The sequence below is a fragment of the Pelobates fuscus genome, chromosome 4 (assembly GCF_036172605.1).
Source record: "Pelobates fuscus isolate aPelFus1 chromosome 4, aPelFus1.pri, whole genome shotgun sequence".
NCBI lineage: Eukaryota > Metazoa > Chordata > Amphibia > Anura > Pelobatidae > Pelobates > Pelobates fuscus.
In genome coordinates, this window is record NC_086320.1 from 87,676,682 (window position 1) to 87,965,039 (window position 288,358).

The following is a 288,358-nucleotide window of genomic DNA, read 5'->3' on the forward strand; positions in this document are numbered from 1 at the left end:
CCCCCTCCCCTCTTATTATCCCCCCTCCCCTCTTCTTACTCCCTCTCTTCCCTCTTCTTACTCCCTCTCTTCCCTCTTCTTACTCCCCCCTCCCCTCTTACTCCCCCCTCTTCTTACTCCCCCTCCCCTCTTCTTACTCCCCCCTCCCCTCTTCTTACTCCCCCCTTCTTCTTACTCTCCCCCCTCCCCTCTTCTTACTCTCCCCCCCTCCCCTCTTCTTACTCTCCCCCTCCCCTCTTCTTACTCTCTCCCTCCTCCCCTCTTCTTACTCTTCCCCCCTCCCCTCTTCTTACTCTCCCCCTAACCTCTTCTTACTCTCCCCCCTCTTCTTACTCTCCCCCCTCCCCTCTTCTTACTCTCCCCCAGTCCTCTCTTCTTACTCTCCCCCCTCCCCTCTTCTTACTCTCCCCCCTCCCCTCTTCTTACTCTTCCCCCCTCCCCTCTTCTTACTCTTCCCCCTCCCCTCTTCTTACTCTCCCCCTCCCCTCTTCTTACTCTCCCCCCTCCCCTCTTCTTACTCTCCCCCTCCCCTCTTCTTACTCCCCCCCTCTTCTTACTCTCCCCCCCCCTCTTCTTACTCTCCCCCCTCCCCTCTTCTTACTCTCCCCCCTCCTCTCTTCTTACTCTCCCCCCTCTTCTTACTCTCCCCCCTCTTCTTACTCTCCCCCCTCCCCTCTTCTTACTCTCCCCCCCATTCTTACTCTCCCCCATTCTTACTCTCCCCCCTCCCCTCTTCTTACTCTCCCCCTCCCCTCTTCTTACTTTCCCCCCTCCCCTCTTCTTACTCTCCCCCCCTCTTCTTACTCTCCCCCCTCCCCTCTTCTTACTCTTCCCCCCTCTCCTCTTCTTATTCTCCCCCTCCCCTCTTCTTACTCTCCCCCCTCCCCTCTTCTTACTCTCCCCCTCCCCTCTTCTTACTCTCCCCCTCCCCTCTTCTTACTCTCCTCCCTCTTCTTACTCTCCCACCCCTCACCTCTTCTTACTCTCTCCCCCCTCCCCTCTTCTTACTCTCCCCCTCCCCTCTTCTTACTCTCCCCCCTCTTCTTACTCTCCCCCCTCCCCTCTTCTTACTCTCCCCCCTCCCCTCTTCTTACTCTCCCCCCCTCCCCTCTTCTTACTCTCCCCCCTCCCCTCTTCTTACTCTCCCCCCCTCTTCTTACTCCCCCCCTCTTCTTACTCTCCCCCCTTGAGCTCTTCTTACTCTCCCACCCCTCCCCTCTTCTTACTCTCTCCCCCCTCCCCTCTTCTTACTCTCCCCCCTCCCCTCTTCTTACTCTCCCCCCCTCCCCTCTTCTTACTCTCCCCCCCTCCCCTCTTCTTACTCTCCCCCCCTCCCCTCTTCTTACTCTCCCCTCTTCTTACTCTTCCCCCCTCCCCTCTTCTTATTCTCCCCCTCCCCTCTTCTTACTCTCCCCCCTCCCCTCTTCTTACTCTCCCCCTCCCCTCTTCTTACTCTCCCCCTCCCCTCTTCTTACTCTCCTCCCTCTTCTTACTCTCCCACCCCTCCCCTCTTCTTACTCTCTCCCCCCTCCCCTCTTCTTACTCTCCCCCTCCCCTCTTCTTACTCTCCCCCCCTCTTCTTACTCTCCCCCCCTCCCCTCTTCTTACTCTCCCCCCTCCCCTCTTCTTACTCTCCCCCCTCCCTCTTCTTACTCTCCCCCCCTCCCCTCTTCTTACTCTCCCCCCCTCCCCTCTTCTTACTCTCCCCCCTCCCCTCTTCTTACTCTCCCCCCCTCTTCTTACTCCCCCCCTCTTCTTACTCTCCCCCCTCCCCTCTTCTTACTCTCCCACCCCTCCCCTCTTCTTACTCTCCCCCCTCCCCTCTTCTTACTCTCCCCCCCTCCCCTCTTCTTACTCTCCCCCCCTCCCCTCTTCTTACTCTCCCCCCCCTCTTCTTACTCTCCCCCCTCCCCTCTTCTTACTCTCCCCCCCTCTTCTTACTCTCCCCCCTCCCCTCTTCTTACTCTCCCCCCCTCTTTTTACTTTCCCCCCTCCCCTCTTCTTACTCTCCCCCCTCCCCTCTTTTTACTCTCCCCCTCCCCTCTTTTTACTCCCCCCTCCCTTCTTCTTACCCCCCCCCTTCTTCTTACCCCCTCCCCTGTAGGTGGCCGAGCTGCACTCCAGTCCACGGTCCCTGCCGGAGTCATAGGAAGGTACTCAGTGTTCACCTTCCTGTCAGTCCGGCCGGGTACAGGAAACAGAAACTCCTGTTCCGCGCGGAACAGGAGTTTCTGTTTCCTGTACCCGGCCAGACTGACAGGAAGTGTACACTCAGTGTGCACTTTCCCATCACTCCGGCCGGCGGCCGGGCACCGCGGACCGGAGTGCAGCTCGGCCACCTACAGGGGAGGGGAGGGAGGGAAAAGCAGCTGCAGCCATCTGAGCGCTCTTTACAGAGCGCTCGGCGGCTGCAGCCTTTAAAGGGCCGGCCCGCCGCGGCCGGTCCTAAAAGAATTTCCCCTGAGCAGGGGAGTGATGAAACAGAAGACACATTGCTCTGTCTGTAAGCAGACCAGGAGTAAGCCTGCTGTCTTTAGTGTGTGCACTGCTAACATTCAAGCAGTACACAAAAATTCAAGTTCCCGTGTGCAGAGAGTATAGTGTGGATAGCGCAGAGAATATAGCATGGTGCTGTGTGCACAGAATATAGCGCAGAGAATATAGCATGGTGCTGTGTGCACAGAATATAGTGCAGAGAATATAGCATGGTGCTGTGTGCACAGAATATAGCGCAAAGAATATAGCATGGTGCTGTGTGCACAGAATATAGCGCGGTGCTGCGTGCACAGAACATAGCGCAGCGCTGCATGCACAGAATATAGCACGGTGCTGTGTGGTTCCTAAGTGAGTGGAAAAATCTGCAAGTACTCAGAGTGATCCATTCCCGCATCCTGTCACAGTACCCTTGAGTTAAAAGCATAGCAGCAGAAAACCATCTTCGTGGGAAGACAGTTTCACTCTCAGCCAGGAGGCTAGAGGAGCAGCATCCCAGAGCTGTCTGAAGGCACTCAGGAGAGTTACTTTACTAATATATCTATTTATCATTATTAATACCTCTGTTTCCCCAAGTAGCACTACCTGCATCAAGGACCCCAACAGTGCAGTGTGGGAAGAACGCCTACATTTAGGTGGGAGCTAGTGTTACTAGTTAGTTTTCTGTGTTTTACAAGTCTCTTGACTGTGCACCCACTGCTAGAACTGAACTGCATCAGTGCAGTTTCACTGACATATGTAACTGCCACCCATCCTGCCTGAAGGCTGAGCACGGTAAAAAAGGGGGTAACGCAACATTCGGTCAGAGGAAGAGGAAGGACAAGCCATGTGCATGCCGGAAAATGCGTATGTTCTACACCTAAGGCACAAGTAATGATGCAAAACAAGCTATTGTGCTAACATTTGAAGCATTGGAAAGAGAAAAAATATAAAACATGTCTATCGTGATGAATATGAAGTTTTCTGTCAAATGACAGGTCTATCAGATTCTATTTGGTTTTCTTCACATCACTGTGAATATTTAGTTTTTTAGGGCTTGAGATTTTTGCTTAACATTTATAGCATTTGTGTTGTGGCCTACTTTGTTTTGTGGCTAAAGGAAAGACTGTGGGTGTTGGAAACCTGCCCAGCTGCTCATATGAAGTCAACCGTAACAGAGAGAGACTAAAGTATGGATTGCACAAATATGCCAGCTTTGTCTGTGGAAGAACAATGACCAGACTGAAATACAATGTCTGTCTCTTATTTTCTAACAACATTTAGGAGAGGGGTTGGATCATGGAGCTGCCTTGCAGGACCTCTGCAGATGGAGAATGAATTGTCCTTAAAACCATTTATATGCAAATTACCCAAAAGAAGCATATTCCTATAATGGGCAGGTTTTCTGTTAAGCAAGGTAGGCACGTGCCTGTGTTACTGTAAATAGAGGCACCTGAAAAGCAGCAGACATTTTAAAGGAGGAAAGTCCCTTCTCGGGAAAATTATACCATTTAATAAAATATTGAAATCAACTATGACTCGTGTTAACCTTTTAATTATTTTTTCCATGTGATGTTCATCCCATATTGCAGATGAGGAGGATAAATAAAAACGCCAGAGGCTATTTATCAAAGTGTTCTGAAAAGTCACTGTTAAATGCTGCCATTATTTTGATCGTATTTATTTAAGTGATCTAAAAACTCTCCGTTTTCTTTATAGTGAACAGTTTGATACATCTCCCCCATTGTTTCATGTTTTTACTGCTCTCAATGCTTTCTCTAATTCAATTGCCAAATGCAAAGCACAGTGCTTATTGGCTGACAGGTAGCTGAGATGAAGGCACCCAGTTGCAGGATAAAGAGATGGTGATGTCTACAGTTAATAGTTATTGATTATAAGGGTAAGTAATAATTTTATTTTTATTTTTAAACTTGGAAAGTAAACATTCCTATTTATATTTAGTATTACATAATCATATTTCTATTTAAGTACTGCTTTTAATAATGCACCATACGTTGAGCATTCATTTAATTAAAATTGTAGGTTTATGAATATTTGTGTGTCATGTATATGCTTAAGGCAGTATGTCGATGAGCACAGAAGTGGTTAAAATGGAATTCTTCACACAGAGGATTCCAGAGGGCGAATCTAAGCAATATTCTCAAGTACAACAACAGGAAACTCCTAGAAAAAAAAATATGAATGCTATGCTCAGCTACACCCATGTAAGGAAAAGCAAAAATGCCTACCAAAGCTGTGTAGGTGGAAGATTAAATGTAAACATGTAAATAAAATAAAGAACGAAATATGACGAAAGACTAAATATAGATAAATTATGATAAAGACAGAGCAAGAATATGGATTTATATGACTTGTCTGTAGAATGTTGGAGACAAGCAGTCATGTATGTATATAAAAAATACAGACACTGCAAGATGTTCCAAAGAAAATAGGCAATTTTATTCGACCCATGCACCAAAAAACAACGTTTCGTCCCCTTAGGGCCTTTTTTAATTCCTCATCTATACATGTATATATATATATATATACACACACACATATATATATCTATCACACAAGGTGCAGCGTGCCCACTCATTCACTAACAAGCAACTTCAAAGCTTGGACTATGATTTTCCCTTATTTTAAAGGAACACTATAGGGTCAGGAACACAAACATCTATTCCTGACCCTATAGTGTTAAACCCACAATTAAGGTGGCTTGCTCCCCCTTAAGCACTTAGAAGGAATTAAAACTCACCTTAATTCCAACTCTGCGCGGGTCCGCCAGTGCTAGCTCAGCCCCCTTTGTGACATAATCAGAATTGCCAATTTTTAGCCAATCCTGAAATCGTCATGGGGACGGGGCCAAAGGTTTTGGCCAATCAGCACCTCCTGATAGAGATGCATTGAATCAATACATCTCTATGAGGAAAATTCAGTGTCCCCATGCAAAGCGTGGAGAAGCTGAATGGCACTGCTGCCTACTGTGCAGCACTGAGCCAGGAAGCACCTCCAGTGGCCACTTGGAGGTGTCCCTAGGGGCAATGCAAACACTGCCTATACTCACCAGAACAAATACATTAAGCTGTAGTTGTTCTGGTGACTATAGTGCCCCTTTAAAATAAATATATTTTTTAATTATATATTTCACATTGGGACATATGCTAGTCTTTATATCTTACTAGGCGTAACCGGGTTGTTGAGGTTTCTTGTTGTAAAAATAAACCTGTAATATAAATGTTTCCATAGTGTGTCAATATCCAAGCTGTTTAGAGCTTTTATGTTGGTGTCAAGTTCACAGAACACAATTCTCAGCCATTGCCTGTATTTTTCTAACTGCTCATTGTTGTTCAGGTAGATATATACAATTGTCAAGTTGACATCCAGTCACACAAGAAGTGAGTGACTGACAGTGATTTCACTGTTAGCTGAAAACATTCACGAAAAAAAAAAGAAAATTGCTGAATAGAGGAGTCAAGAGAAAATGAGAAATGAGGCAGTGGAAACATGAAATACCACATTATTTTATATTTTTCACAACCTACAGAGCCCATTAGACATAGTGTTGTCAAGAGTCTGAAGGCCAGGCCATGCAAACAATGCCTTACTTGGGTAACAAACCAGCCATTTAAGAAACGTAAATAGACCCAAGCTATATACAGCTAAAAACACAAGTAACTCACTGATTTGCGAGGGGTGAAGCTTAGCGACACTAGGGAAACAACATTCCACATGACACTGCTTGAAGAAATGGCAGAAAGGGATCCACAAGTCCCGGCCACTAAACAAGACATCGCCAACCTTCTGAGATAGCTCAGACAGATGTCAGCAGCAGATCTGGATGCAGTCTGAACTGAGGTACATATAGTCACAGCGCACACAAGCCACCGAAGTAGAGGTCAAGGATCTCAAGCAAGAGGTTCAAGTGGTGAAGGAGCATATGCTCAACATGCAACATTCTCACACCACTCTAACGCAACGAGTAGATGTCACAGGAGACCGCAACAGACACGCCAATATTAAAATCCGAGGCGTTCCAGACTCAGTTGGCCATGCCGAATTGCCACACTACTTGCGACGCCTGACAGAAACGATCCTATCTCACTCTCAAGCAAAAAAGCTTTTATTTGACGGCTGCTACCGAATTACCAAGTGATGACAGGCCTCCAACTGAGCCCGGCAAGGACATCATAGTAAGATGTCACTCTGTATCAGACAAGAACCGATTCATGGCAGCAGTTCGGGATAAAACCCCATATGAATTTGGGGCATCCAAGCTCACATTCTTTCAAAACCTCACTAGGAACACACTGCAATGGCAGAGATCCCTTGAAGCCACCACAGGCCAGCTGAGAGAGAGCGGTGTGAATACCGCTGGACTTTACAAAGATCACTTACGGTTACTACTGCTGATGGTAGAGTGCTGAAACTCACCTCCCAAATGAACGCCACTACTTTCCTCCAAACACTGGGGATAACTCCGAACACAGACATGCCGAACGCTACCCCCACTACTCATGTCTGGGACTCCTTTCGGCATCTAGGTGGAGAGAAACCCGGAGCTGCAACCTGAGCCGCCTGAGGAGCCAATCATTATATTTTATCGTTTTATTATTATGTTTTCTAGTTGATACAGCACTTTTTTGTTTTTTGCTCGATGTCCGTATAGCAGCCTACTGTCAGTTTACTGCACAACTGCACACAGTTTTAGTTTAAGGGATCACTTTGATCCAGGATGGCGCCTATCGGCCATGACAGAACCCTAGGATCTTGAAAATATCTTCTATTCACCACCCCCCTCCCCCCTTGGTTAGGGGTTACTAATCCACGTGCTCCTATAGTCTGCAGATACCCGGCACGTCAACAGGTCCACACCCAATAATACCCAATGGCTCGCACACACTACAACCATTATGCCCACCTCAGTTGTCAGCTAAATGAATCGCTTAACATTAGAGCCATATGTCTAATGACCATTAATGTTATTTCTGCATTCTATGTGACTACTGTATACTCATGGTGAAGCCTCGATAAAACAAAGATTGACAAAAAAAAGTAACTCTCCAAGCACCAAAACCACTACATGTTCTCTTTGGAAGAATCTCTCTTCATTGAGATACACCTGGTTGTGCATGGTTTAGCTCATTGGCTGAGAGCGGTCAGCTGATACTCTCAGCCAAGAGGGTTGACAGAACCTCTTAAGCAGGAGCTTCTGGGTCTCCTGCAGAGAGGAAGCGTTACACCAGGTAAGAAGTGAAACTGTTATTAAGCAGTTTTATTATTTACATTGGGGGGCCCAGGCAACTTCTAGCACAATCACCACTAATTCTCACCAAAGGAAGAACAAATAAAGGATACACAAACTGCCTAAACACTGCATAACGTATAGATACCTGTGGAAATATCTGGAAAAAAAAAAAAAGGTATAGCCGATACCCTTTAGGCACAGTGAACAAAATTGTGATTGACACGTTAGGCCCTTGCTCATTGTGCCTACAGGGTTATTGGCTATAACTGATGTAGTCTAACAAGGCTGAAACAATCATCTGATGTTGCTGTTTCTCCTGTGCATAGTGATCTTTTGGCTTTGGACTGGCGTTTTTGATGAGATCAGTCTATTTTGCAAATGGTTCTCTCTATGTTCTCTCTTGAGCTAAAACCAGCTTGAGATCTGAGCAGAGACCCACCGAAGGGCAAGCTACTTCAGATGTTGTCCATTCTCAGTATTCTCTTGCACCCTGAATTTTTTTGCATATCTGGGAATACATTAAAATAAAAACCAAAATAAACCTTTGGCAAGAAGGCCCAGCTTATTCAATAACATCTTCCTGGTTTCTATCAAACCAATTCTGTTCTAAAAATAAATAAATGCAAAGTACATAGTACTTTTATAGCACTCGGTACATGACATCAAATTATTTTATTCACTCTCAGTATACGAGTGAGATGTGCAAACAAAGTAAATATGTCAGAGCACTGGAGTGCTTCAAATATCACCAAACTGCTTAACTAAGTTTTATATAGAGATTTTCCACAGGACTGTGGGTTTAAAATGTAACTATTTTTTTCCTACTGGATATAAGTGCAGTCAGTGTTTTCGTATTTTTGAGAAATGTATTTAAGTTCAGATTAAGAAAAGTATTTTGAAGAATTAAAATATGTAAATCACTCCGATGAGCTTTAATTTGGAAGTACATACTTGTCATTGAATACACTTTAGGCACTCAAACAGTTAATACCCATCATGTGAATTTTCCATCCACTGAGATTTCTTTAAATCCCCGGAGAGGACAACATGAAGACACACTCATCAAATTCCTAGAGCATCCATGTGGGGAATTAATATGTAATTTCTCTGTGGAATACAGTATTCCTAGAGACAGGGCTGGAAGCCATTCATTTGTGCAGATAGATTGCGGAAGTACTATTGACATTTGAGGTTTTTCCCTTGACGCTTGCCACCTCTCTGAGCATTGCTACCTGTTACAGGAAACATAACATTTGCTTCTTGATTCATGCACTCCCTTCAAGTAAGTTGTGCAGCGTTTCCACCCAAACTATAAATGGAAGCCATTAACTGGTAATTATGTTGCCAGGTCAAATCGTACATACATAAGGCATTCTATTACCTGCGGTCATACTACTTACTCTGAGATCTTCAGTGAATGCTGACACTTTTAACCCACACAGTGCTGCTCGGGAGGGCGTGCATTGCAGATCACTGTTTCTTCCACTGCTTGAGTACTAAGGGGTTAAGTAAGAGCATGTAATATTATGAGATATTACAGATACAAACAGCCTTTCATTGCTGAAGATTAATCTGTGAGCATGGGAATGAAGTTCTAATAATTAGAATATGATATATATAGACAAAATGTGTCGATGTTTCAGTTCATGCCCGGAATTATTTTAAGATCCAAGTTGAAAAAAGTCCAGAGATTTACTGAAAAATCGACACATTTTGCCTATAATTACTGCACAATAAAGCAGAAAAATAATTCATACAAAGACCTTTGAGTGCACTCTTACTTGGATTGTCTAAATTTTGGCGAAGAGTTTTGCACCGAGGCAAGACGGGGAGATACTTTGAGTGCTGGGCCCATGGTAAATATATACACTGAACTTTGTTAATGTTTAAGATCACAGGTGCAGTGCGCTGCGCCAGCATTTGACTGGTTATGCGGCTGTATGATTAGATAATAATAGAATATTCCATGGGTCAGGGAGAAAAGTAATGTAGCTTTCCAGATCTTGTGAAAGTACAATGCCGTTGCTTATAGACACAGTACTTTCTTGTAATGGAGAGCAACCTGATCTACGTGGCCCCACACTGGTGCCCCAACAAACTCGCCATTTACTTTATTTCAAAGTGAATTTTTTTCTGACTTTTTTTTATCTTTCCGCTCAAACAATATTTTAGTACAGCACATTCTATATTAATATTACAAAAATTTGCAAGTGAACCTCTGGTAGTACCAGTATAGGATAGATGACTAGACCCTACAGCTTGACGTCAGTAGTCGTTAAGGTTTTAGCAGGTTTGTATTTGAATTTTGGGATTATTTAAAGGACCATATTTACGTCTCAGGCAGGGATTGAGTATACGATATAAAGTGCAAAGTGCAGTGGGTGAGTACAGAGGTTGAATATACGCTGTCTACGTAGGACAATACAGACGAACTGAAAAAAAATTAAATAACATTTGATATTCACTTTAAACAACACTGCTTGAATGCATCATTTATTATTCATGGAAGTCATTAAAAAAAAGAAAAATACATCTTTTTGATACCTGTAATGCATGTCTGGGTAATTCCCCTTAGCACAGCTTTGAAATTTTAAACAGATAATAAGAAGACAGTGATTGGCTGTTGGGGCTGTCAGGTCTGCTGCCCAGCTCACACTGAGTTCTCATTGGCCGAGTTGTGCATGTACTCAGAATACATCTAATAAAGTAATTGCTTTTTGTTAAGAGGGAGTCTGGCTGAAGGTAAAGGGTTAAGTCACAGAAAACTGCAAATAATCTTTGTTGTTTAAGCAAAACTCAAGTGATTTAAACAGGGAGAAAATCACAGAATGAGTATAAGGCCAAAATCAAATGTTGATGGCCAGTGTTTCTTTAACACCTGAAATCAGTAGAGGGGACACTACTGACCCATAAGCTGACGTGCTTTGTAGATTTTAAGTGTTTCTTTAACAATTAAGGTTTCTTATTATTAAAGAATTAAAGATAGTTTTAAAATACATCATGTCCCAAGCTCCACTTTTCCTTTCCTTTATAACTGGCCACACACTTTACTGAGTCTGGAGAGGTACCAACTGGCTACAAAATATACGCTTTAAGTTGTTTTGTTCGTGAGCAAGTATTCCATTGTTATATTGTTATTTGCAACACGTCATGTGCAAGATTCATTTGACTTTGAGAGCTGTTTACCAAAAGCCAAATTTTCATTAGAAATCAGGCCAAAATCATTTGGTCTGTTCAGAGGCTCCAATTTCGATGAGTATGTGTTAACTCTTTTGCTTTGTATCAGTAGCTTTTGTAACACTGCTGGTGCAAGAAGGCTGCTGTCCCTTGGTTTTTAAGCAGATGGATGCAAACTGGTGAAATTACTGATTACCGACAGCCCTTCCCTCTGTATACATACAGCATATGCTATGTTATAAACATTCTGAGCACTAGTGTATAGCTAGTTTAGCCTATGCAGAACGGCTTCATCATAGATAAAACCCATTAACCCATTTGACACTGGAAAGACTGCAGCAATTTGGACCAGCTGTGTCCTGCTATATGCCAGTGTTTAGAATCTATTCTATTACCATATAATGTTAGCATGCAATCTGTTCTGATGTCATCTAAATGTTTTAGGGGATAGCAAGAAAGTGATGCCAAACCAGTGGGAGTGAGCTTTAAGTGCCAAACAAACCAACGTTTTTTTGGCTAAATTACTTGACAATAGTTTGACATAGCTTCCCAACACCATAACTACTTCAATGAGCTTTAGTTGTTATTGTGCTCAGCAAGTCCCTTTAACCAATGTCACAACCAATATACCAGGCAGGTAACAGCTCATGGGTTATTGGTTTTAGAGAAGTAGAGACTCTGGAGGAAGACTTACCTATCTCTCTCTAAAAAATACGAATACTCCTTGATCTTTATAAATCAGGAGCCCTGTTGTACCTCACAGTTTTTACATCATGAAGCACGTCTAGGACTCAGAAGCCCATGCTTGAGCTGTTCTTTCCTGCACTAGACTAGGGAAGGACAGGGAGATTTAGACCGAAATATTTCTGACTAGCAAAAATGAGAACTCTCTCATAGCAAATCATTGTGTGCAAACGCAAATGACGCAAGGCAGAATTAGACTGAACGGTACATCGAAAATGGGTTCCTGTGTGGACTTCTTCAGTTGATAGTAAGGATCTATAGTGCTATATGAGCTAAAATCCCAACTTGGTCTATTTGTAAAAAAATAAAATAAAAATGAATGAACTGTACCCAATCCTTCCATCAATTTAACCCTTAAATATCCCAATGCTGTTATATTATATAGAACATAGACCTTTATACACATGGAAAGCAAAATATTTCATGAACCAGCAATTAAATGCAGATCTTACCCTGTGCACCTCAGGTAAAAGGCGTTCTTCTATCCAAACATGGTAATAATGTAATTACGTTAAGGAATGGTTCAGAGCAAACAATCCATCATTTGTGGGGGGGGGGGGGAAACTCAATTAGCCATTTTTTTTTTTAACATTAGAAATACACAGAAGGAGTCAAAGCAAAAATGAAAGATGGAATAAAGAGTTTTACACATTTAAGGTGCAACTGTCCCTAGTTATAGGCGTTGGGATATGAAGCAACATGCTATATTTTTAAAAGAAAACAAACATGGAACTAAACTTTCATAGGGTTATTCTCTAAACTCTGAAATGGAATGAAATTCAAATGGCAATATTCAGGTGAAAACCGTCATGCTATCACTATAGTCAAGTTGAAGAACTTACAGATGATCTATTTTTGTCCAGTTTCTGAGATTTCAGATTGAAGTGTATAATCAGCCCACGCATATATCTGGGTCCTGTGTTTACCAACACTGTGGAGGGTTCCCTATTAGAATTTCTTACCTCTATATCTACCTTGGAATTTAGTTTTTTGTTTTGGATCCAATCACAACAACCTATGTATCACCATTTTACGTGCAGTAACAATATGCAATACCAATAGCATACCTCCCAAGTGTCTATTTAGATGGGACAGTTACCATTGTGGGCCCATATCCCTGTGTGCCTCTTCTATATCCTAATGTCCATCTTTTGTTGGAGCTCAGTATTATTGGTGTTTCTGCATTGATATCGGAGCTCCACCAATATTACTCCCAGTAATGTGTATTTAGAGTACCTTAAATGTGTTTAGAAATCAGTCTGCGTGAATAAGTTCCATATTTTAGTTGTTTTTGTTTCAAATTACATTTTTGTTTTACAATTTGTTTTCAGTTCATCACCTAAACTTTCTCAGAACAGCCCCACTTCTGGTCAAACCTCTACTAACACCCCTAAAATTAAAGTGTCCCTCTTTGTCCATTTGGAATGTTGAGAGATTTGCAACAGATGGAGCAACAAACTGCATGGTTGGTAAGTAGAATCATGTCTGCATTGAGAATAGTGGAAAAACAGATGGAGCGTCAACACTATAATTAATGATATTTTATTCCACCAGCAGAGATTGTCAGCTGTAGGACAAGCCACAATCATGCCGCTTAGTCTACATGCTAGATCACTAGGTCATACATACTAGAAGCATGTAAAAAAATTCAAAGGCACAGACGAAGAACCAAGCGAATAACCAACTTGCAACAAAATAAAAATCACAAACCCCTTTTTGTGGCAGTATAGCTTTATACAGGAGATACGTTAATTTGTTATTGGTATGGACTGGAAGTGAACAGACTTTGTTGGAGTTCCATTCATATATGAATGACAATGTATTGGGTTTGAAGTTTATTATTGAGTTCAGCAGGTCATCGATCCATTTTCTGGAGTTACCCATAACTATAGGAAAAGTATTGATGTGAATTCCCTTTTGGAATCAACAAGTCGCCCCTCTTTTCATTTGATGAAGAGCATTCCGGTGGGACAGTTTTCAAGACCTAGGAGGTATTGCGACAGTTATAAACGATATTTAGTTTAATCTACAGATTTAATAGAGAGATTGATTAATAGAAAATAGCCTATATAGGCGATTTGGTGTGCATTTAACATTGCAAAGGATAAAAAGGGGAATGATCTCTTAAGAGAGGGTGTATATATATATATATATATATATATATATATATAAAAGGATAAATTGGATAAGGAGTGATTTATTTTACTCCCCACTTATAGCCAACATGTTTAATGATATAAGAGGATTTATTAATAGAAATGTACCTATATTGTAAGGGGATGGTAAATTGGCTAATACAAGGGACATCCACTTCCCAAATACAAAATAAATAAAAATCACTGTTTAGTAGATATACCCTCTCTGTCCAATCACAGACTTCCCAATGCTAACCAACCAGAAAGTAACAGAACCTGTTGTCTGCTTAAAAGCTAGGGGGTGTTACCAGGTTAATGTATAATAATGTAAATTTCTATGGCAATCTGCACTTTTTGCAAAATTAACAAATAGGACACACACTTTACACATATATATATATATATGGGGCATAGATCCGCTAACATCAGTAGACATTTCTGTCAATGCCATAGTGGCAGCTTAGATAGCTTTTATTTTGCCAAGTTATAGAAAATGTTAGAGGAGATTTACAACATAGATTATCTATGCAATGTGTGTTTTTTTAAATCATTGTTGAATCCCTAGTTATTGGTTTTGTATTAATAGTATAATTGGACAGTGTGGTTAATTTTGGCATTCAAATTTAAGAAGACTATCAATGCTTATTGATTAACTTCATAATGGAGTAATATGTGTAATTTGCACTATTTTCAAGGTATTAATGTTTTTATGTGTTTTCTTTATATGCTATCACGATTTTGTTATTTTATTTTTCTGCGTGTTTTTTTTTCCCCCCTCTTTAGGCAGAAACATTATTTAGTTGATTCAACCTCTTTTTTCCTGGTTGCGGTTTAGTGTGAGATTGGCTTTTTGTTTGGTCCACAGGTGCTTGTAACCCCGCCTTTACCACACCATATAAAAACAGCGTATTGAAACAGGAGTGTGTTCTTGATACAGTGTTTTGCTACACGAACTGTGTTGATGGATGACTGTTGGACACAATTGCGAGGGAGATTTTCACTGCTTGCCATGTGTATTTAGAAAATAAAAAAATAAATAAAACATGTTTTAATAAAAAGTTTGTTTTAACTTGGAAGGAGCGAGAAGTGCTTAATCGCCGTGGCAACCCATATTTCTTCATTTACATAAATCACAACACAGACCTACAATTCATGGATGAGGCAGTTACTAGAGTAGCAATGCCATTCATAATTTAAAGAGTGTGGGTTGGCAGCCTGAACTGTAGGTGGAGCTCCAAAAGGCTGAAACATTTATTGCTGCATGTATTAAATGACACAAAACGTAGCTTGCCTCAGTTATCCTGTTCTATTTTTGTTTCTCTGACATAGGCCCTGAGAAAGCTTTTCAAGTAATTTTATTTATTTTTTAAAAATATCAAAATTTTATCATATATTAAAATATAGATAGATATATATTCTACATTTTACAATATCAAACTGTGAAATACTTTAAAAAGCTTATAAAAAAAAAAATTAGGTTTATCCAAAAATAGACAGACCATAGTTTGCTCTGTTTTGCTCTATTATAAAATCCTGAATTAATTTATGAATACTAGAAAAACCCTGCATTCTTTTAAATCCTGTAAAAGTTTTTTCAGTGCGCATAACAACCAATACCAAAATGTAAGGAGGCAGCCACAGATCGCAAGACAGAGCCGCAGTCAAAAGATTCATGAGGTTTTTTTTTTTCTTTAAATTTTAGCCATGGTAAATCTTATCCGCCCCTTACAGCGGATACGACAGTAAATAAAGACTTTAAAAGGAGGTTAGGTACTATTAAACACCAGTCAGTTAAAAGTTGAACAGCCCCAACATTGTCAATAAATCACTGGGAGGCAACTATATGCTACTATGGATAATAGCCAGGAAAAAAAAAAAGGTATATAAAGTATGAATACATTTTTTACTTGGTAGTCATGGTGGCATATACTAATAGGAATATCCAAGCTCAAGGGATGGAATAAAATGGAACCAAGAACCATGCTTAAACAAACGATTTATTGTATATAAGAGCTAACCATCACAATGAAGCAGATCACTGAAGGACTGATTGCAGGACTTGATGTCTAAATTGCTCTTCAGTAGCAGCTCAAACATCCATCTTATGTTTTACAAGTGTGTTAAAGGACAACCAATTGCCAGCCTTACAAATGCTTTCCACAGAAACATTAGCCACAGTAGCCCAGGAGGCAGCAACTGCATGTATAGAGTGTGCCCTTAAGGGATTGCGACTGATACACCCTGGAAATAGCCAAGCAAGATGATCCAACATCTCAGTGTTGGTATTGATACAGCCTCAAGTTTTTGTTTACCAAAGGTTAAGACAAAAAGCCTTTCGGGGCTTAACCCGGTCAGTGTACACAGAGAGTGCTCTTATGACGTCCAAAGTGCACCACATACTTTCTTCTGCTAAAGTAGAATAAAAAAAGGCAGGTAAAAAAAGGTTCTTGATTAAGGTGGTATTTTGAAACTACATATGGTAAGAATTTTGGTACTAGCCTGAGAACCACCTTATCGTCAAACAAGATGGTGAACTTCGATTTCCAAGAAATTCACAGATTCTTCTGGCGCATAAGGCCACCAAAAGCAGCACCTTCTGTGGCATTGTAGTTTAACCCCTTAAGGACCAAACTTTTGGAATAAAATGGAATCATGACATGTCACACATGTGTGTCCTTAAGGGGTTAAAAAAAAAAAACTACTCCAAAGGTTCAAAGTGGAATCTGTCATATCATTAAGGACAAGAGGTAAATCCCATGGAGCAGTAACCCGTAAGGGAGGTCTAATCTTTGTTACCGCTTTTAGGAGCCTGATTACCAAAAGGTCCATTGTTCAGTGAATCCCATATAATGCAGAGAGAGACAAAACTAACTTTTAAGGCGTTAAAGCGTAAACCCTTATCCAGGCCAGATTGAAAAAAACCAAGCACAGTGGAAAACGCAGGAGGATTGAATCAACTGTTTATTACGTTATCCAATTGTCAAAGCCTTTCCAGATTCTGTAGTAGGTAGCAGATATGGAATGCTTGCAGGATTTCTACAGAGTTTCATATCACCAATTCAACCTCCATGTCCTTAGTTGAAAAGCCTTAGGGTCTGGGTGTAACAAGGGATCCAAATCAATAAATCTGGATGGGCTGTGGGATCCGTCGGATGTTCCTGAGCCATCTATTGAGCAGTATGTAACCAGGGTCTCCGAGGCCAAAAAAACAAGATTGTGATGGCTTCTATCTTTTTGATCTGAATCTTCCTCAGCACCCTTGGAATTAGAGGTATTGGGGAGGAAATGTAGACCAGGGAAACTACCATATCTGGGTTAGTGTATCCTGGCCTTGACCATTTGGGCCGCACCCTCTTAAAAAAATATAAATACATAAAATAAGTCCTGCGCTCAAACTCCCATACTCCTGGATTGCAGTAAAGACTATAGCACACATCAGCCCCAATCCATACAATACAAAACCAAAGAAACACCCGCGTGTTTCCTATTAAGGGTTAATTTAAGTTAAGTTTGTGGAGATTTAGAAAAATACCCCCCTCTTTTTCATTAGAGGTTTTCCACTGAAGCAAAAAGTAGCCAGGTGAATTGTTAGCATTGGTCTCACCTAGGAGGTATGCCTTGACGTGGCAGTTGAGCTTACACTTTAATTACCTATGAGAGTGATACCTCTAGTTAAAGGTGAATATGGATTTAGGATAATACACAAGTAACTCTTTGCTTTTGTTTTCCTATTGTAAAAATAATTCTTGAATTTGAGCATTGTGAGCATTGGACATCAAGTCCATCTCTAGAAGCTTCTCGGCATCCACATATAACTGAATAGAACCACTCGGGGGAGGTATTGTGGTATTTGCTAATATTGGAAACTACCAATCCTCTTTTAAATGTATGCATAAATAGGGAAGAGTTGGCAGCGCTAGGGCTTTAATGCCTCTGTGTAAATCTAGTGAAAAGTTGTTGGATAAACTGAAAAAAGATAAAAGGAGGCTGGCAGAAGTAGTAATCGGACAACAAACAAGAATTTTGCAAATATTGGGAAGGGGGAGGTGGCAGGGGTGGGGGTCGTGTCCTGTCGAGTCCGTGAATAGTCTGGGTCTGTTCGTCATGGTCAGTGGAGCATAGCTTGGAAGTCCGGACGTTCAGTGGTCAGTAGCCAGTGTGTCCATATCGTCAAGTAAGTCTGCGATTTCCCTTCTGCCATCAGGGATAGCTCCTCCAGCGTTCTGAGTTCCTCCATGCGTCGGTACCAAGTGTCTATGGGCGGTGCAGTTTGTTTTTTCCAGTAAATGGGGATGAGGCTTTTAGCCACATTGAGTATTCGGATTGTGAGGGATTTTTTGTAGATAGATGACTTCGTCCTGGTGTGGTGTATGAGGAATGTTGCAGGGTCCTTCGGCGGAGGGGTGTCAGTGAACCTCTTAATGATTTGGTATATGGATTCCCAGTAGGGTTGGATGAGTGGGCATTTCCACCAGATGTGGAGGTATGTGCCCGTGTGTCTAGTGCATCTCCAGCAGGTTTCGTCTGTAGTGGGGTCGTATATGTGGGTCTGGTGTGGGGTGCGGTACCAGAGGGCTAAAATTTTATAGGCCGTTTTTGGTGTCCCGCTAGATAGCGCGCAGTGGAGCGTGAGGGTACATATCTTGTCCCATTGAGGTAGTGTGAAGGATGTGCCTAGTGCTAGTTCCCATTTCCCCATAAAGCTTGGGGGTGGTTGTCTTCCCTGTCGCATGAGCATGCCATATAGTGTGGAGAGGCTCTTAGCTAGGAGGGCTGGGTCCATACAGAGTTCCTCGAATTGTGTCAGTGTTCTAGTGGTGTTGTGGATCTGGAGCAGTGGTTGCGTGAACAGTTTCAGTTGTCTGTATCTAAATTGTATCATGAATGGGTGGTTTGAGTTCCCGGTCATGACCTCTAATGTCTTGAGGCGGCCGTCGGTGGTTGCGTGGCACAGCCTCGGGATCTCTCGATTCAGGAGGCGGACTAGCGTTTTCGGCTCTTTCCCTGGGGGGGGGAAGGTCTCGTTGTGGGCCAGCGGAAGCAATGGGGAGGGTGTGGTGGTGAGTGACAGTCGTGTGGCTAGTTTATGCCACACCTGCATGGTCGCTTTGATGAGGGGGTGTGGGGCTGCTAACTGCCTACCTTGTTGGACGTCCAGCCAGGGGAGGACTGCGATGGGTCTGCCCACCTGTGCGGTCTCCACGTCTTTCCACAGTTTAACTACCTCTGATTTAGTCCATTCCATGATCCGTTGGATGTGTGTGGCTCTGTAATACCCTTTGAAATCAGGGAGGGCCAGCCCTCCCTTGTCTTTGGGCAGTGTGAGCACATCATGTTTTATTCTCGCTTTCAGTTTCTGCCAGGTGAATCTAAGGGTCATGGATCTGAGAGAGGCAAAGAAAGCCTCTGGGTACAGGGGATGGCCTGAAACAGGTACAGCACCCGCGGCAAGACGTTCATTTTAAGAACTCCCACCCTGCTGAACCACGAGAGCCGTACCCGTTCCCATTCAGTGGTCGTTCTGGATGGTGCACAGCAGCGGTTGAAAATTCGCCTCATATAGCTGGGCGAGATCCTTGGTGATTATTGCCCCTAGGTATCTCAGGGAGGAGTCCGACCACCCAAAGGGGAGGTCCCTTCTCAGTGCCACTGCTGTGTGCTTCAGGATTGAGATGTTCAGTATCGTGGATTTGGAGAAGTTTGTTTTGAAGTTCGATAGTTGTCCATATGTATCGAATTCCCTCATTAGAGTTGGCATTGCTGCTTCAGGTTTGGTGACGAAGAACAATAGGTCGTCCGCATACGCTGCTACGCCAGCCCTATTTTATTTTTATTTTAAATATATTCTTTGCTCTTCTTTAGTAACTACTATATTACTTGATCTTTCAAGAGGTCTTCGTCTTGTTTTTTTTAATGCTGATCAACTAGAAATAAGACAAGCTAATAAGTAAATAGTTTTACTAAAAAATAAAAGAGTGCTATGGTGCTCAAACAAACATCTGAATTGCCTTTAGGATGTTTCCTACCCTTCTAGCATGAGCATCAGTTTGGGATAATCCTTTATAATGCTATCCCAAAATAAGCTGAACTACTCTTTGCTCAGAAGTAAAGAAGATTTTACAACCATCAATGATTACTAAAAGGAATTGGCATTAGCCCTTTCAGGAAAACAAAGCAAATAGAATAGGGAAATAGTACCCCAGGATATCTTTCCAGCCATCTGCCAATCCTATAAGAGGAAGGTCTTCTCCCACAACTTCAATGAAGTTCTGAAAATGCACACATCTGGCCAGGTGTGATGGGAGGTCGCCTTCAGAACTCCATAAAATCATGAATTTCAAAAGGAATAGAATTCTGACACCCTCCATTCAAAAACATGTAACACAAGAAGATAAAAAAAAAAAATGTTCCATTAGAAGAGCTTTTCAAAAGTCACTATTCCAGTATTTTTTAACTTCAGTGAGAGTCAGGCAGAACATCTAATCAAATGCTTCTCTCTGAGAAGTGCTATCATGCAATATTTAAGAACTTCGATCTGATCAGGTTCCTCTTCAAGGACATTTGTTTTATTACTCAATATAAAAGCATAACGATATAGTAGCCTCTGTGCATGTTATTTTGTAATCTATACACCTAAGAAAATTTCCTTTTTTATCGCATTGCCTTACTTTATCCCATTTGTCAAAACAGTTTACACAACCAAATTCAATGTAGATAATTTCCATGAGCTAGAGTATATCAAGCACATGTGCAGGGTAACTAAAAGGTGCCCTAAACTTGTTTCAGAACATTCAAACTGCATATGACTTTGGAAGACACATGGCACTTCTGACCAAAGAGTTACCACAGATAGCTGTTATCACAAAGCCAGTTTAAGCCAGAAAATGTATGTATTTGTTCAATACAAAATAAAACCATACAGAGGCTAGATTATATGTAATCTTTTGTATCCAATAAAAAAAGAAATGACAGTTGTCCTTTAAGAACACAATTTCATCTATTAGTGCTATAGGAAAGTGAAGATTGGTTCAGTCAAATACTAGACACAAAAGAGGTAACAATAACTTGTCCACTAATTTTGGAATGTTGGGTTGTGAGCCTAGCTCCATTGGAGAAAGAAAATTGTATTTTCTATGTATTGTAAAACCTTTTGTTCATAGTAAAAGTGGCAGTACTTCCCAAGTGGGTAGCTACCTCTCATTTCCGCAGCTGGAGAGTTATTTACTGATGCAAATCAAACCAAGAAGAATATATAAATCTTTAACGCCACATGAAGGCATTGGTGAACCCAATCCAGAAAACAAATCACAAATATTTGCCAAAATGGAAAATTATGTAGGAAATAAGGTAAGGAAAATACACTGTTATTTTGTTTAAAAGTAATCCCCACCCACCCACCCACCTTCACCCCTCCTCCGCCACATAAAAAGCTAAATCAAGTTAAATAATTGGTTTAAAACCAGAACTAGGTCTTTACAACTGCTTGCAGCACCTACAGCCTGAAGGTACATTCTTTTAGAAGCAAACATCCAATCTATAGTGTATGCTGAAGGTGTGGAACAAAGGTGACAGCTTTGTAAATTTGATCAGGTAAAGTGAGAGTATCAGTGGTCCTATGTGTTGCCAAGGTCCTTATGGAATGTGCATATAGGTTTTCAAAGGATCTTGATCTAAAGAAATGCCATCTTGTTTAATTGCCTCCCTGACCCAGCAGGCTAAGGTTGCTTTAGAGAAGAAATACAATTTAGGCACTTAAGGAATGTGTGCACAAGTATCTGTTCCTTTAAAACAAACCACTATAGAATTGACTCAATCTGTATAAGTGAAAGTATATGAAAACACAATCTTTCACTCTTGGTGGAAAAGTCTAGAGCAGGAGTTTCCAGGCTTCCAGTAATAATTGAGATTTCTTTATCATCCAAACTGACTACCCCAAGTACTCCCTCTCAGAAACCAATCTGAACTTTACTTTGGATGATCTATGGAAGGATATGAAGTTCCCAATAAACTCCTCTGAACAGTCTGAGAAGGGGGTAAACCAGAGCCACCTGTCCATAAGGCAAGATTTCTATGATAGAGGCTCCATTTCCCTGAAGACTTCCTCAATCAGAGCAAATCAGAAGAAAGACACAAGCCAGCAGGTAAGTTCAAGGAACAGAGAAGTGGCCAGATGATCTGTACAATCCATCAGAAAATAAATTCCTTATCAATGCAGACTGTGAACCGTGTTTTATATCTTATGGATAAAATTGTCCATTGTTTCTGAAGAATTTGTTAGACATTTAGGTGAACAGTAAAAGCTTTACATTTGTTGAATCTAACGGCAGCTGTCATTTCCTTCAGCAGTCTATGAATATTCTGTTATTGAAATGATCTGGATCGTCTGGTGAGGATTTTCTTCAAGAAAAATCTGAGTCAGAGCTGGTCTCAGGAACTGGATTTTTGCGCTTCTTAAACCCTGACAATCTGAATTTGCCAAGTAAAATATAAAATCAGCAGATTTCTGGTTATCATGAAGTTCGAGTATGAACAGACATTTTATTCATTTAGTCTGAACCTGCAGACTCTAATACAAAAATGAAGTTTAAACCATCCAGGAGTGGTTGAGTACAGCCTACACACAAAAAGTGTTCCTTCCACTATATTTAAAAAAAAACATGGAACTAAAACTTGCCTGAAAGTTATAAAATACAGGAATACCTCAGTAATAGTGCTTGAAGACTGAAAATGTAAGCACTAGAACTAAAATGACTTAAAAGTAGTCTATAGGAACCCAGACCACTTCATCTTAATGGAGCGGTATAAGCGCAAGGTCCCTGTAGGTTTAACCCTACAACAGACAGCACAGATCATTGGGGAATGCAATACCCCCTACCAACCAAATTATTTATAATTCCGTAGATTTGAACAATAGGGGAAATAACAGGCAAGTATTTGGAACATGATGAGCTGGGCGCAAAGGAACTTTGATGGCCCAGGTCAAATGAGCCTCCAACCTGTTTTTTCAATACAATAAGAAAAAGAAAACTAGTATCTATGAGCCTGAGACACAGTCAAAGAGGATATCTTGGATATAGTTGCTCCTCAATGGCTGGGGGGGGGGGGAGGGGGGGGGGGGGAGGAGAGATGTCTGTGGACCGTGCAGAAAAGTAGAAACAAAAAACACAACAAGGGTATTACTGCACCATCTTCATTACCAGTTAAGTCGCCCTTCATCTGTACTTTACTCAATGCTGGAGGGGTTAAAATCCAGTGTTGTACCAATTTTATGTTTTTGAAACAAGCCACACAGCCTATGGAGAGGCAACAGTTCCTTTCTAACAGTTAACCCAAATAAAACAGCACTCTTTGTTAATTTGGAGGAGATGGATCATCTATGTTCATGCCAATCAAGAGGATAAACCTTGAGTAAATGTTTTTTTTTTTTTGTTTTTTTTTTTATGAAAAAGTTTTGTTTTGCCTGCATAGCTTAATATTTAACAGTGCAGATGTGGAAGTGTCACTTCATTACTTCAAGTTTGGTTTCTCAACAACATTCTTTATAGCGTGCAATGCAGCTAGTCACCAAGAGCATTAGCCACGTTTTTGCATTTTCTCTATTGATATATTTGAATATCCATGTCTGTTACAGTGTGTTTGGGACAAAAGTATATTTTGTTTAGTCTGAGGAGTTTGAAACATTTGTTGCTATTAAACAATCCCACTGCTAGAAATAGGACCAAGAGAATGTTCATATCAAATGGAAAAAAACAGCATTTGAAGAGCAGATACAATATCTATTAATGTGGCAATATTCCGTCTCTCATTGGAGTAAAAAAAAAAAAAAAAAACACTACACATCCTGGCTGTTCTGAAAACAGTGCTGTCGTCATGCAGGATGCAAGCTCTCTATGTCACTAAGTAAAGGACCAATATCATCACCATACAAATATCAGGAATAAAGAAAGTGCTTTAAATAACATGACGTTAGTGTTTTACATTGAGGATTACAATTACTAATCCAGAACAGGTCCCTCAAACATAAATAAATAAAAATGTACTGTTCATTTTCTACATGTCGATAAAAATGTATTCTACGCTATTTAAAGAGGCTATTCTTATATTACGGCTACATATACATACAGTGTATTCTAGCTTAGAATTAGAAGTGTAACAAAAGCTAAATTTATGGGGGGGGAGGGGGGGGGGAAAGGTTAAGCTAGAAAAGGAAAAATACATATATTCTCATCATTTACGTACATTTCACAACACCAGTGTGAATTACGTCAGCCTGAGAAAATAAAACATAAGGGCTTTCGTTACGCTAGCTTTGGAGCAAGGTCACTACTAAATTGAATGACTCTAACTGCATTACACACCATTTAAAAAAAAAAAAAGTCAAAGGTCAGTGAAGGATAAAAATCGATAGTTCTGTCAGAAAGCTTCTTGTGTCCGAAAACTGGGTCAGTTTTCATTTCATGTGTATTTGGCACAGTTGGCTGGCAACAGGAGCTATAACAGTCTACAGAATAGCAGTGAGCCTGTCTCGTCGACACCATCTCATTGTCTTTAACCATTAACCACAGATAAATGACCTACATATTGTGCCTATTACAGCCTTGTTTTTCTTTTGCCCCTTGGTTGCTAAGAGCTCCATATCTCTCTGTGCAGACCTTTTTGTTTTTCGAGGCACTCTGAGGTTTGTGAGGCCCGTGTGAGTGAATAAAGTCTTTGTCTATGAAGAATGATTCTCATGTCTACCATCCTCTCAGTTTTACCCTCCCCCTTTGCTGTATATACAGGCAAAATAAAAAAAAGCATTTCCCTTTTAATACCAAGCACCAACGCAGTACGAGATTTTCAAGAAAATATACAAAAGGCCATAATACTGTATTTGCTTCTATTGTGAATACAAAATATAAAGTGGTATACACCAATTCGGATTTGGTTTCCCTAGACAAATCTACATTCTCTAATTACATCACTGCTTCTCATGGATCACTTTTATTAAAAGCATCATTACTACGGTTGGCAGCAATTTACAGTTTATCTTACATGATAGCAGTTTCTGGAAAAAAAAAGGAAAAAACATCACAAAAGAAAAAAAAAAAGGAAAAAAAATACATTTACAAAGTCATGTCTGTAAACTTCAAGGCTAGTTTAGTTGAGGTAATGCTGTTTAGCTTTGTGGCTAAAGTAACAAAGTCCTTTAATTTAAAATAAAAACAAAAAAAGAAAGAGAAAGAAAGAAAATGAGAAAAAGGGGAAAAAAGGTACCTGATTTTAAATTTTATGCTTATACCAGTGCATTATAAAATCATGAGACGATTCAACTGTAGTATTGTCCTGTAACAACCTTTGCAGTATGGGTGTTTTGAAAAAGGTTCTCTTCACATTCAAAAGCTGCCTTTTATTGCTGGGTCTCAAGACAGAGACATTTTCTTCTACTATGGAGATTGTCTGCAAGTGTTTGCGTTTTGTGAAACCCCCATATACAGTCAAAAAAACAAAACATGTAGTTATGATATGTATTTGTAAAAATTCATCTTGACCTTCACAGCAAAGGAAAAAAAAAAAAAAGATAAATAACTTCATAATTCCTTAAGCAGCTTTTCCTTCTATTTGCACCATGATTACAAAACAAAAACACGCTGCTTTCATAATACCAATGGTAAAATAACAAAAAAAAAAATAAGTAAAATAAAATTAAAGAACACTAGCAGAGCATTATGTAAATTTCCTTGAAAAAAAAAACCAAAAACAAAACAAAACACAATATTTGTCTTTGAATCTTCATCTCGCTCCAGGAATAATAAATAATGCACTGCACAATACTTAATGACCAAAATACCTTTTTGACACGTACGTGTGACATGACTTGGACTTTTTTTTTTTTTTGCTACACTATTTTACAGAACAGCTTATAAAAACTAGGTATGGACATTTACTGTGAGTGTAAACAGTAGGACTACCACTTGTCAAAAGTTTAGAACACTTTAACTGTAACTGAGATCATTATTCATCATTTTCATTGTTGTCTACATCATCCCCCTCAGCAGGTGAGTCCAGTTCTTCTCCGTGTGCTATTTCATCTTCCAAAACGGATGAATCTGCGGTTTTGTCCAGACTCTCCTCGGCATCGCTAGCTTCCTGATGCTCAACATCCGATTTGTCGGTAGTCTTTTCTTCACTAGAGCTCACAGCAGTCTGAAGTCCAGCTAGTGATGGGAAACCAGGCAGTGTCAATCCTCCTAGCCCTGGAGGTAGGAACATAGATGGGTAGAACAGGCCTGGAGCCATAGTGGACAGTAGGAAAGGACTGAATGCCAGAGGATTTGTGGACAATCCAGCTGTGGTAGTAGCAGCACCAACAGATCCAGAGTCAGTAGCAGAAACAGTGTTTGTAGTTTTCTCAGAGTCATTAGCATCCTCTTCAGTTTCAGTCTTCTTCTCATCTGAAGTGCCACCTTCAGTTTCTCCTTGACTGGGAGCTGTAGTGGAATTTCCACTGCTAGTTGCCAATGGGTTATTTAAAAGTCCACCAAGCCCGAACATGTTGGGCAATCCAGCCATGCCTGGGAGCATTAAAGGCAACATGGCAGCGGGATTTTTAGAATCCCCTCCGGCAGCAAGACCAGGAGGGAACCCCATGAGACCAGCAAGCTGGAGAGATTGCAAATTCTGAAGATTCTGAAGGCTTGCAAGATCCATTCCAGCAAATAAACTATTCATCAGAAGTGGGTTGATTCCAGATGTGGAAGCCGCAGCAGCAGCAGCTGCCGCAGCTGCTTTGGCAATTTCACTTTTTGGCCTTCTTCCTCTCCGGCTAGCTCCCTCTTCCCTCACTACAGGTCCAGTGAGAAGACGATCAAACATAGATTCTGGAACAAAACCCTGAAAAAAGGCAAGATAACTCTTAGATGACATGTGCCTTTTTTTACACCTACAAAATTACCAAACTAGTATAACCAAAGTGTGAGATCGAAGCAGCATTACAGAATAACTAAATACGCACTCATAAGGATCATGCTAAACTATGGTCACATTGTTTAGCCTAGGGAATTTGGAATATCCAATTTCTCAGGGTCATATTTTATCCTATTACGTTGTGGACAGTATGCCCAAACTTCAAAGTTTAAATGCAAGAAAAGCAAAAAGACTGAGTATGAACAAACAGTACCCACATACTGATCTGCATTCTTCACACAAAGAAACAAACAAAAAAAAAAAAAAACCCAAACACCAATACTTTAACTCCCAAGAAACCAAATGTTTAGAAACCCGTGTCTACTTACAGATTGTTTAACTATGTCTGTCCAATCCGGAGCAACTGCAAACTCTGGGTTTTCTTCCAACCACCTTGGAAGGTCCCTCATTGGAGGTGCCATGGCCCCTCCCATCTGCAACAAAGTCAAGATTGAAAAAAAAAAAATAAGTGGACCAATAGGAAATGTTTTGAAAATTCTTTAATGAAAACTTGTGACAATGGTAAATAAAGAGGTTACTGCGTGATAGAGAATGTGCCAAACAAGAATGAATAAGGGTCTTTTTCATACAATGGCAAAGCCATCTCTATTAAACTATTTGGCCCAGTTTTCATGGTTAGAGAAACTACTTGCTTACAATTTTTAGCCATAAGATGGATTGCAACTCCTATTAAGAATTGGTCCACTCCCTACACGGCCCCAACAACTCGGAAGAACGCTAAATCCGCATTGAAACTAAATCTATATTTGTTACTCCGATATACGATGCCGTAATGTATGGACCCTCTAACCCCCTTTTCCCTTTTCTCATTCTGTATCCCACCCTGAATGCCAAAATTCTACAAATAAAGAATTAAAAAAAAAAAAAAGAATTGGTCCACTGTTCACAGCATGAAAAGTCTGAGGACAACAACTGGGATACCAACAATGTCACTTAATCTCCCTTGGTCCAAACCTGGATTATGCTGCAGAAGTTCCTAGCTAATGACTCGTTTGTCATTGATGGTCTAAGCTGTTTTTCAAAGCAATGAGCAATATTTGATCTGTTGAGGTCCAGTTTAACCCCTTAAGGACACATGACATGTGTGACATGTCATGATTCCCTTTTATTCCAGAAGTTTGGTCCTTAAGGGGTTAAAAGATGGGAGTTGGTTTTCAGGAAAACCACATGCACTTATGACTGTTCAAATAAATGTAGTGTTAAATAGAACGATAAATATACTCTTTAAAAATTACTTTACAATGAAGAGCATATTTTCCTAAACATACCAGTTACATAAGCCAGATTTCAGATATTAGTATGTGTTTATTGAGAAAGTAAAGACTCTATAACTACTTGACCAAGTTCTAAATTAGGAAAGCATGCAATATTCAAGAGCTCTAGAGCAGAGGTTTGGTGACAGACTAGATCACACACCAACTGACATTACAAGATTAAGTATTTAGAAAAATATAAATGTAGCCCAAAACACGTTCTTAAAAGGTTACCTTTTTTCCATTCCTTTTGTTCACAACAGGCACTCTTTCATCTCCCGTTAAAGTGTTAATATCCAATTTGTTTGGATTCCGACAGCGATGACGCTTCTGCTTAGGCTTTTGAAAGGGGGAGAACAACATATCTGCGCTCTTCTGGGAGAAACAAGAATATTTAGAATGTTTAAACCAAAAAGTACGAGAAGCACTTAAAATCTCTGGCATGCCTGTGGGGTTTTCACCAAGTACTGAAATGTAGATTTCTAAAACCTAATGGCAAATGTCAGGCTAAAATAGCCAAACTGTAACCCTGTAAGAGCATGAGAATAGCCAAGACTTTTTTTTTTTTTTTTTTTTTTTTAAGGAAATAAAACACCTCAACCTGCATTATAAATGCATGTCTGTTCTTTCCAGCAACAGTGTCTTGTACCTAGACCAGGGGTAGGCACTCCATAACCTTTAGCACTCCCGTGTTGTGGACAATCTCCCATAATACTTACAGTCATAAAGCATTGTGGGGACATGTAGTCCACAACATCTGGATTGCTGAAGGTACCACTGACCTAGAGTGAAAAACAGATGCTGGATATTTTATTTAATATATCTGTAAATCTGTCTCGCATTGTATAGTTTAAAATTAAGCACCGAGCCAAACTGGAAACACATAATAGATGAGAAAGTGGTTTTAATAATAGAAGTTGGGGGATTTCCCTATGCATTACCCCCTATCCCACTTCCCTTATTTAGAGAGAAAAAATTAAGGAGGGTGTTAATATACTGCTACTAACGAGACCCATGTCTGGAGTAGCCAAGTGAAAATGAGTGCAATGGAAAAAACAGGATTTTGTCAGAATAGCTTTCCAGCGTGTTTCCATTATGTATGCTGGGTTAGAACAATTATTTAAAAAAAAAAAAAAAAAGCTAAAATTTTAAAAAAAATAAAGGACTTTGGGACTTTAAGCAACAATGCTTTCAGTAAAACAGCTGCATTCTAATCTCACACAGGGAAATAGAACTGGAAGTGTGAATACTTACTGGTACATAACTTGGCATATCAACAGTGTATGTAGGATGCAACTTCAACCATTCAACTAAATCTTTGTTTTTGGGTGCATCCTCTCCCACTAGTCTGGTCCCATCTTCCAAGTTAATAACAGGGATTCGGCTCTCTGGTTCTAACTGGGCCGGTGATGGAATGTTTCTGTTTGGTGGAGTGTCCATGTCTTCATCATATGCTTTGGTCACATCAGCATCGTCCTGTAAAAAAAAAAAAATTAGACAATTTAAACAGAATGACTCAAGCAAATTTGAAACAAAATAAAAAGGTTTTGTAAGCCCTTTCATGGTTTATAGCAGATACGTCGGGAACTACAGGAATAAGTCTTCAGTATTGGTGGTTTGTGATACTGGAGGATTGCATGTGACCCCAAAAAAATGTGAAAACATTTTAAAAATAAACTATCCAATTCTTTCAGTCTAATGTTCCGGTTTAACATTTAGTACCCCATTCATGGTAAAAAAAAAAAAAAAAAAAATATGATGTTAATTCAGAGTTGATATATGCAAGTCAGGTGTGGCCATAAATGTGTATTTTACAACTTCATGATGTCAAATACCATGATTTTCTGCAATGTGAAGTAATGCGTTTTAGGCAACTCTATTTTAAGTGATTGTACGTTTTTCTTACCGCAGACAACGATGTCCTTTTGTTGCTCATAAACAAAAGGTCAAGTCCTTCTACATTTTTCCTTCTCCCTCGTCTCCTTTTCATAGGAGGCTCACCATCAATTATTGAACCATTGAGCAGATGCCTTGGTGTGCAAGAAAGACCTGCCTGTAGTCGCTCCATTTGAGTTTTAAAGGCATCAGAAACAGGGGTGGAGGAATTAGGCAAAATAAACTTAGTAGAGAGCGATGCAAAATTTGAGGTAGAACTTGTTGCCTCTCTAGAGGCATTTGATAAATCCACAACTTTTTCTTGTCCATTTTCAGACCCTATTTGAGATCCTCTCAGCTGAGCCACCATCTCCATCAAATTCCTTCTTTTTGCAGCTCGTTCTGCCTCAACCTCAATTTTCCTTCTCCTTCTTCTGCGTTGACGTGGCACAGACAAGCTCAGTGTAGTATCCTGCAGTCAACAAGTAGTATTTTTTTAGTTTTTAAGTTTAGCACGTTATTTATTCAATGTAAGAATAATGATCTGTTTCCGTGACCTTTGATCACCAATACAGACATCACATATCTTTGTGTTAAATCATATTTACAAAAATAATGAATAATGTAGAATAATAACCAAAATACAATGCTCAAAGCTCTGGTTGCAAGGACTGTTGAGGGCTTTCGCAATCTGGCAAAAATTTAATCACTCCATATTCATTAATAGCATGAATAGTTTGAACAAAAGTAAAAAGATAGGGCACAGTATAAAGTAGATACTGTATGACACTAATGAAAGCAAATGTTAAAATCCTCATTAATAAAAAGGCATGCTCAAATTGCATAAAGAACATGTTTAACAAAAAAAAAAAAAAAACTAAGCACATAATTGGAAGCCAACATGCCTGGGAAAGTTGTGGTGAAGCAGTGAGGTCTTCACTTCCACTAAAACTGCCCTGGGCCACCATGGAGAGTTCAGCAAAGCTTCTTTTCGGCAGGGGGCTCTCCACAGCAGTTGGTGTGTACCCAGGGAGGAGCCCCGGGAACTCAAACATCTGGCGTCTGTTTACTGGCCATTTTCCTTTCAGTATAGCTTCACAGATGTTGTCTAAGCGGTTGATCATTACACGATCCTGTATTAAAAATAGGGGATAAAATTATTTAGGATCAAATGTAAGAAAAAAATACAATTGAACAAGAATCCCCTCCACAGCCCACCCCAAAAAAAAAGATGCAATTGAAGCAGTAAAGCACTTTTACATATTCCACTTTCTGCACTAAACAGAACCCTATTGAATACAAAGACTCTAAAGCCTGGAAGTTTGAGAAACAATGGCAATACAAGCTGGAAGGGGAGGGGAGGGGGTCCTGGGCAAAATCTACTCTGCAGAGTTTGCCTATACACAGCTACCCACTGTTACAGGCTCTGGTGCATTGTCTACCATTATAATCGACTGAAAGACAAAGAAACATCTGCCTTCCAGCGTCTACTATACTCAATAGTTAGAGCCAATAGGCCAAGTTTACACTCAGCCTTAGCAAGTGATTGCTCATTAATGTCACTATTAATAAAGTTCAGCATTATACAACTTAACCACGTCTAATGAATGTCAATACTCATTCAACATGCTCTGTCACTTAATCTGCTGTGAAGCCAAGGCATTAGGTTAATATATATATATATATATATATATATATATATATATATATATATATATATATATATATATATATATATATATATATATAACCGATACAAACACACTAATTGAATGCACCCTAATACAAGGTTAAACGACTTTTGGAGTAAAACTGTACAAATCTTACAATCCCCCCAATTCTATAAGATGTGTATTTTTTTTTTCTTTTGCTTTCTAAAAAAACATCATGGTCCCCTCCCCCAAATACAAAAAAACAAAAAAAACAGTTAGTGCTCACAACCAGATCACAACAGCTGCTGTAAACCGCCTCCTTTCCACAGGAATAAGCCTATTAGTGTTCTGTTTTTATAACCAGATGGCCATGTCATGGTAATTAGGGAGCTTTTTAGCCTCTTTATTATAAACTAAAACATACGGAGTAGTCATCGGATTCTTCAGAGTTTCTTTAAAAACATTTTTTTTGTTTTGTTTCATTTGTCTCAAATCTGCAGTCAGGTGATATGCAAGTGATTCAACGCACCTTGGGCCAAAAAGAGAAGGAAAATGTCCTCTCACGAAGCATGTGAAGTCCAGATGGATCACCATCCTCGAGATAGAACCCATCCCGAGTTTCATCCCTTGCTGTGCTCAAAGAAGCATTGCTTTCTTCATCAAAGTTCTTATCTTGAGAGGCTATACCAACTGCATTGAGAGGGGAAAAAATGAAAAAATATGAATAAAACAGTGTCACGGCAGCATTTATTTTTTAATCTAGGAACTATTCCACAACTATTGGAAATTTGTTACATCAGAGGTCATTTTTGAGTCCGGCCTCTCTATCAATACAGGAATGAATCCACTGATCTACATGCATATAATAAAGCAGGGATTGTCAAACTATACCATGGGTTGGTATGATCGATCACTGTATTAATACATATCCAAGCACATTGATATAAATCAGCCACTTATATGCTGGGGTGAGGGCTATGTCTACCGCATTGTATACAAGTATCTGATGCTGTATCTACAGGAGTCTATGAATTTATACAGGTCCCATCTCAATCGTATCAACACTCGCCCACACATATAGGTTTGCCTGCATTCTAAGGCACATGCTGATGTCACACATACAAATGGTATGTATGCCTACATGTACATACACACAGATAGGATGTCACAGCTACATGTTACATGCAGACAGGTGGTCATTTGCATATTGTCTATGTAAGTTTATGCATTTGTGCGTGGGCAATGCCAATGTGAGTGCATGTGTTTGTCTATCACGCTATAGAGTATCTGTGCGCATTTCCTCTGTACGGAGAATAAATGTGGCAGCATTTTTGTGTATACACGGTTAGTGTGCACATGGCAGTATATGTGGCCACATACAAACAGTATGTCCCCAATTTTAGGAAAATGCTTGGTGATTCTACATGTATTCTGGCTGCCAGTATAACACTGTAACCAAATTGCAATATACGAGTAAGCTCTGGACTTGTAGATTATGATCAACTATTTGCTACCTCAGTAATAAAAAATGCATTAATACTTTAACTGCCATAATCAGTACAAATTTGCAGGTTCACATAGATATTCTCGGGGTGTGACAAGAAGTGTTCATTTTGACTCCAATCTTCGGATTAATGGTCAGATTTGGAGAGTCACAAAAGTCTGAAGCAGATTGGTTTATATTCAGTGTGTCTCCACCGAATTTTTTTTTTTTGTTCTCTCGGTTTGTCACAAGACGTTTCAGCCACCCTAGAGGTAGAGTTGGAAAATCGAACTCCCAATTCATTCAAAGTTGTGTGAACCACGGAAAAGTGAGAACACGTGACCACACCGGAGACTGTATGCAGTCAAAAAACTGAACCCTGTTCTGATTAGACAACTGAATCTACCAATCCTCCCAGTTTGCTACAATTTGGTCAATATTTTGAGAGATGTCTCCTTTAGCTTATTTAGAAAAGTCCCCAGGCATTCTTAATACATGCTAATCTCCTATTGGTTTAGGGGAAGCAGGTTTGAGGGCCAGTATCAAAGTCTAAACGGGTAAAAAGTAATTGATACGAGGAATAGCAACAATTGTTCTGTTCACAAGAAAATCAGTCCAACCAACCTTTTATTTATGTATTTGGAATTATATCCCTGAATTGTAAAAACAATCCCAATTTAACAGGAACACAAACCTAAAACATAACATCAAGGTCACCTTTATACTTGCTAAACATGGATACTCAAGAGTAGGCTAAAAACACTGCTTAAATATGTGCCGAGCAATAAATCTTCAGCCCATAAGAGTTTCACCATAATGTGTGCAGTGATAGCTCTGCATCACTGAATCTCCGCATTCACAGTCCTAATGGCAGAACCAGATGCTGCAAAATACTCGTTTTCTCACATAAATTAAGTTTATGGAACAAACTTGTTTTGTAAAAGAGAAGAAGGGTCTGAATTTTTATTATTTAAAGTCCTAGTTACCCGTTTAGCTTGATAGAGAAAGAGTTTGTCAAAAAACAAATATACATAATGTTAACAAGTTACACGCAAAAAAACCCCAAACAATAAAATAAGTACACCATTTTAAATGTCTCCGAATATTTGTTTTTTTTTATTTTTTTATTAAACTTTCATAGTGTTTGTGAAACATCTAATGAACCAATACCTAACTTTACCATTGAAACTTTTCTAACTTGATCCCATTGTAATCGATCAACACATTTGTAATGATCATATATACGATGACACACACTATGAAAAAAAGAATGCCAATATTACCTTCTGCTTGTGAAGATTCTTCAGATTTGTCATCATCATCCAACTTCTCCTCATCTTCCTCTGAGCCCTTTTCAGAAATGGATTTTGGATCTAGATCTAGGATCATTTCAGCATTCTTAATTTCATTCTTAACTTCTTCTTTGACAAGATCCTCAGCGTCACACTCCTGTTTCACTTTGTCATCAACTGCATCCATTGTTTCTTCTTTAACTTCAGTTTCTTCTTTAATGTCTAGATCTTCGACCTGTTCAGATTTTACTTCTTCATGCTCTCCTGCTTTGTCATCCTGGATTGGAGTAGATGGCATTATAGGTGGTGTGTCACTGTAGCTAGAACCTGGTGGCATAAGGATGGGTATGTTGCTTGGTGGAGCAGAACCCCTATTTTGAGCAAAGTTTCTGTGCGCTTCTAGGAAGGATAATTCTGGATCATTGAGGATGTGGTAATCTGTTCTACTGACTCCATGTTTTGCAGCTCCAATGAGCAAGTCTCTGTCATGTTTTCCACTCTCCCACCACTCAGGTAGGTCCAAGCTTGGCTGACACAGTTTAAGCCGGTCATTTAACTGAGGGTGATTAAGAACCTGTTCCCGTATTTTCCTAAGAAGTTCAATGCGGTAAAGTGTTCTTGAAGCACGTTCCTCAGTGATAGGCTCAATCATTGAAGAAAGATCACAAAAATCTGTAGAAAGTAAATCAAAAACAAAGATGTCAAGGTTAGCAGCCCACAAGAAAGGAAACGGTTTGTTTCGTTAGTTTTCAGGTAGCTAAAAAGATTATGCAAACATTAATATGCCAGGACACTCACCTTCATCAGGCTTAGTGGACATATGACATACTCTCCTGCACATGGCTATAAAGCAGTTGAAGTATTTTTCCAAACTCTCATCAGATTTTTTATCCAGTCTCGCATAAGCTCGAAATTGATTCCAATCAAACTTTTGTTTTGCTGTGTCAACAATTACTCCAAATGTAGATACAACGCGATAAAAGTCTGCTTCCTCCCTCCTTGTCCATCTTAAGAAGAATAGATTTACATTAACATTTCTGTGTACAAGAGTTTGTATTTTGCAAGAAAAAAAAAAAAAAAAAAAGGGTATAGTTATAAAGAAATTCTATGACTTACTTTTGGCGTTTTTCAGTTATGATTGCTTCCCTTTCAGCTTCCAAGGCTCGTACTTCTTCCCGAGGACGTCTCCTCCTACGGTCAGTCTTCATTTGTGCTTCTTGCCTCATTTGCTGCCTCTTGTAGCTACGTTGATAGGCAGTTATGAGGCGCCGTAGGCGGGTGGTTAGAGCTGAAGTATTCGGCCAGTATAACTGCCCTGATTCCATACTTCCTTCACCATGTTTTCCTGTAGGAAAAGCAGAATAATCTGTAAAGCCTCATACAGGAGGTTTACCATTCTGTACACAATTACTCTACAAAGGCAATAAGGACACAACAGTTATAGTGGAACAGTCACCAGAAAAATGGAATTGAAAAAGATTGAGAGAAAAGAAAGAAAAAAGAAAAACAATGTGAGAAAATAAGGACCATCTCAGCTAAATTATACAATTAAATGTATACACTCTGTTTGAGATCCTGTCCTTAAACATGTACATTGATGGACAGGTTTGCCATAAAAAGTCTGTCTGGGGAGGGGGAGAAGGAAAGAATAAAGAAGTCAGAAGCATATGATTATCACTTGCTAGAGAAAATAAAATTGTCAATCATCTTGCCAAATTTAAATTACTCTACTAGTCATCATTAATATCCATCATCAAGCAACCAGTCTGTTTTCAGTTTAGATTTTTTATTTTTCAGCAGCAACATCCAGAGGGAAATAAATCCCTTGATGCCTTAGCATTAGCATGGATACTCATCACTAAACAGGCCAGTGGTGCTTCATAGAACAAAATCAGGTATTTGACCCCTTCTTACCTCGAGCATCCAACTCCAGGCATTCGTCTTTGTCCTCAAGAGGAGAGTTCACATATTCCTGTAGCAGAAAAAAAAAGCATAGCCACAGATTTAGGTAAATGATTGGATTTTAATGTTATTCAGCTGGTGATCTGTTTTCATTCAAATATGTCAAAATATTTTATAAGCATTGTAATCCAAAAGCAAGCATATGTCAACAGCATATTTCACAAGTTCCGATCAACTTGGGCATTCTTACATCAATGTCATCTTTAAATGGGAGCCTTGTTGGTTTGTATTCTGGATCTTCATCCTCTCTGTCATAGTCACCCCTGAAATAAAATACAAAAATAACTTCTATTGTCTGGGTGGAGGTGGTGGGCTCATTGGGGGGATAAAGTCTTAAGTGTAATAAATATTGCCCAGATTGTAACGTACCCATCTCCGCCATCTGCTAACATATCGGTTCCTCGTTGTTCAGCAGCAATTGCTTTTGCATCAGGCATACCAACCCTCTCTAAGAAGCACAATGCTGGGTCTGCTCTCATCGAATTGTACTTCTCATATCCTGCGGAATAAGATTACAGATGTCACAATCAAGGATGATGGAAAGGCAAAAACATTAACTTGGGACAATTTACGTCACGCCGCTGGTTTCTTTAACATCTTCAGAGCTGCTGTTTTTTCTAACCAGCATAGCAAGGCAAGTAAGGGAACAGGATATCGTGCAATAAATAAAAAATTTTAAACAAAGCTCTGAATATATGCTCAAATGGATATATAAAAGACTTGTTGTAAAATGTAAAAGTTTGGTCACTATACCCTTTACCCAATAAAGCAAGCTGGGAAAAAAAAAACCTTTGCATTATATAAATTAGATACACATTATTCAATAAAATTACATATCTATATCAGATATAACACACCTTTTTCTATTCAAATCAGTGATTGTACTAGATTTCCCTATTGTACTGCAGCCTCATTTTAATCTGGACAAATATAATTGTGGTTCTTTAAATGTCCCCATTAATCCCTCACACAGCATACCCTTCCCCCGGCTCCACTGTTTGTATTCTTTAGGCCCTGCCTGATTCCTAAATTTTTAACTGCTTTCTCCCTCCCCCACCCTCCCCTCCTATGCCCACTCAATGAACGTTGAGTTATTTGAAAGGCCATCAAACCGGTCTTAATAGGTTTTGTGTGATGTGCGTCAGTAAGATGACACTGCTCCCACTACGGTTTTAAAAGTTGTTTTGCTTCTAACCCCGCATGAGCTGACTAGATACAAAATGGCAGATCCCGACTGTGCACTGCAGGACAACATTTTTTTTCAGATCAGTCTTGCCTCATCTTAAAGCCCCTCCTCCCATCCATTGAAATAAAAAAATTTAAAAAAAAATTGGGTAAAAAGGCAAAAAAAAATCCTGTACGCAGGCAGAACAGCACAATTCAATTAGGATTTGTACTACAACACACTTCTCCTAACTGCTGTAGAGCCTGAAGCCAAACTGCAATCATGAAAGGTTTTATAAGCCATCATTCTCCCCTTTAGTCAGGCCATGCGGCTGAGACTACGCCTGCGACCTCCAGAGAATTGGGATTATAATCAGGAATCGCTCACTGTATATATCATGCCAGCTCTGCATCCCCGAGCCTTTCAAAGTTAACAAGGCTGCATCCCACTCAAGGGAGCTGGGAGATCTCGGCGCTGACATTTGTGAAATATTGCTTGGAACAAAGCCCAGGAGACACTTGTACAGATTAATAGCAGAGGTTAAGCCCACCATCCACTTTGACACTGGCTGGCAGAGAGTTAGCAAGTGAAGCGGCGCTGTAAGCAAAGTTTATGGAGATCTATAACACTGTTTGGTGATTACTACTGCAAATATGGCTCGGCTTTATTTATAGGCACGTAGAATTAGAGATTTTGCTTTTTTTCTTTAAATACCTAATTTTTAGAAAATGGGTTTGACTAGTACCTTAAGAGTACTTTCTATATAGTCTTCCATACATTATACAGAGATTGAATACTTAGAAATGTAAGTAGATAAAAGCAGGTCTACATAAACGTCACAATTACAAATAAAGAACACCGTTCCTTTATCTCAAGCTCAAGAAAATTAGCTGCAGGTGAACTCACAAAAATGTTATTACAACGCACGCAATATTTGTCTCTATAAGAAGTAAAAAAAAAAATTAAAAAAAATAACATTGCACATACCCTTGCTTTGCCAAACCAACCAGAATATATATAGTTAATACAATGGTTAAAACAAAAATCTGCACCCCAGTCAAGCCATAAGACTTGCTTTTCCCACAGAAATTACAAACCTCATGTGATGTAACTACCGCGAAGGATTCTGGGTGGGCATATGCAAATTAGTTTAACAGAGAAGCAAATTTTTGCCTCATTAGATAGCCCTTTTAGTAGTTCCAATGAAAATTGTTTTTTTTTTTTTATTGTCCCCAGTTTTGAGGCAGCATTCATAGACTGAATGCACTAGGCTAACCAGCCCCTTGTACTACCAACATATCATCAGGAAATGTTCACTTATACATAAGGTTATTCAAATTCACAAGCCAAGAGCGCCCCCTTCTTTGTGGGGGGGTGGAGGAGGTGGCAATATGCCATTTGCCACAAAACCATTAGCTAGGAATTTAGTAATTATGGTTCTTAAAGTGTCCCTTTAAAAGTGAAATAAACAAGTCAGGCTAATGTAGCTTAGCAATATTAACAAAAATAAATGATGACTTCACATCTTACAGGAATATCCAACAGCATACAAAGAAGGGCTCAAAATTTCCAACCGCCACTAGCCAAAAGGGAGTAAAAATCTAGCCCTAGCAAGTAGAAATTCATCCATGGTTAGTGTGCCAGGCTTATTAGCATAGGACTTGAAATTGTAAGCCATGCAATAGGAATAGCTTACCATGTTTGAAGACTCCAACCAAAAGAGATTTATCTGCTTCGTTGTCCCACCAATCTGTGGGTACTTCTGCATGGAATGGCTCAGGAATCCACACATCTAATTCACTGAAATAGGAAAGGGATAACCATCAATGTACATTCCAACCTGATGAGAGTTTGTCAAAAGGACATAGTGACTAGTATTCTCAGGTAGAAGTATTCTTAAGAGACACAGATATACAAGAAGTGTTCAACAATATGAAGCTTCCATGAACTCTAAACATTCTTCTGATCTAAGGCACAATAAAGAACTGCCCTATGGCAATCGTTTTAATTGAAATTAATATATTTTTTTCAATTTATTTATTTATTTTTGTATTATTAAAGCAAATTGTACACTTTTCAGCAATTTATATTAAAATAGCACAACAAACATCGTTGGTTGAATAGCTTAAATATTTTGCTTTTTTGACATTCGTCCCATGATTTTATATATGTGTATAGCACCACAGGGTGAAGAGGATAAAATAGGAATGCATTAAAGGCAAAACAAACAAAAAAAGTGATGTAAATTTGATTGAGAAATGTATATATATTTTTCTGAAATGTAATAACAGACCTGTAAAATTAGACAAGAGTTAAATAAATAATAAAAAGATTTTATAAAAAAAAAATGAGAAAATAAAGGTTCAGGAAAGCTAGCATCAAAACATAATTAGTAACAGCAGGTAAAGACCTAGCTTTTCACAGACAAGGACAAACCAAACATTCACTAACCTTGAGTCAGCACCCTCCAAGATTTTGTCAGCTTGGTCTCCTATCACTTCTTGCCTCAGATAGTACAGCATGCGGACACGCAGCAGGACCCTGGAGAGGAAGAGAAGAGAGGGGGTGAGGGGAGAAGTTCTTAACTTCAGGATTGTTTGCCAACACTGGCTTTTGGCAGCTGCTGCTGTTCATCCATCATCCTGCCAAGGCTGATTAGCCATGCTGTATGGTAGGCTTGAAGCATGACAGATGGTGGCATATAATCACCTCTGTGTGGTGCTTTCTGCTGGCTTCCAACGGGACTGCCTGGCAACCGATCACGCTGCACAGGGAGGGAGCAGGCTGGGCCCAGCCCAGGCGTATTACATTTAGTCTTACCTAGTGCAGTTTGTGAAGTTCAGACACGTACTGCACCGCTGCCTCTGAAGTACTGGAGCAAGTTTGTAAACAACTGAGCAGATGGCTTTCAGTAACTGTTCTGCTTCATTATCTCATAAAATTTCCTCAGCTGCTGCCTTAATACCATTTTTGGAAGCACATCAGAAGTTGCAAGGATAAACGAGATCTATAATCTTTTTTTGTGTGTGCGTGCTTTTTCTTTTTTTTTTTTTTTAACCACTGAACAATAAACCTTTACAATGAGATGGTGTTTTTATTTTTCAGATAAAACTTTTTTTTGTTAGAAAAAAATTGCAGAAAACTATAATTGGTTTAACACTATAGTAACAAAGTGGTGGCAAAAGCTTTCCTTTTTGTAGTTTAACAAAACGTAAAAAAAAAATATATATATATATATATATATATATAAATATAAAATAAAAATCAATGGAGCATTATTCAAAAGTTTTTTTTGAAGAAAAAGCATTAAGTTGTTCCTTACTACGAGATGACATTTAAAAAAATAAATATATACCTACATAAACGAAAGTTTGAATCGTTGCCACATAAGCTAAAAACTTTCTATTTGCCCTCTGAGAGACATAGAAAATCATATAAACAGTACAGGTTACAGATTTCATTATGGGATGCCTAATCAGAGTGTGCAGATTGATTGACAGATCAACTCTGTTCACCCTAGGGCACAAGAGTGGCATTTACTTACACAAAATACAACGTTGCAATTCCTTTTCACTGTAGACCGTTTAATGGATTCAATAGGCATTCAAATATATATATATATATATATATTAAAAAAAAAAAGTTTAAAAGTTAAAATACATAGAGGAGAAAAGCCAGGTACTCCAGTGAGTTGTGCAAATCCTTCTATGGCATGTTGACCTAGATTGTGGCAACAGTGTGAATCAGTGCTATTAGTCTTTTCAGCCCTTTGTCACACATTATACGAAAGAGACTTACTTGTTACAATGATGCTTAAGGTGCTTTTTGTAACTATCCTCTTGGAACAAGGTGTCTGGGTTGCAGCTAGGTAGCCAGTCAGCATGCTTCAGCACTGGCTGTGCATTCTGGCTCTTCACCTTTTTGCCTTTCCTTCCCCTGGGTACAGGTGCAGAGAGCCCTGAAATCAAAAAGCAAAGAGTTAATACAAGGCAATTTACTGTAGAACATAAAGCCAATTTTCAGGAGAGCTAGCAGAACGATGCAGAAAAGGAAAATTTACAAAAGAATGGAGAAATTATTCCAAGGACAAATATACATGTCCTTCAATGCAGTTTTAAGACACTGAAGTACAAATACTTCGATACGGAAAACCATTATTTTGTGTGTATGTAAAAAAAAAAAAAAAAAAATACAAGCTGAGAGCAAACTAGTAGTTGGCATTAAAAAAACAAAATAAGCATGTTTCATCTAGTTTGAACAATGGTCGTTAGTTTACATATTCACAACTTGGTGTACATCTATAGGTTGTCCACTAGAGGAATTTTTACATTTTTAGTTCAGTTCAGTTCAGTTTCTTAAAAAAATACTTTGTTCTGCTGACCTTTTTAATGGTGAGCCTTGTGTGAATTTTTACATTGTGATCCCATCCATAACCTTTTTGTCTATCCATTATGTGCAGATATAAGCCACTGCCACCAAAAGTAAATGTACAAAAAAAATAAAAGAAATAAGAATGAAATCCTTATGCATAGCTATTTGCAGTTACAAGACCAATAAGTCTAGGTAGATGCCAGTGTTAATTTGGGAAAGTTAAGCAGCCAGTATCAACTTTTCCAAAAAAGAGCCTGAAGCCACCAATTACTAAATTACCTGAATGGTTGACCAGAGCACGTGTCTGACCATCTTCTGTTGGTGTGATCAGATCCCAGATGAAACTCTTGATGTTTTCATCCCCCCTGTAATGGTTTAGACAATAGACAAGAATAGTGCGACATATGGTCTCCACATCTTGCTCTGAAAGTTGTCGTTTGAAACGCCCATGAGAAAGGATATCCGTCCACCTACCCCACCTGCAGCACGACAAAGATTCAAAATAAGAACAGAAAATTAGGTCAGTCATTAAATATCATAACTTGCACAAAATGCATAGCAGAGGCGTGTTTCAGTTCAACATTATAACCACTACTAATGGTACATTTATGGTGATAAAAAAACAATATAATGGAAGCTAAACCAATTAATTCTTGGTGCTCTTTACTGTAGACCTTCTGAGCACATGAAGATTTGCTTTTAGAGTTCCAAATTAGTAAAATACCAAGCACCAGTTGGTTCCCAGAAATAGTGTGTTGCTCAGTAAGTGAATTGACATGTAAATACAAATACTTCAGAGAATCCATTGCATACCCATAAACCAGTAGATTTTTCTCAACACGAAAGCATTCACTCCTTGCATAGCCTTGAGATTTGTCCTGAGGCCTACGTGGTTTGATGTTTGGTTTGTCCTCCGAATCACTCTCCAGATCAGAAAACTCCATTAGTTCATCCTCTTTTACTGCACTGTACAGTCTGGTCTGTTTCCTTATCCGTGGCGTATCAATTACCAGTGTATTCTGGAGATAAAAATGAATTGTAGATATGCCACCAATATGAAAATCAAAACACTTGTCAGTTATGAATGCAGTGAAGAACTTACCCTTCCATTCAATACATCAAGATCGAGTTCGGCTTTCTTTGCCCACTTCTGCCAGAAATTTGGGTCATCTAAGGATATATCTGTCCTGTTCCCCGATGCAACAAAACTGGCCTAGTTACGATACAAAAGAAAAAAAGAATAAAGTGTTAAATAAAGTATTTATTTTTAGATATTCTACTAGGTATAGGTCAGTTAGAAGGAACATTGATGGACTAACCTATGCTCTAAAACAGTTATCATTTGCTACTATAACCCAATTTAGGACACAATTTGCGTAAATACACAGCAGACAATGTATTCATCAAGCTGTGATATTTATGGGGGACCATAAGGTCACAGGAAAGTCAGCACTGCATGTCAAGCAATATTTTATCTGCGCATAACATGCGTAAACGGCAGATATAGATTGTGTACTCACATAAGGAGATTAAAATGTGTGGACCTGAAACATCTGCAGAACTAAAGAGTTCTCTTCCACTGTGTGCAGGTCACAGACCTCATGAAACAACATCAATAAAAATCCAAACCGATTTAGGTTTAGCGTGTTTGAATACGTAGTGGGTATTCTCCATCTTTTGGAATTAAACCTTGAGCCACTCTTATCAACAAACAATGAATAAAGATACATTTGTGGTACTATCACACCTTTGCAAAAGTGGAGCCTTTTCCTTCAGATTCTATTGTTATAGTGTGCGTTCGCCTCGAAAGGATTTGATCGATATCTTCTTCGCAGAACTTGGAGCCTTCATCTTCTTCATCCATCAATGCACCATAAGCACCCTTTCGAAGAAGATCTTCTATTTCCTTTTTGGACAGTTGTTGGACCTGCAGGAAAACAAAATTATATGGAAATCTAAGCATAGCAATCAAATCATTAGGCAGGTATATAGTTAAACAATGTAAATGTTTTCCCGCTTAAGGAACAAGCTAAATTTCACTGCTGTTGTAACTCAGGGAAAATGATTTAGTAAAATGTATGAGGGACATATTCCTACACACATAGATAAAACCACACTAATGTAGACTTGGCAAGCCTAAAATGCTGTAGGGAGAAGAAGAGAGAAAGCTCTCAACAAAAATTCTGCATTTAAATAAGCCCACAGCATACCATTAATGAACTTACCCCATTGGTAGCATTGTCTCTCCCACTCATTGACTGCAAGACTGCTTTGTCCAGACCAAGTTTCAAGCTCGCTTTATCAAACATTTCCCTTTCGTAGGAATTTCGTGTTATCAGGCGGTAAATTTTCACAGACTTGCTCTGTCCTATACGGTGACATCGTGCTTGAGCCTGTATTAGAATTGTAGCTGTAAGCAAAGCTCGATCAACCAATTCAAAACATTACCTCAAAGAAACATTATGCCTCTATGGCACTTTCCTAACATGAACAAGTTTTATTTGGCATATATTTAAGGTATTATTTTACTTCACAGTTTAAAATTAATTTCCAAAGTTTGTGCAATTGCAAGGCTGACATTCAGATATATGCCACTTGAAACCAACAGTTGCAGCTAAATATTTCCAGTTAGAACTCACTGAGAAGCACCAATTAAAATAAATTCCTATTTTCATATGATTAGCAATCAATCACTCACCTGAAGGTCATTCTGGGGATTCCAGTCAGAATCAAAGATAATGCAAGTATCAGCAGCCGTTAAATTAATGCCCAAACCTCCTGCTCTTGTACACAGCAGGAAAACAAACCGATCCGAGTCAGGTTTGGAAAATCGGTCAATGGCAGCCTGACGAAGGTTGCCTCTCACTCTCCCATCAATTCGTTCATATGGGTATCTAGAGGGAGGAAAAATACCATTATGAAGACTTGAGCCTCTAGATATTAAACACTGTACAGAAACACTGGAGTTTTGCGTCTGTTCTGCAAACATCTGACCATTCAGAATACAAAAAAAAAAAAAAAAAGTTGTATAAAAATAACAATTGCCAATTACAAAAATAAAACTGATGATACCGAGTACATACCATGCTTAAAGAAGGCATTAGATTGTGATATTGTATAATAATTATATATATATATAAAAACGTGTATGATCTAACTCAAAAGGGCAAATGTCAAAAAGATGTTTTTTTCCCCAGAAGGATCACACATCTTGAGATGGCAGTTGCATGACAGTTACACTATTACAGCAGATATTATATGGAATGCAGGATGTATGGCACTCTCTTAGGAGGTGGTGGACAGTAATGCAGAAAAATACAAGACATTGAGAACTCATTTGGCAATAATAATGCTAAATCGACGCCGTTCATCAAAGTAAGTTGGGGTCTAAAGAGCCACACTGCTTCAGGTCAATGGATTAGACTTTTGTTACTGGTTAAAAAGGGTTCCATCTTGCTTTGCATGCAAGCTCACCTTCGTTGGATGAGGTAGTCTTCCAGTATGTCCAAGCAACGCACCATCTGGGAGAAGATAAGCACCCTGTGTCCGCCAGCCTTCAGTTTTGGCAGCAGTTTGTCAATCAGTACAAGTTTGCCAGCGGCATGGACCATTGCCTGGAGCTGAAAATCTGGAGGGTTAACGTTGTGAGTTTCTTTAAATTCTTCCAAAATTTTCTCTTCAGCACCTGCAAAGATTTAAAAGCTTAAGGTAAATACGAGGGTATTGTATAAAGCTTCATTAAGGACTCCACACAAATCAGAGCTCCATAATGGAGGCCTAAAACAAAGCAAAAACAAGCTAAAGATTATTGAAAGAAAAAAAAAAAAAATACAAGTGTTAACTGTATATATGCAGTTTTTACTCAAACTTACAATTTTTTAAAATGTAAAACATATAATTCAGCACGGTTCCTACAGTTTAGATTATACCTCCCAAGTGCTCATTTTTAAGAGGGACAGTCCTTTTTTTGGGCCTAAGCCCCTTTTCTCTATCTTAATGTCCCTCTTTTGTTATTATGTAGGAGTGTATAACAGAGCTCCACAGCAATAACACAGTAATGAGTCCTTAAACTACAATAATATTTAGAAATCAGTCTGTGTAAATAAGATACTTTGTTCTAGATCACATTGTAGTTGTATAAATTAATAGTAAGTCACCTAAAAAAGTTGTTGAGAAACAAAACCTTGACCGATATTACTAATTCTATTTTAATATTAAAAACCATCTGTGCTCAGTCTGAATTCATGAATTTTCCCAAAATAGTTCAATCCAAATGTATATTGAATATTTATCAACAAACCGATACATTAGCAGCAGTGTACAATTTCAATGTATAGATACACTATGAAACTAGCTGTTAATTGCACCAAAATAATCTGCTACAAAGTGTGCTTTTCTGGTTTTAGGAATTTTGTGAAAAAAAATAAATAAATAAAATTTAAAAAAAAAAAGATTAAAAGAAACATACGCATATATGTATATTGTACAAACAGGTGGGTATACTGAAGTATAATTGCTGTAAATTAAGGGCTGTATGTGGGGACAAATAAAAAAGCTAAATACAAATCTGCAAATCACAGTTAAACATGTTCTTTGCACTTGTTGGTTGCCAACAAATTCAATTTGGAGCTTTTAACACAAAAAATGTCAACTAAACATATTTGGCTTGTAAACAAATTACCAGCCTATCAACATCCATTGATTACAGCTGACACTGCAACAGGTTAACAGCTATGTTGCTGGAAACATTTGTATGAATTTGCCATACGAGTGACATAATTTGCACACAAAAAAAAATCACCTAAGGTTTATGTCAAAGCACAACAAGTACACAATGACAGCCTGCATTTTAGTGGTACAAATACCAAAAATATGGATGTTCACATTGGGTAGAAAACAAAAACACTTCTATTCGTCAAAAAAATAAGTAAAAAACAATCTACGATGTCATGAAATAGTTAAAGTAGATAATTAGACACGCTCTCTGCTAATCTATTTGACATTAGTTGTATTCATTGTATAAACCATGCCAACAGCATTTTATGTGACAAAACAGAACAAATGCATTGTTTGCCCATATTGTTAAAAAAAAAAAAAAAAAAAAATTGTGTACTATTACTCTTTCTGTGCTATACTGTACAAGTTAAAAATACAAGACAAACTGCTGCAATAAATACAAAATTAAAAAAAGAGAGACTTGGAGTTTTGCCTAGGAAATGTTGGATGGCCAAAAGACATAATATAGAAAGAACATCAATTATCCGGTTATGGTGGAAAAGAAGCCCTTACAACAGGTTTCTATTTTAATGGAGACTAAAAGTTTGAGATGGGCGGGACATACAACACAAAAAAAAACATTTAAAAAAAAAAAAATCATAATAATAATAATAATAATAATAATAATAATAATAATAATAATAATAATAATAATAATAATCTTTGTTTGATAATCCTAACTCTTCCTCCCAACACAGATCATATAATTTAATTCTATTTCAGGGTTTATCAACATTACAAAGTTCCAACTGGAAATACAGCAATTTAACCACCATCATTGGCAAGAGCATCAAGGTATTTATAAAATAGTGTTCTCCAATAAACACTGATGTCACAGATAGTTTTGATATTTTTTAGGGACAAATATGAGACTTCTCAAAGACAAAATTAGTGCAGAAAGATACCAAAACAAAAACTAATTATTGCACAGCTATGTGTAACAGAATGTCCCTTCAAACAAGACACTTCTGAGAATCATTAGAACAATTACATCCATGAAGGTCTCTCCACATGGACCTTCGTAAACCAATTCACCTAAAAATTAAGAATTTGGCACGTTCAAACTTTTGCTTTGTGCATTAAGACAAAAAAAAAACAACAACTAAGGACTAATAACAGCTTTAGGTCAGCAAGCATTAAACACAATTTACTAGTCAAAAAAATCCAAACAGAACATTACAAATACAAAGAAAAAGAATATTAAGAGATTTAAGAGGCTGAATGGTGCACATACAAAGCAAAGAAATGGACAAGGTGCTCACTTCTACTGTTTAAGAGATTAGCCCTAGCATATCGGATGTTGACAGTGCACATTGAAGGCTCTATTCACTGAACAGTGAGAATTATGGAAGAGACAAATGAATTACAAACTTGAGGCCCAGAATAGACAAAACCAGGGGGGGTTATAGTAATTTTTTCTTCGCTAAAACAAATTTGCAATTCCAAGGTGATTGAATAAACCCCTGAGCGTTGGGAACAAGCAATCAAAAATGATAGTCCTATATAAAAGCCATGTGCACTGATGTGTTTACTAATTGACTGATAAGTCATTAAAGAGGATGTGACAAGGGTTAGTGGGATACGGGTTTAACAAACCGAGTTAACCAAGCAGCAAACCATTGTGCTCTGTGTTAGCAGGCAAGGCATTCTAGACCTTCCAGCACTGAATTGGTTAAATGGAACCTCGCACAAAAGCTTCGGCACAAGGGGGGAGTGGCACGGAATGAGACTAAGTGCAGAAAATAGAACCCGGGAACCGAATAAAGTGCAAGCCAGCGTGCAACATCCAAACAGACGGCACATGCAGATCCTGACTGAGTCAGCAGCATGGGGCCCGGGGCAAACTGCCCAGGATGAAATCCTCCCCCAGATGTGACAGCCTTGTCTAGAAATGTTATGAGCGAGAGAGTCATATCCTGGGGGAGAGGGAAATAGGGGGTTGGAGGATGCTGCACATCAATCAGCACCGGTTACCAGGTTGTAATTAAATCTAATTTGCAAACAATTTTGTAAGCGGCTGGATAGAAGTGCAGATGTACACTTACACACACTATACTTTTTAAAACCATCAGAAAATGTGCAGCTTTGATCACACAGTTACTCTGACATTTAGCAATATACACAACAGCAACTTAGTGAACCACACTTCACTTCAATCAAAACTGTCAATCTACTGGTTCCCAGCGGAGTCTAAATAGACCGATGGGCAGACAATCAAGGAGGATGGCATACTTCCCAAACTCCCTTTTTATAAGCAGATAGTCCCTATTTTAAGCCCAAATGCCCTTTTTCTAACATGGTGCTATTTTATTCGAGCATCTTAGAAAATACAGAGCAATATTAAAGCTTTACGTTCCCAAAAATCACACAATGCACTGACTTTCTTAAACAAACAAAATTAAAATTGAGATGGCACTCCAGATGTTGTGGACCACATCTCCCTTGATGCTTTGCCAGTCTTATGGCTGTAATAGCATTATGGGAGATGTAGTCCATAACATATGAAGTGCTGAAGGTTGCCTACTTTTGTTTAAGGCTAAAATAGTGGCACTCAAGCCATTATTTATACTGTGATATTTTGGCTTAAAAGTTGCAACAGGTTTTTTTTGGAAACCTCACAAACGACAGGTTAATAAATGAATACCTTTTCCTGTATTATAAATTGCCAGCTACATTAAAGCGTTTCCAACAAATATGTGAATAAGAAAAACAGGCAAAAATTGTCACATCTGCCTTTCTGAGCTTCAGTCAAGAAATAAATATGGGGCAGTGTAAATGGCCATTTGGAGAACCAAGATCAGCTTAACGTACAGGCAAAGGATCGAGAGGTAGGAATCTACAATCCACCAGTGAAGATTCAGGTTTTCCCAGAAGTCCTTAAAAGCTTATCGTGTTAGAGTTCTGTTAATTACTCCAGATTCTCACCTACCTCCTCTAGGCTGAGATGAACGCTGTCATGCATAGCAAGACCGAGTCACATTAAAATGTTCCATTAACTGTATCTATACATCATACTATCTAAATAATTCCAGGACTGCTAAAAAGGAAGCCACAACGAAGTTCTTGAGCTTCAACTGGCATTATTTAGGACACAGTTTAGGAGAGGTTTCCACGGGAGAGTACCAAATGAGACACAGGTAATGCAGCCTAGTATGGGAACCAGATACATTGAAAGTATTGTATCTTTTCAATACATATTCTATACACTAGCTTGATGTATAACTAATGTACATTTAAACAGGAGAGTCTCATAAATGCATAGGAGAACAACCACATAAACACGTATTACCCAGCACAAGTGGTGTTAACAGCCAGTTTCCATTACTACCGTAGGTCTCTAAATAATGCTTGTAAACTACAAGTCCAAATTGTGGCTCTTCTCTACAGACGTAATTTGGTATTACACATAATGGGTACACAGCCATTCCTTGTCCATAATGAGATAGGAAAAAAAACCACAAAAACAACCAATAGCATACATGCCAACATTTCAAATGGACAGAGGGGCACCTTAATGTTGAGGGTGTGGCCAGGGGTGAGGCTGTTCTGAGAAATTTTAAGCAACTTACTAATTTGTACAATATAACTAAAATGTAATCTCGATCTAGAACAATGTATCTTCTTTACACAGACTGGTTTCAAAACACATTTATTGTAGTTTAAAACACATTACTCTGAGCAGTATAGCTGCGGAGCTTTGTCACACACACCAAGAGGGAGCTCCTAGAAAAGGGAGACATTAAGATATAACAGAAGGACAGAGTGATTTGGGCCCAGAGTAGGGACTGTCCCTCCTAAATAGAGACACTTGGGAGGGTGCCTTTTGCAAAACCTATAGCAGAGAAACAGTTTAACCCTATTGGTCATTTAAAGTAAAAGTGCCACGCACTCCGCTGCTAAGTTGCTGAGTTTGTGCAATTTCTAATTATTTTGCCAACAGGAAACCTCTTAAGCAAGGGGACAAATACAATGTCACCAACCAGACAAATTGTATTTTGCTATGGATGTGGAAGCCATCAGACAGCACCTTCTAGAATGTAAAATACAGAGACTGCGCTACTGCTATGCAAATGCAGACTTTGATAAAAAAAAATTGTAATCATATCCCACAACCACATGCAATTTTTTAGACTCAATAACGTGATAATTTGCAGAGTTCTGAAATTTAAAAGCAAGGACCAACAGATTTTATCAATAAATGATCTAAACCCTTAATAACAACATTCCAACTAAATACACATTTAATTCCGTTCATTATATCACAACAGACAGTGCTCGAAATCGATACTAGCTTTTCGTCATTGGCAAATGAAAATTCAGCCCAGGTGGGCCTATGTTGGCTTGTAGTGGCAAGTAACTTTCAAGGCCTGGTTTGTAGTATGGACTACAAATTTTAAGCCCTGACAACTGAGATTGTTAAAGTGTCGTATCCTTATTGTGTACCAAAGTCAAATTCAATAACATTACTGTGATGCTTCGTCAGCTAAAGCAGAATTAATGAGCCTGTCCATACACTTATTCACCTTTTATTGGTAAAAGCAACGCCTCCCCAGTCTCCCAGAGGTCTCACTGTTTTAAAAGGGTAAAATAAGGACTTCGCTAGATACAAAAAAAATGAAGTGGTTTCTAATAGACTGAACTTGAATATGCAGTATAGCTAGGTGGCATAATGATGGTCTGATAATGTGTCAAAAGAGTACTTCACCCTATCAAACCATATTTCCTAAAGGTCACAATAAACAGTCACTGTATAGTCGTAGCCTTTGAGTACACAATACTTCTAATAAGAAGCACTGGTATAATTGATCAATACAAAAAGTGAAAGTTTTGAAGGTTTTCCCAAATCAGGTTTTCCTGGTACGATAGCAGTGTTTGAAAGAAACACAGAGGTATAGTATGCAAAACGTCCAAACACTATGTTGACAAGTGGCCATTTTCACAATTTACTCTGCTGAGAGTCCTTGTATTTGAAAATGATACAACTCCCTGTATCATAGTTTATATTACAGAACCTTTTCAAAATATCTATAAAAAAAAAAAAAACCAAAAATGCAGATCGCATTACTTCCAAACCCAGTATTGTAATAAGAAATCCTTCAGTTAGTCAACACTTTGTGTTATTTTCGAGAATATTGGGTTCTGTTCAGTGTATTTTAAATCTATATAAATATATAACTAAGAACAAGAAGTAGTAAATAAGACAATAGAAGATATGCCGAGCTACTTTCTCTATAAGTAGCTTAAGCGATCACATTTAAGACTGCTGGTTTGTTTACAACTCAACATTTAAGATGAACAACTGATTGGAGAAGATTATTCCCATTCTCCCTGCACAGAGTACAGCAATTACGGCCGCATGCCCCGCCCCCACACGTAAGTCAAGCCTCCCGAATGCAAGCCCCTCCCCCAGACGGAAGCTGTTGACCTCGCTGAAGAGGCCAGACATTGACACCTTCACCTACCAGTGCTGTGTATGTGTGTGTGCGCGCGCATATGCTAGTGAGTGAGCGTCTGCATGTTTCTGCGCCTGCTAGTGAGTGAGTTTGTGTGTGTGTGTGTGTTAGTGAGCTTGTTTGTAGGGAGCGTGTGTGTTAGTGAGCTTGTTTGTAGGGAGCGTGTGTGTTAGTGAGCTTGTTTGTAGGGAGCGTGAGTGTATCTGAGCTTGTTTGTAGGGAGCGTGAGTGTATCTGAGCTTGTTTGTAGGGAGCGTGAGTGTATCTGAGCTGGTCTGTAGGGAGCGTGAGTGTATCTGAGCTGGTCTGTAGGGAGCGTGAGTGTATCTGAGCTGGTCTGTAGGGAGCGTGAGTGTATCTGAGCTGGTCTGTAGGGAGCGTGAGTGTATCTGAGCTGGTCTGTAGGGAGCGTGAGTGTATCTGAGCTGGTCTGTAGGGAGCGTGAGTGTATCTGAGCTGGTCTGTAGGGAGCGTGAGTGTATCTGAGCTGGTCTGTAGGGAGCGTGAGTGTATCTGAGCTGGTCTGTAGGGAGCGTGAGTGTATCTGAGCTGGTCTGTAGGGAGCGTGAGTGTATCTGAGCTGGTCTGTAGGGAGCGTGAGTGTATCTGAGCTGGTCTGTAGGGAGCGTGAGTGTATCTGAGCTGGTCTGTAGGGAGCGTGAGTGTATCTGAGCTGGTCTGTAGGGAGCGTGAGTGTATCTGAGCTGGTCTGTAGGGAGCGTGAGTGTATCTGAGCTGGTCTGTAGGGAGCGTGAGTGTATCTGAGCTGGTCTGTAGGGAGCGTGAGTGTATCTGAGCTGGTCTGTAGGGAGCGTGAGTGTATCTGAGCTGGTCTGTAGGGAGCGTGAGTGTATCTGAGCTGGTCTGTAGGGAGCGTGAGTGTATCTGAGCTGGTCTGTAGGGAGCGTGAGTGTATCTGAGCTGGTCTGTAGGGAGCGTGAGTGTATCTGAGCTGGTCTGTAGGGAGCGTGAGTGTATCTGAGCTGGTCTGTAGGGAGCGTGAGTGTATCTGAGCTGGTCTGTAGGGAGCGTGAGTGTATCTGAGCTGGTCTGTAGGGAGCGTGAGTGTATCTGAGCTGGTCTGTAGGGAGCGTGAGTGTATCTGAGCTGGTCTGTAGGGAGCGTGAGTGTATCTGAGCTGGTCTGTAGGGAGCGTGAGTGTATCTGAGCTGGTCTGTAGGGAGCGTGAGTGTATCTGAGCTGGTCTGTAGGGAGCGTGAGTGTATCTGAGCTGGTCTGTAGGGAGCGTGAGTGTATCTGAGCTGGTCTGTAGGGAGCGTGAGTGTATCTGAGCTGGTCTGTAGGGAGCGTGAGTGTATCTGAGCTGGTCTGTAGGGAGCGTGAGTGTATCTGAGCTGGTCTGTAGGGAGCGTGAGTGTATCTGAGCTGGTCTGTAGGGAGCGTGAGTGTATCTGAGCTGGTCTGTAGGGAGCGTGAGTGTATCTGAGCTGGTCTGTAGGGAGCGTGAGTGTATCTGAGCTGGTCTGTAGGGAGCGTGAGTGTATCTGAGCTGGTCTGTAGGGAGCGTGAGTGTATCTGAGCTGGTCTGTAGGGAGCGTGAGTGTATCTGAGCTGGTCTGTAGGGAGCGTGAGTGTATCTGAGCTGGTCTGTAGGGAGCGTGAGTGTATCTGAGCTGGTCTGTAGGGAGCGTGAGTGTATCTGAGCTGGTCTGTAGGGAGCGTGAGTGTATCTGAGCTGGTCTGTAGGGAGCGTGAGTGTATCTGAGCTGGTCTGTAGGGAGCGTGAGTGTATCTGAGCTGGTCTGTAGGGAGCGTGAGTGTATCTGAGCTGGTCTGTAGGGAGCGTGAGTGTATCTGAGCTGGTCTGTAGGGAGCGTGAGTGTATCTGAGCTGGTCTGTAGGGAGCGTGAGTGTATCTGAGCTGGTCTGTAGGGAGCGTGAGTGTATCTGAGCTGGTCTGTAGGGAGCGTGAGTGTATCTGAGCTGGTCTGTAGGGAGCGTGAGTGTATCTGAGCTGGTCTGTAGGGAGCGTGAGTGTATCTGAGCTGGTCTGTAGGGAGCGTGAGTGTATCTGAGCTGGTCTGTAGGGAGCGTGAGTGTATCTGAGCTGGTCTGTAGGGAGCGTGAGTGTATCTGAGCTGGTCTGTAGGGAGCGTGAGTGTATCTGAGCTGGTCTGTAGGGAGCGTGAGTGTATCTGAGCTGGTCTGTAGGGAGCGTGAGTGTATCTGAGCTGGTCTGTAGGGAGCGTGAGTGTATCTGAGCTGGTCTGTAGGGAGCGTGAGTGTATCTGAGCTGGTCTGTAGGGAGCGTGTATCTGAGCTGGTCTGTAGGGAGCGTGTATCTGAGCTGGTCTGTAGGGAGCGTGTATCTGAGCTGGTCTGTAGGGAGCGTGTATCTGAGCTGGTCTGTAGGGAGCGTGTATCTGAGCTGGTCTGTAGGGAGCGTGTATCTGAGCTGGTCTGTAGGGAGCGTGTATCTGAGCTGGTCTGTAGGGAGCGTGTATCTGAGCTGGTCTGTAGGGAGCGTGTATCTGAGCTGGTCTGTAGGGAGCGTGTATCTGAGCTGGTCTGTAGGGAGCGTGTATCTGAGCTGGTCTGTAGGGAGCGTGTATCTGAGCTGGTCTGTAGGGAGCGTGTATCTGAGCTGGTCTGTAGGGAGCGTGTATCTGAGCTGGTCTGTAGGGAGCGTGTGTGACCGTGAGCTTGTGTGTGCATGGAGCGTGTGTGACCGTGAGCTTGTGTGTGCATGGAGCGTGTGTGACCGTGAGCTTGTGTGTGCATGGAGCGTGTGTGACCGTGAGCTTGTCTGTGCATGGAGCGTGTGTGACCGTGAGCTTGTCTGTGCATGGAGCGTGTGTGACCGTGAGCTTGTCTGTGCATGGAGCGTGTGTGACCGTGAGCTTGTCTGTGCATGGAGCGTGTGTGACCGTGAGCTTGTCTGTAGGGAGCGTGTGTGACCGTGAGCTTGTCTGTAGGGAGCGTGTGTGACCGTGAGCTTGTCTGTAGGGAGCGTGTGTGACCGTGAGCTTGTCTGTAGGGAGCGTGTGTGACCGTGAGCTTGTCTGTAGGGAGCGTGTGTGACCGTGAGCTTGTCTGTAGGGAGCGTGTGTGACCGTGAGCTTGTCTGTAGGGAGCGTGTGTGACCGTGAGCTTGTCTGCAGGGAGCGTGTGTGACCGTGAGCTTGTCTGTAGGGAGCGTGTGTGACCGTGAGCACGTGTGTGTCAGTGAGCTGGTCTGTATTGAATCTGAGCTCTTCTGTAGGGAGCATGTGTGTGTCAATGGGCTTGTCTGTAGGGAGAGTGTGCGCGTCAGTGAGCTTTGTCTGTACTAAATTTGTGTGTGTGTACCAGTAAGCTTGTCTGTGTGTGTCTTTGAGATTGTCTGTCAATGAGCCTATTTGTGTGCATCAGTGAGCTTGTGTTTATATGTCTGAGCTTATGTATATCAATGAGATTGTCTTTGAGCCTGTGTATCAATGAGCTTGTGTCAGTAAGATTGTCTGTGTCTGCATGTGAGTATGCTGTACTGTATAATTTAATTACCCTAAAAGGACTAATATTTTGAATCAGAAAAAGAGATAGATAGATTAAAAAAAAAAAAAACACTACATAGCACAATGACTTATGAGGCTGGCATAGATTTTTTCCAGGGCTGCTTTGTATGCCCTGCCTGCCACCAGCAACATGGAAGACTCCTTAGCGTAACTCACCATTAATAAGATAAGGATGATTGCAGCATTTCCGGAGTTCCATCATAGTGTTAAGTAGGTTAGGGACATTTGCATGCCCACCTCCGCCACCCTTGGAAAGAAAAGTAAAGTTTTTCTCAAGGATGGCTCTGTAGTATTTCTTCTGAATATTTGTCAGCTCTACTTCAATAATGGTTTCTTCTTTTGGAGCAAGGTTCTTCTCCACATCTTCTTTCAGACGCCTTAGCATCATGGGTTTAAGAATGCCCTGCAGTTTTTGTACCTGTAGACACACAAGAGAGTCACTGACTTTTCATGTTACAGCCATTTTCGACTTTGATATAGTAGAAAGAATACATTTTTAACTACCTATATGATACTGCATTATAAATACTGAAAATTAGTTCTACCCATGTTTCACCCTGAAAAGTAAAAAAAAAAAAAAAATTATATATATATATTGTTTTTATGTATTTTATATGCAGTATTTATTTGTATGTAATAATGGACCCAGCTACGAGAGACTATCACTGTGAGAGTTTTCTTTTTTTGTCTTTCTGGTTGACACAATTGTCTATGATGCCCTGACACCAGGGAAGAAAAAAGGACAAGTGCATAGGTGGAGATCGCAGTATCATTGTGATGTTATGGTAGGTTGACTTTAAGAACTTAAAGGGAATCTGTAGTCACCAGAACAACTACAGCTCAGTGGAGTTGTTCTGGGGTCTATAATCTATCCCTGCAGGCTTTTGATGTATCAGAGAAAATGCAGTGTTTACATTACTGCCTTGTAACACCTCTAGTGGCTGTCACTCAGACGGTCACTTGAGGTGCTTCCTGGATCAGAGCTCAACAGTGTGCAGCACTGGAGATAAGAGTCCCAACGCTCTGCATAGAAATGTTGAACACTTCCCACAGAGATGCATTGATTCAATGCATGTCTATGAGGAAATGCATGTGCAATAGCCTCCCAATACTTTACTATGGGAAAGCATTGGATTGGCTGAGATCATCAAGTTGAATGATCTCGGCCACGGAGGCAGAACCATTTGTGTTCCTAACTCTATAGTGTTCCTTTAAGGAAAGCTAATCAAGATCTGATTCACTTTTTTTCCCCCAGTACTTTAGTAGACATTGCACATTAATGCAAATACACCATACCATGTCTCAACTTTCTGAATAAGACAAATGCAACAACAGAAACAAAAATTAGAAGTGATTCTTTAAGTAGAAAGCTCCAGCATCTATATAAAGCCTGAACACTGTGTTTTTGCAAAACACATACATACTAATTCGGATTAAAAAGAGCAAGAGCTATTGTATTAAAAGTAATGTAAAAAACAAACAAAAAAAAAACCACCTGTTTTTACTCTTATATTCACATAAACACGTCTGTGTGTATAACCAATATTGCTTTATCTATCTAAATAAGTCTATATCTCTAACTAGATCAACATATTAGAGATACACAGGAGCACACTCTGGTATATTTAGATTGAAAGTGACAGGTGTTGTGTGCGCGTCTTGTAAAGTTAGAGGGAGTGGCTGCACCACAGAAACCACAATGTACTTGTACCTTTTGTACAAATCTGTCCATGCTTCCTCTACACTGCAGCAATTCTGCAATTATGTCACGGTGCACTGCAAACACTGCATGTTTTAGGTTTTTTTGTTTTTTACAATTATTTTGAAGTATAGGTAGAGAGTTTTATTTAAAAGAATAAATAATTTAAAAAATTACTTCCAGATTTTGTAAAAGTTTGAATCCTGCAGAGATCAGGGCATGTGCATTCCTAGAATAAGGTTAGGTGACTATTTCTTTACCTATAACATCATCATTTAGAATCAAAATATAAAGTGCTGGGTTGATCACTGATTTAATTCTAGTCATTCCATACCTGTTCTTCAGTTTTCAGATCCCCAAATTCTAGCATGAAATTGCTTTCTGAAGGGAAACGATCTGGCTCCAGGAAATTCAGCAGGCTGAAAAGCTCCTCTACAGTGTTTTGCAAAGGGGTACCCGTTAGCAGCACTTTGTGTTCCTGCAAGCATAGCAAGGAAAGAATGAGACAAATAGAACCAGACGCTACTTCACAACAAAGACTCCACTTCACTGCCCTTGAAATACAAGAGATTGTATTACAGTATAATGCCTAATGTGGGTTTCCCTATTGGGCCTTTATACACAGGCACTGGACTCTAGCACCTCTTCAGAGAGGACAGGGTTAAAGGGTACAATTCTCTTTTTCAAAGGCTCAACATACAGGAATGTAGGGTCTCACCAGTTCTTTTTTCATGTGATAAGATCAATTACCTGCATCCTACACTCAGAATGCATGATACACAGAGCTTTAGAACGGAGGCCCAAACTGCCACTTGTAAGCCCTCTGACACATTGAAGTATAATGTTTCACTGGCATTTTAAGGTACAGAGAGTTTTACTGGCAGAGAGTTTGTTAAAACTATTCACTAACAAAATAAATGATAGCCTTTCCAAAGTTGCTGTCAAGCCACTGACCACGGAAACAGCTCAGCTCCTCAACGGGTTTTAAATTATTTGTTCACTGCAGAAGCTGCAAAACCTGGAGAATTACAGGAACTTCAAATATCAGCACCTTATTTTTTACTAATTTATGGTTTTACTCAGATTTTAAATGTTGGGTCAACTCTAGCCTGTCATTTAAAGACCGTTTACATTTCTATAGTAAGATTTATCCATATGCACAATGTTATGGAAATACAGTGGACAAACTTCAGCTGTTTAGTACCTATAATACGTTGCCAAGCATGGTTAGATTTCTGAATTAAGAAGTAAAATAAAGTATTACAAATGCCAGATTTGGAGTCCTATGACCTAGAATTTCAGCTTTATATATTACAAAAGGAAAACTGAAAAGAACAGGCTGTCAATGGCTACAGAATAACTTCTTTGCTCTCTTATTGAGCAAGAGTCACATTCAGGTCCACTCTTACCACTTTCTATCTATAAAACCCATATATTGCCGGACCACACACACACTGAGTTTTCTGTGCAAAAATAAATACATTTAAAAAAAAAAAGCTGTTTGTATTTGACCCCGGGCCAAAAGTGGGCAGCCTGCCTCTGATATACACATATTCACAGATCCACATATGCATGTGCACGCACAAACCATGACAGATTATATAGATTTTGTTCTCCCAGGACACATGCAGTGAATACAAACCCACAAGTCTAAAGTTTTGGCTTTTTTTCTCCCTTCATTATCCTTGCAGAACAGATGCCGGTGCCAACTTTAGCCTCCGAGTCTAGCTCTGCTGAATCAGCAGTCAAACGTGGCACCTCTTGTCTCTCATTCACAAGATGCTCTTGTCTTAATGATTGATTCAGCAGAAAGGCATGTACGTTTTCCATGACACCAACGGGACTGAAGAGAAGGTGCAGATACAACTAAACTGTTTGTTCTGTTGCACATTAAAATCAGAAATTCACCCTTTGTCCTACAATGGTGGATACGCCAATGGCAAAAAAAAAATTCAAACAAAAATGAACAGACCAAATTAGACACAAATGAAACACCCACCAAATCCATCATCTTTAGTCCTTCCAAAAGCTTGCAGTTCCTATTCTTCAGTCGATGAGCCTCATCAATAATCACGCATCGCCAGTGAATGTTCCTGAGCTCAGGGCAATCCGTCAGAATCATTTCAAAGGTTGTAATAATTGCATGGAACCTGTAGGCACCTTTTATTGCTCGGCCCTAAAAATAACGCACATAATAAAAAGATTAACCCATTTTGCAGATGGAAATTTCTTCATCTGTTGAGCAAAAAGGAGATAGCACAAACCCTTCAAAGCAAAGTAATTTTAATTCTCAACATTTCCAAACTTTACGCCACAAATATCAGTTTCAGATTCTCAGCAACTGCATGCGGACTCCCTCAAAATATATTAAATATATTAATCAAATTGCCACATCACAAAGTTTTGCACACATAGCATAACTATAGATCTATCGTTGCAGATGTGACTATAAAAAAAGTACACCTTTCAACTGCTCTTTTTAGCGTCTAATTTAAAGGGTAACTCCCCTAACGCACCAGTCCCCCAATCTTACCAAGTACAAAACTAGACTCTTTGTGATGCAGACAATAATTTAATTTGAAGGCTAGGCTGGAATTTATTTATACACTAGTAAAAATGAAATCTGACTTTGAATCTTATTTCCCATTCTAAACATTCTGTACCAGATTGCTCCTGCAGAGCAGGTGGATGAGTAGTAATATGCTCACCTGTGGATCTTTGAAGTACATTTCGTAAAGTTGTATCATTTTCCTACTTGCTTGGCTTCCATGATAAACGACGACATTCAACTCTGTCCAAGTGCGGAACTCCCTCTCCCAGTTTGGAATAGTTGAAAGTGGGGCAATAACCAAAAAGGGGCCATGTATGCCCTTTAGGAAGATTTCATACAGAAAAGTGATGGATTGGATGGTCTTCCCCAAACCCATTTCATCTGCTAGAATGCAATTTCGCCTAAAGTGTGGAAAAACAAAATTAACTTCAGGCGACAAAAACGAATAAAAATAAAAATAAAAAAAAACTAATAAAGCAAGAGTCACTTTGGATACCCTGATTTAATCTATTCATAGGGCCAGCCCTATATACACTTAACTAAGATTTCCCTCCAAGTCTCTCGAGACACAGACAGGGTTACTGACTAAAGTGAAAACAAACTGAATTTCTAATGCGTTCCATATTCTAAAAGTGTGAGACTAGTTTTCAAAGAAACAGTCTTTCCCCAGCACAATTTAACATGTACAGAAGGGTCGACTGACATTTTGTTAACGTGAAAAGGCTCATTTAACAAGTGTGGAATATTTTTTTTTTTTTTTTTATAGAATGCAGGTTTATTGTGGTTAACTAAAAAATAAATAAAATAGTTGATCAGATGCCAGTTCCCAGAGGAAATTGGGTATTTATGATATAAAGTAGGAAACACAGGCGGCTTTAATGGGTTAACGGAGCTCTGCTTTTGATTCTTGTCTGGGCTGCTAAATGTAATGTAGCTTTTAATGGGAGGGGGAAAAAAAACAAAGTTTTTAAAATATGAGCATCGTAAAAAATATGGTTTTCCACTTTTTTATTATTATTTTTTTTATTTATTTTTTATAGCATATAAATCTAAGTCCCTGAGATGTCAATAAAATGTGCAAGGTTAAACGATGCCATGAAACAAAGCTATTAAAGTTTAGTAAAGCTACTGCACAAAGGGTGGGGAATATACTTACGCGTTGTACCAGTTGAATAGCAGCCAATTCACTCCTTCCAACTGGTATTCCCTGAGACTGTTATTGTTTTTATACTCCCTGGAAGTCTCCGATTTCTTCCACTCATCAGCGGGAGGTCGCTCCTGTTTCAAATGCAGTAAATCCCATTAGTGGTTTTCCGAAAGACCACATAACTGAGCTATTTTCAAATAAAAACACTGGTTGGCTGTGCCAATTCTTACCACGCGCTCTGTTTTTGGCTCCCTGCTCTGGAGTTTCTCAAATTCTTCAATCTTTGCTGGATCCAAGTCTTGTTTAAGCTCCCAAGTGCTGTCTTCATATGGTAGAGAGCACCACTTCACCAAGTAATGACTCACCGGCTGCAAAAGGCAGGTGCAACACAGTTACAGAACGCAGACACAGCAACACAAGAGGCAAGAAATGAAAACTGCCAACAGTTAGTTCAGCAGGAGATTTATTTATCCAAGTTCTTTTAAAAAAATAAATAGAAAAAAAAAAATCTACAGTCTATGCAGAAATTTATTAAGATTCTAATCACAAGCAAAAAAATTAAATAAATAATTAAGCTGCAAGATCTTAAGTGTCTAAGATTGGGTGTCACTAAGTCCCAGACATGTACTATCTGAAATGTTCCTATATCCTATAATCAGCGCTTGGAATAGGAGTTATATTATTGCTGTTGAAGCCATTAGGGCTAAACAACGTTTACTATAACGGAGGACTCATTATATGGCATACATTTTAGGACTTTCTAGATCACGGTAGTTATGGAATTTGACTTATTCTAATCTAGTTCTATAACAGTTCTCGGACTACCTGTCTATAATCACTTGTCCAACTCATCCTTGAATGCATATTTTTCTCGTACCCACCCCCACCCCTTCCTCTTAAGACAGGCACCGCACAGCATTGCAAAGCATTCTATGTCAATCGCTTTACTTTAGTTAACACTGACTAGATTTACCTGAAAAGCATATTGTGATAGTGGCAACTATTAACACAGAGGGGGACAGGTTGGACGCAGTTGTACGATTAATATCGTACCGGGGAAATGGGGATTTCTGCATTAATTTGTGTAAGTAGTGTAGTCAAGTGACAGGAAAACGTCAGTGGAGAATGATGCATTGTATAGATTTGAGAATTGCTGAGTGGGAGGGATTGTGTTAACATTTATTATTTACCTCTCCTTTTTCATCCACACTGACAGAGACATCCAGTAGCCGATCGACTTCCACATAGTCAGGATTAAAGAGATCATCTTCAATCTGTTAACAAACAGGACAATCTTAGTCCTATTTAGTGCATTCCATAGGGAGAAAACCTCCGTCCATCACATTGAACACATTGTTAGGGTCACAGCAACACTGCAATACTCAGACAACCTCAAAACTTGCTAATTGAAATATTACAATTTAGCAGGATAGCTCCCAGTGAGGAGATCCTTAGACTTTGCTAGCCGAGCCTCTTAATTACTGTGTGAAACCTTTTACAGTGGGAGAAAGTTGAATATTTTAAATGAAGTGTGAAATTACAATTCACTAATGAGCAATCTAAAGAGGCTTATAAGCTCCCACAGTTTCTCAAAAGCTGCGGTGGTTTAAACATAATGGTGGAGACTATTAACCCTTGTGTTTCCACAATGAAGTGCACCAGTGTTGCACAGCATTCAAACATGTCAACAATGAACCCTTAACCTAGAGCAGTGGTTCCCAACCCAGTCCTCAAGAACCCCCGAACAGTCCAGGATTTAGGGACTACCCAGCTGTGTCTAAGGTGTGTTTGGAAAGGAAAACAATTTTTTTTTACACAACAGGATAATCCCTAAACCCTGGACTGCTAGGGGGCAGTTGAGGACTTTGTTGGGAACCCCTGACCTAGAGGGACAAGCAATTTAAAGGAATACGTTTTAGGGAAAAATTCTTACAAGTCAATCACTTTGAAAACTCATCAATTAAGCACCAGAACTCTCCACCTCCCAACACCTGTATTTTCTACGAACTGTGTTCAAAAATACAATTTACTTTCAGCAAGCTTTTCTATTATTCTGTCAGAAATTTTAGCATTCCAAAATTTATAATAGAAATACACTAATTAAAAGTAATAATAATAATATCGATCAGCGGCAATTATTCTGAGGTCAAGAAAGAAAGAATACAAATTTAAAAAATATTATGTGGAATACTATGGGGCACATGCTGAATGTGTAGGGAAACAAAATAAGCTAATCATGACCTTCAGGAAAATGACATTTCTGAACACAAACTAGAGGCCATATTTAGGCTTCTCAATCAAATTTGTTTTGAGGGTTAGTTCCCTACAGGTAGGAAGGTCTGTCAGTCTAGGGCTGACAAAGAAGGCAGAGGACTTTCAACTGCATGACCCTGGCTCTAGTACTGCATACAGATCTAAGTGAAATTAAATTGGTGATCAGAAGCTTAGTCTCATGTGGGCAATTGTCCAAATCAGAGAAGGACAGCCACAATCCTCCGCATAATTAGCTGCTGTAGAGATCTGGGGCAGAATATGCATGAATGCTTCCAGCATAGCAAGGAGACTGGCCTTAACCCTCTCCTGACATGAAAAAAGTCTGCAACTATCACTTATAATTGGCACAATAAGCAATGATAGCCACATAAAAATATATATATTATATATACACACACACACACACTGTGGCATTTGGCAGCTGTTGTATTTATGAAAAATACTAGTACAATAACCACAGTAGCTTAGAAAAGAGATGAGACCACTTGAACAGGGTTAATGCTTATCATTCCCCAGAAGGGCAATGGGAACTGTAAAAAAGTCATACTTTGCAGAAGAGAAAAAAAAGTTACAAAATAGACTTCCTCATTAAGGTGCGTTTTCCCTCCATACTCTTGTTTAAATAGAGTACCTGAGAGAATCAATTTCCATTTTTTCCCCAGAATGCAGTGAAAGTTCAGCCTGCTCAGTGAATATCCAGAACTGATAACTGAAACAAACTCAATACGCCAAATAAACTCCAAACCTATAAAAAACTTGCTTTGTTTACTCTGGTCTATTAGGAATCTGCTACATAGGTCTTAAATCATTCGCCAGGGTGCAAAAAGAAGGAAGTGAAATTTAAAAAGAAATAAAGAGAAAAAAAAAAAACCACACAACATACTACATTGATCGTATATGAAAGAGGATTGATTTTCTTAAGGCATGTATTACTAAAAAATTTTTAATCATATATTCCTGATTATGTGTGAGTTCATATACCACTAAATTCCTAACGTTAAACAGAATGCTTCCTGTTTCCAACATTCTCTGCACTACAGCAGGCAAAACAAATTAAAGGATGCAAGCTTTTTTATTTACACACACAGGTGATTTTCTTTTGTGTGTGTGAACATTGATGTCTTAAGATGCATCAGCTGGTACAGACTGTACAAAGAGCATGTACATTATGTAACAATATGATTTGATTCATTACCTACACTGTCCTTTTCAGAAGTGGATACAGATACAAAACTAAACATTTAATATCACACAAAACTCAACAAGTATTTTCAGTCATTTATACCAGATACGCTCCATACATTTCCAGGTAATACATGTATCATACCTCCGAAAGGAACTTGTTTTGTCCTTGCTTGGCCCGAAACCTTTTTATCTTTTGGTGAATCCTTTTATCTTTCTCCAATTCCTCTAAGGTAGCCCACTGACAATGCAAGTATGAGCTGGAAATAAAATTAGGGTTAAAAAGATGAATACATTTTTGCATTGTATCACTGCACCATAAAAGCCACAAATACATAAAGTGTGGAAAAAAAAAAAATGAATTCCTGAGTGATTAGGACACACGGCTAATTGAAGTGTGTGAATGACACAAAAGAGGCATTCTCCGGTCCACCAAACCTGGTTCTTAACTTTTTGAACCAACTCATACTCATTGGCACATTGCTTCTATGTTGATTTGCAGAATAAATGAATTATAAATTTGAATAGTGACAGGGTAACAAAGAATATTTAAACGTTCCTTAAATGTAAAGATGCATGTATAGCGTTCTGTTAAATCCCATCTCCATACAGGAACCAGGACATTGGGTAATATAGCTAGAAAGGTCTTTCACAAAGCTTTTTAATTAAACAGAAGAAAATTGTACTTACAAGTTCTTATATTTCACATAAAATTCTTCAACTTCAACTTCTTCACCGGACTCCACCTATAAAAGTAGAACCATAAATCAAAAACCAAAATTTCCTGGCTTTGCATTTTGGTTGCAGTTCGTTAGAACAAGAAATACCAACACTACCAGATACAACGAGATGGGCAACTGATGTTCGGTCAATGTCCCATAACCAGGCTGGCCACTTAAATGCCGAACATCAGTTTCCCAAATTAAGGAAGATACTAGCATTGCACCAACTAGATCAAAACGAATATTTTAGATATCCCTGTAAGTGTGGTCCGAGTGAATATACAGGATATGAGCAATTTTCATGCAAAGCTTTTAACCATTACATTCTGTTAAGAGTTAAGCAAATCCTCTAACACAGCTGCAAGATTTTGCATTGTCATAACTTACAGATGACTCATTTTTAACTCCTCCCTCACCACACGCCGTTTTTATTCACAACAACCTGAATCCGTCACTGGCTGGCTGCCAAACCCACAGCGTTAAGTAGACGCCAAGTGTACCATTTTCTCAGGCAGTATCCAATTAGCAACTGCACTCCTTAATGCCAAATGTATTATTTTTGGCTGGCTCAAGACAGTCTTTCTGCATTTTACAATTGGCTTCCACAGGGTGTACGACTGCGTTGAGAGAAAGCTAACCACGACTACAAAATACTTGTGGTCCAGATTTATACTTCCGCTGTGTTCACACTTAAAAGCAGCAGCAAGTGTGTGATTGAGTCTGTTTTGCGCTAGCGCTCTCCCTAAGAGGTTAAAATACTGATTGAGGACATAAGATCTGAGATATGCTGGAGGAAAGGAGGCTGTGCGGTCTCCTGCTCAGCATGAACGCCTAAGAATGAATGACTGGGTGAAGCAGACTGTGTGCTAGTACAACATTCCTGGAAAGATGCTGTCACCGAGTGTATATTAGAAAGAGTTAGTTTCATAACAAACCATGGAATGTTACGGTGGGCTCTTATGCTGGTGCTTTATACACAGCTGTTAAATCAGCCCAGAAAAGGGGGGGGGGGGGGGTGGTGGTAAAGATGGGGGAGTATTAACCTCTTTCAGAAAGGTTTTAACCTCTTATTTGCCTGGATGATTCATGTCAGACCAAGTAAAGCATTTAATCTTAACCAGAAACTACCCTTTATGACAAATTCTGCATATATAAGCATAAAAATCTATGCAGATGTGGGAATTTACCAGTCTGATTTTTAGTGTAGGTTTTAGTACAATCCTGAAGCAAAGCATTGTCTGCACTTGGCCCTGCCACATCTGCCGATGTACTGCTCCAGGTATCCACCAACACTCACAAAAACACTTGACATTTCAAAACACAAGCTATGCCACTGTTCTAGTTCATCTCAATTATTAACATTTAGCATCTAATGGATATGGATTAACAGATATGGATTTGTTTAAACAAATATCAAAATTAATGGCACAACTAAAAAAAGGACCTACCCATGAACCAATAAAAATACTTTGATTTAGAAGACAGTATGACCGGAAGCAAATCGTGGTGTTGATGCCCTAAGATGCACTGCCCTTTCCAGGACAGTATTTGTCATGAAGTCAGCTCTATGAGTCACATACATAGAAAACATTTTCTACAGGGGAGAGATTTCTGGAAAACACTGAAATTTGTGCCAAGGATCACACACTAAGTGCATGCAGAGATACCAGTGGATAAACAACAGCCTTTATTACGAAGTGTAGGTAGAATAGTGAGCAGCGAACACACACAGAATGTTTGCTATAGCGTTCAATCACTAGGTGAATTACAGGAGCCAAGAATGGTAAACTCCTCCCTTTCGACTCTAGGAAAAAACACATCATTTCCTGCTAATGACCCATGCCACATTTATCGCAGACTAACACAGGGCAGAGCGACTTTCAAAGAAACGCTGCTGTACATCGCTTTCAAAACCATCTCTTTGCTCCTAGGAAAATGCTATTTTGTGCATACTCAAAACCATGTAAAAGTATATATATATACACACACACTTAAAAATAAAATCCAGAATACTGTAATAAGTCAGTAATAGCCTTTTAACTGTTAGTGGGGACAGTATTCACATCCTCCCACAAATAAATACTACTATACAAAGCGCAGCGTTTAATCATTGATACATATTGGTAGTTTTTAAACACCTATTTCTTAATGTGCTCAGTAAAATATTTTTTCTTGTCTAGAAAAAAAAAAGTAAAAAATAAAAAATACAAAAAATGGGACTGGAATTAATAGAAGAGACAGCCAACTGAGTAATACGCTCTGAGTCACAGCTCTTCAAAGTCAGTCATCACATGGGTCAGCGAACCAGTCATTCCCACTGTTCTCAGGAGAGTCTGAAAGGTCATACTGTTAGAAGATCCAGGACAGACTTTTTAATCTAGATGCAAAAATTTATTTAAAGTTCACCTCTCTACAATGCCATCACGTTAACATGATCAGATATATCTCAGAGGAGATTTGCATTTAGGTTTTACTTAAAACAGAACTGTCACCATCTGAGAACTTTGGCAAATTTGAAAAAAACAAAAACAAAAAAAACACAACAACAACAACAGCGGCATCACCAATGGGGATCTGGTGGCAGCAGGGAGAGGGGAGTTTAACTTACCTGAACTTGTCCCTTGCAGGCGCCGCCATCATCTTCCGGCTGGTCCTCAGGAGCACCAGGAGTCAACGTCACTGCTATACTCTCACAGATGGGGGGTTGACAGAGCCGCTTTAAAAAAAAAAAAAACATTATGGATATATATGGGGGAGACGAGGGGGGGGGGGGGGAGGGGGGGAACAGTCACCGCCAAATGTTTTAGAGCATATCATAACAATGAAATATGTATTAATGTTCATAAAGTGTGTAGAAATGTAATTAAAACACCAACACAGTTAAGAGATAATTTGTCTTACCTTAAGTGTCTACCTTGACCAAAAACAGGGGGATAAGTTATTGTGTCACTTATCGCAAGATAATATCTATGTAGGCCCCTGCAGTTTTGTAGGATCCTTCATAGATATCAGTGTTGCACATGATGTTGGCTTCTGGAGGAAGAAGCTCCTGGAGTTTAAGAAGGTGGCACGTGCAGGGGACAGCATTCGGTTAAGTACAACTAACCTCTGCTGCACCCTTAGGCCACTGCATTCAAAGCATCAATGTCACCACTGGGAGTCTTGTCAAAATAGGCAAACAAGGTGACAGAGCCGCTTAAATACACCCTACACGCCGCTGTATTTTTGAATAGTTATTGACCTCTTACCTCAAAAAAAAATAAAAATTAAATGTACAAATAAAATATTAAATAAATGATAGGGGTGGCAAAAACCCAAACGAAAGGTTAAGCTACTGACAAGCAAGAGAGGATAACAAGATTCTGGCTCTGTTCTATAAACAACCCAATTTAAACAGAAAAAAAACCTTAAGCAAATCACAATTACTGCATAAGAACTTTAACAGTACAGTAAGTATTTTAGAGTATACAAAACATAATCACATTAGTGGTGACATTGTATACTACTACCCTCTGTCCTTTAAGTAGACTAGAACAGTGGTAATCTTTATGCAATGTTTGATCGTCTAGATATCTACTTGGATAAAAATCTAGATCACTTTTTAGATCAAAGTGCTAAAAAAAATATATATATATATATATATATATATATATATAATCTAATTAACCAGTTAAAATGCAGAGCATTTAGTGTACCATGTGATCAAGTCTGCACATTCAAAACCATTACGCTTTACACTAGTGATTCAGGTCATTGGTATTCCTGGGTTGTCTTACATGAACTGCTCATGTCGGGGCGCACGATTTCAGTTAGGTTAAGGTCAGTGATCTGACTCAGCAATTCCAAAATATTTTTTTTTCCTTCTTCAGCCATTCAGTTAAAAATTAACTTGTGTGTTAGGATGGCTGTTGTGCTGCATGACCCACATTCTGTTAAGTTTCAACTGCAAAGCAGACACAAAGTATTTTGCAGACTATGCTGGTACCATTCAACACATACCTCCCAAGTGTCCCTATTTAGGAGGGACAGTATCCATTTGGGGCTAAAATCCATCTGGCCCTCTTTTCTAGTCTAATGTCCCCCTTTTCTAAGAGCTCCATATTGTTGGTGTGCCTGGGTGAATGATAGATCCACAGCAATAATGCTCACAGTAATGTGACTTTAAACTACAATAAATGTGTTTAGAAATCAGTCTGTGCAAATAATATGCTTTGTTCTTGTTCTAAATGTTTTAGTTGAATAAATTGTTACTAGTAAGACACCTAAAATTTCCCAGAACAACTCTGCTTTGGCCACACCCCCAACCCCCCTCATCCTCCCCTCCCACTCACTCCCCTAAAATTAATGTATCCCTCTATGTCCATTTGAAATGCTGCAAGGCATATTAAACATGTACTGTTTCCTTTAGGATTATGAGCGGTGTGTGTCTCCTAACCATGACACCAATCATATGACTTCAATGTCGGAAAATTCCACTTTCATCCCATCCATCTGCTGTACATTCAACATCCACTTAAATCTTTGTCATAGTATATTCATATGTTCATTTTTATTCAGAGTTTTCATTACAGCAAAACACAAACATGTCAATTAACCCCTTATGGATGGAGGTAATTGTCCACATTCTAAACCAAAACACATTTTTAGCAGTTACTCTGGGCTCTGAGTAACTTTGATTGAATACCACTCCTTGCAAGGGTAACAAATCGCATTGAATGCAAAATTGGTGAAAACATGGCTTAATTGCCATAAAATATTTGGTTAACTCTTTAGTACTGACTAGTGACTAATGTCAATAAAACCTGCATCATGAGTATCAGACTTTGATTTTGACAACCAAAGTTTGCAACAAAAATCACACTCACTTGTCATTTCAATACCTAAAATTAGCCCCTTAATAGAGTGGTCTGTCCGAAATTCACTTTTCCAATAATAAAATGTAAATTATGCATTAACAAGTCCAGAAAATCCCTACGAATTGTGTTTATTATAATTATAGTTAATTAATAACAAATCACAATATAGATCAAATGTATAAAAACCGATTCTCTCTCATCAAAATAAAATTGCTAAGAATATGCATTTTTACAGACCGAAAAACTGATAATTCTCAATACCCAACACTAAGATTTAATGGATTCACCTTTAAAACACACTTGCTGAACACCTGCTCTCCAGCCATTTGACACACATAATATTAAAAAAATAAATAAAATCTAAATTACCGGTTTCTTTGTGAATCGGCAGCTCATGATTTTCTCAACAACAGGTCCTTCAGCATCAAGTGCCTCCTAGAAATTAAAAAGACAGTGAATTAGAACATATGCTTTGGAGCTTAGCGCAATGCCGCAAAACAATGATATATGTGTATGGCTTAAAGAGACATTGTCAAATGCTCATTAGCATTAAAGAGAAGCAAAGAACAACAAAAGAACTGTGGGACTATGTAATTACCTGCTTTTATTGATACCATTTAGTTCCATTGATGTAAGTGACCCTACAAATTTAATGAATATAAGTAACGAGCAATGATTATTTTCTTAAAGCGAGGCCCGGGGAAGTCACCTTGAAGTGTGGAGTTTCTCGGTTAGCCTGTGCACTATTCTTGGACCTAAACGTACTCTAGTTAATTGTTAGCAGTCCTTTCTGAACACACAGTCACTGTTCAATAATAAGAGTGGAATTAGTGCAGAGCTGGTTATGCAGGCACACTGGCCACTCTGGGAAACAAAGCTTCATTCATTAAAGTGATAGTAACTATTGATCTTCAATAGCTCTCGAGGAGAATGGTGATTAGGGCTCCACAATGTCAGACCCCCCCCCCCCCCAACAACTATTTCATAATGTCACAAACTACAGGACACCATAAAAGCATGACCAAGACCACTCCTATTTACTATTTTCCGCACTCAATGCAAACACAATTGCCTCCGTCTCTTTAAAAAAAAAAAAAACGACAATATGCAATATTAAATTACACTTTTTACATAATTGAGCAGACTAGTTAAAGGGACACTCCAGTACCAGGAAACCATATCTGTTTTCCTGGCACTGCAGGACCCTGCCGTGCCCCTCTCCCTCCCACCCCACGTTGCTGAAGGGGTCAAAGCCCCTTCAGTGACTTACCAGAGTGCAGCGCCGATGTCCCTGGGTCAGGCTCCGCCTACTCTCCTCCCCGCCGTCAGGCAGCGGGGGAGACTTAATGCGCGTGCGCGGCAATGGCCGCGCACACGCATTAGACCCCGCCGTAACTTTCCTATGTGGATTTTGGCAGGTGATCACATAGCATGAGGACAGCCAGCGTCTTACAACACACTTTTCGTGTTCTAAGAACATGAAAGTCCCTCTAGTGGCTGTCTGATAGACAGCCACTAGAGGAGGACTTAACCCTGCAAGGTTATTATTGCAGTTTGTAAAAACTGCAATAATTACACTTGCAGGGTTAAGAGTGGTAAGAGTTGGCACCAAGAGTGGTAAGAGTTGGCACCCAGACCACTCCAATGGGCAGAAGTGGTCTGGGTGCCTGGAGTGTCCCTTTAAGAAAAACAGGGATATCTAAATAAACGCAGACTTAACTATTCCATTCATTTGATCTGCACAAGGATTATATTCACATATTCGCAAGGATTGTATTCACATATTCTCTCCAATTAAGGTATATAAATGCCTTCATTACCATCTAAGCCACAGGCCTTGGAAGCAGATAAAGTCTGTTTTCTTATGGTGTTCAAAAATGTATCTCCTTCAGACAGAGGCTGTGCAATATACAGGTGCTTTCTATCTCACCAATATTTTCAGCACCTTAACACAAACCCATAACGTGTCCAATAAAGCTAGGTAGTGCTCTTTTTGTTACACATTTTCATCTATATTGAAAGTGCTCGGTCTCCATAAATCTGTATTTTAGTGAACAATTGAAAACCTGTTTCTCTCTCTCTCTCTCTCTCTCTCTCTCCCCCCCTCCCCCCCCCAAAAGTCACAGAAGCCTAAAATGGTGAAGCCTGACCTGCTGCTCAGATGTGTTTGAAGGAGAATCCCTTCCAGTAGCATCTGCATCATCATGTTCTTCATCTGATATTTTAAATTCCAGATCCTCCGTATAGCGTTTCCTTTTAACTTGCCTGCTGGAGCGTCTCTTCTGCAAATATTAATGAGCAGGTGTCAACAGGGGTCACTTTCAGAAAGCAAAAGGTAAGAAGCATCTCAAGATTTCCACTATTTTCAAACTACAGGTTTGTACAACTATGCTGTATAACCTTTCAAGATTATGTAGCCCTATACCTGTATTCCAGAGTCATCCTCTTCTTCTGGAGGTGGAGATGGGAGAGGAGTTTTATCCAAGTCCGTAGCCTCAACACCTTCTGGTTTCACCTTGGGAACTTTTTTCTTTTGAGCGGAACCGTCAGCATCAGACTTATTGCTGTAAAAAGAATAGACAAAAAACACTTTTTATATTTTCAACTCAAAACAAAACGTTCATATGTTTAATAATATGCAGCTTCTATGGGACTGTCAAGCTATACCAAAATAGTCACACGTTCTCGGGATGTCTGTACTCCATTACTGAAAAAACAGAAGCCATGTAGTAAAATATATAAAAATTTTGAATGTTACAAAAAGAATTAAAGCTTAGGGAGTGAAAAATAAAATTGAATGGAAATCTATATTTACAATCAACCTGATTGTTTATGTGGCATAGCATGACTAATGACATTTAGGACCTAGGTTGTACATGCAGGGACATTCTCCATGACAGACAGGACGTGCCATTAAAAACACAAAACAGCTCTCCTGGGTTCATGCATGTTGGAACTAAATGAGTTTCTCGTGTTCAATATAAAGCCGACAGATCCATTTGAAGCAACTTACTAAAGTTACAATATAATATTCGCAAATTCGGATATCAATTCAGATTGAAGGACTTCACATGGACCCTGGTCCAAAGGAGGCCTTCACACCCATCCTTTTCTTGAATGGTTTAGTTAGTTACTACATGTCAAACATATGTTACAAATGTGTTTGCCTACCCCTAGTCTCTAAAGGGTCTAAAAGTGGCAACACAGAGGCAAAAATATTGTAAAGTGTTATTTCCTTCAAGCCAAACGGTGTCAAGTAGGAGGTTTAAGCATATATTAGATTAAATTTGTTTTTTGTAACTGTATAAAAACAGAAAGGTTCGAAATAGGTTTATCTGGTTTCTAGGGTTTCAAAACGTGTTAAGAGTTGCAAAAAAACAATAAATGCGGAGAAGCCTGTGGAACTATGACCTTAAAGTGGTTAAAAATAAATAAATAGATAATGACATTTTAAGTATACTAATATAACTTTGCAACCAACCAATCATATTCATTGCCAGGACCAGAATAGAATACCGCCATTACTTTCCACAGAGCACTAAAGAGTTCCAAGTTTGTCATTATATACAACGCATTCATGGAGTCATGCGGGGGAGCAGCTATCATAAGCTTTCTGCAGAGATTGCCACAAAGCTACCCTCTATTGATCAACTGGTTTACAGACTACCAGAACATTATTGTACAGCGCTATGGAATTTGATGGCGCTATATAAATAAAATAATAATTCTATGCTTTTTAAAAGTGTGGATTATGCTGCATACAACTCAGCCCTCAGCTACTCACAGGAAGTGAACACAATTCAATCAAGAGAGCTAAAAAAGCGAGACCTCAATAAAGGGAGTGGAAATAGCGGAAATAAAACCAGGAAGAAATAGATCTGAACTATATAGGACGATTAAGTTGGGCATGAACACTGAAAATCCACATTTCAAAATGCTAGAGTATATACAAACACAGGGAAAGGCAAACATTCTACGTGGAACAGAACTCATTAGTTTTATTATCATCACCCTCCAGACTTTGCCTTTTTCAGAGAGCAAACTGATTTCCTTCTGCAGCCGCAGAGCAGGGGGGGTTGTGGGAAGGGAGCAGGAGAAGGTGACTTTAGCTGCTATATGCTATGGAAAACAGACAAAATGCATACTGTAGTTTTCGAAAAGAAACACAGCGGTCTTTTTCTGCCAAGAGATTTGTATTGCATGCTTCTGTGGCAGAGAACGGGCATAAGATAAATATACAACTTGTTGCTTGTATTATGAATAAAGCCTCTCTTTCACCCTTATCTGATTACACTCTTTCACTGCTCTGCTGGAGACACAAAGAAAGGCTATTCTGTTAGAGGGCCAAGCCATGGCCCATACACTTTTGCTGGGAACAGTTTTCAAAGTACAGTTTTAAATTCCAGCTGGTTTTTGTGTTCTTTACACTGGGTTTTTTTTTTTGTTTTTTTTTTTTTACCCGTGTTAAAAAGACAAGAAAAGCATTTAACCCTTCAAGTGTCTCAAAGAATTGCATGGTTGACCCTTTGGTCACTGAGGGTTAATGAATGGCAATAGCAAAAGTACTTTACCAAGAAGAATGCACAGAGAATTTACTCATGATTGTAAGTATGTCCTGAGTGTAAGGAGTTTTTTTTTTTGTTTTGTTTTTTTTATCTGAATATATGATGAATCATAGCAAAAAAAAAAAAAAAAAAAAAAGTAAAATACCAAATTAAAACCTCACTAGACACAGTAAAACTAAAAGGGATCCATAGTTCAGATTAATTACAATAACCCATGTCAAAATAAAAATGAGGTTTTCAAATGTCACTAGGTGGAGCATAAATAGTACAGTTCTGAGCAAATGTGAAGCAATTCGGAGAAGCATCCCACTGGTTTCCATGGTGATTGCTGCTCTTGGAGCTCTTCACAGCAGACTGGGGTGAAGCCATTTTCTGCTGTTGTAACACTTCCTACAATGTGAGAATTAAGTGAGAAGTAACCAAATGAAATCTTGGGAAATGAGAAACCCCTCTGAACAACACTCTTAAGTGTGTTTAAAGCGGCACCATCACCCTTCTACAAAATGAGTTTCAGAAAGATCGAATAGGTACATGTTGGAATATCACTGAAATTCCAGCCCAGTCAAGAGATACACAGACACAAAGTAGGGGCTACTTTGTCTCTGTATAATTCCTACGCCTGACAATTAGACAGTAGTAGCTCAGTGTCCAGAAGTTTCAACCCCCCAGCTGTCATCAGTGGGGGGTAATTGGCTTTATCTTTGAAGGACCCAGCATTCCATAAACCTTAATGCTGCATTCTGGCGCATGCATGGGAGTTCAGCAGTGACGTTGTAGGATCTGAAGAGAACCCATCGGGTGATGGTGGCACCCATGAAGACATGTTAAGGTAAGTAAGTCTCACCTTTGCCTGCCCCCGGGTACCGGACCCCCAGCAACACTGTGACCATTGGTGGTCTTTGCAAATTATGCCAAGTCTCTAGAAGGTGACTGTTCCACTTTAAGAATTTGTGGCCTTTTTCTGACATTTTCTAATTGGGTGCCTTGAACCACAGAACTGCTACTCATGACTCATCCGACTATTTTTTTATTTATTATTCAGTGTAAACATTAGAGAATGCAGTGGTTAACAATCCCAGGAGGTAAATGGTTTGGAACCTCTATGTCTGGCACCAATCATCATACCACAGTCAAAGCAGGCAAGGTCATGTGTCTTCCCCATTCTGAAGTTTGGTCAAACAACTAAACCACTTCACTAAGTCTGCATTCTTTGTAAGTGTTCTAGCAACATGAATCACCGTTTGGCTATATGCTTTAATGTGCAGATTTAACCAAGAGTGAGTGAGTTTTTAAAATTATATATTTTTATTTTAGCAACATGAATTATGAAGCTCTTCCTGAACACAGAATACAGTATTCTTTCAGATTTAGACGCCTGGTCTGAAACCCAAGGCCCAAGGGAATGTACTGTAATCGCTACCGGGTGGCAGAGGAACTCAAAAATGAATGTAGAATTACTCACTGTCACTAAAGTCAGACTTGCAGATACCGTAATCAAATATCACCAACAGCCATCTTCTACTATACATGTACATTATGACGGCCTCCTACTATATCAATTTTAATACATGGTCAGTATTTCTGGTGGAATTACATTCACACTTGTTAATGTGCGTGTTTGGCATCAGTGTGAATGTAATAATAGAGATGGTTGTGTTGTATTCTAGCCCAATATAAAGCCCATAGTGACTAGTCAGTGAAACTTTTTTTTTTTTTCAACACATACTGTAGACAAGGCTCAAAATTTCCACTTGTCACTAGTGAGTGAAAATGTAGCCCTTGTGAGTAGAATATGCCATAGGCTCTCTAGGCTAGCAGTGATATAAATAGATTTCCAACATGGAAGTTTTAGTGCTGCCTTTCATTGCATCTTCTACTTAGAAGCATAGACTGGTGCCCTTACAACTATTATGGCATCTTGTTACAGCTAGCCTCCTCTACCTTCGGAAAGCAGAATGAGACTAGATTTCATTTAAAGAAATAAATCGGAAAACATCCCCTTATTTAGGACAAGTGCCCTAATAAGCAGACCATTGGGTCCTACCTCCACCCTTTCAAAATAAAAAATAAAGACACCTTGTGGGGAAAGGGAAAAAGAAGCACTCTTAAATCAGTCTCCAGACTTATGTAATAACTAAATTTAATTGCACAAATGTAAAGGAAACGCAGGTATCTCCCAGAGGAAAAGTGTGTATATGGGTCAAGGCCAGTGTGTCATGCTCATAAAAACAGACAGAATCCCCAGACTGGTTATAAAATAACAGATGATGAAAGAGCCCATGATGTCATAACCTCAGAGAAGCTCAGAGTATGTAAGAAAGTGGTCAACACAGAACATGGAATTAGGACATGCAGTTTATTCTACGTAAAAATGAGGCGCATTTTATGAATACAGATTGGATCTTCAATAGGAAGTTAAGTTAACATTTCTAGAATTTACATCTGGGTAAATGTGTGCAACTCCATATTTTAAATGGCATTTAAGAGTACAGCAACAGGTGGAAATTTATAACTTTTCCCAACTTTATTGGATTATTAACCCCAGAAAGACTAGCTGCATAACACAATAACAGCACTAAGCTCTCTGCGAAGTCCCTTGACACCAGAGTCAGAACTTTCACGTCACAAAGTTCTAACGCAATGAAAAGAATCCCTAACACAATATGTACAACAACAAGGAAAGTGAATGACACAGCTCTCAGTCCTTATAGAATTATATGCCATCAAAACACATTTTGCACCGATGTCCTTTACTTCCTAGAGTTCCCTTTCTTTGTCAGATGCTGCTGGTTGACATCGGAGTTTTAAAATGCCATGGATAAATAGACCGTTAAGGTCGGTGCCATCTCCGTGTGATGTCAGATGCATCCCAACGTGTTTGATTTTTATCTAAAACGTGATTTGAGAAAATGTCACATGGGAAAAGTGCTATTTTACGATTCTGAGTAGAAAATCCACGTATATTAATCACATTGCTGCATTTCTGCTTTTAATGCAAAATATAGTTTTTCTAATAAATCAACCATTCTAACTTTGGGGATCTGGAAGTACTGAAAATAATGGATATGGAGGGGGGGCGGGGGGGGGAGATTTTATTTAAAGGTATTAAACACATTGAAGCATAATTGGGGATAAAGGAAAAAAATAAAAATAAAAATATGTTTCAAAATCTAGTTTAATTAGCAACAAATTTCCAGAAGTAGGGTACGGAGATAAATGAAAAAATAAAATAAAAATAAAAACAAAGTAGAAATAATATATATAGTATATTTTAGCCATCTCTGTATATAAGAGTCAGTACTTGACTCTTCCCAACTGTCCTGGTGTTTACAGTGCACATGGACAGAAGTCTTCCTTAGCATGAGGCTCCATTTCCAGCCTTTATTTCCGCTCTAACTGCCACAAATTATACAACACTACAGCTGAACGCTGGGCCCCCTTTTCCTTTCATCTGCACGCCAAGAGCAATCACATTACCCTGGTAACCAGTGATCACGTGACCAGCACCTGCTCTTCTGGCTGGATGCCACTGACTCAAGCCATCTGCTTCCCTCAATCAGCTTTCAAACATTGGCAACACCTGCGCTGCCCCGTTTTGTGGTGCCTTTTATTTATTACTGAAGAATCAGTGCAAAAAAAAAAAAAACTTAACCCTTTCCGATTCTATCCAAATGTTTGCCAAGAAAAAGGGTAGGAAAAAAAAAAAAGAAATGGCTAAAAAATAGCAGCTAGTAAAGCTTTCTAATAAAAATGTGGATTAGTTCTGCTGTCCCATGGTCCACTTTCATATTTAATGGATTAACTAGTTATATCCCAGGGTCATAGAGGAGGTTAGAGGTTCTACAAAAAAAAAAAATTTAAAAGTGAGACGGATGAGGAGCAACTTTTAGTTTCCAACCAGCTCCGTCCTATAAAGTTTTATATTGAGTGAATTTCAAATAATTCTTTATAAATATTCATAACTGGCACTCTTAATTTTATCAAGCAATTCATCTGGAAACCGAACAAAATCGGTTCTTATACCAGCAGGAAAAAAAAAAAAAGAAGAAGAAAAAAACCCATGTTGTGCAAACTGCAACAAAATTCTTTAATTGCTATTTGTGTGTGTATTATTGCCAAAACCGGGAACAGCACAGGACAAGAACGCTCTTAATAATGGAAACATTTAATGGACAGGGACATAATAGAATAAAAAAAGCAGGGGTTAATATACAATTAAATCCCATGATACTAATCCCACAAGCTGCTTTTTTTTTTGCAGCTGCATAAATATATAGGACACGATGTAAGACCATACGACTGCAGTTTGCTGAGTCACATTCACAGTACAATATTTGTCACTATTTATACAAACACTAACAATCTTTGCAGCTACATACAAAGTGTAGGGCCTTAATAATACATATTTTACAGACACTCCAGAAGAGTAGAATTTAAGAACCAGAAGGTATGCAGTAAAAGAAAGAGGAAGAATTTAATTTTGAGAAACATAGAATGTGACAGCAGATAAGAACCCTTCGGCCCATCTAGTCTGCCCAATATTCTAAATACTTTCATTAGTCCCTGGCCTTATCTTATAGTTAGGATAGGCTTATGCCTATCCCACACATGCTTAGACTCCTTTACTATGTTAACCTCTACCACTTCAGCTGGAAGGCTATTCCATGCATCCCTCTCAGTAAAGTAATACTTCCTGATATTGTTTTTAAACCTTTGTCCCTCTAATTTAAGACTATGTCCTCTTGTAGTGGTCGTTTTTCTTCTTTTAAATATAGTCTCCTCCTTTACGGTGTTGATTCCATTTATATATTTAATGTTTCATAACACTCCTGTCTTGACTTTCCTACAAGTTATACAGGTTAAGATCCTTTAACCTTTCCTTGTAAGTTGTATCCTGCAATCCATTAACCAGTTTAGTAGTACTTCTCTAAACTTTTTTCAAAGTATCAATATCCTTCTGAAGATACGGTCTCCAGTAAGGAGTACAATACTCCAAGTGAGGTCTGTACAATGGCATGAGCACTTCCCTCTTTCTACTGCCAATACCTCCCCCTATACAACCAAGCATTCTGCTAGCATTTCCTGCTGCTCTATTACATTGTCTGCCTACCTTTAAGTCATCAGAAATAATCACCCCTAAATCCCTTTCCTCAGATGTTGATGTTAAAGATTCAGATGGTTTTATTAAGCACTGGATAAAAAGATTTTGGACTGCAAATTTGTTACCAAATTATTACATGCATATTTTGTAAAGACAGACTTTCCACCTAAAGCCTCAACTTGCACAGTGAAGCCTATAAAAATCGGTACCTAGTGAAGCCAAACACCGAATGGAACATTGACTGAACTCGAAATTGCTACATATTCAAATCTACCCTCAAGATTCTGACTCAATGACAGATTGAGTAGTTTGTGCTAAACCAGAGGGAATGTGAAATCCTGGCTTGCTGGTAGGTAAAGCTAAACCCGGCAATCACATAATGCAGAATCGAGATTACACCTGTCCAATTGTGGGCAACAAGGCTGGGGTTTGGTTAGCCCTGTTCTTTTAGCCCATTACTGCTGACCAAAGTTGGACAAGCAAACGGAGAGGTTCGGAGTCACAGGTGTTTGAAAATTCACAGGATGGAATCCATAGACTTTGCACCATAGCAATTACAAAGAATTGTAGTGGAAATGGTGTTTATAATGCCCCTTTAACTGCAGCACAACAGAGCTCAGCCAATAATGCTGAATGACTGGTTTAAACCACATCCGCTAAAATGGAGGGCCTTCAAAGCAACTCAAGATGATAAACAGTGAATCTGCCTAGCTGAACCTGCGCACAGACATCATCACATTCCTTTTACAGAACAGTTCTCTGACCGAGCCCTTTGTGATCATGCCCTGGCTCATTAAGGAATCTTAACTGTAATAAATGGAATTATCTTTTGCCATTAAATCACAACCTACACTTTTTGTAAGGCCTTAAAACAATACATACGCAAATACACATTTTTTTTTCCTTTTAAAAATATATTTTCATGTGATACAAAGTAACAAAGTTGTTGTTTTTGCAATGATGTAAAGTAATACACATGCCATGGGTGTTTTCTTACTACAACTCTCACAATTCTCTGGCAGCTGACAAATTATGGGAGTAGTAAAAAAAAAAAAAAAAAAAAAAAAAAAAAAAGCAGCTGGTGGGAAGGGCTTTGATACAGAGGACATATGGGATATTCAGAAGTCAGGAAGGTCAGGAGTAAAAATTCCAAGCACTGTTTATCCTCAGACTTCAAACACGAGCGTGGATAGATAATGAAACTTACTGCATTTTTATAATTATAATATATATATATATATATTGATCAACACATTCCACATAATGCTATTAACATAATACAGACATACAGACACACAAACACACCATGTCCGTGCCAACCTAGTGACACAATTGTACAAAGTACCCAACAAGAATTAGGGTCTGATGAGAGCTTTGTGGACTATCACATTAAAAAGGAATCACTGAGGATCGTATGAGACATAAGATGGAGAGAGATAAGTAGTAGAGTATTTAAAGTGATGAAAGGGTGGATTAGGTTAAATGATGGGCGACAGGAAGGAGGTATGATAAGAGCCAGTTTGAGATGAAGGATGCTGGGTAATGTTAACAGAAGGGCAAATGGTAGTGTTGATAGCCCGTGGGTGGTAATTAGGGGGAGAGTGGTATCAGGTTGTAAATCCCGCTCTATAAATAAGAACAGATGGGTGGCCTAATGCTTTGGTGAACAGACAAGGGTTCAGGATTCACAGGATGAAGAAGTCTTGATGACTTGAGATGCTGGCTGAGTATTATGCAAATGTGGTTAACTATCCAAGATATAATGTTTATAAATACATGATGTAGAAAATACATTATGTAGAAACTTAGGGGGGTGGGGGGAGGTTCACGCATATATTGACAACCGGTACAAAATGAGATGGGAAAATGGTATAACTTTAAAGGGACACTATAGGAACCTAGACCATTTTTATCTCATTGATGTGGTATGGGTGCAATGCCCTGGCAATGTAAAAAACGCTACAGTTTTAGAGAAACTACAATGTTTACATAGCCGGGTTAAGACAGCCTCTACAAGGCGGCCACTAAAGGCATTTCCTGACTCACTGCTTTCCTATGGGGAAGACCTGATTTATGCTCGCACCGCATGTGCATTAGGTCCCCGGATTAAATATATTGCAGAAAACTACACTCTGCTGTATTTAAAAAAAAAAAAAAAAAAAACACTATTAAATATACATACACCCACAATCATCAAAAACATACTATTACATCATTGCAAAAGCTTTTTAAGAAATACGGTTAAGAAAAACTCTGCATGAAATCATTGGACCTGAATGGGTTCATTTTAAACAAAGAACCAGTAAAAGTAAAGATCTAGATTAGCCTTTGCATGTTTTGTAACAAATACTACAGTTTATGTATATTCTTGGGAATATACAAACGGGAATTCCCTTTTCAGGGTTTACAGTTCTATATTTGGGGTAGTGTGAGAGGGTTTAAATGACTTCTCCATTGCTGCTGTCATCTCATGGCTAACGGATAATAATGATTGCAGGATAGCAAAGGGGTGGACTGCGATTCAATAGGGGAGAATCAAACCACTATAATAGAAGAAACCGTTTGACAGCTTTATTGTATTTTCCACACACTTGTGCGGTAGCTGCACTGCGGTTAATAAAACATTAACCAACAAATTACAATGTCTAGTTCACTTTCTATCAAATCCATTATTGATCACAAAACATGTTATAGGTTGCCACTAAATCATTACATTAAATCTGCCACCTAACATTTTGGTAACATTCTTAGATTAAAGCTTTCAAAGCAGACTTTGTAAACCTCATAAAATAAAGTCAAACCAACCATCTGTCTGTACTAATTTCTTATCACACAGCAGCACTCACCTTTGGATACATATCTCGATCATCAATAAGGTGTGAAGAAAAACGAACAATTTCAGTTTGATGCAAAAAAACACAAACAAAAAAAAAAACACCACAGCCATAAAGCAATACTCAGGATTTACAACCTAAAATGAAATGCACTAAACATACAATTCTAACAGGTACCTGGCTTCTAAAGCTCACTTCAATGATACCAGTTAAACTTTCGCTTTGGTCAGCCAAGAACTAATGTGTGCTCTCAGAGATACAGACTTCAATGATGTAACCAAATAGACCACAAAGGGGGTGCAGAGGTGGATGCCTAATTTACAGCGGAACTAACTTAATTATATCAATAGCACCACAGGATCCAAAACAAAAAGGACTTTGTATGTAAACTACCAATTTGACATTTAAATACTATATTTAAAGTAATATGCTATTCTATAGGTGGTCTGGAGAAAGAGTCAGATTGGTTATGCCAATGAATAAATTTGTTCTAAGTATGCAATACTGCAACAATAAGTCATTGCCCCAAGTCGATCAAAGAAAGATCAAGCGCACTCCATATTAGAGTAAAGACACAATGCCCAGGTCACATACATCCAAAATGGACATTTAGGTTGGGATATGCCCCTCTTCTATCAAATCACTTGCTTTAGCGAACAAAGTAAACACTCACAATGGAGAATTATAGTTTGAATTTGCAAAGTTATCTTTATACAAAGAAAACCAAGGTGAGCAGCAAGCCATATACAGGTCCTATGCTTAGAGGGACACTACAGTCACCAAAACAGTCTGTGTATAGATTATGCCTATGCAGTCTCATTGCTTAATTCTCTACCACCTAGGAGTGAAAACACTTGTTTCGGTCCATATAGCCCTAGCCATATCTCCCCTGGTTGTGACTCTCACAGCCTGCATGAAAACAAAATGGTTTTATTTTTAATCTGATGTTCACTTACTTTAGAAGTTTTTATTTCCTGGTCTGTAAGTTTTACTTTAATTACACACAAGAGAATCCTTCAAGGTCTAGCAGGCTATTGACAGTGCACAGAATAATAAATTATAGATTATACAGACTGTGCAATAAAGGAAGTTTAAGCATTAGAGCTCTCTAAACAGGAAGTGTTTAGGAAGGCTGTGCAAGTCACATGCATGGAGACATAACTAGGGCTACATAAACAAAGTGATTTTACTTCTAAACAGCAGAGAAGTAAGCAGTGAGACTGCAGGGGCATGATCTCTACACCAAACTGCTTTATTAAGCTAAATTTAATTTTGCTGACTATAGTATCCCTGTAATGCAAATACAGACCTGTTATGACAATAAGACTCTCTCGACATACTAGGTTGTAAAGGTTTGCCATCATTGAACTAAACAAAGCCATTACAAGGTGGGACATTTTGAGTGGGTGAACATGGCTAAACAACTCTTAAAAAGCATTCATAAAATCCTTGTCACTGCTGCCTAAAACATAATTTTATCCAGAACGAAAGAACACAAAACAATCTGAATTCAACAAATCTACAGGCATTTGTTAACCTACTGTATAATGTAATAAAAATAGGTCAGGAGAAACGGCATTAATACTGCACACTTCTCAGGAGAACGCTTTTGCCATAAAAACCTGAAAACGAAAATTCTCAGAAAGCATTGTATATATTCACAACACTAATCTGAAGTATATTTTAATCCTAATGAAAACAGTGTTTCTGAGCCGATTTGGATTAGGTACTTCTGACTGTGCCTCCATCTGGAAATTATATATTTTCCAACATTGGTCCCAGCTTGAAAAACAGGTTCAGATGTTTGGAAACCATTCAGAACAGTTGTAAGACATTTCATATACAAATGCAGAAATGTTATGTACTTTATTTTTTTTGGTGAGATTAATCCTGCTCTTTTTGCTTCATCACGCACACTTTACACTACACTTAACAATACCAGCCCATAAAGGGGCAACAAAAATAACAGATAAATGTCACAACTGTGCTGTCCAATACAAAAGTGGACATGCCAAGTCTAACCTGACAGCTGCGAGGAAATCAAACTACACACCAAGAGTGCTCCTTCTATCTAGAAAATTCCCACTGTAGGAAATCACAAGTGCACTAAAATTGGGGGTCTTTGAAATGCACGTTTCTGGCAAACACCTGCTGAATATTTTTTTCTGCATTCATTTTATGTGACTACTGGGACCAAACTCTCCATTCTGACGGTGCGCGCTTATTGGGGACTGCGGGGCAGAGATTTTTATTTTTATTTTTCCCATTTATTAATACGAAAGCTTTGCCATTTATACTGGAATGCACAGACACAAAGAACACAGGGCACAAATATACTGTACATTAATGCAATGTTTACAATGGTCAGAGCAGCAAACCAAATACAGCATTGCTGCAAAAAAAATGCAATGATTGCTTTAGTAGTTCTAAAACATATGCCAATACATACACATGGAAATACATAGATCACACTTTGGGCATTATATAAAAGACTTCTCAAGATATGAGGGTCAGAACAAAAATAGGCAAACAAAGGCTTGTATGTTACATGTTCAGTGGAGAATGTGAAAGATTCTCCATAGCACAGCATGAATCATGCAAACCTTTTGCCTCTGGCCTCCCACCGAGTTGCTTTTTGTAGGCCACTAGTATCCTGGTCTTCCAAATGCCAGGTCATATTCAGAAGTATACATGCACAAGCGTTTTATCTTAGAGTTCCGTTGGTTTACTAACAAACAAACACTCTCAGGAGAGAGAATCACAGACACCACAACCTTCAGATTGGCATAATGAAAGTTCACCGAGTGGATATTTATATCACAAAATGCTAGACAAGTCTAATTCAGAGAACACTCTCAAAACTACTACAATCTTATATACAGAGGAACCATGTCTATCAGAGTAACCTTGCACTCCAGCGTCTATAGATGACGGCATAAAGCAGTGATGGATAAGCTTGGGCACTTTAGGTGCTGTAGGGTTTCATAGGAAACACTGTGCACAGCAGCTGGTTCACCAAAGGTTGTTACCCATCAGCTCCACATCAGAGGTTATAAAAGAGTGGGAGAAAAAAAAAAAGCGAAAAAAACAAAACAAAAAAAAAACTCTTACTTTAAACAAAACATTAAAAGCATACACTAGTAGGAACTGTTGGTGTAATGTATAAATTGGTGAGAAATATGGAGGGTGTAAAGGATCGCTCATCCTTTCTCTGAAACTTATCAAGAAAGAGAATGGAACACAATTTGCCTTGTGTATTAATGTACATAGCACATGGATGTCTGAATATAGCGCCTTGGATATCAGAAGGCGCGTTGATGGTCTTAACACATGTTAAGGCTTAGGGATTTACCAACTAAGGCATGTAGATTGTGCAGTTAAACAGTAATATTTGTTACTTGTTCTATGGAATCAGACATAACCTAACCCCATATTCTCTATTGTAAGATACAATACTATGGTGTCCTCCCATCACTTTTAGATCTCTAAAATGATACTCTAGGTCAGGGATAGGCAACCTTCAGCACTCCAGATGTTTTGGACTACATCCCCAATACTGCTCTTACATCCATAATGCAGGCAAAGCATAATGGGAGGTGTTGTGCAAAACATCTGGAGTGCCGAAAGTTGCCTATGCCTGCTCTAGATATTACAGCTGCATGGGTTTCAAGGCTACTAAATGGCAACTCAGAGAATAGTTCTAAAAGTAGAGCAGTCTTCATAGGAACCATCTTAAAGTGCAGTCCAACTGTTCCCCTTTTAGAACTCTGGCCATGAATGTGACCACTTATATATGCACCCATTTCTTCATAATCTCTATGTTGCCTGGGAGACAAACCAACGTTCAATCTTACCTCGCCTTCTTGCTGGCCTTAGATTTTGGTGTAGTAGTTTTCACTTTTTTCTCTTTCGGCTCTTTGGGCGTTTTAGGCTGTTTTGGAGGCTTGGGTTCCTTAGGTTCCTTGGGTTCTTTTTTTGCTTTAGGTGCTTTTGGCTCCTTGGGTTCTTTAGGCTCTTTAGGCTCTTTTTTAACTTTCGGCTTTTTCTTCTTCTTCCCTTCTGGTGCACCGTCTGTTAAGAACTCTGCATTCTCGATAGGCATACCATCCTGGTCAAAACATTTACTGGCTTTGTCTTCTGCTATGTGGTTGTTTTTTTTCTTCCTTTTCTTTTGTGGAGGCTGTGACTGCATGGATGGCAGGAAGTCTTCTGTATTCATTAACGGAGCATTGGGTCCACTAAGCCGAGTCATATCCGGCACAGAGTTATCAAGGAAGGGTTCTGATGGGGAATGCTGAAACAAAAACAAAAATTGCAGAAAATTAAAACTTTTTTTTTTTTTTAAACTCATTTTACAAATCTTTTTTCCCACCACCACCGACGACTATTTCTATATTTTTTTTTTCATTTGCAATTTCAATGCTTAAAGTCAGCATACGTTATTTAAGGCAATTCAAGTTTCATATCAATGTGTCAATATTGTCTTTTACCAGTTAGTGTTTAGACCTTGCTCACTTTTAGTCTGCTAAAATCAGTACTAAAATCCCAATTCCATGGCTTTTATTCTCAAAAGGCTAATGGCAATGTGCTAGTGCGTATACCAGGTTTGACCTGGAATATATGGTTTGGCTGGTATTTGATCCATAGCAAAAACAATTATGTTCCAGAATGGGCAGGGGGCAGGAAACGGCACACAGGCACAAATTCTATACCACATTCTACCCCAAGACTGCATTTTGAAGGCAGGGATTTCCTGTTATGACCTGTTCCACCCAATTATAGGTGAACTACATCCACAATTTAGACTGAGATTGCTGCCATAATCACACCTTTCTATTTTATAAATTAGAATAGGGAGGTCTTCAGTTAAAGGAAAACATTTTTTTTTATTATTCAGTAATCAAGTAAAGTGTTGGGCTGGCAGACTAGCATAATTTAAATAGATTTTGCAGATTAAAACCATTCTTCAGGGTAGTCATAATATTGAAATGACTTTTCTTAAATATGAATCTATTTGTAAACACTGAAAGCTTACACTTCTGAAATGTATAATATATTTCCCAATCATTAATACGGTTTAAAGGGATACTTCTACCGTTTCCACCCTGTTTAATGTATGCACTTAATTTTTTTAATACTATATATATATTATATTGTACACACACACACACACACACACACGAAGAGGTGCCAAGTTTTGCATGGCGCATGGTTTGGTATGCCAATAACACCTCCAATCTTTTAAGGAAAGCTGTTTCTGCAAACAATAACAAAGAACAGATGGTCAGCCCTAATGAATTAAAAAAAAAAAAAAAAAACATTTGCAGAGCTCCTTCGATGCCCACTATTCAGGACAAAGTAATAGCATGGCTCAAGTCAACAGTACTCTAAAAAACGTAAATGTGAAAAGTAACTTGTGAAATTTGCCAGTTAACTTCTTGCAGAGCACATTCCCCCCACCTGGCCATATTTACCCATTGCTCATAACATCGCTAAATATTTCAAGAGAAAAATAAATAAATAAAAAAAACACTGCAGAGGCCCACTTTTCTCCAGAATTGGAGTGCTATTCAATTAGTAGACATCCTTTCAGTCATAATATATATTTTCAGTTCATTTCTGACAGTGAGAAAATCTGGTTTAGCTGCAGTTTTGCATTTCTACACATAGAATTTTATAAGGTTCTCCGCTAAGAGTCTGACGTGGCTTGGTAAAGTGATCCCAAGTTCCTTTTTCGTCTCTTTGAGAACAATCAATTGAGCAATCAAATTTACACCACAGTTTACTCAAACACACGAAGGTAGCTGGGCAGGAATGACCCTCAGAACAAGGACTGTAATCAAAGTGTTTTATATATACACGACTGAAAGCGGGTGTAAATAAAATTCTTTACCAATATACACTCAGCCTACAATATTGAAAGGCCCCAGAACACTTGGCGGATGTTATTGTGATTCACTGCAAAAGTAAACAGTGCCACCTCCTAGCAATGCAGAAGGTTCAATCGGCCAGCTTTAGGGGAAATCATACAGCATATCCACTGAAGCATAACTGCTTCTTCCCCAGCAAACACCTGTCTCCACAGCCAGATATTTTGTCTGGTTAAAGGTGCATTTAACCCTTTGTCAACACGAAGCTGATTAACGGTTTTGAAGCTCATCTTCCCAAGTGTAAGCAACTAAAAACAAAAACAGACACTGTATCTTTACACCTTTAGAAGATCATAGGGTAAGTAAATGAAAGCTCCGATCTACGACAGTTGAAAATGGATTCTCCGAACGTTTGCATATATTCAATCATACAGGTGGTTAAAAATAAATTGCACTCATTTGCACCCCCTGCCCCCTCACCAGTGTAATCACAGCAGGTATGGTAGAAAAGGCTTCTGGCCTACAGCGAACTGGGTCTATTATGTAAAGTCAGCAGGATGAAGAATTAATCCAATAAAAACATACAAAAGGTAAAGCAAGGAGAAGGGTGAAGTGCATCAGCAAAGTGCATTAAATCCGGATTATACCAATAGAACCCTACTTAACCCTTACTTCTCAGAGTGATTTACCTGCACACTTCTCTTCGGCCAAATAAACTTAAAAATGACCGGTGAACCAGTGGATAATTCCTCCTACATACGCTGAGTCTATTTACTCTGAGCAGATATAGATCTATATGTGTGTTAAAGCATAGGATAGCGTATCTGAAATACAACTTATTACAGAATATTATGTAAGCACTTGCATTCTGACACTTCAAAGGGCATCATGGCCTTAGGGGGAAAGACTACAAGTACCTTAGTACAGGAACTGTCAAAGAAACAAGTTTATTTAGAGAGCAAATGGTCTAAAAAAAAGTGCCGTTTTTTTTATTTCAATAGACTTAAAATCATCATTTTATACTCGTGCTACTTTGGCACCTTAGAAAGATTAATATCTTGTAAAATACAAATGAACAAAGTACACAACATAACATTAAATTATTTATAGTATACATAATTTTAGCAAAATGTTACAGAAAAATTACTCTTAACCTCACTTTTGGGGGGGGGGAGGGGGAGAGTGGGGGCAAAGACAAAGTGTTGCATTTAAATGATCTATCAAAAATGGGCAGTACTACAGGTCAGTTAGTGAAAATAAACCAAACTGTCACACACACACAAAAAAAAAAGATTTAGAGAGCATACAGATGTTCCTTAAAATGCACTTTTAACATGAAAAGCAAATTTAAAGGGTAAAAATAAAAATCCTTTATGACAAATCTATGGAAGGTTTATTGTGAGCAGTTAAGAGATGGACTTATTAGTTGCTGTACACTACCACCTCATTTACTTAGAATAGAATTTATTCACTGAGGAAACTGTGTTGCAGAGTCTTCATTAAAGGGACACTATAGTCGCCAAAACACCTTAATTAAGAAGTGCACTCTCAATGCTCAATTCTCTCCTATTTAGGAGTTAAATCACTTTGTTCATACAACCCTAGTCACACCTCCCTGCATGTGACTTCCAGAGCCTTCCTAAACACTTCCTGTAAAGAGTCATCTAATGTTTATTCTTCCTTTACTGCACATTCTATTTTATTTAGAATTTTTTCATCTGCTGCTCTTTTAATAATCGGCTACAAACTGCAGGAAAATCCTGTGTGTTAAGTTAAACTTACAGTGCAGGAGATAAAAACCATCAAAAGTGAGAAACAACAAACCATTTTGATTTCATGCAGGCTATCAATCACAGCCATGGGAGTTGTGAATAGGGCTGCATAAGCTGAAACAAAAACAAAAAAGGTAACTCCTGAATGGCAGAGAATTGAGCAGTGAGACTGCAAGGGCATGAAATTTACACCAAAACTGCTTCAATTAGTTAAAGTTGTTTTGGAGACTAGAGTTTTTTTTATTTTATTTTTATTTTTTTTGAGGCGCATGAGAGAAATTCTAATATGTGTTCTCATACGATCACCTACAGTGCAACGGCTGAAAAATTCCAAAAACAGAATACTATCAATATGCGGTTAAAGGGGAACAATCACTTCCTTAATTTTGAATTTTTTCTTAAGTTTAGCAAATAAGTTTTCTTGAAATCTAAAAAATACAAATTTTAGAAATCAACACATTGGTCCTAGAACTTGGCTACTCCATCTTGGCTCTCTGTCAATCTCAGTTGTATGCATTCCCTCTTTCCTACCATTGAACAGTGGAAGGAGAAATTTAAAGAAGTATTCCTGTTTCTTCATTTGCTATGTGTGCTAGATAGGCCTTAACTGAACTGTGATGTAACTGTTTAAATCTTTAATACATATTAAAACAGGAGGTTTCATTTCGTAACAAACTAAGACAATAATATTGTGGGTTGAGCGACGCCCAGGAGCCACAATATATCCAACACAACAGTCACACTGAAACAAAAGCTTATCAACTTGGTGGAGCTCGACAGAGGAAAAGTCTACATACATCAATACTTCCTTAACTACATTAAGATTCCTAGACTACCTTGCCAGTGGAATTATGGCAAATTATGAAATTTCACTACAGACTAGAAGTCAATGCTAAACCAATACCAAGAGATGACACTGGCACGGTTTTACATAATTTGAAGTTAATCATAGAACTAAATCATTGAAAATCTGGTTTTGTTGAAGGTATAATTATCATTCCACAAAGCTATCTTCTAGTGGGTGTTTTTAGATTTATACTTGGAGCAATCCACTTCAATGATAGACGGAAGACTTGAGGGGAAGGGGGAGATAAAAAAAAAAAAAAGGAAATAAAAAGTAAATTGTAACTTGTAAAAGAGTAATCTTGAATTTCCTTAACACAGAAGGTGCGCATGGGGCGGTTTGAAATAAAGTGACTTGTGTGCTCACTCTGAAGATAATTTCCCCTCATATTTACACAAACTTAAAGTATGCAGTCATCACACACACACACAGAAGTATGGATAGCAGTAAGAGCATCGGTTTATAATCAGGCCCGTCTGAAGCATTTACTGTAAATGTCTCTAAAAACAATGCAACTTTAACAGATTAACGTGCAATAAAATGAGGTTGAACGATCACTCCCAAAGGAGTCTGCAATGCATTAGAGCCAAATAAGATGCAGGTCCTTTACAGCAGCTCAGAAATCCCAAGTGGAACTCAGAAGGGAGAAACGATAAATGTCTTAAGTGAATACATAATCAGGATACAGCACATATGAACTACGGAAGTGAATGCATGCTCTACTTCATTATTTTGAATTGTGTGAATTTGTGAATACAATTTGTTTTTTTTGCTACAAATTGCCTATATTAATTATTCCTGTGGCAGTCCCTATGCCTCAAAATAGCAGAACAATGCAGATGATACAGTCTAAAATACTTTTAGGTTTTGTTTAGGTAGAACCGGAATGCAATGGAGTTGCCATTTTGAAGTAGGGCAGCTTAACCCTGTGCCCGCAGAAAAGTGTTTTTAACCAAAAGTTCAGCTGCCAAATAAAGAGACTCCGGATCGAATCCAGTAACTTTTCAGGTTTGTCAATATACAACTTTCCAGGGTTCAAACTAAAATGACCATAAAACATATAGCGTGTGAAAGGCTGGCAATCTAGGGCTCATGTAGCACTGGCTTATCAGTTTGCGAGCTACCAGATTTCTCAGAGGAGAGACATTTGGAAATCGTAATATTTTAATTCCGTAAAATGTAATGGCTAAAAAAAAAAAAAAAAAAAGAGGGGGGGGGGGGGGGAAATATTGCGTGTGTTTTTTGTTTTGTTTTTTAACTTGGAACCAACAGCAAGGATACACTACTGTTAGAGCAGTTCAAAGTGAGAACACAGAATAATAAAAGTACTAAAACACATGTAGAATTGGGAATAAAAAAAGCTGACGCTACCCTAACATGGGTCAATCTACAGATGCAATGTACAAAGAGAACAGTCCTACCTATATCATGTAAACGTTTCAGGAAGCAAAGACTTGCTCCTTCATGATGAATATAAGCAAAGTTAGAAGACTCTTGGCGGACTGAAAGTACCCCATGGTTATACAGGGTATAATTTACAGAACAATATTTTAAAGATCTCCATTTAATCTCAGCCTTTTACTTTTATACTTCAGTCATTACAAATATGAGCTGCAAAAGTTGAAAAAAAACGAACATCCAAGCCTTATGTCATATTGGGTGTAAAAAATATGTGAATACCATTTTAAATTGAAATAATTACAGTACGTTACAATAGTATACACCGCACTCTACAGTACCTAAAATAGATGTAATGAACAGAGTGGTACAAGTTATTTCACACTGTTGGAAGATTTTACGCAACGGGATTGTTTACACATAAACGCCAGTGCCAACGGTATCAACTTACGTAAACCAGCGAGCTATGTGACTTCATTCTATTTCCACCCTTCCCATTTTCTGGAGTATTCAAGAACAACTCCTTGATAAGGTGCTGCTGACCTAACACCAATAGCACACAGAAGCAAGGCATACATACATACATACATACATATATATTCTATACGGACACACAAGACCCGGAGAAAAATTAGCACAAAGCATAATAAACAGACGACAGTTACAGTGAAGACTATCTGCCATCAGGCTTTTTATTGGTGGAGTATGATGGAGCTGTAAGCACCAGAGTTTGTCTATAATCCTGCACTGTACACCAATTAAAACTAGTCATCTTGCTTCACTTTTATAACTATGAGAAAGGAAAAAATAAAAAGGAAGCGGCGTGGACACTCCAGTATCCTGTTTCAAGAGCTCAGTATTTCAGCTCTGTTTTGCATGAGACAGCAGCTATTCCTTCCTATTAAGTCGTTTCCTTCCGTGACCTGGTGGGGAAATACAGCTACTGACTTTACCACATTGGTGAGAGCTGCAAAAAATCAAATGGAGCGTTCTATAGCAATGCCGTGCACAAACTGTGTGTCTACAAATTCATAGTGTAAAAAAAAAAAAAAAAAAAAAAACACACGCGACACCTTCAACTTTATTATTTTTATAATTTAATTGTAAAGATTATGTAGGGACATAAGGAAATGCCTGTTTTTTGGCATGTTTTCCAGATTATCTGTTTTTTTTTATGGGATTGACCATCTTTAAATTACATATGGCCAGACCCATTTTTATGTCAACCAAAGACCTGTTTGTAAATAGCAAGTCTGTTTGCATTCCCAACAATGAGAATTATGGATGATGGAGGCAGGATCCAAGGTGTGCCAGGCCATTCGGGAAGGGGGGGGACTTTCCAGTAAAGGGACATGCTTATCTGAAATTGGGAGGAACAGGTCTGTGCATGCGCATCACCCTGACAGGTACTCAGGCAGGCCCCACGGGACACTGCTGAAGTGCTTTTATGTGGGATCAGTGCAATTTGGATACTCATCCCAAATTCAGGATGGTGCGGTCGAACCAGGCACAGCTGGGAGGTATGAGAACCCCGATATCTTGCTCAAACACTCAAAATTATGCTCTGAGGTGGTTTTTGGCAATTTTTCTTATTTTTATTTTAACAAGCTGTTTTTTGAAACACATTATTGCAGTTAAAATATACAGGCATAACATGACGCTCCTGGAAAAAGAGGGACATTAGGATAAAAAAGTGGGACTGGGGCCCAAATGGGGACTGTCCCTCCTAAATAGGGACACTTGGGAAGTATGTATACCAACAAGTATCAGGTATAAATTAGTTCTGTTGTGAGGAATCCAGAATAATGTGATTGCAGTCACTGACCACTACACATTACAAATTAAATGTTATCATGGAATACGTTTACACCTATGCATATCTATGGATTTTCTAGAAATCTGTATCCAAAAGCAAAGCCATAGCATTTTGTATGTCTTCAAACGGGACAAGCTTTAAATTATTATTGCCATTTATATAGCGCCAACAGATTCCGTAGCGCTTTACAATATTAGGAGAGGAGGGATGTAACTATAAATAGGACAATTACCAGAAAACTTACAGGAACAATAGGTTGAAGAGGACCCTGCTCAAACGAGCTTACAGTCTATAGGATGGATACAAATAATCCTGTAAAAATGTCAGCTTTAAAATTTCAAGTAGGAGGGAAAAGGGGAGGGGGGGAAACCAAATCACCAACCTGCATAACTATTAAACCCCAAAAAATACAAATATGATCCATCCAATAGACTAAGAGAAGGCATTTCCAGGTCAGTCAGTACAAATGTGTAAGAGGAAGTGGGGCAGGATATGGTTGTTACATCATGAGAACTTCGTTTAAAAAAAAAAAGAAAAGAAAAAAAAAAGCTTCTAGATTAGTCACAAAATGTTAAGACTCTAAAGTTATTACGCAATGGTGCTGCTATCCCGGCATTATCTTCTAGAATAACCCACATTGCTAGAAAAAAAACAGATTGTGTAATCTAGATCAGTTAATGATGTCTGTCTGTCTGTTGAAAGCAAAAATACATTTAGTATGCTGCTCCCCAGCACCACTGTTGTAGCCACTTCTTTACGAAGTATTCTAAAACCTGCAGCAACAACGTACAAAGAACAGAATATATTTATTTTAATATTAGAGCTGTTTAGTGTAAGTTCTGCCAGTGATTTCAAAATGACAGGTTTTTAAATTGCGTAGTGAACACAATGTCACACCAACCATTAAGAACCTTAAGGGCACAGTGTTAGGAACATCATGCCTGAGATTAGTGGTAGTTACACTTCCAGCACATTTTGCAGGAAGCGCAGGAAACATCAACATCCACACCATTTGATCATACATAGGGTACACATCACATGACTCACGGATATCAGTACAAAAGCAAACATTTTTTACATGAATTTTTCACATTACATTTACTAGTCACACAAGTCAATATCGGGCTAATAGAGTATAATATAAATTGTAAAAAAAAGTTTCAATGTTGCGATTTCAGCTTTTAAATTACCAAACAATTCTATTCAAAAGTCTGCATTAAACCAGAATACGGATGGAGGGAGGTAATTTGTGACGTGTTTTGACAAACACTATAGTCATTCAGAAAACACTTCATCTCAATGAAGTGGTCTGGGTGCAGTGGCCCTCTCCTTTTACCTTGCAATGTCAAACATTGCAGATTATTTTTGTCTGTTTCTTTTTAATGGTTTACATTGCAGGGTTGTCGGAGACCCCTAATTCTTATCTAGGAGACCAAGCTGGAGAAGGCCATGCCTCCTGTATGATCTAGCGGGAGGCGGAGGCTTGAGCGGCACCAAGAGACCACTGGTGATGGAAAAACATAAGTAAAACCTTTATTTTACGGACAGGGGCACTATAGCGTTAGAAAATTGGGGGGTGGGGGGATGTCATGTTTAAGAAACAGTTATATAGGCAAAAAATCTATTTATATTTAACCTTTGCTGACCATATATCAACCCAAGTGCAGAGCGAAAGTAAAAAAAAAAAAAAAATGTATTTATCCTAGCACCATTCCACAGAACTTTTCTAATCAATGACCTTCTAGCAATAGCCCTTCAGATTATACGTTTGTTTGGGCAGGGCCCTCTTCACCTTCTGTTCCTGTAGGACATACATGTTTTGTTACAATTAAATGTTTGTTTACCTAATGTTTAGCGCTGCAGAATAGGTTGATGCTATATAATTGTAACATATTAAAAAGGTTAAAAAAAAAAAAAATACTGTTGGAAATAAAACTAAAGATCCTGAGGATTAAAATGGAACTAAACCCAGTAAATTTCTCTTTTTTTTTTACTCAAGTATCATTTTTATTTTTAAATTTAATAAAGCGTCACTGGCGTCTTAATTAAAACAGTATGAACATAGACAATGTCCAGCCCTTGTTTTTAATACAGAGTGAAGACAAATTGAGATGGATTAACCCTTGCATGCTTCAATGGTATCAAACAGTCCAACATATTAGATTCCCGAATAGGACAGGATATTGAAAAGCAACAGAACCATGAGTGGATACACATTTTAGGAAGAGCTTACAGTGCCAGCCTACGTCAGGTTATTTAACACTCTGCTCCTGTTTCATGTCCTGAACACGAAAATTTCCACCTGGAACATGCCACAGCAAATAAGTGGCATTCCTCTCGGTTTTATTCACTTCACTTGCTATGATGAAGTTGTGATTCATGTTGACGAAGCTTCAGTAAACAAGGGTGGAATACAAGATAAAATGTTTAGTTCAAAAGGAGGTATGTTTTAAATGGCCTATTCTATCCTATGATCGTCAGCTATAATATAAGGGTGTTGCCTATAACAGACTTTATCCTGTGTCATTGCATAACATGAGTTAGAGCACAGAGATAACTTTCTCCCCTTCAGCACTTTAACTAAAACACACATCATGCTGAGCCAACATTCCATAGGAAAGCAGGTGTGGAAGGCTTGTGGTGGTTAAAATGGGTAAATAGGGTGTTATGTGCTTAAAAACATCTTTAAGTATCTGTGTAAGTCTTCAATTTGATAAGCAAAGGAACATTGTATGCAAAACAATATTTTCCATTTCTAACAACTTGCCAGTTTGCAAAATCTCTTAAAAGACAAATTACACAGCTTAAGAAATACAACTTTTCATTCTAAAAACCTGTAATATTTCATAATGCCCATAATAAAGTGTTTTTGCTTTTCAGCCTTCGGTATCCAACTAGAATGAATATTTCCCACTGTGGCAGAATTATATTAAACTACAGCTTTAGTGTCAGATGTTATACATTAAAAAATAAAAAAAGTTTTCCAAATCATGTGTAGCATACGGATAGAAGATCATGAATAGTATGATCGGATACAATCCCTTGATTAATATGCCATTTAGAGGAGTACCCATCCAGAAATATTTTGTATAAAAAAACAAAACAAAAAAAAAGCACATATATATATAATTTATTTATTCAAGGGAGAAAAATGTCACTATGTTTCACACTTCAAGTTTCTATGGATTCAATCAGAATTTATAAATTATTTTGTAAAGTTAAGATTTAGAAAAAACTTCTATATTATATTAAGAGGTCCAGAATGCAGTTTGTGTGGGCAGGGGTTCTAACTCTTTTAAACGCAAAATTAAATATACTGTAAAGTGTGCCAGGTAAAGACATTAGCAGCATGCCCCTATGGTAAAGACTCCGAGGGCCGTCCACTAGACTACACATTGGTGGCTTCGTACTGTAGCAAAACTATATTGCACAGAAAGTGTATGCACACAGAAAATTGCAGGTAGGCAGCAGCTCCTTACATGATAAATACCTGCGATGGCCAAGTTTGGTACTGCAGAGTTAAGTGGCATTCACACATGGTCGCTACACATCAGAAATGCCATGGCTACCCATCAGTGGTACATGAAATTCTCCGCGCCTCAACCAGAAGGGCACAAGCAGTCGATCGTAATATTGCAGCATACTTTAACCATTTCCTTACCAGAAGGCCACACGAGATACACTATTGCAAAAGACCAATATGCAAACTGATTTTAACCCTTGCAGTGCAATATGTACTATTAACTCAATGCAATGGTTAACATGACCATTCAAAATCTTACATAACCTATTAAATCTGAGCTTGATGACCCTCCTCCCCCACAATCTGTTGGTTCATCAGGTGTGCTTTAAATAGAATTTCAGTTTCAACCGTAGTCACCAATGCAATGCTAGGTCAAAAGCTTTATAATTATAATAAAATCAGTTGTCTGCACTGGCAGAACTACCACGGTCGCAAGGGTCACAGCTGCGACCAGGCCAGTCAGTCAGTCCAGGGGGCCCGGTCGCCCTGTCAACCCCTGCGACCGGGGTGCCTGCCAGGATTTTGATGCAGCACCAACCGTGCAGAAAAACCGACGGGGCCGCATTGAAGGAGCCCATCGGGTGGCCCATACAGTGGCAATGGATTTCCTGGGGCCCGGTCAGCGCTGCGGCACTTTAACAGCGCAACCGGGCCCCAGTGACTAGGTAAGAGCTGGGAGGAATCAGTCACTTCCTCTCAGCCAACAGAGCGCCGCACAGGAGGGAGTCAGAGCTCTGGCTCCCATCAGCATGAGACAGCCGCTGGACCCCAGGTAAGTCACTAAATTTACTTTTAACAGTGTGTGTGTGTGTCATAGAGAATGTCTGTCTCTGTATATCTGTTTATATGTATAGATCTGTGTGTATGTTTCTGCATGTATGAATGTGTGTGTGTCTGTATGTGTATCTGTTTGTCTGCATGTGTGGGGGAGCGGGGATGTAGGAGGGCGGAGGGCAATTTTTGCACAGTGGCTTCTAGTTACACCTCTGGTTGTCTGCTAATCTATGGACGAACAAATCGATTGGGATTTGTGCAAAAGTCTAATGGCAATGATAAGTCCATAAATAGTGGAAATGTATGGAACTATTGAAAATACAGGTTACAGACCAGCAGAAAAGTAAGTTGACTATTTCTAAAAAGAACTACCTTCCAGCATATACATTGGCTTTTCCAACAATGCGCCCATCAATGAGTTAGAATGAAGCACCAGATATGTGCAGTAATTGAGATATATACATTATGCACTAGGTAGATATGCTGCAGTAGCTAAAAAGGGAACATGCAAGAGACTTGCTAAAATATTCTGCTGTTCTCTGTTGACTCAATCTGCTTTGCCATTTACAATCAGAACAGAGGGGTTCTCTGATGAATTTTGTTTCGTTCCTATGGTTGCCAATACATCCACAGCCAACTACTGGCATCCGCATTGGGATATTAACCTCACACCATTTTCAGCTAAAAGCAAAAAAAAATCTCACAGTTGCCACATGCCAATGTGAAAACCGTATATACAGATCTCATTAGCCAATGCCAAAAGAGGATTCAAAAGAGGCAAATAACAGGCAATGGTGAGAACTGCACAACTTTTTTTTGCATGTGGATTGAAAAATTATTTAAATTATTACTTCCTGCAGGTTTCAAACAAACAAAACAGACCGTTCAATATAAAATTACAGGTGGATTATTAAAAGGACAAAATAACTGGATTTAAGGGGGGGGTTCAAATCATTTAGACTGCCTGCTTTCTCTAAACAGTAACGTAATTTTCGTACCTTTGCCTTTAATGCATCTACTTCATATAAAAGACATTAATAATGTTAAAATAATAGTATATGACTGACTGCTTTAGCCATTAACAGCTTTAATGCAGTCTAATATACAAACTGCACCAGATTACTGGCAAAGCAGAAAAATCTTAAGAATTAGTGTGCAAAACTGTAAGAATGGTACCCGGATGATACGTAGCCTGAAAATGAAAAAAAATAAAAACATTTATTGCAGTTTAAAGAAGGAAATTATTGAAATTATGTCAAATATTTCTATACCTCTTAAATCAGACCTATACAACAAAATAACTACTGTAAGATGTGATGAGTGCCTTGAACCGCCAGGTGCCCTCAAATTCAGTCCTGTATGGGGGAGGCAGAGTATTGCACAAAATAGTTACAAATCATTAGAGAGAGAACCGAGCAGCTCTGTTCTGTAGGTTGTAATGGGGAGGTGACAATTTTCACAGCAGCAGTTTACAAAGCAGCTGTCGTGTACTTTAATTAAAAATAAAATTGCTTGATTAACCTTGGAGATTCTTGTTTGTGTGGAAACTGCAAATTATGGAGCAGAACCTTATTCTTTCCTCGGTCCTGGCCATGAAAGGGTGGATCCACCCCTGCACTGCCTTCATTCTAAACGCATTAACCTTTGCGAAGAGGCCAGGTGACTCCATCACCCACCAAATCAGAATGCTGCGGTTGACTCACATTGTTATGCGAACACAGAGAACTGGCTATAACCGGCCTGGTGAGCAGATAATGAATGGTACCAATTACTCTCACTCAGTCAACTGATCATACCTGAGATGGAAGAACCGGAGGAATCATCCACGGAAAGACTTCTTACTCAAGGGCACGTAGTCCTTTCTAGAGCCAAGTCTTTGTGTAACACAGGGGGGCACAATCATTTGCTAAATTCTGCATTTCTCTTCATTAGGATTTATTTATAACACTTAATTATCCTAACACTTATTTTGCAAGTGTGTACCTTGTAAACACTACTGTGTGTCCACAAAGGTTCTGTAAAATACATGTTTTGTATATACCTAGTCTTTACTTTCCCAGCTTGAGAAGTAAACAAAATTATTATTATTCTATAGATTTGGTACTAGTCTTTTTACCCCAGTGTGTCCTGTTCTATGCTGAATATAGCGACAGGCCTTTAACAAACTATTTTGTATGTTCTATACTGGAATGCATTGTCTTTGTAACAAAATTCATAACTTTAGGTAGTACAAATATACAATCTATATAAAAGACAAATTTGCAACAGTGTTTAGAGTGTGCATCACTGTGTTTAAGCAGAACAGAGTGGTGGGTGCTTAAAAAAAATGCCAGTGGCATATAGTAACCCCTAGAATGCAACACTAACATTAAAAAAATGCAGTTAAATACAAGAATGTACTATTAAATTTGTTCATTAAAATAATGAAAAACTTGTACACGGGGTTAAGATATGGGTGCATTCCTCAGCACTCACAAATTGAGATTGTAGGGGTTAATTCTTCAAGATCTAGAAAGGTAGTCATTAAAATTAGGTATTAAAATGAATTTTCCCAAATACATTTAAAAGTAGAAAGCACCAAAATGAAAGCAATACAATATTTAATTGGCTAGAACTTTCCAAGTGCCACAGGCACTAATGAAGTCAAGGACTTAACGGATAAGAGAAAATACTTGCTTTTTTTACAGCCATTCATAGCATTCAGTGGACAAGAAATTAAAGGACAATAAACAAAATATACTTAGGAGGACATCTGCATACAGCCGTTCAGAGGATATTCAAATCAGCATACTGTAGGCTAATGTGAAGACCATGATTTGTATAATGCTGGCATGGGTTGCACTGCCTCAGGTGTATAGCACAATCTTTACATATGCAATAAATGCAAATCAGTAAAGCCTCGCAAGGCTAAATTATCTGCCTTTACCACCAGAGGAGCAAACATCTGCTTTGTTTTTTTCTTAACCAACAACACACACACACAACCTACATGCATTAAAAAGGGTTACTTAAACACAGATTGGTTGTTTTCTGTATACAAGACTACCTGTTCCCTGAAAAACAGTTAACTATTTTATGTTAAGTCCGTTTTCCTGTTAAAAAAAAAAAAAAAATTATATATCAGAAAAAAAATTATAGATTTATTATTAATATGAAAGCAGCTGAGCCTTCATTTGTCATTACAGACTGTGAGAAAAAAAAAATCTGGCTTTTCCTCTGCAAAGGGGGAGTGGGAGTTAAAAATATATTACCATACTGACAGGAAGCAGAGCATATATGAAATGTAGCTCGCAAACACAAGTAACAGCTGGAGTTTGGATCCATAGAAACTTGCAGTACAGAATATGACCAGTATCTATGTCAGAGCACTGCAATTTCCTTTAAACGTAAGGCAAATAAATATGGGGCAACCCTATGTTATCGATACTCTTATTGAAAAATAATTTGCCCCAACTGCGTTAAAATAACTGCAAGTGTGTTTAAGGCAACAAAACCATACATGTTGAAAGAAATTAGTTTTTTTGCATATTGATATTACTTGCAAAGGTTTGCAAACTGGCATCTAAATATTAACAATGCATGGCAAACAAGACATCACAAAAGAATACATGCTAGCCTAACTTTGAAGAATACAAATACATTAAGGACACCAACCTTCTTTAAGCTGAAATAAATTCACAATTGTTGGTTCAGATTAAAGAAATACTCAAATTACCATAACCACTTCAGGCGGCTGTATTGTTTATAGTGACAAGAGTGTCCTCTTAAAGGACCACTATAGGCACCCAGACTACTTCAGCTCAATGAAGTGGTCTGGGTGCCAGGTCCCCCTAGTTTTAACCCTGCAGCTAACAAAAACAGCAGTTTCAGAGAAACACGGCAGGGTTAAGCCAGCCTCTAGTGGCTGTCTCCCTGACAGCCACTAGAGGCCGCTTCCGCGATTTACATGGAGTAAATCGCACTTAGTTGACGCTGGCCGTCCAGCATCAAAAAAGATCCCCAGAGGAAAGCATTGAGTAATGCTTTCCTATGGGCGGGTTTGAATGCGCGCGCCTCTGGCCACGTATGCGCATACAGCTCCACTCGGAAGCAGACTTCGATGGAGGAGGAGAGGTCACCAGTGCCGAGGGAGCCCAGCGCTGGATTAAGGTAAGCAAATAAATGGTTAACCATATATGCACCGCGGAACGGGGCCCTAGTCACTTCAACGGTGACTTGGGCTCTATAGCGTTAGGAATACATATTTGTATTCCTAACGCTATAGTGTTACTTTAAAATAAAATCGTTCAAACCAATTTTTAAACATTTTTGACTACTTAACTAGGTCCCCTAGATAACAACGCTGCATCCAGCTTCTATGGCCAGGTAACTGAACTAAGCAGGGTATTGGCCGAGAGAGCCCCCCCGATGACATTCTCAGCCAATGAGCACAGCTTCATACAGCCCTGCTTAGTTCAGTGGAGATAGACAACTTATCATGCAAGGACAATCTGGACACTAGGCTGCAGCTTTGGAAGCCTGTAAATCGGCAGTGATTATGGTGCTAAGATGGCGTCTTGGGAATGGGAATTACAGTGCAGGCATTTAAAAAAATATTTAACAACACTACCACGCTCTACACTCAAGGACAATGCTTAAAACAACTTGCAGTCTGTATGTGTGCACAGCTTTTACATTTATTCACACAGAAAACTACAGGACCCAAAGTTACTTGTGATCTGTACGGCAAGACATACAATAACTTGCGTGGCAAGGGAGAAGCATAGTCCTTATGAGGTGGACCAATAATACGTTTGCAAAGTAAATGAAGGGATAAGAGAGGCAAACAGTATCAGCAAGTCGTGGTGTTTGAAGTGTCCCTTTAATTCTTTGTTGTAGCCATGTCATCATTTAACAGTGCACCAAATTCTCCCTGCGGTTTACCTGTGACATCAAGACCAGTAAGACAGGTGCAGGTCAGCTGCCCAACAAGTCCCACAGTGTCCAATACTGGGGGTAATGAAGCAATGTATCTGGTCTGAGCTTATTTCACATCTCAGCACCATTTTTATGGAGAATGCAGGAAGTCAAATTTAGCAAGATATTAAGCCATCTCCCTCAACACTGTGGTTAGAGGGAGCGCAGCAGCTTAAAAAATATCAATATTTATAAAAAAAAAAAAAAAAAAAAAAGTAACTGATAATAACATCCCTATTTGGAAACCGTTACACAAGGTGACCTAAAGAGGAGGAGGGTATTGCACCACTATAACAATTTTATTCTAAGTTTAATCTTAGGAGTCATCTAAAAAACAAACAAAAAAACACAAACACGTTATTGAACATTTATTGCAAATTTTTGGTCTTATTTTGCATTAAATACAACTAATTCTAGGGTTTTAAAAGCAGTTTATAAAACTTGTCCGGGAGATGGGTAGGGGCAACACTATGCTTTGGCCTTCCATCATTCAAATGACACGTTTTCACAAGGGTGCTTAGTCACACAATCCACAATGAATAAAAGAAAAGGGGTGAGCACTCGAGTGCCACCCTACTTTATCAAACTCCATTAAGTAATGCAGTCTAAGAAAACAAGCCGGTTTAACTAAAGGCTGGAAATGACCCCCTTAGCTTTGTAGACACCCAATACTCTTGCAAATGTACACAATCAGCTTGTGCGGATGAACACGCCTCAAAATCCCGACCACCTAGGTTAAGCCAACAGTAAGACTGCTGTTCAGGTCTGCCTGCTTTATACATAAGTCCCATCGCTGGGAACACTGTGGTTTCAAAGTTATGGACCTAAACACACACCAAAACGCTTCTTGCATGAAACAGGAATTTGTGTTCTAGGAAAAACAAATATCCTTTTATTCCATTTACTCTCTCAGTAGCAAACGTGTTACCGAACATAAAATACTACTTTTTATATTTCAGTGAAACCGCAACCACTATGCTTTGACAGTTTTTCAAGGCCTGCAATTTTAGTGGATGGGGTGTGGGGGATTCTGAACATGCTTTCCAAAAAAGCGGTTGCAGAATGTGGAATGTGCAGAGAAAAAGGGGAAAAAATACACATATATATTCAGCTGAAATAACCTTTTTTTTTTTAAATAAAATGTATAATAACAAGCTAACTCCAAGTAGACCAGAAAAGCATTTGCCACGTTTGAGCTAGAGTGTCTCTATGCAAAGTAAATGCTCTCCGATAACACAGCCAAGGTCCAAAGGCCTTACCCAAGACAGCCTTAGTTTAGGCACAGAGTCATTCCGCTAGACAGAAATGCCTGGAATTTCCTGGGAACATATCCATGATAACAGGAATGGGAAATAAGGGACTAAAAATAAAGTGGACAACTGTCTTTATGAGGTCAGTCGACATTATATTCAGCCTACATACTGACAATTAACTGCAGCTTACTTCCTCAATGAGGCCTACCTACTGTATTCCTACCTGGAAGAGAATATAGATACGCAAGGTAATTTCATTAGGTGAAGTCGGTGCCATGTAAGCCAAACGCCATTGTGTGTTCTACAAAAGGACTTGAAAATGGGGTATATTAAATGCGACTGTGTTTCTCCCCCAAAATTTGCACTTTTTTGTTGACATTTTTTCTCCTGAATGCCACTTATTCACAACACATTGACTCAAACATGTGCTTTAAAAATACAGTGGAAGACAGAGGGGGCATAATGTAATAAGTAGGAAGTTGGTTGGAACTTACTAGTAGAGCAAACATTTAAAAAGTAACACTTAAGTTTTTGTTTTTTCCCCCAAATAATTTCAGAGTAATAATTATATACAAATAATAAAGGTTTTGAATACCGTAAAGCCCCTGTGTTTCTAGGCAAATCTAGGCAGCAGTTTCACACAAACTGCTGATAGCTGATCTGGCTGGGAACATCCGTGCATTCCTTTGAGTCAATCATCAGAGGGTGTCAGCTTTAGGTTAGTGGGCAGGAGAGTGAAACTCATGCAGGTTTTGGACACAGGATAAAAATTGTGTCCATCTTAAAAAGTACGCGTTTTTAACCAAGGTTTCTTTTATATTTTTGCTACCGACCTCCCCATATGTGGTTATTAAGTGTGTTGCGGGTTCGTAAAAATATTCCTGTCTCATTACAGATTTTTCCTTTTAACTAAAAGCAGCCAGATTAACAATTTGTGTACAACTCTTAAGGTTTGCCTCGAATTGGCAAGTGAGCTTACAATTTCAACAGATATTTCAGTGCAACCAAAAACCCGGTTACTGAAAGGGAACCGGTTTTAACTTGCCTCAACCTCCAATTCATTTCCACTATCTCACAGCCTCCACTCTGCATCCCAAGCAGGGAAAACCTCCCATGCTTGCTTCACTGCCGGCATCCAAACGCCATTCCTATACGTCTTAGCCAGTGCTAGCAGTGTCATCTGGGGAGTTACAATAGCAACCACAGCGCATGTGCAGTGGTTGCCATGTGTAAAGAGCAGAAGGACCACCTGTGTTCTGCTTTCCCCGATCAATCAGTTCTTCAGTTGAAAACGTGGTGGGGGAGAGCAAAATTTTAGGGAATAGAATTTAAGGGGGGGGGGGTGGGGGGGGTTAAAATAAAAATGAATGTTTGTTTCACTGGAAAATCTGAAATCTGCATTGCCTTCTCACGATATAAACCAATGTGTCCAGTTCATTTTCACATTCCATAAATAAATAGCCTCTTGCAAAAACGCATATCTCCTATTGTGATTAAAATGAGGAACCAAAGCTCCCATGCATCATAAGCATTTGATGGTGTCTCTTCTAACAAAATCATAAAAAATCTCAAGTTTAAAAATAAATAAATAAAAATTTAAAAAGCATAAAGATGCAGCTGGTTCATACCGAACACTACGGATACAACTTCCTGTTGTTGCATATTGTTGGTTTACCTTAGAAAAATCAGAGTATGATGCATGTAGAGCAGGAAGTTGCTTTGTTTTTGTTTGTAAAAGCCACAGCACATAAAAACCTTAGAAGAAAACATTATGCATACATCCTCTCTGAAAACATTCTCACACAATGCCTGGAAGTGTTCAGGCTTTCTAACAGAGCTTACCTGATGGACAGGCACTTTCTGTGGGGTGTTTTGGGGGGACTGGTGAAGTTGCGTCCATGGCTGATGACGAGAATGGGAGGGTGGTGAAGTCTGATGGTGCATAGATGGATGAGGCTGACAGTTTGCAATTTGCTGCTGAAAAGATGGATGGCCGGGATGTTGCTGGCCAGACATCAACCGATCTTGCATTGCCTGGGGATCTGCATGGCTAACTCCAGGACAGCCATTTGGTCTCATGTGCCCACCCATTTCTCTTGGTGTTGAAGATATACCCATGAAGGTCTGGTTCTGTGGCAGGTTTCTGGGACCCATATTCCTTTGTCCCATAACCATGCCACTGGGGGGCTGGTGAGGCGAAGGATGGGGCATGTTTGGGTAACTTCCAACATCCATAGGAATTCCAGCACTGCCAGGCCGGACCTGTGGTGGAGGGGTACCTGCTGGATTACTCATTGCTTTTAATGGTGACATGGGAGGTGGAGAGGCATAGGTTCCCTGAGGCTGTGAAGTATGCATAGTTTGTGGGTTCATTTGGTTAAGTGAGCCACTAGCATGTATGGGTTGCTGCTGGTGCATCAGTCCTTGACTACTATTTGATGGAAACCCCACAGCATTTGGGTATCTAGGTACAGAAGGGGTCATTGGAGTGTTGTTTGTAAGGCCTAAATTCTGATTCATTCCTGTATTATTAACCATTCCCTGATTAAGGTTACTATAAGGATACCGGGAATACTGCCCTGAGTTGTTTAGCGTAGGTGAAGGTACAGTCTGGTTTCGAGAATTAAAATTAAGGGACTGTGGCCTAACTGCACCCTGCTGAGTAGGATTGGGAGAAAATCGAGGACTGTGAGCAACAGATTCTCCATGGTGAGTGTTTGGAGGGTGGTGATGAAACTGCTGAACTGCATGACGCAATGAAGGACCCATGTTTGGATTTTGCTGGGGAACATGAGGCATGTGACCAGGTCCGGCACCACCAAGGAACATATTTCCCTGATTTATACCCTCTTGTCCTTGTGAAAATTGATTTATCCTTTGAGACTGTAGTGGGCCATGCTGTTGCATTGAAAAATCTCCCCGAACCATGTAATTTCCCATCTGTTGAACGTGCTGAGGGTGAGGGGGACCTTGAGGTCCAGAAGGGGTTGGTGGCTGCTGCGACTGCTGCTGCTGTTGCTGCTGGTAAGTTGGTCTTATCTGATCTGGCACTTGTACAGCCCTGGGCGCCCACATTGAGCCACCATCCACAAACTGTGACCCATGTCTGTCATTTTGCATGCCAGGGTAGACCCCCATTTGGCCTCCAGCATGGGGGACCTGAGGAACAGGCGTGTTGTGATACTGAGAATGTGGAGAGGCAATACCGTTTCCAGGAGTGTTGGTCATCAATCTATTAGGCTGTTCCATCATGTGCATTTTTTGTGGCTCATATTGGTTATAGTGATCAAAGTGGGTGAGCTTTGTTTGATTCTGATTGCTTGTGTTATGGTGGAGCGGGGACTGCAAAGAACCAAATCCCTGATCAATTGGCATTTGTTGTGCCAGTGAATTCACTGAATTTTCAGGGTAACCACATTCGCCAAGACCTTCTAAACCCTCACTAAAAATATTCCCATCTTCTCCAAATAAACTCATCATACCAGGATCCGCCATTTTGTTTTCTGCACACAGCTCTTTTGGAGCCACGAGTGTCAGATTGTGCTTCACCTCTCTGAGGTGTTTGTTCTCAGAGCTGTTAATCCTTAGCTAATCTCTCATGTCATTCCATGTTTTCTTAATTCTTCTGGACCATGTAGTGTCTGGGAGGATCTTTATTCCTGAGAGAAAAGAGAAAAATGAAAATATTTTAATATATATCATAGCAAATATACAGATATTGCATTTGCATTATTCATGACAACCTGAGAAGATTGGTGGGAATGCTCACTCCATAAAGAAAGTAACTAAAATCAGTCTCTCCAAAAAACAAGTTTATTCCTTAAAAAAAAAAAAAAAAAACACTTATTTCCCAGTCACTTTTCTAATGGGTTGAAGAGAACAAAAGGACACAACACACAGCAACGGCTTCAGCTGCCACAGCAGGCAGACAGATGTATGGATACAGCCAAGCATCCCATCTGCTAAACTAAAGCCCTGAAAATGCTCTAGTTACCAACAGCACGTCCTTAACCTTATTCCCCGAGGAGTGTAATCAGATGAGCAAGCAGCAGCAGCATCAAGGGCTGTGATAAGCTAAAGTTAGCAGAATCCGCTAGTCCATTTAACAAACACCAGAAGGTAGAAAGTGACTCTTAAAAAATAAATATAAACACACAACTCCATCTGCTTCATAAAAGCATTTTATTTTATTTTAGAGAGGGGAGGGTTATTGTAGAACGATAGCATTTCTCTCCTGACCTTCCAATATTCTACCACTCTTGTGGTGCATGTAGCTCCAACAACAAAAACCGCAAATTCCTGATGCCAAGCTCTCCTTCTCAAGGTCACACTTCATGTGAATTATTGGATTCATACTGTGGCTATATTCATGTGAAACAGTTCTACAAAACGGTAGACCAGGGTGGAACATGCAAGCTAGGAAGCAAAGAGGTATAAAGAGATTTTTTTTTTTAAATGAATGGGGCGATTTTGATCTAAATAAGCCCTTATTAGACATTATCTACAGTTTACATTTTATGCTAGACAAAAATCTATTTACTAAATCTGGAATCTTGGCTGGTGAGCAAAGTTATCAGAGTAACCTTGCCATTGTAAACGAGGATCGATTTATTTAATTACCAGGCCACAATAGCTTTGAGTGGTGTGTCGAAGTTTGCAGACTCCCAGGCCCTTGCCAGGTTTCAGCAATAGCAAAATGTTCACACACAGGGCAGCACTTAGCTTAATGTGTCATGAATACCCATTACGTAAGTGTACCTTGCTGGTGACAGTATCTTGCGCCTTTCTCTTGGAACCTTCTCTAAAGGGAAGGTTTAACACATTCACTGTCAGAACAGGGAACGGGTGAGGGGAATTTAAAGAGTATACATTGTATAACGCAAAGTTTGTGTCATTTGAAGGACCAGATCAGTAGACTGTGTGGGATTGTGAAATTAAGTGTTTTTAAGCAAAATTCTTTTAGGTTCAGAAGAGGCACGATGACTACGTTTAGCTTGCAATTCATACAAGAAGCTAATTCAAGAATTCCAGTCATGCTTGGAATTTGTCACTAGCATTCTAACCCATAATCTTATTTTTCTTTCCAGACATTAATGGTTGTGGGTTGGTGCTTCTGTGGTACATGTTATGAACAAGTAGCTGAATTCATAACTTCGGAAAATGTTCCTTAGGAAAACTCTGCTTCACAGATGACTCTTATGTCCGTTTAACCCCTTAAATCTGTGCTATGAAAATGTGTGAGTATTATACACACACACAACGTATTTGTGATTTCTATATCTCGTGCCATATATAATCACTGCATCTTGAAACCCATTCAATAAGAAGCTAAATATTTTTCAATAAGTGAAAGTGGTAATTTCAGTTAACCCAAAAACTTTGTACATTTTTAAATGTCTTCAAATGGCATCTAGGGGCAACATCAGGAAATCTGATAGGATTCCATTAAAAGTACAGAGGCGTGATACAGGTGGAGAAGGTTTGGGGACACGGAATGGCCACGAATCCAAGATATCATCTCAGACCGAAAATGGACATTTTAGAGAAACAAGGGCTTAAAGCTTGAAATAGCACTGGGGGAAGAAAATGCTAGATACACACATTGCTCCTTCGCATACTAATAACATTTCCACTACCTTAAAAAAAAATATCAGTTTTAAAAATGTCTTACTGGCTTTCCATGGGCTTATTCAAAAGGGAATTTTCAGAAATCGTTCTATATTAATAATTAATCCATTCTATTAATACTTTTAATATTAAGGACAGATAGTTTGGTGTAAACATGGCTAAGATTTTTTTAAATGGAAAACAAATTTTGGAGTGAACAATGATAGTTCATCATAGTGAACAATGATAGTTCAAATGATAGTGAATCTGACCTTTCTGAATTTAATATTTGCTTAACAGCAACCCATTTGTGATGAAGAATAATGTTAATACAAAATATAAATGAAAAAGTAAATAAAACTTTGTCCTCAAAATAATCCCACAGTTTTTATACCCAATTTTGAACGATTACTGGTAGTCCAAAAAAAAAAAAAAAAACACTATTAGAGAAAAGTCTTTCAAATAAACAAACTTCAGACTTCTAATGGTTATACATTAAACAGGGTCAACATGACATTTAACGTAATCTGTTGTAAGTTGCGTAATTGTGCTTTTTAGTACAAGTTTTTTTTTTTTTTTATGATGTGGAAATTATATGCAAACAGCATAAACCATAAAAAGGACAAGATACACAAAATGAAACCATGAATTGGAAAACTTTGCAACGGAGATGAAAACTGCCCTTCGTCACAGACACACATGGAGTTAGCTATTTTTGGGGATAACACCAGATACTCTGGATGCTTGGACTGAGTCTCACTAGTATTGAAAAACCACATTACTCTTCGAAAGAAGCACTCATAGAAATAGAAACGTCCTTGCTGATCCTTGGGATCATTAGAAGCCACCGATGTGTATTTTCATTTTATCTGTGTCAGCACAGAATGGCTCCCTGCTCGCCAGAATATGATGGGAGGAGAAGGATGGAAAGCAGTCATATTATTGCCATTAACCAGCAAGAGATCTCTTGATAATTCTTTTTGCTTACAAAGCTGTCAATTAGCCACATCCACATTCGAAAGATAGGTGTCAATAGGCAAGGCAAAACAAGGGGGTAAATAAATAAATAAAAATTGTGCAGTTTCTGCATTAGAGGTAGTTAAATACAAACGGTAAAGGGAAGTAAATTACCATCCAGGTGACAAAAAAATATTTAATTTAGGGACGGAAACAGTTAAAATTACATTTTGAATTTCACATTATTGGAGATCAGTGAAACAGCAGCCATTCACAACAACCTGGCCATTCTCCTGAGAGTGTGTGGCCAGCCCTTTCCCTCCCTCCTCCCTCCATCCATCCCCCCACCACCACCTCCTCCACACCTCCAGGGGCCTTTTCTTTGGCCTGTGCTGCAGCTGAAAATAATTTATCTCTTTGGAAGACTGTGGCATATGTGATGGGGGAAACATAACCGTCATGAATAAAGTGCAACACAAAGACTGGGTGAGTGTCACAGGATGCACGGGGCAAAGGTCAGGCCTGTGAGCTGGAAGGTTCTGCACAGTGGCTGTTCAAACACACACACACACACACACTCACTCTTGTCCGCACACCATCACCCCCCTCACTCCAACGTCATGAGACCCAATAAAGAAACAACATACACAAAAATATTGTGTTGACCATCTCCCACGCTTACTAACCATCATGGTGTTTTTAACAGGATTGCCAAAATGTCTGTCAATTCTCTAGTCATCAACTTCCCAATCTCACTTGTTATTACTTGCATGAACCCCCGTTATGGATCTCTTTTAGATTGTTAACAGCTTTGGCTACCTGAAACGTTTGAATCTTACAAAGTATGTTGTGTAAGCATCCTATGAACTCTAACGATTTAGATATAAAGAGCACAGAGTGGAGCATCTTAATGAAGGCCAAAATCATGATGCAATTCATTGACCTCCATCAATAAGCATAAGTGCGTAGAGCAACATTGTAATTCAGTCCATATAATAACGGGTGGGATCCACTACACACAGACAAGCATACAGTTATTTTGGAGTAGGAAAGGGACAGTGTAAAAGCAATGCTCTGCACAAGTCAAATACCAGGCCTCTGGCCGTCAACCACAACTCCCACAAACCTTTGCCAACAAAATGCAGCACAAGTGGTTACCAAAAGGTAGTGGGATAAAATTTCAACTAAATTATTCAGTGTTTGGATCACTCTCCCGAAATAACCATCATCACTATAGTGTAAGACATGCCTCAAGCAAACTGAAGGCTGACATAAGTCTCCGGAAGGACAGACAGTGAGGCTGCCTGACTATTACTCCTGCTGTTACTCTACCAGAAAGCCCACACACCCATCCTGGACCAAGTGAGAGCTGAATGTGTAGCCCATTGTTGCAGTAACTTTGTGTGGGTTTCAAGTCTGGATGAGACTGGAACACATACGGACTGTGTGAAAAGGAGGCCATGCTTGGCAAGAGAAGCTTTGCTTAGGCTATACCAACAATAATTCCAAGGTTTCCACCCCCCCCCCCCCCTCTAACCACCCCCCTCCCATTTTCTATTTTTCTTCTTAACCCTTTCAGTGACAATATTGGTTCAAAACATTTCAAATTAACACGGCATGCAACCACGCGCACACAACGTGTTAACATTTATTTCAGGCACACTCCATAAGCAAAGGAACGATTGCACTTTTGTTTGGGCAAAACACTGCTGTTACTACAACGTACTCCTAGCATACTATAAATTCATCGTAAACACAGACATCTGCTGGTAGAAAGGTTTGCATCCCAGATTATGCAGTGTCTTTATACACTTACAGTGTACTAGCTATTCAGTAAAAACAGCACATGCTGGGAACTATATCACCCATGATGCTCTGGTATCCATGTGATTTGAAAAGCATTATGGGAAATGCAGTAGATGGCACGTGCAGTAGTAGAGATTAATTCACTATGTCTGCAAAATCAAAATATGCAACACATGGGCACTGGGCTAAAGAATTAAAATACAAATGTTGGCCAAAAGCAGCTCCCGGGCAGTTTAACAGAAACCCCTATTAATCTCAGAAAAAAAAAAAAAAAAAAGTAATTATTAATAAGCTCCCACAACCAAACATTTAGCGTGATGACAGCATGTTGACAAAGTCAACAGAAATACAAATGAAAACTGCCGATACTTAGTTGTGAGATTACAAATAATAGCCTCAAAGCAGATACCACAACAACATCAAAACGTCGCTAATCAGGGCAATCCAGCTATATTCACAACAAAGAAATGAAAGAATACAAAATAGTCATTTTGTCGTTAATCTGTAAAGTATGCCAATCTATACCTTTTATTTGTACATTACATACAAACTATAAGTACGTCTATGTGGCCCAATCAATATTCAGAAATTAAAGATAAATGCTATACTCTGCAGGAGGACACCCTAAAAGAAGCAGGCAAAGTTTTGGCTATACTTAATTTTTTTTTTTTAAAGCACCAAGAAACTGTCACAACAAAATATAATTCAATTACCTCTACGTCTTATGATATATATTTTTTCAATCGATAATATTTGCTATCATATATGAAGAACGCCAACTGCGAAGTAATTAGGGAATGGAGCTGATGTGAAAAGTAGTGGCAAGAAAAACAAAAAAATAATTGTGGTATAATGAAAAGAAAAAAAAAATGCACCATAGTAGCAAAATTTACTTGAAAACAGGAGAAAACGTGTATAAATGTCACCACTTCCTGTCACCATTTTTTAAGCAATAGATATTTTAAACAAAAGACATATGAAATGTTCTCACACAAAAATAAGAATTGAAAAAAGAAAAAAAATCTAACTTGCGATCTTATCACACAGATTCTGCTATAGTTTGCAATTAAAGCAAAAATGTTTCTTCTAGTAAACTATGTTTCACTTCTGAATTTGAAAAATTTCCAGATTTATATCCATATGGAATAAATTAGCGCTTATTTTTTTGTGAAGAAAAAATAAATAAAAAAACCACAAAGAACAACAAATAACAGAAATGGATGCACAATTTGGAGTTGTATGTGGACAGTAAACTAATTTCTGAATATAAATTTTATAGGATTAATGATCCTCATCATAGTTATTAGGGTCCCACCTTCACAGCAAATTGGTTTGGAAAAACAGCGATTTCCTCATCTGAGCCGATGTTAAAGAATCGGTCGGATTTTTTAATTCCCAAGAGAACAAGACGTGGAAACTAGAATTGACAAATAAAAAATATTTTTTTTCCTACCTAAACTGTATTCTAACAAAAAGCTGCCATGACCATCATTTCTCTTGCAGTATTGCTAGGATTTCCTATGACGTTTACTAGATTGCCACAGCCAATAGGAAGCAAGGGATCTACAGATGTTTAAAACAGACATGATTTAAACAGGCTGAAGCTGGTTTTGGCTCTGGTTGAGAGGCTTATGGCCTATGTTATTTAACTTTTTGTATTGTATTTGTAAACTTCTCCACAATAAATGCAACATTTTCTGAAGGAGATGCATGTTGAACACTGAACAGAATGCTAGAATCTTTGCTGTTTAAAGGGGGAAAAAAAATAAACAAAAATAAAAAAAAAAAAGTATAATTTCACATAAACGGGCAAAAGATAATTTTTTTCAGATTAAGGAGTGCTGAAGAGCAAACGTGTGTGCTAGGCATTCATTTAAAAGGGTCTTCAGCTGTATACTAGAGAAAAGTGTATCCTTTCGGTACACACATAAAAAAACACTATCTGTAAACTTTAGGTAGTGAGGGAAAGAAAACGCCAAACACCGCAAAAGTTACTTATATTTAAATATAGAATGGTGATTGGACTGATGGGAAGAATTTCAAGAGTTTAAGTAACATATGTAGAATGTCAATACAATGGCATGTGTTTATATTGCTTGAAAATGCAATAATGAAATCAATTTTTTTTAAAAAAAAACAATTAAAAAAATACACACATTTAACATTTACACCAGCATCAAAGCAAAAATTTGCAATAGTGGTCTAAATGCAGGGGGCATTCAATTTCTTCCAAAGGTTGTATGAAAAACCTTTTTCGCATGCAGGGCAATGCTAAATGCTGTACTAAGAATGTGAGTGTGGAGGTGAACACCCATCCACTCAGAGCTAATGTTGTGGCCCTCTTGGAGAAACACAGCCTTCAACAGGTACGTGATGCAGTACCTGACAAAATACTGACCATGTTAGAAACTATCAGTAATATTTTAGGACCTTCCAGCTCACCCACTGTCATACTTTGACAGGTGGAAACTTGTATCTGTACGATCATACTTTTTTGGAATTGTGGGAAGGGAACGAGAAATGGCCCTTCAAACCATGCTCAGCACAAGTGTCTAATAAAAGAAAAATCGGTTTTAATACAAAATGGTTAGCATTCTTAAAAAGTTACTTTTAATCGAGAACAGGACTGGGAATGTTTTGTAACCTGGTTCTAAAACTGCACAGAGAGGAAAGCAGATGGCTTAAAGCACATTGGTGCAGCATGGACACCAAGTAAAACTGATGTAAACATGCTTCTGCACCAATATACAACGAATAAACAAGTAGGTGAAACAAACAGTGTAAGGTGAACAAACAGAAAAAGTAGATGGCCCTGCTCAATCAAGCTTAATTTGTACAACTGCCCCTATTTTAATGGTTTTTTTTTCCCCCCTTTTAATCCCTTAACCCCCTTATGCAATAGTAACTTTATTCCGATTTGTAAGCTTCACGTAGTTCTGCACACGTTCGATAAACTAAGATTATAGAAGGCGTATCTAGGGCCAGTGTTGGACTTCCCTGATGCAGATGCCTGTATGACTAGACCATGTTAAATTTAAAAAGGCTACATACAGAGCAGATTCAGCTTTTTGTTTTTTCCTGCTTAGCAGTCTGATGGAATATTTCGTTTTACTAAACAGCAGCGTTTCGCGGAAATAGCATAATAAAATTTAGGCACAAGCTGAATTTCTGGCACCGTATTAAAACTTAGTAAACAATATAAACCATTTTATTTAAGCTCTGCAAAACACCAATGCAAGCCATAGTTGAAACAGATGCCACCATTGTTTGTCACCACCACAATTTGTTAGGTTATTAACACAATTTTGGCACAAACCAAATACAATAATCTATTCTAACAGCAATTTTCCACTACACTTAAAGCAGTTTACCTAGTATGGAAAAGTTTAGTCATAACACCTATATTGTATAAACTACAGGGAATTGTTTTTACATTTTTGTTACATAAACGTACAGAAGAAAAAAAAAATAGTCTAATTATTTGAATTTAGCATTGCCCTGACTTCAAATTAAGAGTAATATACAGCTATAACGTAGAATGTTAATGCTCAAATCAGAGATGTATATCAAAGCTGGAAGATTTACAAATAATTAAGCAGTTCAAACTAGTCTGATTGTTCTGATCTTTAAACCAAACATTTCTGAATTACTGATTAGAACTCAGTGAGCATGCGCGTGTAACTTCACAGACAAGCATTCTCAGTAATTAGTTGATGGGCTGAAAGATCTCAAAAAACATCTTTATGTTATGGACACTGGGGGAAGAAGAGGTTATATACATCAAATTGTGTTTGGGGGCATGGGAGGTAAAATCACCTGGAAATTAGGCTAGAAGGTTAAATTATGAGGAGATCCACTTGACAAAAAAAAAAAATCATGGGTTTAGGTGTTTTGGACTTGTTTTTGCACTTTAGGTGTATGGGAATTGGTGTGAGATCCAATACAATGGAAATCTTCAAATAAAATCTCTAATATGGCTACATATATTTCCTGTTATTTTAGAACTACAGACATGTTGAACAAAAGTGCTAAAGGAAAGCGATTTTAGAAAATTGTCAGTAAAAGGAGGTCAAGCTCTAAAAGCTAGAGGGGGGGAGATTCAAAGGAAATAGTCCTTAATAGAAAGGGTGGAAGATTCAGTGCAGATGCTCAGCAGGGACGGCAACAGAGCACACTGCAAAAAGGAACACTAAATGCTTAAACACAACCCCTTGATAACCATCAGTATAAAAAATGGGGTAGAGAATCAATGCATGATATTAACCCCCATCAGTACTCGGTAAAATAAAAGGCTCGGTATCATATGTCTTTATTTTCAGATCACTGGATTATTTGACCCTTTATTTAAGGCTGGCCAAGGTATTAGATTGGCTGATAAAGTTGTGTAATTTGTCCATTATGCAAAGTTAGCCTCGTAAATGGGTTTCAGGCAACTATGCCCAATATTTGGCAATAGATTTAATGTTGTATTCAATTTATAAAGCATTAACATTCTACATCGTGGATGATAAAATAGAGGATTGCATAGACATACAAAACATAACAGGCTTGGTCACATGGCTACACGTACACGCGTCCTTTAATGGCCTTGTAGCTATAGCCTATAGAAGTTTGCTATTTGAAGCATATATACCCATACAGAAAATTAAGACTGAATTTTAGCATTTAACAATGAATCAACAGGAAATATATATATATATATATATATATATATATATATATATATATATATATATATATATATATATATATATATATATATATATAAACCTATATCCAACAGTACAGAAAACACTTTCTAATTTTATAGATTTTACAACATTTTAAAACTATACTTTCAATCGTAAAATCTCACATCTTCAAGTCTAAATTAATTAGCATCACAAATTTAAGGCAGCAAAATCATATAAACAGTTTTTCAATAAAGAAAAAAAAATTGTGAATTTCTCATTTAAGCCCACAATAGGGTAATTGGACGTGTCCTCTACGTCAGCTGTGATTTTAAGTTAGACTACTTTGGTTTTAAATTTGAAATTCACTTTAAATTCTCGCTTTAGTAAATAACCTGGACATGAATTCATTTTTGCCATACATTTGATTATAGGTCCGGTGTCCATTATACTTGGGACACAAAAATTCATTTTTTATATTTTTTCAAACTGACTGCACAGCAATAAACAGGTATGCCCATCACATGATGAATGTTATAGAAGGTCGTCATTGATCATTTCGAAATTTGTATCTCTTGCGGTGCTCAGTGGTGTATAGAAAAGTAAACTATTGTAAGTTAAAAATGGAATTTGGTGGCCTATATTGGTAGGAATTGCTTTTTCTTTATTTGTGGAAGGAAGCAAATTTTACTTTGTCACTTCCTGTCATACTTTGAAGCAGCTACATGCTAAGGGAGTACTCTTAAAATAATCAGAAAATTATAAAATGGAGCATAATTACCCAACATTAACCTCCAGTCTAGAATTTGGCGATCAAGCATATGGTATGCCAGCAAGATTTTTCAGGACTTTACCAATAACATTACACATACCATTTTTTTTATTTTATTTTTTTAACTACCTGCCTTCCAACCCACAATATGCATGGGAAGGAAACATGTGCATGTATTAGGTCACATTAATTTTGTGAAGCAAAGCTTTCTTACAGTCTCCCATCAATTCTCAAACAGCTCCTGTAACTGCCATGCCTGTCTGAACAGAATTTAAAAAAGGACCACTAAAGTCATCTCAATGACGTGGTCCTGTATGTCTAACCCTTTAAAGGTACAACACCTGCAGAAAAGTCAATGTTTAGCTTGAAAGTTTAAATAGACATCTAGATGCCGTCATAAAGACAGCCACTAGATGTACTTCCGCTGTAATGAGAGTAAAACGTGGTCACGTGCTCTTGCAGCTCATCAGAAAGGATTGATTCAATGCTGCTTTACTATGAGAAGCACCGGATGTGCACAGTGCTCGCGGCAAATGAGCATCAGGTGTCCAAATTCTCACCTTGGATGGGACCATGGCAGGAGGAAGCGTCGCCTCCTCAATGACATCGTAAAAGGTACAGCAGCGTAAATGGAGTCTCAGTGCTGGAAAAGGGCAAGTATACATTTATTTTATTTTTTTTAGCAAATAAGGGTGGGGGTGGACAGGAGCACTGTAACATTAGGAATACAGGTTTGTATTCTTAACACTATAACTTTCCTTTAAATACAGATTACCGAGATATCACCTCATCAAGAAAAGGCAATCTCTTTCACAGTTTATGGAGCTATTGTACACCACACACTTTCTGCCTGTAAATGTATTTTTACTATTAAATGTGGCATTGTTACCAACTTGGAGATCATTGCATATATCCTGTGACTGCCTTCCCAGCAGTATCACCGGATTCCTTGAAGATACCCATTGGATGGTTAATAATTTCAATTGTTTTTAATGAGCATGTCTTGTTTGTTTTAACGCTGATATTTAGAATTCTACACCAGCTATGGCTATTACTGGGGTAGAACACTTCTACAGCAATTCTATTTTATTTTCCTGTACGTGAACAGAATTTGAATCTCTAAAACAGCAAACATCTATAAAATGTCAGTTTACCATTACTTTACTTTCACACTGAGGTAATCAGTAACAAAAATGATTGTTCTTAAAAAGTGTCAGATTGGAAAGTTTTAAATTCACCACTTATTTTCAAAAGACTAAGAGAAGTAGTCCAACGAGTAATCTAAACTTAGAGCTAATGAAGACCATTTTAAAGCCATCTCATGATGAAAGGTGGGTCTTACAAGGTCCGGTGTAAAGTAAACAGAGTTCTTGACACAGTGTTACGTTTAGCAACAGGTTTAAATGAAAAGACATGCTTGATCAGACATTAGAAATAATGGATATAATGGCTGTTACTCACAGAATGACAAGTCTTTTCAATACGTGTTTGTATCAATAGTCTCGATAAACAGTCAAAATAAAAAACCATAAGGAGGTATTGTCATCAGTATCAATTATTCTGACTACAGGCTCTTAACAGCAAAACTTTTTGACTTCAATATTTCAGCCTGCAATTTCATTAGCATCCTGCTAGTTTGTCTTATTTCTATTACTTTCTTCTAGGTCACATCAACAAAATGGCAGCAATCTGGTGTTCTAGCTAGATATTTTTCAAACAGAATTTTTACTAAACGATTTTATTCACAAAAAGTGGGATATGAAATCAGCTTTCTCCCCATTTTTCGGTATTTCTGTTTACAGATGAAAAAGCTTCTGAACACCACAAGCATATATAATAAGCAGGAGGCTCCTGAAAACTACAGATTTAAATGGGCAAACCAAAAAAAAACCATGCAGCTTATTGTAGTGATGGTGCTCACAAAAGCTAAGCACGAAGGCTATGATTAAAGCACACCCACAGGGGCAGGTTTGACACAAACCCGGGGGATTATCCATCATGCTAGGTACACCCCCTTACGGCAGATGTCATCATGAGGAAGTTCACATCATTGTCTGTCCAAAATAAACGAAAGGTGAGAGCACAATGCATTCTCCAGGTCAAGCAGTAGGAAGCCCAGATAAAAAGATTATGAGTGCTCAGTTATAGAGGGATAGTAGCTACGTTGCTCATGGCACCACTGACTGGAGACAGGCTTGTTTAGTGCCAATTTGGTTGATCAGAAAGTTATATTTGTTACTTGGACACATGGAATTCTGCTATAACCCAGCCCTCAGAGTCTATCAAGACATATCAAAGCATGCAGTAATTGCTCACTCTGTACAAATATTTTGGATGGACAATAATCAACTTATTCTTAACCTTCGGCACTGTTGTGGACTACATTGCCGGTAATGCTCTTACAGACATAATGCTGGCAAAGCATCAAGGGATAAGTAGTCCACAGTACAGAATCTCCAATAGATGGGGGTTGGGTAAGGTCACAGGAGTAGGCAACCGCCAGTACTTCAGATGTGGACTACATCTACCCTGATCCTTTGTCAGCATTATGATTCTAATAACATTATGGTGGGTGAAGTCCACAACACCTGGAGTGACAAAAAATTCCAATCCCTGACCAGCTATAGTGGTTATGGTGTTTATAGCCCATTTAGCCATTTTATAACTTTTATAGAATGAAAGGAGCAGGGCACTTTGAGGCTCTAATTCCAATAGCCTGGGTACAGTTTTCCAGTATGATATGTGTAAACATTTTACCCAGCTCCAAATAAATAGTCATTGATAAAGATGGATTTGATAATGAGGAGAGGTTCTAAAAAAGTAAGACTTTTAGATATTTTATGCAAGCATGATATTTATTCATAAACAATCTGCACTGTTAGCAGTTTAGCTATTCAACCTTACCTGGGAACAGCTTAAAAAGAATGTTATGTTACAGCTCTGATCTAAGCAGCTTTTACACGCTTATTAAGAACATCCTTAACAGCTTTGGTGTCATGCAACCTACTTATTTTATAGGCCAAATGATAACTAAGTATCCTTCCTAGGCAGAGAAGGTTGGTCACTGTGCCACCAACCCTAAGGCACAACTAGTCATAGGGTAGGTCAACGTCTGCATTACGAGCTCACAATTGGTCCCTTATACATGTATAATGATTTTATATTAATTTTTGTTATTATGATAATGTTAATTTAAAACATAGGTATATAAGATGTTTAAACAGAGTGCAAATGGCCATCACGAAAAAAAAAAAAAATTATATATATTTTTTTTTTTATTTTTTTTTTTTAAACAAACAAATACAGGACTGAAACCCTGGAACAAAAAAAAAAAAACACCACAACATGCACACAAACTCCGAATTGCAAGCAGACATTTCCTTTAACTCAAAAATATATGGTTACAGGATTATCACAGCAATTATATACAAACAAATATTGATTTAGAACCTTTCTAGTGTAGGATTAGGCAAACCACATGTAGTCAGGAAAGTTCTGACATATCATTGGTCCTTGAGTAGTTAAAGAAATGAATGATTCAAGTCTGAAGCAGGGCAACACAGCAGCACGAGCCATAGAGAGAACCTGACTTCGTAGATACTTCTGTTGTCATAGTCTAACACAGTACCAAAAACCAAAGCACTATATCAGGCTCCCTGTCATAATTTAATAACCAACTACTACTAGTGAAAAAAAAAAAAAAAAAAAAAAAAAAAGGAAATAAAATGTATTGTGTGGCTGATTGAAAGTTTGGTTTTAACCAGGAAACAGCAGGAGAGTGCTACACAGGTTGCCCATTTATCTAGAAGTCTACCTTCTAGGATCACAAATATTTTATCACCAAGACAAGAAGCTTGCCATAAAAAGGAAATCTAAAAGTATTTTTGCAATCAGGATCTATTTTATCTCAAGCACTGCATGAATTAGAGCAGCACAAAAAACTGTAACTAGTACAGGGCAGAAGCAGCAACAAAACAGTTTATAAACATTTGTTTTAACTCTACGACTGCTCACTACAAGAAGGAACAAATTAGGATATAACTCCTCCTGTTTGGATAATTATTCCAACCAACAGGGCACCTATCACACCAAATGTTCCCAACTGTAAGTTATAGATACTTTCCACAGGACAAAATGTCTACAATTTGACCAGCACTACATAGCCAGCTCTGGTTCCAGAGGTGTCATGTCTCTCTGTGTTCTCTTATTACACTTCAATTGTCATTAACACAAAAAGACCTTAACCACCGAGGAAGTATCAAAACATTGTATTTGCCTGCCTCCCCTATAGACCTCTTGGCATCTACTGAATACAGAGAACACAAAAAGCAATACAGGGGTTTGTTCACAATCACTAGCTGAGGTTTATTCACTAAACAGTGAATTGAAAACCAAAACCTGCAAACATTTAGTGGAAGCACAAAGTAAAACAAACATGATTCTTTTTTTATTTCATAACCAAAACAGACTTGGAGCAGAGTTCTCCAAGAAGTGTCACCTTAAAAATACATAATCATCAAAAAACTAAATCTAACAAATCTAATCTATAGATCTACATTTTTTTTTTTTTTTTAAATACAAATAGCTACAATGTGTAAAAGAAAAATCAAATCTCGCCATCCTGGCTAGTTCACTTAAATGCAGAAAATATAGTAAATATTTACATCCTTCCACTAGGCTCAAATGATGCACATGCAACGAGAGACACAGGACAGCATGCAGCATCCGGATTGGTAAAAGCAGTATGTGACGTTGGAAATGACAACATTGCCCACTTCAGGCTGGAAGTATAGTGTTAACTCTGGGAAATGAGTGGTTAAAGATCTAATATGGCTGAATACTTTGCTTGCAGTTTGACAGTGGTAATGAGAATGTGATTGCAAATATATATATATATATATATATATATATAAAATTTTGCAATCACATTCTCATGTTGTGGACTACATATATATCTCCACATGTCTTTGCTTTTCACAGAAACGTAATATAAAAGGATGTACTAAAAGAAAGTGGTTTAGAAAATTGTCAGTAAAAGGAGGTCATGCTCTAAAAGCAAGAGGGGGCAGATTCAAAGGAAATAGTCCTTAATAGAAAGGGTGGAAGATTCACAGAGTAGGTTCCCAGCAGGGATGGCAGGAGAGCAAAGTGCAAAAATGCTTTATATATATTAAAAAAAAAAAAAAAAAAAAAAGGAATGGGGTACAGAATCAAAGCTCGATATTAACCCCTTCAGTATCAGGTAAATTACACTGTTTGGTTCCACAACAGGAGGGTAAAATGAAAGGCTAGGTATTAGAGGTTTTCAATTTGTCATATCACTTATTTTAATCCTTCATGACCAAGCCATTACATAGACTGTTAAGTTTATACAATTTAACCAATAGGTTAAAGTTAGCCTTTTATTAGCTGTATGCATGCTATAATGACAAATATTTAACACTAGATTTTATGTTTTACTATATTTATTTAAAAAAAAAACAAAAAAAAAAAAAAACATTCTGCAGTGCTGATAGTAAAACAGAGAATTGCACACTGTAGCTTAAAACCCATACAATTCCTCTTTGGCTAACTCAGGATATGTTCTCCCACCCTCTCTTTGCAAAACATTTTTCCAGTGACATTACAGCTATATCAACCATATGTATACAGACAGAAAAGTACATTAATTGCAATACTTGTTATACTACCAAAAATGCATTCCAATCCACAGCAAATAAAAAAAAAATACTAACAAGCCTCTCTCCTTTCAACACATAAAAAAAAAAAAAAAAACTTTCTTCAAATATACAAACAAATGGCACAACAAACAACAAAAAACCTAAGAAATAAAGAAGACCAACAAGAGTGGAGAAGTTATGCAAACATGTTTCAATGTTGCATTAATATGATTTAAGAATGCTACTAAAACAAAGCAAAACCTGTTACAACATTGGTACTATTGCACTTATAGCAATTTAAGATACCCCACATTTCACCCTCTATTAAACTGGTAATTTAATATTTTTGTTACAAGTCTTCCACTTGAAATTTATTAATAAAAATGAAGGGGAAAAAAAGCAAACAAAAATAAAATAATGTATAATGTGGGGAAGGTTTGAGGATGGTGCCTTGCCATCTGCCTAAAGCATGCAACTCTTAAGATTGTTCAGTCATTATCAGTGTCAATGACTAGGTCCCTGTTATATTTAAGCTGCCATTTTAAGTTAGCCAGGGAAGCTTCTGTTGTGTGAGAGTTGGGTAATGCACTGTGCATGGGGGTCTGAAACTTTATTTAGAGAGAAAAAAAATGGCAGAGCTGTGCTAGTGTGAATTAAAGCAGTGTTGCAAGGTTTTCTTTTCCCTCCTGGTGGTGATACTAGTGGGAGGAATCAGGCAATCATAGCAGAATTTCATCAGGACAATAGGCTCCCTGTCATTAACATGCATGGCTGCTGAGGACTTACAGGGGACATCTTCCTGTTTCAGGTTTGGAGCAGAGAGATTCTGCTCATCTAAATAGGCAGGATAAAATAAAGTTGCTTGATAAAGGAAGGAGAGGAAATCCACAAAGATCTAAAAAATAAAAAAATAAAAACTTTATTTTAGGGATTGCACCTGCCCCAAATGGCTAAGTGTAGTATATGTTAGTACAGAGCTAGTTTTCTGGGAGAGCCAGAGAAAGTCTCTGGGAGGATCACAGAGCATGGTGTGGGTCGGTGAGCTCTCCCATTCACAGGGAACTCCTCCTCAATTGCTACTTTTGTGTCCTTTGTCTATTGTTTGTTACATGAGAGAAGACACTTTAAATAAAAAGGCGTGATAGCACTTTGCTAGGTACCCTGTTAAACCCCCCAGATTTCTGGCAGTTCCAGGGTGCCTAATTAGGTTTCTGTAGGGAATGGCTTTCTGATTTACCCCTCCCCCGGGTACCCTCCTGTGAAAGGCCATCAGGAGGAGATGAACGCTTTGCAATGATGGCTGCTGGCAGCCTGCAGCGCCTTCTCCATGAGTCTAACCAACAGCCTCCCCTTCTCCCTCCCATCATCAACCCCCCCACCACACCAGCAGGACCCAGTACTGCCACAGACCAGCAGGATGTATAGAGGGGAAAAAAAAAATAAAGCAAGGAGGCCATTTCTATCTGCACATCCCACCAGGACAATGACCTAACCACCCCACTTATCCTCCTCATATTATCGCCTTACTTATCGACTCTTAACAGCAATCTCCCAAAGCCTGCCCTTTTATTTAATCATCCCAGGAGAGGAGGCAAGTGTAGGTGTGAAGGGATCAGAGCCACCATCCCGTCCAGTTATTAAAATAAAATAAATAAGCAAACTACATAAAATAGAAACAAGTATACTTTAAATAAAAGCATAGTTTCGGCAATTGCCCACATGGTGGGTCCGCACACACTTGGTCTGTGTTTACAGGAGAAACCAATATAGACAGTAAGGATAGGAGAGTCTGAAATCATTCTCCTTGTGCTTCATCCCCATAATCACAATCCGATCAGAAAGGCTGCTTGGGGATAGAATGGTGGCAATTGAAGCTTTGCTCACTGTGTTGCCCTTAGTCCTTGTTTAATCCAGTACTTTTTTTTTGGCTCTGCGGACAAGGCACCTCGTGTTCCTCAAAGCAAAATGTGCCCCCTCCCCCAAACTGTTTGCCACTCAAACGTCCCCTGGAAATGCACACAAAACATGTCTCCTCATCCTCTTATACTGATCTCACTGGACAAGGTGCACAGGGAGCATGCATGGAACCCTCCGAACCTTTCCTGGCTGATACATGCTAGAACCTTCAGAACCGTTCCTGGCTGATACAAAGTATCAAGGAGATGCACAATTTGTAGCAGGATGGAAAGCTGAATGGGACACTCCGGAATACACCTATGTATCTACAATAACAGGGTTTTACACATATGGTGATCCACACATATACACACACACTCTTGTGATATCAACACTCCGGGCCCCTCACTTTATAAGCACTCCCCCTCATTCATGCACACACTTTGCCCAAGTTGATCACCTAGCCTGCGGATGCATAGATCCAGTATCCCCAAATCGCGATATGACCGGTCGTGATTGGAGAGAGGGGGGTGAAGGTTTGAAGGACAGGATCTCCTCATGCGGTCAGGATCTCACCCCCTCCTCCTCCCTCCGGCCACAGGATCCTCCATCTATTCTCTGCCCTCCCTCCCCCTCTCCATGCACTGTATACTGGGAGACTCGTGCTCTGCAAGGACAGCACAAAAACACAACACACAGAAGCAGCACACAAAACAAAAAAAACACATAACACGCACAGACAGCACTTATTCCAGAGGGGGAAAATAGTAGGATCTCCCTAGAGTTCTAACTCCCCGAGGATCTCCATCAAAGAGCCACCAAACTTCCAAAGGGCACCAAACCCCAGCTCACAGGCAAGTTGAGCTCCCGGGAGTGACTTGGCTAGTTAAGGACGGCAATGTTAGCCACGAACTGTCCCCTTTACCCGTATATCACGGTGTGCTCCCCCATGAACTCCGCATTGCTACTCCCCCCTGCACTCACTCAGCACTGCTACCCACCCCCCACGGGCTCTGAGTACCTGCTCTCACTTACCCCTTCAGGGTGCCGGATCCGGGGCTCCTATTGTGTGATGAGCAGATCCCAGGATAGGGACACTTATCTCCCTCTCCCCCCTTCCCTCCTCTCCGGGCTGCAGGGGAGGAGGGGGAAGATCTCAATGGCTGGAGTTTACGCTTTCCCACACTCCACCTTTTATCTTTATTCCTCCCGATCCTTACTCTCTCAGTGTCCGCGTCCCGTCTTCCACCTTCTTGTCCTCTATCTCTCGCCGCTTTCCTTCCTTTGTGTTTTAATTTCAGCTCAAGTTTAATCCGGGCAGTGCACGAGCGCGTCCGCACGGAGGAGGCGAACCCGCGGCTCCGCCGGACACTCACAGACCGGGGGGATCCCACTCACTCCCTCACACACACACTCCGGGCACCAGCTTCTTAGCCGCGTTCACGCGTCCTCCCCGAGGACCGAGCGCGCACCCGCGGGGCCGCGAACTCACTCACTCTCTCTCACACACACTGGACGCCCCGCCCATCCCACGCGCTCCACTACCCCCCTCCCCTCCACCACACAGCTGCGTGACGTCACACGGCCACCAGGCATAATTTATGCAAGAATTCACTAGTGCTTTCATTCACATCTCTCTCTGACCCCCCTTCTTCTCCTCTTAAAGGGACACGCAGCTCTTATCAGCAGCCAAGCTCCATGTGCTGCTTACTAAGGCATCCAGTGATATTCTAAACAGAACTCTTACATTACATTGTAGCACTCTCCAGAATGTTCTGTTAGAACGCAGACATCATTTGAATAAAATAAAAAAATAAAAAAATTGTATTATTTCATATGGTATAAAATATTCTCAATCAAAGGGCTAATTCAAAAAAAACAAAATAGAATATCTAAACATCTCTGACTTGCTGGAACACAATATTTGTTAACCTGGTTACTAGTCTAATTGAAAGTAAAATGAATCAGTCCTATATTTGTAGCGTTCCCTTCCTCCCAGTCACTATATGATATACATTTTAGGAAAAGGATAAGGCTAAAAGCAGATCACACTCCTGACAGCCTTTGCAAGATTATAGCATCATGGATACAGGGTGTGCCCAGGCCAATGTGATCTCCCCAGAAGCCACATAAACTCCTACTTGCTCTTTTTAGTTTATTTATTTTGTTGCTGGTAATTAAAATAACACACACACATTTAAGTTTGATTGTTAGTATCAGTGCTCTTTATGAAGAAATAGTTAATAGTAAATTAAAGCTTTAAAAAAAAAATTTGGTTGCACACTGTAAAGAAATTTGATGTGCGCCCACAGGGTCATGGGAGTTGTAGTTCTTCAATAGCTGGGGGATCTATTTTTTTTTGGCCACCCCTGCTGGAAGTAAAACGTGACTGTCCCGCTTTCTGGCAAGCCACTCCCACATCGTGTGTCTACAATGTCGCAAAATACTTTCCAGACACTTCATTTGTCACAGTTCCAAGGCTGATCCCATGGAATGCTAATAACTATTAAGTCTTTACACAGAGTGGAAAAGGTTGAGTAATGGTGATCTAACAAATATACTATAATGTAATATTTGTATCTCTTGTAAAATAGAAAACACAGCTTTTTTTTGTGAGGGGGGATTTTTTTTCCATAGTAATTCCAATCTACTTTACAATAAAAAAAAAATGTAAATACGATAAATATCTGATCATGTCCATTGCAACTGCCCAGTTCTCAAATTAAGCCCAAACAGTTTTAAAATAGATGAATGGTTTGGAATTGTTAAAAGCACTTTTAACAGTTTTTTTTCTCAGTCTGTTGAAGTCTAGGCTGCTCATTAACCCAGTTTTAGTTCATTCAAAATTGCCATTTATTGGGGGGAAATAGTTACTTGTTGAAGTAACATATTTGTTTTGTGTGTGAGTTTGATTTGCAGATTGTCCAATATTAACAATCATTAAGGTGACTCTTTGAACACATCAAATATAAACTAATAGTTAATAAACAGACACACAAAAAAACATGTCTAAAACGTGACTGTGTGATTTTGCTGTTGTTGTTTTTTTAGCAGAACATCTCAATCTTACCTTTCTCTTCCTTCTGGGTTAGGGGTAAATCTAAACTAACCTTTAAAAGTCCAATGGCTATAGGAATCACATGCAAACAAGTTTTACTTCTGGCTTATGCTAGCAAATTATACCAAACTGGAAAATGTTTTTAAACATGAGATTCAACTCTATATTTTAACTTTAAATCATCCACAACCCTTGCTGTATTTTCTAGTAAATACACAAAAACACAAGAATTGTTTAAAATCTTTTTTAAATAACTGTCCAAATTCATCTTAATTTCATACTGCTGATTTGCTCTGAACCAGTGATAGGCAACCTTCCACAATCCAGAAGTTTTGGACTGCATCTCCTATGTTGCTCTTACTGCCATAATACTGGGCAAGCATCATGGGAGATGTAGTCCAAAACATCTGAAGTGCTGTATGTTGCCTAACAGATGTTAACAGATGAGTAGCCATATTTGGCATTTTATCAATTTCTTAATTCCTTACACCTTGTAAAATTTACAGGAAAAAATAATACATTTAACAATAAAACCATTAATCTGCTACAGTAATATACATTGCATAAATATAATTTTGTATGTAGCCTATGTGTGAAATTGTTTATTAGTACGTGTATATTTTATGTTTCATAACTTTATTATTTACATCATATCATATCTTTTCAGTGGCGCATTGTATGTGGCTTGTAAAAAAAAAAAAAAATCCTGGCACAATATCAGTTCTACAATCTCTATTAATTCCTTTTTGCAGTTTTTATGCATGAATTTTATCCCTTATTTACAAATACAATGTCTCTTAAATGTTTGCCCATGGTGTTAGCCTTTTAAATTTAAATAATCTCTATATAAAGTATTATTTGCATTATTGCTGTATATATTCTTTACCAACAGGTGATTTTCATTTGCAGCTTTTGTTCAGCAACAGTATTTTCTGCCCAGGTGACTTGTCCCCTGACATACCCCCTCCATTAGCAGCTTCATTTCATCATTTCATCTTTGCCTAAGGTATGCGTTTAACATTTATTTTTAGTGGGAACCTATATATAAGAATGCATTGCTAAATTTGGAGCAATCACCATGGAAACCAGTAGAAAGTTACTGTTGATTGCTCCATATTTAGCCTTTCCCCAGATTTTCACAAGTATTCCCTTATCAGAGCATTATGACAATAATGTACACTGTTCTTAACAGTGTTATGTGATGTTACCACCTATTCTATATCATTTACAAATTATAAAATTTATTTCTATAATATAGTTTGCATTTTAGATACAGTGCATGTTTGATATATTGCGCTAAATATTATTATGACATGCATATTTAACCCTAATAATGCTTTATATGTAGCAGCAGTGCGATATATTGTGCCTAAACATAGTTTACATCATTTAAATACTTAAATTTCATCTAAGTCAAATTGCTATTTATCTCGATATCTATATATTTAATACATCATATATTTTGTATTACATTCATCAATTGTACACACAAGTTCTACATATAAAATCCATAGACAGAGTACATCACATATAAAGTACTTTAATTTAATTACTAACGTATTACAGATTGAACATAATTTGGTAATCAGTATAGTTTTAACTGCAATTTATTATCTGTTGGTTGTAAAAAGAAAAAAATAAACATATCGTTTACAATCGTAATACAATATATATTATTAATAACAACAATTTATCATTTAGTGAATACAACCATAATGAAACACATCTCATATCATCCACAACAAAAACACATTATATATTACATACTACAGGAATTCTGGTATATGGCATACATATATTGTTTATAATGGTAAACAGGAAAACAATCCTTTCCTGTAGCATAGCTTTTCAGTCTAATTTTAAACCTCTGTGTTAAACATCGCTTTTTTTTTTTTCTTATGCTATTTGGGTTTCAGTCATATGAAATTAAAGAGATTGCTCCTTGCACTCCCCTCCCCTCTATTATACACAGTCACAATTCAACTGCACTGGTGATCTTGCTATGTGTGTAAATTGCCTCTCTCTGTAAAATAGGTTAAAGGTATAAAAATCATTTATAGCACAGGGATGCAAAGTTTAACTATGTAAAGCACAGAGTCTATATCAGCTTTTAATCTCTCTCAACATATCTTACTTTTCTGCTTCGTAGTATTTTTTTTTTTTTTTTAAGAACCTGCCATTAAGGGCTGATTTCATTTTTTTTCCCTTTCACATACAGTTTCATTAACACGGGAGCCTTAAGACAACAGATGGTTTTATATTTTCAGATTTACTTGTCTCGTTTTTGTCCTTTCCTCTTTCTGCTCATATTTATATGTACAAATTTCGCAATGTTTCTCATTTCAATGGGAAAACTAAAATGATGAATATAATGTGTACTGTCTAGACACAAGTCTGTCACACAGACAGCCATTAAGAGGTAGAAGTGTATGTGTGTTTTAATTATTAAACACCTACCCTGAGATTACACGTTTGTTTAAAAGTTTTTTTTATGACAACGGAGATATACTTGAAGGTCACAGGATTGTGGTTGTAGAGACTGCTTAGAGAGAGTCCCTTTTGTCATTTAAAAATACAACATAGGACATAACGCATCATAAAGATGGAAACTTTTAGTGGGGGAGATAGTATAGAGGAGAGAATGATTATCATTTCTTGTAGTATATAAGCAGCGAGCCATGACAAATCACTGTATAACTAAGGATGTTATCAGCTATTTCTGGTTTTCCTGCATATGCAATATATAACTAGAAACTGCACAGTTCGTCTCATAACAATATTTGAAAGCAAATCTGAAGTATTTTAATCCTTTAAAACAACTATTTTGCTTTTCTAAGGTTGAAATTAGTCTGTCATACTTACAGAGTATCTTTGCAATGCATTTGTCTCAATAAATTGTGTATACTATGTATTTTTGTTTCAGATATGATTTTCACATATATTTGTATTATTATCTATGGATTAATCTACGTTATTCAAGCAGTCATTTTGTGCCTTTTGTGACAATAACAGCATCATCATTGACTCACATGTCCTGTTTATTCATCTCTCAATTTATCCCTCCTAGTTTTAAAGCAGCCAATTATATTATGTGTTACAATATGCATTAAAATGAGAAATAATTGTGCAAATTTCCATCTTCTGTCTTACTTAATTATTCTATTTTTTATTTATAAAGCACAACCAAACTCCAAAGCAATCTTCAGTACAATGAGGATGCGAATAATTGATATCTGTCCCGTGTTATGTGATATAGAAGGAATCGTGTGCTATACTCGTTAGATCTTACAGTCGAAGGAAGGTCGGGGCATGCGAGACATAAGGTTGTTCGAGAATCAGTACATGTTGCGTGTCTATGATTCTTGAGTTAAAAAGAAAGTGGCTGATAGGCCTTTCTGAATAAGTGGGTTTTCAAGGAGGCTTTGAAGCTGTGAGCATGGCAGCAAGTTCTGTGCAATAAGTTAGGGAATTAATAGGCAAGAAGAAACAGCACAATAGAAGCACTTGGAAAATGGGAATGGAACCAATAATGAGAGAAGAGGAGAAGTGTAAGTAAGAAACAGAATGAAGAGGAAAGAATGGAACCATGTTTGAAGTAACATTTTGTCAAGAGATCTACATAGTGGGGCAGCTGAGGCTGAGCAGATGGGCATTTAAAGATGCGTTTGAGGGTAAAAGGTAATTGTCACGTGGTAATTTGAAGAACTGTTCAATTTATTTGGGCCAAGGGTAACGTTCAGTGTTGTATGTATATTTATATACACTGTAAAATTCATTTATTATTTGTATTATTTTGCTCCACTTCTGTTTTTCACCCTGCAGAGAATTAAATTTCCACGCCATGAATACACTCTGCCATTATGTGTCTCTGCAGAGAGACTATAAATGCTCCCCCATCTCTTCCCACACCTTTGTGTGTCAGAATTCACTGCTGCATTCTTGAAACTAGTGATAGGGAGGACATAGGACTCACTGAATGCACTACTGAATATACTATGCTACTAGCAAATGCTTCCGCAAAACAACCACAAATTAATTATTTGGTTATATATTTTATATTTCTGTAAACAATGAATGAATAAATAAATGAAAATGGTTAAAATTCTAATAATTTTATTTTTAGCTCTCCCTGAACAGTCTTTACATTCTTTATACCATATTTACATGGTAGTTGTGCATACTCATGTTTTAAATTAAAGTTTTGTTAATATACTCTATAACCGTGGATGGGAACAAACTAACATGTGAGTAGCTGACATCCGTGTAAACATAGACAAAGTGATCTTATACTTTCAAAACGAAAATGTAAACTAGCAAATGATCTTAGCATCTAAAATATGGACAATAGAAGCCAGAACATTAAAGGATAATCTGGAGGTGGGGTGATTTTATTTACCTGCAAGTTGTTCACTGTGAAAGTTGTTTTGGTGGCTGTAGTGTAATTTAATAACTCATTTAAAAACAGAGATCATTTAAAGTAAGGAGATACAGCCATTCATTGAAATGAGTATATAAAATATCTTTAAAGCATATGATAATCAAATTAATGAAATACAATTCTACTTATTTAGGGGCAAGGGCCACTCTTAAAGTAGATAAAAGAAAATGTAAACAATGTTTATATGTTTTAAAAACATGGGACAAGCTGCAGCACAGCAAAAACAGATACAGGTAAGGCACAACATTGCATGTTACAAATTAAAACACAAAGACTCATCATATACATTAGTGCTTAGTCTCTACAAGGAAATTAGGCAATTAATACAAGAACTATATATCATTTCAAGTAATGCATAGTTTAAACCCTTTAAAGAGTCACTTCACAATTCAAACTGACACATTAACCGATGACACATTCTTAGCATAGGGTGCCTTGCCCCCTCCATACTCTATGATAAAAAATACTGGGGAAAGAGGTCAAAGGGTCGAGATAAGAAAAGGCCTGGGCAGAGCCCCATCATCTCGCCTGCCACTGCTTGATCATTCCTTAATAAAATAAATATTTAAATAAATGAAATCATGAATTAAATACTTATATTAATCCGACTTTGTCAAAAGACACAAAAGTCCTCACCTTCTGCTTATGGAAACATGATTCCTAAATAAACAAAATATAATCACTAAAAGGACACTTGAGGAAGCAGTGGACCCACTTTCTTATGTAGTACTTGATGCACTTTGTAAATTTAACGTATACAAATCCAGTCCTTATTTCTTGTGTATATTATGAGATTATAAAAATCATGTTATTTGACAAGTCTAAACTTCAAATGTGAGTATATATTTTTTTAACTTTTGTTATTTTAGGTTGGTTGTTTTTGCATTAATGTATTTTAAAAATTGATTATTAAATGCATTAAAATAGGGGTTGACTCCATCCTGTAGTGCCCCAATAAATATTTCCTAATCCTAATGCTAACAGTGCCGATAAAATCATCACTTTTATAAAATGCATCATAATGATACCTAGCACCATACACAAGCTGTTTGACATAACTGTCCAAAATGGATACCATCTAAATGGGCTGCTCCTTGCATTGTCTATCAGCATCTTGTACTTGTCCTAGAATCAGAAAATATGCATTAGTTTGGTCCTCAACCCACGTGTCAATGGTGAGGTAGAGTTGAGTATACTCACGTTACAGCAGGTTAATTGTTGGGGAATTCCGTAACGTAAAAATATAGTCATCTAAGGAACACTGGATGATTTAAATAAATAAAAAAGATAAATGTTCTCAGTGAAGATACATTCCTATGAGCATGCCTAATTTAGAATGAGGAATTGAGAATATCTGGCAGGCCCATTTTAGCTCTACATGAAAGACAAAATGCATATTTAACCATATAATAGCTAGAAAAAACTGCACGTCGTACATGTCTGAGACTGAGTTACAATGTTATATGGCTCGAGCATTTAACCTGGTGATGTCCAGAAGGTAAATCCACAGCTGTTCCAGAACTACAAATTCCATATTCCTTAGCCTCTACAAACTGGAGATCCATAAATTCCACCCCTATTCCACTTCCAACCCATTTCGCAGGGAAAGGGTACACAGTGTGCAGAACTGCAATGGTTAATGCCTGAAACAGCAGACCACTAAAATAAACAAACACAAGTGTCACAAGATGTATGGAATACTTGTAGATAAAGAATGTCACTAATGTTGCCCAGACCCCAAAATAAAAGTTAGTGTGGTAAGTGTAGATGGCTGCAGGGAAGGTATACATGTTTATAATTTACATTAAATAAACAACAGACAGGGTAATTTGAAGATTCAAAGTGAGTTGGGTGGGGACCTCTCTCCAACTCCTGTTTCTCTGTGATGTTCTTTACAAATGTAAATATAAGATCAGATGTAGTGCCATAGGCTCCTGGAATCATTGCTATACCTTAAATATACCAAAATCAGAAAAAAAACAAATTCAGGAATTCACATGTATGGAATAATGAAGTCAGAGACATAACAAAAATTCAGGGAGGGCAGCAGGATCGGATAAATAGACCAAGATCAAAAACAGGTTAGACAAGCCTGTGCATGCAAAGTGCAACACATTTTGTCTGTGCTTGTAGACTTTCTCAAAAGCTGATATTCCTCCTCTGTGGTCCAATTTTCCACCAATAGAAGATGGTATAAAGAAGAGGATAGATGGAGAAACAGCTCTTGAGAAAGTCTACAAGCATAGACGAAATGCATTGAGCTTTGCATACACACGGATGACACTTTAAGAAGAAATAAGGAGAACTCTTTGCGCCATTCATCCCTGAAGCCAGGACATATCTCATACAAGTAAAAGGGACAAAATACAAAATAAATAAACATCACTGTTTAGTAGATATAACCCCCCAAAAAACTTGCATGCATTTAATTATGCATTTATTTTCATTGAGGTATAGCTAAAAACAGCTTGCAAAAGTTGCAGTTCTGTCTTTGCAATCCCTCCCCTTCTAAACCCGCTCAGACTTTTTGCGGCTATCCAGTCACGGACTTCCTAATGCAGCTCAGTTGCAGGTGATCTCAGCAATTCTTGCGTCTTGAGTTTAGCTCCATTGAGCTGACCAAACCAGGAAGTAACAGGTCCATTTGTCTGCTTGAAAGCCAGGGGGTGTTACCAGGTTAATTTATAAAAGTGATCATTTCTATTGAAATCTGCACTTTATGCAAAATGAAATAAAGAGGACACACTCTTTACACACAAAACGTTTCAGCAAGCTGAAGTGCTTTAGGGATCTGGAGTGTCCTTTTAACTGGAAATATACTGGAAGGGGCAAAGTTATTTTAGCACAATTGGAATTGTGCTTTCTTTTCTTGTTTTTAATATTTGTCACTTGCATTAAATACTACACTGTAAGTGTCCCTTTTTCTCTCTATTATTTAAATATATGTTCCCATATAAGAATTGTAAGTGGTGTAGTACAACAACAGGTAAATATGCATCCTTTTCATTGCACTTGCATTTTTTGAATGTGTTGATAAAACTGTTTATGCATTTGCACACATTTTTGCGTCAGAGACATGTTTTTGATAAGATTGTGTCTATCCAACAATATAATTATTTTTGGGGGGCACACACTTAAATTCACAGATTCTATCACTAAGCTGTAAGGTAAAAGAACACTCCACTGCCCAAATAAAAGTTTTGAGTTTTTTCTTAAAAAAAACCTTACTGTTTAGGAAATATATAGACAATGAAAACATGCATGCATTTAATTATGCATGTTTTCATTGGGTGTATATCTAAAAATTGCTTGCAAATGCTGCAGATCTCTTGTCTGCAGCCTTTGCAAGGCCTCCCATTATAACCCTGACTCTAAAGGACAGGGGGCAGGGGAGAGCATTAAGGGACGGGGGTAGGAGAGAGCACTAAGGGACATGGGGGGTAGGAGAGAGCTCTAAGGGACAGGAGGGGAGAACTCCAAGAGACAGGAGGTGAGAGTACTACAGGAAAGGGGGCAGGGAGATCACTTTGGGGGAGGGGGGAAAGGAGAGAGGGGAGACCAATAAGGATAACGGACAGGGGAGAGCTCTAAGGGGCAGGGGAGAGCTCTAAGAGACAGTGGGGCAGGTGAGAGCAATAAAGGACAGGATACAGCAGTAAAGGACAGGAGATGAAAGGACTAAGGGAAAGGGGGCATGGAGATCACTAAGGTACAGGGGAGAGCACTAAGGGACAAGAGGGGAGAGAGACTGAGGAAGGAGGGAAAAAGAAGCATAAAGGGGCTGGTAGGAATCAACCCATATCCTACCCCACAAACTCTCTATTTAACACTACACACACATAATGCATCCCATAACATACACAGAAACACACAAAGCATCCCAACACACACAGAAACACACCATGCTTCCCTTACACACAGAGAAACACCCAATGCATCCATTACACACACACACACACACACACAATGCAACCCTTACACACAAAGACAATGCAACCCTTGCAAACATACACAGAAACACACAATGCATCCCTTACACACACAGAAACACACACTGAAACACAATAGATCTCTTACACACACTCAATGCACACCTTACAGACACACACACTGCATCCCTTACATACACAGAAACGCACCTTGCATCCCTTACACATACAAACACAGATTCACACAATGCATCCCTTACACACATGCAGAAACACACAATACATCCCTTACACACAAACACACACTGTTTTCTACCCCTTACACAAAAACACACTGCATCCACTACACACACACACACACACACTGCATCACATACACAAACTGGTATCCCTATAAACTACATTCCATAAGCACACACTTTAGATCCTCTACAATAACACATAACACCTCCCATACACACTCCACCCCCTGTGAGTGAACTGGAACATGTAGGTGGACTTGTGGGTGGGCCTTATGGGCAAACTCACAGTCAGGCCCAGACCATGAGCTGTGTAAAGGGCCCCAAAAAATGGAGCTGCTTCCCGTTCTTCCAGAACATTGAATTTTGTGACCACAGTTACAAACCGTCTCCAGAGAGCCTGTTCTACACCAGACCAGTGGAGCCAAACTGCAGCCTGTTGCGGTCGCCGGCCCGCCGAGCCTCACGGTCGTGCCCGACCGGCACGACCGCTCCGACTACACGAGCTTACCTGCTCGTCGGCGAGCCGGGAACCGCGCACATAGTTCTTCCGGGCATCGCGCCCGGATCCAAGATGGCGCCGACCGCGTGGTCGCGTCTATTACCAGCCCCGCCCCCGAGAATTATACCAACGTGTGCGTGACGTCACGACGTCAACGCACACGCACGTTTTGGGGTCAGAGGTCGCCCTCTGACCAATCATAGCCTAGAGAGGGGTATTTAAACCCCTAGCTTTCCCCATTACTTTGCCATGTCGTGGTTTCAGTTTCCTGGTTTCCTGAAAGTGCTATTCTCGTGTTTCTGATTTCCTGGTATCCTGATCCTTGGCGTTTCCCTGGTTATTCTGATCTCTGGTTTCCCTGACTTGGCTTGTTTATCGGTATTGAGTATTTTCTGGCTTCCTTGACCTCGGCTTTCCCTTTGACCATTCTCTGTCTCTAGCGTATTAGTCCGGCCATTCTAAGGTCCGGTTTACGCTCTTTCCTATTATTTTCCTTTTCTTACTTATGTATATGTTTACATAGTTTCTGCGTGCTGGACCACATTACTAGTCGTGACATTACGACATGGCCATGGATCCTGCAGAACTATGCAAGCATATGATCGCATGTGAGAGTAGGGTGGAGGATATGGACCACAGGTTAGACCAATTTGCCCAGGCATTTCAGACCTTGCTCCAGAGGACTGCCTATTTAGAGGTCCCTCCGGTACCACCTGTGGTTCCGCCACCTGTAGTGGTTCCCGTACCACATAAACCACCGTCCATAACCTTGTCACCGCCCCCACGCTATGGAGGTGATTCTAAGGAATTCAGAGGTTTTTTAAACCAAATTGAATACCACTTTGAGGCCTCTCCAGGTTCATTCCCAACAGATAGATCTAAAATAGGCTATCTGATGAACCAATTATCTGGAAAAGCTTTGACCTGGGCTAACCCCTTATGGGAAAGTGGTGACGCAGTAGCTCGTGATTACAATACTTTTCTTACGGCTTTTAAAGCTACATTTGAACCCAAAGGCAGGGAGAAGAACGCTGCCAAAGCCCTTATGCGAATCAAGCAAGGCAGTCGTTCTGTAGCCGATTATGCTATAGAGTTCAGGACTTTAGCGTCTGAGGTTGATTGGTCCAATAGCGGTCTGGTGGCTGCTTTCTCTGAAGGTTTAGCTGAGAATATACAAGATGAGACTGCAGCTAGAGACCTTCCGGTTAGTCTAAATGAGTTTATTACCTACATGATAGACATTGACAACCGGCTCAGAGAGAGAGAGAAAAACAAACAACGTAACAGACGCTCTAATTTGTCCATAGCTCCTCGTTTCTCTAACCCAGTGGTGAGTAGCCAGACGCCTCTTCCAGAACCAGAACCCATGCAATTGGGTAGTGCTAAACTCACTGAGGCAGAGAGACAACACAGACGTAACGAGGGGTTATGTATGTATTGTGGCAAGAAAGGGCATCTAAGGTCATCATGCCCGGTTCGGCCGGAAAACTTGCACACCTAAGGCACGTACGGGGACCGACCTTAGGTGTGATGTATATGTCCCCTAAATTGACTAAGAACCGTTTCCTTATCAAAGTAACCTTATCTTTCGAGAACACTACTATTCAATGTGAGGCTATGATTGACTCTGGGGCAGCGGAGAATTTCCTAGACAAGGAATTCTCTGCAAAACATCTCCTGCCCTTAAGACATAAAGAGAAACCTATAGCAGTCGAGGCCATTGATGGGAGGCCTCTTACCCAGCCTTTCATCACACACGAAACTCTGCCAATCACTGTTTCAGTGGGTGTTCTCCATTCTGAAGAAATGACCTTTCAAATTATCTCTTCACCTACAGTTCCGATAATACTCGGTTTCCCTTGGCTCCTTAAACACAATCCGCGTTTGGATTGGATTGAAGGAGAGATTGTGAGTTGGGGTGAGAGATGCAAAGATGTCTGCTTTAAACAAATCCCACAACCTATTGGCACCATTAATGTTCCTGTTACACCTCCCTTGACCACACAAATTCCACAACAGTATATGGATTTGAAAGAGGTATTTAACAAGGTCCAGTCAGAAGGGTTACCTCCTCATAGACCTTATGACTGTACCATAAACTTATTACCAGGGACTATGCCTCCCAAGGGAGGAATCTATGCCTTGTCCCCCCAGGAAAATCTTTGTTTAGAGGAATACATTAAGGAAGCTCTCAGAAAGGGTCATATCCGTAGGTCCTCCTCACCAGCCGGGGCTGGATTCTTCTTTGTCTCTAAAAAAGAAGGAGACCTACGCCCTTGTATTGATTATAGGGGTTTGAATAGGATTACCATTAAAAACGCCTACCCTATTCCCCTTATATCAGAACTATTTGACAGATTGAAGGGAGCTCGAGTCTTTACCAAGCTCGATCTCCGAAGTGCATACAATCTAGTCAGGATTAAGGACGGTCACGAATGGAAGACCGCATTTAACACAAGAATGGGACATTACGAATACCTGGTTATGCCGTTTGGATTATGTAACGCTCCAGCGGTATTCCAGGATTTTATTAACGATGTCCTAAGAGAGTACCTTCACATGTTCGTTCTAGTGTATTTGGACGACATTCTCATCTATTCCCCAGACCTAGAGACACATCACGAACATGTGAGAATTGTACTGAAAACCCTGTTACAAAACGGCCTTTACTGTAAACTGGAGAAATGCCAGTTTGACCAAACGGAGATACAATTCCTTGGATACGTTATATCTCCGTCTGGTTTCCAGATGGATCCTCGTAAACTGGAGGCAGTCTTACAGTGGCCATTACCCAAGGGCCTTAAAGCTACTCAACGCTTTATAGGTTTTGCGAATTACTACCGCAAATTCATAAGGGGATTTTCCTCCGTGATTTCCCCTATAACCAATTTAACAAAAAAAGGAACAAATTGTATATCTTGGCCCAAAGAAGCAAGAGAGGCATTTGAACAATTAAAATTTTTATTTTCCTCAGCACCTGTCCTGACCCATCCTGATCCATCCAAACCATTTATCCTAGAGGTGGATGCATCAGAAACAGGAGTTGGAGCCATTCTGTCTCAAAGAGAAAGTCCTGATACGCCTTTACATCCCTGTGGATTTTACTCTCGCAAACTCACACCTGCAGAGAGGAATTACGACATAGGGAATAGGGAACTTTTGGCCATTGTACTTGCCCTTAAGGAATGGAGGCATCTCTTAGAAGGTTCCAAAGAGCCACTTTTGATCTTTACTGATCATAAGAATTTGGCTTATATTGGGGAAGCTAAGAGACTGTCCTCTCGTCAGGCTAGGTGGTCATTGTTTCTCTCCCGATTCAATTTCGTAATTACGTACCGGCCTGGTACTAAAAACATCAAGGCAGATGCACTTTCTCGGCAGTTTGAGACAGATGAAGTACCAGAACAGGAGATATATCCTATTGTACCTCCTGAATGCCTCATTGCCACTACTGTTTCCGAAGTGTCTTCTCCACTCTTCTGTGCCATAATAGCAGATCAAACTCAGGCACCTGTGGGAAAACCTCCGGACAAACTATATGTGTCACCTCAGTTTCAAAAGAAGATACTAGATTTGTTCCATGACAACCTCACAGCGGGCCATCCTGGAGTCCATAAAACTCTCTCAGCCGTCTCCAGGAGATTTTGGTGGCCTGCTCTCAGAAACGACATCAAAGATTATGTTGGGGCATGTCAAATATGTGCAGTTTCTAAAGTTCCTCCTAGGTCACCTCCTGGACTGTTACAACCACTGCCCATACCTAGTGCCCCCTGGACCCACTTGGCCATGGATTTCATTGTGGATCTACCCAGTTCAAACGGGTTTAATACAGTCCTTATGGTTATTGATAGATTCACGAAGATGGCACATTTCGTCCCACTTAAGAAATTACCATCTGCTCAAGATCTTGTTCAAATATTCTTGAGAGAGATCTTTCGGTTGCACGGTGTACCCAAAAACATAGTATCTGACAGAGGTACCCAGTTTGTTTCTAGGTTTTGGCGTTCCTTTTGCAAACAATTGGGCATCGAACTCTCCTTTTCATCAGCATATCACCCTCAAACAAATGGAGCAGCAGAGAGGGCGAATCAGTCTTTAGAAGCCTATTTACGTTGCTTTATAAATGCCAATCAATCTAACTGGTATGAGCTCTTACCCATGGCTGAGTTCGCCAGAAACAACGCCACTCATGAATCTTCTAATCACAGTCCATTCTTTGTTAATCAGGGTTATCACCCCGCTGTTTTACCTTCTGCATTCTCAGACACAGAAATCCCCGCTTTGGACACCCGTTTAGAATCGATTCATGATACCTGGGATTCCGTCCATTCAGCTCTGCAGAAAGCCTCATTCCGAGCAAAGGTCCAAGCTGACAAGAAACGGGGCGCTAATCCTGTCTATCTTCCAGGTGACAGGGTGTGGCTCTCCACGAGACATATCAAGCTTAAGGTCCCATCCATGAAATTTGCCCCTCGGTACATTGGTCCTTTTCGAGTTACCCAACGTATTAATCCAGTGACCTATTCTTTGGCACTACCGGCTCATATGAGAATAGCGAATACTTTCCATGTGTCTCTGCTCAAGCCCCTTACTTGCAATCGCTACACCAGGGTATCCACTCCTCCTCCACCCTTGGTAGTGGGTGATCAAGAAGAATACGAAGTCCATTCTATCATGGACTCCAAATTTTCCAGAGGTGTCTTGTCCTATCTCGTTGACTGGAAGGGTTATGGTCCCGAGGAACGTTGTTGGGTTCCTGCTGACCGGGTCCATGCGCCCCGTCTTATCCGGTCGTTTCACAACCGCTTTCCTCTTAAGCCGGGTCCTTCCCGCCCGGTGCGCGGTCTTCGAGTGGGGGGTACTGTTGCGGTCGCCGGCCCGCCGAGCCTCACGGTCGTGCCCGACCGGCACGACCGCTCCGACTACACGAGCTTACCTGCTCGTCGGCGAGCCGGGAACCGCGCACATAGTTCTTCCGGGCATCGCGCCCGGATCCAAGATGGCGCCGACCGCGTGGTCGCGTCTATTACCAGCCCCGCCCCCGAGAATTATACCAACGTGTGCGTGACGTCACGACGTCAACGCACACGCACGTTTTGGGGTCAGAGGTCGCCCTCTGACCAATCATAGCCTAGAGAGGGGTATTTAAACCCCTAGCTTTCCCCATTACTTTGCCATGTCGTGGTTTCAGTTTCCTGGTTTCCTGAAAGTGCTATTCTCGTGTTTCTGATTTCCTGGTATCCTGATCCTTGGCGTTTCCCTGGTTATTCTGATCTCTGGTTTCCCTGACTTGGCTTGTTTATCGGTATTGAGTATTTTCTGGCTTCCTTGACCTCGGCTTTCCCTTTGACCATTCTCTGTCTCTAGCGTATTAGTCCGGCCATTCTAAGGTCCGGTTTACGCTCTTTCCTATTATTTTCCTTTTCTTACTTATGTATATGTTTACATAGTTTCTGCGTGCTGGACCACATTACTAGTCGTGACACAGCCAGAGCCCATCACCATCCTCATCTGGTTGTAAGTAGGCAATCTAGTATATTATTAGTGACACTAATCTCTAATTTACCTCACATTAAAGGGACACTATAGTCCCCAGAACCACTGCAGCTTAATTAAGTGGTTCTGGTGTCTATAGCCTGTCCCTGCAGGCTTTTTAATGTAAACACACATTGTGTGCAGCACTGGCGTTAGTTCACATGGCAGATCATATGGGTGGGGCATTGTGATGTCACATGGGGGGGTGGCAAACTTTTATTTTGCCTAGGGCGGCAAAAATCCTTGCACCGGCCCTGTTTGAGGGTTCACTCCATCTCTAGTGGCTGTCAACCAGACAGTCACTAGAGGGACTTCCGGGTGGTTTGTCGACTTTTGGTTGCCTAACTGACGCTGGACGTCCTCACGTTATGCATGAGGACATCCAGCTTCACCCAAAACCCCATAGGAAAGCTTTGTAGAATGCATTCCTATGGGGGAAGTACTAATGCGGGCACGACCATCACCCGCCTGCGTATTAGATCTCCCCCGTCGACTTTCTTGGCTTATTTATGTAATAATATTTTTTTTTTTACCAAAATTGTCTTTATCACTTAAACTTTAGCCATAACCTGTCTATCACCAAGTGCATTTCCCATACGAGCTAGATTTTCCTCTCCCAAATCCTTATATATATAATGGTAGTTATCACATATAGGGTTATTCTTTTAGTAAATAGTCCTGATAGTGTCAATAATGTTGGTGAATGTGTTTTAATTTGTGTGCCCTATTGTGAATTGTGGCAAGCATTCAGAGGGCACACCCAAGGGCCTATCCTGGTTGGCATGAGGATACCAGTTAAAAGGATTATAATATTGCAGATTTGCTAACATACAGTTAATATAATTTATGACTACGTGAAGTAGAATTGTTCATGCTGGCAAGTACTGTGCAAGGCTATAAATAAACATCTGTGGCCTTTTCCCAACCCATAATTTGTTGCATGTTTATTGTTAGAACGTTTGCTACCAGATATGGTGTGTCTTGCAGGCATGTACCTTCTAACCCTTCGAGAACCAACGAGTTGACTAATGCTCTACAAACTCCACTGGAACTCAAATGGTTAAATTGCGCATGTAATTGTCCACTGATTTAGCAAACACAAGTGATGTATTTTTTTTAAATGATTCATTAATTAGAAATCTGTGCATGTACAGGGCCTATTTTATCTCTATCAAAGTCACATCAGTGTTTCTCTATTCAGGAAAGAACCATAATTTGTTGCTGATAACATTGACTTTTATGGCTCAATTTCAAACAACTAGTTATTAACAGTCATCACTTTAACTATTGGCTAATTGCTGTGGTAAAACAGCCATTTATTGTTTAGTCAAACATGAAAGTGAAGCTAGATTCTGGTTGCTAAACTGGGGATATAAAACAGTGCAAAATCAACTGAAAATATATATAATATTACATATAGTAGATTGTGAATATGTTGTTTTTTTTCTGGCAGCAGGGCCAATATGTGTGCACGTGTTATCAGAATAAGCCAACCAGTTTAGAGTCTGTTGGAAAAAGCATGGAATTTGTATATATATATATAGATAGATAGTTAATATGGTGCAGACTTGCCATAAGAGATATTTAAAACTATAAGTCAAGCCCTGAGAGACTTTATAAAGTTGGCTAGGTTGAAATAAGACTAAAATCCATCACGTTCAACCGTGAAGCGCATTCTTTTATGCTGTTGATCCAAAAGAAAAAAACAAACAAACCACATTTCCAATTATGCTACAAAAAGAGAAGAAAAATATTAATTCCTGACTCATTAATGGCAATCAGATTTCTCCTTGTATTAACAACCTGTTTACATATATAAATTATATTCTTGAAAATTCTATTTATGCAAAAAAGCATCCGAGCCATATTTTAAATGTATCTATAGAATCGGATAACACAATCTCTTCAGGCAATAAATTCCACATCTTTATTTTTCTTACTGTAAAGAACTCTTTTCTCTGCTGTAAGTGAAAACCCCTTTCTTCCAGTCTCACTGGGTAACCTCTTGTCTGTTGTATATTCCTGCTAATGAACACGTTAGCACATAGCGATTTTACCGACCCTGTATATATTTGTAGAGTGTTATTATATCCCCTCTGAGGCACCTTTTTTTCTAAAGAAAACCATTCCATTTTTTTCTAGCCTTTCCTCAGAACTAATGTTTTCCATCCCCCTTACTAATTTTGTAGCCCGCCTCTGCACAGTTTTTAGTTCTACAATATCCTTCTTTAAAACTGCTGCCCAAAATTACACCACATATTCAGGTTGGGCTTTACTGGTAAAGTAGCAAAATGATATTTGGATCACGTGAATCAAAACCCATTTTTATACACAAAAGCACCTTACTAGCCTTTGCAATGGCATACTGCTGCCTAAATTGTAATCTAGATTTTATTCCAAAGTCGTTTTCATGTAATGGTATCCCTAACTCTACTGCATTTAATGTGTAAGTGGCTTGTGTGTTCCTTATTCAAAATGCATTAATTTGCATTTATATGTATTGAATCTCATCTGCCACTTTACATGCCATTTAGGAACTATTTTCTGAAGGTGCTCATTTTGTGTCCATGTTTTTTTACACCATGTCATACTTGCAGGTCACAGTTGGTTCTCTTTTAAATCAAATGGAGTAAGGCTGCCTAGTTTAAGGTTGGCAATCCTCGCCACTCCAGATGTTGTGGACAACATCTCATATAATGATCCCCCAGTGATAATGATGGCAAAGCATCAGGAAAGATGTAATTCACAACATCTGGATTGCTGATGGTTGCCTACCCTGGAGGGCAATGAGAGTGAACTTGTCGCTATAATTTGTAGCCATGGTAGACTTGATGAACGCAGTTGCAAGAGAAATGGGAGCCTTTGAAAACAATGCTTGCATTTTTGTTATCTCTGTATAGGGGCAAGTAACAGACCCATGAGACTGAACCCAATGCTTATTACTTTCCCAATGCTCCCCAATGGGTGAAGAATGGGTTACAGGACACTGTTTATGCTGTTATCTGCTAATATTTGGGTCCCAAGGGACCCTGTTTTTAAATTTGATATGAATTAGTTTTTCTTCACTATTTTGATGTGCATTTCAGTGCCACACTGTAGAGCAGTGCGTTACTATTGAGCAGATGGTAAAGACAAAGGTAAAGGCTACAAACTTGTTGTCAATTTCAGGGAACTATTATCTACCCACAGAATACCGCAGGAATTCAGCGCTAATCAACACACAATCTATGCCGAATGGGCAGCTACCCAAGTGAAGGAAACCCCTCAAATCCTTCAATAGATCAAATACAACACAAAAATGATGGAGTAGGGCTGCGCCAATATGATCTACCAACTGTTATTATTAATAACTGCTTACAGCAAATATTAAGCAAGAATACTGTGAATGAGCCCTATATAATGTTTTATGACATATGATAAAATGACTGAGTAAATTAGAGTTACATAATCTATTGAGTCCATGTAGCTTACAATATAACAGTAATTACAGCTAATCTTTCATCTGAAATGGTATCTATAAAGATAACCTATGAAGGGATGGTATTCTTTTCTTGTATCACACATTTCAATCAACATTTTTATCAATAATTGAATTCCACATTTTAGGCCATGATATCAGAAATTAAAACATAGGTATCTGGGTTAGTTATTTGCAGTTCATATATTTTGGGCCATAAAATGAATCCCCCATTTAATTTACTTTGAATAGCTGTAATTCACAATTTAGTGAATATCCTTAACTTAGATTCTTGGCAAGTTCCTCGAATTAACATGTTCATTTTTGGTACTGGGCTCAATTCATAATTTTGCACTACAGTAGACGAATAACAATAGAGTTAATTTAACTGGGACATGCACATGTCCATGGAGCTCAGTTCCAACTCTCTTCAAGTGGGTTTTAACGTATAGTATTTCTTGTTTATCATTTTCCTTTTTACCACTAGCATATCCAACACCAGTCCATGTCGCCACGTTTTCCACATAAATAGCTTTCCACTCCCCCATGTTATATTACCTCTGCCTTAGTCCTTTCTAATATTACTACTCCAGTACCAGGCCAGTACTCCACATCCGTTCCTATTATTTGCCATAATGTACAATGTTTACTCGGGACCACTGTATTAATAATAACTCTAAACAGAGGCTTTCCTCATTTCAAAAGAATAATATTATTATTATTATTATTATGTTATTATTTATTTAGCGCCAACAAAATCCGCAGCGCTTTACAGTGGGTGGACGAAAAAACATGTAGTTGTAACCAGACAAGTTGGACACACAGGAACTGAGGGGTTGACGGCCCTGCTCAATGAGCTTACATGCTAGAGGGAGTGGGGTAAAGTGACACAAAGGGTAAGGCTAGTATTAGACTAATGGCAGCTGCAAGAGAGGAATCAGTCGGGAGCTATTAACAGTTTAATTGATACGCTTTTATGAAGAAGTGGAGACTGGGTGAGCATCTAACGGAGGAGGTAATATTTGTACCCTACGCTTACCATCAGTATTCGTAGCCCTATTTATTTAGGGAACATTTTAAAACAGAATATATTTGGGCTGTGACCACTAATAAGTCAAATATGATTAAAAACAAAATATGCAATGTTCAATTTATTCAAATGAGCCCTGAAGGGGTTTTGGAGTTACCATTCTTGTTAAATATCAAAGGAAATACAATTACTATAATTCTCAATGCACCTAGTCTAGCTATACAATTCCACTGTACAAGTTAATGGCAGTTATGGTTATACAACCACATTAACTCATTAAAGACTGTAATGAGTCACCTACCCCTCACCCCCTCTCACACACACACTTAATTGTTACTTCCTTGAACAAGTTATTTTGTTTCCCAATGATTCACACACTTAATACTACACTGAACATTCTCAACAGCAGAACATTGTAAGGTTCCAGTTTTAGTCATTTACAGGGTGAGGTAAGAAAAGACTCACTTTATGTTTCAACAACGTTTAAGGTGTCTCGAGCTGTGGGAGCAGTGTGTGATATGAGATTCTTACATTATGGATTGAAGGGAAACCTCCTTGACTGTTAAAGAAACTATTAATCTATTGTTGGAGGATTTCTCTTGTGAGAATAATATATGGAAGGTTTGTGTGAGAATTAAATTAAAAAGCAGCTATACAATTTAAAAAAGTAATTCTGTTCTGAGTGCTACATGTGAGGGGGGGGGGGGGGGGGGAGGAAATAATTCTGCAATTGGACCACTGGTTCATTCTCTACTGTTAACGTATCATTTGGGGTGGCAACATAAAAACCATAACTTTTAAAGTGGTGTTACTGAACACAGCATTTTGTCATTAGACTTTTATAGACAGACATCATCGTGCAATTCTTCCACAAATTACACCACAAGAAACTAAAATGTTGCAAGCAGTCAATGCCCACTATAGGTTAATCATTCTTTCCACTTCTTAAAAATGTATTTATTAAACAAAAGGTGTTGTTATGCATTTACTATATTAGTCCCACAAAATATAGCATTAGGAATACAAACCTATGTTACTAATGCTCTCGTGTCCTAGGGCCCTATTCGTATTAGCACCCCCTTCCTGCCCCCATTCCCCTTCCCCCGTAATTCACTGTAAAAACCTGTAAAAAAAAAAGCTTTATTCCAGCAATGAAACTCCCTTAGTGCTGCCGCAGGTGCCTCTTCCTGCTATATTATCTGTCTCTCTGCCATGACCAATCCTCGTAGAGGGTTAGAATGACCGGGCCAAAATTGCAATGTTTTATATTGCACGGTTAAAACTACAGGGTCCTTGCACCCACACCACTTAATTGAGAATGGTAGTGGTGCTATAAAGGGACCCTTACCTCTCTGGAAATGAAACTTAAATGAAATTTTGATAATCACCTATACATTGTTTGACCTTTTTACGTGATGCTTTGTTTTCTTTTAATCAACAATAGGATTTTAACAGTTAATATCACAATTGACATCGATCCTGGTACATATAAAATAGATAATGCATTACTTGAGGAAAACCAAATACATTTATTAAAATGTTCAAAGGTATTAAAAGTGAGGCAAACAAACACCATTGAAACCAATGAAGCCAGCAGGCACATTCCCTTGATGATTCCTCCCCTTTTATACTTTTACACCACTTTTTACAACAGCCTGCTGTGATAAATCTCTCTCATCGGTTCTCTCTTTTTTTTTTTTATCTCCTCCACTATATTCTCTCCTGGTTGCTGATTTTATTTACTCCCCATACAAACCAAGAGATAAAATAGTATAATACACCAAATCTTAGTATAACTGTAGTGGATGCACTTTGTGACATCACTCCCATCTACCAGTCAGCTAACTTCAAAGATTATAAATAACAATCCCAACATTCTAAAGTCCTATTTCTTTGTTGCTCCCTCAAATAGATGAGTGCTGCTTTTCACGTATGGCCCTTTATTCAGTATTTATATATTGTGTATATTTTATACTTTGGTTTACGTATCAAACATATTTAACTGCTTTGTTCTAACAATAAGGTACAGGCCATCATTCCAGTGATTTCCTCATAGGCTCATATCGAATGAGCTAAGGACAGAACTGGTACCATCACATTTTTGCAGTTTTTTCCCATTCACAGACCATGGCATGGCTGAAGATAAAGGGAAGTCATGGCTACAAGGGCCTATATTAACTAGCTTTTTTGCGTCTTGTCTTTGTGGTTCGTGGAGGCATAGCCTTTGGCATAACTTTGCATATGTACTATAAGTCAGTATGCAAACTCTGTAAGCTGAAATGACACTTGTGAATCCAATTGCTGAGATTAGAGCTGGAGTTGTCCCATCTGTGTCAGCTAGTCCAAGGGGGAGTGCTACGCATCACACACAGTGGTGTATTTTGGTTTTGTGCTGCTCCAGGCATGACTAAGCTCAGGCAGATCCCAATCTAAATTTGCCCCACCCCTTCTTGTCATTGCCACACCTCTTCCTGTTTAAGACCAAGACACACTTTAACAGACACATGTCCTCATTGAGACATACACTGACACACACTCACAGACACACACATCCTCAGTGTTTTGACACACTCTGACAGACAAACTGCCAGAAACACACAGACACACACACACTGACAGACACAAACACACTGACTGACACACATTCACTGACAGACACACACACATTTACTGACATACAGACATGCAAACACACACACACACACACACACTCACTGACAGACTTTCACTGACAGACACACACACATTCACTCAAACACACACTGACTGACACACACACACACACACTCACTGACATACACCCACATACCTCCCCATATGCCTCCAAAACCCCTATGACTGGCGAACCTTCGGTCACCCCAGAAAGGGTGTGCAATCCACGCAAGAGAGCCTTTCCACTCCAGGCAGAATGGGCGCGGTGATGGAAATGTGTGAGAGCACAAGAAGAGAGCAACTCTGATTTAGAAATTAGGTCTAGTGAGGAGGTTGGTGAGGAGCCTGTGAGCGACTCTGATAAGGATTCCGTTTAGTTGGGCCTTGACTTCTTTTCCTCCACTCAGGCACAGATGTCCGGAGGCGATCTGAGGTCTGCTCCTTCCGCGGATGCGGGGCCTGCCCTCACGGACCCATTGGGCGAACCCATATTAGACCCGTATGAGCTGCACCATCCGAGGTCGGCTTAGTGGCTCCCTGTGGACCATGTGGCCCGATACCTTGAGAACTGGGTACGGCGCCCACTCAGCAAGGCAGCCCGCAGCAAACTTAGTGCAGAGTGTCCCAGGCCTGTAGTGCCTAACAAAGTATATGACACATCGGAGGTAGATCCTAAGAAGACCCAGTTTCTGGCTAAATCGGATTGGAACCCACACAAAGGACCGAATTCGGCACTTAGATGGTGCCAAGTCAAACACTTTGATGTGTTTGGTCCCCTTGCGAAATTGTTTGACTTGGTGGAGGAAGCCAGAGCCGAAAACCGTATGGTAGACCCGGAGGAACTCCGTGGTTGGGTACAGAGAGCGATTTGTAGACATGTGCAATTCGTTTCGGTCCGAATATGAATTCGGACGAATATCGGGCAATTCCAAATGTCCGAATTGCCGAAGTGCCGAATTGCCAAGGTCCCGAAGTTCCGAAATTACCGAATTTCCAAAGTGCTGAAGTGCCGAAGTTCCGAAGTTGCCAAAGTTCCGAAGTGCCGAAGCACAGTATTGCCTAAGTACTAATATACTTACCCAGTGAAAGAAGAAGAATGTTACATTGTAAACAATTTTAAATAAAAAGTATACAAACATAGCCAGGATTCAGCTGTAAGCATTTGCAACACTATAAAATGTAAGTTACTTGGCCAGTCAGTGTAATGACAGGAATGAATAAGTAGATAACTCCCTAATTCCCACGGTATTAGGGAGCTATCTACTAAAAGGCTGAAAGACTTAAATTGGTCTTTCAGACAAATTTACTAATACTAAATTAAAAAAAACCTATTGACCCCCCTGGCCCCCTCCCCTGAGCGGCGGGTGGGGGCCCTAATGTAAAATAATGGGGGGGGGACACCTATTGTCCTCCCCCCGGGACCCCACCCCTGAGCGGCGGGTGGGAGCCCTAAATCAGAATAAGGGGCGGGGACCTAATGTCCTCCCCTCTGGCCCCCACCCCTGAGCGGTGGGTGGGGGCCCTAAACAAGAATAAGGGGGGGACCTAATGTCACCCCGTGGCCCCCACCCCTGAGCGGCGGGTGGGGGCCCTAAATACTAATAAGGGGGAGACCTAATGTCCTCCCCCCTGGCCCCCACCCCTGAGCGGCGGGTGGGGGCCCTAGATTGGAATAGGGGGGGGGACCTATGTCCTCCTCCCTGGCCCCCACCCCTCAGCGGTGGGTGGGGGCCCTAAATACTAATAAGGGGGGGACCTAAGGTCCTCCCCCCTGGCCACCCCTGAACGGTGGGTGGGGGCCCTAAAAAAGTTTCTCCCCCCAGGTGACTAGGGGTCCCCAAACCCCTAGTCACTCCTCCCCCCAATAAAAATTATCCCCCTACCTACCCCCATCACCCTAAAAATAATGGTACTTTAACTAAGTACCTGTAAAAAAAACAAAAACTTACCATTCAATGTTTTCTTTCTTCTAAAATCTTATTTTTTCAGCCCCAAAAAAGGCCAAATAAAAAACCATAATAACCGACGCAATAATGATAAAAAAAAAAAAAAAAAACGAGTGCAAAAAAATAATAATCCATCTTCACCCATGGAGGGCTCCACGCAGACTGAGCTCTGCAGGGCGGGGGAAGACTTATAAAGCCTTGCCCCGCCCTGCAATTAGGCTCAGAGCACTCTGATTGGTGGGTTTAAGCCATCCAATCAGAGTGTTCTGACAGGTAAATGAAGAGACTGACAGGTGAGTCTCTACATTTACCTGTCACAGCACTCTGATTGGTTGGTTTGAAATCCACCAATCAGAGTGCTCTGTGTCATTTTACACAGCTCAGAGTGTTATGAGTCAAATTATACAGCGTGGGAAAATTACAAAGAACTTTCCCATGCTGTGTAAAATGACACAGAGCACTCTGATTGGTGGATTTCAAACCAACCAATCAGAGTGCTGTGACAGGTAAATGTAGAGACTTACCTGTCAGGTACTTAGTTAAAGGTCCCCCCTCATTATTTTTAGGGTGAGGGGGGTAGGTAGGGGGATAATTTTTATTGGGGGGAGGGGGTGACTAGGGGTTGGGGACCCCTAGTCACCTGGGGGGGACAACAACATTTTTTTAGAGCCCCCACCCTCCGCTCAGGGGTGGGGGCAAGGGGGGAGGACCTTAGGTCCCCCCCTTATTAGTATTTAGGGCCCCCACCCGCCGCTCAGGGGTGGGGGCCAGGGGGGAGGACAATAGGTGTGTCCCCCCATTATTTTACTTTAGGGCCCCCACCCGCCGCTCAGGGTATAGCGAGTAGGGGCAAAATGTACTAATACTAAGTAATTTTTATTAGTATTAGTAAATTTGTCTGAAAGACCAATTTAGGTCTTTCAGCCTTTTGGTAGATAACTCACTAATACCGTGGGAATTAGGAAGTTATCTACTAAGCGGCTGTAATAGAAGTCCCGAGGTGCCGAAGTCCCGAAATTCTGAAATGCCGAAGTTCCGAAATTCCGAAGTGTTGAAGAGCCGAAGTGCCAAAGTTGCCGAATTTCCGAAGTGCCGAAGTTCCGAAGTGCTGAAGTTGCTGAATTTCCGAATTGCGAAAATCCCGAATTTCGGAATGCCGAACCGAACCGAAATTTTTTCCCATGCACATGCCTAGCAATTTGCATTGCTAGGAGTGTCAATGCCTCCCTGTCCATGGAACGGCGTTAAAACATCCTGTTAAAATTAGAGCCCAAGTTGGCCAATCTCGCCCTCACTGAAGCTTGTAAAGGCGTCCAGGGCATATTATTTGGCGATTTCTTTATTAAGGATCGCTTTGCATTTACTTGATAAGGCCCAATCTTCCATGAGAAGGATATTCCAGGGGTGGGTCTCTACCAGGGCTGGCAGATTCAGGGGCTGTCTTGGAGGCCGCAACTATTTACAGTCCCGTGGCTCGGGATGAGGCTCTTTACAGCACCGCTCCAATATCCAGGAGATGAGGACCTGGTCCCCCTTCTTCCCATCACAGGGTCCACCATGGCGGTCGAGAGGTTTCTCACTCAGATACTGCAGGTTGATCGACGAGGAATTGTCTGCCCTCTGCATCAAGAAGGCAATCGAGCTGGCCCCTCTGGACCCCGAAGGGGTCTTAAGCAATATATTCCTAGTGGAAAAGAAAGGTGGGCAAATGCGCCCCTGTCATCAACTTGCGCCTGCTCAATGCTATGGTTGGCTTCTGCCATTTCAAGATAGGGACCTACTTCTGCACGGAGATTGGCTGGTGAAGCAGGATTTGAAGCGTACCTGATGGTGCCAGTAGCTGAAACCTTTAGAGACCTACTTCGATTCCGTTGGAAGTACAGAGTTTGGAGCTTTACATGTCTTCCTTTTGGTCTCTCCTTGGCGCCCTGGTGCTTCACGAAACTGCTGCACCTGGTTATGGCCTGGCTCCGTAGTTGATGCGTTCGCCTATTGGTCTACCTGGACGACATTCTGATCATGGCTCCATCCTCATGCACCATTTGCGATGGACCATAGACCTGCTCAGTCGTCTGGGGTTCATCCTCAACTGGGACAAATCCTGTCTGAAACCATCCAGGCGCATGGAATTTCTGGGTTTCCTCGAGGATTTGGAGGAGGAATAGTTGAGCCTTCCGTCCTCCAAGATTCATACAATTCGCAAGAAACTTCGCAGGGCGCTCCTTTGTCCGAGGATCACCCTGCGTCACTTGGCACAGCTTATCGGCCTGCTGGACTCGTCTATCCAGGTGGTGTTCCCGGCCACTCTCCATTACAGAGCACTCCAAAGGTTGAAAATAGCTCATCTGCGAGAGGGCGCATCTTACGCGGATATTGTTACCCTGGATGGCGAAACGAGGGACGAACTGCAGTGGTGGATCGTGAACATGTCTGCATGGAACGGCAGGGCGATTTTTGGTTTACAGCCGGAGTTCACCATAGACGCCCATAGTGTCCCAGGCTGGGGTGCCCACTGCGAAGGTGTGTTAACGGTAGGTCGTTGGTCGGACTACGAATCCCAGCTCCACATCAATACATTGGAACTTCTGGCGGGTTCTTTCGCAATCCGAAGTTTCGAGAGGGACCAGGCACAGGCGTGCATTCGCCTCCGCATGGACAACATCTCAGCGGTGAGGTATTTCAACCACATGGGCGGCACCCAGTCGGCAGTCTTGGCAAGATTGGCAGGAGAATTTTGGGAGTTCTGCCTAGCTCTGAATTTGGTGGTCCAAGCAGAATATCTACCGGGCCTACACAATGTCCAGGCGGATTTGAATTCACAGTATCTTTTGCACAACAGTGATTGGAAAGCTGTTCTCAACTGTATCATCTATCTGGGGTCCTTTTGTTATCGACCTCTTCACCTCATGGCTCAACGCTCAGCTCCAACGGTTTTTCAGCTGGAGACTAGACCCGGCGGCAGAGGCAGTGGACGCTTTCCTGCAGGACTCTCAAGGGGGTCTCCTGTATGCGTTTCCCCCCTTCTCCATGATTCCACGCACGCTCCTTCAGGTTCGTTGCCAACAAACCGAACTGGTGCTTGTGGCTCCTTTTTTGGGGGATGCAGTCGTGGTTCCCTCAACTTCTAGAGATGTCGGTGGATTGTCCCAGGCTATTGCCATCTTTCCTAGGCCTGCTTTGTGATCCGGCAGGTGGTTGTCACCCTCTGTTGGTGGACGGATCCCTCCTTCTCATGGTGTGGTGGATTCCAGGGGGGCCTGGGAATTCCAGGGAGTTTAGGAGACTACTCAACGATTGTTGGCGGACGCATAGCCTCCCGGAACTAGATGATCTTGATGTTGGTCTATGGTACCGATTTAACCCTTGTGCTCCTGTTATTTATGTTTTCTTTATGTTTTCACAGCATGATCTGGTCCTGTTTGATGTCTCTTTCATCTACCTTGGGGGAGCTGTTCCTTGGATGTTCCGAATTGGTTTCCTGTTGTGGATTAAATGGTCATGTGTTCTCAATGATGACCTTCTATGTTTTGTTTGCTGAAGAATTATTTCCTGTTTTGCAGACTTTTCTGTTGGGGTGTGTCGCATCTTCAAGAAATAGGGAGATTTGAGGGTAGTGCCTACTATTATACAGGGACTTGGCTGGGAGTTGCCTATGTTATTATGTATGCATTATTTTTTATTTTTTATTCTGTTTTGTATTCTTTGCTGTTATTGGTGGACAGTAAAGAAAGGCATATGCAATACTCGCCTCCTTGTCTGTCATAAAATCATGACTTTATGTAATATAATAGGAATATCCTGTAATTAGATGGCAAAGGTAGATCGAAATGATGCCTATCTTTTTTTGTTCATAATGTTCACGTCATTACCTTTCTTTCCTCTTTTCTTTTCAGTATCAGCGGTAAATATTTAACCTATATTGACTATTTGATATGTATTAGTTATGATGGAAATGTATTGGAATGTTGGTCTATGCTTAGAGATTAGTTTTAGCCTACGCAGAAAGATAATTGATGGGAGCGAGTGATGTCATTGCACTTGTACGTTTCCAACTGTTATACAATAGTTTTGATGTCTTTTACTATTTTTTTTCCCACTTTTTTTCCCCACTTTTTTTTCCCACCATGAGGACATCCAGCGTCAGATAACAGTAATCCAAGGTCTGTTGTGATTCCTGAAAACCCCCTAGTGGCTGTCTGGTATACAGCCACTGGTTGGCAGACTTAGAGGTGCAATGTAAACATTGCAATTCTCTGGAACTGTGGTTGAAGCACACATTGCTCTGTAGCAGTTCTGGGTCCAATCATCAATATTTTCCCACAAAGCTCCTGGTATGCTCATTCTTGCGTTCGCATAAGGGTAAAATGCGCTGTGTGGACCGCAGCACTTGAGGCCGGGGAGAGAGCCTTAATACCTATAGTAATATAATTTGATAATTTTTAGGGATGAAGGAGGATGGAGGAGCTTGGGGCTGGTGCGGCCACATTTAGGATGTGGTGTCTGGAAGGAGCACTGCAGGGAAAGAGCTTTCTGGAACTCAAGCTCCGCCTCTGGTCGCAAGCTCCACCCATCCATCGCAAGCTCTGCCCCATCTCAAGCTGCTGACCTCCGGGCAGGAAATTGAGTTCTCCCCTCCCTGCGCTTCCTCAGCAGCAGCCTACAGTTCCAGATAGGCTTCAAATACACTGCAGCTAGTGAGTGAGAGTGATGTGTGTGTGTCTGATGTTGTGTATGTGTGAGCGTGTATGTGTGTGTCAATGACCGTGTCTGCAGTGAGCATGTATGTGTGTGTCAGTGAGCATGTCTGCGTGTGTCAGTGAGCATGTCTGCAGTGAGCATGTGTGTGTGTGTCAGTGAGCATGTCTGTACTGACCATTTATGTGTGTGTCAGTGAGCATGTCTGTAGTAAGCATGTATGTGTGTGTCAGTGAGCATATTTGCAGTGAGCAAGGATGTATGTGTGTGTCAGTGAGCATGTCTGTAGTGAGCATGTATGCGTGTGTCAGTGAGCATGTCTGCAGTAAGCATGTATGTGTGTGTCAGTGAGCATGTCTGCAATAAGCATGTATGTGTGTGTCAGTGAGCATGTCTGTAGTGAGCATGTCTGTAGTGAGCATCTTTGTGTATAGCAGTGAGTTTGTCTGCAGTAAGCTTGTGTGTGTGTGTGTGTCAGATAGTTTGTACTAAGTTTGTGTGTCCCTGTAAGCTTGCCTGTATTTGTCAATGAGCTTGTGTGTGACAGTGAGATTGCCTTTCTGTGAGCCTGTGTACCAGTGAACTTGTGTCAGTGACATTGTCTGTGCCTGCATGTGAGTATAACTGTATAACTTACTGTGTAATGAATTTGTTTTACCCTGAACTGACTAATATTTATAATTAAAAAAGGAACATACCAATAATAAAAGTATATATGTTTTAATTACGCTGTACTGTTACTAATGCCATTAGGGTCCTTACAAATGACTATAAGCAAGATATTTGATAATTTCTGTTTATCTATTTTTGTCACGTTTACTATAGGTGAGAAAAATTTCATTTTTGTTTTTATACTAACATTTCAGACCCTGTGTAAAATATTGCAAGATAATGGACACTGCATGCTGTCTAAAGCTTTTAATTTCTCAACGAATAAGTGACAAACAAAAAGCTTGTAAATTTACATAACTTGAATTTTTACATTTGTCTGCAAATCAATATATATCAAATATTTTTGTTAAATGTTTATATGCTTTATATACATTTTATGTTAAATAATATTTCAATAAAAGTTTTTAGTGAAGGGGTTAATCAAGGTTCCTGCTTTGGGGTATGACTTTCCATACTTTAATTTACTTCTCTCTGCAGTATAAAGATTCAACATGTTGCAATGCAGCATCTTTCATACCTTACACCCAATAGATTGCATGAAAGTGTCCAGCAAAACATGGGATCTGATATCAGCAAATCTAATGGCTAGTGTAGCACTCACCTTTTAAGGCTTGCCTTGACGTGGCAGGTGAGCTTATATTCAAATGGCCATTGGAATGAAACTAAACCGCCTCCATTTTGTTTAAATGTACATAGGGATTTGGGCCAGAGCGCAGGTAACTTTCTCTTTGTTTTTACTATGTATTTTGAGCTGCTGGATACTAAGCCACATGGGATCTGACTATTCCACTGGACACCCCATCATTACAGCAGTATTAGAACATCTACTCTGTAGGGTGGAACTGGATGGCAATTTCAGCAAAAGGGAGAAGTATGGATTAGTGTTTCTGGTTTGTTTTGTTTTTTTAGAAAAAACATATTACACTAGAAGTCAGTAAAATGAACTAAAACCAAATTTTGATTAATTATTTAATAGAAATAAATGCCAGTTATTCCTTTAAAATATTAAATCATTTGCTATAACAAAATTATATAGTTTTATATAAAGAGACAGACAGTAACATTAACGGATTGAACATTTTTTAACATATATATTCAATAGATGTATATATATTAAACACCTTTGCTACTGTAGACCCACTTCATTTTAAGTTGCTCGTTGGTTGTTTAAAATGTTAGGTAATTAGTTAAATGGCTTCATTATGTGTGTAATCAGAGTTGTTTAACTTGTAGATAATTTGCCTAAAATATACAAACATTTTAAAGACACAACTCCCATAATGTTATATAAAGGAACAATGAAAACAAAGAGGCTTTTGAAATGGATCAAAACTAAAGTTGTGCAAGAGGACACGGCACCCTACACGTATCAGAAAAAATAGTATGTTACTAAAACATAAAATAGCAGGGATTCACCAGGGAAGTTTTAAGTTAATAAAAACAGCAACAATTCTCCAGAGCAGCTATATTTCCAGCTCAGATATTTTAACCGTTATTTTGCAATTTATGGTGAATTCCTAATAAGTGAATAACCAGACATAGAGAATGGTTATTAACTAAACTTTGAATTTGCAAAGGCAAGTTTGAAGAAAATGGTAGACATCGTGGCAATTCAGGTGGTAAATTATGATAGCAGTTCACTAGATTTACTCCATAATTAACCAAGCCGGAACCCTTGTGAATCAGCAACTCGCCCTAAAGTGAGATATGAGTGTATGTTATTATCCCACCACAATCCAATCACTGCTAACTTATTATCTTCCCCCTTTCCCTTAGTATGGCTTTGAAATACTCTACAGATGAGAAGAGAACAGTGATTGGTTGGGAGTCAAGTCACCCAGTCAGTTCACTCTGATCTCTCATTGGCTGATCTGCACTCTGTACATTCCAATCAGGAAGAAGTCTTCTAAAATGGCAGCATAGCTAATTGCATAGCGTTATGCTGCATTAAGCAGGAAAAAATATTTTAATTTTTTTTTTTTTTTTTTTTACAAAACCAAAAAGAGATCAGAATGTGGAGAAGACCAGCAGGAATACGAGACCAAGACCTTTACATACATTAAAGCTGTTTTAATGCCCAGATTGTTCCTTTAAAAAAAAATAAAATAACATGCTATAGTAGTTATGGTACAAGCAGTGCTCTCTAGCTCCCCTATTGTAAGCACTCAAGCCATTTTAGAGTGGATTGACTTCTTATCTGTTGTCTGCTGGGCAACGCTCCCTGCCTCTTTGCAGCCTTCAGGATAATTTGTTGCTTATACTTAGGAGCTTCCTGAAGCACTCATGAGCTAATCTCTGACCATTGGCTGATTTCTTTTTGATTAGCTTAGACAGAGAGAGTTTCTGGCTATATGTCAGAAGACAGGGAGGTGTGCTCCGCAGACCCCATTCTTAAATGGTTTTACTAATTACATTGGGGGTAGGAGAGCACCAGGGCACTTCTAGCACCATAACCGTTGCACTCATTATACACACATTGAGGGCATTCTTTGCATCATCTTGCACAGAGACATGGGTACAGAGGGTTGGGGAATAGGGAGGTTTAGAAGGAGGAACTGAGGGGAAGGGAATTGGCAAAATAAATATAGAAAAAAGAGATTAATGTGGTGTGGTAAATTGTAAAAGTAAACATATAAGCATGAAAAGTGACTTAACGGCACTCAAGTATAACTTGCAGAATTGCAGGAACTTGAAACCAGAAGTTAGCATTATACACCAGGAGTACCCCCGTTGTATAATGCTAAACAAAACAAACAAACAAAAAAAGCCTAGTGGCAGTAGGAAGGGTATTTGATGGAGTTAAATATGAACTGATACTTAAAAGTATGTGTATGTTTTTAGGTTACAGTCAACCTTTATATAGATATAGAAAAATGAAATTCTAGCAATGTCCCTACAACTAACCTAGTGCATGGCACAGATTTTTTTGGTTTGGCCAAACAATTTTACCTTCCATTAAATTGTGTTTGTTATGTCTGATACTTGTCTATGTGGTGGTTTGCTTGGCCAAACTTCATTCATGAAAAACTATTTGGGAAAACATTTAGAAAAACCAAATGGGGTCCTAAAATGAAGCAGTCAGTGTACTGAAAAATATATCCATAGTAATATATACATAATATAGATATTATGTATATATATATTTTTTCAACGTATATTTAGTGAAGTATTTGTGTTGTAGCATACACCGTAACAGTGACAAGGTGCCCATACAATTCAGCTCTATCGTGTACAATTTCATCAAGAGTTGCAGAAATGGAAATACATTGTTCCAGGGGATCCCCACATACGTCAATACAACATGTTAACAAAGTATTTGCAACATTCTGGACGAATGTGAGTGTGTGTGTCAGTAAATGTGTGTGTGTGTATGTGTGTCTGAGTGATTGTGTATGCCTCTCAGTGTGTGTATGTCTCCATCATAGTGTGTGTATGTCAGTGAGTGTGTGCGTGTCTGTCAGTGTATCTAAGAGTATGTGTTCGTCAGTCAAAGTGTGTGTTAGTCTTTAACAGGAAGAGATGTGGCCTTGACAGAAAGGGGTGGAGCAAATTTAAATTAGCGGGTGCCCGAGTTCCATCATGCCTAGGGCAGCACAGATACACGAAAATACACCACTAGCTGCAATACATTCGTAATTCACATTATTAGAAACCTGATTGGTTATGTCGGATTTTGAGGGAATTATTGTAGACTTCCAGTTACTCGCCAGTAGTGTGGCTGCTGCAGTTAAAGTATAAAATGTGATTTTGTATATAGGTTTGGTTAAGCCTTCAAACATAATAAATAATAGATAGACCTCTATGGAGGAGGGAGTTTGGAGGCCTGTGCTATTGTGTATGATACCATTGGCCAATAACCCTGTAGCTCAAGGCATGTTCACCACATGTGGAGCATTATTATTATTATTATTATATTATTTATAGAGCGCCGTCAAATTCCGCAGCGCCGTTAAATTCCGCAGTGCCAATTCCATTACAGCATCTCCAACATCTGTTGTCCAGTGTCCTGTACATTTGTGCGAGTTTGTCAGGTGTTAAATACCACTTGTATAGTAGTTTGTGGGTTACTTCTAGGAGGGAAGCGCATGAAGAGAGGCCTTTAGTGGAGAAGTATGCCTTTTCCCACATTTCAGGTGTTAAGAGTTCTCTTCCCAAATCCCTGTGCCATTCTGTCTGGAACGGCCACAGGGATCGTTTGGGTACAGTTGTAAAAGTAGCATAACACATAGACAAATTTACAAAGGTGGTCAGATGTGAGTCTTGGCCTTCGAGGGTTAGATTTGGGCTTGTTTTTATTGTGTGCTTGAGTTGGAAGGTAAGAATAGTAAGCTGTGTTGGGGAGGTGGTATGTTTGTTGGAGTTCCTGGCATGTATATATCTCGTTGCCGTGTAGTACTTGGTTGATATGTGTTACATTATGCTGTGACCATATATTGTGGGCAAATGTGTTATTGTAAGCGTGTATAGCAGCGAGTGGCGTTTCTGGTGACTACAGTCCAGCCGTGCACAGCCCCTGTCTGGCTGAGTCCCAAATGGAGAGTAGTAGTTTGGTAGGTGAAAGAGTCGTTTTCGGTATTGATCTCATTTGTTTTGGTATCCACAAGATGTTAGCTAGTGACTTACCCTCCAATTTGCCTGATTTTAGACTTATCCACTGTGGTGGTGTGTATATATGCAAGTGGCAGGTAATTATGTTGGCTAGATGGGATGCTCTATAATACTCCCTTAAATTGGGGAAGCCTAGGCCTCTATTATGTATGCTCAATGATAATAATCTCCAGGGATATTATGTATATATTTTGCAGTACACTGATAGATGTATTTTCCCGCTATTTGGTTCACAGATCAAGTTGGAAAAAGTAACCAATAAAGGGAATTTTTTTTTATTTATATGTAAAACTGAAGTTCCTTTGGAGTTTGAAGTATCCCTTTAAAATCAAACATATTTTGTTTATTTTGAAGTCCTCTCAGTGCAGTCCTACATGTTGCAGAAGCAATGTTCAATTTTAAGTTTTTTACCCACCTGTATATCCTCATGCTATACCGACACAATGCATTATAGGCGAGGTGTAAAGGTTTTTACAGGGCTGCTTTTTATTTCCAGTCCGGACTCTGCCCACATGTAATCTTTCTCCCAATGGCTTGATCATACAAGCAAACAGCAGGGGTGAGAGAGAGGAACCCTGTATTGTCCTATTGCAAATGTTTATGCTATTAGAGTAGCATAGTTGTAACCCTAACCTAAGTGGATTGACCTAAGGGACTTCCAATAAAAAATTCAGGGAGTCTGAATATTTTTAAACCTGTAACAACATAATCGCAGCCTACTTTGTCAAATGCTTTTCTAGCATCTGCACTTAAAAACTTAGTGGAGAGGATTACCAATATGAAACTTAATTTGAATTTAATTCCAGGCTGTATTACATACATGGGGCAAAAAGTCTTCTACACACTGTAGAATCAGTCAACTCAGGATGTGACAACAACTCCAAGGAGTACTGAAACACAATTTCTTCCTGTATAGAATCCCTGACAAATATTGGCTTTGACACTATAGAGCTTCTTTTAGAATTCCTGAAAAAATATGCATATGCTTTTAATAAAAAAAATAGTAGGTTAACTCAGGGCCGGACTGGGAAAAAAATTCGGCCTGGACATTTTTTAATAACAGCAGCCCACTGAGAAGGGTCCGGGACCAGAGAGGCTTTGGGTGTTTTGTCATCACCAATTAAAAACACACCCCCTCTCAAAGTGAACATGATGGTTCAATGGCCTTCCAGGGTAGACAATGCGCTGGCTCTGCTGAAGAGCTCTGGCATGAGAAACAGGCCCTGTATTTGTTCTGCCTAGCACAAGCAAATGTATTAACATGTTTGCTTGACTCTTTTCTCTGGTGTTTCCACAAGTGGTCTGGAAAGAGTATTGTGCATGTGCTTGGTATAGTGCATGTGCATGTGTTTGGAGCTTGCTTTTGGGATTGCGTGTGTGTAGAGTGACTTGATTGAAGTGTGGTATAGTGTAAATAGATCGGTTTCAGTTGTCTTTTGTGTGTGGTGTAATACGTGTGGCTGGAGGATGTAAAGAGTGAGAGAGTGTGTGTACAGGGAGCATAGTGTAAATAAGGGGATGCAGTGAGTGTGTGCATACAGGCTGTAGTGTATGTGTGTATGTATGTGTGTGTGTGTGTGTGTGTATAGGTGATGTAGTGTGTGTATGGGTTGTGGAGTGTGTTTGTTTAGGGCATGTAGTATGTTTGCTTACAAGGTATCTAGTGTGGGCATAGGGGATTCAGAGTGAGTATGTGAGGAATGTTGTGTGTGTAGGTGGTGCATTGTGTGTTTAAAGTACCCAGAGCGTGCATAGGAGATCTAGTGTGTGTGTATAGATGATTCAGAGTATATATAGGGATCTAGTGCATGTGTGTGTGTGTGTGTTTGTAGATGATGCAGAGTTGTATAAGGCATCTAGTGTGTGTCTGTAATGTGTGTAGGGGTGCTGTGTGTGTGAGAGAGGTGCTGTGTGTTTTGAGAGAAGTGCTGTTTGTGTGAGAGGGGTGCTGTGTGTGTGAGAAGGGTGCTGTGTGTGTGAGAGGATTGTTGTGTGTGTGTGAGGGGTGCAGTGTGTGTGTGTAAGGGGCGCAGTGTGCTCTGTGTGTGAGGGGTGCCTTGTGTGTGGCAGGAGTGCTGTGTGTGTGTGTGTGAGGGGTGTAGTGTGTGTGTGTGTGTGTATGGGGTGCTGTGTGCTTGTGTTTTGTGAGGGTTTCTGTGTGTGAAGGTACTGTGCGTGAATATGTATGCCCGATGGCCAGTCCGGGCCTGGGTTAACTAGTTACTAACTTCTACCTTCCTATTCATTCAATAATGCCCACTTCCATGTATTATTATTACTATTATTTTATTATTTATAAAGTGCCAGCAAAATTCTGTAGCGCTGTACAATGAGTATGTACTTGCATATCCCTTTATGAGTGATTCCCAAGATCATTTTAATATGGAGTCCAATCACTGATAAATTCTTATGACTACTCCAAGACAATCCTCAAATTTGCTCAATTTTTGATTCTTTATACTCCAAAATCATGGAAAAACACAAAGATCTTTTACAACATGTATCAGCTGGTTAGAACAGTTTTAACATCGCTGCCTTAGAACTAGGATATTCAGGTTTGAATCCTAATCAAGACCACTCTATCAGTAAGTGTTCCTGTAATTATAAAGTACAATATTTGTTGTTGACTACTGGGTCACTAACTTGCTCCTCCTTACAGTCCTTTTGAGACCTTCTATGCATCTGACAAGACACTGCTGGAGTTTAGTGATGGAGATAACAAGTTCTTAACCACAAGAATTTAACCACTCTGACCACTATATACTATCTTTAAATTCAATGGATATAGTTAAAACTGCAGAGTAACAAGAGTGCTGTTAGATTTACTGAATCGCCCACTATGTATTTCACCTTTCAGAAGAGCACAATATAAAGTTATCTTGTGGTAAATACCTGATTGTGATGATGGAATGCCTCAGGTATTATCAGCATTCATTTTTAATTTGCATCATTCACTGTCTTGGCCTCGTGCTTACTTGCTGTCTCTGCCTCAGTTTTACTCATCATCTATCTCACTGCACGTCATTCTGTATCTTACTGTCCCAGACTTAGTCTATCTCACTCCTCGCTCAGCAGATCACCGACTAAATCACCCTAATGGCTCTTATGCTTATCCTCCTCATCCATTAACCCAGTAAGCAAAAAAACTCAAGTGTTTACAATATGGATGCAAAAAAAAAAAATGGCAATGGAAAAAGATTCTAGTTCTCATAAGAAGTGACAAAGCTATTAATAATATATGAAAGTTCATTAACCGTTGACATGGTGGTCATTTGGCAGAAACGTATCTTAAACAGATTCTGTCATGCATAATTATGTTTTAATCTTAACATAGCTTCATCTATACATTATGCTACTGAAGTAACTGGCAATTTATAATAAAAGGGACTCTTCTGTAGCAAAGGAGGGAAGATCTTCCTGTGTTCCACCTGCAATATTGCTTTGCGTTCTGGAGAGATCTGGAGGAAATGCTAGGTGAAATGGAGACATGGTCACTAGGTGTGTTCTCCCAGAACCTGAACAACATGCTGGAGATAATTCGCAACAAACTTCCTTTAAAAAGAAACGTTTTTGGGAAACCAAAATATATTATGGTAAAGGAAATTTGTTGAAAAATGAAAAACTAATTACCTTAGAATTTGCTTAGTAGAGTTAAAAGCAATATGCTTCTCAGCAGGATGTGCCACTCAACAGGATGTGTATAGCCAGGAGCAGGGGCAGATTTTCCATTGGGTAGAGTAGGCAGCTGTCTACCTACAATGCATTTGTCTACTAAGGGTGACAGCTATGTATTCCTTTTTGCTATGTGGTATTTGCATTTTATTTGTTTAGGGAGCAAGAGAGATATACAAATGCCCTACTCATTTCCTTCAAATAATGGACCAAATAAAATAAAATTGCATTGTTTGGGAAGAGTTATAGGTGCCTGAGAATACTGTGCTTATGGGTATCTGAGATTTCTCGTCTTGGTTAAGACAGGACAATAATGGGAAGGAGAGGGCATGAGAGATTCTAGAACTTCTTGAGAACGTTCTTTGGAGGTGACACCAAAGACAGATCATCCTACACCTAAGCAAATTAAGCTGATCACTGCTCTGGACCTAAATCACCAAGTGAACTTATTTGAGAACAACTATTTCTGCTAATTGCTGTCCAACAAAAAAACAAAATGTTAAAGGGACACTATAGTCATCAGAACAACTACAGCTTATTGTATTTGTTCTGGTAAATATAATAATTCCTTTCAGGCTTATTGCAGTAAACACTGTCTTTTCAGAGAAAAGGCAGTGTTTACTTTAGAGTCTAGGGATAAGTCCACTGGCCACTCCTCAGATGGCTGCTAGAGGTTCTTCCTGGGACAATGATGCACACTGTGCACTACTGCCAATCAGTTTCTCCACCCTCTGCATGCAGACACTGAACTTTCCTCATAGAGATGCTGATTGGCCAGGGTGTTTCACTTGTGCTGTCTCTGCCCCTAAACTAGCTCATTGATAGTCTCAGCCAAGCTTATGGGGAAACATTGTGATTGCCTCAGACCAGAACTTCTGATGATGTTACCAGACAGCAGGCAATTTCAGAGGGAGACAAGGGCAGAGTCAGCAGCTGCAGACTTGAATGCAAGTAAGATTTTACTATATTTAGGGATGCAAGTGGACCAGGGTGGCTAGATGGTGGTTTTAACACTATAAGGTCAGGAATACATGCTTTTGTTCCTGACCGTATAGCATTCCTTTAACTTTTTTGAATAAGCATGCCACCTGATTGATGCGTTTTAGGCCATTGCAAATATATACCAGTGCTTACAAAATCAGTCATCTTTTGCGAACATACCAAGTCCTAAGACAAGAACAAACACCTCAAATTAGAGCAGACACCTAATATATATTCATCTTTTGCGAACATACCAAGTCCTAAGACAAGAACAAACACCTCAAATTAGAGCAGACACCTAATATATATATTAGCAAAAATATGCATTTGAGATGCAATCATCAGGTAGAAACTACATGTATATACAAATCCCACACTAATCTCATAAATTGCTCCCCATTAAACTAGCCAATGTTGTCCAGCATCTCCTGTATTAAATATTCAATTAGCCAAAAACTATATGTTCAGAAGGGCTGTCTTTGAAGGTGAATAAACAAGCTTTCATATTTTCAACTTTTCAGTTCTTACAAGTTTTTCAGGACCATCTTTTCATATATAGTGATTCAAACGTCTAGAGCAGTGTTTCCCAACCCAGTCCTCAAGGCACACCTACCAGTCCAGGATTTAAGGATTACCCAGTTTTGTCTAAGGTGTTTTTAGAAAAAAAAGAAAAAACACCTTAGACAAAACTGGGCAATCCTTAAATCCTGGACTGGTAGGTGTACCTTGAGGACTGGGTTGGGAAACACTGGTCTAGAGGACATCCAAATACATGTATGAAGTGCATGTAATGCTACATTTAAGATCACAACTTATGGGTATGGTAAGACATAGCTTATCCTTTGGTCTAGTACAGGGGTCAGCAACCTATGGCACGTGTGCCATGCATGACACTCGAGGTGCCTTTGCACGGCACTCAAGGCTGCCAGAGACAAACAGGAACTTCAGATATCTGCTATTGCAAACCGAGCGATGGTTGCAGTTAGTGAGAACAATCCTCAATTTACGCATTCCAGTACTTAGAGGAAGTGATCTTAGATCACTTCCTCCCCTTACTTGTGAACAGGAATCCACACTGGAGTAGAGCAGCACACATTAGCTATCGCAGCTCCTGCCCTTGACCTGTACTTGGCCAGTCAGGTTCCTACAGGACCACACTGAAGCCACCCACACTACTAGATATACACAGAGCTGGAGAAGATACCACCCCTCATACATATAATACAAACAGCCCACACACAAATAGCCCCCATAAACACAACACCATTGACAATCCACATACATGCACACAACCCCACAAGCAGCCTCTCACATGCAATACTGGAAGCCGCCCCACAAATACACACACCAACAAACATGCAATGCGACATATCATTTGCATACAAAATTCTACAAGCAGCCTCCATACACAGCCCACATTCAAAAGTATTATACACAATACTTCTCATTAACATATATACAATAAAACAGCCCATATACGCACAAATACAATACTACAAAGCAACTGCTGCACCAATAAATAACACAAGCAGAACACGACAACATACACAAATTTAAAAAATAGGATCGGCACACCAAGAGACTTTAAAATCTTGTTTTGGCACAATACTACTAAATGGTTGCCCCTGGTCTAGTACATAGTGGAAGCAATGAGATTAACCTAGAATTAGGCATTTTACAGGTATTTGGGTAATTGCTAAATAGTTACAAATATCAGTTGCTGCTCAGGTCTGTAACTTCTATGAATCTCGGGAAGATTTGTTCCGGTGCTGACATGCAATTATAGGAACGCTATCTTTAATTTATAAAATAATACGTACTGAAGGGTATATTACCGTAACATTACCTGTGGCTTTAGTCTCGATTGTCGATCCTCCTGGGGTCTCTAATGCTCAGCTTCATTCAAGCATCATTTTTTACACTGCTTCACCACATCATTTTACACTTTCCCAACTTTTTTTTTTTTTTTTTTTGTGCATAGGCATTTAACATCCGCTTGTGAGGTACCCCAAAGGCAATCCTCTAGCGTTTCACATGTAGGTTCTACATTGGGTTACATGAGAGACATGCACATTTTTGTCATTATTAAGTCATATGATGTGTTACAATCATATATACAAACAAGTTTAACAATGGCACGAGTGTTTGCACAATTTTAAATTTTAACTGGACAGTAGTATCAGGCTTAACATTTCAGTTAGGTGCTGCCAAATGATTAGGTATGTATGCAGGTAAGATTGTGTTGTCTCAAGCTAGTACCGGCTAAAACATTTATATTCACATGGGGGACATAGCAGGGGATTTAAATGCAATAAGCATCAGGCATCATACCCCTCATATTATGGAAGCGCATGGCACATAGACAAGCTAAGAGTCATATTAGACATCCCTCGCGTTTCAGCATGATGTCATTGTTTGTTTTTTGGGTGGGTTAGATAATGTCGGGTGGGCTAGCCCTTGTTAACATATCGAGTGTAACTACTCAGGGTTAGGGTTAAAGATTGTGGAGCCAACGTAGTATGTCTGAGCACTAGCATGTGTGTATGTTAACAGTGTAGGGAACCAACGTTATGCACGTGTATGCTCGGGTACATTATTCCCAAGTTTTCATGGTGTGGTACCGTGTTAGGTAGGCATGTGTACCAGTCTAGCAGTTATAGGGTTTCAATAGCGTCAGTCCGAAACTGCGAGCCCTTCTGGTGCTGAAGTTGAAGCATCAGCCTACCCCCACTATCGGCAGACGTGATATGAGATACAGCAGGGCAGTCCAGATCATGCCACTCCAGTGGCCCAAGTCCTCTGCGAGAGCACCTTTGCATTTCCCAGCACTTCGGTCCCGCTTGATTCCACGAGTGATATCCCAGCTGGTAGTATGCTTGGTTTGAGAGCGAGGTTGTTCCCGCCTGTGGCGTGTAGCTTGTTTCCAGGGTGCCTTCCGATTAGCCTTCCGTTTAGGCGTACAGGACCGGGTACTGTGTTTCCCAGGACGTGGACGGGCCATGGTTTGGTGGGCTTTCTTCCCTGATGCGCTGAGCGGGCTGTGGAGAGCTGAGCTTTGCAGGGCTGGAACCTCCGTGCTCCTTCTTCCCTGCTCTCCTCTGTGGTCTTAGCCTGTCTGAGTTCAAGCTTCAGCCAGAAGGCGTGAAAGAGCTTGTCTAGCCGTTTTTCAAGCGGCTACAGTGGGCCTCCAGTAGTTTCTGTAGGTACTATGTTCGCCATTTTAGCTAGTCTGCTTGTCGTGTGCCTCTTTCCGCCCGCCGCCATCTTGGACTCACCATGCGAGGAACTATCTCTTTGAGGTATTGGTCCAGGCTTGGTAGGCTGTGTCAGTTGGCAGCCCTGGTGTCTAGTGTGGACCGGGATGACCCCCGCCGGTCCTTGGGGGGGGGGGGCAGAGAGGCGGGTGCACCGAGGATTCTATGCGTGGCTTTGTCTTCGAGGAGAGCGGCCGCCTCTCCCCGGCTCAGTCTCTGGTAGGCCTCAGGCGCTTTTTGTGGGTTTCCGGGCTGTGGGGTACTCGAGTTTGGTATCATTTTGTGCCCCCGGGTGTCCCCACTCTGTCTCATACCCTCCGGCTGGTGGACGCGCCGATTTTCGGGGTATTTGCCCTTGTTTTTGTTGCGTTCAGTCAGGAGCTGATGTTCAGCACGTCCTTCCAGCTCGGCGGTTAGGCTCCGCCCCCCCTTTTGTCCTTTTTGTCAATCTATGTTCCACATTATCATTGATGCTCCATATATTATGGTCATGTAGGAATGACATGGCTCTATCCTCCAAAGCAAAGTCTTATATAAACCCTACAGTTATACTCAGTCATTGATAGCTGTGGATTCTCTGAATTCCCATGAGTGCTTTATTTTAATTATCTATATAACTTTAATGACCTGTCTACATTTATTGTGTTCTTTGGTACTCCTGCCTCAGCTTCATAACTTAGATTTAATCCCTGCATGTTGGGTCACCCAGACACTTTGGTAATTATAGAAATATAATACCATCACATGATTCTGAAGACTGAAGATGTTCATGTTGTTGTAGAAGGAGAGAAAGAGAGGTGCATTATTTTCTGTACATTTATTTAAAGGAGCTTTAGACGATGATCATTTGTGGGCCCCATGTTGTGTTCATGTGAAAAATAAAAGATGTACATTTAGAAGGGATAAATAAAAAGGTTCTGGAATGTCTACTAGTAGAATATGCAGGTTTTTGCATTACAATGACATGGATTGTCTCAAGGATCAGTGAAGTTAATTACCAATTCATGTTATACTGCGAGACAACTCTAAGCAGGCCATCCTCTTCCTTCTGAATCTATTTTCTCTTTTGTTTTTCTATATTCTTTTACATCCCCAGAGGCATAAGTTGCACTTCTTCTGTTATGCTGTCTACTTCCCTGTAAGCCTGGGGCTTTAGTTTAGTAAAATTAGGGCCAGAGTTACATCCCAGAATCCCTTTGGTACAAATATGTTTTCGGCATCCAATTTTTAAGTTCAGGCAAATTGAAAATACCTGTTAAAATCCCTGTTTTATAGTTCACTAGCCAGGAGCTTACTCATCATATCCAGAAAATATGGAAAACGTATCAATCGAAACCATGCTGTACACAACACGATTTGCATAACAGGTCAACAACAAAGTTGCTTAACTATTGTATATTGGTAATTTTAAGCAGATTTAGGACAGCAATGGTGACCTTTAGATAGCATCTGTTTTTTTTTTTTTTTGCAAATCTCTATGCTTGAAAAGGTTTGTCCAAATTGGAAAAAATTGATCTCACTCCAGCTGCAATTTGACTTCTAAGAGGATTATTCAAATCCATATAGATGTAAAAGGTGAGACTATGTGAATATAGTGTAGCAATCTAATTGCGCTGCTTACTCACAATCCACTCCGATTTTTCTGTTATCTAATAATTGTATACATTACTTTCTTTTTATAATGTCTAGAATAGTTGGTGGTTCCACTTAATAGGAGAGAGTCTTCAGTTACTGTCCACCATTTTGTTTATAGCTGCCATTTTGTACCAACTGTTGCAAGTGTTTTCCATATGTATTTGTCCCTAATAGACGACTAACTCCTCTTTGAACTGACCTTGGATAGAGATTGTCTAAATGTCAACCATTTTGTAGAAAAAATAGCTACGAGTCTCCAGTTAACTGAGAGTTTAGACAATTAGCAGTTATACCACAGGACCATTATTTCTAATATACATTGTTATATTATTTAAAGCTTTTTGTGCATTTACCATTACCATTGTTAATAAACATCAAACAATATGTGGATTTGTTTAGGTTTATTAGCACACCATATTGTTTATATTGTCTTTTATAGCCTTTTTATTAGGGGTTGCTGCTACACTAATTCTGGGTAATCATTAGTCAGGTTTTTTTTAATCAGCAGTTATATTTAGATATATTTAAGATATATAAAGTTCTGAAATATGCTGCTTGTGTAGAGACCCGTGGACATTCTAGAGTGTGACTGGATTGTTGATCTTTGTTCTATTCTTAGACAGAATGAAAAGCATGATGACAGAATGATGTGCATCATAATTATTATTACTAGTTTATTATTTCTATAGCGCCAGCAAATTCCATAGCGCTGTACAATGGGTGTACTAACAGACACGTAATTGTAACCAGACAAATGGACACACAGGAACAGAGGGGTTGAGGGCCCTGCTCAATGATCTTACATGCTAGAGGGAGTGGGGTATAGTGGCACAAAGGGTATACAGGGAGTGCAGAATTATTAGGCAAATGAGTATTTTGACCACCTCATCCTCTTTATGCATGTTGTCTTACTCCAAGCTGTATAGGCTCGAAAGCCTACTACCAATTAAGCATATTAGGTGATGTGCATCTCTGTAATGAGAAGGGGTGTGGTCTAATGACATCAACACCCTATATCAGGTGTGCATAATTATTAGGCAACTTCCTTTCCTTTGGCAAAATGGGTCAAAAGAAGGACTTGGCAGGCTCAGAAAAGTCAAAAATAGTGAGATATCTTGCAGAGGGATGCAGCACTCTTAAAATTGCAAAGCTTCTGAAGCGTGATCATCGAACAATCAAGCGTTTCATTCAAAATAGTCAACAGGGTCGCAAGAAGCGTGTGGAAAAACCAAGGCGCAAAATAACTGCCCATGAACTGAGAAAAGTCAAGCGTGCAGCTGCCAAGATTCCACTTGCCACCAGTTTGGCCATATTTCAGAGCTGCAACATCACTGGAGTGCCCAAAAGCACAAGGTGTGCAATACTCAGAGACATGGCCAAGGTAAGAAAGGCTGAAAGACGACCACCACTGAACAAGACACACAAGCTGAAACATCAAGACTGGGCCAAGAAATATCTCAAGACTGATTTTTCTAAGGTTTTATGGACTGATGAAATGAGAGTGAGTCTTGATGGGCCAGATGAATGGGCCCGTGGCTGGATTGGTAAAGGGCAGAGAGCTCCAATCCGACTCAGACGCCAGCAAGGTGGAGGTGGAGTACTGGTTTGGGCTGGTATCATCAAAGATGAGCTTGTGGGGCCTTTTCGGGTTGAGGATGGAGTCAAGCTCAACTCCCAGTCCTACTGCCAGTTTCTGGAAGACACCTTCTTCAATCAGTGGTACAGGAAGAAGTCTGCATCCTTCAAGAAAAACATGATTTTCATGCAGGACAATGCTCCATCACACGCGTCCAAGTACTCCACAGCGTGGCTGGCAAGAAAGGGTATAAAAGAAGAAAATCTAATGACATGGCCTCCTTGTTCACCTGAACTGAACCCCATTGAGAACCTGTGGTCCATCATCAAATGTGAGATTTACAAGGAGGGAAAACAGTACACCTCTCTGAACAGTGTCTGGGAGGCTGTGGTTGCTTCTGCACGCAATGTTGATGGTGAACAGATCAAAACACTGACAGAATCCATGGATGGCAGGCTTTTGAGTGTCCTTGCCAAGAAAGGTGGCTATATTGGTCACTGATTTGTTTTTGTTTTGTTTTTGAATGTCAGAAATGTATATTTGTGAATGTTGAGATGTCATATTGGTTTCACTGGTAAAAATAAATAATTGAAATGGGTATATATTTGTTTTTTGTTAAGTTGCCTAATAATTATGCACAGTAATAGTCACCTGCACACACAGATATCCCCCTAAAATAGCTAAAACTAAAAACAAACTAAAAACTACTTCCAAAAATATTCAGCTTTGATATTAATAAGTTTTTTGGGTTCATTGAGAACATGGTTGTTGTTCAATTAAAAAATTAATCCTCAAAAATACAACTTGCCTAATAATTCTGCAGTCCCTGTAAGTAGGGGTAATGAAATAGGTTGCTAGAACACATCTTGTGAGTGCTTCTATTTCTTATCTGTCTGTATGTCTGTCTATGCATTGTGTAAAACTGGAATATTTTTAGGACTAAAGACTGCAAGTGACCTGCAGATTCATTTCTTATTTCTTTCCTGCTACATCAAGATACTTCATACTGACAGCCAGTTATGGATTTTTCTTGCTCCCTCCAAACTGAGTGATTGATAGAGACTTACCCTATGTGTAATGTGATTTCCCCACTCGCGCACCGTTCTTGTAAAAGAAGGCCTTAAGCAATGTTTGCTACCCACTGACTGTGTACTTAATTCTTGTGTTAGTGCCTTCAAGCAAGGTTAATAAGCATGCATGCTTAATGTGTAGCAGAGTACGTTCTGAGAATTGAAAAAGGAAATAGGTAACCAGTAATGGTCCGAGATCACAGCCAGGAAACAGACTGGGTCCAGATACAGCCGTTCCAATAGCATCCAGCCTCCAATGTCCAGTTTTCTGCCACAAGTGTCACGCTTGAAATAGTTAAACAAACTGGAAGAAGGAGAAAGAACACTATTGTTCTAACCTTGCTGCTTATATGTATTTATATTCCCAGCATAAATTAAGGTAGCTGTATCGGCACCAAACGTCCACCACGTCCAATGCATCAAAGCTTCACAGGCTGACTATGAATGGGTAGTGGGCTTACATTTTGCAAAGATAGACATGGGACTTATTGCAAAGTTGTTTATTTAGGTTTAAGTTATTTTGCGTTTCACAGTCCCAGTGGAGTGGATTCCTTAACCGAGATGCCTCTATAATACCCTTTAGATAAATGTGACCATTTGGGCAAATTTTTATTATTGTTTTATGTATGAATGAATGAACAAGATAACCTAGTAGAACATTGTAGTCAATGGTTGCTGGGATGGGATGACTATTTTCAAGGAGCCAGCAAAGAGATATTTTCATACAATTTTGTATAAAATATTTTTACATGTCAGGCACCTTCTTAAACAAATTTAGAAGCCATCCCAAAATGTATTTGTCAAGTCATACTAGTGTAGTTAAGAGTTTTATTGCACTTAAATAAGACTTGATATAGAATGATCTACCTTAGAACACATTTTATAAATGACTGAAAGTGGGCTACCTCGAAAACCGGACGTGACGTGTCACGAAGGGCGCAATGTCACTTCCGGGTATAAGCCGGACTGAGAATGGGGCATAACAGGGTCTGGGGGGGGGGGGGGGGGCTAGTCCTAAGGGTGGCTTCCTATTGGAAGATATGAAAGAAGGCAGTGGTGTACACACAATCCATGGGGCCCCAGTGCAAAACTGATCCGTGGACCCCTCTCACTATTTCCCCCACCCCCCGACAGACACACACACACACACACATACATACATAGAGACACACACACATAGACACATACACACATACACACATACACACAGGCAGACACATACACACACATGTACAGACAGGCATACATACACACACACACAACGCACATTCATACATACATACAAACAGACAAGCACATACATGCATACAGGCAGACACACATACATACAGGCAGACACACACATACAGACAGATACACACACATACATACACACACATACAGACAGACACACACACACACACAGACAGACAGGCACACATACAGACACATACATACAGACAAACATACATGCAAACAGGCACACAGACATACAGGCAGACACACACACACATACAGACAGACACACATACAGACACACACATACAGACAAACAGACATACAAACAGGCACAGACATACAGGCAGACACACACACATACAGATAGACACATACACACATACAGACACACACATACATACAGACAGACACACATACAAAATGTTGAAGTCACCCTCCTATTTCCTACCTTTTAGGTGCAGGAGGGTAACTTTCCCTGGGGTCCAGTGGTGGCTCAGATGGATGGGAGTCAGAGTTCCCACTCTGACTCCCTATTCTTCCTCCTGCGCGGGCTCTCTGTATGCTAGGAGGAGTGACTTGCAGTCACTTCCTCCCAGCTCTGTATAATGTCATCACAGGGGGTCCGGTCGCTTTGATAAAGCGCCCAGCGCTGACCGGGCCCCCTGACAATCCATATCCATTGGGAGGCCCTGACAGCATGGGCCACCCGATGGACCCCCTTGGATGGAGGCCCCGGCGGTTTGCCGCGTGGACCGGGGCCGCAAAAGATGATGGTGGTTACCCGGTCGCAGCTGCGACACCTGCGACCGCAGTATGTACGCCAGTGAAAGAAGGGTTGGATAGCCCTAATCAAGTACAATTTCCTACAATAGAGAAATGGGCACAACACCATCATGTGACCGGAGACTTCATTTGACAGCAGCATTTAAAAACTGACACCTTCTGGAGCTACACACACAACCAACTGAGGAGGTTCTATTGAGTGAAATGCATATTGGCATTGGATTACAAGGACTTAGTGTTTTTATGCTTTTAATTATATTTGTTTTTGTAAAGTTTTTACGTATTTTGCATAATACATTTGCACTATTTGCTTAGCATAGTTTTGGTCCTCTGTGATTCTCAGCTCCAGAAGGGATCCATTTGAAGTCTTGCCAACCCTGAATTAGGCAACAAGTTCTCAATCCCAGATCCAGGATTTGTGGGCTCTGAGCAAGGTGAGCTTAAAAATCTTTTAAGCTAGTTCATATACAGAAGTAAAAAATATACTCTACCACTGGAGTTCTTTTTCTTTTTTTCTATATATCCACATTTGGAGACCTACTCGATGGATGGTGGTATGCTACCACAAAGTCATAAAGGCATTGATTACAGAGCCAGTAGTTACAGGACAACAAAGTGATTATAACAAGCTTGTACCGTCCAACGCAACCTCAGTTTTAGCCTAGACAGACCTGCACCGAGTGGGCACATGGGGAAACCCGATTCTTGCCTTTGCTCCAGAAGATCATGGAGTCTGGCCATGCCGCCTTGCTTGAAACAAGGCCTGATGTGTGGGGGAAGCGGATGACCCTCCTACTCAAGGCGCGCTGAAATCAAACTGCCCTGTGCAGCCCCGCAGCTCCCCCCTTCAGGACCGTTGGGGGATATCCTGGTCCCTGCTTGGGAAACCTATCTACTCACCACAACAGAAAGTCCTGCAACTGCATGGTGTACCAAAGATGGCCACCAATCCGCAGCCTCCTCAACATAGGGAGAGCCAAGAGGACCGCGCACCCTGCACCACTGAGCGGGCTGACTTTACTATCAGGCTAGATGCACTTTTTGCACGCCTTTGGCGACAACTAGCCCAACACATGCGGCGGAGTGCATGGAGGGAGCATCCTAGCACTCCAGCCCAGAGCCTTCAAAGAAAGCGCAAACAGCCTGCCAAGCCAGGAATTTAGCCCTGCAATAGCCGACCTCACAACATGTCTTTTCCTGACAAGCCTTCTGCCCACGTCGCTGCTAGGATTGCAGTCAGTTCTCCTGGGCCGAGGACACACTTGGTAACTCCTCCCACCCACCATCCATATACCCTGAGGGATTGCCGGGACTCAGAGCCACTGTGGGCCTACGGTTCCACTGCAAGTGGCAGGGGGACCTATGGACACTGGGCTGTGGCCTTCCGTACAGCTGAGCTCAGGGACCTGCAAGGGTGCTGCGGCACCACCCAAGGCCTACACAACACATGAAATACCAGCGTCTCCTGTCCTGAAGTGCTTGGAGTCTGCACTATATTCGACGCAGTGAAGCACTCTCTCCCATGGCCTCTTAGCGGTGTGGGCACAACGATAGCAGAGGACATTTTTCATTACTGGATCTTGAATAGTCTTATTACACTTCTGCTGTCACTTTTGTTGTTTGTTCTCTTTGTATCCAGCGGTATATACACTCTGCCTAGCATGTTAAACACTTATTTTGTTTTAATATTCCTTTACTTAGTTGAGCCATAGATCTGCGAAGCCTGTGTTACTACACTTAAACTTAGTTATCCTTATATCTAAGAGGCTATATCTACCTCTACGTTCCCTCTATATAGTTGATATACACAACTATCCAACCACAGATGATTCTATAACCTTTGCTACACAAGTCTAGATAGTCCTGTCAGCTTAATAATATTAAAGAATGGCATAGTCTCAGATATGCTTTATATACTTCTGTCACTCCCCTTATATATAAAAATGTGCCGATTATTGCAATACACTTTGCTATACGCTCCATTCACTGTGATATGATATGTTATTGATGCTTCCAAATGTAATACTAATATTTATGGCAAACTATACAAAAGATTTCCCCCTGGACAACTTGGGAAGGGGGAACATGACCGCTGCCCATGCATAGTGGACTGGTTTTAAGATTGTTACTTTGTTACAAAGTTATGGAAGTTTCTTAAGACGGAGTAGGGGGGTGAGAGCTTACCAGTAGGCAGGAGAAGTTGAGGAACCCTGACTGACTTTCCTGCTCTAACTCTCTGGATTGTGGTGGAATTAGTGTAGTGTTTTCGAAAGTGTTTTGTTTTGTCACAGCTAGCAGGATTCTGGGATAGTGCAGACGCAACAAGGAGGAAGACGGTGAATCGGTTTGGGGAGACTACAGCTGGACAAGGGCCAGCTGTTAGGGCTTATGGAAATAAAGTTGGAGGAGAACTGTCTGTTGGGATAACCACCCAACGGCTGACAGGTTGTTTATAAATTGTTAATTGGTTTAATAAAGCTGTGGTATTTGCCCTTATTTATTATGTATGTCTCCAGTCTGTTTATTGGGGGACAATGCTTGGCTATGGAGAACATGGTCAGCGGTCATGGTTTAGTCCCAGTATGACAGGGATTTAGAGACGGGGCCGCTGATCTGTTGAGTGATGTCTGGAGAACAAGGCAGAATTTGCCTATAATGTGTATAGGGTGTATTTGACTATTATGCGTATTAGATTATAGCACTGTTTGGAATCACTCATAGCAAATATATAACTTTCACAATACAGAGATAGGATCATCAATATCACAAGATAAATGGGACTGGATATCACATAAATATTTCTGACACGAGGAAATATGATATATATGATGCCCAAGTCGTCAAACATATATGTGGTTATTCACGTTAATAATTTAGCTTTTGGGATTCCACCCTGCACAGGTGATAGACACGATAAAATATCATCATTATTAATTATAGTGAGTGACTGCATTGTACAACTGATTCTTCTCTTCCGAGTAGTTCCCGTAGAACCTTTATATTTGAAATGCAATCATTGCATTGGCTCTTTCCTGATCAGAGATGAGTATCTATGACTTTTTACTAATAGTACAAAAAACCTAACTTTTGCTTAGAAAAATAATATTGAATATTGATTCCCGCTCCACTCTGTGAAAGATCTCCACTGTTTATTCTAAGATTGTTTATTATATACACAGCAAACACAGGGCATTTTCACTGGACTATGTTTTTTCTTTATGTGAAATAAACCAATTATTTTAGTTCTCTGTACATTATTGACTAGAAACAACAGATGATGGTAAATAGTGCTATTTTTCTGCAGACATGGAGTTGGACATGACCACAACGTGATACAGGGGTCCTGAAGAACTAAGCACCCATGTTTGTGGTTGTCATGACGTGTGCCTAGGGAGAATATAGGGACCAATCAAGGAAAAAAAAATCAAAAACATGGAATAAGCCATCAGTCGTGGTCCAGAGTATAAGTCATAATGTGATGGAGTCTTTGTGGAGGTGACCTGACAGGTAGTATGTCAAATTAGGATGAATAGAAGATAGATTGCTCATGTGGGGAGGGCAAAATTAAGAAAGGAAATCCAGAGAGCAGTAAAAGAATCATAGAATGGGACCTGAAAATAAAATAGAGAGAAGGGAAACTAAAATGCCAGAGAGGGACAATGAGATGTGAGGAGGAGCAGAGTGCTCTTAAGGATTGAAGGAGAGAATGAGGCATGAAATAAACAGAGGGAGGCCAGGGGTTTAAAAATGAGAACGGAAAACAAAAACAAAAGGGGATACACTATCATTAGTTCACACAAAGAGCAATGGAAACTTAAATTTTATTATTATTTAATGATTTTCACAGTCTTGTGTTGTTTTGCAGCAGACAAACATATTTAACACATTGAAGATGAACTGAGGAAATTAGTATAGTTTGTGTGACATACTTGACATTATATATTAAGTAAGTGTGTGTGTTTGTGTGTTTATTGTGTATGCCATTCCATGCTTCCTTCCCAGAAAATATTTTTTTTTTTTTTATTGTTAGTGTATGGTTAGTAGAAAATTTATATTATAGTACATCAGTGTAATTTGAAAAATATTTGGTCACCTAGGAATAGATTCTCTAAAATCAGCATGCATAAATATAAAATAATACAAAACTAATGGAGACACAGTCCACCTAAAAGAAGAAGAATGAATGAAATAGGGCAATAACATAACCACAAATTGTGGGCTAATATAGGATTAATTGCACTTAAAAACAAAAGTACTTAATATGGCATGCAAACCAAACGCTTTGAAACTCCCTCTGTGGGAATCTTTAAGCAGTGGTTTCAACATGAAAATGTCATATAGCTGTAAATAGACATGAGTACAACAGTGCAGGGCATTGATATACTAAAATAAAATGTATTATATGTAACTTGCATAAAACATATCAGCATATAATGAACTATCACCAGGTAGAGTGTGATTCTACTTCACTCCTTGCCCTACGCATTTTGTCTTTTACAGACTTCTTCAGGGACTTGCGATGAATTCAAATATGTAAAAATAACAAATGAGTGTATGCAAATAAAGTATCCATACACCAACACCCATATTTAAATCTCACCCCAACGTATTGGCTTATCTTCCAGTTTTCCTATAATCACAGTGCAAGAGGTGTGGTCCTCATTATATTGTTCTTTCCTCAAGTATCTCCAATCACGTGAGCCTAGCAATGTACACACACAGGTCCATCTTCCAGGAAAAATATTCACGTGTAGTGATCACTTGACTCGGAGTGGTGATGGTAATTTGCTTTCACCATCCCTGATTCTGGTGAAAATGTAGATATCCTCCATATACAATAGGGCAAATAATGTAAACCATGTATAACTCTGCATTCAGAGGTAGATGTTCACCTAAAAATACTATATAAATTGGATACAAAGTGAGGCAAGTGGTGCTTAAGGTCCTCTACAAACTTATAAAATGATTAAAAATAAAATAAGAAAATGTCAAAATATTGTATATATTAACTTTACATATATATGTATATGTTTTTTATATTTACACACTTTTTTGCATATATTTTTTATATAACCTTTTTGTTACAATTTTCTTGGGTTTTTGTTTTTGTAAAGTTTTTTTTATATACACTTACATATACACTTTGTCAGGTTGACTTTAGAAGCTTCTGTAAATTGTTAAAAATCCTGCATCAAGTACCACAATAAGGGAGTAGGGTGAGAATTATGAGATGCACATAATCTCATTGACTAATCTCATTGCTTAATTGCAGATTTCTTTATTGTCTAATTGATCATTTGACACACCTTCTTCTGAATTCTATATACTATAGGGCTACCCTTTTCATATGTTGCCCATCAATATGTATATGTTAAATATGTCCCAGAAAACATGGTGGATCTGGTCACCCTGTCCATACATGCACACAGACTCTAGCTTATATACATATACAAAGAAACAGACTTTTACTGATCTACACACACATATACTCAATCACTCTTTATATACACTCATTGTTAGGCACACATACACACTGATATACGGGATTGATCCTGGGCGGGTGCATGAGGTGCACTGCGCCAAGGCGCCAGGAGGTGCGGACGCAGAGCAGGCCGATGGCATGTCACAGGGATTCCAGCAGGTGGCTAGCTGGCCACTTAAGGGCACCCCCGGAATGACGGTTATGTAGCAAGGCAGAGTAGGCACCGACTTATCCAAGAAGGCAGGTGCCTACTCTGCAGCAATACATATATTGGCCGGTTGAGGAAGGAGCCAGTCTGCGGCAAGGGAGCGCTACCTGTGCTGATGATCTTCCTGTTCCCTCGCGCGCCCTCTGTGGTCATGCTGGGAGCCGGAATATGACATAATTCCGGGCCCCGCATCACTAAATAGTGCGAGGGGGGAGAGAGGAGCAGGAACATCATGAAAGTCACTGGACCCCTGGGAGAGGACCCAGAAGACTCCTAATGGTAGGAGCAACAAACAATACAATTAATTTGTGATTGTGTGCAAGACTGTGTAAGTGTGTATGTGTCTATCATTGAGTGTGTGTGCGTGTGTCTGTGAGTAAGTGTGTGTCTGTCAGTGAGTGTGGGTGTGTGTATTTCTGTCAGTAAGTGTGCGTCTGTCAGTGAGTGTGTGTGTGTGTGTCTGTCAGTAAGTGTATGTGTGTCAGTCAGTGTGTGTGTGTGTGTTTTTGTCAGTAAATGTATCTGTCAGTGAGTGTGTGTGTCTTTCAGTAAGTGTATCTGTCAGTGTGTGTGTGTGTGTGTGTCTGTCAGTAAGTTTGTGTGTGAGTGTATGTGTCTGTCAGTGGGTGTGTGTGTTTGTCAGTAAATATATCTAACAAAAAGAAAAAGGAACCCTAAGACAGAATGTCCAGGATGCAAAGATAGGATAGCTCAGAGTGAACTGTTTAAAACCATAAGTTTATTAAACATCATAGACATTAACAAAAAATAAATAGAAAACACACACATCCATAATCCCAAAAATAGGGGAAAGATATATAAAGCTCATATTACTAGGAAGAGAGAGCCAGAATGAATGGGAGAAAAAGAGGCAAGTTGCTAATTAGTGGCAACTGGAATAAAGATTACAAAAGTTGTAACACCTATAATTAGAGCTCCCTTTATATATATATATATATATATATATAAAACACATATATAATACCTTGCACTCAAGCTGTCCTTTAGTTCTTGCAATGAACCGGGTGCATTACCAGGGCTCCAAATATCCAAATACATAGAATGGCTGCACTCACGGAATTTCTTCAGTTTAAAATATAACTTTTAATGAAATCGCATAAAAATCGACGTTTCAGTCCAGCCTGTGGACTTTCATCAGGATATCATGTTTCCTATATATATTTGGGAGTCTAGCCAACTCCTTGGTTCTGCACCCCTCCCTGTTACAGGTGCCTCATCTCAGGTCCCTATTTAGCCTTGTACTGCAGAGAGCCTCAGATGGAATTTTTTCCCAAGTAAGTGGTTAATCTCATAAGAGCAGACATTAGACTGTGAGAGTAGGACCTGCCAAAGATGGGGTACATTGACGTTGTGGCAGGCTTATGCAATGTATGATCATATAATGTAACTAAATCCCCATTTTTTTGCCTAGATTAGGTGTTTTTAAAAAAAACTTTTACAAACTAATAAAATCTGTCAACATTGAAGTTGCTGTTTAGTAGATAGGAGAGTGCGCTGGATCTTGTGTATTTATTGTATAATATGGCCCCCAGCAGCACCCCATTTAAGCATGTTTAGGTGAGTGCAACCATCCCCCCATGTTTCCTATATATATTTGGGAGTCTAGCCAACTCCTTGGTTCTGCACCCCTCCCTGTTACAGGTGCCTCATCTCAGGTCCCTATTTAGCCTTGTACTGCAGAGAGCCTCAGATGGAATTTTTTCCCAAGTAAGTGGTTAATCTCATAAGAGCAGACATTAGACTGTGAGAGTAGGACCTGCCAAAGATGGGGTACATTGACGTTGTGGCAGGCTTATGCAATGTATGATCATATAATGTAACTAAATCCCCATTTTTTTGCCTAGATTAGGTGTTTTTAAAAAAAACTTTTACAAACTAATAAAATCTGTCAACATTGAAGTTGCTGTTTAGTAGATAGGAGAGTGCGCTGGATCTTGTGTATTTATTGTATAATATGGCCCCCAGCAGCACCCCATTTAAGCATGTTTAGGTGAGTGCAACCATCCCCCCATGTTTCCTATATATATTTGGGAGTCTAGCCAACTCCTTGGTTCTGCACCCCTCCCTGTTACAGGTGCCTCATCTCAGGTCCCTATTTAGCCTTGTACTGCAGAGAGCCTCAGATGGAATTTTTTCCCAAGTAAGTGGTTAATCTCATAAGAGCAGACATTAGACTGTGAGAGTAGGACCTGCCAAAGATGGGGTACATTGACGTTGTGGCAGGCTTATGCAATGTATGATCATATAATGTAACTAAATCCCCATTTTTTTGCCTAGATTAGGTGTTTTTAAAAAAAACTTTTACAAACTAATAAAATCTGTCAACATTGAAGTTGCTGTTTAGTAGATAGGAGAGTGCGCTGGATCTTGTGTATTTATTGTATAATATGGCCCCCAGCAGCACCCCATTTAAGCATGTTTAGGTGAGTGCAACCATCCCCCCATGTTTCCTATATATATTTGGGAGTCTAGCCAACTCCTTGGTTCTGCACCCCTCCCTGTTACAGGTGCCTCATCTCAGGTCCCTATTTAGCCTTGTACTGCAGAGAGCCTCAGATGGAATTTTTTCCCAAGTAAGTGGTTAATCTCATAAGAGCAGACATTAGACTGTGAGCGTAGGACCTGCCAAAGATGGGGTACATTGACGTTGTGGCAGGCTTATGCAATGTATGATCATATAATGTAACTAAATCCCCATTTTTTTGCCTAGATTAGGTGTTTTTAAAAAAAACTTTTACAAACTAATAAAATCTGTCAACATTGAAGTTGCTGTTTAGTAGATAGGAGAGTGCGCTGGATCTTGTGTATTTATTGTGTATATATATATATATATATATATATATATATATAGTCTTGCTAAAATGAAGACCTGAAGGGATACCTACACTATACAGGAATAGAATGATAGTGTAAAGCCTCAAATCCCAAAAGAAATCTAGCTCAAGAATTAGCAAAATACTGATACACGCAATAGGCAGCTAAAAAGGAAAAAAGTCCCTATGGCTCTGTAATATCTGCTAGCCAACTGGTCCCTATAGCCCTATTGTATCCATTAGCCAAAACTAACCACTGCTAGTCCTCTATAACGCTAAGAGATCTTAGAACAGGTTCAAACCTTTCCTAGATTAAATAGAGAAATCTGCTAGAAATTCCCCATAAAAAAACAAAAACAAATAAACACCCCAAATAAAGTGCTGGAAATAAAAAGTGAAGTGATTAAAAAATCATAGTATGCCTTGATACAGTCTGACCCCACAAATGCCTTTCTTGGGAGTTACAAGGAGATCTTGGATGAGGGCCGCAGTAGAGGGTTGCTATCGAATGAGGAATACTCCTTTATCCTCAATCCCTGCCCCAAGATAGCAACCTTCTACTGCCTCCCAAAAATCCACAAGAACATGGAGGACCCACCAGGCCGTCCCATAGTGTCTGGGATCGACAACCTGCCCCAAAATGGGAGCTTGTACATTGATCAGATCCTCAGACCTTTTGTGGAACTTCTCCCCTCTTACATTAGAGACACCAAACAAGCTGCGTATCTACTTTCAAAACTCAAGATTTCGCCCACGTCCAATCTATGTAGTTTGGACGTGGAAGCGTTATACTCATCTATTCCACATCAAAGGGGAATTGAACACACCCATTTCTTCCTAGCCAAGAGGGGCATTGAACACCAGGCACATACCGACTTTGTTACCAAGCTAATGAAGTTTATCTTGTCACACAATTTCTTCCTTTTCAACAAGAAATTCTACCACCAGGTGAGAGGTACGGCAATGGGCACGGCTTGTGCGCCATCATATGCCAACCTCCACCTGGGGTGGTGGGAAGAACAAATCAAGACCTCTAGCGTATTAATGCCCTTTATATCCAAGATCACATCTTGGTACAGGTACATTGACGATGTCCTACTAATCTGGCAGGGGGATACTGAGGAATTTAATCAATTTGTGTCTCTCCTCAATAACGAGTTCGGCGGCGACTCCCTGAATTTTCTCGATCTAACAATCTTAAAAGGTGAGGATGGCTCCCTTAAAACAACTTTGTTTAGGAAACCGTCGGCATCAAATTCCCTCCTTAAATGGGAGAGCCATCACCCTAGAGCTCTCAAACAGGGGATCCCGACCGGACAATATCTGAGACTCCAACGTAACTGTTCGGACTTAGAGGACTTCCAAATAAAAGCAAAATCCCTAAAACTACAATTCAAAGAGAAGGGATACCCGAACAGAGGTCTCAAAAGAGCGTACAAAAGGGCCCTTATGACCAACAGGGATGATCTCTTGTCGGAAGGTTCGAACTCCAAACCTACTGCAGACATAACCATCAGAATGATAGGAACATTTGACAGCGGCTGGAACGAGGTTAAAGAGTCTCTCCAAAAATTCTGGCCAATTTTACTTAAGGACATTCACCTTAAAACTGTTTTAACACCACAAGTTTCCATCACAGCCCGGAGAGGCAGAAATCTGCGTGATATCCTAGTCCCTAGCCATTTTATGGTAAAACAAAAACCACAGACCACATGGCTTGGTAGTAAAATCCCAGTAGGCACATACAAATGTGGCAGATGTGTAGCCTGCAAGTTCATCTCAAGAGACTCTAAAAGAGTAAACGACAGTGAAGGAAAACAGTCCTTCCAGATTACACATTTCTTCAATTGCAACTCTACGGGTGTTATCTATCTGCTCACCTGTAGTTGCAAACTAATGTATGTGGGGAAGACCTTCCGGCCCTTTAAGGAACGTATAAAAGAGCATGCGAGATGCACAAAAAAACGAATGGAGACACCTATCTCTAGACACCTCAAAGACAAACATGGGGGGTCTTCTAGAGATATACGGTTTTGTGGGTTGAAACTGGTTAAGCGGGAACAACGACGGGGAGATTATGACAAAATCCTGCGCCAAAAAGAGTGCAGGTGGATCTATAAACTGAACATCCTAAGCCCTAGAGGCCTCAATGAGGGTTTCTCTTTCTCCCCCTTCATATGATTAACCCCTCTAACCCCTTTCCTCCTGGTCTTATAGCATCCACTATTTTTGAATGCTCTAATACGTACCTTTTTCCGTCATCCTACTATGTACATCTAGTGATTTTCTAATCTTTCCCTTTGATGTAACAAAATCTTTCCCGTGCTTCCATAAAGTTCGGATCCATTTGAATATAACTGAGATACTGTTTGACCGTCCTGAATACATATATACTTGATATATTATGTGACCGGTTCTGCAAAATACAGTATCAACAAGAACCTTTTCCCTTGTACTGAAGTACCATCAGATATAGTAAACTTGTCATACTAGTTCGTTTGTAAGTATTTAAGTGTTTATTCTTTGTACACATTTATCTGGGGGATATTCTCCTTTTTTTTCTTTTCAGCTAGACTGTCTCTGGACGTTTCTATTTATTTTATTTCTGCCTATTTGTCCCATTTTTCTTACATTTTGAGGGAATTATACCAAGATCCCCCTTTTTTCGGGATACCCTATAAACAATATATGAACTTAAAATACTAATTTTATTCGGTCCATGTAACCACTTTGGTCAAATTTGGCCAGTAAACTATATGACCGTACATGTACTGAATGGGACCCTGTGCATGTCCCCTTACTCTTAATAATCATTCATAATGTTTGGAGTTCGCTCATATAATCGTATTGTCGAACCCATAGGTGTTTTTCCTGTAAATGTAGTGTCATAACTCATTCGTTTTTGACACATGGACATTTTAAGCACCCCCTGACACGGTTAAATAATGTCCAGTGCAGCCGTCCATACAGAGTTTTTAACACTCCCACTCCGGTCCCCCATTGGCTACCAACAAGAGGAATGTGTCTCCAATTCCCACATAACATTATGAATGGGACACGGAGAGAAACCACTCCCCCCTCTTCCAGATTGGTTGATCCGAAGGGGGAGGAGTCATACCTGCGACGTAACATTACGTAGGGGACCTACACGCCGATTGGCGGTCCCCTTAGAATGGGAGGGACCTACCTCCTTTATAACCAGCATCTAGCCCGGTTTTCAATTCAGCTCTTGACAAAGGCGTGTTTAAACGCCGAAACGCGCGTTGAGCGTTTTTTTCTCCTGCCGATGCTCATTACTTTACTATTTTTTTGCCACTTGAAACTTCGGACCAGGCTTTTCTTTTCGTTTTGTTTGGGGTGTTTAATTTATTTGCACTGCCACTATGCTCATGGAGTAGGCATCTTTGTCTCTACACGGCATTTTTCTTTTGGGTAGACATGGGACTCATATGATAGGGATATGCTTGAGGCTGCCTTGAAGTAGCAGTTCAGCTATACTCTCACAGTGCGTGAGTTAGCTAGCTAGCCTAGGGATACGCTAGGATATTCCTGCAGTGACGTGTTAAGTGGCGCGTTCCTGTAATCTTTTAAGCCACATTATCCCATTGTCTGCTGAGGGATACCCTCTTATCGGTATACACTCCTTTTGCATTTGGGGTGAACACGATATTTAGTCTAACGTGGATATGCCCATGGTCTGACATATAATATGGGATTGGGGGATATGTGCAACATTACCCCATTATAAGACCTATTTTACTCTGTGTATAATCTTTTCAATATAGTAGCCTATACCAGAGACTACGGTCTTTTTGCTTCTTTATTTCACCATAACCACTGCCAGGTACCCTCCATCCCTACCTAAATTTACACTGCTATTTCACCAAGTTTTTTGGTTTAACTCAGGTGCAGTCCATAATTACTACATATGAGTAGTCACCCATTTGCCTACATATAGATAATTGAAAGCCAACCAGGTACTCTGTATATAGACATTTGAAAGCCAGCTAGGTACCCTGTACCTTAGATATACCTCCTGTATTTGAGCATTTTTTACTTTACAGTACTTACCCACTATTTAGAGGGGTCTTCCCCTATTTGGTAATCTACCTACCAGTTTTATTTAGTCACTTCAATAAAGGTTTAAAACCCTCCTCTCCCTCCCCGTTCCCCTGTTTACCCCCGTTTATATATGTGACAGTTATATTAAGAGGTATTCCCTAGAGAGACAATCTGGACTACACCCACTATTTTGGTGAGTGTTTCTCCACTTTTTCTCTCTTTTCTTCGTTTTGACTTTACCTGGGGTTAAGCCCCGTATACCTCGTGTAACCTACTCTTGAGTCTGTGGGGCTGGTCTATCCAGCACGACATACTCTCTCTTTTTCTGAGCTTTATATATCTTTCCCCTATTTTTGGGATTATGGATGTGTGTGTTTTCTATTTATTTTTTGTTAACGTCTATGATGTTTCATAAACTTATGGTTTTTAACAGTTCACTCTGAGATATCCTATCTGTGCATCCTGGACATTCTGTCTTAGGGTTCCTTTTTCTTTTTGTCAGTTTATATATGTAGGGTTACCCCCTACTATTGGATATTCTCAGGGCACACTACACTGTTCCTGTTTTGCTGGATTTTTTTGTTTTTCCAGTAAATATATCTATCAGTGAATGTGTGTGTCTCAGCGAGTGTGTCTGTCAGTGAGTGTGTTTGGGTGTGTGCCTTTGTCAGTAAATGTTTCTCTCAGTGAGTGTGTGTGTGTTTGCCAGTAAATGTATTTGTCAGTGAGTGTGTGTGTCTGTCAGTGTGTGTGTCCATCAGTAAGTGTGTGTGAGTGTATATCAGTGTCAAAGGCGCCCGGAAGCCGGCAGTAGGTGCATTTAGATCATATCCTCTCCCTCGTGGTTCTGGCGCTCAGTTAGTGAGTCAGAGAACAGGCTCAGAGATTTTCAGCCTGCGCTCTGACAACATTGAAAACTGGAGCCGTGAAGGAGTGGGTATTATGATCTGAAACAACAGGACGTGTGCTTCCTGCTATTCACCACCGGACTGCCAGGGAACGGAGATAGGATACCACTGGACCACCAGGCTCATTTGAGGGGGCATTTGTGACCAAACACGAGAATGAGGGGGCGCTGCAGGGAAGAGTGTCACAGCTTGGAACACGGTAGGGCTCAGGAGAGTGAGTGGCTGCTTTAGGATGCAGCATTGAAAACCTCCCAGCCCTAGCAACTCCTCCAGTATGTGGCTGGCAAAGAAACTGCTGAGTGTACGTGGTGTTACATCAGCAATACTCTGCTGAGTAACTACCTACCTACCCTGTCACATAACACACCTGAACACCAATTCAATTAACCTACCAACCAACCTGCTATACATAAGCCTATGTCTATGTGACTAAGTGTGTTGTGTGTCTTTTAATGTATGTGCCTCTGTGTTTTTTTATGAATGTTTGTAACTGTGTTAATGTGTGTATGTCTGTGACTGTGTTTTGGTGTGTCTGTGTCCATGATGATGTCTGTCTGTGATGATTGTGATTGTGTGTGTTAACTCATGTCTGGCAAGGTTATTCACTAAAACAATTATCAGGAATACAATGCTTCCAGTTTGACTATTGTGTCATTCACTTTGAAATCCACTTTGAATTCCTGACAATTCTCATTTTTGTAAATAACCCGGTATGTATGTATGTGACTGTGTATATTGGTATGGGCCTCTGTAAGTTACAGTATGTGTCTGTGTATGTATGTGGCTGTGTATATTGGTATGTGCCTCTGTAAGTGACAGTGTGTGTCTGTGTATGTATGTGACTGTGTATATTGGTATGTGCCTCTGTAAGTGACAGTGTGTGTCTTTGTATGTATATGAGTGTGCACATGTCTATGTATGTATGATATATGATCTGTGGTTTATATGTATGTCTATTAATTTGTGTATGGGGTGCATACATCACTGTACATATACAGAAAACTGAAATAAGGAAAACTATTTCACATAGAATCTTTGCATTCAAAAATCATTTATACAAATGAGTTTATAGAGATAATTTAAGAGGGCGTCACCAAGTCTAGAGCTGCTGCTGCACAGAGGGGAAGCAAAAAGGAATACCTGCCTCCCACTAGACACTAGGGACTCTGGCCTTCTTTCCTCCTCCTCCTCCTCCTCCTCCTTCTCCTCCTCCTCCAAGTTTTCATGACAGCAAGGACTGTGTGTATGTGATACAGAGAGAGAGTGAGTGTATGTGTGTGTGCGTGTTTGATACAGTGTCCATATTACAGTGTGAATGTGTACGTATTGTATTGTGTGTGACTGTCTAGGTATGCATGGGGCAGTGTGTGTGTAATTGTTTGATTATGTGTGTTGTGATTTAAAACGCTGCGTGCTGGACTTCTTTGTTTTGTTTTGGGACGCCAAAAAAAATTCTGCACCTAGGCGCCTGTGACCCTAGGATCGGCCCTGCTGATACACATACACACAGTAGCTGCAGGCCTGTCGTTACCGGGCAGGCAAACCAAGCAATTGCTTGGAGCCCGGAGCTGGCCCGGGGCCCCAAGCAGAGCTGGTGCTTCCTATAAGGCTTCAGCCGCCTGAGAGCTTGGGGCCCCCAAATTCCTTCAAACGGCCCCGAGTAGCTGTTCCATACGCACACTCACAGCTCATAAATTGTATTGCTCAGTGTACAGTTAGGCATCCTGTAAAGAGAGTTTAATGATACTGTGTTAAAAATACTCAACATCAATAAAAACATAAAAACAGTAAATGTGTTTGAACAGTTGCTTATATAACAGTCTCCTATATTAAAAAGTACAGTAGAGAAGACAATATTTTCCACAAGCTTCACATGCACTCAGTATTACACAGACAGGGTACATTATTAAAGTGGAAATTCAAAGTGAATTTTAAATTTAAAGACAAAATAGCCAAATTGGAAACATTTTATAAGTCAAATATGCTTTAATTTCTTCTACTACTTTAGCCTAAAATTTGAAATTTACTTTGAACTCTCACTTTAGTGAATGGACCTGACAGTGTTAGTTAGACATATACATACACTTGCATATACATACATACACCGAATATTACACATTTACACGCAGACACACACACTACTACACATTTACACACTCACAGACAGACATATTCACTGATACATTTACATAAATACACACATTTGATCTCTTCATCACCAGTTACCTAGAACTGATGAATGATGGGGATCGTTCTGATGAATGATGGGGATTTGTGTCCCCAGCACGTCAGTGTTTTTTTGACTATTATTGTTTTTATGATAAATAATTACTAACGTAATAAACCATATGTTTGACTTGGGTGACATCCTGAACATTAGGGATCTACCAAAAGAACAACGTAAACAATACATAGTAAACTAATATATTTTAATAAACTAACAAAGAATCAAAAATCATACCATAGATATTTAGCATTGGGATTGCAATGTTCTAGATTGTGCCTTGCATACAGAAGAACTGTTATCTGAAATACGACGTGTTTAGGATTAAGTAGTGGGTGAAGGTGTTAGTAACTAATTATAGATGTATGTGATTCAGCTGGGATGTTGGTATAGTACACATAGTACTAATGCAGGGTCATGAAAAATTAAAACTAACCTCCATACTGTCACTGTCAAATTTCTGAAAGTCAGTTAATATATGAATCTATATGCTTATAGAAATATATATTATTTACATTAGTCTAGTAAATAAAATAAAAACTAGAAGAGAGCGCAATATAAATGATAATACACAATAAAACTATATACGTATTAGCAGCTAAAACACATAAAAAACCTTACCAAGTTTTACATTCATACAATATACAAAATAAAGTGTCAGTGCTTAGTAGGTATACCCTTAGAGAAATATATTCTATGGTACCACAAATAAACAAATCCAAGTTCCAATGTAAGATATAGTTTGGAGGGTATCAGCAGTGAAGGTTAAATTGTCACGCTGTGTGAGAGATCCAATTTCACATGAACTGTATCCACTTCTGTGTCACTTCAAGGTTTTTTAGTATCCACCTATCGACGTGGTGCACGTTTCCAAGTCCCACTGTTAAAACACAGGGTACACTTTAGCCAGCAATACAGTGAGGAGGTTAGCGGTCCGATTTAACTTTCTTTTTTTTTTTTTTTTTTTTTTTTTAATTCTTTATTTTTGTGGTGCAGAAAGATATGACAGCGCTTATGTGGTACCCCAACGGCATTCCACATGAGTATCAACGACAGTAATAACAGAGGGGTACATGGAATACTTGCACCTTTTTATATAATAATGCAGGATCAGTTCTATTGCGACTAGTTTATGCCAAAAAATAAGTACATGAGATAAGCGCAAGTTAATAAGGTTATGCATATAGATTAAACAATCAGTAGTTTCCTCAGGCTTATATAAGATTGTAACTAAGCAGGTTCACGAGTAGTGTGGGTTTAAACAGGGTTAGCTTGTCGTGCATATGGTATAAAGAAAGCATTAGGTTGCATGTCTAGTGTTTTGTGACGGTAGAGTGATCGTGTGTCTCGCTTGTGTAGGGCCTGCTGGGCTAGTGAAAGGTATGGTATGCTGTACCTACATAGGCTGCAGGGCTCCGAAGAGTAAGAAATATTGCTATGTCATGCTGTTAAATAAAGCAGCATCGCTTTGCAATCTAACAGTGTATGTAAGTTTAACTCGTAACCTGTCAGATTGTGTTGTCGTCTTAGGCACTTGTAAAACATTCAAGTCAGATATGACATCTAGAAACCAATAACAGATAAACAGTGATATAAACAGCTTGCCGGAACAGTGATGAAGCAGGATAGTCCACCCTTGAGTCTGAATAGTTCTCGTCCTTCCAGACAGCTCTGCTGCAATGGTTGTGCATTACTGGAGCTATGAGGACTCGATGAACCTGTGTCAGTGTCTCTTTCAACCAACGCCTTTTGATGGGAGTATGTCGGAGCCCACTAGTGGTCCGCGGGAGGTCGCTGATTCATCAGGCCTCGTGAGGGTATCCTCCGTGCCCCAGGCTGGTAGGTAGGTCTGCGTCGCTTGATCGCACAGTCGGCGCTTACTACAGACCGGCAATTCTCCCTATGTGGGGGTAACGGGAGATCTGATGGCATGCTTCTTCCTGCGGCGTTTGAGCCTCCGTTGGAGTGGGTGATGCTTTTGGGAGTTAACCCATCTGGCCTTCTGCCCAGTATGGCGGCTGCTCCCTGCTCCGTGCAGCCTGGTTGTCTCGTGTGTTGCTGTTTGGCGCTCGGTGGTCAGACAGACAGACGTGCAGTGCTCTGGAGTGCTGCTGGGGCCCTGGGGTTGTCCGGCATTTTCCTTGTCGCTTGAGTGAGCGCAGGAGCCTGCGCCTGGGTTGGCGCGCACATGTCGGTGCTTGTGTGGACAGATGCCCGCCTGAAATACCTGTAGGGGGACACCATAGTGGCGTCTGCGGGTCGTCGGTCGGATCCACCCGGCCACCGCCCGTGCCGCTTGAAGGTTGGGCATGCCCCTGCTGCGCTGCAGTTCGAAGAAGGCTGTGCAAAGCCGGTCCAGGACCTCTAGGGAGGGAGGCTGTGGATGGTTGCTCGTGGCTCCTGTCTGTGAGCTGCGCCTGGCGTCGATTTAACTTTCTATGCTGATACACTACAAACTACATCTGACATTGGAACTAGGAACTTGTTTATTTGTGGTACCCCATAATATATTTCTCTAGGCTGACATTTTAGTTTGTTCCTTAAAAGGATATTTACTTTATATTTATAACATAAATTACTCAATATGTTGCACATGTAGTATAGCTTTGTATGAATGTGAAAGTTGTGATGTTTTTAAGATATTGAAAAGGTGTCTGTGGGGGAACTTACCACCTATTCGTGTATTTTCCACTCATTTAGATTGTTTTACCCTTTTTCCGTTCGGGAGTACTTTATACGAACAATATATATTTGTCTCCCGAATGAGGACCACCCCTGTACACCATTAGAACGTTCACACCAGCAACTTGGGCAGTGGTACTTGGTCGCCGAGTGCCTGGAACTCTTTTTGGCTAGGCACTCACACGAACGCCGATAAAACTAAGACCGCTGCCCGTTTTATTTCCTGACCTCCTATACTAACGACGTTCGGGAGAAATAAACTACCGAACAGGGGGATCATTCGTATCCTGAAATGAAGAGATTCCCTTGCATGGTGTATGCACATGAACACCATGAACAGAGCGGCCAGGACACCTATTTCCCTTGAACTGTTTTGGGCTAGCGGCTCGTGTCTGGTCGGTCAGAACTTTACCTCAATGGCATTCCCGTTTCACCGAACCGATCTGAGTGATCTTTGGATATTGTTATACACTCAGATCGGGGCTATGCGGGGATTTACTTTTTGTGGGGTTCCTGAGTATGGTGGGGACACTTTTGGGGTACTTTATGTTTTGTAGAGATTTTCTGTAACTGAGAGATAATTGAATTATAGGTTTTTCTGACGCAATTATATCTCAGGCACAGAGGATACTGGGATTGAAAACCCTGTATTTGTGTGTTGGAGACCCCATGTAGGGGTCTGTGCATAAAAGCCATGTGTGGCCTGAATAAAATCAGTTGAATCCCAGGACTATGTTTCGTCTGGTTACTGGGGGAATGAATGTCTGCTTATTTTAATGGTTCCCAAGTAGCTGAGGTAACCGGCCGGGTTACCCGCGGTCTGCTACAATGTCTAATTAGAGGGGCTATTTCCTTTCTATTTTGACAAACACTGAATGTATTTATATCAAGGTCTCTGACCAACTGATGTTATTTCTAGGCATGTGCATGGGGAAAATTTTCGGTTTGGTTCGGCATTCGGAAATTCGGGATTTTTGCAATTCGGGACTTTGGCAATTCGGCACTTCAAAACTTCGGAACTTCGGCCATTCAACACTTTGGAAATTCGGCAACTTCGGCACTTCGACACTTCGGAATTTCGGAACTTCGGCATTTCAGAATTTCGGGACTTCGGCACCTCGGGACTTCTCTAGCAGCCGCTTGGTAGATAACTCCCTAATTCCCACGGTATTAGGGAGTTATCTACCAAAAGGCTGAAAGACCTAAATTGGTCTTTCAGCCAAATTTACTAATACTAAGTAAAGATTACTTAGTATTAGTAAATTTTGACCCTACTCACTATACCGCGAGTAGGGGCATGTCTAGTAAACAGTGAGCAGCCTGTGACTGCTCACTGTTAAAAAAAAAAAATAGTGCCCCCCCGGCCCCCACACCTGAGCGGTGAGTGGGGGCCCTAAAGTAAAATGATGGGGGGGACCTATTGTCCTCCCCCCTGGCCCCCACCCCTGGGCGGCGGCCCTAAATACTAATAAGAGGGGGGGACCTAATGTCCTCCCCCTGGCCCCCACCCCTGAGCGGCGGGTGGGGCCCTACATAACAATAAGGGGGGGACCTAATGTCCTCACCCCTGGCCCACACCCCTGAGCGGTGGGTGGGTACCCTAAACAAGAATAAGGGGGGGGACCTAATGTCCTCCCCCCTGCCCCCCACCCCTCAGCGGCGGGTGGGGGCCCTAAATACTAATAAGGGGGGTAACCTAAGGTCCTCCCCTTTGCCCCCACCCCTGAGCCGGGGGTGGGGGCCCTAAATACTAATAAGGGGGGAGAATACAAATCAAACAAATTTTAAGGTAACAAAATAATACATAATATTAACAAAATGCATGAAATCATGTTTAAATAACAGTTTATAGTGTGGGAAAACCTTCTGGTTGTTGCAGTCCTCAACATCCATGCAATTATATATCTATTCGTGGAATAGACATGTGGCTAAGAGCTCACTTCTTCCAGCCTCCTCAATACATCTTGGGTAATTTTACTGTGGTTAAAAACCAAAGGAAATGATATCATCAACTATAATTTGCTGAAAGACGTTTAGCTCCTATGTTACCCTCTGAAGATATAAGGAGTGACATAATTATATCTCGGGGGCCACTAAGCACAAATTCTATCAGCACCCTTCACATTCTCATTTCTTATATTTTGTCTTGGAGTTCAAATATCATACAGTAGCTTGCATATTTTCTTCCCAGAATAAACAAGCAAAAGGGATCCCTATTTGGTTGAATTGTATAGGTGTACGGAAAAGCAACCAGTAGAACAGTTGTGTCCTTAAGGTAGACCTCCAAATACTGCAGATCCCCTGTTCATCTACCTCAATGCTTTACCAGATTTTATATGTTCTAAAACATCTGGGGGATCCTCTGCAGAAGAAGATTGCATTTGATATTCTTGGTACTATTTGTTGATAACATTCACTGTGCATATATTTCTTATAATTAGTAGGATTTTATCAACAATATGTGCAAAATTAAAATTTATAGAAATTGTAGTGCAATAAAGGACTACATATAAGCATGCATGTTTATGGGAAGGGGGGGGGGGGGAGGGGGCGGTGGCTAGATATATTCCCTCATTCAGAGGAATTCACTAAAAACATGACTGAAAATCTTCCAATCTTAGGTTAACGCCTGGGCTTCCAAGACCTTACTTCAGAGTTGCATTCCACTTACCTAAACAAAGGTAGTGGTACACACAGGGGAAAGGAAAAAGCCTTTGGTCTTTGTTTACAGGGTATGGGGATGGCTAGACTATTTATCACTCCATTTGAGAGTCCAAGGCTTCATCAAGTGGGGTACAGATAAAACAATCCAATGCCTGGGGTCACATTGATTTTCAGGGTTATGCACTAAAGTAAGAAATCAAAATGAATTCATAGTGAATTGCAAATTTAGGGCCAAAATAGGTGAACTCTGACCATAGCTGACTTAGAGCGACTCTGGCACATAATACCTACTTGTCTTCAATTGTTTCCTCTTCTCTTCCTCCTTCGGAATCTGTTCTTTTTTTCTGATCTATTTCTCTTTAAAACCATAAGACGAAGTAGGGACTATTAGTCCCCCACAGCCTCTCTATGTGTCTCATTCTCTCCCAGCCCCTCCATGTCTCTTATCCCCCATGTGTTTCCTTTCCTCCACCAGCCCTTCTATGTGTCTTCTTTCTTCCCCAGCCCCTTCATGTGTCTCCTTTCCTCCCCCAGCCTCTCCATGTGTCAATGGCACATTCCTGTTATGCCAGTCATAGGGGTCAATAGGGCCCCCTGGAGTAGTGGGCCTGGTCGCAGCTGCGATCCCTGCGACCGCTATAGGTATGCCACTACTCACTTTAGTAAAAAAAAAAACAACAACCCTGCAAGTGTATTCAGATTACAATCCAAAAATGTACAGTACACAAGAAACAAGAAATGGGCATCCACCTGGTGTCACAATATTAGGAGTCGGGAAACTACTGCCATCGGGTGCAAGGAGTGACATTTTGGTTCAACGTTGGGCCTTTCTCAAACCTGAGAAATAGGAAGTGAGTGCATGTAAATAAAAAAGCACAGTTTTTTAGTACACTCTATCATACTTCACAAGAGCCAGATCAGAGCTTGACCCCAGAGATGGAAAAAATGTGAAGTTAATTTACACTTATCAGCCACACCATTAAAACCACTGACAGGTGAAGTGAATAGCATTGATTATATAATTACAATGGCTCCTGCAAAGGGATGAGATATATTAGACAGCAAGTAAACAGTCAGTTCTTCAGTTTCATGAATTGGAAACAGGTACAATGGGCAAGCAAAAAGATCTGAGTGACTTTGACAAAAGGGTCAAATAGTGCTGGCTAGATGACTATGTCAGTCATTTGGCATCTCTAAAACAATAAATAGTGTGGGGTGTTCCCTGTAAGCAGTGGTTAGTACCTACCAAAGGTGGTGCAATGACATCCTGTGAACTGGCATCAAGGTCAAGGGCCCCCAAGGCTCGTTGATGCATGTAGAGATCGAAGGGTAGCCTGTCTTGTCCGATCACACAGAAGAGCTACTGTAGCTCAAATTGCTGAAAAATGTAATGCTGGCCATGATAGAAAGTTGTAAGGATACACAGTACATTACAGTTTGCTGCATATGGGGCTGCAGCCTATGCATATGGGGCACAGACTGCTAGTGCCCACCACCAAAAGTGCCTTCAATGGAGACGTGAGCCTCAGAACTGAACCATGGAGCAATGGAAGAAGGTTGTCTGGTCTGATGAATTACGTTTTCTTTTAGATCAGATGGATGGCCGGGTTTGTGTGCGTTATTTAATTTTACAATCTGTTTCCACTATTGTACTCAGCGTAACAAATCAATGGGCAATTGTCCAAATTGCTGTCAACTTCAGAACCAAGGCAGGTTAGCACATTGACAAGGAGTGAACCAATGCGCATTCACAATCTGGCAATAACCTCACAAGGTCAAATTGAGGATGAAATGCATTAACTGCCTGAGAATTATTATATAAAGAGCAATTGTTTAAAAAAAAAAAATCAAATTGATGACTCCATCATTATTTGACAATGCTCATGATATGTCAATACAGTCACATGTCCCGCACTGGCCTGGAACTACTGAATAATTCTAAAAGTAATTAGGAGTGCTTTCTTGTAAAAAGCAACATAAAAGTAAAAGTAGCCAAACCACAGCTGGAAACCACAATTATGACCCCTAATAAAGGTCCTTCAGCCTTGGCATTACATCATAAATCACATCCAATAATCATAGGTGTTGCTATGGATACTAATTGATGATGTAATTTGTGACTTAGGTATTGCTTTGATATTACTACTGACATCTGGGATGATCATCACATTCGCTGGGAATGCTTTGGAAAAAGCACAAGACAATTACACCGACGGTGGCTGCTTGTTTCTTTATTTCTCTCATTACCCATTGTAAAAAAAAAGACTGTAAATTGAACTGTTATACTGAAGGCTGAAAGAGAGAGTTTGGCAGATTTAAGCATCCTAGCTTCTGGGGATAATGTCTTTTATGACAATTTGCTGATTAGCAGCCCAAACATCCTCGGAGTCACAGTCCACATGCGTTGGATTGTCACAGGTTTCTTACTGAAGACAAATCTTGGTAGATGCACAATGGAACCTTTAAATGTTTAGTATGAATTGTAATTTCTTTATGCAGCCGAATCGCATGTCACTTAGCATATAGCGGCCAAATTATTTAAATTCAGTCCACCACAGGCACTTGGCGAGCTCTGCACATATAGTAGTCATGGACTTCTAATCACAACAGGCTCCGTCCAATAGATTTAGTTTATTTCAACAGATGTAACAATAGTTGATTGCCTCTATTCATCTCCAGTGACATCCTCCATCTTCATCCTTTGCTGTTAATCATAAATGCCTTAATTCAACTATTTAGATCTGAGTTATGTAAAATTCTGTAAGACATGGACAATGAGGAATCCACTTTAAAGTATTTCTTATGCCAGAAATGCATAATTTGTAGAATGTTTTGCACTTGTGACGTTATTGCATTTGCTGCCAATCCACAGGACTTGCATCTTCTGCAGTGAGGTCTCACCAAAGCAGGATGTAGCTTGGGCCTGCTGCCTAAGCTGATAGCAGCTCTACAGTGTTTCTTTGATTTAGTAAGCCGTGAAGACGTCTGTTAGGGTAGCTGTATTGATTATTTATGCTCACCATGCACATCAGTAATTATGTGCAGTTATGTGCTTGAAGTGGCCCTTTAATGATAAGCATGCCATCTGCCCCAGTTGCAGAGAGTCGCTCACTAGCGCCTACAGTTAGATCCTTTGTAAGAGAGAACTCTATCTAGGTTATCTGTATGTTTGAATACAACTGACAACTTCTTAAAATCACATTGACTGCCACTATTGAATGGCTGGGGTGTGCACTGATGCCTAATGAGCTGCAAAGCAGCAGTCATGCAGAACAGGATGGATCTGCAAAAATATTTGTCAGTTTATTCCATCCAGGCTGCATCGTTTTTCTATGTTTCCACTAAAGAAGTTTAAAGCTTACCTGCTAAAGTATATACAACGTTGCTTTAAAAGAGGGGGATGTTTCATCTATGCATTATGCTGCCAGAGTCAGGGCCGGTGCTAGGATTTTTAGTTACACAGGCGAAGATGCATTTTGGCGCCCCCAACCCTCATTAAAAAAAAAAAATGCATCTTCACCTGTGTGTCTTTCCTCCCAAGCCACAGGCACACAGGCATCATTTTTCAGTCACACAGTCAAAGTCATACAGGTACACTGTCATACAAAGACAGCCATAATCATACAGAGACATACAGACACATACAGTCAGAGACATACAAGCAGAGACATACATGCATACAGAGACATGCAGGCATATAAAGACATACATGCATACAGAGGCATACCGTCATACAGACACATACATACAGACAGGCATACAGAAACATACATACAAAGACATTCAGGCACATACATACAGATATACAGGCATAAAGAAACATACATACAGAGACATACAGGCATACAGACACATACATACATACATACATACATACAGGCATACAAAGACATACACACATACAGATACATGCATGCATACAGAGACATAACGTCATACAGACACATACATATAGACAGGCATACAGACACATACATACAGAGGCATACCGTCATACAGACACATACATACATACAGAGGCATACCGTCATACAGACACATACATACATACAGAAACATGCATACAAAGACATACAGGCATACAGAGACACACAGACACACACATACGTACATACAGAGACATAATGGCATACAGTTACATACATGCATACAGAGACATATATACAGACATTCAGAGACAAACATACATCCAGTTACATACATGCATACAGAAACATACGTACAAGACATACAGGCATACGGACACATACATACATACAGAGGCATACCGTCATACAGATACATACATACAGACAGGCATACAGAAAAATACATACTCACACACACACAAACTCACAGACACATACTCGAACACACACACACTGACAGACACACATACTCACATGCGCACACACACACTGACATACTCACACACACCGACAGACACACTCACTCACACACAAACTCATAGACACACTTACACACACACTGACAGACACACATACTGACAGACACACACACACACACCCTGAAAGACACACACTGACAGAGACACACAAACTCACAGACAAACATACACCCTGGCATACACACTCACACACACCGACAGACACACTCACTCACACACAAACTCATAGACACACTTACACACACACTGACAGACACACACACACTCACTCACACACATACACACTGACATACACACTCACACTCACATGCACACACACAGTAATTAATAAAGTAATTAATAATAAATTACATTTAAATGTCCCACCCAGCCTACCTACCTGGAGTGCTGGCGTGGGTCTCTCATTGGTGGTCCAGTGAGGCTGCTGGGAGGCGTGCGGCTGAAGTTGATTAGGAGGCGGCGAGGGAGCTCTCTGATCTCTCTGACCGGCTCCCTCGCGTGCCTTTTGCTGATGCCGCGGGAGCCGGAATATGACGTCATATTCCGGCTCCCGCGGCATCAGCAAAAGGCACGCGAGGGAGCCGCACGCCTCCCAGCAGCTCCGGGGATCCAGGAGGTGACCAGGCAGGAGGGAGCACTTCCCTCCTGACGGTCACTGGAATTTTGCGCCGCCAAAGCCAGTGCGCCCTAAGGCGGCCGCCTGTGCCGCCTTATGGACGCGCCGGCCCTGGCCAGAGTTGTTAATAAATGTATAGGTTTTCCTAAGATTCTATTTAAAAATCTGTTCCCTCCCCACCACCTCTCGGTCATAGAACTAGATTTCTAGCCAACGACCAGGACCAAATTTCCCATTAGGCAGACTACTGGGACCTGTCCTGTTAGGGCACCTATTTACAGCACTTATAATTTTTTAAGGCTTAGGTGGTCTGTTGAGGGAAGATAAGTACCAGGAGCCTTTGTTAATGTCCCCTGTAGTGCTTTGCTTGATAGCAGAGCTGCTCAATCATTTCCTATCTGCCCATTAGCATCCTGTCACACTGTAAATGCCTAGCAGGAGGAGCAGGGACAGCATTGAGTGATGCACACTGTACAACAGCTACTGCAGCTCAACAATTAATCATAGGACAGTGAGTACTTTGATATAACTCTTAAACCTCCTTTACCCTAAATACTCCTTTTCCCCCTAATACTAAATTTAACGCTTCCCAAAACCTAAAATAACGTTTTAATTGGCCTCAAATTTAAGCACCCAAAGCCTAAACCTGAAACAAAACCATTTGCCATTAAAGGTGGTGGCTTAACTCCTCTTAAAAATAAAACACACCATATACCCCCATGCTAACGTTAACCCCACTCTAACTCTAAACTCAATCATTCGAAATACCCCTTATAACACAGCTATAACTCTTCTCAAGCTTTTAATCCCTATGTAATATCGCTGACATTATCCCCTCTCTGACCTTAACCCTCTTTTATCCAAACCATGTCTAACATTTTTAACTCCGTATGCATATACATAGCTGCATTCACTCATTATATTCACATATTAAAACATGAGTAGAAATTTGCTAACGAAAACATACACATTTTTTTTATGCCTGCAATGTTTAGCTAATAGGTTAATTAAACTTACTTTATTTTTTTATTTTTTTTGAGGGGTGGTGTCATAAGATTCTGCTTCTCCTGACATTTTATTCTGGGCCTGCCAACAACTAAGTGAAATAGGAGAGCAGTAGACTATTCTGTTCACTGTCACATCAACTACAGTGTATAAGCTGAAGATGCTGTAATTACTCCTCTAGCGAGCGCATCTCATGCATGCTGGGGGAGTAACAGGAACAGGAGTTGTTCAGACGTTGATGCACTAGTAATTAATTCAGTGTGCTGGCGCCATGGAGAAGGATTGTCCTGCTTGGCAGCACTGAAATATTGGAGAGGAAATGAAGAGTGGTGCCCTGTGGCATTTAAACACTGTTTTAAAGCGACACGCCACTGCCCAAGTACATAATGCATTTAAAAAAAACTAAACACTGTTTAGTAGATATGTTCCCAATGAAAACACGCCTGCATTTATGTATTCATTTTTTTTCATTGGGGCTATATCTAAAAAGAGCTTGCCAAAGCTGCAGATCTCTTCTTTGAAGCCTTTGCCAGCCCTCCCCTTCATTCACAGCCAAGACCTTCTATAACTGTCCAATCACAGACTTCCCAATGCAGCTCAATGAGAAGTCTTTGCAAGGCAGGTGCTTTGAGCAACTGCTGCCTTTTGAGTTTAGCTCCACTGAGCTAAACAACCAGGAAGTAACCGAACCTGGTGACTGGTTGACAAAAAGGTGGGTGTAACAAGGTTGATTTATAAAAGTGTCAAATTTTATTGAAATCTGCACTTTTTGTAAAATGAGGACACATCTCATTCGGCAAACTGAAATGCTTTAGGGGCCTGGAATGTTCCTATAAATAAACAGTTAAAGGGCTATTCCAGGCATCTTAACCACTACAGCCTGCTGCCAGGAGTATCTTGCCCCCTTTTCATCATAATGGGGAAACCTGTTTTTCAACGATTTGCTCTCTTACCTGGGTCTCTGCTGGTTGCCGAGGGTCCTTCCTCCTCTGGTGACATACATCCAGCTTCTGCAGAGCTGCTGAAGCCGAATGCCGATCCCGTTGCGATTCATTAGCTGAGAGTGTCTGCTAACCACCCTCAGCCAGGCAATGCATAAGAATATGCACAGATTGACCAATTTTTGGTATGTCCTCAAATGTAGATAAATCATATTGAAAATAGCAAAATAGTCTCCAGAATATTAAAATTTTCTCCAGTCCTCACGCAAAGAGATCTTGTGATCAACAAGGTACTGCTCAGCTTCACAGTTCAAGCAGCGTATACCAATATAAATGAGCTCATTTATATTAATAGATTCCTTTAAACTCATTTAGCCCTCATAAAAAATAAACACATTAAGCTAAAAAATGTCTTCTTATTTCACAAGAAAGCATGAACTTTGTACTCATTTCTAATCATTTTACACACACACATAAAAGTGAATAATTTACTTAATTTGTGATTAAATCTGCCCAAAGAAGCTAATTAGCATTAATGTAATGTATTTATTTTCTGATTACTCTGTAAACTATGGTCAGTGTGTGCACAGTGGAAGCGCAATTAGATATTTCAAAATATAAAATTTCAGTGTGTTATTATTTCTCTGTGTCAATGAAACAAAAGCGAACGAGTAATTCTGCATGCAAAATATAATTAGCTAAACTGACTACCAATCCTAAGATGATCAATATTGAGGAGAAATCCTTTCATAAAGCCATTTATTTAATGGAGCCATCTGCTTTGTCAGGATGTCCACTATGGATGATGTAATGTGAGAATGTCACTTTGTATCTAAAGTGATGGTAAAATCTTGTGACAACTCTGGCCTACATTAGACTACACCACTAAGCCCGTAACTCTGTGATATATAGGATATCCACTTCACAGTTTTATTTGGGACACTTACAAATTTCCTATTCTGTCAGACAAGAATTGAAAGTGCTTTTTGGCAGTATGCAGCTAAAGTCAAATCTTGATTCACTTTTGATAAAGCCTCGGCGAAACGCGTCAAGGCAGGAAGAACACAGACTTTTTTTTACCCTAACTGGTTTTTATAGTTTATACTTTCACTTTTTATACATTGTTGGAATAAAGTATATATGTATATATTTTTATATATCCAGTCATTCCTTTGTCCTACTTCCTATTCAATATTTTTTTGCTGCTACATCTGGGTCCACTACATCCCTAGGTGGGGATTGTTCCACCTGAAGCTTTCTACACTAGAGCAGGTCCTTGCTCTAGTATATGTAAGTAGGTTAATCTCTTTTGCTTCTAATTTATACCTACATACTGTACCATGTGGTGTATTTGATCTGTTTTTCATATTCCGAACGTCTGCATCTATAAGCCTACCAGGGACACTTCGTACCAAGAAATCCTTAGACGAGGATTATTCCGTCCAGGCCCTTGAAATCAAGCTAATATAGCTCTCTAAAGTGTGAGTGTGTATTCAACATTCCATTGCCCATTCTATTGTTATTAAATATTGCACTATTATTGTATTCTTTTTTCTCTTAAGTTACACTACTGGCCAGTATTCCAATTATGTATGTACCTTCCCTATTGTTAGCTCTGTTCATCTTTTTTATTCTGTAATATTTGTCAAAGTTCCATTTAAAGTTCAAAAGAATGAGATTATTTACTATACTGTAGAATTTGGAGAGTTGAATTTAAAAAATTTTGGCCAACTATAATCTTTTGTTGTAAAAACCAAAGAAAAGAAAATGTTACTTGCGCTTTTTCCTTAATCCCTATGTATATTTAGACAAATGGAGGTCATTTAGTTGCTCCAATGGCCATTGGAGGGATGCCCGCCTGCCAACGTCAAGGCAGGACTTCTCTTTTTGTATTTGTATTTACTTTGTATTTACTTTGTATCACACAGCCTGGTTACAATGCTGCTACCCATCCCATGTGTTCCCTATTAAGGGTTAATAAGTAAAGGGGTGTATATAAAAAATACCCCTTTCTGTCTCATTAGAGATATCTTTGCCAGAAGCTCAAGGAAGCAGGCTGAAGGGTCAGTGTTAGGACCCGCTTAGGGGGGTCTGCCTTGACGTTGGCAGGCGGGCATCCCTCCAATGGCCATTGGAGCAACTAAATGACCTCCATTTGTCTAAATATACATAGGGATTAAGGAAAAAGCGCAAGTAACATTTTCTTTTCTTTGGTTTTTACTATATATTGGGGCTGATGTGTGTTGTAGTCCTTGCTGCTTAAGCGCAGGACTTCTCTTTTTGTATTTGTATTTACTTTGTATCACACAGCCTGGTTACAATGCTGCTACCCATCCCATGTGTTCCCTATTAAGGGTTAATAAGTAAAGGGGTGTATATAAAAAATACCCCTTTCTGTCTCATTAGAGATATCTTTGCCAGAAGCTCAAGGAAGCAGGCTGAAGGGTCAGTGTTAGGACCCGCTTAGGGGGGTCTGCCTTGACGTTGGCAGGCGGGCATCCCTCCAATGGCCATTGGAGCAACTAAATGACCTCCATTTGTCTAAATATACATAGGGATTAAGGAAAAAGCGCAAGTAACATTTTCTTTTCTTTGGTTTTTACTATATATTGGGGCTGATGTGTGTTGTAGTCCTTGCTGCTTAAGCGCAGGACTTCTCTTTTTGTATTTGTATTTACTTTGTATCACACAGCCTGGTTACAATGCTGCTACCCATCCCATGTGTTCCCTATTAAGGGTTAATAAGTAAAGGGGTGTATATAAAAAATACCCCTTTCTGTCTCATTAGAGATATCTTTGCCAGAAGCTCAAGGAAGCAGGCTGAAGGGTCAGTGTTAGGACCCGCTTAGGGGGGTCTGCCTTGACGTTGGCAGGCGGGCATCCCTCCAATGGCCATTGGAGCAACTAAATGACCTCCATTTGTCTAAATATACATAGGGATTAAGGAAAAAGCGCAAGTAACATTTTCTTTTCTTTGGTTTTTTACTATATATTGGGGCTGATGTGTGTTGTAGTCCTTGCTGCTTAAGCGCAGGACTTCTCTTTTTGTATTTGTATTTACTTTGTATCACACAGCCTGGTTACAATGCTGCTACCCATCCCATGTGTTCCCTATTAAGGGTTAATAAGTAAAGGGGTGTATATAAAAAATACCCCTTTCTGTCTCATTAGAGATATCTTTGCCAGAAGCTCAAGGAAGCAGGCTGAAGGGTCAGTGTTAGGACCCGCTTAGGGGGGTCTGCCTTGACGTTGGCAGGCGGGCATCCCTCCAATGGCCATTGGAGCAACTAAATGACCTCCATTTGTCTAAATATACATAGGGATTAAGGAAAAAGCGCAAGTAACATTTTCTTTTCTTTGGTTTTTACTATATATTGGGGCTGATGTGTGTTGTAGTCCTTGCTGCTTAAGCGCAGGACTTCTCTTTTTGTATTTGTATTTACTTTGTATCACACAGCCTGGCTACAATGCTGCTACCCATCCCATGTGTTCCCTATTAAGGGTTAATAAGTAAAGGGGTGTATATAAAAAATACCCCTTTCTGTCTCATTAGAGATATCTTTGCCAGAAGCTCAAGGAAGCAGGCTGAAGGGTCAGTGTTAGGACCCGCTTAGGGGGGTCTGCCTTGACGTTGGCAGGCGGGCATCCCTCCAATGGCCATTGGAGCAACTAAATGACCTCCATTTGTCTAAATATACATAGGGATTAAGGAAAAAGCGCAAGTAACATTTTCTTTTCTTTGGTTTTTACTATATATTGGGGCTGATGTGTGTTGTAGTCCTTGCTGCTTAAGCGCAGGACTTCTCTTTTTGTATTTGTATTTACTTTGTATCACACAGCCTGGTTACAATGCTGCTACCCATCCCATGTGTTCCCTATTAAGGGTTAATAAGTAAAGGGGTGTATATAAAAAATACCCCTTTCTGTCTCATTAGAGATATCTTTGCCAGAAGCTCAAGGAAGCAGGCTGAAGGGTCAGTGTTAGGACCCGCTTAGGGGGGTCTGCCTTGACGTTGGCAGGCGGGCATCCCTCCAATGGCCATTGGAGCAACTAAATGACCTCCATTTGTCTAAATATACATAGGGATTAAGGAAAAAGCGCAAGTAACATTTTCTTTTCTTTGGTTTTTACTATATATTGGGGCTGATGTGTGTTGTAGTCCTTGCTGCTTAAGCGCAGGACTTCTCTTTTTGTATTTGTATTTACTTTGTATCACACAGCCTGGTTACAATGCTGCTACCCATCCCATGTGTTCCCTATTAAGGGTTAATAAGTAAAGGGGTGTATATAAAAAATACCCCTTTCTGTCTCATTAGAGATATCTTTGCCAGAAGCTCAAGGAAGCAGGCTGAAGGGTCAGTGTTAGGACCCGCTTAGGGGGGTCTGCCTTGACGTTGGCAGGCGGGCATCCCTCCAATGGCCATTGGAGCAACTAAATGACCTCCATTTGTCTAAATATACATAAGGATTAAGGAAAAAGCGCAAGTAACATTTTCTTTTCTTTGGTTTTTACTATATATTGGGGCTGATGTGTGTTGTAGTCCTTGCTGCTTAAGCGCAGGACTTCTCTTTTTGTATTTGTATTTACTTTGTATCACACAGCCTGGTTACAATGCTGCTACCCATCCCATGTGTTCCCTATTAAGGGTTAATAAGTAAAGGGGTGTATATAAAAAATACCCCTTTCTGTCTCATTAGAGATATCTTTGCCAGAAGCTCAAGGAAGCAGGCTGAAGGGTCAGTGTTAGGACCCGCTTAGGGGGGTCTGCCTTGACGTTGGCAGGCGGGCATCCCTCCAATGGCCATTGGAGCAACTAAATGACCTCCATTTGTCTAAATATACATAGGGATTAAGGAAAAAGCGCAAGTAACATTTTCTTTTCTTTGGTTTTTACTATATATTGGGGCTGATGTGTGTTGTAGTCCTTGCTGCTTAAGCGCAGGACTTCTCTTTTTGTATTTGTATTTACTTTGTATCACACAGCCTGGTTACAATGCTGCTACCCATCCCATGTGTTCCCTATTAAGGGTTAATAAGTAAAGGGGTGTATATAAAAAATACCCCTTTCTGTCTCATTAGAGATATCTTTGCCAGAAGCTCAAGGAAGCAGGCTGAAGGGTCAGTGTTAGGACCCGCTTAGGGGGGGTCTGCCTTGACGTTGGCAGGCGGGCATCCCTCCAATGGCCATTGGAGCAACTAAATGACCTCCATTTGTCTAAATATACATAGGGATTAAGGAAAAAGCGCAAGTAACATTTTCTTTTCTTTGGTTTTTTACTATATATTGGGGCTGATGTGTGTTGTAGTCCTTGCTGCTTAAGCGCAGGACTTCTCTTTTTGTATTTGTATTTACTTTGTATCACACAGCCTGGTTACAATGCTGCTACCCATCCCATGTGTTCCCTATTAAGGGTTAATAAGTAAAGGGGTGTATATAAAAAATACCCCTTTCTGTCTCATTAGAGATATCTTTGCCAGAAGCTCAAGGAAGCAGGCTGAAGGGTCAGTGTTAGGACCCGCTTAGGGGGGTCTGCCTTGACGTTGGCAGGCGGGCATCCCTCCAATGGCCATTGGAGCAACTAAATGACCTCCATTTGTCTAAATATACATAGGGATTAAGGAAAAAGCGCAAGTAACATTTTCTTTTCTTTGGTTTTTACTATATATTGGGGCTGATGTGTGTTGTAGTCCTTGCTGCTTAAGCGCAGGACTTCTCTTTTTGTATTTGTATTTACTTTGTATCACACAGCCTGGCTACAATGCTGCTACCCATCCCATGTGTTCCCTATTAAGGGTTAATAAGTAAAGGGGTGTATATAAAAAATACCCCTTTCTGTCTCATTAGAGATATCTTTGCCAGAAGCTCAAGGAAGCAGGCTGAAGGGTCAGTGTTAGGACCCGCTTAGGGGGGTCTGCCTTGACGTTGGCAGGCGGGCATCCCTCCAATGGCCATTGGAGCAACTAAATGACCTCCATTTGTCTAAATATACATAGGGATTAAGGAAAAAGCGCAAGTAACATTTTCTTTTCTTTGGTTTTTACTATATATTGGGGCTGATGTGTGTTGTAGTCCTTGCTGCTTAAGCGCAGGACTTCTCTTTTTGTATTTGTATTTACTTTGTATCACACAGCCTGGTTACAATGCTGCTACCCATCCCATGTGTTCCCTATTAAGGGTTAATAAGTAAAGGGGTGTATATAAAAAATACCCCTTTCTGTCTCATTAGAGATATCTTTGCCAGAAGCTCAAGGAAGCAGGCTGAAGGGTCAGTGTTAGGACCCGCTTAGGGGGGTCTGCCTTGACGTTGGCAGGCGGGCATCCCTCCAATGGCCATTGGAGCAACTAAATGACCTCCATTTGTCTAAATATACATAGGGATTAAGGAAAAAGCGCAAGTAACATTTTCTTTTCTTTGGTTTTTACTATATATTGGGGCTGATGTGTGTTGTAGTCCTTGCTGCTTAAGCGCAGGACTTCTCTTTTTGTATTTGTATTTACTTTGTATCACACAGCCTGGTTACAATGCTGCTACCCATCCCATGTGTTCCCTATTAAGGGTTAATAAGTAAAGGGGTGTATATAAAAAATACCCCTTTCTGTCTCATTAGAGATATCTTTGCCAGAAGCTCAAGGAAGCAGGCTGAAGGGTCAGTGTTAGGACCCGCTTAGGGGGGTCTGCCTTGACATTGGCAGGCGGGCATCCCTCCAATGGCCATTGGAGCAACTAAATGACCTCCATTTGTCTAAATATACATAGGGATTAAGGAAAAAGCGCAAGTAACATTTTCTTTTCTTTGGTTTTTTACTATATATTGGGGCTGATGTGTGTTGTAGTCCTTGCTGCTTAAGCGCAGGACTTCTCTTTTTGTATTTGTATTTACTTTGTATCACACAGCCTGGTTACAATGCTGCTACCCATCCCATGTGTTCCCTATTAAGGGTTAATAAGTAAAGGGGTGTATATAAAAAATACCCCTTTCTGTCTCATTAGAGATATCTTTGCCAGAAGCTCAAGGAAGCAGGCTGAAGGGTCAGTGTTAGGACCCGCTTAGGGGGGTCTGCCTTGACGTTGGCAGGCGGGCATCCCTCCAATGGCCATTGGAGCAACTAAATGACCTCCATTTGTCTAAATATACATAGGGATTAAGGAAAAAGCGCAAGTAACATTTTCTTTTCTTTGGTTTTTACTATATATTGGGGCTGATGTGTGTTGTAGTCCTTGCTGCTTAAGCGCAGGACTTCTCTTTTTGTATTTGTATTTACTTTGTATCACACAGCCTGGTTACAATGCTGCTACCCATCCCATGTGTTCCCTATTAAGGGTTAATAAGTAAAGGGGTGTATATAAAAAATACCCCTTTCTGTCTCATTAGAGATATCTTTGCCAGAAGCTCAAGGAAGCAGGCTGAAGGGTCAGTGTTAGGACCCGCTTAGGGGGGTCTGCCTTGACGTTGGCAGGCGGGCATCCCTCCAATGGCCATTGGAGCAACTAAATGACCTCCATTTGTCTAAATATACATAGGGATTAAGGAAAAAGCGCAAGTAACATTTTCTTTTCTTTGGTTTTTACTATATATTGGGGCTGATGTGTGTTGTAGTCCTTGCTGCTTAAGCGCAGGACTTCTCTTTTTGTATTTGTATTTACTTTGTATCACACAGCCTGGTTACAATGCTGCTACCCATCCCATGTGTTCCCTATTAAGGGTTAATAAGTAAAGGGGTGTATATAAAAAATACCCCTTTCTGTCTCATTAGAGATATCTTTGCCAGAAGCTCAAGGAAGCAGGCTGAAGGGTCAGTGTTAGGACCCGCTTAGGGGGGTCTGCCTTGACGTTGGCAGGCGGGCATCCCTCCAATGGCCATTGGAGCAACTAAATGACCTCCATTTGTCTAAATATACATAGGGATTAAGGAAAAAGCGCAAGTAACATTTTCTTTTCTTTGGTTTTTACTATATATTGGGGCTGATGTGTGTTGTAGTCCTTGCTGCTTAAGCGCAGGACTTCTCTTTTTGTATTTGTATTTACTTTGTATCACACAGCCTGGCTACAATGCTGCTACCCATCCCATGTGTTCCCTATTAAGGGTTAATAAGTAAAGGGGTGTATATAAAAAATACCCCTTTCTGTCTCATTAGAGATATCTTTGCCAGAAGCTCAAGGAAGCAGGCTGAAGGGTCAGTGTTAGGAAACGCTTAGGGGGGTCTGCCTTGACGTTGGCAGGCGGGCATCCCTCCAATGGCCATTGGAGCAACTAAATGACCTCCATTTGTCTAAATATACATAGGGATTAAGGAAAAAGCGCAAGTAACATTTTCTTTTCTTTGGTTTTTACTATATATTGGGGCTGATGTGTGTTGTAGTCCTTGCTGCTTAAGCGCACGACTTCTCTTTTTGTATTTATAATCTTTTGTTGACTTAAAATTTTGCAATTCCTTTGTCAATTCACAAGATAATTTTAGAAAATTAAAACCTGAATGACAATGTCTGGATTAGAAAAGCCAAGTTGTGGCTATAGTTGAGAAGGAATTTGTTTCTAAACCAGTTTGGTGAATAAACCCCTTAGTGGACAGATGCCAAATACTGAGTCGTTCAGGATATTAGTAAGGTCCAGGCTTATTTCACACAGTCTTTAGTGTTCCATTCTTAGTTGTGATGGTAACTAAACAGTTACTGGGCAATAACTCTCAGTCTTCACAATGGCACTGAGCTGTGCCTATAGCATTCAGGAATTAAGTGCACACTTTACTATCTCTTATGAAATGTTCCATAATGGTTAGATAATGAATAAATGGGAGAGATACATTTGTAATGTATCATAATCAGTGGATTTCTCTTGTCAATGAGCTACCATACGGCTGGCATATGTGGCTGTTGTGCGGGCCACAGAGAATTTAGCAATGCAAATGTCACTGTAAGAACTCATATTTAATTTAACCAACAGCTGCATGAATGTGTAATTGAAAATAAATGTCTGCATATTTTGAAGAGCGAAATGTAAGCATTAAACGTTCCCAATAACAGAAGTCTAAAGATTTTTTTTTTTTAAAATGAGATTCTTTAAATAATTAATCAAATAGTAAAATAAATTGTCAATTGTTAGTGTTACTCTAATTCACTAATTTCTGTTGCTTATGTATAATGTGTTTGGCAACTAATTCTCTGTTTTAATTGGAAACATAATAGCAATTAGTACTGCTGTTTTTTATTCTGTCTTAAAGCAACAGTCTAAGCGCCATAACCAATACAGCTCATCCTAGAGCAGGAATCTCACACTCTGACACCTCCCAAATACTATATTCCAGTATAGGAGGCCCAGGGCCCAATTTGGTTAGTCTCAATAACATGCACATGTAATTCAGCTCCTTACCCCCCTGTTGTGTATCTTCTGACTCACACATCTCACCCAACTGCACTCACTTCACTCACCTTATCAGGTAGCATCTAGTATCTAAGTGGCAGGTAGGGATGGCCTCATGCTGCTCGGCTGCATAAACATGGCTGCCACCATATGAACCAGGTACCCAACTGGTCCGGTCCACCCCATTGTTTCAGTTGCTGATGTGGACTATGGGTGCCGGGGAGAACACATTTTTCTCAAACCACTCTAAAATGGTGGGGACCCATAGGCTCCTGGCACCATAACTGTATGAGCTGTGGTGGTTACGGTGCTTAGAGTAATTAAAACTAACTAAGATAGTCTCATTAGAGTCTGAGAATGGTTACACATTTGTCCGAGAGACACGTTAGTTATTGGCAAAGAACATTATCCTATTTCCTTATCAGCTCTTTTTATCAACCCTTTTTCATACTCTTTTCCTGAGTAAATCTTAACCTAATCCTCTCTACTAACCAATTATTCTTCACTTCAACACATTATCCTAATTATTGTCATAATAAGTTTTGTACTATTCTCTCTAAATCCCTAACTGTTTTCCTCTAAGCTCTATTATTATTGGCGTCCCAGATTTCATGTACCAGCGATCTTTAAATTTGGTTCATTAACAAAACAGTTAACTATAGTAAATTAAACATCAATTTGCCAATTTTAGACATACTAACTTTGAGAAAAAGCTTCAACTCATCTTAGCCTCTCATACCAACTCGTTATCAATGCCAACATATTATCTATATTTACCACAAAGAAAAAAAATATTTGTTAAACAATTCATCTGAAAAGATAAAATTGTCTTCTATTATGGTGACAAACAGGTTGGTATATGTGGGAGCAATACTGGATCCCATAGTGGTCCTAACATCAAAAATAAAAGTCATCTCTGAAAAAAAAACTAATTCTGAGTCAAACTTAAGTTTCAAAATCTCCAACAACAACTATCACATTTTCATTTTTCTGTTCTTCGATTTTACTAATTTAATATGTGTGTTACCATGTAACTCTCTGTCGGCCATCAAGTCTGCTGTTGTTCCAGCACATCCCACAGATGCTCAATCGGATTGAAATCTGGGGAATTTGGAGGCCAAGGAACACCTTGAACTCTTTGTCATGTTCCTCAAACTATTCCTGAACAATTTTTGCAGTGTTGCAGGGTGCATTATGTTGTTGAAAGAGGCCACTGCATTCAGGGAAACCATTGTCTTGAAGAGACATACATGGTCTGTAACAATCTCTAGGTGGGTGGTATGTGTCACAGTAACATCCACATGAATGCCAGGACCCAAGGTTTCTCAGCCAAATATTGCCAAGTGCCTTGTTCTTACTGCCATCTCTTTCCCTGGTTAATGACACACACACGCGACCATCTACCTGATCTAAAAGAAAATGTGAATCATCAGACCAGACAACCATCTTATTTATTTTTGCTCCATGGTCTAGTTCTGATGCTCAAGTTCTCATTGAAGACACTTTAGGCGGTGGACAAGGGTCATCATGGGCACTCTGTCTGGTCTTCTGCTCCGAAGCCTCATATGCAGCAAAGTTGCAATGCACTGTGTGTTCTTACACCTTTCTATCATTGCCAGCATTAGGTATTTCAGCAATTTGAGCTACAGTAGCTCTCCTGCGTGATCAGACCAGATGGGCTATCTTCCGATCCCCATGTGCGTCAATGAGCCTTGGGCGCCCATGACCCTTACGCTAGTTCACCGGTTGTACTTCCTCGCACCACTTGTGGTAGGTACTAAACACTGCATACTGAGAACACTCTGCAAGACTTGCAGGTATTGGAGATGCTCTGACCCAGTTGTCCAGCTACCACTAGTTGGCCCATGTCAATGTCCCTTAGATCTTTTCGCTTGACCATTTTACCTGCTTCCAAAACATGAAATTTAAGAACTGACTGCCTAATATATCCCACCACTTGACAGGATTCATTGTAACAATATAATTTGGGACTGAATACTTCAAGTGTGTCTATCTACTGAAACTTTTGGGAATCAGTAAATTGAAAATCTTGAGTTGCATTGAACGTAATGCCTAGATAATTGCTCATAATATAACTGTCAGTCTTTGTATATATTTCTATGATGCACAACTGGAATACTGTGGTGAAAATATCAAAGTTTGGCCCTACATCTTTGATTGTGTTGCACGATCTCTCTGTGACCACTCTGATATTTTACTATACAATTACTTTATGGTAGGTGATGTAACAGCATTGGTACAGTTTTCTATTTTGGGTAGTTTGACATACTGACAGTAAAAAAATTCTCACCAGGTGACTGCCTTAATGAGAGAAAAGAATACCATGCAGATGTTTTCTTCATGGTATTATAAATTTTGCTTGCATCTTGTGATGTCAGAACTTCAGAAATCTAGCATTGCCTTGTGAGTTATTACATATATATATATTTCATAATTTGATGTAAGACGGTACATTGCAGCAAGGCACACTTCTAATATTACTGAAGAAAATTATTGTGTTTCATTTTCTGGCGTGCTTTATATGTGAAATAATGATATTCACCCGTTTTCTGTTTGACGTACATTGAAAACAATGTATTAAATATCTACTGTAAATGATAAAGGTGTCTACTTAATTAACTGATGCGTTATAGTTTTGCTGCCATTTATTATCATATTTATCCTTTCATATTTTTTTGTTTTGTTGATAAAATGATTAGCAATGTTTTTGTATGTATTAATAAAGTACTTAGCTGTGCTTGGATGAGTTAATGAACTACAACTCAGATCAGATGGGATTAGAGATGCTTACATGTAACGAGTGAGACGTACATTTCTAAGTATTCGTTATCAGTACATCACTTGCATTCATCTCAATTATGTATCCGCACATTAACAGTAACTGTACTGCATTTATTCTCTTAATGCATATTTAAAGGATTTGTCTAATTATTTTTAAGGGATTGCATGACAGTTGAAACTACAGAAGTGATTTTTTTTAATAAAAAATACTGTGCTTTTTCCTGCCAATGACAGGTGCCCTAGAGAACGCAATAACATAATATGATATGTAATATTATTATATTATGTAAAATAATGGTGCAATGAAGAGACAATATTGTAAGTTCTAATATTAAACCTGCAGAATTCTCTGATACCAACCTAGTCCCAGAAACCAAGTCCAGCATTACTTATCCATTTCACTCCTAGAATCGAGTATAAACGTTTTTACGTTCATGTACTTTGCAGCATGAATTTATTCCATAAAGCCTCATTGACTCTCATTTATCCTCTAGGTATGATTACCAACCTGTAATGAATAAATTGCTCTGCCAGAAGTCACTGGCCATTGAATTAATGGTAACAAGTGTGATGAGAATGTCAGCTCACCCCCTGTTTCCAAGCAGTAAAGGAAGTTTCAATCAGTCATATAACTGCTGCAGTCGGGGATGGGGAGGAGTGAATGGACTCTACCATTTCATTTTTAGCAATACATTTGTAGTCACTCTTAAATTTATTTTGGAAATATATGATTTAACTGCATTTATATATTTGTGTGTATGCGTGTGTATGCGTGTGTATGCATTATGCTCAAATGCAAACATTCTTTTTACATTCTGCTGACTTTCTTTTTAGTAAGCTGTACTGCTAGTACTGATAAGCAATTTAACTATTTATATTTATCTATTTTGTCACATTTGCCATGTGTGAGAAAATTAACATTTTTGCTTTAATACTAACATTTTAAACACTTTGTGAAATATTACAAGAGAAAAGTCAGTTTATACTGACTAAAACCTTCTATTTTCCAAATATTGTTTATATTGAATATGAAAAATAAAAACTGTATACATTTACATAATCTAAAATTTTACATTACAAACGCAGTCCAAACAGCATGAAAAAAACACTTTTCACATGTCTCAATTATCCTTTAAATTGTGCGACAACATGTAAAGATATAGTATATACACAACTTGCACACAATTGTGACCAGAATTCCATTTGTCACCATAACAACTCTGGGCACCATAACAACTTCATCAAAACAAAGTTACATTACAAATCTGAACGTTTAACCCTAAAGTCTTCAATCAGGTGCCTGATCGGCGTCCTCCCTCCCCCTGTCCCCCTCCTTCACTTCCATTCCAGTCCTATCATCCAATCAGGAAGCCAATCAGGACTTTCAGAGACTTTGACCAGTCCCAGGCTTCCTAAAGCCTCGGAATGAAAGGAAGTGAAAGGGGGAGAGCTGACGGGCGCCAGATTGAAGACTTTGGGATTAAATCTTTCATTAACAGTTAAACCCCTAAAGGTAAGCTGGTGCCTGGGACCTTCACACACACATTACCAACTTCATTCAGATTTCTTATTTCTTTGTAGCAGAACATGACGATCAGCCCTTTCTCTACAGATCTTCATTATGGGCTTTATTGAGCTTCCTACACATATTTTTCTGCCTGTTGTAGGAAATTGTTTTACAAAGCTCCACTTTTTTAGCAGAACTCAATGCAGCTTTCATTCGCAAAGTGTGCATGAATGAACCTGTGCAGGTGGCACCCATGCATTGATTGGAATGAAATCCATACCACATTATATCTAAGGTTAATGCATTGTATGCAGGCGTTGGTGTTAAATCTTGCTTCAGATACCACAGAGACACAACGCCAAGAACTGTTCTCCAGATAGAACCCTGCTCCAAGCTGATATTTAACTTTTATTTTCTGAATCCTGTTCTTTTTCTTTAGATCTTGCCTAATGCTGCTCTTTCCACTGTGGGCTAACAGTTCTGCTTTGGACAAACACTTGCCTTTATAGACTACTGCCATTGCAAGCTGCATTCAATGTGTGTCCTAGGGGTTTCCTAATCTTTGCAAGAAGTGGACTTTGACCTACTGAAGGCTTTTGATGTGTCCTGCATCCCTACAATGGGAAATTTAGTTGAGCTGATAAAATATTTAATCTGCATAATCAATGCAACAGGGTGGGGGGTTCCAGATGCTAGGAAGTTCCTTGGTTTAAATTAAACCACTTCTAAATGGGTTTCCATTGAAACAGCATCAGCACACTAGGCAACCTAATCACTACAGCAAACTACTCTAAAAATAGTGGAGTGCTAAAATATTTATGCTTATCCTTATCAACTTATTATTGTGGGTATATTATAAGGTGCACATGAAAAATGAATACGTAAATTGAATGTTGACTCAATTAGAAAAAGCGGTGACAAGGATCCCCAATTATAATGGGGAACTCCACTAATATAAATATTTAGATACACAAACATATAATCAATATAAAAAAAGGACATATAAACAGATTAATAGTACATATACATGAAAATCTATAATATATATAGAAGAGGGGACAACTAAAAATTCTAAAAAAAAATAATCGAAAAGATTCTTTAAAAATTCTTAAAAGGGTTCTGTACAAATCTAATCATGAAATAGTCAAATTGATTATAGGGCTTATAGAAGAAAATACTTTTAAAGTAGTTAAATAATTCTACTCTCAAGAACAGCATATATCAAAATCTATATTAAGTCCAAAAGGCTGGATTGTGTTTAAATTAAAAATCCACTCACTTTCTGATTGGACTACTTTCTTAACTAGGTCTTCCCTTCACCAATTGCCAAAAACCTTTTGTGTCCCCAAACATTGCAGACCTTTTGGGTCCCCATTTTGGCGGTGAGACTCATCTTCTTGTCCATACAAATGCACGAAAATAAGTTCTGCGCTCAAACTCCCACTACTCCCGGACGGCAGCAACGACCATAGCATACATCAGCCCAATACATACAGTAAAAACCAAGGAAAAAAAGTTACCTGTGCACTAGCCCAAATCCCTATGCATATTTCAATACATGGAGATTATTTAGTAACTCCAATAGCCTTTAGATGTAACCCACCTGCCACTGTCAAGTCAAACCTCTAACAATACACTAACAATTCACCTTGCTTTATTCAGCTTCAGGCAAAGAAATCTCTATTGACTCTCTAATATATATATTGGTCACACACCTGTAAGTTTTTGTAATTGTCTCATTTATTATTAAATCTCCCCCTCTGATAATATTGTAAAGCGCTACGGATTTTGTTGGCACTATATAAATGCCAATAATATTAATAATAATAATAATAATAATAATAATAAAAATAATATGCCAGGGGAATGTCAAAAGAGCAGGCTAACAAAATCACCCGCCTTATTGCCCAGCTGATGTCTGTAAAGGGAGTGTCTTTTTACATGATAGATTATCATTATTATTATTAATATTGCTAGCTATTGGTATTTATGTGCATATTCCGTAGAGCTTTAAAATATTATCAGAGGAGGAGATTTAACAATACATGAGACAATTACAAAAACTTACAGGAACGATAGGTTGAAGAGGACCCTGCTCAAACGAGCTTACAGTCTATACGAGGTTGGGTGTAAAACACAATAGGACAGGAGATAGCAATCAAACAAGGTGGAGAGAGACAGAGCTGGAGGAGAGAGTAGAGCACTACCCTTTAAGAGAGAGCAATGTATGGTACAGGTTACTCTGGGAGGCCATAAGCTTTCCTGCAGAGATGAGTTTTGAGGCACTTCTTAAACTAGGGGAGAGTCTGAATGTGGTATGCAGGCTATTTCGAAGGAAAGGAGCCGCCCGCAAAAAGTCTGCAAGCGTGAGTTGGTCGTATGGGTGCGAGCAGCAGACAGAAGAAGGTCATGGGAAGAGTGGAGAGACCAAGAAGGGGCATACCTATGGATCAGTGAAGAGAAGTAAGAGGTGCTAGAATACAGGAAGCCAGTGTAGATGACAGTAGTCCTTTGTAGGTGTGCCTCCTTCTGCACAGATCCTACATCTTGTAGTAAAGGGTACAATTCAAGAAGCCAACACAAATTTGCTATGGAAGAACCACATTTTTTGCGTAAGGTACCTCACTCTCTCTTCTCCCTCTTCTCTTTTTTTTTTATCCTTTTCTTAATATTTGTGTCTTTTTGTGAAGATCTGTTCTTTATGTTATTATTACTTGTTTTGTTTTTGTTTTGTTTTCTTAGGAAGCTTTCATTGCGTTTGTTTGCTTATTTCCAGAAATGATGTCTGAATTGAGTGACTCCTTGCATTCTCCAAGAAACTTAAATTCTCAGATGTCAGTAAGTAAAGATTTTTTTTTTTTTAAAGGTATGTCTGTCTTTCCATATCTGTACAAATGTGTGTCTATCCAAACACACAAATCTAATGTGCAGCACATCTGTTGTCTGTGCGTCTGGCCTAGTGCTCCGTAATTTTATTTTGATATTATCCAGACGCACACATGCAGCCTATTATAAGACAGAATGTATATATTATGTGAGTCACTGCACCATGAGGTTTACACATGTTTAGCTACAGATGTGAAGTGTGGAAGAAAAGCTTATTTTTAAAGCATCAATGACTGGCAGAGTTTAGATTTTACATTAGAACTCACAGCTATATTTCATGCATTTTCAGTACAGTGTAAAAACTTAGAAATATAGATTTTGACAACACAGAAAAGATCATGTTAACTAAGAATTACACCTTTAGCCTCTATGAGACTGCTAAGGAAGGCAATATGTCCATCCCAAGCAATCTTAAATTCATCTATTTATCAAAGGAACACTATAGGGTCGGGAACGCAAACATGTGTTAAAACAACAATCTAGCCTGCCTTGGCCCCCCTTACCTCCCTAAATGTAGTAAAATCTTACCTGTATTTAAGTCTGCAGCTGCTGGCTCTGCCCCTGTCTCCCTGCTGTCTGAGGACATCATCAGAAGTGGTGGTCTGAGCCAATCACAATGCTTCCATATAGGATTGGCTGAGACTGACAAAGAGGCAGATCAGGGGCAGAGCCAACACAAGTCAAACACAGCCCTGGCCAATCAGCATCTACTCATAGAAGTGAATTGAATCAATACATCTCTTTGAGGAAAGTTCAGTGTCTGCATACAGAGGGTGGAGACACTGAATGGCAGTACTGCACACTGTGGAGTGGCCAGTGGAGTTACCACTAGGCTGTAATGTAAACACTGCATTTTCTCTGAAAAGACAGTGTTTACAGCAAAAAGCCTAAAGGGAATGATTCTACTCACCAGAACAAATGCAATAAGCTGTAGTTATTCTGGTGACTATAGTGTCACTTTAAGCTCGACAACCTCTGCTGGAAGACTTCAACAAACATCTACAATACTCTCTTGATCTATATAATCATGGATACCTTACACCATTCTATTAGGCTTGCCTATGACTTTTCACTAATGTACTAATTTCCTTCTGAAAATGAGGTAGCTATTACCTATACTTGCTTTTATCTTCCAAGTAAGAACTTATAAGTATCTGCTAGAGTTTATGATAATATTTCTTGCTATATGTGGAGCACATAAACAAAACTTTTTGTCTGGTTGTTTTGCATAGTACTATAAAATGAGTTTGTGGGGCATCTCTGATACCGAAATGTCCCATCCCTTTATTTCTCTTGTTTTAGCAGAATTACAGAAAATTGGAGCATGTACATAACAATTTGTAACTTTATTAACAACTATTACTATTGGGGGCAGTTTTGTATTAAACAACATTTAAGATGTTTAAGATGACACATTTTTTACGTAGTAGACAACCAGAGTATTTTACATTTATCATTCGATTTTACATGTAGTTAAGAAACTGCCGATTGACATTGCATATTGTTGCCTAGTTTGTTATCTATAACATTTCCTAAATCCTTCTCGTATGTTGTTATTCCTAATTCACTACCGTTTATGGTCTAAATTGCTATTCCTAATTCACTACCGCTCAGGGTGTAAATTGCTTATACCTTCTTTACCTCAAAGAGTATAACTTTGCATTTATCTACATTAAATTTAATCTGCCATTTGAGTGCCCAGTCTCCAAATCTATCTAAATCCCTCTGCAGCAAAGCAATATCCTAATCACATTGTATTACTTTTGAGAGTTTTGTGTCACTTGCAAATTTCTCTTTCAGGATCATTTAAATTCCGTTGAATAAAAACATTCACAGAACAGAATCCTGAGGGGCACCACTTACCACTTTTGTCCAGCTTGAAAATTTACTATTAATGACAACTCTCTGTACTTCATTGTTAAGTCAATGTTCTACCCTAGAACAAGAATTTTCATCTAGATCAATTTCTATTGTGTGGAGCTATATTGGCCTTGGCAAAATCCAAATAGATCACATCCACTACAACACCCTGATCTATACTTCTACTTACTTCTTCGTAGAGTACAATTAAGTTAGTTTGACATGACCTATGTTTCATAAAAACATGCTGATTTTTTTGCTTATAACAATGTTCTTCCCAATGAATTCCTGAAAAAATATCCCTTAATAGCTCATCAAATACTTTACCAGCCACACAAGTTAAGCTCACAGGTCTATAATTCCCAGGCAAAGATTTTGAATAATACTGCCTTCCTCCAATCCTCTGGTACAATTCCTGAAAGAAAAGAATTCTGAAAGATTAAAAACAGTGGTTAACTTATTTCCACACTTAGCTCCTTAAGTACTTGTGGGCATAGGCGTGCGCACGGGGTGTGCCGGGTGTGCCTGGGCACACCCTAATCCCTGCGGCACGCCTATGGATTAAGTCCTGCAGGAGCAGAGTTCCTGCACTTTTTATGAGCAGGAACACCGTTCCTGCAGGCACTCAGCGCCCCCAAATGCCCCCCTTCCTCCCCCTGTCATGGGGGGGCAAGAGGTGATGGACCCCAACCCCCCCCCCCGGTCGGGCGCCTGTCTTCATTTCAGCCGCGGCGAGGGAGCTGTGTGCTCTCTGCTTCCTCTCGCCGCGCGCCGTTTGCTGATGCCGGAGCCGGAATATGACGTCATATTCCGGCTCCCAGCTACAGCAGACAGCCCGCGCGGTGAGAGGGAGCAGAGAGCACACAGCTCCCTCGCCGCGGCTGAAATGAAGACAGGCGCCCGATCCACTGGACCCCAGGGACAAGTCCACGCCAGCACTCCAGGTAGGGAGGCTGGGTGGACATTTTTTAATTAAAATAATAATTTGTGTGTCTGTGAATGTGTGTGTATATGTGTCAGTGTATGTGTCTGTATGTGTGTGTAAATGTGTGTCTGTGAATGTATGAGTGTGTGCCAGTGTATGTGTCTGTGAATGTGTGTGTGTATATGAATGTGTGTGTGTGTATGTGTATCTGTGAATGTATGAGTGTGTGTCAGTGTATGTGAATGTGTGTGTGTATGTTTGTCTGTGAATGTATGAGTGTGTGTGTCTGAGTATGCGTGTCAGTGTGCGTGTGTGCATATATATATATATATATATATATACACATACAAATACACACACACATTGGAGTGTATATTATTTTTTGGGGGGGGGAAATCTTGGGAGAGTTCCCACACTTTATTCTCCCCTGTCGGCTCACACAGAACCGGTGCTATCTGAGTGCCGGCTCTGCTCTAAGCCTCCATGGGCCGGCGGGGAGATCAAAGATCTACCTCACCGGCCCACAGCAGCATGGAGGGAGGCAGGAGAGGACCTGGGGAACTCCAGACAGCAGCTCCGCCAGGTTCCTCTCGCGATATCTTGGCATTGCCATGGCAACGCTCAGATCTCGCGAGAGTTAACTCTAGCCCCGCAGGCTAGAGTTAACTCTCCACTGGACCACCAGGGATGGCACATGGCAGCATGAGGTACATAAGGTACGAAGGGAGGGGGGATATTTACTAATCTGCCCCCACCTCCACAATCCTTCCAAACATACAGAACACACACACATACAGCACCCACACACAAACAGCACCTACAGAAATACAGCACCCTCACACAAACAGCACACACACAGCACCCACACACATACAGTACACATAGCACCCACACACAGCAGGCTCACACACACAGTACACTAACCACACTCTCACAAACACACAACACCCTCACACATAGCACACTAACAGGACCCTAACAAACACACACACCCTTACACCCAAACAGCACCCTCACAAACACACACACCCACATAGCACACTACCAGCACCCTCACACACACATCACACTAACAGCACCCTCACACATACACGCACACAGCAGCACCTTTACACACAGCACACTAACAACACACACACACAGCAGTGTGTGTGTATACATAGATATATATACACATACACATGCGGCGTGTGTTTGTGCTTTAGGGTGCACACCCTAATGCAATAGGCTGCGCACGCCTATGCTTGTGGGTGAATACTGTCAGGCCCTGGGGCTTTGTTTCATTAACTTTCTTTACTTGCTGCAGCACCTTGTTTTGAATCATCAAATCACAAGTTGTCTGCAAAATGTTTGCAGCAATCATTTGCATATGTCTTACCATAGGTTTTTCCTCAATATATACTGACTAAAAATTGTTAATTAACATTTCTGCTTTTTTTTCCTGGTCTTCATTAAATAACACACCCTGATTTTAGTCTACCTACACTTTAACTTTATGTATTTTTAAATCTATGTACTTAAAAAAAAAATGTTGGTGCTGTTTTTGCTCTCTCTGGCTGTCACTTTCTCATTATCTAGTTTAGTCCATCTAATCACCTTTTTGCATTAATTATTGACTTCCTTATATCTCATATAGGATGCCTCTGAAATATTAATATTTTATTATTATTATTTTATTATTTATATAGTGCCATCAAATTCCGTAGCGCTGTACAATGGGTGGACTAACATACATGTAATTGTAACCAGACAACTGGACGTACAGGAACAGAGAGGGGGACGGCCCTGCTCAATGAGCTTACATTCTAGAGGGAGTGGGGTATAGTGACACAGAGGGTAAAAGTAGGGGTATGAAGTAGGTTGTTAGAAAAGTATTAATTGAGGGCTTAGTAGGTAATTTTTGACAGTTGCAGGAGAGGAGTCATGGAGGGTGGGTGATGAAAACCTGCTAACAAACACCGGACATTAGATGAATCGCCCCAACAGGACTGCCCAGACGCCCAATACCCAAGACCACTATACCACAATATCAGACACCGCCCAACCCTCACGATCCGGAGCATTATCTGCTCGATCGAGACACCCCCAACACTAACCGGAGCACAAAACTGGCATAGACAGACACCAGACACATAGGAGACACCCCCATGGGACAACACACTGACCCGCTAAACCCAAACGATCAAAACCCAAGGACACCAGAGGAAAGCGACTATAACCGAAGAGACACCCGTGACAACCACACACACAGGACGAAACTAACTGACGGACCCTTCTACCTCAAAACGCACCTATCTACCGACAACTACCCCCTACCCCCCGCCCAACGGACCTCGAACAGGCCTACCTAAAAGGGAACCCAAGATTGCGTCTCCCTGCTGTCCACAAACCTCCTCCACCCACCTCCGAACGCCGTGCTCGGCTTGCCAAGACATATAACTTGACCAACACACTGCCAACAACAAAGAAGCTGCTGAAGCCACGACAAGTGGCTGCCTCTTATTACCTTCCCCACCCCGCAAGTTACCTGCACTAAGGAAATGCACTATGTAGCTGAAAATACCTACTGTACGACCTACAATGCACACTATGTACATCCGTTGCCTGCAACAAAAACTGTATACTTTACTGGCTTGCCCATCGATGCTATATGACCTGTCATGTATACAATTGTATCGATGTTTACTGCTTATTATATGTCACCAATAAAAACCTTGAAAAAAAAAAAAACCTGCTAACAGTTTAATTGATATGCTTTCTTGAAGAATTGAGTTTTCAATGATATATATGATTTAAATTATTTAAATGCAGTTTTCTTATTTTTCATTTCTTTTTCTACCTTCCCACTAAGTCATTTTACTTTCAATTTGTTTCTTTTACACTTATTACCCAATGGTACATATTGAGAAGTGTACATTGATAATATTTGTTTAAAGATATTCCATATATCCTAGTGGTTTTTTTACTAAAGAGTTTATGCCAGTCAATGAGTTGTGAAGCTGACATATTCTTACTGAAATTGGCCTTTTCAAAAGTACATGTTTTAATATACCCCATGCGAATTAGCTTTTTTTAGTTTATTTTAAAAGACACCATATTGTGATCACTATTTTCTACTCCCATACTTGAATGTTTGTCAAAAGATCAGCATTGTTTGTTATAATCAGATCCAGACAAGCATTTTTTGTAGTTGGTGCTTGTACTAACTGTGACATGAGGGTGCAATTTAATAGGTTCAAATACCCAATTTTCATGAGCCCCTCTATCCCAATTTTTTTTTTACATTCTTCAATAATTATTCTTCAGATGTACGATTTTCCCAATTTCAGCTGTTCTTCCTCATCAATATCAATATTGAGACAGGTGGTTTATAACATATTCCAACTAATAATGATTTCAGGCCCGGACTGGCCATCGGACACACCGGGCAAATGCCCGGTGGGCCATCGTGGCCATGGGCTGAGGCCAGCAGGGGAGTTTACAAGATCTCCCTGGCCGGTCCATGCAGGGCTGACACTATCCGAGCGCCGGCCCCGCTGTGTTCCATGACGGGCCGGTGGGGAGATCAAAGATCTCCCTCACTGGCCCACAATCATTGTATTGCGGCTGTCGGCTGCGGATGGAGACCGGAGAGGATCCAGTCCGGCCCTGACTGATTTGCCCCAAGCAGATTTCTACCCATAAAGCTTCCACATTTTTCTCGTCACATTCCACTTGCTTAACATTTGGCTTCAATTCATGGTTGACATACAAACATACCCCACCACGTTTACTGATTTTTCTGTCCTTCCTATATAATGTGTAACCATTGACATTAACTGCCCAGTCATGTGTCTCATTTTATATTTATATTCCATATTTCTTAATGCCTAATTATTATGTAACCTAGAGTACTATTCTTCTCTTCTAATAAACAAATGCCTACGTTCCATAAGCGTTAAGTATTTATGAGTATTTACATTCATGCACATGTACCACTAAAGTGAGAATTCATATGGAATTTAAAGTGCATGCATTTCTAATTTAAGACCAAAATAGCTGATTTGGAAATATTCTCTAAGTCATCTATGCATTAAGTTTGGTTACTTTGGCCTTAAACTTGGAATTCACTTTGAATTAACTATTCACTAACTTGTTTTTCAGTCTACTGTCTGTCTGCCAAAACAGGTGGTAAGTGATAATATATATAATGTGCCTCCTCAAGGCTATCTATACTTAGTAAAATAATATCAGTCCCCTCAGATGTCTCCTTTAAGGATTTTGGAAATTCTATACTTTCAGGTATAAAGTGATATTATAAACATCCCCTTTAGAGAACACTCCATGCACCATAACCACTTAAGGGAGCTGTGGTTTGATTTCTTACCTGGTGTCTGATGAGTGCTGCTCCCTACCTCCACTGCAGCCAGAAGCTCTCAGCTCTTAGCTAAGCCTGGAAGTCATTGGCTAAGAGCAATCTCATAATACTCTCAGCCAATAATCTGGCCCTGCATTGCAGGACTTGGCTCCAGAGAGCATACAGAAGCTCCTCACAGCTCCATCCAGCTCTCCAGGAGGCTGAGAGTAGGCCGGGAGTAGTACCTAACAGATCTCAAGTGAGAAGCCATACTGTTACTAAAGTGAGTTATAGTGGTTATGGTGCTTGGAGTGTTCAATTAATGGGGAAGAATGGTCACGATAAACACTGACAGGCCAGCTGCTTTGCAAATTTCACACCACCTGACCATCAGGGCCACCGACATGCAAACTATATCTGGGTTTTTAAAGATAGTGGGCATTTAAATCTCATCTGGAGCATTTCATTTGATCCTTACTCACCAATTATACGTTTACAGAATAAAACAATCTGTATTTTGTAGGATGGAAATAGATGGGAACTGAAGTCAATACAATTGAGAATAAAATGAATGCCATTGTGTCAGATTACATTGTAATAACCATTCAGTAACAATACCACTTTTGTCAGAGTTTGGATATGTCGAGGCTAACCTTCTCATGCTTCTAATATTCTGCGTAGAACTCTTCTCTGTGTCTACCTGTGAATTACCGTATTTATCGACGTATAACACGCACTTTTTCTCCCTGAAAATAGGGGGGAAATGATGTGTGCGTGTTATACGCCGATATACCATATTTACTTACCTGTCTTGAAGCGTGGGCCGGTGTTCAGCGCGCACCGCGGTACTGGAACTTCAATTTCAGGTTCCGGTTTCCGGCGGGACTGAAAGGAAGTGTGCACACTTCCTTTCAGTCCCGCCGGAAACCGGAACCTGAAATTGAAGTTCCAGTACCGCGGTGCGCGCTGTGAAGCCGGCCCACGCTTCAAGACAGGTAAGTAATTATGGGACAAGGGGAGGGAAAGTGCACTAGGGGACACTATGGGAGGGGGGGAACACTATGGGAGGGGGTGGAGAATACTATGGGAGGGGGGGGAGAATACTATGGGGGGGGGGAAACTATGGGATGAGGGGGGGAACACTATGGGATGAGGGGGGAACACTATGGGATGAGGGGGGAACACTATGGGAGGGGGTGGAGAATACTATGGGAGGGGGTGGATCACTATGGGATGAGGGGGGGAACACTATAGGAGGGGGTGGAGAATACTATGGGAGGGGGTTGAGAATACTATGGAAAGGGGGGGGAACACTATGGGATGAGGGGGGGAATACTATGGGAGGGGGGGAAATTTCCTGGAATTTCTTTCTTAAAATGAGGTGCGTGTTATACGCCGGTGCGTACGGTAATACAATCTGAATAGGTATTTACATGAAGAAATTACATGAAGAATGTCCCAGTACAGTTTGGAATATATCGAGTATGCTCTTGCTTTATTGTACACCTCTTAATAACTATTATGGTTTGTTTTCTCATCTGCCTACTGTAGTTATTTTTTTTTTTACTCCAAAATTATTAATAGAGCATGCTTTAAAATGCCTGAAAAATGCTAAATTGTGAGTGTAATTGTGAGCCCAGCTGCGTTTTGGCCATTACGTTTTTCACAGGAGGTTTAAATATAGATGGGCAGATATTTTCAAGCCGAGCATCCCAGCTCTTACTAATGTCAAATCTCTAGCACAATTCCAGCGTATATATATATATATAAAAAAAATATATCAAGTTTATTGTCTGCGTAATATGTATTCTACATGTTGTGCTTTTCTTTATGTGTTACTGTCTTTTTAAGGATTTAGGTAAGCATGGATGGAGTCTACTTGTCCACCACAGACTGCAGCGCAGTTAAGCCAACGGAGCAAATCCTCTTGGGAAGCAAAACTGTCAATTACCATTTCCTTCCAGACGCTGCCTCCCATTACAGAGCAAGACTTCAGGAAGCAAAACAGTGTTTGACATCTCTGCTTTTCAGGATATCCAGCAGCACTGCTCATTCACTCTGTCTCTCTCTCTCCCTATCTCTCCACTGCCTATGATGCAATTTGGACTATTAATTACTATGTGAGCTAATAAACACAACTGAAAAACACTCATGACTTCATGTGACCCTTTGCATAGTGATATTAATGTGTGTGTTGAACAGAATGCAAAGGACTAGTATCAAGTGGAGAGAGTGACAGCGACAGGAGAGGAGAAAATGGCTAGAGAAAGTCAGTGATTGCTGGAAGATGGAGGCTTGCTGTGAGACTGGACGTGTTACACGCATATTCAGTGACATGCGTTATTACCAGGGACACATATTTATATTTTATTTCATTAAATGCAAGTCTGCGTGTAAATAGGACTGTCTGTGGGAGCTGCTAGCTCTGAGTAATTACATTGTTAGAGAAGTATGAGTGGTGTGCAGAGGTGACAAGAGAGAAGCAAGAAGGGATATAGAAAAGTGGAGGACAGTAAGTAGAAGGGGGTCCAGGGATGTAGGTACTGTATAGAAGAGGACATAATAAGTGCTGTGGTACCCAGTAAGAGGACCACTGGGGTACTGGTAAAAAAATAAATAAAATTAACTATTAATGTGTGGACCAAACGAAACAGGAAATATACGTCCTACATAGAAGAGCCACTGACAGAGACCTACCTACCCACTAAAAGTACAATGAGAACTTGAGAAGGAGAATAGGCAGCAGCACAACGTACCAATATATTAAGGTACAAGAGGGACACTGGGAGTGGCTGTAATGTGGGGACTCCTGGTAAGAGACACCTTAGCATTCATAAATGCATGATGTCCAAAGATCACTTGGTCGACATTTAATGCTACGTTAATGATAAGTAAAAGATATACTACCCTTCCACACGTGTGTATCCGGCCAGGGTGACATGCCCCTTGTTTGAGTGTCCCTGCCCCACACCTGGCAGGTTCACCTATTTGGGGTATTGCCAGTGACACGTCCTTTTAGGCTGCTCCCAGTTCTGAATTTATTCCACCCAATGTTGAGAAGTATGCTGTAGACTGGCAAACCATCATGGGAGTTGGAGGGATACACCAGTTGGAGGGATACTTATTGCCTACTGTAAGTATTTTCAGTCCCAGACTCCCAGGGATACCCTCTAAGAGCGATACGGATACATACACACAGGTCTCAATCTCAACAACAGAAGCACTTCAGGAAGAAAAAGTGTTTGACATCTCTGCCAGCAATAATGCTCATTAGTTTCTCCTTATCTCTTGCTCGTTCTCTAGAGAGAGATAGTGTTTGGACTATTAATTACTATTTGAGTAAATAAATAAAGTATTAAAATTGAGAGGAATGGTTAGTTAAAGGGAGATATGGGAGGCATCAACAGCCCTCCACACTGATTAAAGAAACTGACGGAAAAGAGTTCCCACCTGTGTAGGTGAACAATAATGTGAGGCAAAAAATGTTTTGTTAGGAATTCCTTATTGTTTTAACCTGAACTTTGAAGCACAGGTGTGACAGTGAATCAGTTCCTCCAATACGACCTTGGTTATTATTGGTAAGTTATAGTTAGGGGTACGTCAAGTTCCTTTTATTTAAGGGGCTAGATCCTTTTCTAGTTGGGTTGGTAGGAGAGGTGGACCTGAAGTCAGTCTCAGGAGGGGGCTCAATTATTGTAGTTGTGATAGTTATGGTACAATTGATACAGATTACCATGTAACAGGTTTAAATGAAGTTTTAAGGAGAGCTGCTCTGGAGAAAGTTCATTATGAAGGAATGCTGAGATGTATTAGGTGAAAAGGGACAAATTAAAAAATATTCATACTATCTGATGTTACACTGAGTATTGGTAAATTATAACACTAGCCATCTGAAACAGAAATATAACTGTTATAATGAGTGAAAATTATAACATTACTATATTTCTCTTTCTGTTTTTAAGTTACCATGTAAATAGTTTGGCCTCAGATGCCTGTGGTTTCAAAACTCATCTAATAGTTTAACATAGTTGCCCACACATTGTGTGTATTAGGTCAGACAGATATGCACCTAACCTATGCCAAGTGGCTAAGCAATTCAGCTTAAATTACTGACTAGTGAGTCCCTGCTAGATGCCAAGCAGCCACCAACTGTTGTGGTGAGTGTTGGCCTCTCAGTGACATCTCCAAGGTTCCAGACAGACATATGAAGGCAGCATTGCTAGGCATAGTTATAAATTAGGCCATGTGGTGAATACCTGTGGGAACAAGGATGGGCGTTAGCCTTAGCAGAAAAGCCAAATATTGGCACAAAAAGCTGAAGCATAATCATAGGGCAGCTAAGGACATCTTAAAAATAGACCACACAATGCATGATGTATTTGAAGATCCATGCCACATGAATGAGCAGGTGGGCTAGGGGAAGGTCAGATGGGTTCCTCACTGATAGAAGTAGCTCAAAGCCCTTTATCAGTGGGAACCAGATAGCAGAGGAGACTACAGCAAATATGATCAAATTTAAGTGCTGAGTGTTTTATCAGATACATAAGGAAGATCACATAGTGATGTAGTGTGCATGATGTATAACGTATACTGATATATGTATAGCATAAATTGATACATCCATACATAGCATTAACAGAACAGAAAACTGGGGTTCATATTCTGAAACAATGCGTAATCCAGAGTAATCCAAGCTGATCCAGTGTTCATTTAATTGAACAATGTGTTATGTCATCTACCGACATCCAATGTACAGAAACAATGGACAAAGCAAACCAACATGCATACAGGCAAACGATGGAAAGAAAGAATAGATATTCATACAGCAAAATAATGCATAGAGTGAAGACATTCAAACAGGGAAACAATGCAAAGAGTGAAGCAGCTTTCATGTAGCAAAAAATGCATTGGGTGAATGGACATTGAATTGAAATATCAAAACAATGACATTCTTAAAGTGAGACCAGAAATCAGCAATTCCCTGATTTGAAAATGCATTGAATACACCAACTAAAGCTTATCAGACGGAGCATTGTGTGAAATGAAAAAATAGTGAGTAGAGTGAATAGATTTTCATAGACTGTAGCCATACCTAGAGTTGTATAGCAAACCCTACATAGCGTGAACCAGCATTAAAACCATGTTTTATTGGGCAGACTAGATGGGCCAAATGATTCTTATCTGCCGTCACATTCTATATTTCTATGTGAGTGAACCAAATTCAGATAGTGAAACTTTAGTCCGTCTTCAGCCATGTAGACCAATATTGTGTTACCAGTATTCATGGGTAATACATTTTAGGCAATAATAATGAAGCCTGTTGGTTTACCAATTAATAAGTCTATGCCTATCCTTCATTATTTAGTATATATTCCCTCGTTATATGTTACTATGTTGTACTTACCTTCATCAGCCTGTTAACTGATCAGTACCCAAGAGGAAAGAAAAAAAAAAGTAGCAAGATTGGTGAGAACGGACAACAGCTCTTTTAGCCTGCCCTTTGGGGGGTCCCCGCTCAGATCTCAAGCTGGTTTTAGCTCATCTAGTGCCATTACAGAGAGAACATATCTGAAGCATATCAGACTGGTCCCACCCGTACGTTTAGTCCAGATCCAAAACACCAGAAAGTTCCCTCTGCACGAGAGATACAGCAACCCCAGACGATCGTTTCAACCTTGTAAGGTATCCTCAGTGAGGTATAGCCAATATCCCTCTAGGCACCGTGAGCAAGGGATCCACATCTGGATTGCCCTTTAACCACTTAAGGACACATGACATGTGTGACATGTCATGATTCCCTTTTATTCCAGAAGTTTGGTCCTTAAGGGGTTAAACTTAAGGAGAGAAAAATAAGTAGCAAGAGAGGTGAAAATGGACAACAGCTCAATTAGCTTGCCCTTCGGTGGGTCCCCGCTCGGATTTCAAGCTGGTTTTAGCTCAACTTGTGCCATTTCAGAGAGAACATATATGAAGCATAGTTCCAACTGTACGGGCAGTCCAGATCCCAAATGCCCGCAAGTTCCCTCTGCATGAGAGTACCCAAGAGGAATTTCTTTCAGGATAATTTCCTTATTTTTTTCTTTCTATATTACGCATTTAGGGTCCATGCACAGAGTGGGTGGGTACCACTCACACTGACCACGCTTGTTAGGAATATTTCCCACACAGGGGATATTAGATATCTTTCTTATTACTTACCAATATTTCTGCACTGCACTCACTTCCAACTCCTTTAAGTATCACTTTGGGCACCATCTTACCTGAATGGGTTAAACTGTTAACGATTTAGAGTAGGAGCCTCTGATAGGCTCAAAGTGTCAGCTGACGCTCTCAGTCTAGTGGTAGCTTCCAATTCAGAAAATTCTGACTTTTTCATCCACTATTCTAAGTGGGGAACTACTGATAGGCTTTTTGATGAAGTTGTTATGGTGTCCAGAATTTCCTATTAAAGGGACACTATAGTCACCTGAACAACTTTAGCTTAATGAAGCAGTTTTGGTGTATAGAACATGCCCCTGCAGCCTCACTGCTCAATCCTCTGCCATTTAGGAGTTAAAACCCTTTGTTTATGAACCCTAGTCACACCTCCCTGCATGTGACTTGCACAGCCTTCCATAAACACTTCCTGTAAAGAGATCCCTATTTAGGCTTTCTTTATTGCAAGTTCTGTTTAATTAAGATTTTCTTATCCCCTGCTATGTTAATAGCTTGCTAGACCCTGCAAGAGCCTCCTGTATGTGATTAAAGTTCAATTTAGAGATTGAGATACAATTATTTAAGGTAAATTACATCTGTTTGAAAGTGAAACCAGTTTTTTTTTTTTTTTCATGCAGGCTCTGTCAATCATAGCCAGGGGAGGTGTGGCTAGGGCTGCATAAACAGAAACAAAGTGATTTAATTCCTAAATGACAGTGAATTGAGCAGTGAAGTTGCAGGGGAATGATCTATACACTAAAACTGCTTTATTTAGCTAAAGTAATTTAGGTGACTATAGTGTTCCTTTAATGAAAAAGGCATTATTGAAGGTAGACGTGAGAGCAGCAACAAATTGGTAGCTCTATCTAGTTATCTGAACTCAGATAATATTAAATATACTACATGGTAAACCTTATCTGCTTGTTTCTATTTGAATTTGTAAAAGGAAATATACAACTGTTTTAACTCAGTTCTTTCCATGCACTGTGCATTTATTTAATTGTTGTTTTTTTAGTTTTTTTTTTATTTCTAGACTTAAACCTTGAAGTACTGATGTGTTGACATGTTTTGCAGTTACAGTAAACGCTCTAGGGAGCGTTTATAGCATAAAATCAGACATAGACAAACAAACATCAGTTTCTAGACACTTTTAAATGTGTGCAGTGGTGACTTATCATTTTTCAGGTTTCATGGTATCCAGAGGTGTAGATTAGATCCTATAGGCGGAAACTTGCAAAAGATTCTTGTAAAAATTAAGCATTCTGGATTTTTACCTTACAGGATGCCTAAAGGTTTAAACCTGGAGTTATTAAACATTAAAGGGACACTAAAGTCACCAAAACAACTTTAGCTTAATGAAGCAGTTTTGGTGTATGGATCATGCCTCTGTAGTTTCACTACTTAATTCACTGCCATTTATAAGTTAAATCACTTTTGTTTCTGTCCATGTAGCCATAGCCACACGTCCCGGGCTGTGACTCACACAGCCTGGATGAAAAAAAATATGGTTTCACTTTTAATCAGATGTAACTTACTGTAACGGAACCACTTGCACCCCGACCGGGTTGATGGGTGCTCCTAGTGCTTCCAGAGGACTCCAAGCACTCCGTCAGACACCATAACCACTGTAGACTCCCACGAACCGCCGCAGCTTGGTTGGGGTCTCGCCGTCTCCACCCACTCTGGACCCAAGACCAGGGTCCAGCTTCCAGTAGGTCAACCTCTCCGAATTCCAGAGAGCCAGAACAGGAACAAGCTCTTTGCAGAGCTTAGTGATTATACCCTGGGGAGTATAGTGATTACAGCAATCCCCAGAGTGTAGTTTTCCAATCCCCCCAAACATGAGCCGAAACTTCATGAAGGTACAAGATGATCTGACTCCAATGAGCGTTTATTACTCCTTATATACAAGAATGAACAAGAAATGAGTGTCCTAACAATAAAAAATTAACTTTTAATGATTCTATTAAAATTAGTAAATCAATAAGGATAAAATATCCAATATATATAAGTGGATATTCAAAATAATAAATAATAATAAAATACCAATGTGCTGTTACTGGCTGTTAAATATAGGTATAGGTAGATCTCGTATAAATTGTTTTCAAATCTTTTCAAATAGGTCGAGAAAGTACATCAACATTATTCTTAGAACTCTGAACTTCCTTGTGCAATAAATTGAGCACTAAACAGGATAAGATTTTCTTAAATCAGTAAATTAAATAGCCATAAATTCGATCTAAGGATATGAAAAATAACAAAAAGGATTAATTATAACAAAAAGAGGAAGGAGGGGAAAAGGTTCTGTTCAGAAGTTTTCAGAAACCTTTTCCCAAATATTGGAGCAAAATATAGTTTGCAATCCGCAGTTGTCAAATTATGAGATGTTAATTGCTAAATAGTTCATTTTGGAATAGTCTCAAATCTTGCACTCTTACACATTAGTAAATCAAAGCAAAGAGACTATTCTTTATCTTCTAAATAATAATTATATCCCTTATTTCTTATATCCAAATAGGAATGTAATGAATAGTATCAAAGTGCACTGAAAAGTTAACATCCGTTCGTAATTGTATCTATTTGTGATGTATAAAAATGTTTCAAAGTGCACTATAGATTATCCACCTAGAGGTTCCGTTATTTTTTCCTCCGTGGATAAAAAAACCAAACCGTTATTGCTGTGGGAACAGAGAAAAGGGGGTTGCTATTAGAAATGCATATTGAGAATGGCAAAAATAGCCAGACGTAAAAAGGAGAAAAACCCTAATCCTCTAAAATTAGCAATAGCGGTAGAGAGAATGTATACTCAGGGCATGAGCTGCATTCAAATGAAATATTCAGATATTAGATGTCAAATGCTCTAAGTCCCCGAGTGCCCCTGACGCGCGTTTCGCCCACTACTCATCAGAGGGGAACTCCTTATATACCACACCCCAGGCACACCCCTGGACCTGTTGGTAAACTGTGACAAAAGGGACACAAACCAATGGGAACACTAATTAACATATTAACACTCCCACATACACAACGAAATCCCTCCTCTCCATCCTGGAGATAATTGGCTTAAGGCACTGCAGTAAACTCAATTATCTCCAGGTACAGAAAATATCTACATTTTACACTAACAGCAAAAATACGTAAAAGTACATAAAAATACATAATTCTTATTATATTGCACATAACCCCCACATTTAACCTATCCCCAGATAGCACAATGTAACACAGCGTTCGAATTGTCGAATGCACTTCGACTTCAGCCGAAGCGTCGAAGTGGAGGAGAAAGTCAGGGTCAGCGGTGTTCGTGCAAATGTGTAGCCGATTATAGTTCCATGGATTCAGGGGCACACACCGCTGACCACGTTCGACTAAATTAAAATGGCCGCCGCCATGTGTTAGTTTGTCAAATGGCGGCCACTTCGACTACTTCGGCACTTCGGCTGCATCCGAAGTGCCATATAAAAAGTACCAATCCTTCCCTACAGTTCTTAAAGGGCCAGAAGTAGTGAAATAAAATCAGATATGGCCAAATAATGTTTTTAAAGGGCAAAATCTCCCTGGGGCCATAGTCATGAGGAAGGAGGCTGGCAATCAGGCTCCTCCAACAGCCAGGGGCAAAGGGCAGCTTGTCACCTAAAACTCCAGTGACAAAAGGCATTTAATCCCACTTACTTTGAAAGTTTGTATCTTCTGCTCCCTAAATTGACGTTTAATCACACACAGGAGGCTCTTGCAGGGTCTAGCAAGCTATGAACAGTGCAGTGGATAAGAATTTTTAAATGAAACATAATTTGCAAGAAAGGAAGTAAACATTAGATGACTGTTTACAGGAAGTGTTTAGTAAGGCTGTTCAAGTCACATGCAGGGAGGTGTGACTATGGTGCATAAACAAAGTGATTTAACTCATAAACTGCAAAGAATTGAGCAATGGGACTGCAGGTGCATGATATATACACAAAAATGGCTTCTTCAAGCTAAAGTTGTTTTGGTGACTATGGTGTCCTTTTAATAATCTACAATAAAATTGAGAAGACATATAATTTGATTTCCGGTCGATATGAATTCTTTGTATAACGCAGATAAATATTTTTTCCTGTACATCTTCAGTGTGGTCTTTATACTTGTATTACTGATTTTAATTAACTATGAGGATTTTTTTTTATTGTTGTACATCCCATATTTTGCCATCACTTCACTAAAATAATTTAATCTAGGAGGTATTGTACCATTTATTAAAATGGAAATCATGTGAATTTTAATAGCCAATCAGCATATATAAGATGGGTAATTTACAATTGTAAACACAATGTAAAATCATTGTCTATGTAAAAAGGTTTAAAGTAGTATAATATAAAGCATGACAAGGCTTATCATATGTAAAATCAAGACATTATTTAATTTTAGAAAATAATGCTTTATATTCCCAAAAAGTGAGCTCTTAATGTGCTATGGAAAATAATGAGCAGGAACAGATAGAAGCTACATTTTGAATCGTATGTTGATTTATAATTTCGGGATCTAAATAATATCATACTCGATAGAAATGGCAGGAATTTTGTGATGCTTCTCCCTATGCACATGGCATCAAGGAATATTATATGTGTGTCCTCAAGGTCAAGCGATGATTGGAGTCAATGTCAATGGCATACACTGAATTCAGTTTGGTGTGCTGGGCCAAATATACCGAATTGTGCATTTAGCTTAGATGATCCATTGATAAAGCTTTCTGAACGGAGAAATGCGTTTGGAAGGACTCAACTCTCTTCATAGAAAGCCAGCGCCTGGGAAGCATATGCCTGTATTGTAACCAGCAAAACTAACATCTGAACTGCTGAATTCGGGACGCCGAGAACAATATAAGGTCTGCACCCAGTATGCACTTTCTGTATTGATTTGCAGGCATAAAATAACAAAGCCTCATTATTTCTAATTCAAATATATCTGGAATTTGTTTTAATTTCAATTTTAATTTATCTTGAACCTTTTAAATATTGACGCTTAGCTTTGAGCTAATAAAGTCAGTCTATTTTTAAACATATACGGATTGCTTTTTTGAATTGAAGCAGAAAGCTACTAATTTACTTTTTTCTTTGTATTTTTATATCTATTTCGGTCATGGAGTGACATTATCAAAGAAAACATCCGGAATAAAGGGACTTGCACAGACAATTATTGGACTTTATTACTTAGTCTGTCGCATTCATTATATGAGATATACAATTGATTTTTTATTTTTGTTTTTCTGCTAAGTATGTTATACCACTGTCTAACTATCCTATAGTGACATTTTAGGTGGAAGGATCAGAACTATTATTAGAGGTAAAGGGTATACTTTTATCTATTAGTGCATATTCAACTTAATAGGTTGTTAGGTTCCCTATTGCATATACCCTCCTCTTTATGAGTTGCAATTAATCAGCGCTCCACTTTATGAATATTTCTAGCTTAGATGAATAGTTTCTTTCTATACCATAAGTTCCTTTCTGCTCTATATGTTTCAGTTCGGTTTCTTTTTTATTTAGTTTGGTAAGTTCTTGAATAGTAAAGTTAGGGATTGATTGCTTTAGTCTGGAAATAAACAATAAAATGTTACATGGACTAAAGTCAGGTGTATTAGGCTTAAATGATACTAGTATATGAATAAATGTATACATTTTAAGCTTATCCCATTAATAAAATTACAGAGAAGAAAAACGTTTGCCATCAAAATTAATTTCTCTGGCCTGCAACTTCATTTGTGAGACAGGGCTTACAATTAAACTGTGTGAATGCAGGTGAAATGTAATCATTGTATGGAACTTTATCATCATAGGGGTGGATATCATAATTTCTCTAATGTACACAATTAAATTTCTCTTTCACAATAATCATGCATCAGATCTGGGGATGTAGGATCACTTATTTATTACTAAAAACTAATATCATTAAAAAGTCAAAATAAAAATAAAGTTCCTTCTATTTAAGATGGAGGGGATATCTCTCCTACCCAGTCTTTTTTAGCACGATGGTGATTTAACTTTTTATGTTGAAAAATCGTCTGTAAGGAGACGCAAAATGCGTTCAGCATTTCTCAGTGTATTATTTCAACTCCCCTTTCTACCCATTGATGGGACTATTTTTGCAGACATATCCATGTCAGACATATGGGTTGGGATGAGCCATGTTTTGAAAATTTGTCAATAAATTCACACAGCAAAGATATGCTTCTAACTGATTTATTTGCGAGTCTTCGGAGTGTGGTGTACTATCAAAAAGTTGTGATAAACGGTCTAGGGAGTTTTGCATACTTCCGCAGCTTATCCTTACAAATTTTCTTTCTTTTTAACAATTTTTTTTATTATTTTTATATTTGGCGCTTTATGTTTTTAGTTTTTTATAGGGAAACAAAGCAAGGGGGAATTGTAATTGATATAGCAAAGCCAAACATATGGTTTATGTAAGCTCGTGAACTTCCTTGATAAGCACTTTGAATAAAACTACCTTATTTGCTAGATTGTAAGCTCATGGCAAGGTCTACTGGTTGTTTTGTATCTGTACCTGTTCATTGTCTGTATTCCCTCTATTGTACAACAGTGCAGCACAAATACCAAATACCAAAAATAATATTATTATTATTTATAGGGCAACATTATTAAAATTGCTCCATTTGTAGGAACATTCCATTGGTTATCACGAGGATTACTTCACCACCACAAACCTGCATAGAGTGAACCAGCATTCTTTTAATGAATAGGAGGCCGAAGTCAGCTGACATTCATATAGAGACACGATGCACTGACATTCGTATAGCAAAACAATACATAGAGTAGACTGAAAACAAAATGTGACTTGATATTCGTGCATCAAAATAATGCTTAAAGTGAGCTGACATTATAATGGCAAACTGTGTGCATTTAATAATTGCCCATTCATAAAGAGAAACAATGCATAAAAAGAACCAACATTCATGTAGCAAAACTGTACATGTATTAATACTCTTCATTAATCAGTTTCAGTGCTCATGTAGTTAAATGCATGGTCTCCAGATAGAATTCCATTTTCATGGTTCGGAGAAAATGTCCTTGCTATGGGAAATTGGTTTGTTCAACAGACACTAAAACTTCTACCCCCTGGCTTGCTTTCTTCTTTCGCAGCTTTCACAATCACACAACATCGCAGACATCAAAGCAGATAGACGCACGTATATTGTAAAAACCTTTAACATTTGTTATTATCGCATGCATAAAAGAAACTTTTACTTTGAAAGATGTTGAATCAGTAACTGACACACATTAGCACACTTAATCTCCAAGTTACACGAACATAATGTATCTGTTTTTTTTTTTTTACCCCCTTCTAGTCTCCTTTGACTATGTTGCCACCAAAGTTCTGCCATCATTGCGGGCGCTGTTGCTACTGACGCCTTCCTTTAACACACAGTAGAGACCTACTGGATATCGCACTCACCAAATAACCCAGGTGCTCCGAAGTCAGGGCAGGCCAGGCCTCCCTTCCAATATATGCAGAATAAATAACGGTGCAGGCACTCCGTGATAACAGAAATAACTGCTTTATTGGGGCAAAAGCACCAACGTTTCAACCCTACCGGTAGGGTCAAAACATTGCTGCTTTTGCCCCAATAAAGCTGCTATTTCTGTTATCCCGGAGTGCCTGCACCGTTATTTATTCTGCATTCCTTTAATACGCAGTGATTTGTGCGGACCAACGCTAATCCACTCTACCAGCTACATGCGGCACAGAGCAATTGCCACAATGGTAAAATTTCGAATTGCGACTTCTTCACTGTGTGCATAAGTTACTACGGTGGCATTGAGAAAACCAATATTATCTCTATGTTTCTCAAGTTACCATTTTGCCCTAAACTACACAGCATGCTAGATGTTACAAGAACTTAAAGATGCCTGTCCCACTTGCTTTCCATCATTCCTACAACGGGCAATTGCTGTGCAAACAATCTCTAACCATTGACATCTTTTCCCTCTATGCTTGGAGGTAAATAATAAAGCGTACAGATAGAGAAAAAAGAAAAAAAAATTGTCAACTTTGTTTGAGAGTAAAATATTTACAATAAGTTACCAGAAGAGTTTTTATAAGACACGTATTTAGTGTGAGATGTTTGAATGTTTTCACATGTTCCTACATTTCAAAGACGAAATAGGGACACATTTATTTTGTGAAGTGACTGCAGTTCTGGCAAGCAGTCATGAATAAAATCATATTTTAGGTCCACTTGTAACCCACTGAGAGCCATTTATATAACTGGAAAGAAAAATTGGAACAAGATCAAAGTTTTTTTACATAGACACTTTTCTAAACATATTTCCTACAGGGCTGAAAATTTACACCTACCTTAAGTTCGTCCCACCTGGGAGGCATGCGTTTGGGACTGGTGCGCGCGTTTGAGGGGGGACATTGCCAGCGACACAAATTGCATCACTGGAGATTCCCAGAATTGACAAGGAAAGCCCTGCCCATTGAAGGACAGAAGGTCCTGTCTGGCCAGCCACCAGCCTGCAGGACCTGGCCGAGAGAGCGCTGATAAGAGCACTGTGCTGCCCTGAGGACAGTTTCCTGGTGTCCATGGATGCAGTATGCTAGGAAACTAAATCAGGACAGGACCCCAAAATTGAGACTGTCCAGCCGATAGTGGGACGCCACTGGGACTGTTGGAGTGGGTGTTATTTCTGTGTAATATTGTTTTACAGTTTATGCACAAAAACCTGAGTTTTTAAAACGAGACATTTAGATGGATAAGAAGGACAGAGGAATCTGGCCAGAGAGATTGTTCCTCCTACAATGTAAATTGCATCATTCTTTCTATTTACAACACATTAGTCAGTACAAACATTATGAATCTTTTTTTTTTTTTTTTTTATAATACAACAAAAAAAGAGATATATAAATCTTGTTCTATTTAGCTAATGAGGTCTGGCTTGTTCTTCTACCTCACATAAAGCATGAAATCTGAGAATTCAGATAGAAAAAAAAGAAAGAACAGTAAAGTCTGCGTGTAACTTTAAGCACACACTATATAGTCTGTGAAAAATGTGGTTTGATAAGAGTAGGTGGGACAATTTGCGGCAGTTTTGGACTGGAGTGAGTTTCATTAAACGAAGACATGGGAGTAGGAGGTTAGGGATGTTTAGGGATGGATCCCCAGATAATTTTGTGAAAGGGATGAACGGAGGAACACTTCTATCATGAAGTTCTAACAATTAAACCACCACTGTTTATACCAGACAAAAAAATTAAAGGAATGTATTGATTTCCACATAGCGCTGATACTGGAAAATTGCTGTATTTTAATTTTTGTGGTGTGATTTTTTTGCTGGCAATTGCGTTGTTAAATACCAGTATGTTCTAAGAGTGAGGTAAAGTCACTTAATTAGACTAATATAAACATACAACCCATTATTTTTTATTTTCTTTCAAACTCCCTCTTTTACTACCATAAATATTTTCCTAAGCTCATACTTGGTACATACAAACACAAAAAGAATGTTACTTACAACTTAATGCAGTGTGCCATTTTTCCTGGACAAAACTGTGAGGTTTGATGTATACTCTAAAAGGGCACCATTTTTTTTCTGTGAAGTACAAAATGGTCCCCCAGATTTTTGGGGGTTCATGCACCACTGAATGGAGAAAGTCTATAAAAAGCAATTCGTTGACAGAGTTCTTACTGTGGAGCAATTAGCAGAAACCTTTATTAACTTCTTTATAAAAGAGGTTGAATGTGTTTTAATTAAAAATAAAAGTAAAGGTAAAAAAAAAGAATATGCAAGAGCATCACAGGGTTTCACTCTAAAACAATAACTCTATATGGAAATTAAATTATACCTTTGATTAAAACACTAAAAAGCACATTTAACCTTTTTCATGAGATGCTCTGTTTCCTTATAAAATAAATATTAAAGTGACATCACAATCCAGTCCAGTCCCGGCAGATCCAGGGCACACAATGCAAATGAGCAGGAGAATAAAAACATTAGTACTGGGGGGCGGGGCCTGGCAGCCGAACAAGGCAGACGTGCAAAGCCAGAGCTCCTTGACAAAAAGCTTGATTCTGACCATAAACCAAGGATTTTGACCCCAATCTTCGACAAAAATTCTGCCCTAGCTACTTACCCACGCGAGGCAAGCAGGGTGAATGCATAGAAGACAACAGGCGGTGTGATACCAGCATTGCCAGCGTCCGAGGCCTACTGCATTTGGGTGGTGGAGACGGTCGCTCCTCCACCTCACTCAGCTCCTGCTTATCGCTGTGCCCTGATACCCCCCGTCTGGACCGGCGGGGGATATTCCGGTCCCCACTGGTGGACTGACCTAAGGCAGTGGAACGCAACCGTTGAGAGCAAACAGCAGCATTACCTGTTTGCCCAAATCACTGTGACCAACTTTGCAAGATGGCTGCCGCAACAACCAAGGCCTTCCACGAGGCGCGGATAGAAAAGGCCTTTGAGCGCTTCTGTTCTCAATTCTGGGCTACAATGGGCCAAAAAGCAGAGAGGGAGGTGGCGAAAAGCTCCGTTCTAACAAACCCTAGAAGAGCCCTCAACCCACAGCCTGCTGTACATGGCCGCAACATCACCCCGACAGCAAGAAGGAAGAGGAGGAAGAAGCGGCGTGTACCTAATTCACGGAGGCTCAGCGCTGCTGTCATCCGCAACTCACCTAAACCTCATCACGACCGCCTGCAGGGCTCAAGTCTTCGACCAGCGCAAGCTCTCTCATAGGCCGGGGGCTAGAAAGGAACCATACGCAAGCATGGAATTGCAACCTTGTGCCCGACTCTCCCCAGCTGCGTGACGGATCCTCACTCCAGGCGGCACGTACCTGTGAACGGGACACTTGGCCTCTATGAACTATCAGTGTGCACTGTCAGCTTGCCGATCACTGGAATAGGCTGAGCGGGTATTGTGTACAGCGGGCATGTATTCGTTCTAAGTTCCCTCTGAGATTAGCATGCCCACTGCCTCCCGAACTACCCCATCTGTCACGGGTTACACTTAGCTCCAGAGGGCTTCATCCAGTCACCAGGTTGCCAGTGGTGATATTATCAATGGAAATGTCAGCTACTATAGCGAGATACACTCCCTGTGTTCCCTTAACTCCCCATTGACATGTTCCCTACGATACTCCTGATGTACCTAGGCTACCCTCTTTTGTCCAGACCACGTATACAGTCAGTCCATGCAAGCTGTTTAGAAAATATTCCTGATTTGACGCTTCTGACACCCTCATAAAGCTTGTTTCACTATTTTGAACCTACTCTGACACTACCAAAATCGTGCTGTTAGCTATTGCCATGCAAATGCTTAATATGTATTGTCTCTCTAGCTAGTACTTACTATTGTGGCAACCCAAGCCTGTTTATAACTCGCAGATACACTGTTGGTTTATCTCTATACTTAAAAATGTGCCAATACTTAAATGCCATACTTGTTAATATATGCTGTAATATTGCCAGGCTTGCATATGCTACTGTGGCATTGTGAGCTGCTTTGTCCATTCATGCACACAAAAATAAAGAATTAAAAAAAAACATTGGTATTAACAGAGTGTTCTGTTCTAAAAAGCGGTGCAAAAATTTAAAAGGGGAGGAGTCACCAATTGAATGTGCCTGCTGGGTCCATCTTATGTCAGCCCAAAATTTGTAAATTGTTTGTCAATGCATCGCTTGTACCTGTTTAGTAAATGAGGTCCAAGGTCTAATGTAGATAGATATTTACTGTACAGACTCCTGTCTCCGTTATTTGATGTCAACCTCATATTGATTAGTTTTTTATTCCCCTGCGCTTAAATATTATTTCATCAAAGTTATCTTTTTTTCCATTTCACAGTGTAAATGAAGAGACATTTTTAAGGACATCACCTGGGGAACTAATTAATTTCACACTCGGTTACAAATACAGCTTTCTCTAGCTGTAGGGCCTATTCCATGTGGTCAAGGATACAATGTGAGTTTGTACAATGATGCATTCCGATCACGGAAGAGTGTTGCAGCAGGGAACATGGCATTACAGCATAACCCTACTGGATCAAAGCTTTAACTGTGACTTTTCCCCATTTCCATTGAGGATAGTGACAGTTGTGTATGTGCGTAATAAAGAAAAATGTGTTGATTGAGTAGATGCTAAGGAATAGTTGAAAAGCCGTATTTTATGGCCCCAGCTGGCAGTATTGTTGCCTGTTGCTTATATTCCTTTAATCTGGGCTGAAGAAGAATATGTAATATTACTGTCTTGTTGATCTTAAAACTGTCATCTGAAGAGTTTCAGTTTCTGGCATTAATTCTACGATTTATTTCAGGTCCTATACTAAGATGAAGACAAAACAATGGGAACTAGATCTTTCAAAGACCACCAACCTTGCTATTTAACTAACCATATATCCAAATACTTAATGCCCTGTCAATATACGTAATGCCCTATCAACAGTACTTACTATTGGGAATTGTAGGTATACCCCCTTTTTCACCATATGCAGGTGGCTTTGGTTGACCATTATGCATTCTTTGTGGTGTTTCACAAGAATCCAGCCCAGGCTTTGAATTGGACGTGGAACATCTTCCTCTTTAGTTTGTCAGCAAATGGTGACTTCACTCATTGACTTTATTTGTCCTGGGATCCTTTTTTTTTTTTTTTTTTTATTCTTTATTTTTGACTCAGGTCATAGTTACTGAAAAAAAAAGGTTACTGAAGGAAAACAACTTATGCATGTCATCAAACGCATACCGTAGAGCATAACAGACAGGGTGTCTAGCATAGATTGGCATTGGACCAGGAGCTAAGGGAATTTAGTTTTGGGTAGTGGGGGACAGTGCTTATTCTTAAGCCTAGCATGCCTAGGAGTGTGTCCTTATGGCCGAAGGATCACTGGTAGGATTGACACTACTAGATGGCAGTAACTCTGCCCAGTGTATGGAAGTGTTAGTGGTAGGAAATATACATAGACAAAGTAGTCAATACTAGTAGTTCCTCAGTATATCTCTTAGTATTTTTCCTACACTTGACAAAGCCTGACATAAGTGACGGCTGAGGGGAAAAAGGCTCTTTCCATGGAGTATTCCGCAAGCGCTAATGTCGTCTTCTGGCAGAAGAAGCGCCAGGACCCGAAGATGACCTTGCAGAAGGAGATGGCGGCAGTCAAAAGGGACAGGTTCAGTTAAGTAAAAATCCCTACCCGTGCACCCAGCGGCCACAGGAATCCAAGTCGAAGGGTCATCATCCGGGATCTAAATATGCAAAGACCCCAGAAGGTGACAGGGATGCTGTAAACACAAATGCAATTATTTGTAAATGTCAAGGGGTTTACATATGGTGGATGTTTGCATATTTAGATTTCAGCTAAACTTTACTTGTGCCACAAGGTTATTGCAATAATGAGATGACCCAACTTACACCAGAAACAATTCATATTGGGACTAATTAGGCCTAAACTAATAGTGAGTACTTGTTGCCTCGCAGTCTAGTGCTTACAGGGTGCCTAGTGGTTATGAGCTATGTGGTGGATATTGGCAGCCCACTGGATACTGACTGGTGTTTCCCAGCTGTCTGATGGTTATTAGCTACTATATGAATGAAAAAAAATACTTGTGGACGTTTATAATCCATGTCCAATTTGGGAAATATTTTCATGGCTTGGAGCAAATATTTCCAAGGACAACAGTAGCATAATGGAAAACTGTCCGCATATTTTTTTCCATTCAAGCTGTGGTAGTTACTGGCTGCCTTGTGGTTGATGGCTGACTTCAACGATGTCCGAGAGGGGAGGTGGGAATCAGGAGGTTGTAAGAATGTTGGGGGGCAAATGAACTTTGGCAAATCCTGGTTTATGCTAAGATCACTGCACATATCAAACAGCGCACATAGATCGTGTAGGCAGCACAGGTGAACTTCGGCCTTGGTTTAATAATGTTTGAAAAGCTTTCCTAGTGATTTAGTATTTCTAGATAAAATGTTAAAATGTTTTTTTTTAAATATATTAAAATATCAGAAAAAAATATATATACACATAAAATATCAATAAATTACAAAAATATTATATTACTTATACTTTGAAACTATTTTAAAAGTTTATCCAAAAATATTAAATCATATGGAAAGCTTGTCCATCGATATTAAATCGAGGTTTTAATTACATAACACTGAAACATTAAAACTACAATCAATTGTGCAAGAAAATGTTAAACTGACCATAAATTCCAAAGGAGATAAGTATGTCCAAGTTATGGCTATGAACGTGGGATCCATATTAAGAAAAGGCACAGGACATGTTGAGGCCATGGGCCATAGTTTGGACATCTAGTCTATGTCCGCTAGTCAATTCCCTTCTGCCGTTATTCTTTTCCTCAGACATCTCTTTGAACCGTAATTTCTGCAATGTTTGCTTTTGTTCATTTGACTTATTTTTCTTTTTTCTTATCTCAGGCAAGTAACAAAGTATTTTTGCTATTTTTTGCATTTTGTTAATGATTTTCCCCCAGTCTCTTTCTCACATTTATGCTGTCCCTCTCTTTTTGTCCACCTCTAGCGTCCTGCCATTGGAACTCCTGACTATATTTAATTATTAATGGACAATATTCAAACTAGTAGAATGGCAACACATATCCTTCACACGCTTGGCAGACTGGGGGAGGGGGAATGAGCTAAGAAATGTTCAGCCAGAGCAGGTTGAGAAATGCAAAAGAATAAAACAACAGTATACAATGAAAAGAATTCCCCATCTGTTAACCTGTTGGGAGCCAGGGGGTTGGCCAGTCCATTGCCTATAAATGTCTGACCAACTCCCTCTGTTGAAATGTTTAACAGAAGAATTTGTTTAGGCAGTAATAGATTTATATCTATTTAAATTATTCAACTCCAAGACCACCTGCTTTCCATAAAATGATGAGGATGATATTTGCTGGTCAACATGAGCTTGGAAGGGCTGTTAATACAAAATCGATATAGGCTGAGCAGATCTAACTAGTTAAAAAAGGATAAATGTGATCAATATATTTGTTGTGCCCTTTTCTTGCACGTCCCGGTCTGTAACATTTAAAGTTCTCTGAACACATTACAGGGTTTGGATTTTGTGCAGGAAATTGGTCACCCTCCCCCACCCCACCATTGATAAAGGCAAATGTAAACTATGACTGTGTTTCTTATTTGCATATAGGCACAGGATGTGTATTAGCTATGTAGTTACAACACTGCAAACAACAGTTTACTCAATGCTGCCCTGAAGCAGGCATATCTATTTGAGAACTTTCTCGATTAATATGGCCATGTGGAGCAGCGCAACTCCAAAACAACTCAATGGGCTTAAGTTGAAACATGGAAAAATATTGCAAACATACTTTTTATGAGATGTTTTAGAATTCCATCTCTGTTTTCATTTATTTTTTTGGGTTATTTATTAAACTATGAACCTTTTAATTCACAAAGGAAATACACATTTTAAACCAAATTCCAGTGAACCCCCCAATGATTACAAAGGCTTTGTACTTAAAAAAAGAAAAAATACAAAACACTGTGTGTATATATATATATATATATATATATATATATATATATATCAATAAAGGGAGCACTCTAGGACTTCAGTATAGTGGAAAAAAGTATTTACTGTATCAAAAACATGGTACAGATTCTGTGTAAACTAAATCAACGTTTCGACCCTGCTGGGGTCTTTATCAAGATCTTGATAAAGACCCCAGCAGGGTCGAAACATTGATTTTGTTTGAAAAAAATAATATTTCTTTTATTCACATCTGTGTGAAGATACAGTCAAGTCTTGACAGTCAAGTCTTCACACAGATGTGAATAAAAGAAATATTATTTTTTTCAAAGAAGTCCTCTGGAGTGCACTCTTTTCTTATGTTTATATATATATATATATATATATATATATATATATATATATATATAAAGTACTTTATCTTCCCTCCATGTGGTATTTTTGTGTATTCCTCATTCTTGGGTCCTGCTGGAGGCCTGAGAGTCTGAGGGTTCTGCACAGTATCTTAGTTGTTCCTGTAACCACACTCTACTGGACAGTGATCTCAGATGTCCCATCTGGAGTCTGTTGAAGCCACTCCCCCAACTTGGGGGGGGGGTCACAGACCTGAGTGCTCCACAACTGCGACCACTACTGCCTTCACTTTCAACATCCTATCTAGCTCCTCTTTAAGTCCTTGGTATTTATCATCTTCTCATATTCCTTCTTCATGATGTTATGGTCACTGGGTACTGCCATATCCACCACCACTGAAGCCTTCCTTTCTTTTTCTACTACCATGATGTCGGGGTTGGTTGGCCAGTACTTGCTTGTTTGTCTTCAACTACCCTCTGTGTTATCTCCCATCTGGGCTTAGGCAGGTCCAGCCTATATTCTATGCAGATATTTTGGAGCACAATCCCAGCAACCTGGTTCTGCCTCTCAGTGTATGCTGTCCCTTGTACCAGGCTACTATGTGCTGGATTGTCACAGAGACCTCTTTGCACAGACTGCACCTTGGGTCTTGCCTGGTGTGGTAGACTCCCGCTTCTATTGGTCTAATGTTAAGTGGCTCTTCCTGTGCTGCTAGGATTAGTGCCTCAGTGCTGTCTTCCTGTTTTGCATTTTCCAACAACTGGTAGGGTTTTGTAATCTAAGCCATATCCACTATCTACCAATGATACACCACATGGAGAGGTTTGTGTTGAGATGGAACCTCCTCATTTTCTGCATCCTCTACCTGTCCAAGGCATTCCCTTAGCAGTTCACCTTTGGGAGACATCTGTGTGATGTAGTTGTGGATGCTCTGTGTTTCATCCAGGACTGTGACCATGACACTCATCAGGCCCCGACCTCCTTCCTTCTGGCTAGAGGTTCTGGAGTTCGGGTGGAATCCTCTATTCATAGTGAGTAGCTTTGACATCCATGGTGATCAGCTATTCTCTTGGCCAGGTTATTATTCCAGCTGGGCACCTGATAACTGGTAAGGCATATGTGTTGATATGTCGGTCTTACGGCAGGGCTTTTTCATTATACAATAGGTTCATCACTGAACACATGTTAATTATGAGACTAGGACTTAACCCTACGAAGTATTCTCGTCACTCTTTCAGAATAGGCGCAGCATCTACAGCATCCAGCAAAAACATACTGGTTCATATAATTAAATCTCTGGGTCAGTGGGAATCATCAGCATAGTCACAGTACCACAATGTGTACAGGAAATGCAGCAAGCATTTGTTAAAATGTCCTTGTAACAATGTTCTATAACTTGTATCATGTTCGTTGTATAAATAAATATATTGGCATTGCAATTTCTTTTTTGCCCTCTTTAATTTCCAGCCTACTGCTTTGACTGTTACAGCACGCCATAACCGACTTTTCCAATATCATGACTTACGGTACCTCAATTTACTTGCAAATGCTAATATCGAGTTTTTGCCCCGAACACAAATGTTAAGGCTTTGTCTGGAATTGTGCGAGGGGCTTTATTAACTTTAAAAGGGACTGCCCCCTTTCCTACCCTAGTTAATGGTCTGTCGATCTGCATGCCTCTATCTCCACTCCCTTTATACTACCAACAATTATACACTCTTAAAGCGTGGGCCCTTTTTTATTTTCAGGCCTACTACTTCGTCGGTTCTGGCACACCACAGCGTTTCCTATGTCATGACTTACGTTACCTTAATTTACTAGCAAATACTAATGTTGTGTTTTTGCCCGAACATAAATATATATATATATATATATATATAAATGGAACCAAGAGGGCTGCACTCGCCTGAAAATGCATACATTATAGGGTGCTGCTGGGGCCAATTTATACAACATACAAAATCCAGCACACTCGCTCATTCACTAAACAGCAATTTTAAGTCTCACAGTATGTAATAGTTTTATTTAAATACACCTCACCTAGGCAAAATATAATGTGGTTTTAGTTACAGTATATGATCATACATTGCATAAGCCTGCCATATAAGCATAAGCCTGCTGTTAAAGTAGGACCTGCCTTTATGTAAATAAAAAAAAAAAAAAAAAGTAGGACCTGCCAGGTACATTGATGTTGTGGCAGGCCTATGCAATGTATGATCATATAATGTAACTAAAACCTTATTATATTCTGTCTAGGTGAGGTATTTTTAAATAAAATTATTACATTCTGTGAGACTTAAAATTGCTGTTAAGTGAATGAGCGAGTGCGCTGGATTTTGTTTACATTTACACACAAAACCTTATATAATTAACCCCTTAACGACGAGTGACGGACGAGGTCCGTCACTCAGGGGAATGCGTTAATGACGAGTGACGGACCTCGTCCGTCACCCGTTAAAATTAACCCCAGATCGCCGCAATCGCGGCGATCGTGGGGTTAATGGTGCTCCGGTCTGCCTCTGCATTAGAGGCAGACCGGGAGCACCGGATCGGGCTGTCAGAGTACATGTGCCCGCTCTGACAGCATGTCTGAGCGGGCACATGTGCTCTCTATACTCACCTCCGCCTCCCTGCACTTCCTGGTTCTGTGTGAAGTGCAGGGAGACGGATCTTCAGTGATCCTGCCCCTTGGTGGAAAAAAAAAATAGTAAAATTAAAATCCCACCCCCCTTTAACCCCCCTTTACCCATTTTAATAAAAAATTAACCCCTTCCCTGCCAATTGATCACTGACTACAGTGATCAATTGGCAGGGATTACATTTTACTAAGATCTGATTTTTTTTTTAACCCCTGAGGGTTAATTCTTTTTTTTTTTTAACCCTCAGGGGTTCAATTTACTTTATTAATTAATTTAAATATTTTAAAATTATAAATTTAGCTAGCTGGGGAGGGTGTAAGTTAGTGGGGAATTGGGGGATTTAGTATTACGCTAACTAGGGGTTAACGTTAAAAAAAGTTTAAAAATAAGCTTTAAAAAGTTAAAAAATGAAGTTAAAAAAAAAGTTTTAATAACATTTAAGTAAAAAATTAAAAAAATAAACCCTTTACCCAGTCTAAATAAAAATTAACCCCTTCCCTGCCAGTCGATCACTGCCTACAGTGATCAAAATACAGATCACAGTATTATAATTTTTTTTTTTAACCCCTGACGATTAACTTTTATTTATTTTTTAACCCTCAGGGGTTACATTTATTTAATTAACTAATTTAAATATTGTATAATTAAATATTTTGCTAGCTGGGGTGGGTGGGAGTTATGGGAAAATGGGGAATTTACTGTTAGTGCTGCTTACTGCTAGTTAGGGGTTAACGTAAAAAAAAAAGCTTAGAAAAATGTTAAATCTGTAAAAAAAAGTTTTACGAAAGTTTAGGAAACTTTAAAAAAATGAATAATCAAAACAAAAGTTTAAAAAATAGTTTTAAAAAGTAAAAAAAAGTTTTAAAAAGTAAAAAAATACATTTAATAACGCTCATTACCACTACACCTGGTACAAGCTAGCGGAAAAATGATCCCACGCTAAGGTTCAAAATATGCCTTTTGAAATACCCTGGGATGTCTTCTTTAAGAAATGGTATGGCTTTATGGGGTATTTGGTTTATATAGCCTGGTAAAATACTCTAAAATGGGACATGGGCACAGTGTAAAAATTTAAAGTTTGAAAAAAAATGGAATGGCTGTGTCCCAAATGTGCCCCTCCGATGTCCACATATACCTAGCAAAGGTACATACGGGGGTATTTTTGTACTCAGCAGACATAGCTGAGCAACATATGAAGTATTATACAGTGGTAGTACACATAAGGTTTGCAAAATATACTGTGCAAACTCACTTTGTGTGTCAAAAAGGCAGAAAAAACGCTTATTACCACTACACCTGGTACAAGCTAGCGGAAAAATGATCCCACGCTAAGGTTCAAAATATGCCTTTTGAAATACCCTGGGATGTCTTCTTTAAGAAATGGTATGGCTTTATGGGGTATTTGGATTATATAGCCTGGTAAAATACTCTAAAATGGGACATGGGCACAGCGTAAAAATTCAAAATTTGAAAAAAAATGGAATGGCTGTGTCCCAAATGTGCCCCTCCGATGTCCACATATACCTGGCAAAGGTACATACGGGGGTATTTTTGTACTCAGCAGACATAGCTTAGCAAAATATGAAGTATTATACAGTGGTAGTACACATATGGTTTGCAAAATATACTGTGCAAACTCACTTTGTGTGTCAAAAAGGCAGAAAAAAAACGCTTATAACCACTACACCTGGTACACGCTAGCGGAAAAATGATCCCACGCTAAGGTTCAAAATATGCCTTTTGAAATACCCTGGGGTGTCTACTTTAATAAATGGTAGGCCTTTGTGGGGTAGTTTGAATTTAAAACCTGCAAAGATGCTTGGAAATTGCACATAGGCCCGGCGTCAAAATTCAAAGTTCGGTCAAAACTGATATGGCTTGGTCTCCTATATGGCACTGTAGCTTCACAAAATAGTGCCATAGACATACAATGGGGATGTCCTTTTACTCAGAAGACTTAGCTGAGCATAATTTGGGGGGTTTGAACTTAGTGGCACACATGAAATATACAAAATGCCCAGCAAAAATGCAATCCGTATGTAAAAAATGCACAAAATTATTTTTACCACATACTTTGGCATGTAATGGTAAAAAAATGGGGGCATGTTAAGGCACAATATGCACCTTATGAGATACCCTGGAGTGTCTTCTTTTACAAATGGTAGGCCTTTGTGGGCTGTTTTTGAACAGTCAAACTGTTATAATACCCCAAATGGAAGCATAGGCTCATTAAATCCGTCTCTCAAAATTCTACTGTGAATACTGAAAAGGACAGGTCTCCTGTATGGCACTGTAGCTTCACGAAATAGTGCCATAGACATACAATGGGGGTGTCCTTTTACTCAGAAGACTTAGCTGAGCATAATTTGGGGGGTTTGAACTTAGTGGCACACATGAAATATACAAAATGCCCAGCAAAAATGCAATCCGTATGTAAAATATGCACAAAATTATTTTTTACCACATACTTTGGCATGTAATGGTAAAAAAATGGGGGCATGTTAAGGCACAATATGCACCTTATGAGATACCCTGGAGTGTCTACTTTTACAAATGGTAGGCCTTTGTGGGGTTTTTTTGAACAGTCAAACTACTATAATACCCCAAATGGAAGCATAGGCTCATTAAATCCGTCTCTCAAAATTCTACTGTGAATACTGAAAAGGACAGGTCTCCTATATGGCACTGTAGCTTCACGAAATAGTGCCAAAGACATACAATGGGGGTACCGTTGTACTCAGCAGAAGTAACTGAACACATAATAAAACTTTGTACAGGAATAGCACACACCAACTTTACAAAATACACATGAGAAGTTCTTTGTTATAAGTTTGTGTGCGAAAACCCCCAAAAAACACAATTTTACTCCAATATTTAGCAGAGGTTGGCGGTGAAATGGCTACGTAGAAAGTGTCAAAACAACCTTAGGTAAATAGCCTGTGGTGTCTACTTTATATAAATATATACTTTTGTGTGGCAATTTTGTTTTCTTTTATGGCTATTAGGCTTACAAGACAAACATACCAAATTCTAAAATCGCTCCACATAAAAAGTTTATTTTACTCCTTGTGCTTTGTGACCTGTAACTACCAAAAAAAACTTAAAATCCCAGACACATTATATATTCTGTAATTCAGAACAACTAAATGAATTTATTTTTAATTACTTTCCTTAACCTGCACTAATTATGTACACATTATTATTGCAAAAACTGTAAAAAAAAACACACAAAAATTATTTTTTTTGCATATTTCTGTATTTTTTTTATAATAAATAAGCATTTATATATATATGTGTTACATCAAATTAAAGCCCTTTCTGTCCTTTAAAAAACGGTATATAATATGTGTCGGTGCAATAAATTAGTAAAATGCAAATTGCAGTTGAACGCAAATAGCAAAAAATGCAAAAAATGCCGTTGTCATTAAGTGAAAGACAAGCTTCTGAAGCTCTGTCCTTAAGGGGTTAATACATTTATTGCCTTGGAGGGACTAGCCTGTGGGATAGACAGGGAGCCTGATGTGCTTTATCATCAAGCTGACCTGCCAGTTAATTAGGCGGACCGACCCCATTTACCCCCCTCTCACCTGCATCCAGATTCTTTCGCCTTTAATTATGTATTTTTGAGGGGCGGAGCTAATAGGGCACCGGAGCGGTCACACTTCTCTGAGCTCCGACGCAAAACCTGATTAAACGCAAGTTTTTATGGTGGACTCCGTGCCTAAAATCCCTCATCTCACAATCATGAGGCCGTAAAAAGAAAAAAAGCAAAAGCTGACAAAGTGTGACATATTCCTCCTGACCTTGGTGTTTGCGCTCAGCGGCCGTGCATCTGCATAACTGACTCTCGCAACATGTTGATGGACGCCAGCCGCTGCAGATCCACGCCAAATTATAGCCCCACGTCCGCCCATGTTGATGACGATGTCGGCGTGCGTGTGACGTCACGCGTGAGATGCGCGTGCACATTCTTGGGTCAAAGGCGGATTTCGGCCAATCAAAGTTGTTAACGGCTTATTAATTCTACTTTTCCTTATTGCCCAGTCGTGGTTTCCCTTAGCGGTTGTCCAAGAGTGTGTTCCTGAGAGTTTATTTCTGGTAATTGACTTTGGCTTCGTTTGACTTCCCTGTATTCTGGTATCCCTGACTTCTGGCTTTCCCTTATCGTTGTGTCCCCCGACCTCGGCAAGTATCCTGACTATTCTTTGGTGCATTTAGTCCGGGCATTCTAAGGCCCGGTAATACGTTACCTTTTAATCCTAGGTGTGACACAATTCTACATGCTGGATCAATTAGTAACCATGACACAAAGGCTCCAATGGCAGAGATAAAAGAGACCCTCTGCGGAACTCGCAAAAGGCTGCATGGTCCAAGATGGCACCGGCAGACGACCTCTCCTCATATTCCTCAGAGGAGTTTGCAACTGACCTCAGGGAGGAAGCATCCTTCATGTCTAGTGACGGACCGCAGAGTCAAACCACCGTAAACTGGGGACCCGGTCACTGCGGACCAACTTAAAACAATGCTGGCGGATCTACGCAAGGACCTGGCGGCAGACAGGGCCTATTACAAAGCAGCCATTGAGGGAGCCAACTCAAAGATCACACAGCTGGAGGCCTTTACAGGCACCCAAGAAACCAGAATCACTAAGGTGGAACAACAGGTGGAAGATCTAGCACAAAAGCAATTTGCCACTTCAGACAGATTAGACACCTTAGAAGACCAAAGGGGACGATACAACCTGAAGCTCTGAAACATTCCCGAGTCAGTTGAATTTGCTGACTTACCCCTCTACATCAGGAGTCCTGCTACTACCTAAACAGGTGAAATCTATGAGGGTGGATAAGATATTCTAGCTACCAAAGCCTGCTGGGGCACCAATGTCGGCAACTGCGGACCTCATACTCCGATTCCAAGTTCTTCCAGATAAAGCCTCGCCTCTAGCCGCCCTTCGAGGGAAAACTCCCCTGCTCTTTGAAGGTTCCTTGCTATCTATCTTTCTAGACCTCACAAACCACTCCTACAACATCTTCGCACTAGAGAAATTCCCTTCAGATGGGGGACATCACAAGCTATAATATTTACACAAATTGGGATTACCTATAGAACACATGGCTATCAGGAGCTGGAATCACACTTAAGCTCTATGGGTGTTTTAAAATCCTTGACGACCACTGGAACAGGTCAAAATAGCCAAATTGATTTTTAGATATTTGTATTTAAATTGGAGCGCAGTAAGTTCCAAGCAGTTACCTCTACTGAGTAAGCCCTGTAATACTGAGCTGAGATATCTGTGTCCAGTTAATGAGCATGGAAACATAGAAACATAGAATGAGATGGCAGATAAGAACCATTCGGCCCATCTACTCTGCCCAATTTTCTTAATACTTTCATTAGTCCCTGGCCTTATTTTATAGCTGTGCCTTATAGCCTTATGCCTATCCCACAAATGCTTAAACTCCTTTACTGTGTTTAACCTCTACCACTTCAGTTGGAAGGCTATTCCATGCATCCACTATCCTCTCAGTAAAGTAATACTTCCTGATATTATTTTTAAACCTTTGCCCCTCTAATTTAAGACAACAGGTCCTCAGAATGCAGTTTGTGTTAACTCTACATATTTGTGTAATTAGATCATGGCCCCTTGAGACTCTTTTTTCCATTATAGGGAAAGGCAACCTTTCTAATATTGCCTTAGAATGAAAATATTTTCCACCACTGATTCATTTTGTAGACCCCTTCCAATATTCTCTGCAGTTCCAATAAATCAATCTGAAACTGGTGCCCAAAACAGCACTGTTAATTCCAAGGTTATTTAAAATATACTACTTTTCTACAACGTTTCCTTCGATCCTTAGATGGGTTATTGTATTTTCCTTTTAAAAAATATTCACAAATAAAGAATCAATGAATAAATACAAATATTTCACTCTTTTAGTAGGCAGTGGGCTCCAGAAAGATAATATAGCAGGTTTCCTATGATAGGACAGACATTTCTTTACAGTCAGCAGGTCCTCTCAATCTTGGATCCACTCAATCCCATGAAGCCAATCAAGACGTTTGCCAGGTGCACTTAAAATTGTCAGAATGAAAAACGCATTTAGAAAAATATTCTATTACCCAGTTTATTCAAAGTTTTAAATTTCACAGTGAGTTTATAGAGAAGCAAAAAAAAAATCACAATTTTAATATATATATTAATATGAACCTTTTTGCCCGCATGTATTATTTAGTTCTTCTCTTTACTTTATTAAGGGGAAAAAAGGAAATATTTTCAATATACGATATAATGGTGGTCCACTAGGGTCTAGAGCAGGCTTCCCCAAACTCCGGCCCTCCAGATGTTCCTGAACTACAACTCCCATGATTCTATGAATGAAATAGATAGGCTGAGAATCATGGGAGTTGTAGTTCAGCAACATCTGGAGGGCTAGAGTTTGGGGAAGCCTGGTCTAGAGAGTGTCTCTTTAATAGTAGTAAAGGTTAGAGAACCCTCATAATATGGAATTGTACATGCTGTTGTGTGCACAGGGTTGTTGTGCAGTTAAACGTGTGCCACCACTGCTCACTCTGTGGTCTGTACAATTAGCGCAATACAGAGTCTTGATACAGGGTTAACCATTTACACAAAATATCAGTCAGCATTCATAACTTTGTGAAAGTTTCAGATTTGGACTTTTAATTTCAGTTCTATCCATGTGCTTGCACCATCTAAATTGCCCCATATATATACAAAATGTCTTCGCTTCTTTATATCTGTACCCCACAATTTCCGTGATTATATTTTTGTAAAAACAAACAAAAAACAATGAACATTAAATTCTAGAAATAATCCATACAGAGTAGCCACTTGTTCTGAATGTTACATTTTTCCTGCCGTTATTGATTCTGGAACGCCTTTCCAGCTCAGAATATTTTCTTCCATGTTATTTTTTCCACTGGCACCTTACTGTTGGCAGTTAACGCACCTTAAGGCCAGTAGGGTCAACACAATGTGGCAATTTCTTGTTTTGCGTGCTTTTTTCTTTTTTTACCAGTCATTCCCTAGTCTCACCAGGGAACCCCATGAAAACACAACATGACCTTGGGAAACTACTGGGAAAGCTTGTGAGTGAGCATTGGCTAGTGACCATTTCAGTTTAGGTACATTTCTATAGATAGGGTGAAAATATATTTTTTACCTATTTGTTTACCCATGAAAGACAGACTGAGCTTACATCTATATGCTGTCAGATATATGATGCAAATAGAACAGAGAGGCTTCCCACATTAACTGGGGGAAACCAGGTGAGAAAGTTTACATCTGATTGTAGGAGGACGTAGCCGTGCTCGGAAGAACATGTCAAACACAAAGCATTCATTGGTAAAAAAACAAAACTTTATTCAAACTTATAAATGAACATGTAGCAGGTTGAAAAAAAATACACCAGCATAAGAAAAGAAAAGGCTAGACTTGGAGATTAGTTTTATTCAGGACGATTGAGTGTTCAGAATTTTGAACCGAAATATACACCAGAATCATGAATCAAGCAAATAGCACTATGAGCGAGTTGGTTCGGTTGATTCAGATTTCAGAATCCTGTTTCCTGTGCCAGTACAAGTAGCCAGTGCAACTTAACACCAACTTTGAATCACTAACTTACAATTTGAGGGACACTCAAGGCATCTTTTTTCTTCATTTTTAGGTTTCCTGAAATGTTTTGGTTGAAGCAGTTGAAAAGTAAGAATTTGAGTGCTTGAAACCAAATTTTAATCTCCCCAAATTCTTCAAGTCCAAATTCTTTCATTTTTCACCGAATTGATTCTGCTGAACCACAATTTTCGACCATGCACAAGTCTAGAAAAAGTCTAATGTGGGTTGGATCTCCCGGTCCTTGTTCGTAGGCATAATAAACATACATCTAATTCTAAACATTTTTTTAAAAAGCGCTAAAGACCAACCAAAATATAAAATTTTCTTTATTGCACAGCATAAAGAAAAGAAACCATAGTCATAACATTTTGAACAAATTGACTATTACAGTCCAGTATTAGTGTGTTGTGAATTTTTATTAATGTAACAATAATTTTGTTGTTTTTATATTATTTAAGCAATATTTCATTAGCATTGCTTCTAAGTAAGCACCTTCTGGCGTGCTTGATTCCTTAATATTTTTCTGTTGGTTTGTGTTTTTGCCTCACTTCATGATAAATACTGTGTTGAGGTTACTGGATCTTGCCAAATTTGTGCACTTTACCGATAATTGTTTTGCAATTTACTAACAAATAACATTTTAACAGCAGTTTCCTCACTGATGTTTGGTGGCTGTGCTTGCCAGCTAGCATTAGTTTCCTTTTTCTTTTCTTATACTGATTTATTTTTTTATGATGACATTTGTTTGTACATTTCAATAAAGCTGTGGATTTTTTTTTAAGTTAAACCTTCTAGTTTGGCGAGCTCTTAATAGCCAGGCTACCTTCACCGGGACTTGGATCTGAAGCACTTGAGTACTAGGGTTTAGTCAGAAATGCTTCAGACTGAAAAAAAGGAGCATCTCCCAAAACCATGTTGTTCCAATAAAAAAAAGCTTATAATACTTATGTTCCTATAAATTTTTTTTTACATTTTCTGCCTTAAACCATCTTTTTAATCACTTTACATTTATTTTTTTTGCGACTTGATTACCTACATGATTATCAAAATTGGGGTTGCACCAAACTTTGATCTTGATTCCATCGTTCACATGCTGGAGAGGTCCTGGCTCCCGAAGATCCCATGTGTTAGCACCAACACATCATCATGGGCAATTATTAAGAAAACACTTGCATTGTGTAAAGACAAAACAAACACAATGCAAGTACAACATGACTCTATTAGCTTTTGTGTATATTTTGTATCTTTGCCACCTCATTTAGTAACAGCTGAGTCCTAAACATCTGCTACTTTTCAGGGGGAAGCAGGTTGAATAAACCGATAAAACCAGCTGCAACATAGTTACTAGAGATTAGTTGTTTTTTTTTCAAATATCCTTAACACAAGCATCAAAAGTGTAAAACAAGCATGTCAAACTCAAAGTCTGGCACGGGCCACATAAACAAGGTTTACGTTTATGTGGGCCGCAAAAAAAACACAAAAAAAATTAACTTTTTATAGAAACGTAGGTTTATTTTAAAAAGTACAGTATAAAAAAAACAGCATCCCTCTCTACTAAACCACAGCACCCCCTCTACCACCATGTGCCAAATCTGATCTGACACAGACACACACACACACTCACTGACAGACAGACAGACAGACACACAGATACTCACTGACAGACACACACAGACACACACACACACATACTCACTGACACACAGACATACACACACATACTCACTGACAGACAGGCAGACACACATACCCACTGACACAGACACCCACACACAGACACATACACATACTCACTGACAGACAGACATGCACACATGCACACGCACACACAGATACTCACTGACAGACACACACAGATAGACACACACACATACATACACAGACAAACACTCACACATACTCACTGACAGACAGACACACAAACATACTCACTGACACAGACACACACACAGACACACACACATACTCACTGACCGACACACACACATTTACACATTCTTGCACTCACATCATTTAATTTATTGCGCACTACCTTTGGGAGCTCGTGTGGGGATCTTGTCTGGAGATCTCCTTCCTGCTCCTCACTGTTCCCTCGCGCGGTTTACGGGTGCCGGAATATGACATCATATTCTGGCACCCGGCTTCACTACTGACGGCGCGCGCGAGGGAGCAGTGAGGAGCAGGAACACTGAGGTCCCTCGCTGCATCCACCGTCCCTTCCTCCCCGGCCGGGTAAGTGCTAGCAGAGTAGGCACCTGCAATGTGGGGAAAGCAGGTGCCTACTCTGCTATAACACCAGCATGTACTTGCGGCTCGCCGGGCCGCAAAGATGGTCCTTGTGGGTCGCACGTTTGACATGCTTGGTGTAAAACATCACTTTAAAATCAGTTCATAACTTAAGCCATGTCTAGTATCTACCATGAAGTATATATCTTAAAAACATATATATATTTTTAAATGCATAATGAAAACATGAGCAACACACGACTAAAGAAAAGAACCTAATGAAATAACTATTTTCAGTAATATCCATTTTCACCTTTCTCCACATGCTCATTTATCAGCTGTGTTAATTCCTAGTAAAACATGAACTCAGTGAGCAATATTCCAATGTGAGAGACGCACATTAAATACGAAAGGGTATCCAATCTCGTAAGAGATCCAAGAGAGAGTGTGAAATCACATAGAAGGTGTGCTAGGTGCGCCTTGTATTTAGAAGCAAGTAAACGCAAGGCCAGGATCCTAAGGATCTGCAGAGGGGACAGTGAAATCCTGCATGAAGATGGAACTGGGAATAGATGTCTGTCTTTCTTGTATCACCAAGTGATGTTTCTGTTCAATATTATTTTCAATTAACGTGTATTGAATTGGGCTACTGAATCAAGAGATTTCTAAAACCTCTCTTCCTCCATGCCTGTAGCTACACATATAACTACCGTTCTAGGCCAGGGGGAAAACAATTACTTATTATTGTAAGTGTCATTCCCTCGCAATTTAAGGAACTCGTTATAGCGGTTTGGTCTTCAATAAAGACCAGATCAGTTATCCTGTGAACCATGTTATAATAAAGGGAGCAATAAATACATTTTATTTTGTTTTCAAAGGATCACAATAGTGTCATGAAAACAAACTCGTTTTCCTGACACTATAGAACCCTTAGGTCCCCCTCCCCACCCTCAGGATTCCCCTACCGCTGGGCTGAAGGAGTTAAAACCCCTTCAGCCACTTATCTTAATCCAGTGCCGGGCTCCCTCGGTGTTGGTGACCTCTCCTCCCCTGCCGACGTCAGCTCCCAAAAGCATTTCCTATGGAAGTTTTGCGTGCTCAATGCGATTTTCCCATTGAGGAAGCGCCTCTAGCGGCTGTCAAGAAGACAGCCACTAGAGGCTGGATTAACCCTGCAATGTAAACATAGCAGTTTCTCTGAAACTGCTATGTTTACATCTGAAGGGTTAAAACCTGGGGGACCTGGCAGCCAGACCACTTCATTGAGCTGAAGTGGTCTGGGTGACTATAGTGTCCCTTTAAAGGACCACTCTAGGCACCCAGACCACTTCAGCTTAATGAAGTGGTCTGGGTGCCAGGTCCAGCTAGCTTTTACCCCTTTTTTTTTTATAAACATAGCAGTTTCAGAGAAACTGCTATGTTTATACTGAGGGTTAAGCCAGCCTCCAGAGCCTCTAGTGGCTGTCTCATTGACAGCCGCTAGAGGCGCTTGCGTGATTCTCACTGTAAAAATCACAGTGAGAGCACGCAAGCGTCCATAGGAAAGCATTATGAATGCTTTCCTATGCGACCGGCTGAATACGAGCGCGGCTCCTGCCGCGCATGCGCATTCAGCCGATGACGTCGCGAGGAAGAAGAGGAGGAGGAGGAAAGCTCCTCGCCCGGCGCTGGAGAAACAGGTAAGTTTAACCCCTTCCTCCCCCCAGAGCCCGGCGGGAGTGGGTCCCTGAGGGTGGGGGCACCCTCAGGGCACTCTAGTGCCAGGAAAACGAGTATGTTTTCCTGGCACTAGAGTGGTCCTTTAACTAAAAAAAGCACAGGTTGGCAAATACATAACAAAATTTGTAAAAATAATAATTTGTTAGTGTGCATGTATGTGGGTTTGTACATGTAAAGATACTTTGTTTTACATCAGTTTATTGGGTTTTTTACGTGTAAATATACTGTATATACATATGCACTGTGCTAGCGACATTAATAGGGTTTATTCAATAAATAATTAATTGTAGTGACGTGAAAACTGAACGGCCCTATTCGCCAACTCAATTTGGTTATTTTAGCCGTAATTTTGTTCTCAATTTGCTACCATTCAGTGTTTAGAGAATAATCCTTTATATATGTTATTCACGGTGGAGTTATGATATAATTAACCTCAAACCATTTTTTTAACATTTTGGAATAAAGCTTTACATTTTTCACATACACAATTTTCACAGGTTGTCACAGCGATATAATGTTACATTCCCACCCCCCAACCCCCCCGTAATGTGTGAGGTAGCGAGTGTGAATATGGCTTCATAAATTGTGATTACACAAGTATTGCACCTGTAACTGTAGCAACACCATAATTATGTTCCCATAACTGCATGTTTTTATTAGAATGATATATTTCTGACTGAGATTGCTAATGAAATGAACTTGGACTCCCCTTTAATATGACACCAATGCCCATTGATCAAAGAGGCTGGAAGCTAGGTATGTATCATTATTCATTTTCATATTTTGTTGCAAAGCATCAAATTATCCAGCATTGACTAATTAAATACTATGGACTCCCCTTCAATGTGATGCTTGGAATGATCACTCAGTTTGGATTAAAATTATTAACATATCTAGATCACTGATCACTGATCAACGGGAATCAATGACAAACCCCTCTTAAATCCCTTTTGTTATGTAAATTATCCATCCACTATACATTACATATTAAATGAGAGTTCCATGTGTTCAGTAGGTTCTGTGCACTGAGAGAAAGTCCTTAAAGGATATGCATCTGTGCAGTACAAATGGTTAAATTGAACATTTTTTTTTATACAGGTGACACTCAGTGGTAGCCACGTGACATTTGTGTAAGAAGGAATGGTAGCCAAGTGATCTGGAGTTTAGTTAATAAACCCAAGTACTATGGTTTGTCTGACATCAAATCTGAGGAGTGGTTCTAAAATAATTGTAGACAATGTTATTCCAGTTGCATGAATGTAATGGCTCCCTGATTTGTCTATGCACCTAGCAATTTAAACTATAACCTCAGAAATGACTACACCAGGATAAATGCAGGAAACATTCAATTTATTTTATTTATAATTCATTGGAATTCCTGAACTTTGGATTATTCCAATAGTTATGTGTACTAAAAATGTCTACAATTTGCCTCATCCGTATCTATACAATTAAAGAAACCCCCAGATCTTCTATGGTATGTGGCTTAAAAAGCTTCATCTAGAACTGGGGTTCTGAACCCAGTCCTTAAGGACCCCCTACCAGTCCAGGATTTAGGGATTACCCGGGTGTGTCTGAGGTGTTTTTTTTTCCTCTCTTTTTCTAAACACCTTAGACACACCCAGGTAATCCCTAAATCCTGGACTGGTAGGGGGTCCTTGAGGACTGGGTTGAGAACCCCTGATTCTAGAACAACTTTTTCCCCTATATTTACTATCCTATATTATCTTGCATCATATCCTGAATTTGTTTGTCTATGAACCACAGAGCAGAGTGGATATAATACCAATACCGGTCTAGTTAATGCATTCTCAATCCACTTGGAAATGTAAGCATTTTATAAAAAAAAAAACTATAGGCAGATACAATGTAATAGGGCAAAGCAATGATTTATTAAGCAGGATATCAGTAACAATATATTACAATATCACAGACACAGATAAGTACATTTAGACTTTCAAGGTTATTCATGTAATCAAGAACTGCCAGGAATTAACCTGAGAATTTCAATAACTGACCTTGAAAAATAAATGGAGATTTGTTTTTCCCAATTATGGCTACTTTGCACTTTATTTTGAAATTCCATGACGAATGCACGACAGTTGTGACACTAAAACAGTATTTTGAATAACACTATATGTCTTTTAGGCAAAGACTATTATAGAAGAAAAATAAGGAAATAGCACTACTCTTAGTTGTCATTCCAAAGTGCAAATCTGGCTCTGAGGATATGAAGTAACAAGCAACGTTTTGACATCAGATGAGGTCTTCATCAAGCTTGCTAACGGCCTAATTTGAGGTCAAAACGTTGTTTCTGTTATTTCATGCACTGATCATCATTAAATTTTCCATTTGACCAATTTAGGGTTTTTTTGTCATTTTTAGGCAAAGACTGTCAGAAACATAGACCAGTACTCGGTGGTGATATCACTATGATCTTCTCTATACCAATGTGTCCATTGTAAACGTTATTGCTACTGTATGTCATATGGCAAAATAGTATTAGCTGATTTAATGGAAAATGTCAGTAGATTTAGGTTTAGATATGAAGTATATGCAATGGTCCAGGCTCTCAAGGTGAAACCACAGTTGGCAGAATTATTGGATCAAATCAGCAGCTTTCCACCCCATCAGGGTCTTTGTCAGGTAGGTTTCTTTTTTAGCAAGGCATGTAAATATAGCATACAGATTTAGCACTGCTATGAAAAAGATGTTTGATTCAGCCCTGTCTAAATTATATAGTTAATACATTATGTATGATTATCACTATTAATCATTTAACTCCAAACACCTCCCTTAACTGTAATGTTTAACCCTAAAACCGCTAGTTCCTCTAATCATTAACCCTACAGAGATCACCATTTTGTGAACAAATCTCTAAATATCACCAAGCATGTGATCAGTCTCCCCATGGAAGATGGATTAGCATCTTCACTCCCTAATTTGTTATATAATCATAAATTGCTATATCTTGATGGTGAAGAGTTTAATTCCATTACAAGCATTTTAAAACCAGTTGTGAGAAAATGAATAAAATTGGTGTTGGAAGAGTGTATTTTTCATAAATAAATCTTTGAGCAGTGAGAATTTGCTCGCCTGGTAATCATGGATAAAAACTCCAATACCTATAAGAGAGAAAGATGCACCAATTCTGATAAACTCTTCACAAAAAGCTTTTAAATGATATTAAAAAATACTACCTTACACGCAAAATGGAGATAAATATCATTATGGTTCTCCCTACATCAGCACAATTTGTGAAGAAAATAAGACACACGTATTTATTCACACACATATAGCTGTGTAAAATCATCCAAACACAAAGTTGATTAGAGACAATGACAATATAAATGCAAGCGCAGTCTTACATGAGATTTACCATTCTTGCTGCCCCATGGCCAGTTTCCTCAATACGCGCCTTGCAGACCCTTAATTTATATATGTATATCAGTGCATGTATATCACAGTAATTTTATATTCTGCTAATAATATATATATAAATTAATACATATATTCTAATATACCTGCCTACATATATTCACAAGCATGATATTCTCCCACAATTTAAAAGTATTGATTTGTTTTACTCATGCACACACACTGACCCATGCAGATACACACACACTGACCCATGCCAACACATATTGACCCATGTAGACAGACACTCACAATGACCCATGCACACACACACACACTGACCCATGAAGACACATACTTGCACTGACCCAGGCAGACACAAACACACAAACATTGACCCATGCAGACACACACACTGACCCATGCAGAAAGAAAACTGACCCATGCACACACACACACACATTCACACTGACCCATGCAGACACACTGACCCATGCAGACCAACATACTCACACTGACCCATGCAGACTCGCACTGGCCCATGCAGACACACACACACTCACACTGACCATGCTGACACACACTGAGCCATGCCGACACACACCACACTGGCCCATGCAGACACACTCCCACTGACACATGTAGATACACTCACACTGACCGATGCAGGCACACACAATGACTCATGCAGAAACACACACTCACACATCCTGCCAGGAAGGAGAAGAAGTATTCTCTTCAGTATTCTCCAGGGCCCGACTGGGAATCAAAAGAAGCAGGGGAAAGAATTTTTTTTATACCAGCCCCATAATGCATTGCTCCAGCATAGTGTGCAGATATGAAAGTGGGAAACAATACTTAAAACTGAGAATTATCACTCAAACATGAAAGAAAGCACTCATGGGGCTTCAAACTAAACGAAAGAGTGGATTTGTTGTAAACAGAAGTGCATTTGCATATAATCGATGTTTCAGTACAACTACCTTGACATATTAAGGAAAGTTTCGTAATTGGACTGAAATTGTGAATGTATGCTATTGCACAGCAGTAAAAAAAATGACGTTATCTTGCTTATTTTGAAGTAACAAGAGTGTGCTCTTCACTTTGGCTGACAACTGGATGATCTCAGTCAACGCCAATTCAATTCCCATAGGAAAGCATTGGGAGGCTATTGCGCATATGTGGCAAAACGCTGTGCTTCATCGCACCAATCAGTATCTCCTCATAGAGATGCATTACATCAATGCATCTCTATGGGGAGCGTTCAGCACTGGACTAGGAAGCAGCTCTAGTGGCCGTCTGAGTGACTGTCACTAGAGATGTTCCTAGGCAGCAATGTAAACACTGCCTTTTCAATGCTCAGCCTACAGGGACAGGCTATAGACACCAGAAGCACTACATTAAACTGTAGAAGTTCTGGTGACTATAGTGTCCCTTTAATACAAAGTCTTTCTCTCACCGGTCAACTCTAAATTACAGGGAGAACAGGAAACACAAGTGAAGATGCACTTTGTGTCTTTCTCCCTCAAGCCCCTTTCATGTGTCTCTTAGCCCCAGCCCCTTTGTCTCTTTCTCCCCTTCCCCAGCCCTTCTGTTAGTCTCTTTCTGAGGCCGCAGCACCTCTGTGTGTCTCTTTCCCCACAGCTCCTCTGTGTGTCTCATTCTCCCCTTCTCCAGCCCTGCTGTGAGTCTCTTTCCCAGGCCCCAGCACCTCTGTGTGTCTCTTTCCCCACAGCTCCTATGTGTGTCTCATTCTCCCCTTCCCCAGTCCCTCTTTGTGTCTTTTGTTCGTCTTTCTCAGCCCCTCTGTCTTTTTCTCCCCAGACCCCTCCATGTCTTTTTTCTCCACAGACTCTCTTAGTGTCTTTTTACTCCCCTGCCCTTTTTACTCTCTGTGTGTCTTTTTACTCCCCTGTGTCTCATTAGCCCCCAGCCCCTCCATGTGTCTTTTGAGCCCCCCAGGTGTCTCGTTAGCCCCAAGCATCTCATTAACCTCCCATTTGTCCCATTAGCTCCCTCCCAGCCTTGTATGTGTCTCATTACATTAGCCCTCCCATGTGTCCCACCTCCATGTGTCCTATTATCCCTCCCTCCCAGCCCTCCACGTGTCCCTATACCTCCTCCCAGCCCATTAGCCCCCTCCCAGTCCTGTATGTCTTATTAGCTCTCTCATGTGTCTCAGCAGCATCCCCACATGTGACCCATGAGCCTCCTCATGTGTCCCATTAGCACCCAGCCTTCCATGTGTCCTGTTAGCCCTCTCTCCCAGCCCTCCATGTGTCCCTATACCCCCTACCAGCCCTCCATGTGTCCCTATATCCCCCTCCCATTCCTCCATGTGTCCCTATACTCACCTTCCAGCCCTCCATATGTGCCTATACCTGCCTCCCAGCTCTTCATGTGTCCATATACCCTTCTCCCAGCTTTCCATTTGTGCCTATACCCCCCTCCCAGCTCTCCATGTGTCCCTATACCTGCCTCCCAGCCCTCTATGTGTCCCTATACCCCCTCCCAGCCCTCTATGTGTCCCTATACCCCCTCCCAGCCCTCCATGTGTCCCTATACCCCCTCCCATCCCTCCATGTGTCCCTATACTCACCTCCCAGCCCTCCATATGTGCCTATACCCGCCTCCCAGCTCTTCATGTGTCCCTATACCTGCCTCCCAGTCCTTCATGTGTCCCTATACCTGCCTCCCAGCCCTTCATGTGTCCCTATACCCCCTCCCCAGCCCTCATGTGCCCCTTTAGCCCCATGTGTCCCTTAAGCCCCCTAGCCCCATGTGTCCCATTATAGCCCCCTCCCCAGCCCCGATGTGTCCCTATAGCCCCCCTAGCCCCATGTGTCCCATTAAAGCCCCTTCCCCAGCCCCCCATGTGTCCATATAGCCCCATCCCCAGCCCCCAATGTGTCCCATTATAATCCCCTCCCCAGCCCCCATATTGCCCCCCTCCCCAACCCCTATTGTGATGTAATTCCAGTAAAATACAAGTTTAGCAGGCTAAGATTGCCACAAGGCATATGTATGTATATGTGTTTGTAGTATCAGTTAGTTAATTACACGTAGCTAAGATACTGTCATCACTGTACTGACCAGGTGCAGGAATGTAAGAACTGGAATTACGCGTCCCTCTCCTTTGTATCAGATGAGCCACGTGGTTAGACCGGATGGATGAGTTTAGACTCTATTCATTAAATAGGTTAAGGGTATGTGTGGGTGTAGTTAATTGTGGGAGGAGCTACAGTGCTATATAAGGAATGTACTCTATGTATTCAGGACTCAGACTTTGCTGTATTTTGGTGACGCTAGTCCCTCTGAGTCCCGATCGGTGATCCAATAAAGAATCTCTTCCTTCCTGAAGAAACCTGTGTCCATCTCTCTGTGCTTGGCTTCCGTCAGTTTCTCCGGTATCATTTGGTGCATTGGCCGGGAAGCTCATCGTTCAACGGTAGCTGAGAGGCAGAGGCGTGAGACGGTCTATCTTTGCCCACGTTCTCTACGGCTGCACCCCTGAACTTCTGCGTGGACCTCCCTTCGTCTCGGCGCCACTGGTCTGTTGTCCAGGAGATCATCGGCCTCTACGTGAGAAGTGCTGGGGTGTCCCCGTCGATGAGTGTGAACTCAGGTTCAGGAACGAGGAGGTAAGATAACTGCTGTTTTAGACGGCAGGACCCGCTAGGGGTATACCGATTGTGCGGTAGGCCCAAAGGGGTTTTTGAATCTGTATCTGCCCCCTCTGTCGGAGGGAAGGAGCGAAGGCGCACCGCTCGATCGAACGCTCTTTAGTCAGACCGTTTGATTTGGTTAGTCAGGCGGGGTCCTGGTGTAAATAGCCCTAGCCGGACACCGGTGTCTTGTCTAGACTAGCGTTCTAGGGTGTATATTACGTTCGCTAGGTCGGAGGGACCGGGAGACTAAGCGGCGCCTGTGTAAATTCGGTTCGCTAGTTCTCATCCTATCTGGGCTAAGTGGGAAGGCGTGTAAATTTGGAACCCACTAGACTTTTGATAGTACGACTAAGAGGCGCCTGTGTAAATTCGGTTCTCTAGCTCGTTGTATAGTGCGACTAAGAGGCGTCTGTGTAAATTCGGTTCTCTAGCTCGCTATATATGTGGTGATTGGGCAGTGTGGCTAACCAAAACGGGTGTATATAGTTTTAGGTAGTCCATTCAAGGTACTGGCCAATAGTTTAGTTGGGAATTGTAAATGTGTTAACGATTGTTTTAGTAAAGTGTATATCTTGTTAGATAGCGCGAGCTCAGCCGTCTAGCGAGAGTGTTAATAGTGTGTTGCTGTATTATAGTGCACCATACCATAACCCTGTATATTTACTGACATTATATAATAAGTACTAATCATTGTCGTCCATTGCATGTTTAACACCATAACCACTAATAATTGTATTGTGACCTTAACTTGTGCTTTGACCTATGCTAACCGTACTGTAACCGCTATTTGTAAAAGACGATGTTACTGGGGTGTGTTATAGACGGGTAATTCGTATATAGAGAATTATAGCGTGGGTGACTGTGTAGTTACGCCAAAGGGCATAATATTGATTATATAGTGACTGGTGTAGCAGCTGTGTGTGTACGGGAATTCCCTGAGTGTTTATTGTTATTGTGTACGTTTCACTTGGTAACCGTACCACGTGGTGCTGTTGCCAGAGGAAACGGGTGTGACTGTTGAATAGTACGCGTGTATAGTAATCGTTGTCGACGACGTTCCACTGTTAAATATGGGTGCGTCGCAGTCAACGATTCCGGATCCCTTAGGATGTATGGTTAAGAATTTTAAAAAGGGATTCAAAGTTTGTGATTTTGGGGTTAAGATGTCCCCTGTACGTTTGGTCACTTTGTGCACTAGGGAGTGGCCTACTTTGGTTGCGGCATGGCCGCCACGTGGCAGTTTGGATCCAACTCTGGTACAGCGCTTACACGTGGCTGTATCAGGTAGGCCTGAACTTTACGGCCAGTTTCCTTATATTGATTGTTGGAGACAGGCCGTAAATGACTCGCCAAAATGGCTCCGGACATGCCACGAGGAACAGTGTCGCCTCATGGTAGCTAGGACTTGTTCGTCCACTAGGGCTGGTGTTAGGCCCATTTTGGACACGCCCCCTGAGTCCGAGATCCCTTTGCCGCCCCCTTACTTTCCGGTAAGAGGAAGTGACGCAAATACAGGAAGTCCTGTAACCCTTCCCTCATTACCCTCATCCACTTCCGCTTCCTCCTCCAGTACAGGATCCACCCCCCCTCGTACTAAATCTCCCCTTCCGGAACCAGAACCCACCCCCATTAGAAACGAATATCCTGATTTGGCGCCACTTCAGACTTCCGGTCAAGCTTCATCTAGCTCGGCCCGAAGTGTTCTATTCACTACCTTTTCCCAAAACCAACCTCCCACATCCCCATACCCTATATCTCCCCGACCGGAACCCATGACTGACGCTTCCCTACGTAGCCCCATCCAAACCCGACAGTTGACTGGTGCCCAACAATTAAAGCACTATCAGATGCCTCTTCGCTTAAATCCCGGGTCAGCTTATATCGATGCCGCAGGTCAAATGGCACACGCTGACCCTGTCTTCGTATATGTCCCTTTCACCACTACCGACCTTTTAAACTGGAAGACCCATAATTCCTCGTATACTGAGAAACCACAAGCCATGACTGATCTGTTCACCTCAATAGTACAGACACATAATCCGACATGGGCTGATTGCCAGCAGTTATTAATGACTTTATTTAACAATGAGGAAAGGACAAGAATAAATCAAGCAGCCATTAAAGCATTAGAGGATAGAGCCCGTGCTTTGAACCAAGCTAATCCAGCAGCATGGGCCGCAACACATTATCCCAACACTGATCCCGATTGGAACGTAAATGGTGCTGATATGGTTCAACTCAGAGCCTATAGAGACGCTATAATTGCTGGCATGAAAGCCGGAGGAAAGAAAGCCATTAACATGTCGAAGACAGTTGAGGTGATCCAGAAAAGCGATGAAGCGCCCAGTGTCTTTTATGACCGATTATTGGAGGCGTACCGCTTGTACACCCCCTTTAATCCGGAAGACGCAGACAATTCCCGAATGGTTAACTCCGCCTTTGTCAGCCAAGCTTACGGAGATATTAAGCGCAAGCTACAAAAGTTAGAAGGGTTTGCAGGTATGTCAATCTCCCAACTAATGGAGGTAGCTAATAAGGTCTATATGAATAGGGAAACAGAAAGCAAGAAAGAGGAGGAGCGCAAGATGCGTAAAAAGGCTGATATGCTAGCGGTAGCGATCGCAGGCGTAGATAAACGGGGCCCAGATAGAGGCAATAATAGATGGAGTAGGGAGCCTTTGAGTAGGGATCAGTGTGCGTATTGCAAGGAAGAAGGGCATTGGAGGAACGAATGTCCGCAAAGAGAGCAGTACGAGAGAGACCAACCCAGGGCAGGCTACGGAAACTTTAGAGGCAGAGCGAGAGGTAGAGGAGGTCCCGGAGGGAGTAATGGTTATAGAGGGAGTAATGGGAACAGAGGAAGTGTTAGGGAAGACAGGTATATTCCAGCAGCGCAAAGGTCTCGCGATAGAGAAGGTAGGGACTTTGTAGGATTGGCTGACACGGTCATGGAGGACTATTGATACCGACCGGGCTCCATCCCCCTTGGTCGAGCGGAGCCTATGGTCGATGTATCAATAGGGGGGAAAAGGAGTGCGTTCATGATCGACACTGGTGCTGAACATTCAGTGGTGACTAATCTAGTTGCTCCTCCATCTGGAAGGACTATTACTGTGATAGGAGCAACTGGAAGAAGTGCTGAAAGACCGGTTCTTAAAAGTCGACTCTGTACATTGGGAGGCCACGTAGTAAAACACCAATTCCTTTATATGCCTGAATGTCCAGTCCAATTGCTGGGACGTGATATGCTATCCAAATTACAAGCGCAGATTACGTTCCTACCAGATGGAACAACATCTTTAAAGTTTAATGGACCTTCAGGTATTATGACTTTATCCGTACCAAAGGAAGAAGAGTGGCGACTTTATACAGTGTTGACTAGCCAAAACCCTAGGAGTGATGAGACATTGTTTAACATACCAGGAGTTTGGGCAGAGAACAACCCACCAGGACTGGCCCGCAATATTCCACCAATAAAAATTGAACTGAAACATGGGGTTTATCCAGTGAGCCTAAGACAATATCACATTCCGCAGAAGGCTAAGAAGAACATCCAATCCTATCTGGATAAGTTCATACGGTATGGTATCCTAAAATTCTGTACTTCCCCCTGGAACACCCCATTGCTGCCTGTTCAAAAGCCCGGCACAGATGAGTATCGACCTGTGCAGGACTTAAGAGCAGTCAATGATGCGGTTGTTAGCATACATCCAGTTGTACCCAATCCATATAACCTGCTTGCTTTAATTCCGGGCGGGGCTACTTACTTCACAGTCTTAGATCTCAAAGATGCCTTCTTTTGCCTCCGAATTGCCGCAGAAAGTCAATGTATTTTCGCTTTCCAATGGGAGAACGCTGTAACGGGCTCAAAACGCCAAATGACTTGGACAAGACTGCCCCAAGGGTTTAAAAATTCACCTACCCTATTTGGTTCAGCCCTAAGTCAAGATCTATTGGATTTCGAGTCCATCCCAGGAGAGTGTGTATTGTTACAATATGTAGATGACTTGTTGATAGCAGCAGTTACAAAAGAAATCTGTCAGCAAGCAACGCACGATCTACTACACATTCTCTGGAAGGCAGGATACAAGGTGTCTAGAAAGAAGGCTCAGTTGTGTTTGCCAACTGTCAAGTATCTAGGATTCCATATCTCTGAAGGTCAAAGAATTATGGGGCCAGAGAGAAAAGAAGCTGTCTGCCAAATACCAATACCCAAGAATAGAAGACAAGTGCGAGAATTCTTGGGGGCAGCAGGCTTCTGTAGGATATGGATTCCCAGTTATGCGATACTAGCAAAACCTCTGTACGCAGCTATCAAAGGTACAGAGCACGACCCCTTCTTATGGACCCAAGAACAGCAAACGGCATTTGAAGATGTGAAGAAGGCTTTGATGAGTGCCCCAGCATTAGGCCTACCTGATCACACACGACCATTCTACTTATATGTACACGAGCAAAGAAGAATGGCTGTGGGAGTATTGACACAGTACTTGGGATCATGGCAAAGACCTGTTGCCTACATGTCTAAGCAACTGGATGCAGTGGCCAGCGGACTTCCACCTTGTCTAAGAGCCGTAGCTGCAGCCGCCCTGCTAGTAGCTGAAGCCGATAAACTCACTCTGGGTCAAGAACTTTATGTACGAGTCCCACATGCAGTACAGACGTTGTTGGATTACAAAGGAAATCATTGGTTTAGTAATAGCCGTATGACCAAGTATCAAGCAATGTTGTGTGAAAACCCAAGAGTGCATTTAGAGACTGTAAACACCTTAAATCCAGCTACCCTTTTGCCACAACCTACTGAAAGTCAACATGATTGTTTGGAAGTAATGGATGAAGTATTCTCAAGTAGACCAGATCTTCGTGATTTTCCCATCCAGAACCCCGATGTTCAATATTACACCGACGGCAGTAGTTATGTGAAAGAAGGGATCCGCTATGCAGGATATGCAGTGACAACAATAGACAAGGTGATAGAAGCTCGGCCACTGGCGAAAGGAACATCAGCACAAAAGGCAGAATTAATAGCACTAACACGAGCGTTACAATTGGCTGAAGGTTTAAGAGTAAATATCTATACGGACTCTAAGTATGCGTTTTTAACCACTCATGCCCACGGAGCTTTGTATAAAGAAAGAGGACTACTGAATTCAGAAGGCAAAGAAATCAAGTACGCAGCTGAAATCCTACAACTATTGGAAGCAGTGTGGGAGCCGAAAGAAGTCGGTATCATACATTGTCGAGCGCATCTGAGAGGAGATGGTGATGTAACCAAGGGAAATCGGATGGCAGATAGTGCAGCTAAGCGTGCTGCTGAATCAGGAAGACAGGAGTATGTAGGGCATATAGCTGCTCTTATACCAACTCCACTGTCCCAATGGACTCCAGTTTATACAGCTCAAGAAGAGGAGTGGTTAAAGACTGAACCGGGAAAGTATCTGGAGAACAAGTGGTATCAGCTAGAAGATGGAAGAATAGTTATACCAGCATCGCTAGCGGTAGAAATTGTCCAAAATTATCACAACGGGACACATTCTGGGAGAGACAGTACTGAAGAATCTCTTAGAAAACATTTCTACATACCAAGATTGTCCAACTTGACTCAGGCCATTGTACGCAGATGTGTAACGTGTGCTAAGAATAATGCAAGACAAGGACCAGTAAAGCCACCAGGAGTTCAGTTTATGGGGGGACTCCCCATGTCCGATCTACAAATAGACTTTACAGTGATGCCTAAATCGGGTGGACATCGTTACCTGCTGGTAATTGTGTGCACCTATTCAGGCTGGGTAGAAGCATGTCCTACTCGTACAGAGAAAGCAGGAGAAGTTGTGAGATTCCTGCTACGAGAAATAATACCCCGATATGGACTACCCTGTTCTATAGGATCGGACAATGGTCCAGCTTTTGTTCACCAGTGCCTACAACAACTGACTCATATGCTTGGTATAAAGTGGAGGCTTCATACTGCATATAGACCCCAGAGTTCTGGTAAGGTAGAGAGAATGAATAGAACTATAAAGAACCAGTTGGCTAAAATGTGTCAGGAAACCCAACTTAAGTGGAACGTTCTCTTACCCATAGCTTTATTGCGAATCCGCAGTACCCCTACCAGAAGGATGGGCCTCTCTCCTTTTGAAATCATGTATGGGCGACCACCTCCCGTACTTGGTAACTTAAGGGGGGACTTGAGTCAGTTGGGAGAAGGAATTACCCGGCAGCAGGTTGTAGAGTTGGGTAAGACTATGGAGGAGGTACAGAAATGGGTACAAGATAGATTACCTGTGAATATTTATCCCCCTGTTCATAGTTATCATCCAGGAGATCAAGTGTGGATTAAAGAGTGGAATAATGTACCGTTAGGGCCCAAGTGGAGAGGTCCTTATGTTGTTCTTTTGTCTACCCCTACAGCAATAAAAGTAGCAGAAGTGACTCCGTGGATACATCACTCCAGGGTTAAACCAGCAGCAGTCGATTCTTGGCAAGTTACAGCAGATCCAGAGAATCCCTGCAAGATCCGGTTAAAACGCACTACTCAGTCGGAGTAACGAGGAATTATTGTGGATTACAAATTTTATTGTTACAGGTGTGAGTGAGAAGGCCATAATAAAGCCTGTCCGCTTACCATCACATAGTGTATAAGCCAGGAAAGTCTCGAAGGGACACCTGTGAAGATGAGCAGAACTCCATTCCCTGCAGCCCCTCACATCCTGGAAGCTGAGGCGCCATCGCACGGACGAAGACTGAGGATGACGGCGAAAGATGTGCTTTTGATAGTGTTTATTTATATGTGTTTTTATATTCAGGAAGGTAGAGGTACCGACACTCCTAGCTGTGAGGTATGCATTAAGACTACGAGAACAGGTAACCATATTTCCCAAACCCTAATTTGGCATTCACAATACGAATGTAAAGGAGATGTATCGAGATGTAGATACTTAAATATAGATTATAGTGTGTGCCATTTAGGAGTAGGAGAACCTAAGTGCTTCAGTCCGGAGTATCAGCCTCGTACAATTTGGTTGACTCTCAGGAATGGAGATCCTCAGGGGACCCTAATTAATAAAACGGTGTTAGAATCCATACATTCTTCGGGTGTTCTGCTATTTGATGCGTGTAAAGCGATATCGAGTGGTAGAAAGCCGTGGAATGTATGTGGGGATCTTAGATGGGAGAGGACGTATGGGTCTAACGATAAATATATTTGTCCCAGTAGCAAAAATAAATATGTAAGTCCTAGATGCCCAAATAGAGATTATAACTTTTGCCCATATTGGTCTTGTGTGGGGTGGGCAACTTGGGGACAGACAGTAGACAAAGACATGATAGTGACTAAGTTGCCGACTAGCCCTTATTGTAAGTCTATGGAATGCAACCCAGTCCATATACTCATTAATAACCCCGACAAGTTCTTAGATAAGTATGGAAATTTATTTGGGTTTCAAATATACGGGACGGGTTTAGATCCTGGGACATTATTGTTTATAGGAATAGAGACTGATACGGTATCCTCCCAGACTCATCAAGTATACCATTCCTTTTACGAAGAGATGAGTATAGATAATAAGATCCCCCATAATGCTAAAAACCTGTTCATCGATTTAGCTGAAAGTATTGCCGGTAGTCTTAATGTTACCAACTGCTATGTGTGTGGAGGTACTAACATGGGAGACCAATGGCCTTGGGAAGCAAAGGAGGTAATGTCCGGTTCTGAGGCAGTTGACCAATTAATATCTACACAAGCCGATTATCATATGAGTGTTAGAGGTAAATCTGAGTGGAGATTAAAGACCTCCATCATAGGTTATGTTTGCATAGCAAGGAAAGGAATAATGTATAATACTTCTGTAGGAGAATTAACTTGTCTAGGGCAAAAAGCTTATGATGATGATACAAAGAATACAACTTGGTGGTCGGCTTCAAATGTCTCAGAACCATCTAACCCGTTTGCTAGATATGCCAATTTAAAGGATGTGTGGTTTGATCTATCCATCACATCTACTTGGAGAGCCCCAGCAAATTTGTACTGGATCTGTGGTAAGAAAGCCTATTCGGAGCTGCCACAGGACTGGGAAGGGGCATGTGTGTTGGGTATGCTCAAACCATCCTTCTTCTTGTTACCGATTGAAACAGGTGAGACTTTAGGTGTTAAAGTGTATGATGTGAATCATAGGAAGAAAAGGGGACCCATAGAGATAGGCGCCTGGGAAGATGATGAATGGCCTCCCCAGCGTATTATAGATTACTATGGGCCAGCCACGTGGGCTGAGGATGGTACCTTTGGTTATAGAACCCCTATTTATATGCTCAACCGTATTATAAGATTACAGGCGGTGGTTGAGATTATCACAAATGAGACATCACAAGCGCTCAATCTTCTAGCGAAGCATAACACCAGGATGAGGACAGCAGTCTACCAAAATAGATTAGCCTTGGATTACCTTTTGGCAGTAGAGGGAGGTGTATGTGGGAAGTTTAACCTAAGTAATTGCTGTCTTCAAATAGATGACGAAGGGCAAGCAATAGCTGAGCTTACTAGCCATATGGTTAAACTAGCGCATGTGCCTACTCAGGTATGGAAAGGGTACAATCCAAGTAGTTGGTTTGGTAGCTGGTATGAGTGGTTTGGAGGGCTTAAGGCAGTGGTAGGTGGAGTCCTACTGATTTTACTGTTGTGTCTACTCCTACCGTGTCTTATACCCTTAGTAGTTAGGTCTGTGCAAAGCCTGATAGGAAGTATAGCAGAGAGGAAGGCTGCTGCACAGATAATGGCGATATATAAGTATAAGGCTCTAGATCAGGGAGAACCAATGCAAGAAGATGAATGTTGAAGATTCACATCATAAGATAAGTCTGGTCTGGTTCATGGTAACCTGAGGTATATGCAAACCAAGGTTAAGTGATGCCTCAAGTAATTGTGAAATATCAGAGGCATCAAAGGGGGGAATGTGATGTAATTCCAGTAAAATACAAGTTTAGCAGGCTAAGATTGCCACAAGGCATATGTATGTATATGTGTTTGTAGTATCAGTTAGTTAATTACACGTAGCTAAGATACTGTCATCACTGTACTGACCAGGTGCAGGAATGTAAGAACTGGAATTACGCGTCCCTCTCCTTTGTATCAGATGAGCCACGTGGTTAGACCGGATGGATGAGTTTAGACTCTATTCATTAAATAGGTTAAGGGTATGTGTGGGTGTAGTTAATTGTGGGAGGAGCTACAGTGCTATATAAGGAATGTACTCTATGTATTCAGGACTCAGACTTTGCTGTATTTTGGTGACGCTAGTCCCTCTGAGTCCCGATCGGTGATCCAATAAAGAATCTCTTCCTTCCTGAAGAAACCTGTGTCCATCTCTCTGTGCTTGGCTTCCGTCAGTTTCTCCGGTATCACTATGTGTCCCATTACAGCCCCCTCCCCAGCCCCCATGTGTCACATTATAGCCCCCTCCTCAGCCCTCATGTGTCCCTAAAGCCTCCCCAGCCCCCATGTGGCCCATTATAGCCCTGCGCCAGCCCCCATGTGTCCATATAGACTCCATGTGTCCCATTATAGCCCCCCCCCCCCCAGCTCTCCCTGTAGGTCTGTACCTTGCTGTAGCGTGGCCGAGCAGGCAGACCGCAGTAGACAAGTTTCTGTTCCCCTACCCAGTCTCACAGGAAGCAGTCATGTGCTCTCTGTGAGTACTTCCTGGTTGGCCGTTGCATACACTGCTACAATGGCCGGCTGCAGCAACTGCTCCCTGGGAATGAAAATGGTCTGTTGGGTGAATCTTTGATCTCCCCATCAGCCGTGCCGCCCCATGGCCTCAACTGCCTTATGGGAAATACAATGCAAACATGTTGAGAGTGTCCACACATTTGTAATTAACATTTTTAAACAAGACACATGATCATCATACAAAAACAAATGGGCTTATTCTCTAAATTGGGATTTGTGAGAACTGACAAAAGAGTGGTAAAATGGCACAGTGGGGTATATTCTCTAGTGTTACCAATTTTGACTTTTTGCTTTTTTGGCCTTATATAGAGCCATCTTTAATATTGATTGGACCCTGGGCAAGCATTAGCTTGGGCCCCCTGGACCTTGTTCCCCATCTCCCGCTCACTGGCATGCAATCACACCCTACACCCCACCGCAGTGACTGCACTAAAGTACAGAGGGCCCTAGTGCAAGAATTATTTGTGCTTTTTATCACAAGAAAAGAAAAAGTTACCTGCGCTCTCTCCTTAATCCCTATGTATATTTAGACAACTGGAGGTCATTTAGTTGCTCCAATGGCCATTGGAGGGAATGCCCGCCTGCCAACGTCAAGGCAGACCCCCGTAAGCGGGTCCTAACACTCACCCTTCAGCCTGCTTCCTTGAGCTTCTGGCAAAGATATCTCTAATGAGACAGAGAGGGGTATTTTTATATACACCCCTATATACTTATTAACCCTTAATAGGGAACACATGGGATGGGCGGCAGCATTGTAACAAGGCTGTGTGATACAAAGTAAATACAAATACAAAAAAAGAAGTCCTGCTCTCACTCCCATCACTACTGGGCCGGCAGCAACTAAATTACCTCCATTTGTCTAAATGTACATAGGGATTAAGAAGAGAGCGCAGGTAACTTTTTCTTTTCTTTGGTTTTTACTATATATTGGGGCTGATGTGTTCTGTAGTCATTGCTGCTGGCCCAGTAGTGATGGGAGTGAGCGCAGGACTTCTTTTTTTGTATTTGTATTTACTTCTTATCAGAAGGGTGGCTAAAAGGTAGATCCCCATCTGTCGTGCAGCTCCAACAATGCTTTGACAGCTGAGCAGCTGGGAATCTACTATTTTCCCATGCTTGCAGAGTTGTTTTTAGCACTGAGCAGTGTTTGTGTCTTTGAATTTAAGTTTTGTATGGAGTATGTTAGTGTGAATTGAAGCAAGCATGCATTTATGAGTAGTGTTGATTTTTGAATGCAAGGGTGTGTTTATATATAATGTTGGCATTTAACACAGAGGTGTTTTTGTATGTATTGCCAGCATTTCAATGAATGAGTGTGTTTGTATAACGTGTTAAAGTTTGAATGCAGTGGTGTATTTGTGCATCATGTAAGTGTCTGTATGTTGTCAGTTTGTGAATGCTGAGATGTACGCACATGAACACATACACTGCCACACACATACAGATACACACACACTAAAAAACATGCAGATACAGGGAGTGCAGAATTATTAGGCAAGTTGTATTTTTGAGGATTAATTTTATTATTGAACAACAACCATGTTCTCAATGAACCCAAAAAACTCATTAATATCAAAGCTGAATATTTTTGGAAGTAGTTTTTAGTTTGTTTTTAGTTATAGCTATTTTAGGGGGATATCTGTGTGTGCAGGTGACTATTACTGTGCATAATTATTAGGCAACTTAACAAAAAACAAATATATACCCATTTCAATTATTTATTTTTACCAGTGAAACCAATATAACATCTCAACATTCACAAATATACATTTCTGACATTCAAAGACATAACAAAAACAAGTCAGTGACCAATATAGCCACCTTTCTTTGCAAGGACACTCAAAAGCCTGCCATCCATGGATTCTGTCAGTGTTTTGATCTGTTCACCATCAACATTGCGTGCAGCGGCAACCACAGCCTCCCAGACACTGTTCAGAGAGGTGTACTGTTTTCCCTCCTTGTAACTCTCACATTTGATGATGGACCACAGGTTCTCAATGGGGTTCAGATCAGGTGAACAAGGAGGCCATGTCATTAGATTTTCTTCTTTTATACCCTTTCTTGCCAGCCATGCTGTGGAGTACTTGGACGCGTGTGATGGAGCATTGTCCTGCATGAAAATCATGTTTTTCTTGAAGGATACAGACTTCTTCCTGTGCCACTGCTTGAAGAAGGTGTCTTCCAGAAACTGGCAGTAGGACTGGGAGTTGAGCTTGACTCCATCCTCAACCCGAAAAGGCCCCACAAGCTCATCTTTGATGATACCAGCCCAAACCAGTACTCCACCTCCACCTTGCTGGAGTCAGACTGGAGCTCTCTTCCCTTTACCAATCCAGCCACGGGCCCATCCATCTGGCCCATCAAGACTCACTCTCATTTCATCAGTCCATAAAACCTTAGAAAAATCAGTCTTGAGATATTTCTTGGCCCAGTCTTGACGTTTCAGCTTGTGTGTCTTGTTCAGTGGTGGTCGTCTTTCAGCCTTTCTTACCTTGGCCATGTCTCTGAGTATTGCACACCTTGTGCTTTTGGGCACTCCAGTGATGTTGCAGCTCTGAAATATGGCCAAACTGGTGTCAAGTGGCATCTTGGCAGCTGCACGCTTGACTTTTCTCAGTTCATGGGCAGTTATTTTGCGCCTTGGTTTCTCCACACGCTTCTTGCGACCCTGTTGACTATTTTTAATGAAACGCTTGATTGTTCGATGATCACGCTTCAGAAGCTTTGCAATTTTAAGAGTGCTGCATCCCTCTGCAAGATATCTCACTATTTTTGACTTTTCTGAGCCTGTCAAGTCCTTCTTTTGACCCATTTTGCCAAAGGAAAGGAAGTTGCCTAATAATTATGCACACCTGATATACGGTGTTGATGTCATTAGACCACACCCCTTCTCATTACAGAGATGCACATCACCTAATATGCTTAATTGGTAGTAGGCTTTCGAGCCTATACAGCTTGGAGTAAGACAACATGCATAAAGAGGATGATGTGGTCAAAATACTCATTTGCCTAATAATTCTGCACTCCCTGTACAGATACACACACACTGAGACAAACACACACAGATACACAAACTGACAACATACAGATATACAATGACAACAGATATTCAGACACATTTGCTGACAGACATACTGACACATACACTGAGACATACTGACACACACCGACACATTCTGACACATACTGACACAGGCACACACTGACAGACATTCTGACAGACGCTCTGACACACACACACACTGACAGATATACTGACACACACACACTGAAAGACAGACACATGGACACACACACAGACATACTGACACTGAAAGATATATTCACACACACAGACATACTGACACACACATTGACAGACAGACATACTGACACACACACACACACACACACAGACATACTGACACAAACTGATAGACATACTGACACACACTGACAGACAGATATACTGTCACACACACACACACAGAGACAGACATACTGACATACACAATTTTACAGCTGTAAATCCTACAGTCACTACTGCAGCAATGGTAACAGGTGCGACAAAATGGGCTCTTCTAGAGAATAGAGGCCCTCTTGATTGCACTATGTATGTATGAGAGGCTACCTCTTTTTCTTTCATTTGGAAAACAGTGGATATCATGTAACATCCTGATTAGAATTACTATGGGTTACTTGTTTAGTAGGTTTCAACTGAAGACTAATAGAGTTATTCACTAAAATGACAATCCAAAGTGAATGATAGAACTTAAAGGGACACTCTAGACCCCTAAGCACATTAGTTTTCTGAAAAGCTTTATGTGTGAAGAGTGTGTCTTCTTTAGTTTCATTTTGCAAAAAGTAGAATTCAATCGAAATTAACACTTTTATAAATTAACCTGGTTACACCCCCTTGGCTTGCAAGCAGACAGCAGGCAATGTTACTTCCTGGTTTGGTTAGCTCAGTGGAACTAAACTCAAGAGGCAACAATTGCCCAGCAAACATTTATCATTGAGCTGCAGTAAGAAGTCTGTGATTGGACAGCCACAGAAAGTCTGGGCATGGTTTGCAAAAGCAGCAGACGAGAGAAATGCAGGTTTTGCACAGTGTTTTTTGATATACTGCCTATGAACAAAATGCATAATTAAATACATGCACGTTTTCAATTGAATTACATTTACTAACGGTGATTTTTACTTATTTTGCGTTTGGGCAGTGGGATGTCCCTTTAAGGTTAAAATAGCTCAAATGGAAACATTCTCTAAATCGGCTATGCTTTTAGTTTGGCAACTCTGACCTTAAATAGAATTTAGATTTTAGTAAATAACTTGGTAGGATTTGGCTGAGATAACTAACTTAGTTACTTCCTGTTTGAAGCAGCACCTGGGAATTAGCTGTATTTTATATATTTACATATACATATCTATATATACTGCATTTTTACAACAACTCATTACAAAAAATGGATAGCCAAATCCACCGTGAAATGTCCCTTTAAGCAGTGATGTCAATATGTAAAAGTAAATAGGGTACGTTCATAGATCATACAGGATGTGAGTAGACCCCAGAGACTTGTGCTGTAGCCAAATCTATTTAATACAGACTGCACTGTGAGAAATAAAATTAATCAATATTATGACATCAGCTCATGTGAATTATGCATAAATCCTGTCTATTCTAACTTAGTGCACATTATCATCTTCTTAGAAATGAGACATAAAGCTGTATAGAATTCTGGATTCTAATTTTATAAAGTATAAATATTGTACACCGGCTAATTTATAAATTGTCTGTCACCTAAACAGTGCTTTACAACTGCATAAAAAAAGTTCATCAATAATATTCATATTCAAGTAGATTATTGTTGATTATCTGACAGTCTACTGACCCATTTCTAGTGTTAGGTGGCAGTAATGTGTAATCCACTCACATTAACCACATCATTCAATAACCGAGACACATCTTCACATCTCTGTATAGAGGACACAAACACAGAAATTGCTGCTTGCCCAGACAATGGATACTCTGAACTCCATATAATACCAAGTCGTAAGATTTCTCTTATTTTAGTAGAAGGAGATTATTTGGGTCCTGAATAGCTAGGATACAGGGGACTGGTTTTGCTGGCTGTCAGTCTTAAAGTACCATCTAGATTTAGTCCAGGTCTGGGTTTTGGACCAGGCCTGGGTTATGAATCCCTTACTTTTACTGATTATTTAGCTTCAGTATTTTAGCCTAAATGTGTCATCTCGCAGAGTTAGTTACTAAGGTCAAAATAGACAGAATGGCATATATGGAACAATTCACTAAGTCAGCGATGCTTTAAGTACTCTGGCCTTAAATTTACTTTAAATTGTAACTTTAGTAAATAAGCAGTGGTTAAGTCAGTACAACTCAATGTTTAGAGAATAGAATCCGAAGGACCGTGTGAGAATACTAAAGCAGCAATGTTTTCCTTCTAATGTAGAGATTAGGATTTTCTCCTGATGTGAACCCCGAATTTGTGTATATAGTTAGTGTAAATTACATCTGGGACTTGGCCTGTGTATTCATGACTCTGTTACATTGTAAATGAGTACCTTCGTCTACTGATACATTTTACCATTCTACCTTCTGATAGCCATTATATTGAAGACATAAATATTATTAATGTGTGGTAGTAAGTACTGATTCCGGTTTTTGTTTTTTTAAACCGGTGAAGTACATAGATTGGGAAGCTACCTTGTTGCTCTACATATGATTACAGAAATAAGTCTATCCATTTAGAAATGCTTAAAGAACATATCTATAATACATTCGACTTACTGTATTACATTATTGATTGTACAGAAATGTTACTGGGTGCTCTTTGAACCCCTACAGAATGCAGAGATTGACTTCCAAATCATTCTATCAGAGTGTTCTATCAGAAGGCATGCTTGTACCAAAGGAATGCTAGACTAGACTGGGTATTTCCTGATTCCTCTAATGGGGCCAAAAAAGTTTATTAAGAAGAGCCGAAATATGACATCAGACCAGCTTCCAGCATCACTACGCGGCGCGCAAGGGAGCTGAGCAGGAAGATTAAAGCTCCCTCACCGCCTACTCTGCCTGTCCGCCTCCTGTCTGCCCGACCAGCAGCCACACTGGACCTCAGGTAAGGAATCCACTCCAGCTCTCCCAGGGAGGCTGGATGGATTTAAAATAAAATTTTAAAAATAATAATTTGTGAGTGTTGGGAGAAATGTGCATGTGTCTGTAAGTGTGTATGTGTCTGTAAGTGTGTATGTGTGTGTATCTGTGAGTGTCTGTAAGTGTGTATTATTGTGTATAAGTGTGTGTGTCTGGAAGTGTGTGTGTGTGTGTGTCGGTCAGTGAGTGTATGTGTCGGTCAGTGAGCGCGTGCGTCTCTCAGTGTGTGTGCGTCTGTCAGTGAGTGTGCGTTTATCAGTCAAAGTGCGGCCTTGACAGGAAGGGGTGTGGAAAATTTAAATTGGTGGGGGAAAGGGGAGGGCCCTAGCACCGTCCTGCCTAGGGCAGCACAAATCCTAAATGCACCACTTGAACAAATTATGTGGGTTTTGTTTTTCTAAAACTAAGTTTAGATTTATATTGTATTTAGAATCCACGATTGGCATGCTGCTACATACAAGACTGTTCCTGTATTAGTAGAGAGGATAATGTATCATGC

The 288,358-nt window shown here is 40.0% G+C and overlaps 1 protein-coding gene and 1 non-coding gene across 2 annotated transcripts; both read right to left on the reverse strand.

Annotated features, from left to right (window-relative positions):
• Window positions 1-24,746: 24,746 nt before the first annotated feature.
• CHD7 (chromodomain helicase DNA binding protein 7) lies at window positions 24,747-127,490 on the reverse strand. Its single transcript, XM_063451369.1, has 39 exons — window positions 127,083-127,490; window positions 106,522-108,338; window positions 86,328-86,767; window positions 72,399-72,537; window positions 72,124-72,255; window positions 70,343-70,408; window positions 67,726-67,833; window positions 65,086-65,141; window positions 64,541-64,655; window positions 62,130-62,213; window positions 61,170-61,307; window positions 60,949-61,070; window positions 59,950-60,193; window positions 59,241-59,417; window positions 57,576-57,719; window positions 55,699-55,960; window positions 45,273-45,483; window positions 44,497-44,692; window positions 44,024-44,191; window positions 43,546-43,725; window positions 42,901-43,011; window positions 42,612-42,817; window positions 42,078-42,277; window positions 41,226-41,385; window positions 39,879-39,968; window positions 39,124-39,227; window positions 36,632-36,761; window positions 36,453-36,525; window positions 36,215-36,272; window positions 35,417-35,645; window positions 35,099-35,307; window positions 34,292-34,972; window positions 32,055-32,215; window positions 30,779-31,006; window positions 29,905-30,345; window positions 29,253-29,474; window positions 28,233-28,373; window positions 27,054-27,158; window positions 24,747-26,652 (listed from the first exon to the last, which is right to left on the reverse strand). The coding sequence occupies exons 2-39, from the start codon at window positions 108,172-108,174 to the stop codon at window positions 25,774-25,776; spliced, it is 9,063 nt and encodes a 3,020-aa protein (XP_063307439.1). The 5' UTR covers window positions 108,175-108,338; window positions 127,083-127,490; the 3' UTR covers window positions 24,747-25,773.
• On the reverse strand, window positions 36,068-36,164 carry LOC134609571 (small nucleolar RNA U6-53/MBII-28). Its single transcript, XR_010090845.1, has one exon. It is a non-coding gene; the product is annotated as a small nucleolar RNA U6-53/MBII-28 (small nucleolar RNA).
• Window positions 127,491-288,358: the final 160,868 nt, after the last annotated feature.

Coding starts and splice junctions, on each gene's coding strand:
- CHD7 (XM_063451369.1), bottom strand. CDS start 108,174: ATGGCGGATCCTGGTATGATGAGTTTATTTGGAGAAGATGGGAATATT. Junction 32,216..34,291: donor AGAATCTTCACAAGCAGAAG/GTAATATTGGCA, acceptor CTCTCAATGCAG/TTGGTATAGCCTCTCAAGAT. Junction 27,159..28,232: donor ACAAAAGGAATGGAAAAAAG/GTAACCTTTTAA, acceptor ACTTTGTTGCAG/ATGGGAGGGGCCATGGCACC.